This window comes from Schistocerca piceifrons, chromosome X (assembly GCF_021461385.2).
Source record: "Schistocerca piceifrons isolate TAMUIC-IGC-003096 chromosome X, iqSchPice1.1, whole genome shotgun sequence".
Taxonomy (NCBI): domain Eukaryota; kingdom Metazoa; phylum Arthropoda; class Insecta; order Orthoptera; family Acrididae; genus Schistocerca; species Schistocerca piceifrons.
In genome coordinates, this window is record NC_060149.1 from 161,899,172 (window position 1) to 162,167,548 (window position 268,377).

At 42.4% G+C, this 268,377-nt stretch overlaps 1 protein-coding gene across 1 annotated transcript; it reads right to left on the bottom strand.

The window, feature by feature from the left end:
- Positions 1-92,161: 92,161 nt before the first annotated feature.
- On the bottom strand, positions 92,162-240,780 carry LOC124721762 (serpin A3-1-like). The gene is made up of 5 exons (XM_047246871.1): positions 240,684-240,780; positions 192,332-192,455; positions 185,210-185,534; positions 128,161-128,388; positions 92,162-93,556 (listed from the first exon to the last, which is right to left on the bottom strand). The coding sequence occupies exons 3-5, from the start codon at positions 185,527-185,529 to the stop codon at positions 92,263-92,265; spliced, it is 1,842 nt and encodes a 613-aa protein (XP_047102827.1). The 5' UTR covers positions 185,530-185,534; positions 192,332-192,455; positions 240,684-240,780; the 3' UTR covers positions 92,162-92,262.
- Between the last annotated feature and the right edge of the window lie 27,597 nt (positions 240,781-268,377).

A 268,377-nucleotide genomic window follows, 5' to 3' on the forward strand; every position in this document is an offset into this window, starting at 1 on the left:
AAAATGGTTTAGAGAAGATATCTGTATGGTGCTAAAATTGACCCTAAATAAAGAAAATTGTAAGTTGAGTACTAATTGGAGTCCGTTAAACTTCGGTTACCCTGTAAATCAATCAAACCTAAAGGACGTAAATTCACCAATATACCTAAGAATTACAATTATGAACAACTTAAATTGGAAGGAACACATCTAAAATGTTGTGGATAAGGCGAATCAAAGACTGCGTTTCTTGGCAGAACAATTATAAGATGCAACAGACCTACTAAAGACACAGCCCACACTACGCTTGTCCGTCCTTTGTAGTAGTACCGCTGCGCGGTGTGGTATCCTTACCACTTAGGATTAACGGAGTATATCGAGAAAGTTCAAAGAATGGCAGAATGTTTTGTGTTACCGAGAAACAGTGGAGAGAGTGTCACTGACATGATACCTTATTTGAGGTGGATATCATCAAACCAAAGGCCTTTTTCTTTGAGGTGGAATGTTCCCACGAAATTTGCCACCAACTTCCTTCTCCCAACGCGAAAATATCTTTTAACTTCAACCTACATACGAGAAACGATCATCGTAATAAAATAACTGAAATCAGAGGTCCCACGGGAAAGTATGGGTGTTCGTATTTTCCGTGCGCTGTTCGAGAGTAGGATAATAAAGAATTAGTGCGAAGGTGGTTCGATGAACCCTCTATCAGGTACTTCAGTATGATTTAAAGAGTAGTCATGTAGAGGTAGACATGTAGAGGCAGAAAAGACCTAAGTTAACCGTTTATTGTTCTATAAAATATTGCACCAGGCATAACGCAGCCCAGCTGCGTTTCTGTTCTCGGACAGGGGATGAGTTGGTTGCTATTCACAAGCAGCTGGAAATCGCCTGACTACTGTCATTCAATTAGAAGCTATTGCGAATGGGTGTGTTGGGATGGCTACAAGGAACTGTGTACCAGAGGTGCCAAAGGCATCTCAACTACAACCCTCTCCTCTGGATACTGTCTCTCCTGCAGGAAATACAAGCACCATCATTACTCGTCCACTTCCTGTGCGTGGCGTGTCGATGGTTGGTCTAGGCGTCCTGTACAGGGGAGATTCGTTTCACCTGTTGGAAACCTGCTATGTGCTGTGTCAAAGGGCAGCGAAAGCAAAGGGGTTGCGACTATTAATCATCGGCTATTCAAACGAGTGAATATAACGACATCCCTTAGGAAAATAGCAGCAATGGATGGGAAGGAACACCAGGACACTCAGGGTGTATACTTGGAGGCATCATTCACAATATTGAAGAGGCTACTCTTGAAGCCATTGGTGAAACAGGACACATCTAACTGAAAACTGTGGGTCGCGATGGTACAAACGATGCCTGTCATCTGGGATCCGAGGTCATACTTGAATCATTTCAGCGACTATCAGGGGGAGTTGAGAATAGCAGCCTTGCTCACGAAGTTTCAACGGAGCTCATAATCTGCAGCATTGTTCCCAGAACAGACAATGGCCCCCTGGTTCTGAATCGAGACGCAGGTTTGAACCAGAGACTCCGAAGGATCTATGTCAAGTTAGGCTTTGACTTTCAAGACTTTTGTGCCATAGGGTTGACAGTTGTAGGATTTCCCCTACATGAGTCAGATGTGTTCTACACATCAGAGGCCACTACCAAAACAGTTGACTATGTGGGATTCACACACGTTTTCTTTATATTAGACGACTCTGCATCCAGTTCTGATAACGACAGTTCATTGTAAGATCCAAAGAATTGCCTCCGGCAGGTGAGAGTACTAGAATCCTACTGGTTAACTGCCGAAGAATTCGCAACAAGTACCAGAGGTTGAAGCGCTCCTAAAAATCGCTGAAGCTCACACAATGTTAGGCACTGACAACTGGTTAAAACCTGAAGTTGACGGTAATGACATGTATGGGGAAAATTTAAGCGTATACCGAAAGGACATGGGAATGGCAAACGGAGGAGGTGTATTTGTTACGGTAGACACGAAACTCAACCCCACCGAGATAAGAGGCGCGTTCAATTAGTAACGTAACATATTCTCGGTCAATTTCAGTTAAAAAATGCGGAACTTGTTGTGGGAGGTCGTGGAAAATTCCTGCTTCAGCCCCTATAATTTTAAGAAGTTCCGATAGGTTGCGGTGCTATACGTAACCTTCGAAACGGCGTCAGTAACGGAGGTGTGTTCCAAGCAGAGAGCTGATATTGAGTTTCTTTTGGCGAGAAACCAGAGCATTGCAGATATTCATAGGCTCTTACAGTATGTGTACGGAGACCTGGCAGTGAAGAAAAGTACGGTGAGTCGTTGACAGAGGCGACTGTAATCACTGCAACAATGCCGCTCAAACCTGTCGTATCTCCCGCGTGCCGGCCGGCCGTACACAGCTGGGACTCCTGCAGTGCTGGAGCGTGTGGACACTCTCATTCGAGTTGATCGACGGATCACAATCAAACACTTCGCTGCTCAACTAGACGTCTCTGTTGGTAGCGCTGATACACTCCTCCACCAGCTGAGATACCCAAAGGAGTGTGCCCACTATGATCTTGGAACTTGGAACTTCCGTCTGTTTGTCCCAATGAAGGATGCACTCCGCAGAAGGCAATACATGGCTGATCGGAAGGTTATTGTTGCAGCAAGACGTTGGCTCCGACGTCGACCAGTAGGGTGATAACATGTTGACACACAAGCCCTCCCAATTAAGTGGTGTAAATCGTCACACAGAACGGAGTTTGTGTTCAAAAATAGGGTTTAGCAGACAAATGAGTGGGGAATAATAGTGCGTATTGGAATCCCGAATAAGACCTACCTACACTACTGATCATTAAAATTGCTACACCACGAAGATGATGTGCTATAGACGCGAAATTTAACAGACAGGAAGAAGATGCTTTGATATACAAATGATTAGCTTTTCACAGCATTCACACAAGGTTGGAGCCGGTGGCAACACCTACAACGTGCTGACATGAGGTAAGTTTCCAACCGATTTCTCATACACAAACAGCAGTTGACCGACGTTGCCTGGGGAAACGTTGTTGTGATGCCTCTTGTAGGGAGGAGAAATGCGTACCATCATGTTTCCAACTTTGATAAAGGTCGGATTGTAGCTTATCGCGATTGCCGTTTATGGTATCGCAACACTTCTGCTCGCGCTGGTCGAGATCCAATGACTGTATGGGATCGGTGGGTTCAGGAGGGTATTACGGAACGCCGTGCTGGATCCAAACGGCCTCGTATCACTAGCAGTCGAAATGACAGGCATCTTATCCGCATGGCTGTAACGGATCGTGCAGCCACGTCTCGATCCCTGAGTCAACAAATGGGGACGTTTGCAAGACAACAACCATCTGCACGAACAGTTCGACGACGTTTGCAGCAGCATGGCTGGCTCTGAGCACTATGCGACTCAACTTCTGAGGTCATCAGTCGCCTAGAACTTAGAACTAATTAAACCTAACTAACCTAAGGACATCACACACATCCATGGCCGAGGCAGGATTCGAACCTGCGACCGTAGCGGTCACGCGGTTCCAGACTGAAGCGCCTTTAACCGCACGGCCACACCGGCCGGCTAGCAGCATGGACTATCAGCTCGGAGACCATGGCTGCGGTTACCCTTGACGCTGCATCACAGACAGGAGCGCCTGCGATGGTGTACTCAACGACGAACCTGGGTGCACGAATAGCAAAATGTCATTTTTTAGGATGAATCCAGATTCTGTTTACAGCATCATGATGGTCGCATCCATGTTTGGTGACATCGCGGTGAACGCACATTGGAAGCGTGTATTCGTCATCGCCATACTGGCGTATCACCCGGCGTGATGGTATGGGGTGCCATTGGTTACACGTCTCGGTCACCCCTTGTTCGCATTGACGGCACTTTGAACAGTGGACGTTACATGTAAGATGTGTTACAATCCGTGGCTCTACCTTTCATTCGATCCCTTGCGAAACCCTACATTTCAGCAGGATAATGCATGACCGCATGTTGCAGGTCCTGTACGGGCCTTTCTGGATACAGAAAATGTTCGACTGCTGCCCTTACCAGCATATTCTCCAGATCTCTCACCAATTGAAAACGTCTGGTCAATGGTGGCCGAGCAACTGCCTCGTCACAATACACCAGTCACTACTCTTGATGAACTGTGGTATCGTGTTGAAGCTGCGTGGGTAGCTGTACCTGTACACGTCATCCAAGCTCTGTTTAACTCAATGCCCAGACGTACCAAGGCCGTTATTACGGCCAGAGGTGGCTGTTCTGGGTACTGATTTCTCAGGATCTATGCACCCAAATTGCGTGAAAATGAAATCACATGTCAGTTCTAGTATAACATATTTGTCCAATGAATACCCGTTTATCATCTGCATTTCTTCTTGGTGTAGCAATTTTAATGGCCAGTATTGTAGTTTCAGGAAAAAACATGTGTTTCGTGACATATTGAATGTCCCTCGTAGAAACTGAGATTGTTTGGGCAAGACAAGTACAGGTTACCCTGGAAGACGATGGATTCGCCCTATGATGAAAAATGTGTCGTGATTCATCAGATCATGCAGCGCTCTGCCACTGCGCAAACGTCTAGTGCCGACGGGCATGTGCCCATTTCAATCGTAATTGCTGATGTCGTGGTGTTAACATTGCCACATGTATGGGTAGTCGGCTGCGGAGGTCCATCTTTAGGAATGTTTGGTGCACTACGTGTTCAGACACACTTGTACTGTGCCCAGCATTTAAGTCTGATGTTAGTTCTGCCACAGTCTGCCGCCTGTCCTGTTTTACCAGTCTGCCCAGCCTACGACATCCTACATCTGTAATGAGGGGTGGCGTCCCAACACCACGACGTCTGGACGTGATTTCACCTTGGTTTCCCCATGTGTTGTGACGTTCATCACAGCACTCCTCGAACACCCAACAAATAATGCCGTTTCCGAAATGCTCGTGCCGAGTCTCCAGGCCATCAGAATCAGCCGTCGGTAAAACTCAGAGAGATCGCGCGCCTACCAAATTCCACACACGGACAGCGCGCTCAGTGATACTATACTGAAGAGCAAAACAAAACTGGTACACCTGCATAACATCGTTTAGGGACCCTCGAGCACGCAGAAGTGCCGCAATACGACGTGGCATCGACTCGAATAATGTCTGAAGTAGTGCTGGACGAATCCCATATCACTCCAATTGTTCACGCCCCGCATCATTACAGAGCCTCCACCAGCCTGAACAGTCCTCTGCTGAGATGCAGGGTCCACGGATTTATGAGGCTGCCTCCATGCCCCTAGACGTCCATGCGCTCGATACAATTTGAAACGAAACACGTCCGACCAGGCAACATGTTTCCAGTCATCAACAGTACAGTGTCGGTGTTGACGGGCCCAGGTGAGGCGTAAACCTTTGTGTAGTGCAGTCATCAAGGGTACACGAGTGGGCCTTCGACCCGGAAGACTATATCGATGATGTTTCGTTGAATGGTTCGCACGCTGACACTAGTTGACGGCCCAGCATTGAAATCTGCAGCAATTTGCGGAAGGAATGCACTTCTGCCACGGTGAACGATTTTCTTCAGTCGTCGTTGGTCCCGCTCTTGTACGGGAAAATCGCCACTTCATCGCTACCTCGGAGATGCTGGGTCCCATCTCTCGTACACCGACTACAACATCACGTTCAAACTGACTGCCATTATGGCAGCAGTAACGATCTAAAATCTGCGCCAGACACTTGTTGTCTTATATAGGAGTTGCCAATCGCAGCGCCGTATTCTGCCTGTCTACATATCTCCGTATTTGAATACGCATGCCTATACCAGTTTCTTTGGCGCTTCAGTGTATATGCACAGTGCTTCTTTCTGAACAGCAGTCATTCCTCGCCAGGTGACACTGCTGTCGCATTGATGGGTTTATATCGATAGTAGGTCGGTCATCATAATGTTCTTTCTCATCAGTATAGTGTGGGCTGTAATTATTGTACGGCGAATCCAAAGACGATAGCTCCATTCTGGCATTCCGTCACGTCTCCACGTTTACCTACGTTACCCTAATAATTTTCTACAGCCGACTGGCACATACGTACCACTGCACTGCCTTATCGTAGGTCAGTGGTGATGGGCCACATCATCGCTCGATACTACCGGTTGGTTATAATTAAAGTGAAGCTATTCACAGTGATCCAGTATGGATTGTAATTATCGTATGGAAACGAAACTAAGAAGTTCTGCTAATGCGTTAATACGAAATCGATTTAGCTGGAAAAACTTAGTTCTGATTTTGGCCACCAATTGCGAATTTGGCGCTCTGAATGCATGAAGGACGTATAGAAGTGTTCTGCGTATGTAATGGATTAGGACCAGATGTTGTACTGATAGCCTCAGTCCTCTATGGCTGTCTATTGTTTCCATGATGTTAACAGTACCGCAAAGTCAACATTAAATGCAGACAGTACATTTTAATCCTCACAGTCTCTCTTTCTCGTTATAGGTTACTATGACTCAACACACCTGAAAAATATTCACACAACGCAGCAACGCATTTCCAGATTCAGTTCTCTGATGTTCAAACACTGTCACCAAACCTAACAAAACATGTTCATCTGAATTACCCACAGTCTAACCAAACCAGCATCGCTACCAATGTTCCTCCATCATAGACATCGGTACAATGTCTGGTAGGCAACGGAAATTCCCACTACACAATCTGGGCAACTAAATAAAACATCACACGTCCACGATCACCTACAGAGCAAGCCGCTGACAGTTTGAGAATACGTACAAATCCGACATATTTATCCAGTAACATGGTATTCTGGTTTCCACAGATGAGTGCGTGATCGGCGTACCACTACGGAAAATCTGTATACGGCAACTTTGTACTCTCCTTTCATATCGAGTCCTCGAAGACAGGAAATATATTTACTCATCAGTTACGTAGTGTGCTGGAGTGATTGCAAAATTAAACTTCTTAATTAGTGTCTAAACTCATGACACTACTGTAAGCTTAGTAAACATTGAAGCTTAGTAAACACTGAAGTGTAGAATCTGTTCGCTGGGCAGGCTACCCACAACCAGTTGTGTCATAAAAATGTTGAGTATGATAATTCCAAATTAAGGCAAAATATAATAAATCGAAACTAAGGTGAATCAACCTGACCCACTACTAGTGAGGCGACAGATCTCTACTTCCGCTTCCGCAGCTGCGGAAGTTCCACACAGCTTTAAACATCCTCTTCCGCATTCTTACATCGTCAGTTTATCGGAACTTTCAACAATGCCGAGATTGTCGATACACGTACTTATTGACCTAATGCGCCAGCTGCTGCGCAGACGGGAGTTTGCTGAGTAGGGCGTGCAGCAAGCCCTTAGCGATTGTTGCAGTTATTGGATTAGTACGCGGTGATCTTTGTCCACCACCGCAAAAATATAGCGTTTTCTCGCTCGTCAGTCTGCTTTGTGTTGCTGTATAATATTACTATATTGTGCAGTGTTTTTTAGTCAACAGTTTTGTGGTGTAACGTTAGTTAAGAGTGCAACAATGAAACTTTAAAAAAATCTTATTTGGGACTATTTTATTGATTAATGATTTGAGTGCCAAATGCAAAACTTGTGGCAAATTATATTCGTGAAAATGGCGCACGTCCACCGCACTGAAGAGTTATCTTAAATCATTACAAGAAAATGGCTCCGAGCACTATGGGACTTAACATCTATGGTCATCAGTCCCCTAGAACTTAGAACTACTTAAACCTAACTAACCTAAAGACATCACACAACACCCAGTCATCACGAGGCAGAGAAAATTTAAATCATTACATGTCTAGAAATTTGCATAGCTTGAGAAGCTATATGAAACTATCAAACTTCCAGTGCAGGCGAGAAAAATAAAACGTTAGACAATATTTATTTAATAACGTAGTCGGTACTAATAACATAGTTCGATTATTATCTGTCCACTGCTGCTGCAAAACTGTTTTATCCGAATTATTCAATATACGATAACATCTTAACGAGCTCACCCAACGTTTAGTTCTGATCGTGTCATGTTGGTACAAGTCTATAGATAATGTGTCTCTTCTCGTTGCTGCCAACACTTAACGATATAAGCATATAACAGCCTGTGGCACGGAATAAATACACGAATGTATTACGTGAGCTGCGCACAAGTGTATGTTGGTAGTACTGCATGAAATTTAAATTGGTTTTGGTTCCCTGCCCCTCATCCAGGCTCAAATGAGCATTTTTAAAAAGTTATCGCACTCTGTATAAAAACGTTTCTAAGAAATTGGTCTTCCATTTATCCATAGAAGAGTGACGGTACTAACGTAACTGTTTACAATTTGAACCAATACCAATCACGTTGCATTCAGTCAGTAGAATGTTAATTTATTTATTTCACTTTATTCCCCGTATTTCAAACCAGGTGTCAGTAACTTTTTACCGTCGTCGGTTCTAAAATACACACTAATGGTGGTAAACAAGTTACCGAAACCTAGTATGCAATATGAAGAATAAAATCCAATACTTATAAATTAACACCTCACTGAGAAACTACAGTGTAATTTATAAACTGATTCAGAAACGTTTCTTTTACAATTTTCGTTTTAGCTGGACACGCTGCGAATTATTGATGCGCTGTATTTAACAACTAGGAATTTTATTTTAGTATCACTTTTTGTATTACTATTTGTATCCTGTCGTTGATATAGGTATCATTTACTACGGCCAAAGATGCTAAACAACAACTTACATTGCAACAAAGTCTGCAAGTAAATGATTACTGGCTTTCCTTACACCTAAAGTGTCAATAAATGAATCGGGAGATTGCTGAAATGATTGCCCTCCAGAACTTATCGTTTAATTTTATCATGAGTACCAGCTTTCTCATCGTGATTTTTTTACTTCGTATTTGTGCGGTAACTTGTACAATAAGCTGACAAGAAAAATCAAAAATTTACTTGAAGAATTTGAAAAAATATCTTTCGCAACTGACAAAGGGTCTGACATACATTTTGAGACTTCATTACTTACTCTGACTTCTCATGGTGTTTCAAAGGATTTTCACAAGATGTCTATAGCTTTGGAAATGTAAAGTCATGACTGGGCGTCATACAGGTGACGTAATATCGACAAAAATGAATCAGCAAGCAGTGCGTTATACCGTTCGTGATAGTGTATCTAACATGATTAAAGCATTGCAGTTGCCTGGCTTTGATAATATAAATTGTACAATGCATCTGATACAAAATAATTGAAAAGCCACGATAATGTGTCATTTCTCGTTGCTGTCAACACTTAACGATATAAGCATATGACAGTCGTTTAATAGATGACCGGTTTCAGCACTCTGAAGGTGCCATCATCAGATCTGTGAAGGTATAACATAACAGGTTTGAGGGAGGGCTTACATGAGTTAACTATATACATTACAATTATTACAGAAGCACATACCTGAAACGTGGATTAACATTTATAAAACCATATGGACATCATCGCATATGAGGCAGACCATTTGATAAAATCATTGTCACAACCAATAAAAAATAATAAAAAACTGCTCTCATGGTCGTTCTTTCCATAAAATATAAAACTGAAGTCACCAGATGAAACTACCACTGCTCGCTTAACAGCGGTCGGCATCATCACTGCCCTATTCCGCGCAGGCTTACCTGCTGTTATTGTAGCGGTTCACAACCGGCCACCAGATAGCGCTGTCCAAGCAGAGCATGCACAGTCCCACGGTATAATCACTCATTACTACTAAAACACAACTTTACTATAACCGCTTGTCACATAACCATGCAAAGCCCACATCTGCGCATACATTCCTGTACATACTACAATCACTATAAAGTACGTCAATTACAAAGTAAAAGCATCTGAGGCACAGACATGATCCATTATCCATTAACCACGCCTACGCGACACTAGTATTTCATGCATCCAACATACCAAGCATAGATACAGGACCTACAGCAAAATTATACATCATTGTCTGGTGTTCTTTCTTAAAGTGGCCTCTTCGATATTTCAGAGGACGAAATTCCATCTGGAATGCGGACACTGGCATCGGGAAAGCCTTCCGACACATGTGAAACCACTCATTACGATCCGTTGAAAATCTATTGTTAATTGTTGGAATTGTGTTTTTAAGCGGTGCAAATTTGTTATGGGCCGTACAACAAACAAGAGTGATACGCACAGTAAACGAGCACCGTCTGTATCCCTTTCATCGACAGAGTGTACAACATCTACATGCAGGATATGCTGCCGCCCGGCAAGAATTCTGTCAATGGATCATTGCCAATGAGCGATTAATTCCACGTATTCTGTTCACTGATCAGTTAACATTTAACCGCAACGGATTCAACAACACGGCCAAGTCTCACGTATAAGCAAGTGAAAATGTGCACGCTACTGTGGAAACGAATTTTCAACGGCCTTTCTCAGTCAACGTGTGGTGCGATAATATTGATGACCAACTCATCGGTCCAGTTGTTTTAGGTAACCGTCTTACTGGGGCACGGTATCTTGAGTTTCTTCAAAATTTCTTACGAGAATACGTGGAGGATATCCCTTTGGCAACACGAACTCTTATGCACTTTCAGTTTGACGGAGCTCCTACACATTCCATACACCCAGTGACACAGTATCTCAACACAAAGTATGCTGGTCGTTGGATCGGTCGCCGTGTAGTCATTGCTTGGCCACCGAGGTCACCCGATCTTACCCCATTGGATAACTGTTTGTGGAGGTGGATGAAGAGTGACGTGTACAAGTGCAGAGTAAACACAAGAGAGGAACTTCAAATGGGTCAAATGGCTCTGAGCACTATGGGACTTAACATCTGAGGTCATCAGTCCCCTAGAACTTAGAACTACTTAAACCTAACTAACCTAAGGACATCATACACAGCCATGCCCGAGGCAGGATTCGAACCTGCGACGTAGCGGTCGCGCGGTTCCAGACTGAAGCGCCTAGAACCGCTCGGCCACACTGGCGGGCAGGGACTTCTAGCTCGCATTTTACATGCTTATGCCCAGATAATGAAATGCAAAACTGAGCTCCGATCGGCGACACAACAAGAGCAGCAACATGCACCGAAGTTGACGGTGGACTGTTTGAACATCTTCTGTGAGGAAACGTACACAATTAAACAAACCAGAACATAACAGTATCTTAACTTACCGTCACCTACACTTTTCCCGTTCCTAGATGTTTTCGTTGATTTACCCGGAGACAGTTAATAAACGGGCATATATTTGTTAGACGTTTTTTGTTCAGATTCACCAGTAGTATCAACCGTCAATGCATGTGCCTTTCCTCCTGACTCACCCTGTATAAATAGCGAGCGTAAAAAAAAAGAAATAAAAAATCTGGTTTTAAACGCAAAATACGAGTAAAGATAGATTTTGCAAAGCGAGTTTTCCACTTTATCCTAAGAGTGTTTTTTTTTTATTCATTTAGATCCTTTTCCGCGCATTAAATTATCATACGAATGAATTTTACGTGCTGCAGTTTGCTTGAAATTAAACCATCGTATCTCGACAAAGGATAAAAATTGTTGGATAAAAAATTTCAGTTTGACTTCATCTATTTATCTATGTTCGTGCAAAGTTTTAACCGATTCGTACAAGTATAGAAGCAGCGCTCTCCAAAAACCTTCCAGAAAAACGTATTTTTTTTAGCGTAAAATTAAAAAGAAGCAATATTTTTGAAAGGGTTAAAACTTATCGTAGACCAAGGTGTTATACACCGCTGGACTAAATTTGAACAATTAGTTTCGCTCCAATCCGGAGTTCTTTAAGGGTGACTGTTCTTGCATGTAAAATCCGAACGGTGCACATGCAAATGGTGCCATTAGCTGAGAATTAACGTCAGCCCAATTAAAATCTTTTGCAAAAAGGAATTAATCGATTCATACAGTTCGCCTTAACACCCCACCCCATTCCATCCCCCCCCCCCCCCCCAAAAAAAAATCACAATTCTGTTCGCTGCCTTTCTAAACATACTGTAGTTGTTACAGTGCTTCCAACCTGTAACGTTTACTCAGCTGCATTATGTTCGTAGGTTCATGCGGTATGTCTTGGGTCCGATAGGATTTACTAGTACATCTCATGTCTTCCTTTCATAATGATATTTCGCACTTTCCTCCATATTGTCGAAGTTTCTGCCTTCTGAATCACCACGTAATGATCGGTGTTAATTTTAGGACTACCCTCACTTTCGAGGTTATTAAATAATCATTTAGCGAATTGAGCCCCACTGATGACCTGGTACGTTAGTCTCAAGCCTTCTTCCTGAAAGATTTATGGACGAGAATCGTACGTTGCAAGTGTGTACTTTACTAATTGAAGGTTGCACCCGATAGCTTTTAGAAAACAATTTGAGAGAGTGTTGCTCCATTCCTGGGGTGATGGGCGTAAAATTGGATTTATAATGCAGAGGCTTGAAAGAGAGGAGTTTGATAGGGGAGAGACTCCGCGTTGTTAATGGAGAGAGCCACTTGGCGAAATTAAGCCATGAATGCGCCTACTCACGTGGAAGCCCGTTCACTTCTCGAAAGCTTTACTCCGTGTTAGAACTTCTGATACCAACGACTTTGATGTAAGGAGTAACTATTGCCTAAGTGCCTGCAAGCAGATAATTCTTCTAACAATAAATATTATTATAGTATGTAGTATGCCAGTAAAGGACGCTTTACGTAGAAGCACGCTACTGCCAATGACTTTTGGAGGAACTGTGCCGGGCATTTGAAGCAATAAAATTCAGGTCTAAGCTAATGAGCTGCTTTCTTATGATCAAGCTGACGGTAATTCATCAAGACATGAGTGAAGAATTGCTAGAGGAAGGACGGCAGTATCCTTTAAACAGTACACACTGGTCATGTTGCTGGACTCCAGCGTCTGTCGGCTGAACTGCCGATTGCTTTAAATGACGAGAAACATGAAAAATATCTATAATGTATTGTTCAAGGTTAGCGACCTGAAGCGAGTTTTCGTCTATAGCAGGGCTCCACCACATGCTGTACGAGCAGGCGGTGAGCGCAGGTCTGCGAGCAGCGGAATACGATAGGGAGTCGTATGCAGGCTTGCGTATATGAGGAAATCGATCCTGTGGGACATTCTTGGAGAAATATAGACTTTATTTATATTCCCTGTCGCATTGCAGATCAGTTACTTCAAGCTGCAGGTCAGCGCTAGTTGGTTACTGTGACCTGATTGATATTCCCATTCAGATGCTCTACGAATCCTGCTTTTTCCCCCAACATGACTGCGTCTGTAGGCGCATAAACTAATAAATTCCATGACAAACCCACGTTTTTCAATATTTCTTCAACTCTGCTATAAATGTCACATACAGCTATGTGCTTGTGATGTCTACATTTTCATAGAGTGCTCAAGAATATGCAGTAAACTCTTTACAAAGATTTTGCAAGCTGGTTTTGAAAGGTGTTTACCATGTCCTTTGTGGGACGCATGATTATCATGTTTCATAACGCCACGACACGAAATCGCTCTACCTGAACTGGACATAAATATTCAGCTGCAACTATCAAATATCCTTTTATTAAATCATTATCATGATAGGGCGCAAGGACTTCCTCTACAGTAAGCTTTCTTTAAAGTCTTAACAGCTCTTTTACGCGCCCAGGTCGTTCGCATTTTCCGTATTATTTTTCCTAGTAACACATGTTGTGTTTATGTGTATTGATTTTCCTGGAAATATTTAACGTCTTACAATAGAGTAAACATCTTTTTGTGTAAAATGATAATATTCATCACACTGCGGATTGAAGTGAGGAGACATTGCCGGTGTTTCACAATGGCGACTTCCCACAGCCGGTATTAGATGGCACCGTAGTCAAAACTGACCCTCGTCCACTTTATAGACGGCAGTTCTGCTCTGTTCTCGTGAAGACATGATGCGCGTGCATTTCCCTCACTCCCTACCACATCGCAACTGGTGTGCTCGCGATCAAGAGCGAGAGTAGGCGCGGGTACTAGCCCTCAAAATCAGAGAGTTGTTAACCCGTGGTCTACAGTAATTCCATTTCTCAAGTGTCTTCCTAATCCTGAAAATGTATACGTCTGTAACGGTTTTGATAATCTGAGAATTATAGGATCATGTAACTTCTCTTACGCATATACTGTGTTAAGTGTTCCAAAATTATTTGATGTGCTAATCAATGTAAAGATAAAAAAAATGGTTCAAATGCCTCTGAGCACTATAAAACTTAACTTCTGAGGTCATCAGTCCCCTAGAACCTAGAACTACGTAACCCTAAATAACCTAAGGACATCACACACACCGATGACCGAGGCAGGATTCGAACCTGCGACAGTAGCGGTAGCGCGTTTCCAGACTGTAGCGCCTAGAACCGCTCGGCCACCCCGTCCGGCCTGAAACTTGTATGTGATGTTATAATTGCCACAGATATTGAAGACGGCGTCCTCTTCTTACTTCTTATGCCCACCGAGTGGTAGGAGATTTGAAAGTGATCCGATTTTCAAATTTATTTTACATCCAAACGGTACATTTCCGGACATGGGCTCCTTACTGAAACTTCAGCTACTAAGTTGCATCAACTACCTCTAGAAGTCTGTAACATAAATTGTGAAACGCACTCTTTATTAAGTGAAATGAAGACACAGGCTCATTACTAGGTAGATCAAATGGCAAGCTGCAAGTCAGTGATACGATACAAGGAAAATGCAGTTGTCTGCAAAAGTGATTCTACTTGTACAGCTCGAATTTGAACACGGCTGAAGAGTATGGGGCACATATTAGATCCTACTAACGGAGGACATTAATCGTGATTTCAATGATAACAGGTATGTACGGAAGGCGAAGGAATTTAACCGAAAGGCCAAAAACAAAATTTTGACTTGACAGACATTCGAGGAGATTCGTCATACGGCTCGCCAGAATCAGCTTGGATAATTTTTGAGAACGATCAGTCATGTTTTCATGCTAAAAATATTATTCAGACCCCTACCTATCTATCTAGTAGATATCGTGCAGGTAAAGTCGAGCGTATAATAACTGGTGCAGAGACGTGTATTCAAACTTTGTTCTATCCATTTATGCAACGGAAGGAAACCTTAATGCTTTACACCAAACACACAGCGATTCGCAGAACAAATGAAGCTGTAAAAGTCACGCTTAGCACTACGCTTTCACCGAAGAACGTAGTCCACGTGTTTGAAAGCCAGTGTTGTTAGCGACCTGCAGAGTCATGATACTGCGTCACGCAGTTTGCATGTGAATGACGCCAGTGGCGGGACAGCCTCATGGAATTCCCCACGACATACCTGGTGCGGCGCAGCCGTGATTAGCTCCCGCTGTTCAAACATAGCTCGCCGGTCTATACAACTGCAAATCGTCTGCTTCCGTCCGGCGCATATATGCTTCCACGCAAGCGCCCCTTGATGAAACATACGTTTTAATTAAACGCCATGAATCTGAAATGATTGACTGTGAATTAAAATATTGCATCTGAGTAAACTGCATGTAAATAAATATGCTGTAACTTTGTAACCAGCATGAAACTTTTGGATATCGTGTATTGAATATGAATATAAGCACATGAAATTTATTCGCAGTTGCAAATATGGACAACCATTACCTTTATGATGGAATTAAAAAAGTGAAAATTTGTGCCGGACTGGAACTCGAACCCGAATTTCCCACTCATCCTTAGCTTTCGTCTTACAATTTGGCTACCCGTTCACGCTTCATGGCCGAACTCAAATTTCCATATGTCTTTAACAAAATAACTACAACCTGCACTCGTACATCCATTATGTATATTCCCATACATGCACTTCCAAAGGAACATTGCATGGTACTTCTGAACAACACAGGCACTGCAGGATTGTATGAATATAAGCCACTAAGATGTATAATGAATGTCTGTTAAAAAAGAGAAAAACTTCTATATGCATGAAAAAGTATCCAGGGTTATATGAATTTTCTGTCTTATCGCTAGGACCTTGGTTGAGGTGGCGTCCCTCTTGACAGTGTAAGAGACGTGTAGTTCTTTCCAGTGGATCACTACGACGACCGTAGTTGCAATCGAAGTACTTGTTTCATTGTTATATTTACAAAATGAAATGAACAGGAGGGGAACAGCAAACCCCCTAGTGCCTCAACCTGCTCCTCTCAAGTAGTAGAAAGTGTCGGGCAGACTCAGTATCCCAATGCGACGGTAGGGTCACTGTCAACAGAATCTCACGTTCTCATTACATAAGAGACTGTAAAAACGTTCCGAATATAGGTCAAGAAAGTGACGCACAACGTGGGAATACAAGATGGTGCGTTATTGCTACACACCTGCTGGAAAAAATTCTGTAGAGAAAGTTTCTCCCACCCTGGGATTCGAATTCGCAACCTCCACTACGGGTGACACTGTGATTTACGGTGTTCGAACGTGATTCCATCTACATTTACATCCATATGAATACTCTGCAAACCATTGTGAAGTGAATGACAGCAGGTACGTCCCATTTTACCAGTTATTAGTGCTTTTCCCAGTCCCATTCAGGTATGGAGCGTGGGAGAATGACTGTTACTTGCCTCTGTGCGCGCTATAATTAATGTAATCTTGTCCTGACAGTTCCGACGAGAGCGATAAGTAAAGCACTGTAGCATATTCCAAGAGTTATCATTTAAAGTCAGTTCGCGAAATTTTGTAAGTTGGATTTCTCTGGGTAGCTTACGTCTATCTTCGAGAGCCTGCCAGTTCAGGTTTTTCTGCATCTTCATGACACTTTCCCACGGCCCAAAAAAACCTGTAACCACTTGTGCTATCCTTCTCTGCATACGTTCGATGTCCCGTGCTAGTCCTATTTAGTATGGGTCCCATACACATTAGCAATATTCTAGAATGTGTCGCACTGGTGGTTTGTAAGCAATCTCCCTTGTAGAATGATTACATTTCCCTAGTATTCTACAACTAAACTGAAGCTTGCCACCTGCCTTAGCCTCTGTGATCGTTCCATTTCGTAGCCGTAAAAATGTTACACCCAGTTATTTGTGTGAGTTTACCGATTCCAACTGTGAACATTGTTATTATTGTCATGGGATACTACTTTTTTCGCTGTGTCAAGTGAACAATTTTACATCTTCAAACATTTAAAGCAAGTTGTCAATCTCTGCACCACTTTGAAATCTTATCAATATCTGCTCGAATATTTTTACCGCTTCTTTCAGACAATATTTTATTATAGATGAATGTATCATCCGCAGAAAGCCTTAGCTTACTAGTAATATTGTCCAAAAGGTCAATAACATACAAAATGAGCAGTAAGGGACCCAATACACTTCCCTGGTTCACCCGTGAAACTACTTCTACATCTGTTAAGATGATACGCTGCGTCCTCCCTTCCAAGAAATCATCAGTACAATCACAAATATCGCTTGTTACCTCATACGAACGTACTTTTTATAAAAATGGTAGATGTAGTACTGAGTCAGATGCTTTGATCCATGGCTTTCAGTATGTCAAGTGAGGAAAGCGAGTCATTTTGTTCAAGATATCTCATTAAATTCGAACTCAGCATAAGTTCTATGATTCTACATCAAATGGTGTCATGGTTATTGGACGATATTTTTGTGGATCACTTTGGCTACTCTTCTTGTGAACAGGTGTGACCTGTGCTTTCCTCCAACTGCTGGGCACGGTTTTTGTTCTACCTTGGTGAACATTGCGATACCTCAGTGTTACAAAAGCAACTCTTATGTCAGGTGAATAACGCTGCAGGGTTGTTGAACCTCGATGACGGAAGTACTCTGTAAAGACTTTTCGAAGTCTCTGCTTTATGTTTCTCGCATACGATGGATCTCAATCGCATATGTCCAACCGGATTGAAATGCCATCTGCTGCTATTTTTAACTGAAAGTCATTGGCTTATTTTGGATTCCCAGTCATTTCCACTCGACGCAGTTGATGTATTTCTCGACAAATTATAATCTCACGCCATTTTCACACATAGTAACGAGACTGTTCCTACATCGGGTTCTTATTCACCATTTTAAAATTATTTTGAGTCACACTATTACAATCGTTTTGACGGCCCATAGCACTGCTGCCATGGGTGTGAAGCTATGATAAGCAAATTCATAGTGAAACACTACTCGCTCCAGAGATGACACAACAACAGCCGAGAAGCTCAAGAAAGCTCAACCCAAGACCGCAACAGGAAATGTCATCAGGTGAATGCTGCATTCACCACCCAGTATAAATAATAAGAAGGGCGAGCGACGTCGCGTTCCTGAGGTGCAGCGTTGTTTCTGACGTTTGCGTAGGAGCTAATTATAAGAGAACTTCCAATTTATTGCAGTCTCCTGCCTTCAAATAAAATCAAGGAGGTCTTTGGGCTTAAGAGTAATTAAGGAGTTAACGTGATCAGCTCCCCCTTCAAGCCGGCTAAATGCTTTTAATGAAGTATTATTCCCCTCTCAGGCTTCGAACGGTGACCTCGAGTTCGGAAGAAACGCCATCAGTGTCTCTTGGTAACCTTGTCTATGGAGGCGGGACACATCTGTTTATAACATTGTGCCCCGAATGACACAGGGTAGTGATTAAAATGGAAATATGAGACTCAATTGTCGAATTGCAGTATATTATTCTATTGTGGTTTTACATTTTATTTTCAGGAGAGGTACATCAGTTTTGATATTGCTAAAGATTCCTTACAGTGAAGCAATAAATCACTCTCTCGTTAGTCTCGTGATAATTTAGTTACTGTAATTTTTATGCTTTTACGACGACCCTACAGCAGTTCGTCCTAGCATCACATTTTCAGATTCATTACAGTGTACTGCAGGATTAAAAGATAAGGCTCCCTTAACGTCACCATATTTGGCGCCCTCGGCATGCTTGTCACTATTTAACCGAAGACTTTACAGAGACTAACAAATCATCTCTTTATATAAAGTGTCCCAGAAATGTTGCGACGAACTTCGAGCGTTGTAGAGAGTGTCTTGAAAAACAAATTGAGGATTTGCTGCTGGCGCTTGCCACTATGCCATCCCTTCGGCAGCAAACGTGACGTTGTACGCTGAAGGACCGTAGGCGAACTTCTCACAATGTCGTTTGTTATCCACTGAACACGACTGATTCCCACGATAGCCAGTGGAGAAGAGAGAGTTGATCGCGGCGTAGAAGGAACTTGTGCCCTGTGAATGTGATGCTCTCTTTCCTCGGTAGATGACAATTTCTGACACTGGTTTCTACACTGAAGCGCCAGTGAAACTGGTATAGGTATGCGTATTCAAACACAGGGGCATGTAAACAGGTAGAATACTGCTCTGCGGTCGGCAACGCCTATATGAGACAAAAAGTGCCTGGCTCACTTGTTAGATTGGCTACTGCTGCTACAATGGGAGGTTATCAAGGTTTAAGTGGGTTGGAACGAGGCATTATAGTCGGCACACGAGCAATGCGACACAACGTCTCTGAGGTAGTGACGAAGTGGGGATTTTCCCGTATGACCATTTCAAGAGTGTACCATGAATATCAGGCATCAGATGGAACAAAATCTCCGACATCGCTGCGGCCGGAAAAAGATACTGCAAGAATGAGACCAACGACGGCTGTAGAAAATCGTTCAGTATGACATAAGTGCAACCCTTTCACAAATTGCTGCAGGTTTCAATGCTGGCCCATAAACAAGTGTCTGCATGCGAACCATTCAACGAAACATAATCGATGTTAGCCTTCGGAGCCAAACGGCCACTCGTGTAACTTTGACGATTGCACGACGCAAAGCTTTACGCCTCGCCTGGGCCCGTCAACACCGACATTGGACTGTTGATGATTGCAAAAACGTTGCCAGGTCGTAAGAGTCTCGTTTCAAACTGTATTGAGCGGATCGACGTGTACAGGCATGGAGGCATCCTCATGAATCCATGGACGGTGCATGTCAGCAGGTGACTGTTCAAGCTGGTAGAGACTCTGTAATGGTGTGTGGCGTGTAGAGTTGGAGTGATATCTGATACATCTACATACGACTCTGACAGGTGACACGTACGTGAGCATCCTGTCTGATCACCTGCATCAATTCATGCCCATTGTGGATTCCGAGGGACTTAAACAATTCCAGCACGACAATGCGACATACCACACGTCCTGTATTGCTACAGAATAGCTCCAGGAACACTCTTCTGAGTTTATACACTACCGCTGGCCACCAAACTCCTCAGACATGAACATTATTGAGCATATCTAGAATGCCTTGCAACGTGCTGTTCAGAAGGGATCTTCACCTGCTCGTACTCTTACGGATTTATGGACAGCCCTGCGGGATTCATGGTGTCCGTTTCCTCAAGCACTACTTCATTCATTATTCGAGTCGGTGCCACGTCGTGTTGCGGCACTTCTGCATGCTCGCGGGGTCCCGAGGCAGGTGTAGCAGTTTTTTTGGTTCTTCAGTCTATCTGCACTTTATTTTTCTCATGAAACCCTCTAAAATACCCGAAGTTTCTCGATATACAGGATAAAAAGAAACTGAATATGGAAACTCGTGTCTGGAACAGTCATCCACAGAGGCAACAGAGCATCATATTTCTAGTACATAAGGCCTGTCTGCGCCTTTCTTCACCAACAGCGATCGTGAGAATCAGTCACGATCACTGACTAATAAACAAAATCATGAGACGTTCCACCTACTGTCCGTCAGCGTAGAAACATCTACATCTTACATGGATACTCTGAAAATCACACTTAAGTGCTTGGCAGACGGTTCATCGAATCACCTTCACAATTCTCTATTATTCCAATCTCGTACAGCGCGCGGAAGTGACGAACACTTATATTTTCCCTAAGATCTCTGATTTCCCTTATTTTATTGTGGTGATCGTTTCTCCCTATGTAGGTCGGTGGCAGCAAAACATTTTCGCATTCGGAGGAGAAAGCTGGTGATTGGAACTTCGTGAGAGGATTCCGTCGCAACAAAAAAGCCTTTCTTTTAATGATGTCCAGCCTAAATCCTGTATCATTTCAGTGACACTCTCACCATTATTTAGCGATAATACAGAACGTGCTTCCCTTATTTGAACTTTTCCGATGTACTCCGTCAGTTCTACCTGGTAAGAATCCCACACCGCGCAGCAGTATTCTAAAAGGGGACGGACAAAAGTAGTGTAGGCAGTCTCCTTAGTAGATCTGTTACCTTTTCTAAGTGTCCTCTGCCAATGAAACTCAGTCTTTGGTTAGCCTTCCACACAACATTTTCTATGTGTTCCTTCCAATTTAAGTTGTTCGTAATTGTAATTCCTATGTATTTAGTTGAATTAACGGCCTTTAGATTTGACTGATTTATCGTGTAAGACGAAGTTTAACAGGTTCATTTTAGCACTCTCGTGGATGACCTCACACTTTTCGTTATTTAGGGTCAACTGCCAATTTTCGTGCCATTCAGATATCTTTTCTAAATCTTTTGCAATTTGTTATGATCTTCTGATGATTTTATTAGTCGATAAACGACAGCGTCATCTGCAAACAACCTAAGACGGCTGCTCAGATTGTCTCCCAAATCGTTTATATAGATAAGGAACAGCAAAGCGCCTAAGGCCTTGATGGTTACTTGCCACTGACATACTTCACGTACGACCAGAATGTCTTTGGATTTTCTGTCAGATTTCGAGACAAATTTTCGTTGTGGAAGCTGTTATAAGCATCCGGCATTGAAGTCCGCTCCAAATTTCGACCTTCTGTAAAAGATCGCCAATCTTTGGGATTCTTCGTCTGTTTAAATTTGGCATGTTTGTTTCCTTGTTTCTGAAACAGTTTCTGACCCGTTCTGTGTACCAAGGAGAATCAGCTCTGTCGTTGTTAATTTATTTGGTATAAATCTCTCAATTGCTGTCGGTACTATTTCTTTGATTTCGACCCACATCTGGTCTACACTTGTATTATTAATTTGAAAGGAGTCTCTCTCAGGAAGGCGTCAAGTGAATTTTTATCTGAATTTTCGAATAAGTATACTTTTCGTTTATTTTGAATGATTTGGGGACTACAATATTCAGTCACGTTTGCTGCCAAAGGGGTGGCCTAGCGGAGGTGCCGGCGCCTATAACTTTTACGCTTAGTAGCGTCGGTGGGTGATCATTCCGGACATTGGGACGCACCGTGTGCAGGTAATAGTTTATTCTGAAAGACAACTATAATAGTTTTTTTACGTATCTACTATTTTTGGTTGACATATGAATGAATCTGGATCAATATACAAAATTTAAACATCGGAAGTAGTGGTAAACAGTTTGAGTTTGGTAAAAATTGCTCTGACCACTATGGTACTTAACATCTGTGGTCATCAGTCCCCTAGAACTTAGAACTACTTAAACCTAACTAACCTAAGGACATCACACACATCCATGCCCGAGGTAGGATTCGAACCTGCGACCGTAGTGGTCACGAGGTTCCAGACTGAAGCGCTTAGAACTGCACGGCCGCAGCGGTCGGCTGTGTTTGGTAACGTTTGTCGTTCGTTTACTGCAGCATTTGAACATAGGGGTTAAAGTGAATGTAACTGTTTCATATGTGATTTATATAAATGTATTAATAAATGTGCGTGGAGTTTTTCACAATTTTATTAAATATGTTAGCCATCTTCTTTGCTAGAGACACGACGTCACTTCTCCTCGTCTATTTCAGAAGTGCGGTCGCTAATTCAACGAGAATGTTTGATATCATCCCTATAGATTAGGTTGGTCGGACAGATCCGAAATTACTTTGTGACATGGAGATTGCGAACACCGAGCCGAAATTATTTTCCTAGACTGTATCAGTCTGTAATATATTTCAAAATCCGAAACACACCTACAAATGTTTGCAGACCGGAGCTTAAACTCTGATATCGTGCTTGCAATCTTTCAAACTTCCCTTACCACTAAAAATTTTTGATGCCATCTAATGTCTGTTGTTTCGATAATGTAGAAAATAAGCTTTGACTTGAACAATGAGCCAGATCGCTTGAAACGTTAAACCAAATTTTCTTTAAGCTGGACTCGTTTGACACTTGCTTCACCTCACTTGTCCACTGTGTTCTACAGGTACGAGTAATTCGTTTTTATTACCTGGTATTAGTTTGAAACAATCGTGTACATCGATTTAATTTGTGACAAGCGAGACACCAAGGGAGATTTTTCCAGGTGAGATTTAATTTTAATTTCTAGCTCATCTCGAAACACTTTATAAACGAAGACATGAGGGAATTAAAGACATCAGCTGCCAATGGGCACAGTTTATAGCAATAGGGAATTTGAACCCGGGTCTCCTTCTGTCCCGGTCTGGCACAAAGTGTCCACTTGCTATCATCAGAGCCCACTGGCAGATAGTGTCTTTAATTCCTTCGTGTCTTGATTCATAGTGGCTGCTGGATCAAAATGGTGTCTGTTCTTTCTTAGATGTCTGAAAGAACAGACGCCACATATACTACATTAATTATTTTAAAACAGAGACATTTTTCAAGGTTTATTAATTAATTTCCAGTGAAACATATTCATATGTGTTGCATAAATACGAGGAAAGGTTAAAAATATATTATTAATTCCTTCAGTAGTAAGCGATACAGACATTAACCTAACCAATATACGTACAAGATCGTTTCGTTGGCTGTTGATAATGGGATTGATAATAGAAAATTAATCGTTGCTAAGAGAAAATGCCTTGCATTTTAACGTCAAAACGGCCTTGAAATGGGATGTATTCCTTTCATTAAGGCAGAGCCATCCCCCTCGCTATTGTCCGTGTTCTTATGGCGGAATTCAGAGAGAGAGAAAAGGAATGATTTTCACTTTATGTCTACTTCTTTTTACGAGCATTAATAGGTACAAAATCACTTCTTTCATCGTGGTATTTTTAATTCTGTAAAGTTCCTACTGAGCAGTACCATCAACCGAAACTTTTCATTTGAAATATTAAACGGATGTGGCAAGGAAATAGAGACGTAAAGCAATTAACTGCTAACTGGGATTAGTCAATGCTTTCTAATTATAGCGTGTGTCGCGAGATAAAGGATTCCGGCGGTGGCGCTTTGAATAGACTTAATTGAGCCGCGTACCGGCCTCCCCATAGCTCTGCAGCAGATGGCCGCGTCACGCTATTTCGCCAGACTTCCCTGCAACATAGCAAACTATAGCCGTACGCCACAACTTCAAGTTAAAGCAGCGTCCATTAAGCGGATAACATTTATTATGGGAGGAAAAATAAAGGAACATTCCTTACTGTGACGCACAATTCATCAGACCTGTTAACAAGAACCGAAATGATCAGTTCAGTGATTTCTTAATTGATGGCTAGAGTAATAGATTTGATTTTGTGAAAACAGCGATAGTGAAAGAACTGAATATTATATTTCCTTGAACGAAGTGGCTGCATCGTCTCGTAAGAGAGCAATAGCTTGTCGCAAGAGGACCTAGAGATTACTAAATCTCTGCACAGTTTCGGAAAATCGCTTGTCTCTGATGCGAGGGCGAGAACACTAGCTTCATCCTCTTTGAAATGATCTTAATGCTCGAAAATGGAAAAGGAGTTCAGATTATACTAGAAAAGGAAGGAAAGAAGATCCCGTTGACGGAGCAAAAGCTCGGATTACGAAATGATGGCTTTTTCAAAAGAACCATCCCGGAATTTGCATAGGCGATTTGGGGAAATCAAGGAAACCCTAAATCTGAATGGCGGGACAAGGGTTTGAACCACCGTTCTGCCAAATGCGAGTCCAGTGTGCGCCGCCTCAAACACGTCCAGTGGAGTACTTCCGTGTTATTTCTGAAAGCATTGCGATTTCATACTGTAGACCGCTTCTAGCAACTTCTCCTGTCTCGAAGTACTTTGGTATCGAATACTGTACTAACTTCTCGTTTAACAAGAAGTTACTGAATCTTTGGTGAGGGGGTCACATATACTGGAGTACATAATTAGCGAAATGTTATCAGAGTCAAGAAAGACCTAGAATCAAATCCGATTCTTCTTTATGTAATTTCGGTGCTAGTGAAGTGACGTAAGAATTTATCCCCTCCGCACTTTCAAAAATGGTTCAAATGGCTCTGAGCACTATGGGACTTAACATCGAAGGTCATCAGTCCCCTAGAACTTAGAACTACTTAAACCTAAGGACATCATACAGGATGCGAACCTGCGACCGTAGCGGTGGCGCGGTTCCTGATTGAAGCGCTCGGCCACACCGACCGGCCCTCCGCACTTTCCCGATACTATCAGAACCGTAGTGTCGTACGAGATAGCAACCTTGTTTCATTCTATAGCCTTGTACCTACATCCCGAAGTTGGTGGATACCAAAAAACTAAACAGAACGGGATCGGAGACGTATTCGTTTGTAGTCCTGACTCAACGTTTTTAACAAAACATCAAGAGATATCTCCATATAATGGTCGTTTCTGTCGTACCCACGCGCTTCCAAGAAGGACAACACTTCTCAAATCAATTTTAGACCATTTCGTAGGTAACTAAACGTGGAATGTCCAGAAATCGGTAGGATAGTTCTCCAGTTTCCCAATATATGTGATGAAAACTTTATATGTGTAATCTGTTATTAATTATTTCCTCAATCACTACTTACAAGTGTTGTACTCCGTTCTCCACATTCCTCAAGAAATGGCCCATCGACCAGTAACTCATTAGACGCGAAGTAATGTTTTATTGGCACAGCGACAGTTCACAAAATCATTCGTGGTTTCGTTAAAAAAGTGGTTAAAGAGATATGGTAAACCACAGGAAACTTTTATCTCATTTTCCGTTAGGAGACATCAAGTGACGGCTGAAGGCGAGTCGAGGGTTTTAGCCACTGTACCACATTTACCACAGAACAATCTCAATGCTAGTAACTTGCTTTCTTATTCCATAACAAAATTTGAAAATTGTATACTTCATGGTAACGTGCTAACAACGAAAATCTTAAGGGCAGTAAAAGAATAGCTACAAAACTTAGTCTTGGTTTTTACACATCGACTATCAGTCAAAGTACTCCTGTCTGAAATTCCTACCAGAAGTGCTGTGAACTGTGTCCCAAATATTTCACAGACTAAGATTTTAACTTACGTTGTTGTAAAGAAGGAAAAAACATCCTACACTTCTTCAACAGGATTATTTGTTTGTCATGGAACAGTAAAAACCACCTCTGGTTTCAAAAATTACCAGTTTTCAAGTAACGGGAACACGCAGGTGAGTACATTAACTGCGAAGAAGCACACTGTTAATGTCAGACAAATAAAACCGGCAAGTACAGTTCTAACATGCGGCGCCCGTCTGAAAAACTGAAAATCATATAAGTGAAAGAAAGCCATGATTTTGGTATTCATTTCCATGACTTAAGAATATGCTTCTTCGTAAGTAATGTACGCACACTTCTGCATGTTCCTTCCACTCTAAAATTAACTGCTGTAGGAAACCTACTGTGGCCAAAATTGTTCTAAGATTTAGAATCCATCATAGAGTGGGAATATACACAGTGTGAGCACAGAAAACGGCGCATGTAGGTACGATCAAACCTATATCGTCACGTGACCTTGGTATGACATCACTGTTTGCGTACTATGCAAAGACAGAAAATTTAGTAGTTCACACACTTGCCCTGTCTCTAAACTAATGTAATTAGTTTATTAGTGAGAGCAATACTGCTGAATTATTACAGCTAAAGACGCGAACTGAAACTCGTCCGAGGAGGAGAATTTGTTTCCATATGTAAGTACCACAAACGTCTAATCACAGTTATACCGATAAGGCGTGCTTTGTGTTGATAAATATAGATACAATGTGTAATACACTTACAAAATTATAGAGGAAATTTATGTAGCTGTATGGCCATACATTTACAAGACAAGTGGTAGATAAATTCTATCCGTGTTGGAATGTGCAACCAGTCAATGCGCTGAATGTATAGTACACGCATTTAGAGCAGTTTTCCTTTGGAAGTAAGATTTATGTAAAAAATTAATGTCGTGTGACTTGGGCCCCTCGAGACCGTTCGTCTGGTGCAAGTCTTTCGATATGACGCAACTTCAGCGACTTGCGCGTCGATGGGAATGAAATGATTATGATTAGTACAACACAACACCCACTCCCTGTGCGGAGAAAATCTCCGACCCAGCCGGGAATCGAATCCGGGCGCTTAGGTTTGACATTCTGTCGCGCTGACAATTTTTTTTTTTTTTTTCGTTGTTGATCGTTGTGTTTGGTCGTTGCGGGCGTCACATGACATCCGTTCAAATTGTTTGTTGATCCTTTCACTCAGTTTTTTTATTACAGAGGCCAAGCAGCTCACTGACCGAACACGCTGAGCTACCGTGCAGGCACCACTCAGCTACCGGGGGCGGACAAGATTTAGATGAGACAACCGAAGTCAGTACCGCGAGGTAACACAGATCTTCAAACCACTGTGCTTATTTTAAAGTAGTCAGTAGAGGAAACTCCAGTATTAGTCACTATTATGTAGGGAATGAAAACGTGTAATTATATTTTAGTTTCCCTAAGAAATAAAGAACATTAAACACGCGGTTTATGAAAAAATAGAAATAATTGCCTGCATAAAAGTATTTCGGTGTGCGATAAATCACTAACTAGTCTCACGTCATAGTTCCATATCTGATGAATGTTGTGACATTTTCCCATTGGCGTATTAGCGAGCCATTTCGAAATGCCACAGAAACATAATTTATTGAAACTTGGACTCGGCAGTACGATCAGAGCATCAAAAAATCTACAAAACTGCTGTGGCCATTCCTCACTTTCCTATAGCGAAAAATAGCGACGTCCGAGTTGTGACACTTACCGAGAACCAGGGAAATGACCTAGCGTTTCTCTTCAAAACTTTATCTGAAGTTCTCAGGTTCCTTCCAGACATCAAATGCTAATTAATAAAATAAATATGGATCGTGTGTTCAGAATCCACTATTTATTAGAACAGAATACCTCTGTAGTAGCGATATAATGACATTCACAAACTGCAGAACGCTTACGGACAATCCTTGCTTCGCAACATAGTCACGTTATATGAAAGCGTGGTGGTTGTTCTTTTGGACGTGTCAGAAAGAACAGACACCACGTGGAATCAGCAGCTGCGATGTATATTATGTAAACTCAAGGTAGAGAAGGGAGAAAAGGAAGGAGCGGGAAGGGAATATTGATGTCAGCTGCAGCGGGACTTTGTGCGGAATCAGCGGCGACGAGTGAAGATGTATGCTGCACTGGGATTCGAATGCAAGATCTCCTGCTTACTATGCTGTTGCGTTAACTCTGTGCAGTTCTGACACATCCTAAAGAACAGACATCACGCGTGAATATAATTGCTTCGCCTCTATTGGCAATGAATCTACCGCCTTCAGTGCGGATTCCCAATTACGTCAGACTCCCTGCGGGAATCTCAAAGTAGCGAGCATGGAGAACGTGGCCGGGGTGTGCGGATAGGTGGCTCTGGGTGGGAATGAGGGTCATCCGAGAGGCGTGTCGAAATATTCCACGGAATTGCCATAAACACTGTTCTGGGGCTGAAGTGGTTAACGGAGCTGCCTAGTAAGCACACAGTTTCACTCGTCGCCGCTGATGCAGCATAAAGTTCCATTGCAGCTGACATCAGTGGTCCCTTTCCTTTCTGGTCTCTTTCCTTTCTCTCCCACCACCTTCAAACTACATAATAGACACGCTACTTTCAGAGTCACTGTTGCCGAAAAAAATTCTGCTCTGCGCACCTGATTGCTCACTTCTTGGGTAATCCTACCCTACGAAATTCAGACGTGATGGGCTTTAATCTTGAGAAACATTAATCCAAATTTTAATTGCTGCTGCTTCACCCGAAGTGGCCAAATTATTTACAAATAGCATTTGAATTACGGGAATACCGAGTAATTTTCCAGTGACTAGTTAAGTCGAGGTACTTTCCTTGTGATTACATGTTTGAATTTTATAAGAACCTTAGAAATGTTGGTGAAACGAAATGATCCAAAACGTGCTTGTACATATATTTTTAATTTGGAAGAATTTCACGATAGTCATTTTCAATATCTAATCGGAAACCAACTTTTAGTTTGCGGACGATGCTCACTGACTTAAACTGTTCACCCGCGTCGAGATTATGATCTATCGCGATGCCGAGTTGTTAGCATCGTCCACCCGCATCTCGTAAAATTAGCGATCACACTTACTTAACGGCAATCCAGATTTAAGACAAATGTCTGCGTAGTTCCTTGTAAAATTACACGGGTGATTTTCTTCCCTCTATCGGAGCTTGTGTTGCATTACAAAGACCTCGTCGCCGACAGAATGTTAACTCCTTTTCTTCATTCCTTTCTTCATCTAGCTTAGTATTTAAAAGCACTATACTATGCTGTTACGTCCTAAAAGCGGTCTGTGTCCTTGTAGACAATGTTCTTGGGGTTTGTCTATCCAGCAGGAAGTCATACTGTACAGATAAATACATAGAGAATGAGGGAACACGGTACTAGCCAAGTCGTACGGCTTAAAGTGAGAACGCTACCAATAGCATATTGCATAGTTTTTACCTTCACACAAGCGTAAACTAGGAGACTACTTATTACTTCGTCCTGTACCTAGAAACAATGTCCCAGTAGAGCGAGAGCTGAGCTGTGTCGAAACCCGAAGTCTGGTCGACATGGAGTGCCTCTGAAAATAGTATGCGGGTGGCTGCACTCTCGGATGAAACGCACCAAGCTTACGAATGCATGGTATCGCATTAAAAAACTGTGACCAACGCCTACGTCTCCGTGCCGTAATGATAAGTTCTGGGCCAGCATCGACCTTCGGTTTCCTTTTTTGTCATATCAACACCTGGCGCCTTGTTACATAGGAATCAACTATCCTGAACAAATTAACGGCAGCTTGTAAAGTACGAAGCTGAAGCAAAGGTAGTGTGACGACATTTGGTCTTTTAGAAGAAAGGCGATAAGGAAGCAGCGCTCAAGGTCCCGTCGATGACGATGTCCGTCAGAAGCTCTGAGGGGGGGGGGGGGGGGGGCAAAGAAAACATCCCGGCTTCTACATAAAGTCATTCAGTGAAATCACAGGAAACCTGCATCTGGATTAGTGGACGGAGATTCTAACCAACATTCGTCTTACCATAGCACCATATCGTTCGGCGACAATTAGTGTTGAACGTCGTGTCGATGGCGAGGCCATTAGAGGTGGAGCACAGACTCCAGTTGGGAAAGGAGAGGAAGTTAATTCAATAGTGTTCTTTTCAGAGGAACCATCCCCGCATTTGCCTTGCTTGGTGTTGGTTTTTGTACTCTCGCCACACTGAATTTGGGTGCTTAGCGGTCACTTGTAATTGTCTGGGAAAATGCCTGGTTTTCCGGCTATGCTTCAGAAACAGAGCACACAAGTAGATGAAATATAAATTCACTCAGGGAAATTTTTACACTATTTTAATACATACATAACTTAGGGAAAGCGATGTTTTTAGCCACAGGAAAGTCATCAGATCACAAAATTAACATAGAAGTTATAATTAATTTATGGTATGGCCATTACCCAACATTTCTGGACTCCACCATTGACGAAGTAAATGCTTAGTAAAAATAGAAGGAATTCGCTGCACTTACTTATCATGCTGAAAAAATTAAGTTTACTCTCCGAGTCTTTGTATTCCGATCACGTGAGCGTCCGGATGCGACACCGTCACCTCTAGTCCGCTCAGATCTGATCAGTCGCTTGTCAGCGTCAGAAAACGCTGTTACGGATTCACCGACCCGGAGCCATTTGGCATTGTGCCACTTAAACTAGTTTCCTTGGGTATCCTTTCTTACCTATTTGCGAGGTTTCTTTAACTCTTTTTGAGGGGTTGGTTGGTTGGTTGGGTTTAAAGGGACCAGACTGCTACGGTCATCGGTCCCTTGTGAGGAGGGGGGGGGGGGGGGCAGGTAAACGTCATAAAAATTTACCTTTGTGGCGGATGTACAATAATTTAAATATTTCAAATTTGATCCACATGTAACATTTTAGTTTTATCATTGCGATATGTTTTCTATAGTAGGTTTGTAAAAAATCACTTTAAAAACTAAACATGGTCACCGCAGCTAACCGTCACCCCATTACAATATACATGTTCGATAGTTGGTGGTTCACTTTCTTTTAATTTTCGTGGTATCTCTTAAAACAATTCTTGCCTGCTCTCGTGCAGAAAGGTGTTTTGCACACTGAACACATGCTCATACTTCGGACCTGGGTTTTTCTTGAACTGCAAACTGCACAGCTTCTGGATGATGAGAGAATAATCTGATGTTTACTGAGTTCGCTGTGAGTACTTTCGAGTACGTTTGCCTTGTGTGCCATGATCTGAGATGATATTTTATTTTTGTACCCCGAGGTTGAAGCAGCAGCCACTAAAAGTATTTTTGAAGCCAACAAACTATTTTACACCTCTCAACAAAAGTAAATGCCGGGTCATTGTCATTAATTTCATCACTGTCAGCAGTGTTGTCACAGCAGAGAGTTTCATCGAATAATATAAGGTAATATTCTTCTTCGGCTTTTCTTTTTTGGAGAGACATACTAAATCGAGAAGCAGAGCGGTGGTTAGCCCCAATAGCCACACAGACATCCGCCTATGAAGTGCAGAAAATTTTATTCGAATAAAAAGTAATATTACTTGCAGATTTATGGAAGGTCACTATGTATACTGAAGAGACAAAGAAACTGATACCCCTATCTAGTATAGTGTAGGGGCGTCGATAGCAGGCATAAATGCCTCCACACGACATGGCATGGACCCTACTAAAGTGTGAAGTAGTGCTGGAGGGAACTGACACCATAAATCCTGCAGGGCTGCCCACAAATTCGAAAGAGTACGAGGGAGTGGGGATCTCTTCTGAACAGAACGTTGCAAGGCATCCCAGATATGCTCATTAATGTTCATGTCTGGGGAATTTGGTGGCCAGCGGAAGTGTTTAAACTCAGAAGAGTGTTCCTGGAGCCAATCTGCAACAATTCTGGACATGTGGGGTGTTGCATTATCCTGCTGGAATTGCCCATTTCCGTCGGAATGCACAACGGGTATGAATGGGTGCAGCTGATCGGACAGGATGCTTACGTAAGTGTAACCTGCCAGAGTCGTATCTAGATGTATCAGCGGTGCTGTGTCACACCAACAGCACACGCCCAACACCATTACAGAGCCACCACCAGCTTGAACAGTTCCCTGCTGACAAGCAGGGTCCATGGATTCATGAGATTGTCCCCATACCCATACACGTCTATCCGCTCGATACAACTTGAAATGAGACTCTTCCGACCAGGCAACATGTTTCTAATTATCAACAGTCCAATGTCGGTGTTGACAGGCCCAGGCGAGTCGTAAAGCTTTGTGTTGTGCAGTCATCAAGGGTACACGAGGGGACCTTCGGTCCGAAAGCCCATTCGATGATGTTTCGTTGAATGGTTCGCACGCTGACACTTTTTGATGGCCCAGCATTGATATCTGCACCAATTTGTGGAAGGGCTGCACTTCTGTCACGTTGAATGATTTCTTCAGTCATCGTTAGTTCCGTTCTTGCAGGATATTTTCCGGCCGCAGCGATGTCGGAGATCTGATGTTTCATCGCATTCCTGATATTCATGGTACACTCGTGCAATGGTCGTACGGGAGAATCCCCACTTCATCGCTACCTCGGAGAAGTTGGGTTCCATCGCTCGTGCGCAGATTATAACGCCACGTTCAAACTCATTTAAATCTTGATAACCTGCCATTATATCAGCAGTAAGCCATCTAACAACAGCGCCAGACGGTTTTTGTTTACATAAGCGTTACCAACCACAGCGTCGTGTTCTGCCTGTTTACATATCTTTGTATTTGAATACGCATGCCTATACCTCTTTCTTTGGCGCTTCAATGTAAATATGAGCAATTACTACAACAAATAGCCGTACAAAGAACAGCTACATAGAGAAATGCACTACACTTTCACGAAAAACACCAAAAGTGCATGCAATAACAGCTCGAGTTGTAAACATGTGGCAAAAGCATTACCTGTTCATTTTACAACAGCCGACGGCAGAACGCGGAACTAAGATTTGTTTACATTTCGACGGGGGCCGAAGGCGACTGACAGTGCTCGACAGTACGCGAATGACGCACATGGCTCGGCGTTATATAGTCACGTCATTGTGATAGTGCGTTACTACCGCTGCGTATTCTTAGCGTCTGCTGATATGGGAACTGATAGCGCAGATATATGTATTCGAAGAGTACAATCAGATGTAGTTTAGTTCTGTCGAGAAGATAAACGGAAGTGTTTGCTAATACTGTTAGAAAGAGCTCTGGGGTTCTGTTCTGTATCGTTCATGCCGATCTGTGCAGTATGTTAGCCTTGGTAGTGACGTCATTTTCGCTTCTTTATCCGAAGTTCCTATTCAGTACGCTTGTGAGACCTGTTACCGATTGGTCTTTCTGCCGATTTTCGACAGCTGTAACGAGAGATTGTGAATTTTGGTATGGCTCTCTCGTTCGGTTCAGTGTGTATTATTTACAACTATAATTTGTTATTTTAAATGTACTGAGAGGTTTTAGCTTCGGATTTAGTAATAGTGTGCCTGAAGGATCACCAGGACATGTCCGGGTGAACATAAAAAAAACAAAAAAAAAAAAACAGTTTCGGTCAATATTGTCACAAAATACCTGTTATTTTTACGTAATTAAGAGTTTAAAAAATCATTAAATTTCAGAAGGTCGGCTCTGCTTACGTATATCACGTGAGTGTTAGCTGAAATTACTACTGACTTTGCGTACTTTTTTCGCAGATTGGTTACTTATTAATTAACGAAACGCGTTTAAAACTTTAAGTAACAATGCAGAGGATTTTTGTGGAGCCTGATAGAGGAAATCTTCCAAAATTTCATACATTTACGGCTTACACCCGCATCATTCGGCAACAAAGTCAGCCTGCTCGAGCGTCAAACGTATGTGAGTTGTAGTAGCTAAGTTGGCAAAGCAACGCACTGCCGTCTCGAAGATTGTAGGTTCGCATACTGTTGATTGTGAAAATATTTTCTTTCTCTTCGTGTTTGTAACACATTCTGAGATTTCGTTGATCGTCAAAGTTAAGCATTTTTCTGAAATATTCGTTGTTATTTACACGTAAGATGGCGCTTTCTCAGTAATGAGTATCTTAGATTTCGCGACTTTCATATTTTTAAGAAATGAAAGATGAAATTGCTGTGTGTAAAACAAATGACAGCGTCATTTATACTTTTCCTTGTCACAAATAATTCACCATTTTTTTCTGAATACGTGGCGATTTCTGACAGTGTGGTCAAACAGGAATCCAAGAGCAGAACTTAAATTACTGCGAATGAAACTAGCAGCAATCATGTTTACACTGTAGCTTGTCACAAATATTTATTTGCGATCGAATCCTTAACAACAGGAGACAGAGATAAAGAAGTCCAACCACAATATTTTCAGTCTATATTACCATATATGAATCATCAGATGCATGTTATAAGCTACAACGAACTTCTACAGCTGCATTCACCACACGCTCTCGAAAAGGCCTTTTTTAAAATTTTGTTTTTATGACCTAAATCGTTGATGTATCATATAGGGAAGTAGGCTACTCCATCATTTGGCTATCTAGGAGTGAGCTACAAACACATTCTATACATCTTATTGTTCTTTGACACTCTCTTAAGCAATTTTTCGCGTCTGTGGAGATGTGTTGCGTCAATGCAACTAATTTAAGTCAGTTTGTTTATTGCCATTGCGTTTCTCTTCCTTTATTTATGAAGCATCTTCAAGAAAGAAACGAAATGCGTATGGTACTCTTCAAGAATAAAAGGAGCGAAACGCTTATGGCAATAAACAAACTGCCTTCAATAAGTTGCATAGATGGAACAAACCTCCATGAATTTTGAAGCAACTAAGGAACGACAGAAAACAGAAAACAAGATGAATTTTTCGGCTGTTTCTATAGATGTATTTGTACAATATGGTACTACACCCCAATCCTAACACATATTCCGAAACGTAAAATCCAAAACAAGATGTCGTTGTAATTGAGAATAAAATGACATAATGTGCCATTTATGACAGTTTCCAGAACATATTCAATATTCTGTCGTTATCATGCATTCATGGAAGCATGTGGTCAGCGAAATTTGAACAGTATTACATATTCTAACAACACTTTTCGGTATTGTGAAGAATAGTGTGCCTGTGTCGGCTGCTGACCACTTCGAGTTTGTGCTGCTGTGGCGCTGCAGTGCGCATGTGCGGATCTGAGGCCGATTGCTTTTGATTGTTTGGCACGAGGAGAACTGACTACAGCGTTTCGGTTGGCTAGGACCATTCGGCATCGCTTCCGAAATGCTTACAGAATAACGATGGAGCTCTCCTTCAAAAAGAAGACCGTACGGTGGGCTCGCGTATCGAACCGATCGGCAAAATGGTGGAAAGAGAGAGTGACAGCTGTGGCAGGAAAGAGTGAAGGAAGTGCGTAATGTTGTGAATGATGTTAAGCAAGTGGTCAGAAAATTGTGACTCTAAGCAAGAAGAGACAGAGGAAGAACATGAAGTGTCTTGACAAATTTGATACATGTTTACTGAAAAGAAAGTTCTTGGAATATTACGAGGTTAAAAGAGAAATATCCATTCTTCGAAACCTTTACAATTGGGTGAAGGAGGATACAGACATTAATTTCAAGGGGGAGCAAAAAACTTTATGGAAAATTTTGAAGGATTGGTTCAAATGGCTCTGAGCACTATGGGACTTAACATCTGAGGTCATCAGTCCCCTAGAACTTAGAACTACTTAAACCTAACTAACCTAAGGACATCACACACATCCATGCCCGAAGCAGGATTCGAATCTGCGACCGTAGCAGTCGCGCGGTTCCGGACTGACCGCCTATAACCGCTAGACCACCGCGGCCGGCTTTTGAAGGATTATGGGGTTTGTTTTGAAAACTGTAAAAACGAACGAACGTTTCTTGTTGCGAGGGAAGACAGTGCAGCATGGTGCGCATGTTCATCTATATTTATCAACGGTGTGTGGCGGAGGGCACTTTACGTGCCACTGTCATTACCTCCCTTTCCTGTTCCAGTTGTGTATGGTTCGCGGGTAGAACGACTGCCGGAAAGCCCTTGTGCGCGCTCGAATCTCTCTAATTTTCCATTCGTGATCTCCTCAGGAGGTATAAGTAAGGGGAAGCAATATATTCGATACCTCATCCAGAAACGCACCCTCTCTAAACCTGGACAGCAAGCTACACCGCGATGCAGAGCGCCTCTCTTGTAGAGTCTGCCACTTGAGTTTGCTAAACATCTCCGTAACGCTATCACGCTTACCAAATAACCCTGTGTTTCTAACAACTTTGAGAGAAAACGAGAAAGATGCGAAGGCACCTGTCATGTATACTCATGAAACGTGGGTACATACACACTATACTCGCAGTATATGCTGGCAGCATAGTGACTACCAGGCGTGCAGAAAAATGAAGGTTGTGGGCAAAAAGCAATAGTGGTTCATGCAGCAGGAGAAACGGGGTTCACTGAACGTCCAGAGGTCATCTATGATGCGAGATCAACATCGAAAGATTATCACAACGAAATGAACATTGAAAATTACATCAAACGGTTGGAACAGTGTCTAATACCAAATATTCCAGGTGGCAATATTGTCGTATTAGACAATGCAACCTACCATTGTGTTCACAAAAATAAAGTGCCTCACACGTCTTCTCATAAAGTAGATGTACAGTCATGGTGGACTAAGCATAAAATTCCGTTCGGTGCCGATTTAACACGCAACATGCTCTTGGAAGCTATTGAACGTTACAAACCTGAGTCAGAATATAAAGTAGACAGAGTACTAAAGGAATCTGGGAATGGACTTACAATGTTACGCCTTTAACACTACAACAGTGACCTGAACCCCGTCAAAGTTAACTGGAATTTAATGAAACAGAAAATTTCATCTAACGTTAGTAGCGTTACACATTCCCAACATAAACAAATGACTACGGCTGCAATACAGAACATTACGAAAGACTACTGGAAGAAGGCGTGTGATACTGTGAAAACTACTATGGACGAATGTTGCCACAGGGACACACTGACGGACGAAGCTACTGAGACTTTAATTATTCAGCTTCAACCAGACAGTGACAGTGAAACTTCGTCGCGTGCTTCTGAGGATATATCGCACGAGGCAGATTCAGGCTCGACGGAAACAGCTGCTTTGGACATCAGCAACAGCTCTAACGAGTCAACAGATGAGGCAGAATTTTGTGCAGAAGAATTAGGTGTTCTGCCCGTACATACGGATTAAAGGTTGTTGACAACATTCTATTAACTTTTTTCACTAGGTCACATTTCTTGTTCCTGTATTCCTTTTTTCATTTGGAATCCTTGTGTATGTGGTTTTAATTATTTTTATTTATCCATCATAACATTTAAACGTTTGAAAATTCTGATATATTGATTAAAAACAAAAGTCGAATAATCTGTTTCTGTTGGCTGTGAAACGCGGTCAGAAATGTATTTTTCGCTACGAGAGTGATCAAAGTCATTTCGATAAAGATTTGAAAGTTAAAAAAAAAGGTTCCAGTAGCTGACAAGATCTGAATCCACAACCTCACGCACATTAAGCAAACAGGTTGCCCACTGCACAACTTCACATGCCAGTATGTCCTGTCTATTGTAATGGTATAGATCCTCGCGCGATATTCCGAAACTTTTTTATTTGTTCATTACTTGAAAACGAGGATCCAATAGGGTAAATCGTTCCAGGATGTGATATGTGGGGCCCTAACCTACACCACCGTATATATGATTTCAAAAGTCGATTTCATCCCCCCTCCAGCGGAGACCACTCTTTTTTAGTTATCAGATCGTACACCAAGATTTCATTTTCATTCCTTATGCTTTAGCGTAGAACAGCGAATGTACTTTCATTTGCTGCACGCCCAGCTCAAGTTATTGGATACAAATATAACAGTTTTATTTTAGTTTCGAACGATTCTCGGTGGAAGGATGTATTAATAATAATTGTAATACTCGTTCGCTTAAGTTATTAGATGGTAACACAACAGTTCTGTTTGTTCATTTCCGACGTTTTCTGTAGAAAAATATATTAAAAGAGAATGTACCGTTGTCTCCTAAACGCACGCACAGCTGCATCGCTCGATCGTAAAAAAACAGTTTTATAATATTATTGTTCATTTCCACTGCTTTTCTGTAGAAGAATGTGTTAAAAGAATGTGTATTTGTTTTATCTGCTGCATGTATACCAAGTACAGTTCAAGAACCGTGTTACATTTTCACTGAGCGCAGTCACACCGTTCGAGTGCCATCTCAAACAACCAACAAGAGCACACGTCAACAGTTGACAGCGAACCCAGCTAAAACAACAATTGCAAACTGAACGGGTAATACTGCACTGTGATTATCGTGCCATCTAGCGAAACTTTAGTCAACAGTTAGTTGGTAATTTGAGAGAACTACCGCCCGTTTGCGGTAAACTGAGAAAAATATGTGCTTAGCCACAGTGACGACTGCCCTTTCAAAGTGACTACATATGTCGTAGGTTACAATGGCGCCCACCCTTCAAAGACTCAAGCAAACCTCTGAAGGCCAAGAAATCTGTCTGCAACAACTCAACAATTTAAGATTCCTTCTTCTCCTACAGATGGTTCACTTAACACCTGACATTTGGGTAGTTTACCGGTACTTGTACCTTCTTTTCCTATGTCTTAGTTACATTCCATGTCTCTGCAAGACCTTACGCTAAAGTTCAGATTCATTTTCTTCCGTCGAGGAAACAAACATAATGCTTTATTCTGCCCCTCACATGGGTCTGAGTAAAAAATCACTTGTTTCATACATGCGTTCACTTCGAGCGCTTTGTTTTGGTAACGAACTACAGCACGTTCCTACACTGAAGCGCCAAGGAAGTGGTATAGGCATGCATATTGAAATACAGAGATGTGTAAAAAGGCAGAATACGGCGCTGCGGTCGCCAACACCTGTATAAGACAAAACAAGTGCCTGGTGCTGTTGTTCGATCGGTTACTGCTGCTACAATGGCAGGTTATCAAGATGTAAGTGAGTTTGAACGTGATGTCATAGTCGGTGCACGAGCGATGAGACATAGCATCTCCGAGGTAGCGATGCAGTGGGGATTTTCTCGTACCACCATTTAACGATTGTACCACGAATACGGTAAAACATCAAATCTCAGACATCGCTGCGGCCGGGAAAGGATCCAGCAAGAATGGAAGCAATTACAACTGCAGAGAATCGTTCAACGTGACGGAAGTGCAACCTTTCCGCAGATTGCTGCATATTTCAATGCTGGGCCATCAACAAGTGTCAGCGTACGAACCATTCAACGAAACAACATGGACATGGGCTTTCGGAGCCGAAGGCCCACTCGTGTACTCTTGATGACTGCACGACACAAAGTTTTACGCCTCGCCTAGGCCCGTCAACACCGACATTGGACTGTTGATGACTGACAACATGTTGCCTAGTCGGACGAGTCTCATTTCAAGTTGTATCGAGCGGATGGACGTGTACGGATATGGAGACAACCTCAAGAATCTATGGACCGTGCATGTCAGCAGGTGACTGTTCAAGCTGGAGGAGGCTCTATAACGGTGTCGAGAGTGTGCAGTTGGAGTGATACAGGACAACTGATACCTCTAAATACGACTCTTATAGGTTACACGTACTTAAGAATCCTGTTTGATCACCTTCATCCATTCATGTCCACTGTGCGTTCCGACGGACTTGGGAAATTCCAGCAGCACAATGCGACATCATAACGTCCAGAATTGCTACAGAGTGGCTCCAGGAACACTCTTCTGAGTTTAAACACTTCCGCTGGCCCCAAACTCCCCAGATATGAACATTATTGTGCATATCTGGGATGCCTTGCAAGGTTCTGTTCGGAAGAGAACCCAACTACCTCGTAATCTGACGGATTTATGGGGAGCCCTGCAGGATTCATGTTGTCAATTCCGTCCAGCACTACTTCAGACATTAGTCGAGTCGATGCTACGTCGTGTTGAGGCATTTCTGCGTGCTCGCGGGAGCCGTACACGGTATTAGGCAGGCGTACCAGTGTATTTTAGTCGTTTGTAATGCAGCTATAGCCTGCCACTGCATGATGTACTGTTGCTGTTTTCCAGTCAAATGTTTCTCCAAATAATGGTTCAAATGGCTCTGAGCACTATGGGACTTAACATCTGAGGTCATCAGTCCCCTTGAACTTAGAACTACTTAAACCTAACTAACCTAAGGACATCACACACATCCATGCCCGAGGCAGGATTCGAACTTGCGACCGTAGCAGTCGCGCGGTTCGGGACTGAAGCGCCTAGAACCATTCGGCCATCGTGGCCGGCCAAATGTTTCTTCAATTTCATAGTTATTATATGAGGTTTTCTTTTATTTGGCTGAAGCTGGTCCTATATTTATGTACAATTTTTTGGTATTGTCACGTATATAGAACTGCGCCGACGAAGAACAGCTCCACTGAAGGAGTCTAGGCCGTCCGTTGTGGCCGAGCTGTACTATGCGCTTCAGTCTGGAACCGCGCGACCGCTACGGCTGCAGGTCCGAATCCTGCCTCGGGCATGGATGTGTGTGATGTCCTTAGGTTAGTTAGGTTTAAGTAGTTCTAAGTTCTAGGGGACTGATGACCTCAGATGTTGAAACCCATAGGGCTCAGAGCTATTTGAATTTTTGAAGTTACCTATTTTCTCAAGAAACTCATGGATGCGGCATATATTTAACAGTTTTTCTGTTTTTGGTTTTTCTGTGCTTTATCTTTCATAACACGATAAATATTGTAAGCTTACATCCTTCTCCCTCGTTCTATCCTCCACCCTTTTCCCACTCTTTCTCTCGATCTTACAAGTCAAAAAAACCTTGGTGGAGTGATAAATTACATACAGATTACTACTGACGAGGAACTGCCGAATCCATGTGCCTATAAAGTGTGCTGTTCCTGTCATTTCTGAATAAGTTTAATGATGTGCTAAGTATACAAGTTCTCGCATGGATGTACAGTGGAAGGAAACATTGTCAATTTTTGCCAGAAAATATAGATACAAATGAATATTCAAACGTAAGCAAGATACAACTTCCATTTGCCACTTTTTTCTAGTAATTGTTTGTATACACCCATCAGAACTCAAAATCGTAATTAGAAAAATTGTAACATTTTAACATAATTCAAATATTGCAAAACCCAGTAAAATCCGTATAACGCATAAGCATTAAATGAAAATCACAAAAGCATTAATAAATTACCAAGTATCACATCCTAAACAGTAATTTCATGATGGGTGCTGAAGGTACCTTTCATATTTCCGTAAAAAATCAGCCATATTTAAGATATTTAAATATCTTTTTTTTTTCAAAGTCTGGAGGTTATTCTTTACACATTTTCAGTTACGTAATAAGCAAATAACCTTTAATGGTGTTCATTTATAACACTAACAATTACAGATTTCTTTTACTAATAGGAAATTGATCAACAAAATACCGGGCACAAAAATCTCAAAAGTGGAGTGATACAGTGTTCAAATCGTTAACATTTGAAATTATAATTTTATTAATTCTATATACCCTTTCATAAATTATCTGTTAAGGAAAACACTTTTCATTTCACTGCATAGGACATTTTCATATCGACAAAACGAATCGTTGTTGCTCCTGGATATATGGGTCGCTGCCGAAATTGGATGGTGACTTGGTAGGCTGCGGGTTGACGCCGATACTCTGGGATACGGCCGCGGTGGGAGATGTGGACGGGTCTGATGCGACAGCGTCCGGCACCACCCAGGGAATCGCGGAGCGTTTGTTTACGACTACCGGGTGGGAGGATGACGGCTGGGGTCCCCCACTGTTGTGACAGCCAGCCGCAGGCGGCCGGCCGTGATGGGATTGTTGGCAGCGCACGACACTCTGGAGATTCTGCCCGCTGCCAGCTCGCGACGCACAACACACCACCGCAGTTCCTCATTGCCTCTCCTGGTTCCTTCAGAAAAACTTCTTCACTATACTAGAAGTGCTCACAGACCCCACTGTCCACTAACCATTTCTTTCACTTTCTTCCAGATATTTTCCCGTATGTCACTGGATATCTCTAGTCACCTAGTCTGTGATGGTGTGCACGATTTCATGAATTAGAAATTATTTAGCTCGAACTTTGCGGCCTGGTGCCCTTTGTACTTACTTTGCAATCTCCTCCCCCTACTGGAAACATTTGCAAGTTGAGTATTTGGATTTTTAATCATCTCTCTGAAGAGAGAAACATAGTACAAAAACCAAGATTAGAAAATGAACATCTAGTGCCTATGTTGTTTACACACGTATGTAAATATTGACATTTGAATTCTTCTCGAAGGAAAGCGCTCACTGTAATGGATAAAGTTTATTTAAGAATGTGACTTTATACAGATTGCCGTTACAGAACTGTTCTCAATGCAGGCTGAATTGAGGCTGACTGCGGCGTTGCTCTTGGTGCCTGTTTAAAGACCATGTCAGGCAATATTTGTTCTGTAAATAAAAATTACCTTTTATTGTTACGCTGTATATTATATCTCCCACAGGCGTTTCGTGTTTTTTGTTTTAAGGCATCTTCTGTGAGATCTAGAGTGATACAGTTTTGTTTTGATATGTCTTATTTGTAAATTATAAAACAGTTCGCATCTCTTTTTTATGTAAATAAGTGACTACTTACTGTTCTTCGCGTTTTTAGTTGGCATCTGCCTTTCCTCTCATCTGCTCACATGCAGGCGGTCGCACTACAACATCATTTACGAAACGTAAGCACGTTTTTGTGTTCCAGACTTTGCCCTTATTGTTGTGGTGCACTATTGGTCATCTTTCACTAGCTATAGATATTTGGTCGAAGACTGTGATCTAAAGACGTAACTACTCTGAGCTCACTATGTGCCTCATCCTGTTCGGTTTGTTTCCATACACGTTGCCAACCTAAGGAAGTATATGCTGAGAACGAACGCTTATTCCTTTCTGTTATGTTTATATCTACATATGTGTGTGTGTGTGTGTGTGTGTGTGTGTGTGTGTGTGTGTGTGTGTGTGAGAGAGAGAGAGAGAGAGAGAGAGAGAGAGGTAAAGAGTGAATATATATACAAAGATTTTGTGTGTGTGTATGGAAGGGGAGGGGGGCGGGTGGAGAATGTTGGCAGTTGTTGAGTGCGAGTTGTAGAATGTTAAACACGATGGAATAGATGTCAGACAGTGGTTGAAAGTTTTGATCATCAGCTGACTTGAGTTTTGGTTTAAATGTTTTGTGGAAGGGGGTTGTGTGGTGTTATCGTTATTATTATTATTATTATTATTAATATTATTATCGTCTGTTGGAGTGTTACTCTATTATTTTATCTATTAGTGTAAACAAAGAGTTGTTTGGCATGTGTACTTGTTCATTCAACAGAATTTTCTTATCTCCTTGGGTTTCTGTATGCAGTAATTTTCCTGCAGCGTTAGGAGGTGTTTTCTATTGTTGATTCTAATTATTTTCATGTCTTTGTCTCTACTGGTTAGTTTGTGACTGTGTTCTCTTCGGTGTTCTGCAAATGTGGAGAGGTTTGACCCATACTTCCAGGTTCTCATATATTCTTTATATCTGACATCAAATGTTCAGCATGTTTGCCCTGTCTCTTTGCCAGCAAAAGTTTTACACTCTAGTTGATAATTATACTATAATTTAACAGGGTCGAAAGCCATACAAAAATTCTATACAAAGAATAGAAACAGTTCATAGAAGGAAGATTAGTCAACTCAAAAAACTCCAATCACAACACAATAACCCTACACAAAACCAAAAAAACACACACACACACAAACTCTACCCATATTAGTAAACATTGCAGACATGTAAATAAAAAGTAAAGGAAGACAATTGCTGAAGAACGGATTAAAATGCAATGTCAAGTCAAAAATAAATGAAGATTACGTAAAAAATCTGATTATAGAGGCAGACAGTGTATTGAAAAGAGACGATAGGAGAGAAAACATCAGTGTCAAGAGTGGATTAACTGGAGAACTAGTGAAAATATGAATCCATAATATAATGAACAATATGAAAACACAACAACACAAACAGTGGATCTATAACACTAGAAAAAACTTAGGAAAAAACTTCAAAATGAGAACGTCATCATTTCAAAAGCAGACAAGGGGAATGTCGTAGAACTTACAGACAATGAACAATACATCAAAAAAACACTAGAATTCATCTCACATACAACATTACAAAGTTCAAATCAGATCCAACAAACAGATTCCAAACAAAAGTAAGAAAACTCTGAAAAATGTAGACATCTTACTGGATAACATGGATAAAAGAAAGTTGACACAGATTATTCCCACTGCACCTGCCCTCCAAAGCCAACCGAAGACCCACAAACCGTATCTTCATATGAGGTCAGTACTGATTTCAGAAAACCCCACACTTACAAGGCTACAAGAAACGTGTTAAAATTACTGTCTGAAAATTTCAGACTACAAGAAGACAGAACCATTAAAAGCAGTATACAGCTAATAAAACAAATAAGAGATATAAAAATTGCAGGCACGGCGACAATCTTGTCATTTGATATAGAAAGCAGGTATTCCAACACACCAGTGCCAGAAACAATAGAAATCATACATAAGAACCTGAGAACACAGAGTCAGCTCCTTAGTGAACACAGTAATGAAATACTCTCTTTAATAAAGCTCATAACCGAACACAATTACTTCCAGTTAAATAATGAATTTTATTTACAACGAGATGGTTTACCAGTGGAGTCTTGGCAAGTAGCAAATAGTTTTATAAACCATATTAAAGAGATTACTTTCAGAAAAATAGGTAATATTACAAATTACATACTGGCATCAACAAGAGACACAAAAAATAAAAAATTCACAACTGAAAAAGAGCAGAATAATCAAATTAACTTTCTGCATATAACAATCAAAAAACAAAGTCATAAACATATATCTGAGATTTATCGTAAGCCCACAATAACTGACATTAACATTCCACAAATCTCGAACCTCCCACACTAACAAAAGCAAGTAGCACTTCGACACATGCTCCATAGACTCAACACAGTGCCACTCAACAAAGAACACTGCCAAAAAGAACTTGACATTATAATGCAGATAAAGCATAACAATTGTCACAATAGTAACTAGTCACAAGCTGAACAACAAAACTGAAATAAAATAAAATTAGAAAGCACAAAATGACAGAAAACAACACAGCAGATCCAAACACAATCACAACCACTAAGTACCATAATAATTACACAGAATAACAAAAAATATATTGCAGAAAACACAAGACAGCATACAATGACATAAAAACACAAACTCACACATAAAATCACTAACATTTTCAAAAGGAATAGACATAACATACACAACAGACAATTCTATCCAAAAATACACCCGAAAACTGATAAAAAACGGGGACATGGGCCAGAAAGCAGATATACCCCAATTACAGAGTAGCGCATGTGATGACAGATACACAGGAAAACATTCTAAACATTTGATGTCAGATACAAAGAACACATGAGAGCCTGGAGGTATGGGACAAACCGCTCAACACTTGCAGAACACCTAAGAGAACGGAATCACAAACCAACCACATGAGCAGACACACGCAAAAACCCATACATATATATACTCTTCATCTCTCTCTCTCTCTCTCTCTCTCTCTCTCTCTCTCTCTCTCACACACACACACACACACACACACACACACACACAGATATAAACATAACAGAAATTAATAGGCGTTCGTTTTCAGCATATACTTCGTTAGGCTTGCAACATGTACATAAACAAACCAAACAGGGTGAGACACACAGTGAACTCACGGTATTTACGTGTTAAGATCACAGTGTTCGATCAGATATTTGTATCTAGCGACAGATAACTAATAGTGCATCACAACAATAAGGGAAAGCAAGATGAAAAATGCAGAGAAAAAAGTTCGGAACATAAAAACGTGCTTACGTTTCTTAAGTGAAGTTGTTGTGCGGCCTTCTGCATATGAGCAGATGAGAGGGTAGACAGATTCCAACCAAAAATGTGAATAACTGTAAGTAGTCACTTATTTACATAAAAAACGAGACGGGAACTGTTTTATAATCTAAAAATAACACATATCAAAACAAAAAATGGCTCTGAGCACTATGCGACTTAACTTCTGAGGTCATCAGTCGCCTAGAACTTAGAACTAATTAAACCTAACGAACCTAAGGACATCACACAAATGCATGCCCGAGGCAGGATTCGAACCTGCGACCGTAGCGGTCCAGACTATAGCGCCTAGAACCGCACGGCCACTCCGGCCGGCCATATCAAAACAAAACTGTATCATTCTAGATATCACAGAAGATGCTTTTATGTAAAGAAGACGAAACGCGTGTGGGAGAAATAAAACACATGCAGCAAGAAAAGGAGGTTTTTATTTACAAAACAAATATTTCTGTGCTTGCTGCGGAGGATGGCCATGCAGACGGACTTGTTATTTCTAGAATGTTTTTGCAAAAGATTAAAATACACATCAGCATAACTTACAATAATAATGTCAAAGACAGGAACAATAGATAACACTTTATCATATTTAGTAATGAAATCTTTCTGCTTAAATAATGTCAATTTATTCAATATAATGCTCTTATAAAGGACTCTACTATTTTGGAAGTAATTTTGAGCTCTTAAAATTTTCCCGGTTGGTCTTAAAAGCGTGCAAGTCTTTTGTACAACATGATACTTACAACTGAGAGATTTCATTAACTTCGTGGGTAATTCAGAAAGTCAGAAAGTCAGTTACGCATGTCAACCCACACTAAGACCCTTGTGCCACAACACTGGCATATTGTCAGAAGAGAGCACACGTTTTGGATTCGCTACAGGCACAGTTCTGACACTGCACGAAAAAGAGTGGCTTTACAATGGTGCGGAGACTGGAAACATAATCTGAAGTTAAAGTATGCCGAACAGTAAGATTCTTGTGCTGAAAACGTCTAAATTGCACATAGATTCACCGTTAAGTTCTGGCGGTATATGGACCAAACGCATTGCCGCGTCCGTTGGTAGTGAAATGCTGTCAACAATTTGACCAAGGTTGCAGAGGCGTGAGTCATACTGATCCGCCATACAGACCGGATCTTGCACATTACGGTATCCATCTTTTCGGCAAGGTCAGAAAACACCTGGGGGAAAGAAATTTTCAACTATGAGGACGCTCACACGGCAGTTCACGAATGGGACCGCGACCGAGGAGCGAATTCCTATCGTAGAGGAACTGAACGATTGGTAGACCCTTCCAAAAGCCTTGATGACTATATTGAAATCAGTGTTATGTATCGGTGTCACTTTAATGCGTAGTACAGCATTCAGTAAAAGTTACCGGGTTGCCTTAATAACACGCAAGTCCTCATCGTAACCTTGTTTCTAAGTAATATTGTACAGTGTGAGCGTTGGCTCACCCTTAGTCTTGATGGCAGCTTTCACTCTCGAAGGCATACGTTCAATCAGGTGCTGGAAGGTTTCTTGGGGAATGGCAGCCCATTCTTCACGAAGTGCTGCACTGAGGAGAGGTATCGATGTCAGGCGTGGCACGAAGTCGGCATTCCAAAACATTCCAAAGGTGTTCTGTAGGATTCAGGTCAGGACTCTGTGCAGGCCAGTCCGTTACAGGGATGTTATTGTCGTGTAACCTTTCCGCCGCAGGCCGTGCATTATCAACAGGTGCTCGATCGTGTTGAAAGTGCAATTGCCATCCCCGAATTGCTCTTCCACAGTGGGAAGCAAGAAGATGCTTAAAACATTAATGTAGGCCTGTGCTGTGATAGTGCCACGCAAAACAACAAGGTGTGCAAGATCCCTCCATAAAAGAAACGACCACGCACTAACTCCACCACCTCCGAATTATACTATTGGCACTACACACGCTGTCAGATGATGTTCACCGGACATTCGCCATACCCACACCCTGCCATCGGATTGCCACATTGTGTACCGTGTTTATTCACTCCACACAACGTTTTTCCAGTGTTCAATCGTCCAATGTTTACGCTCCTTACACCAAGCGAGGAGTCGTTTGGCATTTACTGGCGTGATGTGTGGCTTACGAGCAGCCGCTCGACCATGAAATCAAAGTTTTATCACCTCCTGCCTAACTGTCATAGTACGTACAGTGGATACTGATGCAGTCCGGAATTCCTATGTGCTGGTCTGGATAGATGTCTGCCTATTACACATTACGACCCTCTTCAACTGTCGGCGGTCTCTGTCAGTGAACAGGCAAGGTCGACCTGTAAGCTTTTGTCCTGTACGTGTCCCTTCACATTTCACGTCACTACCACATCGAAAGTAGTGGACTTAGGGATGTTTAGGAGTGTAGAAACCTCGCGTACAGACATATGACACAAGCGACACCAATCACCTGACCACGTTCGCAGCCCGTGAGTTCCGCGGAGCGCCCCATTCTGCTCTCTCAAAATGCCTAATGACTACTGAGATCGCTGATGCGGAGTACCTGGCAGCAGGTTGCAGCACAATGCAGCTTAAGAAGAACGTATGCTTTTGGAGGTGTCTGGATACTTTTGATCACATAGTGTATGTGGTTGCTATCACTTTACATAAGAAAAAACTGTTTCATTCAACACTAGACTGTAATTCCTACAGTCACGAAGGTTCATTGGATTATTGGATTGTGGATTTTGTGGAATGTATACAGATCTGTATATTGCCCTACACGGGGCTTTAATTGGAGCTTCAGAACAACCTTAATCTGCTGTACCTAACAATATTAAAATGAGAACGGTACACATCCCTGTCACCACTTTGGTTAGTTTACCTAAAAGAAGAAAGACAGCTGCGTCAGACGCATGTGAATCATGCGAATTTTCTGCTGTTTCTGTGTCGTTTTCTTTTAAGGCTGAGTTTACGAACTAGGCTAGGATATGTCTGTGCTTAAAGGAGCTTGAAAAGTTACCTATAACGCTCACGCGACATAGCTGATGTACTAGACCCAAAGTAGCTAATCAGGTGCGTAGAAGTTGTGATTTTCATCTAACCTGTAGAAACTGAAGCGTGAACTGTGCGTTAATAAATGCGAACAGCTTTCTCTCTTTCGATGAAATACTTACAAGTAGCTGTGTTATTTATGGTATGACTAGCTGTCCATAACCAGCTTGTTAAATTGCCGCAGTGGATACTTCTTCTGGATATTCACCGTCTTTTAATAATCCCTGTGCATTCTACGGCTACAGTTTTGCCATTGGTTTTGCACAATGGACCACAGCTCAAGTATTTTGAGAAGAGTTCTATTTTGACTAACACCTGCGAGCTCCAGCAGTTGACCTCGGTGATCGTCGAGACGGATATACTGCAAGAATTTGGCTTATGTTCTTAGGTAATAAATCGACAATACCTGCACATTTTATGGTGACTGTCTTCGTCTTGGTCCTTTGTCACAACTCACATGTACATTCTTCCTTAATGTATATACCATATTGTGAAAGAGGCTACCTATCCTACGCTGATTTGGGTATATCTTTGCCCCAAATACGGCTTTACTGAGATGAGTATACCAATCAGCTTTTCCATGGCATGTTCTTGAATAGATAGCTTTCATTCTTCCCTGTTATATCACAAGTACTATTTCGCTTTTTGCGTTCTAAGCTTACTTAAAGCCTTCCTCAATAAGAAGGTTGGTTTGAACATCATAGAACTTTGCTAGGAATGGCCCAAATGGAGACGGTATGCGTTTGCTTCCTCTAACCTCTGAACTGACTTACCAGATAGTTAGTACAGGAGTTACAATTTAATGTGGAACCGAACCACAGCGTTTCATGGCTGTCTTCATATTTAAAATTAATTGAAAATGATAGAAGGGGCGATAAGTAACAGAAAACATTCCAGACCTCTTTGGCGACTGGAACTATGATCGTAGTCTGGCGCTTAGTCACTTAACTATTTTCGTAAGCTTATTTTCTAAATCAAGTGAAATGCATCTGATGAAATTCAGTCTTATTTTGCAGAAATCTTAACAGGGGACAAGCAAAATAACTATTATAACAGCTATTTGCAGCTTATTTAGCTGGTAATTACTTTTACGCATCAGTTTCTACAGGTTAGATGGAAATCACAACATACAGAACTTCTCAGCGAAAAATAACTCACCGTATTGGTGGGTGATTAAGCTATAGGAACATGTGATCCACGGCAAGGAGAATCTTCTGTTGTTTTCTGCTTGTCGACCCATATAAGCGCCATGGCACCTACAAACACTCACCTTCCTTTCTTTCACTGCACAGGTTTTGACGGTGTTCTTCTGATTGTGGGTTATGCACAGATTTAGATCAAATTATAGGCCTAGACAGAGGCTGTCTGACGAGAAAAGATGTGCCCAACGCGTCTGTTACAAACAGAATATATTGTTGATGCCCTATGTACTCCAACTAAGTTGGTATACATCAGTATGACATTCAGATCAATGATAGATGCGCATCACACCAGAATGCAAGTAGCCTTCATAGAAGCCATTAAATCTAAGTAATCATTCCCCCAATGTACTCTCGGCGAAATGACGATCCCAGTGGCACATTATTCACTAGACGTGCATTACCACACACATTCCAGGACTTCTGCATAAAATATGCTGCCATGTAGGACTTTACATGTGAACTGCCAGGATAATTAAGATATATCTTGGCACCATTCCCTACAAGATTCTCCACCACTATTAACTTGATCTACTCAGTTACGATAAGACGGCCACCTACCACAACATTGCGAATATACACAGCATGATAGTAAACGTAATGGGGGACATGATGCAGTAGCGTAACATAAGCTTTATTTATCTGATCTAACCATGTCGATGTCTGTAGTTATTGACACCATTGACACTAAAACTTCTGAGCACCAATCAAAGTCACTCACCACTCAAACTAACAGACCTGAGCACCAGTCAGTTTTCCAATATGATTGTACATGTTTTTACTTCGAGATATCAGTCGAACTACCAATAAAGCTTATTGTGCCGCTGAGGTTCGACCGCCTAAGGCTACATAGTCTGCTTGCTGCCAACCTGTGTCATGATCTGCCTCGAACAAGGGGTTACTAACCCTATTCATAAATTTTTCTCCGCCTGTGACGTCAAAAACATCCCTTCTCATAATATTTATAACTACTTCGGATGTTCTCGACATGCTGTCGTCTGGAACCGCGAACAATAGACTTTAGAAGCAATATATGTTTTAGTCTATAGTCACAAATTTTTATTTTGCCTACTGGCTACCATTTTCAGTATATAGCACCATCCTCAGGCCATTCCCTGGTACACAGTCGAAACACGCGGTCTCGGGTTATATTTCTGAAAGATAACGTTATGGAGGCCTCAGAACTAAGGCACAACCACCGGACTTAAAACGTCAGACATGTACCGCCTGCGTCAAAATTACCAGCTATGTAACCCCAAGGTGATCATATTGTACGCCCGTTGGTACCCTATGCCATCGACACCAGGTGCCAGATCCACACTATGGTGACAAACGAAATCTGGCACCGTTCGGTTACACCCTTGTGTCTAATGGTGTCGCTGGGTGCACATCTGTCTGCGCTCTGTCTCTGCTGTCACATCAAAGGAACCGCAACAACAGTCGTCATGCGGACACTCCATTGTGCTCCAGACTCCGTTGCACATTCCATGGAGTCTGTTAAAAGGAGATATCTACATCGATGAGCATCTAACTAATGTATTGCGTACAGGTATATTTTAGAGATGTTCTGGTGAGGCTCGATTGATACTTTAGGCTACTGATGGTTATTTTGTATCCTTACATACGAGAATAAAAAATTAAATCACTCATGCATGAACAATCCACGCCACACCACCTGAAAAGAATAAGATAAGAACTCGGCAGGCCCAGTTTCGTCGTTCGGCAGCGTGAGTTACCTTACTTTTATAAAACTGACCATAACGTAACTGCTACTCCTCATAGACATCGTACTGAGGCAACGAAAGTTGATAATAAACACTACCATTAACCACAAAACATTAATTGATTATTACTTCAGAAAAGCATCAAGTGGAAGGATTACTCTGATCAAGGTAAAGTAAATGGATAATTCAGATAAACTTCTGGTTTATTAGAATAATTACTACATCAAACCCTCGTATAAATTAATACAACACGTAGCATCTGCTACACTTAATACAGTTACATTTGGCTCGATTCCTGAACCGGTAATATTAATGAAATAAATAAATATTTCCCACTTGTTTGGTGAATGAAAACAATGATTTACTAACTCCAGTTCGCGGATTAAATATTGGACGCAAACATAAGCAACACAGAATATTGAGCTCAGCCTTATCGACACTCTGTTACATGGTTAGTCAAAACACATAATCACACTGTCAATAGATACAAGCTAAGCCGTAAAGAATAGAAAGCAGTAACATCTTACCTCGGATAGCTGAGCAGAGTGCCTAGAGAGGGAAAACATATGCTGGCCAAAATAAATTCAAAATACATAGCTTGCGCTCTCAAAACATATATTGCAGCCACTCTCAGTACCAACACTAATACCTTGCACTCCTTCTCTTCAACTGAGTGACAACAGAATTATAAGACCACATCTCGTCTGATACAAACAAATTTCAACCGGCCTCTTACGGATCAGCACTGCCTGCTCGCACCAACTCACAAAACATGCAGTTCATACGGTAAACTGCTCGGCACCGGCTAACTCATAACAACATCCACTGCACTGCATGGTAAGCCCACGTCTGACAACAACAGGCTGACTACCTCAGTGCAACTGCTTCTATACAACTGACTCTTTACAGATACCAAATTGCAACTGTCTCCCTTCCTTCCCTCAAATACAGCACTCTGACGTGGCACCACCACCCCCTAGGAGTTCATTGGCTGAGATATTCCCTTCAACATCGCCAGTGAAACTTCTGTACCTCCTATGTAGCAGAGCGATATCGAAATGGACCAGCGAGTAGTCGGAATATATACCAAAGGACTCTCCCGTAATCCATATGCAAAAATACGTAATCAAAATGGTGGCTCAGTCAACAGCCGAAGTGTCTGGTGCATCAAGAGACCCCGTTCCAAAGATTTACACCACGTACAGGGAAAACATCATCAGTGAAGTCACAACGCTGACGAAAGCGTATGTTGAGTGACATTTGCAGAAGGTTCAAATGGTTCAAATGGCTCTGAGCACTATGGGACTTAACCGCAGTGGTCATCAGTCCCCTAGAACTTAGAACTACTTAAACCTAACTAACCTAAGGACATCACACACATCCATGCCGGAGGCAGGATTCGAACCTGCGACCGTAGCAGTCGCGTGGTTCCAGACTGTAGCGCCTAGAACCGCTCGGCCACAGCGGCCGGCCTATTGCAGAAGTCCTATCATAATCAAAGCAACATGACGGGAGCTTCAGAAGCAGCAAATTTCAGGACGAGTTAAAATTCCAAAACCCTGTCATCAGTGACGAAAATGCACGTAATATAAAACTGTGGTGCCGAAGCAATAAAATCTGGACTGTGGATCAATGGAAGAAATCACTGGGACGGATGGGTCTTGTTCCACTCTGTTTACAGCTTCCGGTCCAGTTTAAGCCTTAAGAGTGAAACATGGCGGGAGTAAGGTGATTATTTGGGCCGACATATCGTGGTATTCCGTGGGCCTCACGGTTCCTCAGCAAAGTCGCTTTACTGTCATGTGTTATGTGACCATTCTTGGCGATCAAGTCAATCTCATGGCGCAACATTTGTTCCCCAGTGGTGATGCTGTGTTCCTAGATGAAAGCTTACAGCGTCCAGGAAAGGTTTTTTGAGAGCTACGATGAACTGTCGCCTGCCCCCTGGCCAACACAGTCACCATATCCCAACATTGTTGATGCTCGGTGGTCTACTTTGGAGAAAAGGTTGCGTGATCGTTATCTATTCCCATGATCGTTACCGAACTTGCCACTATTTTGCAGGAAGAATGGAATAAGATTCCCTTGAAAACCATACAGGACCTGTATAGATCAATTCCGAGACGACTGGAAGTTTTTTTGGATGCCAACTATTTTCTTACAGAGTATTAGCCATGGTAATGTGTTATGTCTGTGGCGTTTTCGTGTTTTTGTCCTCTCTCTGTACGTGACTTGGCTGTACTACACTGCACAGTTGAGATAACATTATGTCTGTCCACTCGGGTGCTAGTCACTTGGTATCACTGAGATCGTGCTTGGCGTTGAGTACGGCCCTCCAAAACGCATTAGTTCCATATTCACATTACAGTCGTGAAATCCCGACTAACTCCAGCAGGGAGGTAATGACAGTGGCACGTAAAGTGCCCTCCGCCACACACCGTTGCTTGGCTTGTGGAGTATAAATGTAGATGTAGATGTAGGTATCGCGGGATAATAAACTGCAGTCTCTTGTCCTTGTCGAATTCCAGTATGTATAGTTAGGCGTTTCTCATCTTGAAAGAGGCACAACACTGTCTCCTCACTAACAAATGAATTTCAAATTTTATCAGTGAATGTAAAATCTGAGTAAACAGAGTGTAGATGAAATGACTCCTAGATAGTTTTTGTACTTGTTGAAATGCTAAGCATTTGCAAATACAAGCATGTAGTACATGTCTTGCCACTCTGTCGTTTTTTGAATTCCGCATTTATGATGCTGCAGTTTCAGTGGCGAGTAGTCATGGAGCTGAAAAAGTTGCAATTTGCGATAAATCCGAATATGTGAGCGAATTCTACATCAAAACGCCCAAATGCTAAATTATCTAATAATTTCTGTTTCATAGTTAACTGTATCCAGATTAACTACACCGACCAGTCATATTAACGTAACTACCTGTCAAAAGCCTGAATAATCATTGATGTTCTGGAAGGCACTGATAGGGATGTGGAGCCATGCCGACTACAGTGCCGCGGTCAGCTTCGCTTGGTTTCTCGGCTGAGGATCCACGGTACGAACGGCCGGACAGAGGCGACGTCATAGATTCTCCATTGCTTTTAAATCCGGGGAGTTTCGAGGCCGAGGAAGCACGGTAAACTCATCCTGGTGCTCTTCGAACCAAGCACGTACACTGCGAGCTGTGTGGCACGTTGCATTGTCGTCCTGGAAGATACCATCGTGCCGACGAAAAATAAACTGCATATATGGGTGAACGCGGTCCTAGAGGACAGTGGCAAACTTGTGTTGATCCAGTGTGTCTTCCAGAGTGACGAGATCACACAGGGATTTTCACGAAAACAGTCCCCAGTCCACAACGCTCCATCTTTCTTTGCTTTCAGACGTTTCACGCCGCATACGCCAGGGGCCATTTGTCCGATGGAGCAAAAAATGTGATTCATCTGAAAAGGCCACCTGTCGCCTCTCAGCTGACGTCCAGTTGCGGCACTGGTGTGCAAATTCAAGTCTTCGTCGCCGACGAGCAGCAGTCAGCGTAGTCGCACGAACCAGGCGCCTGCTGAAAGGTTACTGATGAGACACTGTTGATAGCGTCCTTGTTCATCTGGACGGTTAACCGCTCAGCAGCTGTACGTCTGTTCGCCCTTACACGTCTCCACAGCCGTCGTTCATCGCTGTCATATATGATCCGTGGTGCACCACAGTTCCCTCGACGCGTGTTTTGGATAGCGCCATTTTACCATTCACGGTATACGTTAACCACGGCGGCACGCCAGCAGTTCACAAACTTTGCCGTTTCGGAAATGCTTCCACCCTTGGCCCGAAAACCAATGAACATGCCCGTCTGTACGTCAGATAAATCACCCCGTTTCCGCATTACGACAACGATTGCATTTTTTCTCGCGTTTCCCAGCATGCTGTAAACATTGTTAGTGCTGCCACTGCCGTCGGTGACTTGTAATTGCACGTTGTCGTCGAACACAGGCGGTGGTCCCTGCCGCCGTTGGATAAGCAGCTGCAGCAGCAACTCGTATACTCCTAGCTCACTCATTTGTTACATAGTTTAATTCTTAATTTCTTTGCGTGTTTTTGGTACTTGCATTGTGTAAGTCATAAATTTCGGGCGTATTATAGTATTTGAGAGTTGTAGCATCGCGTTTTAGTACCTGAATAGTGTAAATTCGCGTAGTCGTTTGTCTACTGTTTTGTTTTGAACGGCCAGTGTCGGTTGGTCGCAGTCAGTGTGCTCCCTGCCGCCGTTGGATAAGCAGCTGCAGCAGCAAGTCGTATACTCCTAGCTCACTCATTTGTTACATAGTTTAATTCTTAATTTCTTTGCGTGTTTTTGGTACTTGCATTGTTTAATTCATAAATTTCGAGCGTATTATAGTATTTGAGAGTTGTAGCATCGCGTTTTAGTACCTGAATAGTGTAAATTCGCGTAGTCGTTTGTCTACTGTTTTGTTTTGAACGGCCAGTGTCGGTTGGTCGCAGTCAGTGTGCTCCCTGCCGCCGTTGGATAAGCAGCTGAGCAGCAAGTCGTATAATCCTAGCTCACTCATTTGTTACATAGTTTAATTCTTAATTTCTTTGCGTGTTTTTGGTTCTTGCATTGTTTAATTCATAAATTTCGCGCGTATTATAGTATTTGAGAGTGTAGCATCGTGTTTTAGTACCTGAATAGTGTAATTTCGCTTAGTCTCCTTCCGCCGCCGAGCAGTGTCAGCAGTGCGCAAGTAGCAGCATTACTGCATTTACTAGGCAATCTTGTATTTTAATAACCGTTTAAATTTTGTCGATTTGTTTGCGCTCTCTGTAGATTAGTTCAGACGTTCTTAGCAAAACAGTTTTTAGCATGGATAGGGACTGCAACTGCTGTGTTCGGATGCAGGCTGAGTTGGCATCCCTTCGCTCCCAGCTTCAGGCAGTGTTGGCTTCGCTCACACAGCTTGAGGCTGTTGCCAATGGGCATCACTGTGGGAGTCGGGATGGGGGTTTGTCGGGGACGGCCAGCTCGTCCCACGCATCCCCTGATCGGACTACGACTGTGGTTGCCCGGGATACTGCCCGCATTGAGGCTGATCCCTCACCTGTGGTAGAGTGGGAGGTCGTTTCAAGGTGTGGCAGGGGGCGAAAGACATTCCGGAGGGCTGAACGGAAAGCCTCTCCAGTTTGTCTGACGAACCGGTTTCAGGCTCTGTCTCAGGCTGATACTGATCTTCGGCCTGACATGGCTGCTTGTCCTGTTCCAGAGGTTGCCCCTCAGTCTGCAAGATCCGGGCAGTCGCAGAGGGTGGGCTTACTGGTAGCTGGGAGCTCCAACGTCAGGCGCGTAATGGGGCCCCTTAGGGAAATGGCAGCAATAGAGGGGAAGAAAACCAATGTGCACTCCGTGTGCATACCGGGGGGAGTCATTCCAGATGTGGAAAGGGTCCTTCCGGATGCCATGAAGGGTACAGGGTGCACCCATCTGCAGGTGGTCGCTCATGTCGGCACCAATGATGTGTGTCGCTATGGATCGGAGGAAATCCTCTCTGGCTTCCGGCGGCTATCTGATTTGGTGAAGACTGCCAGTCTCGCTAGCGGGATGAAAGCAGAGCTCACCATCTGCAGCATCGTCGACAGGACTGACTGCGGACCTTTGGTACAGAGCCGAGTGGAGGGTCTGAATCAGAGGCTGAGACGGTTCTGCGACCGTGTGGGCTGCAGATTCCTCGACTTGCGCCATAGGGTGGTGGGGTTTCGGGTTCCGCTGGATAGGTCAGGAGTCCACTACACGCAACAAGCGGCTACACGGGTAGCAGGGGTTGTGTGGCGTGGGCTGGGCGGTTTTTTAGGTTAGATGGCCTTGGGCAAGTACAGAAAGGGCAACAGCCTCAACGGGTGCGGGGCAAAGTCAGGACATGCGGGGACCAAGCAGCAATCGGTATTGTAATTGTCAACTGTCGAAGCTGCGTTGGTAAAGTACCGGAACTTCAAGCGCTGATAGAAAGCACCGAAGCTGAAATCGTTATAGGTACAGAAAGCTGGCTTAAGCCAGAGATAAATTCTGCCGAAATTTTTACAAAGGTACAGACGGTGTTTAGAAAGGATAGATTGCATGCAACCGGTGGTGGAGTGTTCATCGCTGTTAGTAGTAGTTTATCCTGTAGTGAAGTAGAAGTGGATAGTTCCTGCGAATTATTATGGGTGGAGGTTACACTAAACAACCGAACTAGGTTAATAATTGGCTCCTTTTACCGACCTCCCGACTCAGCAGCATTAGTGGCAGAACAACTGAGAGAAAATTTGGAATACATTTCACATAAATTTTCTCAGCATGTTATAGTCTTAGGTGGAGATTTCAATTTACCAGATATAGACTGGGACACTCAGATGTTTAGGACGGGTGGTAGGGACAGAGCATCGAGTGACATTATACTGAGTGCACTATCCGAAAATTACCTCGAGCAATTAAACAGAGAACCGACTCGTGGAGATAACATCTTGGACCTACTGATAACAAACAGACCCGAACTTTTCGAATCTGTATGTACAGAACAGGGAATCAGTGATCATAAGGCCGTTGCAGCATTCCTGAATATGGAAGTTAATAGGAATATAAAAAAAGGGAGGAAGGTTTATCTGTTTAGCAAGAGTAATAGAAGGCAGATTTCAGACTACCTAACAGATCAAAACGAAAATTTCTGTTCCGACACTGACAATGTTGAGTGTTTATGGAAAAAGTTCAAGGCAATCGTAAAATGCGTTTTAGACAGGTACGTGCCGAGTAAAACTGTGAGGGACGGGAAAAACCCACCGTGGTACAACAACAATGTTAGGAAACTACTGCGAAAGCAAAGAGAGCTCCACTCCAAGTTCAAACGCAGCCAAAACCTCTCAGACAAACAGAAGCTAAACGATGTCAAAGTTAGCGTAAAGAGGGCTATGCGTGAAGCGTTCATTGAATTCGAAAGTAAAATTCTATGTACCGACTTGACAGAAAATCCTAGGAAGTTCTGGTCTTACGTTAAATCAGTAAGTGGCTCGAAACAGCATATCCAGACACTACGGGATGATGATGGCATTGAAACAGAGGATGACACGCGTAAAGCTGAAATACTAAACACCTTTTTCCAAAGCTGTTTCACAGAGGAAGACCGCACTGCAGTTCCTTCTCTAAATCCTCGCACAAACGAAAAAATGGCTGACATCGAAATAAGTGTCCAAGGAATAGAAAAGCAACTGGAATCACTCAATAGAGGAAAGTCCACTGGACCTGACGGGATACCAATTCGATTCTACACAGAGTACGCGAAAGAACTTGCCCCCCTTCTAACAGCCGTGTACCGCAAGTCTCTAGAGGAACGGAGGGTTCCAAATGATTGGAAAAGAGCACAGATAGTCCCAGTCTTCAAGAAGGGTCGTCGAGCAGATGCGCAAAACTATAGACCTATATCTCTTACGTCGATCTCTTGTAGAATTTTAGAACATGTTTTTTGCTCGCGTATCATGTCATTTCTGGAAACCCAGAATCTACTATGTAGGAATCAACATGGATTCCGGAAACAGCGATCGTGTGAGACCCAACTCGCCTTATTTGTTCATGAGACCCAGAAAATATTAGATACAGGCTCCCAGGTAGATGCTATTTTTCTTGACTTCCGGAAGGCGTTCGATACAGTTCCGCACTGTCGCCTGATAAACAAAGTAAGAGCCTACGGAATATCAGACCAGCTGTGTGGCTGGATTGAAGAGTTTTTAGCAAACAGAACACAGCATGTTGTTATCAATGGAGAGACGTCTACAGACGTTAAAGTAACCTCTGGCGTGCCACAGGGGAGTGTTATGGGACCATTGCTTTTCACAATATATATAAATGACTTAGTAGATAGTGTCGGAAGTTCCATGCGGCTTTTCGCGGATGATGCTGTAGTATACAGAGAAGTTGCTGCATTAGAAAATTGTAGCGAAATACAGGAAGATCTGCAGCGGATAGGCACTTGGTGCAGGGAGTGGCAACTGACCCTTAACGTAGACAAATGTAATGTATTGCGAATACATAGAAAGAAGGATCCTTTATTGTATGATTATATGATAGCGGAACAAACACTGGTAGCAGTTACTTCTGTAAAATATCTGGGAGTATGCGTGCGGAACGATTTGAAGTGGAATGATCATATAAAACTAATTGTTGGTAAGGCGGGTACCAGGTTGAGATTCATTGGGAGAGTGCTTAGAAAATGTAGTCCATCAACAAAGGAGGTGGCTTACAAAACACTCGTTCGACCTATACTTGAGTATTGCTCATCAGTGTGGGATCCGTACCAGGTCGGGTTGACGGAGGAGATAGAGAAGATCCAAAGAAGAGCGGCGCGTTTCGTCACTGGGTTATTTGGTAACCGTGATAGCGTTACGGAGATGTTTAATAAACTCAAGTGGCAGACTCTGCAAGAGAGGCGCTCTGCATCGCGGTGTAGCTTGCTCGCCAGGTTTCGAGAGGGTGCGTTTCTGGATGAGGTATCGAATATATTGCTTCCCCCTACTTATACTTCCCGAGGAGATCACGAATGTAAAATTAGAGAGATTAGAGCGCGCACGGAGGCTTTCAGACAGTCGTTCTTCCCGCGAACCATACGCGACTGGAACAGGAAAGGGAGGTAATGACAGTGGCACGTAAAGTGCCCTCCGCCACACACCGTTGGGTGGCTTGCGGAGTATCAATGTAGATGTAGATGTAATGTGGCTGAACCGGTCTCGTAAGGCCGAGCTGTACCGACCGACAGCCGTGTCATCCTCAGCTGTTAGAGGTCACTGATTAATTTTACTGGACCGTGTATTTTATCAGAGATGATTTGAAATAGCTATATTTTCTGCATATAAATACCGCAAATGTACTCAGTTTTCGGTTGTTGGTGTTTCCATTCTTCTAGCAAAGCCCGGTTTCCAAAGATTACGTGTGTAAGGTTGTGTTTACAAAATAAAAAGCGCAAGAACGCAACGACGCATCAGTGCACTCGATGGTCTCGTGTTACACCATTTCTGGATGAGTGAATCGTCTGCGTGAGGTATGCGCTCCGTAGTGTAACATAGGACTCAACCGTGGGACCTATCATACTAGACCAAAGAAAAGCATAAGTTTGTGTGCTAGCTAAACTTCAAAAGTTGGTACAATACGGACACTTTAACACGGCAGAGTCAGGTGAGCGTGTTTCGAACTTTGCTTGCATCAAGCACTAGTAGGTGTTGCGTTTGACGTACCTAGTTTATGACATTGCCGACATCAGCAAGCAATTGCGCGGCAGCTGTTACCGAATGGTCTGCATTGTGCATTGCTCATGGTTCTCATTCCGTTTTTATTTTTTATTTTTATTTACTTACTTATTTTTTATGTGTGAAGAAGCTAATTCTAGTTCATCACGATGCTCTATTACCAGTACGACCATTAAAATACCAGACCAGATTGGTGATCCCAATGAGCCTGTGTCAAGTTCTCCTTTCGAAGAAACATGTACCTTGGGTGTAGGCTGGCTGCCCGCTTGTTTCCCTGCACCACTCGTTTCTCCTCTGACGGTCAAAATTGTAATTTGCTTAAGCTCGCGCTCGGGTGCGAGTGTAAAGTTTGTTAACACTTTTCGCCAGGCGGAAATGTGTCGGACTAGGCCATGATTCGCCGGGATATCAAATCTATTGTTTCGCATTGCGGTGTTCACACTGGCGGTCGGACCGGGCCAGCGGCATCTACTTGTTTAATATTTCTGGCGCCTGCCGGCGGCCGGATTTAGCCGCTGAGCTACGCTTCATCTTCTGCAGTACACGTATCAGACGTCTCTTATCTTTCTTTATTAGAGGTATTACTGCGCACTATATATATATATATATATATATATATATATATATATATATATATAGAGAGAGAGAGAGAGAGAGAGAGAGAGAGAGAGAGAGAGAGAGAGGGAGAGAGAGAGAGAGGGGGGGGGGGGGAGAGAGAAGAACTTGGGTTGGGTTGTTTGGGGGAAGAGACCAAACAGCGAACAGCGAGGTCATCGGTCTCATCGGATTAAGGAAGGACGGGGAAGGAAGTCGGCCGTGCCCTTTCAGAGGAACCATCCCGGCTTTTTCCTGGAGTGATTTAGGGAAATTACGGAAAACCTAAATCAGGATGGCCGGACGCGATATTGAACCGTCGCCCTCCCGAAAGCGACTCCATTGCGCTAACCATTGCGCCACCTCGCTCGGTGGAGAAGAAGTTTCTCCACATTTCGCGAACAGTGAGGAAAGTTACAGGTATTTGTAATAATACTTGCAAAGTTACTTAATCCATTTGCATTTATGTAGTGCTTCTACTTTCATAGATCTGTCACAATAGGGAACTAGAGGCACATTTTATACATTTTTATTATTATTCATATTAAAATAGTAAATCCAAATATAAACGCCCTAGATACAGTTAGAGAGAAAAACTTGAAAAACCGGCAAAGTTCCAGTTGACAGTGGTTTCGTCACAGTTTCTTAAAAGCTCTTTTAATCCTGAGGGCTGTACACAGATATTTGACAGTGGAAACAGAAACAGTGAGCCAAATGGCATTATCTCAAGAATTTTCGCCTCTCAATCTGTGCCACAAGACAAGATCACTCTGATGCATCTGCAGCAAACGCTGACATTTATTATGATTCATTCTGTGTAACGAATAAAAGTTTTCAGGGAAGTTCTTTTGTGTAAGGTAAGAAACTCTCCTAAATGACTGTCACTATACATGGGATGAGTCCATAACCTCCTATTTCTTTTGTGCTTAAAAACTTTAGGAGTCACTGTACTTTTAAAACAATACCAAGAAAGTGATGAAGTCACAGTTGTACACCAGTGGCTTTCAACCCGGTCCCTACCGCCCACTAGTCGGCATTACGGCTTCCATGGTTGGCTGTACGCGGTAGGGATTTTAGGTACACTTTCGTGAGGCTCTCAGAAAATTATGACATTATTTGGTAAGTAATTATTAATATATGTCTTAACGGGATGCACTCTGTTCTACAAATTTTATAAGGTAAAGTTACTTCCGTACTTTAGTAGTCACCAGCACTGTGGAAACGGTGGACGATTAGGAAACGTTACTACTAACAGAGATACAAAAGTGGCCGGTAGGTAAAACAGGGTTGACTACCCCTATTCTGTCTGATAGCACACACTGGCTGGCGGTGAAAAACTGATGGCTGCTTCTGTGTTATCTTCGAACTTGTATGTCAACTGTCAAAGAGTGGGGATTCCCTAGCCGGTGGAGCTCGGCCGGCCAAGGAGAAAAAGTAAAAAGAAGGAAAAACAAACAACAATAATGGGAAATCTGCGTCGATTGAAAGTGATTAGTCCACCTGCATAGCGTTGTTTGAGGGTACGCTGAAGCTGCTCATTATTATTTTTGTTAACAGTCTCAGATGACTTCTATATCGACAGAACATTAAATCCTAAACTTCCTTCCTTCTTTCTGTTAAAATAGAAAAATCGAAATCGAAACTTCTCATAGAAATACGAAAGTGACAGTTTGAAAACGGAACAACTTATGCAATAGTTAGCTTAGACGTATAGACATCTATAAAAATAGTTCTATTTTTTAGCCTCTGCCGTTTTTCATCTCCAACTAGAAAGCAATAAAGTAGAATGTCACAGGCTTTTAATATTGAGCACCCGCAAAAAAGTCTCAGGATAATTTATTCTTATCTTTTGCTTCCAAATACGAAATGTACATTCTACTAATTGTAAGATGTTGACATGAAATAATTACAAGCCTTTTATAATGTCAAGTATGGCCTATTGTAAAACTATAGCCAGTGTAATCGGTCATTGCCGAGGGAGAATTCGTATGTATTTGGAGTTTTCTGGACATAGATCACTGAAATAATATAAGAGACTGGCTCCTGGCCTACACTGATTACCAGTAATTCCTCCCCCCCCCCCCCTGTCCAGCAGTGTTTGACACTACTCTATACATGAGCAAACTCCGTAAGTTTGCGATCGCGGCATTGACGCCACTCAATATCTCGCATTTACTTGTGAGCGCAGAAAGATATCAGTGTCGCTACCATTTCAAAAACATATTTGCACTTTTAGTTATATTTCACTTGCAATAATATGTAGTCTAAAACTGATCAAAGAGTAAACCATCAAACGTTTTCACTGAAAGGTTTGAAAATCAGTGCACGTGTTCACAAAGACTGTTATGATTTATGAAAAGGTAACAGATTTGTTGAGAAGCTAAAATGCTACACTACCACATGCATAAAAATTATATTCTATAACCACATACTTCCTTCAAAATCTTTTTCACGAGGAAAGTAAATCTTTTAAGAAAAACATTAGCTCATAAAACAATGTAGCACAGTCTTATATACCGGAAGACCGCTCTTTCCGCCGTCCCAGCTTGGCGTGCAGTATGAATACAGCCTTACAGTGTACCCTCTCTTCACTATAGCGTGAAATAACTGCAGAAATCGATGTGTAACGTACGACGAACGCATCTGTTACGGCAATACGGCGAAATCTGACATTAATGGACTATTGCAGTAGACGACCGACGTAAGTGACTTTGCTAACAGCACCATATCGCTTGCAGCTCCTCTCCTGGGATAGTGACCATATCGGTTCGACCCTAGACTACTGGAAAACCGTGGCTTGGTCAGATGAAGCCCGATTTCAGTTGTTAAGAGCTGATGGTAGGGTTCGAGTGTGGTGCAGACTCCACGAAGCCATAGACTCAGGCTGTCGACAAGGCACTGTGCAAGTTGGTGGTGACTCCATAATGGTGTGGGATCCTCTGGTCCAACTGAAACGATCGTTGACTGTTAATGGTTGTGTTCGGCTTCTAGGAGACAATTTGTAACAATTCATGGAGCTTATGATCCAAACAACGATGAAACTCTTATGGATGGCAATGCGCCATGTCACCGGGCAACAGCTGTTCGCGATTGGTTTGAATAACATTCCAGACAAATCTAGAAAATGATTTGGGCACCAGATCACCCGACATGAATTCCATAGAACATTTATGGGACATAACCGAGAGGTCAGTAAGTGCACAAACTCCTGCATGGGTGACACTTCCGCAACTACGGACGCCTATAGAGGTAACCTGTTCGAATTTCTGCAGCATACATCCAAAGACTTGTTGAGTTCATGCCACGTCGAGTTGCTGCACTGCGCCGGGCAAAGGGAGATCTGTTACAATATTAGAAGGAATCCCATGAATTTTCTCTCCTCAGTGTATTTCGAACATGCCAAAAGTTTTCCCGTAGCATGTGAATAGAGCTATTTTGGGTTCCATTTCTACGCCAACGAGGAGAACATTGTAAGTGCCATAACCCGAAACTGAGGAAGTTCGCTCAGTGGAAGAGGAGTGGAAGTAAGCGAACACGTGTAGTTCGGCTTATCCGTAGATACTCAACCGTTTCTGAGAAAACGACGGTCAAAGTTTCTAGTTATATTATGTGCCTTTTACCGAGTGACTGATTCAACCAAAGCGGTGGCACAGCGGCTAGCGCCCTGGTTTTTCATCATTATGCCCCGTGGGCGAAACCCAAATATTCCATTTTTTTCTTCATTTATCTAGGCGTGTCCGTAGAGGATTACTACACGAATGTTTCTTGTCAAGTTAGGAGATGCAAAGATGCTATATTAATTGTAAAATTACCACTGATTTGTACAATAAGTGTCATACATTTATTAAATAATATGTGTGCCTAGTATTTTGAAGCGTTACAACCTTTTTAAATTCCCATATACATACATTTCATTCTTATATCATTTCTTATATCAGTTCTCATGTTTTATTCTTATTATTCTTATTCTTCAGGAAGATTTAGTGCATTCGCTTGGATGATACCGATCGTAAAAAAATTGGAAACAGAGAAATTACGAACACCGCGTGCATAGCGCGAATGTAGGTTTGCCGCAGTGGCATTTCTTCTACGAATTTCACTCGCGAATAAAACGTTACACATTGGCACAAGTTTCGTGGCACTCCACCCATATCGGATCACTATATCGAAAACTGACGATTGAAGTTGAGTATTAATCAAGATACTGTACGGAGTTTCACCCAAAATAATTCAAATAATTTTCTCATTCCTTTTTTTTTTTATTCCGATTTTGGCCGTCTAGGGGCCGCGTTAAACAACTATTTTTCAATGTACATTTCTCCTATTGCGCTCCTCCTCTTTTCTCTTCTGCCAATATGTCTTCATCCTCTCTCTGTGCTGCTCCCTTCGGTCTTCTGTCCACACTGTTCCTCCAGTTCTTCTCTTCTTCACTTCAAATCCTTCAAAATGTTGAATTTTGTCTCTCATTAAGTCTCTGTTGGTTATATCATCTTCTCCTATACCCTTCTCCTCTAAGTCTGCTTTGACTTCTTTGAACCAGATAATTTGGGTTCTGGGGTTCTTGTCAAAAAACATGAATATTTTCTTTGTCAGCCTTTCATCATTCATTCTTTTCAAATGGGCGTAAAAGCTTACTCTTCTCTTCCTCATAGTATCTCCCACTTTCTCAATTTTGTCGTACACTTCTCTATTACTTCTAAGCTTCCAAGTCCCATTCTCAAACCTCGGCCCGAGTACTTTTCTAATGATTTTTCGCTCCTTTTTTGCTATAGCTTCCATCTCCTTGTTAGTGTTCATTGCTAAACATTCAGATGCATACAGACACTCTGGCTTAATCACAGTGTTGTAGTGCCTTATTTTTGCGTTAATTGATACTGACTTTTTGTTGTACACATTCTTTGTTAGCTGGAATGCCATTTCCATTTTTCTTGTTCTTGTTTTATTTCCTTCTTTATCTGAAGCATTGGGCTGGATGATTTCCCCTAAATATTTGAAATTAGAAACCTTCTTTATCTGGCCATACTTTGTAATCACATTGTTCGGAGCCCCTTTTACATTGGTTAGGTACTCTGTCTTTTCAAAGGAGATTTTCAGTCCTGCTTTTTCTGCTGTTTCATTCAGAATATTGATCTGTTTGACTGCTTCTTCCAAACTTCCTGTCAGAATCGCTAAGTCATCAGCAAAAGCGAGGCAATCTACTTCTAATCCATCCTTTATTCTTCCTAATCTGATTTTTTGTATTCCTTCTTTAGTCGTTTTCTTCCTCCACTCTCTAATAACTTTTTCTAACACACAATTGAATAGGGTAGGTGACAACCCATCTCCTTGTCTTAATCCTGTTCTGATTTTGAATGGTCTGGATACCTCACCACGGAACTTTACTTTTGCATAGGTATCCGTAAGTGTTTCTTTGACGATTGCGACTGTTTTCTTGTCTGCTCCAAACTCCCTAAGGATGTTAACCAAGGTTGTTCTGTCAACGGAGTCGTACGCCTTCTTGAAGTCAACAAACGTGATAAAGATGTCTTTTCCTCTTAATCGTCTATATTAAATAATTAACTTCAAGTTTAAAATTTGCTCCACACAAGATCTTCCCTTACTAAAGCTTGCTTGGTATTCACCAATTTCTTGATCAAGTTGTTTCTCCAATCTGTTTTGTAGGGCCTTAGATAGAATTTTATACGTTACCGGAAGTAAAGATATCCCTCTGTAGTTAATTGCATCGGTTTTATCCCCTTTCTTGAAGATGGGGTGGATTAATGCAGTTTTCCATTCTTCCGGTATACGTTCCGTTCTCCAAATCTCATTGATTATTCCCAGTAGTTTTTTTCTTGAGTTGTATTATCCACACTTTTCCACATTTCTGCAATTATCATGTCTTCCCCTGGTGCTTTATTGTTCTTAAGGTTTTTAACTTGACTAGAAGAAGGGATCGGTTGGTAGGACATGTTTTGAGGCATCAAGGGATCACAAATTTAGCATTGGAGGGCAGCGTGGAGGGTAAAAATCGTAGAGGGAGACCAAGAGATCAATACACTAAGCAGATTCAGAAGGATGTAGGTTGCAGTAGGTACTGGGAGATGAAGCAGCTTGCACAGGATAGAGTAGCATGGAGAGCTGCATCAAACCAGTCTCAGGACTGAAGACCACAACAACAACAACAAGGTTTTTAATGATTTCTCTGATTTCTATGAGGCATGGGGGTTCAGAATTATTGTTTACTGTGTTTGGGGTGTTGGCTAGTAATTTTTCAATAGGTTCCTGACAGTTGAGGAGTTGTTCAAAATATTTTGCTAATATTTCACAATTTTCTTCATTATTCATTGCCAGTTTTCCACTGGTATCTTTAAAACACAGACTTGGTGCTATATATTTTTTGTAGTTTCTGTCTGAATCTGCTGTAAAAGGATCTGTTATTGTTTCTCTTAAAATCTTTATCCATTTGTATAAGTTGGTTCTTTTCAAATAGTCTTTTTCCTGATCTAATGAGTTTTGCTGTAGAAGATCTTTGCTGTTTGAACTCCAGGTAGTCCTTATCACTTTTGGTTGAGTGCCATTTCTTCGATGCCTTCATTCTTTATTCTATTGCTTCCTCACATATCTCATCCCACCATTCGTGTTTCTTTCTCTTTTTCATTTTTGCGACTTCTTGAGCAGATCTTATCATTCCTTCTTTTATATCTTCCCATTTATCCGAACATATAACTATGTTTTGACAGAATTCTTCTCTTTTCTCTTTCAAGATGTTTGCGTCTATCTTGTGAGTTTTCCTGTTTTGTATTTGTTTCTTTCTTTGTCGTATGACATTTAATTTACTACAATGAAAGACGCCACAATGGGCTATGACGTATGTCGTGTGATGGAGAAGCTGATGAGTTGATAAAGTTCTGTGTGATCCAAATAGTGAGAACATTTCTGACAGTCGGTATTTAAAATTGTGCGACGCCACAATCTGCAACGAAATGACGTTAGGGTGCTTTCACATGAGCAGAAGTTGTTTTTTTTTTTTTTCTTTTTATAACTCATTGTCGAGACATATAATTAGTAAACGAATAAGGGTAACGGTATTTCAATATACACTGGGAAACATTCGTGTAGTAACCTTCTACAGACCTGGCTAGACAAACGAAAAACTAAAATAAAAATAATAAAAGGGTTTCGGTCACGGAGCGCAAAAGTGTGAAGCCGCGGTCGATCTGGTTGCTTGCTAAGAGGCACATAAGGTACATAGCAATCTTTGACCATCGTTTTCTCAGAAACGGTCTAGTATCTACAAATAAGCCAACACCCCCTTCCACTGAGCGAAGTTTCTGGGCCATCTATTTATGGCACTTGCCGCATTCGTCTCGTAAGTACATTATCGGTTCTATCTGTGGCTTTGTCAAGTATGAGTCGCAGTGCTATGAATGCCGACGAAATGTCAAAATCAGTAGCTGCAGGATTTGTAATTATCGAATTGGATTGAGAAAGGCCGGCCGGGGTGGCCGAACAGTTCTAGGCGCTACAGTCTGGAACTGCGCGACCGCTACGGTCGCATGTTCGAAACCTGCCTCAGGCATGGATGTGTGTGATGTCCTTAGGTTAGTTAGGTTTAAGTAGTTCTACGTTCTAGGGGACTGATGAATTCAGAAGTTAAGTCCCATAGTGCTCAGAACAATTTGAATCATTTTTGATTGAGAAAGAAGTAATGTTGGACAAACACCTTTCATTAGAGGCGTGAAAATGGTGTTGCACCTCAACAGAAACAATCGTTTGTTGATACGTTTGGTTCCGTTACCTCCTCATCTCTTACCTCCGCTAGCCTCTGTGAGAGGTGTCCTGGACCTAGCATTTCCTGGAACTGACGGCTTACACTTAATCTGTGACTATTGCCTAGCGACATTATTACCTTCTTTCAAAAGTAAATTTTCTACACCGGCTGTAGTATGAAGTCCCCACCGGTTCACAGATTATCGGCGTCCTCTGCACCGTGGACTATAAGCACATATTCCTGCCCACAGAATACTCTTAATACAATAAAAAAATATTGTTAGATTTTCATTTTACTATGCATGCCACTGTCTTCCAAAAATCACCCATAGAAGTTTCTTAACAGCTTTTTTAAGACTCTTGTAATGGTTTAAGCAGTTTTGCTGTGCATCCCAGCGCTTTATCGAACTTTAGCTCCAGCTGGTGAGTATCACAAACGCTCAAGCTATACTTACCAGAACGAATTTTATGTTCAGTACTGGCACAAGAAAGAAAATATGACAATGGTACAGCGTGTTAACAACAGGGCTTAAAACAAAATGTAGCTAAGACTCTGGAAGAAGGGTACCTGGGAAACTCAGTGCGACTGTGTAGTTAAGGACCGGCGAATGTGTTCTTCCTACTTGTAGTATTGCTATGCACTCCGTAAAGATCGAACTCTGCCAACAAGTGACCTACCTGAGCGGAGCGTAGAGCAGCTGGCTGTTCAGAACGGCTGATCCTAGACTGCATTAGATTCAGTGCCGATAGGTGGACCCTGCGTCTCGTAACACTTGTAATGAAATAGATGGAGTACAGCATAATATATGTAGTAGACTGTTATTTAACTACAATGAAAGACGCCACAATGGGCTATGACGTATGTCGTGTGATGGAGAAGCTGATGAGTTGATAAAGTTCTGTGTGATCCAAATAGTGAGAACATTTCTGACAGTCGGTATTTAAAATTGTGCGACGCCACAATCTACAACGAAATGACGTTAGGGTGCTTTCACATGAGCAGAAGTTGTGGTAGTGACAAGTAAGCAGGTGACTGTTGCCGTATACATACAACGACGTACGACATCCCCTTCCACACCGCTCTTTGCCGCTGATGCTCGTCAGTATCTGTTCTGACTGAGGGTGGAATGAATAAACTGGAAGTGGTTTTTCGGTAAAATACACAAGAAAACACGTAAAATAGGAAATTGTATACAGTCTGTTAACAAACTCCTGACCACTAAAGAGCATTTCATGTGCTTTATTGAGAAGTGTTAAATGAGACGCAAACGTTTTTCCAATATTTCCGAACGTCTGTTAGCTCTTTCAGAGAACTGTTATACAAGACAAGAATTAAAGGAATTCTTAATAAAACAATAAAATTGATACAACTACCATTTATTAGACATGCGTTTAATTTTTAACGCATGCTGTTTATGCATACTGACAGTCACATTGCAGACAACTGAATGTTTTGCATGTGTATAAGTATGCCTTTACCTGACTGAAATTGCATCCTAAAACACGCGTAGAAAAGTCTAAATGCAAAAAAAAAAAAAATTCATTACAATTCCCTGATCACGCTTGAGAATGAGATTCATGACATTCAGTTAGCACATTCAACGTGGCGTATAATAACTTCCAAGAGCAAGGCGCACTTTTCATTGGTAAATTTGTCTACTACGGAAGGAAATACGCTTTCTCTTCCGACATTAAAAACATTTTCGAAGCAGTACCTGTTTCATACGCTTTACTTACATGATCTAAACGCAAATCATCCAGGAAGAACATTATATGATGTCAAATCGTGTAATGCTATGTGATTGCTCAGTTGACTCAGAAACATCATGATAACTACAATGAATAATGAAACGACAGTCAGTTCATCGTGAAGTTACGATGTGAGATTATAACACATACAAGAGCTTAATCGTTTCCTAAAAAGCAAACAAGAGCATCGTTACGTAGCAAGAAATACAAAACGAATAAATGAGGATTTTTTATGTTTTACAAAAAATGTGTTCAAATGTGTGTGAAATCTTATGGGACTTAACTGTTAAGATCATCAGTCCCTAAGCTTACACACTACTGAACCTAAACCATCCTAAGGATAAACACACACACCCATGCCCGAGGGAGGACTCGAACCTCCGCCGGGACAAGCCGCACAGTCCACGACTGCAGCGCCTTCGACAGCTCGGCTAATCCTGCGCGCCTATGTTTTATTCAAAACTACGACGTTTTCTGAAAATTTAAAATAAAATGGATGTATCCTTGCTTCATTTACATACCACGTTTTAGCAGTTCATTGGTAATTGTTGTTCTGTGTGAGTAACGCAGTGCCTGACAAGTCGTCTTGAAAGAAGGCCGTTAGAACTTCCTCGTCAACATTATTTCGGTCAGTCATACATGTTGCCTGACATTAATTACTACTGAACGGTCCCTTATACCTCAGTTTAAGTTACGTTGGCTACATGCTTGTCACTTGTACATGTTTCTCATCTTACTGTAACAAGTGGGGAGTATTTGAACGTCACTAAGCAAGAGGAAAACATTTGTGGACTGGATGACCTGGGAAACAGCAGACGTAAGCTAGAAATTATTTTCTCGTCTTGAACACTAACCCTAGACATAAGTCAATATAATAATCCTATCTCTCTGACTGTAGATATAAGAATTACTACATTAACACTAAATCGGATTCTTATCACAGAAAAGAAATGTCTTCACAAGGGGGTGGACTATATATATATATATATATATATATATATATATATATATATATATATATATATATATATATATGAAGGTCCATCAACCAATACGTTACGCATAAATTATGCTACAGGTAACCTGTTGGCAAAGCTCTAGCCTCAGTTACACCAGGCGCATACACGTTATATTTTGTCGCAGAACTGTTTGAATAGATGTGAAACCGTAACAGGACACCATGGAGATACACATATATTCGACGCGTTGTTGTTCGAAAGAAAAGTTGGGTAACTTGAAGAAAAATAATAAATTCCGTCGACCGTCTTTTTTAATACATTGTGATCAAACAGTTGGATACCTAATGATCGAAAATCGTACGCACGTGGATGTGTATTGGTGGATGCATACACTCAACTAAACAGTTGATTTGCGATCGTTGAAATGCATTTAAACTGTCAAAACGGATGGTCACAATTTTTGTTAATTTTCACCCATGGTACAGAGTTTTTGTATTGACAGAATAGAAAAGAGGACTATGCTACATTTAAAATTACTCAAAATCGTATTCCGATGAGAAATGTGACAAAGAACTGTGGGAATAAGTTTCATCAGAAGTCGTATATGGCTAAGTGGATCTGGATATCAAAATTAACACCGAAAAAGGAGTTTGAAGCAAATATCAAGATCCATCAAATACAATGTTTAATAAAGGTTAGTAGCATGACCGTCTTTCAGGGAAACAACACAAATAGTACTACTCTACAGGACTCGTTGCAGGATCATCTATCTGCAATGAGTTATCTTACTTCCAATGCTCTCCTTCACTAACACCAAATACTTTTGAAACTTTTTCTGTAACATACGTGAAGGATTTCAGGCCTTAGATGTAAAGTGTTATACCTGCTATCAAGGGTTTAAGTAATAAAAAAATTTAAATATATTACCTGATCAAAAGTACCCAGTCAGAGTTCTGTAATCGAGAATCGACCACGATGTGTCGTGAGAGGCGGACCTGTCAGTATAAAATGCGGAAGGCAGTACTGTGTTGTCAGTAGAAACGCAGTAACAGCGGAATGGGTCGATCAGAGGAGCTCAGTGACTTGAAACGTGGACTAGTCGTTAGATGTCATCTGAGTAACAAATCGGTCACACACATTTCAATACTTTTGAAGCTTTCCAAGATGATTGTTGGTGAAGTCATTGTGAAGTGGGAACGTGAATGAAGAACACAGCAAAATTTGTACAGGAAGACTATCGAGCATTGCAGAAGGTTGTCGTAAAACATCACATGAAATCAGCGGAACGAATCACTGGCGAGTTCAAAATCGCTACCAGTAGTTTAGTTAGCACAATAGCTGCGTGTAGGAAGTTGAAAAAATGGGGCACAAAGCCCGAGCAGCTCCTCATAAGCAACTCATTTCTGCAGTGAATGCTAAGCAACGCTTAAAGTGGATGCACAGTGGATGATTGGAAATGAGTGATTTGAGTTGATGAGTTACACTGTAGCCGGTTTCTACATCTACATCTACATCTACATTTATACTCCGTAAGCCACCCAACGGTGTGGTGGCGGAGGGCACTTTACGTGCCACTGTCATTACCTCCCTTTTCTGTTCCAGTCGCGTATGGTTCGCGGGAAGAACGACTGTCTGAAAGCCTCCGTGCGCGCTCGAACCTCTCTAATTTTACATTCGTCATCTCCTCGAGAGGTATAAGTGTGGGGAAGCAATATATTCGATACCTCATCCAGAAACGCACCCTCTCGAAACCTGGCGAGCAAGTTACACCACGATGCAGAGCGCCTCTCTTGCAGAGTCTGCCACATGAGTTTGCTAAACATCTCCGTAACGCTATCACGGTTACCAAATAACCCTGTGACGAAACGCGCCGCTCTTCTTTGGATCTTCTCTATCTCCTCCGTCAACCCGATCTGGTACGGATCCCACACTGATGAGCAATACTCAAGTATAGGTCGAACGAGTGTTTTGTAAGCCACCTCCTCTGTTGATGGACTACATTTTCTAAGGACTCACCCAATGAATCTCAACCTGGTACCCGCATTACCAACAATTAATTTTATATGATCATTCCACTTCAAATCATTCCGCACGCATACTCCCAGATATTTTACAGAAGTAACTGCTACCAGTGTTTGTTCCGCTATCATATAATCATACAATAAAGGATCCTTCTTTCTATGTATTCGCAATACATTACATTTGTCTATGTTAAGGGTCAGTTGCCGCTCCCTGCACCAAGTGCCTATCCGCTGCAGATCTTCCTGCATTTCGCTACAATTTGCTAATGCTGCAACTTCCTTGTATACTACAGCATCATGCGCGAAAAGCCGCATGGGACTTCCGACACTATCTACTAGGTCATTTATATATATTGTGAAAAGCAATGGTCCCATAACACTTACCTGTTGCACGCCATAGGTTACTTTAACGTCTGTATACGTCTCTCCATTGATAACAACATGCTGTGTTCTGTCTGCTAAAAACTCTTCAATCCAGTCACACAGCTGGTCTGATATTCCGTAGGCTCTTACTTTGTTTATCAGGCGACAGTGCGGAACTGTATCGAACGCCTTCCGGAAGTCAAGGAAAATAGCATCTACCTGGGAGCCTATATCTAATGTTTTCTGGGTCTCATGAACAAATAAAGCGAGTTGGGTCTCACACGATCGCTGTTTCCGGAATCCATGTTGATTCCTACAGAGTAGATTCTGGGTTTCCAAAAACGACATGATACGCTAGCAAAAAACATGTTCTAAAATTCTACAACAGATCGACGTCAGAGATATAGGTCTATAGTTTTGCGCATCTGCTCGACAACCCTTCTTGAAGACTGGGACTACCTGTGCTCTTTTCTAATCATTTGGAACCTTCCGTTCCTCTAGAGACTTGCGGTACGCGGCTGTTAGAAGGGGGGCAAGTTCTTTCGCGTACTCTGCGTAGAATTGAATTGGTATCCCGTCAGGTCCAGTGGACTTTCCTCTGCTGAGTGATTCCAGTTGCTTTTCTATTCCTTGGACACTTATTTCGATGTCAGCCATTATTTCGTTTGTGCGAGGATTTAGAGAACCGATGGAGGGATTTGGGTTTCGCGACTATCTGGAGAACGTTATCTGCCATCACGTGTAGTGCCAAAAAATGGTTCAAATGGCTCTAAGCACTATGCGACTTAACTTCTGAGGTCATCAGTCGCTTAGAACTTAGAACTAATTAAACCTAACTAACCTAAGGACATCACACACATCCATGCCCGAGGCAGGATATGAACATGCGACCGTAGCGGTCGCTCGGTTCCAGACTGTAGCGCCTACAACCGCACGGCCACTCAGGCCGGCCCGTGTAGTGCCAACTGTGAGCTACGGGTAGATGGTGTTCCAGTATGATCGTGTTTTTCGTGGTTAGGGTGTTACCCTTTATTCTGCTTAAGGGGGTAGGACGTCAGACGGACTGACTTGGAGCAGGAGAGAAACCACAGGACATTTTCATTTCCACTGTCCATACTTTCACAAATAAATTCATAAAACTTTGTCAGCATGGCAGGAAGGATTCAAGATTCCCACTCATAGCAGTGGAAGTTCAAAAACATAACAAAATAATTTTTTTTACGTGTGAAATTTCATCATTTTAATTATGGTTTGTATGCTATGAAAAATTCATCGAAGAATCTCTCTTACTTAGGAAGAAAAGTGTACCTATAGAAACTAATGCAGCCAACAGCAAGTGAAAAAATTATGAAATTTCACATTTAAAGAAAGATTATTTTGTTATGTTTTTGAACTTACACTGCCAGAGTGTGAATCCTGAATTCTTCCTGGTCATGCTGACAAGGTCTTACGAATTTATTTGTAAACGTATAGACAGTGGATATTAAAATGTCCTGTGGTCCCTCTCCTGCTCAAAGTCGGCCCCTTTGATGTCCTACCCCCTCAAAGAAACGATAAATAGGGAAGGCTATGAAAATATTTTACATAATTGCGTGCTGAGTACAGTAGAGAAACAGTTCAGAAACGATGACTGTATCAGATGGAGAATGCTGTTTGTCATATCTGGGGCTATGGTCTTTGGGTAATAATGCTCCTGAAATGGACTGACCTGTCCCGAATCCCGACCTGAATCCAATGGCACACGTTTGGAACGAGTTATAACGTCAACTCTCTCCAGAGCCCAATGCCCAACCTTACAAACTTCTTGGGTTTCTTCTACTGAGGGGGGATGGACTGCCATTCTTCCACTGACATTCCGACACATCACTGAAAGTGCACTCTACAGAGTTAAATCCGTCATAAAGGCGAAGGATGGACATACAACACATCAGTGCCTTCAAATAGGTGTCCGGATTCTTTTGATTAGATAGTGTATGTTCCATTTACAGGTACCTTAAGGTCTGAAGAAACTGAATTTATTGGTGGCACTGGTTCATTCAAATTCTGTTTACTTATTCTATAAAACTAGAGCTACTTGTCTGGGTATTTCTCTAAACTGAAAAGTAATATTTGGAATTTTCTAGTAAATAGTCCATATTTCATAATAAGATGTACAATGTATTTCTCTTTTCCTTTATTTGTTTTATATACTACATCAAGCGAAGCATAGGCAAGTGCTTTTCTATTAATTACGACGGCTGCTCGAAAGGTAACTACTTTCTACACAGTCGCCGCTCTGACTGAAAGTACCAACTTTCTAATAACCTCGTCACAGAAGGCAGCTGTCTGTGCTTGTTACCAATTCTCTATGTTGAACTACATCATGTTGTCTGTGCCAGAATGTTATCTTCATATCCAGCGGTTCATGTGAGCAGAGAGGGAACTCTGAGGGAGCCTATTCAGGGCTGTATGTTGGGTGACGAAACACTTCCCACGAAAACGATGCAGGAGCCGCCTCATTGTCCCTGCAGTCTGCAGCCAAGGATTGTCATGGAGAAGGAAACGCATGACAGTTAAGTTGTGTGGGCGATTTCCAGGCTTCTTTACTCGCTCACTGTGCGATCACAATTGAAAAGAGCGATGTGATGCGATCGTTGGTGACACTCGAGACGCTGTACAACACATCTATGTGAAGCTTCATCGGATTTTCACTGTGGTTTCCATTTCGCGATCGATCGATCTTTACTTTATGAATATCCCTCGTATTGGGAGACTGAATAGTTTGGCCGATCTGAAATCGACGGAACATTCAAATGTATGTGTTCAGCCTGAGTTTTAGTTTCTTGTTTCGTACTGTTTTTACAAACAAAAGTAAATTAGCCTCCACACAATAACCTGTAATTACATACATCTCATAAATTACTGTCAGTGCATACACCATCCTTCATGTGATAAAAAACTCAAGCCAGTAAATGAGTTGTCAGTAATAATGAAATGAGAGTTGTTTCGAGTCGGGTTGTCGATATATGATGCCGATAGCAGGACAAGCTGGCGACCTCCGCGACATATTTGCGGCGGAGCCACACAGACTTGAAGCTCCGTTGACGTCACAGAGGCCTTACTGAGTTGTATAATAGTTGCAAATCCGGCTGACAGCTGGCCGTGGACAGTGCAGCATTCCTGCCGTCTGCTACTGCAGCGATAAGAGTCGGCAGGCGTGTTCAAGCGTTGACAGATCAGATAATTAGGTTAAAAGTCACCAGTCAACTGTTTTCTAGACGAAATTAGAATTACATATTAATACCTTCATCTGCTGACGGGCGTTGGTATATATCAACAGGGACAGGTGAAAACGCGTGCCCCGACCGTGACTCGAACCCGGGATCTCCTGCTTACATGGGAGAGGCTCTAACCACTTTTTTTTTTGCATTTTGTTCGTTGTTGATCGTGGTGTTTGGTCGTTGCGGACGTCACAATGACATCCGTTCAAGTTCGTTTATTGATCCTTCCACTCAGTTTTTTATTACAAAGGCCAACCGGCTCTCTGGCCGAATACGCTGAGGTACCATGCCAGCAACCATCTGAGCCACCGAGGGCCCACAGCATAGTGCGACTGCAGGGACTATCTCGCGCACACCTCCCGCGAGACACACTTTCTCAGCTTATATGTACACACACTACATTAGTAGTGTCCTTACCCAACACACTCATTACTCGTGGAAGACATTCTTACCAAGTCCCGTAAGAGTTCGGGTAATATGTGTGCATTCGCACAGAAGAAGAAGGTCATGGTCGGTATTACCAGAACGATATACTTATACGGATATGGTGTCTGTTCTTTCGGACACCATATCCATATCAGTTTTCTAGACGGGTGTGTTCAAAGCTAGATTTGCATACAATTAAAATGGATGTTTCAGGAAAACTGAAGGTAATTACATTCGACCCGCCACCCTGTTTCTTGCCTACAACTGAGCTACGTAAAATAAAATAGCTCGGTAATCTATGATTTTGTTATTTTGTAAATTTGTGGTAAGATCTTATGGGACCAAACTGCTTACGTCATCGGTCCATAAGCTTACACATTACTTAGTCTAACTTAAAATAACTTAACGCTATGGACAACACACACTCCCATGCCCGAGGGAGGACCCGGACCTCCTACAGTGGGAGCCACGCGGACCGTGACAAGACGCCCTAGACCGCGTGGCTAGCCCCCTGCGGTTTTCTATTATTATTGTGGGATCCTGCCCAGTCGTCCCTTACAGGGTACCTGAAGGATGCAGCTTTCCGGGATAGTTATTTAATTCAAGCAAATCACATTAATGGTTTTTATTACAATAAAGGAGATTGACAACACTTAACTTTGATTTACAACGAGTTGTCGCAAGCGATGGGTGACATACAAATAATCAATGTCCTGCGCTATATATAATGTCCATACAAGCAATTAATATAAGGCATTTGTCTCGGTATAACAGTTAGGATGACGGCTCTTCTGGTCCGGGTCTACTAGTGTGCGTGTTATACTGTCCGACCGGAATAAAAATAAAAACCAAAGTAGTTGCAAAAACGTAAAGAAAAGGGCAAACAGGTGAGATGGTCTGATACGACAGCCGAGCTGAAGTTAAGCGGCTCAAGTCAACAGTGATCACTGCGGTATTTTTTATGCTGTTGGACACCTGTATCAGGGCTGCAACTACGCAATGCGCTACAGTATGGGGCTTGAGAATGAATTCATAAAGCTTAATTATGAACAAGGAAAGAGGAAGGTTTCGGCCGCAGCCTGTTACTAGGGACATTCCGAGATTCATTGTGACCGTTTGCAAAAATCATATAAAAACCCACAACTGGTTGCCTTCATGGTTGTTACCGAGTCTTCTTTATATAATTAGTTACTTACTCGCTTCAGTAAACTTTAGGCAGTTGAAAACGACAATCAAGGCAATCTGAACTATTTATAAATTAAGCTCTTTTCTGTTGTTTCACTCACTTCTGTGAATTACAGTTCTACAACAAAAACATTTAGACTTAAAAGTAATCTTGCAGGAGAAACACTCTCAAATCGAGGGAACTGTCCACTGAATGGACGCTTCTGTTCGTTTCAAATTAGACAATACTGTCAAACATAATATCATTTGCGAGTAGAGTGAATGCGACGTAATCATAAGAATCGCCATATCGTTAAATTAAGAGGTACATGAGGCTCGTGAACTAAGATCACATATAAACTCGCTTGATGACTTTTGTACTGTAAATAATATCGGTGCATGAAGTGAGTTGCCCTAAAATGTTATCCAAAATGTCACCTAGGAAAACCAGTATGAAACTTAAATACGTTTCAATTAACACTTATGGGGGGTAGGACGTCAAACGGGCCGACTTGGAGCAGGAGAGGCACCACAGGACATTATAGTTTCCACTGTCTATACTTTTACAAATAAATTCATAAAACTTTAATAGCATGACCAGGAATGATTCATACTCATAGCAGTGGAAACTCAAAAACGTAACAAAACACATTTTTTTTACATGTGAAATTTCATCATTTTTTCACTTACTACTGGCTGCATTTGTTGCTATAGGTACACTTTTCTTCCTAAGTAAGAGAGATTCTTCGATGACTTTTGCACAGCATACAAACCATAGTTGCAGGTGTATGAAACTCTAGAAGTTATTTAATTTATGAAAAAATGAATGAACTGTTACATTTTAAATTTCATGTTTAGAAAAAACTCAAGTTTTATAGTTAATTATCTCAATTTTTTCCACACTTTTTTAATAGATTTGGAAAATTCTAGAGTTTCATACACCTGTAACCACTGTTTGTATGCTATGAAAAATTCATCGAAGACTCTCTTTTACTTAGGAAGAAAAGTGTACCTATAGCAACAAATGCAGCCAGTAATAAGTGAAAAAAATGATGAAATATCACATGTAAAAAAAAAGGTATTTTGCTACGTTTTTGAACTTCCGCTGCGATAAGTGTGAGTTCTCAATCCTTCCTGGTCATGGTCACAAAGTCTTATGAATTTATTTGTAAAAGTATAGATAGCAGAAATTAAAATGTCCTGTGGTGACTTTCCTGCTCTAAATCGGCCCGTCTGAAGTCCTTCCCCCCGAAATGAGATAGTGGAAAATAATCTAATCGTGAGGATGATCCGTCTCAAAACAAAGTATAAAGATTTTCGTGCTGCTGCAGCATTGTACGTTTGTTACGAAAGTTGAAAGGACCTTCAACGAAGTAATCAAATCTTCTGCTTCTTTCCTGACTGTAGAATACCCACGAAATTGCTAACGAAGTTTTCATGTAGTACTGTAGAGAAGCTTCTCTTATAAGTGTAAGGTAACACTACTTCGAGATTTCTCAGGAACATTCCAAAGTTTGAAGTGATAAATCTGCAAATCAGTGTCAGCTAAAACCTAATTTCATTAAAATTAGACAGCGTTGAATAGTCATCAAAGTTTTCCACGGCAGCATCATCGTACAAAATCTTCTCTGGTCTGTCCATCTGCTCAGCTGAGCCGCACGGTAGCTCAGCATGTTCGGTCAGAGGATTTGCTATCCACTGAAATTAAAAAAAAAAAAACTGAGTGAACGGATCAACGAAGAACCTGAATGGGTGTCATGGGACATCTGCCCCGAACAAATATGACGAACAATATAGAACAAAATGAGATCAAACCAAAAAATGAAAAAAAAGGTAACGTGTTTGCCTACCATGCAACGGGCCCGGGTTCGATTCCTGGCCGTGTTGGCTCAAAAGTTCAAATGGCTCTAAGCACTATGAGACTTAACAAAATGGTTCAAATGACTCTGAGCACTATGGGACTGAACTTCTGAGGTCATTAGTCCCCTAGAACTTAGAACTAGTCAAACCTAACTAACCTAAGGACATCACACACATCCATGCCCGAGGCAGGATTCGAACCTGCGACCGTGGCGGTCTCGCGGTTCCAGACTGCAGCGCCTAGACCCGCACGGGACTTAACATCCGAGGTCATCAGTACCCTAAACTTAAAACTACTTAAACCTTACTAAACTAAGGACATCACACACATCCATGCCCGAGGCAGGATTCCAACCTGCGACCGTAGCAGCAGCGCGGTTCCGGATTGAAGCGCATAGAACCGCTCGGTCACAGCGGCCGGCTGGTCGTGTTGGAGACTTTTTTCGCTCGCTGACCGGGTGTTGTGTTATCATCTTCTCATCGTCATCGACGCCCAAGTCGCCCAATGTGGCGTCGCCACGAATAAGACTTGCAACCCGGCGGCTGAACTTCCCCGGATGGGGCCCCCTGGCCATCAATGCCACACGATCACTTCCTTTCAATTTTTTTCCCTCTGTATTCAGACCGTGTTACATCTGAGTTTAAAATCTAGCTTTCTAAAATATTCATCACCACTTTCATCAGGAGGTGACTATGCGGCGGGATCAAAGTTTGCGTCCTTTATAGTAGCGTTCCATCTTGTCATTGAGTAGGTGACTTCGGTGATCTAAAATCTACGTGACCTGCATGGTGAAACCCCAGTAATAAATGAAGAGGTAGAAATTCACATATGCATCAACAGTTTTAAGAGGGACAGAACTTACACACATACGGTTGCCTGGAGGCGAGGACTTGAGACGGAGTTTCTTCTAACAAATAAAACCAATAAACGTGAACGTCATTATGGAAGATTCTCGGGGTAGTCTCTGTGCAACTTTTGTCCATCAACCGCAGGCTGATAAGGGTGGGGAGCACAGTGCCTCATTGGCGAATTCCCGCTTCTGCTCAGGCGCTATCCGCTCTGCCAATATAATTTAGAGTGCCAATGGACGCCAATCGACCGACGACCAGCTTGAAAACCACCATAAAGGAAGCAGACATTGCTGCAAGCACACTTTTTTCTTTTCACGAAGAAGGTGGTGAGATATTCCAAAACTCCAGTTTTAAATCAGATTTGATGTGGTTTAAACACAGCCATGATTTTACACATTGTCCTACAGTATCTCAAGACTTGTACTTACAAAGTTTTGAAACGTCGGTTTGTCGGAATGAGATCTTGGATGGAAGGAAAGAAGATTATGATTTATTGTCCCGTCAAAAACGATGTCGTTACTGCTGGGCTCAGGTATAATTAAGTCATTAATTACGAAAGTAATAAGCTCTGTCGTTTTAGGAGGATTTGAATTGATATAGGGATACAATAAAAAAAATTTGAATATTTTTCAGAATAAAATATACTATATCTGCTGGAAATTAGGGCAATGAGTAAAATATTAAATGAGAATAGCTGAAGGGGGCTTTAAAGTATGCTCCTCCAGAAGCTGTGCCCAATCTCTGAATTACTGTGTCATTTCAGTCTGTGTGTTATCTTTGACATAAATGGCAACTACTCACATAAGCCAAGATCACGTAAAGAACAAACGGGCGAAAGTATGTTCTGCAGAAAGTGTCTCATGGTGTTTAATATGGACGGAAATATTCTGAAAACACAGAACAGAGCAGAGATAAGCTCTACTTTTAGTTCACTGACTTCTCCTTGAAATCGCTTAGTATTTTTATAACGCTCTTGTAGCGTTCAATAACGTTCCTTAACTGAAATTGTTGATTAAAGTTATTTAACCCCAAATACTAAATATAAACAGGGATATCGTTAAACTAAATTCGCACTAAAATATTTACGTCTCATACGTATCAAAGCAGTAATCTGACCATGTGTAGCACCAGTCCTACTCGCTATTCAGTGACTAATAATGTGCGCAGCATTACACGCACTCCTACACAGTGACTAATAATCTGCACTGCGTTACACGCGTGGGATGCGTTCTCTCTGGCCTGGCCATTCGTTTGACATTTCGCCACGGGGCATGTCCTGGGATTCAGCCGTCGGAGACTTGCTAATGAGAATATTCCAGTAGCCGTAACATTTAAGTTTTATAAAATGACGTTCCGTGGTTTTATCCTGTTCACCAAACACAGATTTTCAGGATGTAGTATGGTTGCATTAACGTAGCTTTCTTTGCACCAACAGATGAGTCACAAATGAAGTAAGACATTTCGTTCATAGTGTCACACATTTCACTATTGGCACAAAAAATTTCTCTCCATATTATTACAGCAACGAATTGCAATTCAACTAATTTTCGTAGAATCCAAAAACGAAAAGGAAAGTCTCGTATGTTCCTTTGCACGTGCTTACGTCACGAGGAAATAGCGGCAAGACTGTGCAGCTTATCCGCATACTATGCTGTTGTAAACAGTATTATTCCTTGAAACATCGGCCACCCTTTCCGTGTACAGATCTAACTTCACGTGAGAAGAGAGTGTATACTCTGTCATTGTTGGTTACGTATGGCTCACAAGGTAGTGCGCGACTGCTCGTACTCCTCGATGTGACGTGGTTTTATCGTATCTACTCAGCGCTAGCTGATACAAACCAGTACTTTGGTATCTCAATAACGCACCATAAGTGTATCTTTTAACAAGTTAAATTTTATCGGTATTTTGTATACTACAGTCCCGTAGAATAAAAAACAAGAACCGTTCTTTACCGCATATGGAATATTTTAAACCATTTATGACTCACTATGCATACAGTATATTTTTTGTGTATTTGTGTGTGTGGGTTCGCTTTAGAACCTCTTCATTAGTTGTTCTCACCATTTTTATGTAGAACCACATTTCAAAAGATTCTATTTTCTTATTATCTGGAATGCTTATCTTCCAGGTTTCGCTTCAGTACAAGACTACGCTCTTAATAAATATATTCGGAAGAAACTTCTAACACTTAAATTTATGCTCAGCGTTAACAACTTCTCTTTTTCAGAAAATTTTTCGTTTCTATCGCCAGTCTGCATTTTATATTCCGTTTACACCAGCCATCGTCAATTATTTTTCGAACCAAATACAAAACTCATCTACTGCTTTCAGTGTCTCATTTCCTAATCTAATTCCATCAGTAACGATTGATTTAATTCGAGTCCATTACATTACCCATGTTTTACTCTTGTTGATGGCCATCTTATACCTCCAATTCATGACCTTATGCATTTTGTTCAACTGATCTGCAAAGACATTTGCCGTCTCTAACAGAATTGCGATGGCACTGACAAACCTCAAAGTTTTTATTTCTTCTCCCTAAACTTTGATTGGTTCTTAAAATTTTTCTTTAGTTTCCTTTACTGAGGTTGAATAACATATGAAACAGGCTACAGCTCTGGCTCACTCGCTTCACAGCCACTGCTTCCCTTTAACGCGCCTCGTCTCTTACAAATGACGTCTGGTTTCTGTACGAATTTCAAACAACCTTTAGCTTCCTGTGTTTTACTCCTGCTACCTTCAGAATTTCAAAGAGCGTATTTCAGTCAACTTTGTCAAAAGTTTTCACTAAATCTACAAAGGCTATACTTGTAGGTTTGCCTTTGTTCAACCATTCTTCAAAGATAAGACGTAGGGTAAGAATTGCTTCGTGTGATCCTACGTATCTCCGGAACCCAAAGTGATCGAGGTTGGCTTCTACCAGTTTTTACATTCTTCTCTGAATAGTTCGAGTCAGTAAGTTGCAACCATGATTTGTTAAACTGACCGTTCATTAATATTCACACCAGTCAGTATTGTCATCTTTGGAATAGGATTCAATACAATCTTCTTTAAATGTTATGCCATTTCACTATTTCTCGTAGCTTGCACGCCGGTAGTGATTATCTTATCACTGCCGGCTCTCCCAAGGATGTTAGTAATTCTGAAGGAACGTAATCCATTCCTGGGGTCTTGTTTGTACTTATGTGTCTCAGCGCTGTGTCAAATTCGACACATATTATCGTATCCACTATCTCACTTCCATCTAATTCTTCTTCTCTTCTGTTGTCTTCAAATTCGTTTCCTTTTCACAGAAAACATAATTTTGCTTTCCTCTTTCAGTTTGCGCTCCTTTTCTGAATACGGGCTTGTCATCTGAAATCGTGATGTTTATAGAGATACCATAGTTCATAATTACGTTCTTGTAGTTTGAGCATATGTATTTCTCTAAGAATTTATCTTGAAATGTTTGTGTATTTAACGTATTATAACGTGAGATCAGACGGCTAGCATGTACAGGAACACAAAAAGTTCCAGTTTCAGGTTACATTTCTTAAACGAAACTTCCACATAAGCCTAGCGGAAAGAAGATGTGTGCACTCCATCTGTTGCAACAAATCGTCATCTATAGACGTAGTGAATACCACTACCAGAAAAAGAAGCTGTTACTGGATTTTTGTGTGTAAATAATAGAATTAACCGTCGACGTATTTAAATTAACATTTTCCATGGTGCATCTACATGAACTAATTGTAATTTATAAGAATAAAACCATTCCAGCCACTTTGTGTCTTTTATGTTAATTCCACATAGTTGTTACAATACCGTTTGTGAAGATTTAAGTACATAATAATGTCTGTGCATTTAGATACAAAGGTATTACCTGAAGTCGATGAACAGCAACTAGCATTCAGAAACTAAGTGTAAGAGGACACGACGTCTACGAATAAAAAAAACGAGATTGTATTGCATTCTAATGTATTAGGTATCGCAACACGTGAAAGTGAAGAAGAACGCTAACTACATTTAGTGTATGCATTCTTTTCATTTGTTTACAAGGACAACACTCGCGGCACACACAAAGATAAAATGCATCACAATGTTATTAACATAACAAAGCTAGTGTGAAGTGCACATACTTTTCGCACTTCTCTGCTTTCATATCAATTACGTGCATATAAATTAATAATGAGCTTCAAAATGAAGTTTGTTACTGTAATATATTTCGTAATAAAGTAATGTAACACATGCGTTTTACTGTTGGAGAGTAGCTTTTGAACTTTTGTAGACATTAGAAGTATTTCAACATATCAGTTTATGAAAGCGCAATTTTCTGCCTGTGTAATACAGAGAAACGTGCTTTACTGCATTCTCTTAACGTGGTAATTCCAAAGATTTTCACGGACTCTCTAAAAAATTAATCAGAAATCAGTATTCGACACTAGGCAGGTCCTCTCTGATACAGGGCTATTTTCTGAAGCAGAGGCCGTTGTGCGTTGCGGTCCATGAATACAGATCACATGTGTAAATTTCGCCGCGGAGATCCGAGACAATGGCGGCACACAAAGATCTGCTGAATATGTTACAGCTGCGAACAGCGGAAATACAAAAAGGGATGAGCACCAAACTTTATTGCCACATATCTTTTTTTGTACCTAGTCTTTGCATCAAAATTTATCGAATCGTTTCTTTTTACTATGAACATTTCAAAGCATCTGTCAAGACTTATTCTCATATTCACATATATCAATTTTATTTCTTTGCTTTTACGCATCGATCTGTATCAACACAAAACTGAGGTACACTTATTCGCAAAAACGTGGAAAACAGATGTTTATCTTTCTTCCAAAGTCAAAGATTACTGGTTAAATATTTCAACACAAAATAATTCATCGTTTTTTTCTCATCAAAACGTGTAATACAATTTCTAAGTACTGAATACCTGGCAACTAATATTAATAATGAAATCGCGTACAAAAAATAGCAGTTAACGGCCTTTCTCATTTTTGATATGGCTTTTGAGTTATCGATTTTCAGGGGTATACTGAATTAAACATAAATACAACTTCATACGCCTTAAGATAACTTAACAATTTTAAGCATTAAAATGTTCTTTTAGTAGTCACTGATAGATCCCCAAGTTCGAAAAAAAAATTGGTCATTAACGCATTAATGAAACCTAGTATAGACTATTTCACCTGATGTGTAGATCAGATACGCAACAATCACACATTATAAAAAATTAAATGGTTTAAATTATGCAAGCATTTTCAATTCACGTCTTATTTCATGATCTGACGATGATTCCCTGTTACAAGTCTCTTCAGCTTCAAACAATCGAACAGAAAATGGAAGTGACATGCTGCAGCATCATCCAGTCTCCAGAGAAAATTTAAATACAAAAAGGTGAAAGCCACCATTTCACAAAAATAATAATATCGGTCGTTTTCTGTTCTTTTACGATAGTCATCAGCTGAGAGCAAGCAAATTTTCTCCTCTCGATGCTATTGAACAAAGATAGGACTGTTTATTCACTTCCCACCAACGACCATAATTAATATTAGAATTACCGAGGGAAATTACGGAGTACAACGTCATTCACATTCTCCCCCTCCACCAAGTCATCTCAATACTCATTTTCTTCGTTCTACTGTAAATACGTTTTACATGTTTAGAAACTACACTCCTGGAAATTGAAATAAGAACACCGTGAATTCATTGTCTCAGGAAGGGGAAACTTTATTGACACATTCCTGGGGTCAGATACATCACATGATCACACTGACAGAACCACAGGCACATAGACACAGGCAACAGAGCATGCACAATGTCGGCACTAGTACAGTGTATATCCACCTTTCGCAGCAATGCAGGCTGCTATTCTCCCATGGAGACGATCGTAGAGATGCTGGATGTAGTCCTGTGGAACGGCTTGCCATGCCATTTCCACCTGGCGCCTCAGTTGGACCAGCGTTCGTGCTGGACGTGCAGACCGCGTGAGACGACGCTTCATCCAGTCCCAAACATGCTCAATGGGGGACAGATCCGGAGATCTTGCTGGCCAGGGTAGTTGACTTACACCTTCTAGAGCACGTTGGGTGGCACGGGATACATGCGGACGTGCATTGTCCTGTTGGAACAGCAAGTCCCCTTGCCGGTCTAGGAATGGTAGAACGATGTGTTCGATGACGGTTTGGATGTACCGTGCACTATTCAGTGTCCCCTCGACGATCACCAGTGGTGTACGGCCAGTGTAGGAGATCGCTCCCCACACCATGATGCCGGGTGTTGGCCTTGTGTGCCTCAGTCGTATGCAGTCCTGATTGTGGCGCTCACCTGCACGGCGCCAAATACTCATACGACCGTCATTGGCACCAAGGCAGAAGCGACTCTCATCGCTGAAGACGACACGTCTCCATTCGTCCCTCCATTCACGCCTGTCGCGACACCACTGGAGGCGGGCTGCACGATGTTGGGGCGTGAGCGGAAGACGGCCTAACGGTGTGCAGGACCGTAGCCCAGCTTCATGGAGACGGTTGCGAATGGTCCTCGCCGATACCCCAGGAGCAACAGTGTCCCAAATTTGCTGGGAAGTGGCGGTGCGGTCCCCTACGGCACTGCGTAGGATCCTACGGTCTTGGCGTGCATCCGTGCGTCGCTGCGGTCCGGTCCCAGGTCGACGGGCACGTGCACCTTCCGCCGACCACTGGCGACAACATCGATGTACTGTGGAGACCTCACGCCCCACGTGTTGAGCAATTCGGCGGTACGTCCACCCGGCCTCCAGCATGCCCACTATATGCCCTCGCTCAAAGTCCGTCAACTGCACATACGGTTCACGTCCACGCTGTCGCGGCATGCTACCAGTGTTAAAGACTGCGATGGAGCTCCGTATGCCACGGCAAACTGGCTGACACTGACGGCGGCGGTGCACAAATGCTGCGCAGCTAGCGCCATTCGACGGCCAACACCGCGGTTCCTGGTGTGTCCGCTGTGCCGTGCGTGTGATCATTGCTTGTACAGCCCTCTCGCAGTGTCCGGAGCAAGTATGGTGGGTCTGACACACCGGTGTCAATGTGTTCTTTTTTCCATTTCCAGGAGTGTATTTATCCTCTTTCGTGCAATAAGGTCGTGACTTCAAAACATTTTTGCAAATATACTTATTATTTTATTTACTGTGAAGTATACAAATTCTGTTGTATTTGATTTCAATAAGCAGTCAAACGTGGATGCTATTTCAGTGTCAACGTACATGAATCAAATCTTTTATCAGAGGCAGGAAAGGAAAATTTGTGTAGACGGTTATGGTTTTGTATCTACTTATTGCCATAAGAAAATGAAAACCACTGTCTTTGACTTTTTACAAACTTAAACTTCTTTGCAGTAGGATAGTTGTGTTTGCTACGCGTATCAGCCACGAGCTTTATCAATGAAGTTTTTTGCATACATTTTTCACGAACTCTTTTAGAACGTACTTAACTTGATGCACTGCACTTTTATTCTGTCATTTTGATGGTGGCATAAAGGGCAGGATAGCCAAATTAAACTGGAAACTAGGTATTATACTCCTCGGTATAATCCTCGAAGTTATCCACTTTTCTTCTGTCATAGTCGTGTAAAATATGACAATATAGAGAGATCTGTGTAATGATGGAGAGAAGGTAATTTTTAACATGTAAGTTATGAAGGCAAGCGGAAACCTCGTCTACTTTTAACATAATGGATTTGTATCTCGTCTTCCATCCACGAACTCACATATGTGCAGTTTGTCTTAATGCGAAAAGTGTGTTCCATAACTTTAAGGTCAGTATCATAAGCTGGTAGTGAATCTTAATCTAAGTATTCAGAGATATGGCACGAAACATAAAATATTAAGCATTCTGGGTGTACGCAGTCTCCGGTGAGTCCACAAGGGAGTTCGTCATCTTATTCAGTTCAAGACTAGTTTTCGATATCGCAAAAACTCGTCGATACCTATTTAATTTATGGCATAGCGCACTGTAGTGCTCGAAAGGTAGACTGAATGCCTAGAGCAGAGTTTCACGGGAGTCGTCATACATGTAGAATAAAACTATCATCGTGGATAGAAACTTAGAAAAACTCGATAGTTCAAGTCTAGCGGAACAGCAATTACACCCTATCATAAACAAAGTAAGCAAGCAATGAGGCCAAGTGATTCTGCAACTTTATTTCAATTACGTCAGTGGAGTATCAGCACAGCACTGCAGTGCCGAACTTATGAAGTTAACATTGTTCATGGATGAGACGTATTCCAACCGTTACGGTGTTTCCAACTACAACGATATCCATGTCTGGAGTGCTGAAAAACATACGCTACGCTCGTCTCAAATGCTCGTTAGGTACTCTATCACTTTGTGAGCTCAGATTCTGTAAAATAAACTTGTAATATCATCCTATGTGAACTTTGTAAGTTATACAGGGTGGTCAAAAAGTCAGTATAAATCTGAAAACTTAATAAACCACGGAATAATGTAGATAGAGAGGTAAAAATTAACAAACATGCTTGGAATGACATGGGGTTTTATTAGAACAAAAAAAAGGTTCACAAAATGTCCGACAGATGGCGCTGGACAGGAAAACTTCAGTAACTACTACCGTGGCGGGTGAGAGGTACGGTAATATGTTACAGAATCGCATCATCCCCAGCCTGGCTGATAAACACCTGCTGGAACGTACGATGTTTATGCAGGATGGCGCTCCACCTCATATTGCTAGACGCGTGAAAGATCTCTTGCGCGCGTTGTTTGGTGATGATGGTGTGCTCAGCCGCCACTTTCGTCATGCTTGGCCTCCCAGGTCCCCAGACCTCAGTCCGTGGGGTTACCTGAAGTCACAAGTGTATCGCGATCGACCGACATCTCTAGGGATGCCGAAAGACAACATCCGACGCCAATGCCTCACCATAATTCCGGACATGCTTTACAGTGCTGTTCAAAACATTATTCCTCGACTACAGCTGTTGTTGAGGAATGATGGTGGACATATTGAGCATTTCCTGTAAAGAATATCATCTTTGCTTTGTCTTACTTTGTTATACTAATTATTGCTATTCTGATAAGATGAAGCGCCATCTGTTGGACATCTTTGAACTTTTGTATTTTTTTGGTTCTAATAAAACCCCATGTCATTCCAAGCATGTGTGCCAATTTGTACCTCTCTATCTACGTTATTCCGTGATTTATTCAGTTTTCTAATTTATACTGACTTTTTGATCACCCGGTATATGGTGCTCATTCAAGATGTGCTAAAACAATTGTTGGAGAGAGTAACCTTCGTTTCAGCAAAACTTCTGGTTCAAACACTGCTCTGTGCGACTCCACTTCGATATTAATATCCACGAGCATCTGCTGGACACACAAACTCATTGTCAGACTTCAATTAGTGGTCCTAAACCATAGTCACATTTATCGCTGCATTTCACTCCTACCGATTCTTTCTTGGGGGGGGGGGGGGGGGGGGTGTCCCCTCGAAATTCTCGGTGCATGAAACTCCAAAAGAAACTGAACTAAAACCAGATGGTAGAGGCCGGAGTTACATATCTCACTGTGCAACAGTGAACAGGGGGGGGGGGGGGGGGGCTGGGTTGTTTTGGGGGAGGAGACCAGACAGCGAGGTCATCGGTCTCATCGGATTAGGGAAGGACGGGGAAGGAAGTCGGTCGTGCCCTTTCAAAGAAACCATCCCGGCATTTGCCTGGAGCCATTTAGGGAAATCACGGAAAACCTAAATCAGGATGGCCGGACGCGGGATTGAACCGTCGTCCTCCAGAATGCGAGTCCAGTGTGCTAGCCACTGCGCCACCTCGCTCGGAGGAGAACGGGGCTATTTGATAGAGTGCGGCAAAATTTTATGGGATGTTGTATGGCGTGAACTGAGACTGGTGGTTCTCGATTTTAACAGTTGCTATGAACTAAAATTGTTGCTAGAAGGTGAAAGTAGTTTACGCCGACAGGAAACTAAATAGTGATTGCCAGTCATCAATTCCTTATCGCAATTTATTCATATCATGATTTTTTGCCATCTGTATAATTTTCATCCAAAAGGTTTTCGACACACACTATTCCAGCTGTTCAGGTCGCTACACAGCAGAAAGCGAGGAACTGGCAGACGTAGGGTCTGTGATGACTCCCCAGAAGATAGGTGCCAGCGTCACCTCGTGCCTGATGAAGAAGAGGAACGGTCTGTTGACGAGGAAGACGACCGAATCTCCCGAGTAGTCGATGGCGGAGACAGTGGCGGCGGCCGCTTCAGTCCCCGTCTCGGTGACTTCCAGCCACGACTGGTGGATGATGTCGTCGATACGGAATCTCGGATCGTCGGAAGCCCCGGTCACGTCCAGCACGAGTTCGCTGGGCGGCCGTGGGCTGCCAGTATTCGATGTTTCTGTTGTCGTTGCCGGACTGCTCTGCCTCGTCGCGGGTTTGAAGCTCGGATCCGGCGGAGTACTGCCCGGTTTCGATACAGTCGTTTTGTTTTGCGTTCGGGTCCACTTAAGCGACAAATCACCCGGTTTTTTGCCGTTGCTGGGAACCGAGGCAGAGTTAATGTAGGGCTTGTAGAAGTCAGTCAGCGCTGCAGCTGTTTCAGCATAACTGTGATTGTTGTTCGCTTTAAAGTATTGTCGTTCCGTTTCAGATAACCTGGCCAACCTGTACTCATCAGAACTGGTGTCGTCCAGCGCCGACATTCTTAAGACATCTGTGCCATTTCCGTGCGTAGCCGTCTGTGTAACTATGATTGATTCATTAACGTGTTCACTATCAACAAGCCGCTCACACTCTAGATGAGAGCTATTACAGGAATTGTTTTGTTCCTTTCCTTGCAGCGTTACCACGTTTTCCGAGGTCTTCTCATACTCGTTCTCCTCATCCGGCACCTTCCGTTTCTGCAGCCTCGCAAGAGGTCCACGAAGGCTGAACACCGTCGACAGACTCATTCTCGGCATGACAAGATTGACAACGTGGAGAGTTACTGATTCGATCACACGGTGCAGTTCCTGTAATGAAAGTTCAGACATGAACTGTCCGATGTCCTCGTGCTTGTCATGTGGCAGGACGAGGTACATAGCAGCCTGCTGGTGTCGATAGGGCAGCGCAACGAGGCTGAAAGTACTGCTGTTGGCGTACATAGCCTCGATGGTGTTGCGCATCAGAGTGACTGGCACAGTGCTGCTGGAGTTGAGGTGGAAAGGTGCCTCTATGCTGACATTCGGGTCAAACGGCTGTTCCCAGCGACCGTTGAAGTAGATACAGTTGGCTAGGACGGCGGCCGTCGTCGGCGGAAGAGGGTGGGACAGGATGCTGTCTATGTGGCCGCGAGTGTGCTCAGACACCCACGCGTTCACACGCCTATGCGCACCCACTGGGTCCCTCCTGCAAGCACAAGAATGGAAATGCGATTTCATAACCAAGGACCTTCGTATAACAAGTAGAATCTACACTACTGGCCATTAAAATTGCTATACTAAGAAGAAATGCAGATGATAAACGGGTATTCATTGTACAAATATATTATACTAGAACTGACATGTGATTACATTTTCACGCAATTTCCGTGCATAGATCCTCAAAAATCAGTACCGAGAACAACCACCTCTGGCCGTAATAACAGCTTTCATACGCCTGGGCATTGAGTCAAACAGACCTTGGATGGTGTGTACACGTACAGCTGCCCATGCAGCTTCAACACGATACCACAGTTCATCAAGAGTAGTGAATGGCGGATTGTGACGAGCCAGTTGCTTCGCCACCATTCACCAGACGTTATCAATTGGTGAGAGATCTGGAGAATGTGCTGGCCAGGGCAGCAGTCGAACATTTTCTGTATCCAGAAAGGCCCGTACAGGATCTGCAACATGCGGTCGTGCATTATCCTGCTGAAATGTAGGGTTTCACAGGGATCGAATGAAGGGTAGAGCCACGGGTCATAACACATCTGAAATGTAACGCCCACTGTTCAAACTGACGTTAATGTGAACAAGAGTCGACCGAGACGTGCAACCAGTGGCACCCCTTACCATCACGCCGTGTTATACGCCAGTATGGCGATGACGAATACGCGCTTCCAATGTGCGTTCACCGCGATGTCGCCAAACACGGTTGCGACCATCATGATGCTGTAAACAGAACCTGGATTCATCCGAAAAAACGACGTTTTGCCATTCGCGCACCCAGGTTCGTCGTTGAGTACACCATCGTAGGCGCTCCTGTCTGTGATGCAGCGTCAAGGGTAACCGCAGCCAGAGTCTCCGAGCTGATAGTCCATGCTGCTGCAAACGTCGTCGGACTGTTCGTGCAGGTGGTTGTTGTCTTGCAAACGTCCCCATATGTTGACCCAGGGATAGAGACGTGGCTACACGATCCGTTACAGCCATGCGGAAACGATGCCTGTCATTTCGACTACTTGTGATACGAGGCCGTTGGGATCCAGCACGGCGTTCCGTATTACCCTCTTGAACCCACCGACTGTATCTTCTTGCTAACAGTCATTGGATCTCGACCAACGCGAGCAGCAATATCGCGATACGATAAACCGCAATCGCGATACGCTACAATCAGACCTTTGTCAAAGTCCTCCTTACACGCGTCATCACAACGACGTTTTACCAGGCAACGCCAGTCAACTGCTGTTTGTGTATGACAAATAGGTTAGAAGCTTTCCTCATGTCAGAAAGTTTTACGTGTCGCCAACATTGTGTGAATGCTGTGAAAAACTAATCATTTGCATATCACAGCATCTTGTTCCTGTCGGTTACATGTCGCGTCTGCAGCACATCTTCGTGGTGCAGCAATTTTAATGGCCAATTGTATAGAATGGGATTTTCTTTTAGTATAACTCTTCTGGTTATTTTTTATTTCATTTATGTATGCTTCTCAGTTACAGGCTACTATCTAGAAAGTTAAAATAGGCCAAAAAATTGACATTTTTGTGTACAGTAAGAAGTGTCTATAATAATTACTACTACATGGTATTTACATACACAACGAGGGAAATATTTCCTCATACTCCAGCAATACTACAAACACTTCAAAGAAAGAAACCTAATACTAACATAAAGGAATAGAACAAGGATACAGAACTACGTTCTACCACTATAAAAGATACTAGCAAACGTAAATGAAAACCACAAATTTGTACATGATCTACTGAATTACCCAACTGGCCATTAATATTGCTACACCACGAAAATGACGTGCTACAGACGCGAAATTTAACCGACAGGAAGAAGATGCTGTGATATGCAAATGATTAGCTTTTCAAAGCATTCACACAAGGTTGGCGCCGGTGGCGATACCTACAACGTGCTGACATGAGGAAAGTTTCCAACCGATTTCTCATACACAAACAGCAGTTGATCGGCGTTGCCTGGTGAAACGTTGTTGTGATGCCTCGTGTCAGGAGGAAAATGCGTACCATCACGTTTCCAACTTTGATAAAGGTCGGATTGTAGCCTATCGCGATTGCAGTTTATCGTATCGCGACATTGCTGCTCGCGTTGGTCGAGATCCAATGACTGTTAGCAAGAAGATATAGTCGGTGGGTTCAGGAGTGTAATACGGAACGCCGTGCTGGATCCCACCGGCCTCGTATCACTAGTAGTCGAAATGACAGGCATCTGATTCGCATGGCTGTAACGGATCGTGGAGCCACGTCTCGATCCCTGGGTCAACATATGGGGACGTTTGCAAGACAACAACCACCTGCACGAAGAGTTTGTCGACGTTTGCAGCAGCATGGACTATCATCTCGGAGACCATGGCTGCGGTTACCCTTGATGCTGCATCACAGACAGGACTGCCTACGATGGTGTACTCAACGACGAACCTGGGTGTACGAATGGATGAATCCAGGTTCTGTTTATAGCATCATTATGGTCGCATCCGTGTTTGGCGACATCGCGGTGAACGCACATTGGAAGCGTGTATTCGTCATCGCCATACTGGCGTATAACCCGGCGTGATGGTAAGGGGTGCCATTGGTTGCACGTCTCGGTCACCCCTTGTTCGCATTGACAGCACCTTAAACAGTGGACGTTACATTTCAGATGTGTTACGACCCGTGGCTCTATCCTTCATTCGATCCTTGCGAAACCCTACATTTCAGCAGGATAATGCACGACCGCATGTTGCAGGTCCTATACGGGCCTTTCTGGATACAGAAAATGTTCGACTGCTGCCCTGGCCAGCACATTCTCCAATCTCTCACCAATTGAAAACGTCTGGTCAACGGTGGCCGAGCAACTGGCTCGTCACAACACGCCATTCACTACTCTTGATGAACTGTGGTATCGTGTTGAAGCTGCATGGGCAGCTGTACGTGTACACACCATCCAAGGTCTGTTTGACTCAATGCCCAGGCGTATCAAGGCCGTTGTTACGGCTAGAGGTGGTTGTTCTGGGTACTGATTTCTCAGGATCTATGCACGGAAATTGCGTGAAAATGTAATCACATGTCAGTTCTAGTATAATATATTTGTACAATGAATATCCGTTTATCATCTGCATTTCTTCTTGTTGTAGCAATTATAATGGCTAGTAGTGTACTTTATTTTACAAACCGGTTTGAACTAACTAACGTCTTCAGAGAGGTACAATTTCGTGAGCTCCACTGTAAAAAACATTGGCCGCCAAGTGTGAGACACAGAAACAGAGTAAATATTTCTTTGACAGTGGAATGGTAATACAGTTAAAAAGGTAAAAGTTAAACAGTAAATAAATATAAAGGGAACGTGCAAGAAAATACAGTAACACTAACCGAGAAAAATCACTGCTACATAAAAACTTATATTAAATTAACAGTTATAATAAAATAAAATTGATATTCGATAAGAGTACTGAAGAACAGCTTAAAAAGGCATTACATACGAAAAGCGATGCAGAAACAGAGGAAAAAATTGAAATAACAGTTTTAACAACAGCATATTTACACCGTGCGTCCGCTGTCTCTCGGCAGCGGGAAGCCTTGCGTGTCTCGGCTTGCAGTGCGCGTAAGGTTGGCAGCGCATTCAAATCTCTCGCCTACACGTGTTCCGTGGACCTGCAGTGGTAGCAGTAGCGCGTGTGCGTTGCTGCTATTAGTTGTGTTATTGTCTACTTCTTGCGTAAGCTAAGTCTAGTGAGAATGTTTAGTATTGCAGATAGAGCTTGTTTAGTGGAAGATGTTTTCCGTGCAGAAGGAAACTTCACGGAGCATGTGACGCGACATTTTCCTGCTTCGAGTAGTTCCCATCGTGACACTGTACGCGATTTAATTTGCTAAGTCCAGACAACGGGTCCTGTTCATGATGCACCACGGACTGGTAGGACCACAGTTTTAACAAAATGGAAGATTGACGACATTTCAGACATATTATTGCGGCGTCCAACAAAATCAGCTACAAGATTATTGCAAGAGGCTAAAGTCTCACGTATGACAGCACTTAAGGCCGTAAACAATGAACTGGAGATGTACTCGTATAAAATTACTGCTGTGCAATGATTGCAACGTATGGCCCACGAGAAACGAATAGCGTATTGAGAATTGAGACTAGTTGCAGCTATTTGCTAACCGACATGGACTTGGTGTTTCAGATCGAACCTTTTTCACTGGTGCAGCTTGGTTTCACCTGTCAGACTACATTATTTCCCTAAATTCACGAATTTGGTCATCTGAAAATCCACATACCATAAGAGAAACGGATACCTCTGTGACAGCCCACATAGCCGCAGAAGCAATTGTGGCAGTTGAAATTGTAGAAAACAAGTCTCGTTACTGAAATTAGTGTCATTTCTGAAGGGATGAGTAAAAAAAGGCAAAGTTTTGTTTCCCTTTATTATTTTTTTTAAATATAATATACACAAGCTCCGAATATTGTATTTAATGTGTAATGCCTTTGTTTTTTCTCCCACCAGTGAACTTATAAGTGTCTATCAATTTAAACAAATTGCCTTGTTTAAACGATTTTGTGTTGAATGCAAGTGTTGTGATATTTTTTCTCATTTCTTTCCAATAACAGATTAATATGGAAGTGTGCTAAAGAACTGTTTTATTACCTTCCTTAGTGCAGTTTATTTTTTTCACATTTTTCTTTTTTATTTCATTGGGGATGGGGATATAACTATTTGGATTTTAAGAAAATTAGGAAAATTAGTCTTACAAATTTGGAAAAATTTGTGACAATTTTTTTCTGTATATAGATAAAACAAACTCATGAACCATCGAAAATCTGTAACAAACTTACAGTTATGTATAATAAAGGAACACAAATTCAGCTCATCGTTGTGACAGATAAATTTAACGGTACTTTCTCTGTCTTTGACTTCTTGTCACAATGTTGTCCTGAGCTGGGGTAAACTTCGTAACAAATAATATTCCATATTACGAATAGCTCATTGCACATAAGAACATTACATCTGTCAAAATTAAAAGATAAAGTTACAAAATTCCAAGTACCAGTATGTGGAAATCAAAAGTCGCAGGACATACTCGTATAAGTTACGTTACAAGAAGCGCTGAAAGTGTCTGAAAGTTGCCCATATTTACGGTATTTAGTATTTACTCTCAAAGGGTCTTTATTCCATAAACATTGTTCAGAATTTCCCTCGAATATTTAAGTCAAAACTGGACTAGGAGCAAACTCCACAGCTTAGCCATCTAATAATCTATAGTGAGTCCCTTAAACGATTTTCCAACTACTAGTACTTCTGTTGGTATCAATACTTCTGTGACTAAAGTCAGCCCGCCTCTATGCTTATTCATTCATTAGCAAACATCAAAACTACAGCAGGTTGTTTCTGTTGCCAGATCCGCCATGAAACCACCCCGGTCAACAGCCATCGTCTGCTGGATTCTTTGGGTGTAGGGCTGCACGTCAGCAGCGTCTCCAGTGTCACATTCGATTCAACGCGTCACCGTAGCTTCTTAGAATCTACATTTCCGTAAACACTTGCACCAACGTGATGAGCAGTCTTCAGGACAGTTTCATTCCGCGGTCGCCAACGCAGTTGCCTCCGCTGCGTTTATACGGAATGTTGTCTTGCAGGAATGGCAGCATGCTCACGTGTGGCTGAATGCCTCGTACAGTTTTCCAGAAGCTCATCTCGTTGCACTGTTCTGATTAACGAAGCTGGTTTCACAGACTGTAACCAATGGGCCCAAACCCCCGCACCTTATTTTACATCTAACGACAATACAGATTAGTAGAACGCCATAAATTTTATCAAGAGAAGTCTTAATTCCTGTCTGCGATTTTTATAATTTCGTGTATCAAGTTTTTACTTTTTTCCCTGCATTCTCTGTTTCTCTGTAGGATGTGTGAAATTACGACGTTCATATGGAAAAACTCCTAAATTTCTCGTTACTAAACTTCTAAGAGCTACACTGATAAATTTTATACTAGGAATTCTTGCTCTGTCCGTTTTCAGCAGGAGATAAGTAGTTTCGTTAGTTCAAAAAATGGTTCAAATTGGTCTCAGTACTATGGGACTTAACATCTGTGGTCATCAGTCCCCTAGAACTTAGAACTACTTAAACCTAACTAACCTAAGGACATCACACACATTCATGCCCGAGGCAGGATTCGAACCTGTGACCGTAGCAATTGCTCAGTTCCGGACTGAGCGCCTAGAACCGGTAGACCACCGCGGCCGGCAGTTTCCTTAGTTGCTACTGATAATCTGACACTTCGAAATCATACGAAGAACACGTCATCTGCTAATGTTACAGTCTATACACATTACCGCTGCAGTGTAACTTCTCTTGCATGGACTCTAATGCAACACCCCACAACTTTGGGCAACTACTGATCCCTTCTGACTACTCGAAAAACCTCGTCATAATTGGACGTAGAAATAGACAAATCAGCTACAGAGGAAAACATTTTTTGTCACGGCGACCGTGATGATGACCGTCAGTGACAGGAGACAAAATGGTGGTGTCTGCAAAACATCATGACGCGGTCAAACAGTGAAATCAATTATACTGAACCGGACTCTACCGACAGTGCCTAAGGTCACATGTAGTTTAATCTCCTCTGTTTCTTGTCTTTGTACTTTTATATGCATTTTTGTTCAAAACTCTTTGTTAGTTTCGCTATGAACAGATTAGAAGTTGAACACCATCACCGACACTGGTTTTCATAAAACAAGAAAGAGTCACATAGAGAAACGTGCAAATGTTGATCGAACCTACTGGTTGAAAAAATGTAACAGCACGCCTCTGATCTGCTTCAATGTTTTACTTTAATCCGACGTAGTATGGATTCCAAACACAGAAGCTGCACTCATAAACGGCACACAAAAGTGTTCTTTAGCCCGTCTTCTTTATATACCAGTTACACTTCCCTAGAATTATCCCAGCAAATCGAATTCGAATATTCTTCCTCCGCACCTCTGACCTTACATGCTCGTTCCATTCGTGTCTCTTTGCGACGCGCCAAAACATTTAATCGACGTGTCTGTGTCAAGTAGCATACCACTAATACTACATTCGATCTTTACAGGAATGTTTTTCCTCGTCTTTTGAATTGACTTACAATTTTACGCAGTTAGAGCAAGCTGCCATTCTTCACACAAAATATAAGGCATTCTGTACTTATCCTCCTACAATCAACGACAATACTTTTCCGCACACTACAGCGTCAAAATTCGCAGATTGCCGCTCGCTGTATCAGCCGCTGATGAAAACTCGTCGCCAAGGACAACGGACTGGGTTCTATTCCCTAAACAGTCTGCGAGCCACTCAAACATCTAACAACCTATTCCGAATGCTCGGAACTTTGTTAACAGTTTGCAGTGGGACGCTGTTCCAGTCAATTTCCGCAGATCCAGGAATATAGAATTTGCGTAATGCCATTCATCCATGTTTTCGCAAGATATCGTGCGAGAAAAGGGCACGTTGAGCTTCATTCGGACTTAAAAACTATGCTCAAGAATTGTGCAGCAAACAGACCTTTTGGACCGTGGTCAGCAATTTTATGTGTCCGTTCTTTCACTACTCTTATACCCGTGAGTCACCTGTGCTTTTTTCCAATCTCCTGGGACTTGCGCTGTGCGGGATACTCGTGGTAATTACGAGGTAAATGAGGGGCCAAGCCGAAGAGTACCCTTTATAAAACCAAATTGGGATGTCTTATGGACCTGGCGACTCACGTGTTTTCAACTCTTTCAGCTGTTTTACAAGGCGGGGGATGGCTACTTCTATGTTCCTCCATACGGGAGTCTGTGCGATGGTCAAACCATGGTATCTCTGTACGATTCTCCTCTCTGAATAATTTTTAAACACGTACATTAATACTCCAGGAGTTCTTTTGCTGTCTTCTGTCGAACACACTAGAATGGTCGACGAGTAACTGAATGGAAGCCTTCCACCTGCTTAGCGATATTACACGAAACTAGAATTTTTAAAGATTCTCAGCAAGATCGTTGCTAACGTACGACGGTGAAAATTGTATGTCTCACGCACCTATCTCTTTAGGCACACTAATTTCTGATAACTTTTGTCTAGCGACATTTGTGCGTTCTTTTCCTGAACAGAAGTAGATTATGTCCCTTCTAAGTAGGCCGTTAACAAATGCTTATCTGATGTTTACAACATAAAAATTCTCCTAGACTTTTTAATGTATTTGTTAACTACAGTGACCATCGAGGCTACGATGACGTCTTAATCGCTAATCCCTGTCTCTATACAGACAACTTCGATGAGGTCAGGCCTGTTTATATCTACGAGTTCTAAAATATTCCAACTACGTTTGGGTAGTCGAACTAGTTACTCAAGACGGTTGTCGGAGAAAGACTTTCTGTCTGTACCGCCTACGATGAATCCATATACCTCTCAGTCTATATTCGGCAGACGAAAGTCGCTTCTAGCTGATACCGCATAATTGGGTTAATTCGGCGTTACTGAGCGGAGACTTTCTTTGAATCATTCTACAATAATCGCAGTGAAAATGGATGCCAGTAAAGACATCCTATAATTAATTTGAGTTTACCAAGGGTGGTTACTCGCGTCCAGATAACTTTGCAATCGGACTCAGTTTTACCGATTGCCATGCACATGCCCCCTCTTATGTTGTCTAACCAGTCCTTTCGCTATACGTCTGAAGCACTTTAAATATTTCGGAACTGTCTGCTTCGGACTGCATCCAGCTCTCTGTTCCGTGTATAGTCTGAGCACTACAGCTCTCTCAGAGGGCGATAAATTGCGAGACTTCGTCACGAATTCTATGGCAATTTATTGTTAAAATATTGACATTCAAGGCGTGTTTTCTTTGTACGCTGCTCTCGGCATATTAACTGGTGATCTTTCATCATATGGCTTCAAAGTAACGTCTAGACTAAAAAGAAGCGACACTACGTATCTTCATTCTCCTAACGCAAGACCAGACATCTACAGGAAATCTAGTCTTAATGTTTCTTGTTCTTCTAAACTAACCGAAATAAAATCAACCTTTTTACATATAACAATGCGCATCCCGAATCAAACCTATAAATCACACTAACTAGTGGTACACAGTAAATTTCTCCTGTAGGTACTTACCAAAACAGCCATCCAGGAACATTTGTGAGTGAAATTCAGTGTTTGGTACAGAGAAATAATGACTGTGAAAATTGGCATCTTACGCAAGTGCGTAATAGTTGTTAATATTTCACAGTCACATTAACGTATCGTAAAAATAATGAATAAGGATATCATTATCAGTTAACCATAATATCTTCTGTCGTTCGCTATGGTTGAAGAACAATAAAAGTCACTTTACTATAAATCTAAGACAACGTTTTAGGTGCACACATTCGCAATCAGTGATTAGTTATATTATATTAAATAATGTTATAAGGCTTCTGCGTTTCGCTTGCGGAAACGAAAGGCAGGACCGCCTTTTCCGTTCGCGACGAAAGTCGCAATAGCGACAACCACATCCGCTGCTCCGAAAAAATATCCCCACGGTCTTTCTTACAAGGAAATCTGACACACCAAATCACTATTCCTGTCAGTGTCGACAAAACAACGACATACATAATGTTTCAGGTCCTCGCCTACAAATGGTGTGATACGAAAGGTCACACACAGAGGAGAATTTCTTGTTATCGATCATTTAATTTTTTATCGTTTGTGAATTATATGCATGAGACGTCTTTACGGTTCTGCGAATGAATAACAACTGTTCCACAGAAACTGCACTGTATTGGAGATACGTTGGAATAAGTTTACCAAAGACGTCAAACAGTATGTCGGGAGTCTCTTTTCTCGCATGAACGAGCTCAGAACTCTGGCGACGTGTCGGGTGACTGTATCAAGTCGTGAAACACATCACTCATTCGGACAATCACTCAAAAAAATGGTTCAAATGGCTCTAAGCACTATGGGACTTAACATCTGAGGTCCCCTAGACTTACAACTACTTAAACCTAACTAACCTAAGGACATCACACACATCCATGCCCGCGGCAGGATTCGAACCTGCGACCGTAGCAGCAGCGCGGTTCCGGACTGAAGTGCCCAGAACCGCTCGGCCACAGCAGACGGTGACAATCCCTCACCCGTGGCGGATAATGGAATAACTTGTTTCAAAGTCTTAGTATGTCCTCAAAAGAAATTCTTGTTAAATTCGCGAATGTGTCACATAACAGGTAACCTTCGGCCTATGTACACATTCCGTTAATCTTATTTGCAACACATTACGATGTAGAATATCTGTGAATTTACAAATACATATTTTCTAAGTAAAAATGAATAGACGTTGACCATTTACATAATCAGGATTTTTAATTAATTTACAATAAAATTTGATAAATTTAAACCAACAACAATCAAATATTATTATTTATTCATATACCTCTTTATGAACTAAAAGTTGCCAAGTAACAGTGATTTCAAGTTCTTCTTAAAACTGTTCTCTTGTCTTCCAGCGTCTTTAATTCATAATGCTGGTGATCAACTACCCCAAAGTTTATAGCTAGCCGCATTTACAGCGAACTACTAAGTGTATGTCATGCTGAAAGCCGAGGTTGTTGTGAACGACGAGTGGCACTACTTCCAACCGTTGCCTACGTGTGGTACACACATAGTGATAGAAAGACGCTCTAGCTAACAGTGGGGGCTGAAGTAGTGATTTTACAAAATGACTACCAATTCGTCCAGCCCACATGTTCATGAGAAACGTTGGTTGTTGAGACAGAACAGCAATTTCAGGAGGGTGCTGATTGTCCGAGATTTCCGACTGTTAAAGGAATAACTGTCATGTGTAAAATCGATTTATTCTGTGCTTAATTTGTGTGTGTGTGTGTGTAGCACCTTTAAAATAGTCATGAAGAACTAATGCACAAAGTTTAAACCAAGAGCGCAATCAGATCGCACTAGTACCTTAATCTTCTGAAGGAAAGGTCGGGGAAGAAGGCCAGTGTTCACTCTGTCTGCTAGCCGGGGGGTCTCATCCGAGATGTGGAGGAGGCCCTGCCGGCGGCGATAGACAGCAAAAAATGGTTCAAATGGCTGTGAGCACTATGGGACTTAACATCTATGGTCATCAGTCCCCTATAACTTAGAACTACTTAAACCTAACTAACGTAAGGACATCACACAACACCTAGTCATCACGAGGCAGAGAAAATCCCTGGCCCCGCCTCTTTCTCTCTCTCTCTCACTCCCCCTCTCCCCCTCCATCCCTCCCCGCTCCCCTCCTCCCCCCCCTCGTTGCCACCGCCCCAACGCAATTCACACACACACATACACACACACAAACACACACACACACACACACACAAGGGGTGGACAAAAATATGGAAACCAGTTAGCATGCGTATCCAGTCGTCTCGGAGTAGATAAATACAGGTCCTTTATAGTTTCCAGGGGGATATTATACCATTCTTCCAGCAAGGTAATCTCAAGTCCAGCTAACGATGATGGAGGTGGATAACATTCACGCACACTTCTCTCCAAAGCCGACCACACAGGCTCAATAATACTAGGATCTGCTGACTGTGGTGGCCAGGGAAGCTGTGACAATTCATCCTCGTGTTCACAAAACCAGTCCTGGACGACGTAAACTGCGTGAAATGCGTCCCTGTTCGTTTGGCGCTCAGCATTACCACTGGGGATCAAACACTGTGCCATGGGATGGACCTACTCAACCATAATGTTGACATAATCCTTGGCAGTAATGCTGCCTTGCTAAATAACCATAGGGCCCATGGAATAACACGGTACGGCTGCCTAAATCATCACCGAACTGCCGTCATTTTTCACTCTTGGGACGTAAACTCGGCCTTATTTTGGAAACAGTATGAAGCAAGACTCATCCGACCAAATAACCTTCTTCCGCTGCTCCATACCCCACATTTTATGCCTTCGGCACATTTTCATCTCTGATGAATGATTTTGGAATTTCATACTGCTCTGCAATTCCCTGGTTACGGAGCTCCCTTCGTGTTCCTTTGGTGCTGACAGGATTCATGAGTGCGACATTTAGTTCTGCAGTAAGTTTTGCCACTGTCATCCTCTTATTTTTCGTCATCGTCCTCTTCAATGATCGTCTGTCACTATCGTTTAATAAACACTTTTGTCCACATTGTGACAAAGCGGATGATGTTTTCCCATTTTTGCTTTATGAGGTACAAATCTTCAATAGGTGCCTTTTGAAATACCAATTACTTCGGCTTCCTTGGTTACGGAAGCACCCACTATAAGAGCACAACCAATTTTCCAACGTTAGATTTCACATACTTTCGACATAATGCACTCAAAAATACAGAGAACGCTGTTCTCACCACGACTGAGACGTACTGCCTGTTGAGGACATTGCACAGGTGCCGTTCGTCGTCAAATACAACAGAACAATATGCAAGTTTGGCTAGTATCTGTATTTGTGTTCAAGAATGCATTTCTGGCGGTATTTCCATATTTTTGTCGAGCCCCTCTGTACACCGACTAATAATTCAAATTAAGTGTTTTATCAAATACAAACACCGCTGCCAGTATCATTGTGTTATGCCTATGTTATTTCGACTCGAAAACTCCTGATAGACTATACATTTTTATTTCATTTTACACAAAGTGTGTGTACAGTAAAAAAGGTTCAGAAAAGCAGACTGTGACCTCTGAAAGGTATTAGTTGCCTAACATTTGTCGTAAAAGCTTCGACACAACTTTGACCCACGAACAAATACTTTTTAATCTTCCGCCGTCAGATAGTGCCACATGTTACCCAGAGAAACCGCACTTGAATAAAACCCCTTGAAGATGGATCTATAATCCTCGGCTATGCGTAATGAAAATATCAACAAAATGACTGATTACAGTTACTTATTTATTTATATCTAACCGCCGGCCGTTGTGGCCGAACGGTTCTAGGCGCTTCAGTCTGGAACCGCGCGACTGATGCGGTCGCAGGTTCGAATCCTGCCTCTGGTTGGATGTGTGTGATGTCCTTAGGTTGAAGTAGTTCTAAGTTCTAGGGGACTGATGACCTCAGATGTTAAGTTCCATAGTGCTCAGAGCCATTTTTATTCCTAACCCAAGAGGCACTTAAATTGTAACTCATGGTTCAAACGTTTCTCCAAGGCTATGGTATTTGATAAAGCCCTGTTTCAAGAAAATATGGTTTTGTATCCATGAATAACAATAAATTATTTTTGAAAATACCTTTCCTTCTCATCCCGTTCGGTAAGTCAGCCCTGATCAGATGTTCTGGGCGACTTTTCGAGCTCCCCCATTTCCTAAACCTCACCAGACCTTTTTCTTCACCTCTCTTTCTTTCACTTCAATTTTTCTGGTGAAAGAAGAAGCCACTGTTTCCGAAAGATTGCTGCTTTCAATGCCTTTATGTGTGTGTTCTCCTGCCTCCGATTGGTGAGTAGATTCTCTATATTTGTTCCGTATCCAGGATGTCTGTGCAAAAGCTACTTCCACGAATCGGATAACAACGCAGAAAGAAGTGGGGAGTCATGTGGCAGGAATAGAGCGGCTAAGCGTCCACTGAAGCGCGACGAGGCGTGAGGTACGATAATCTGCCTGTGGCCGTGACGCCCGAGGGCTAGTCTGTAGCGAGTAATCGATACCTGCCACACTCGTGCTCTACAACCGACGGAAATCGATTTAGGTGTGGAAATAATTACTGTGCTAAAGTACTAGAAGCGAACCATTGACCTCACATGCCCAAGTTTCAATAACCTTGATAGGTTTCTCAAGCTTTTCATCTATCGCTAGTATTTGCATTTTCGTGAGTGACCGTGAGCACATGCGGTTAACTCACTAAAATAATTTTCACAAAATCATAGGTGATTTTGCCTACAAATATTCTTCCCTCGCCCACTCTATGATAAAGAAATTCAGAAATATGGTGATTTAACATACCGTTTTTCTAATACAGTTTTGCCCAACTAACATACTTACATATAAAAGATATAGAAGAATGTACGTCAAACGGATGTTTAGTTTGGGTTCCAAGACCATGACGTGGGTGTTAACGTGTCGAAAAAATTTAAGATAATTAAGTTGCGCTGAAGACATAACTTCTAGAAAAACCACACTGAATGTTTCTAAACTGAAGTAGTACGACACTGTTGCGTAGACAACTGTAAAGTCAACATAAAATGATGCATCTGTATGAGGTCTTCTCTTATATTTCGTAGCAACTGACAGTTCTTTTTTGCGTCTTCAGCTATCTATTGGCGTAGCCTATGAAGCGTATTTATGTGTTACGACTAGCTGTATCGCTTTTGTTGGCCCGTTGAGACAGAATTATAGCTAAGAGCATGTCTCTAACGCAGTAGGGAGCTACATTGCAGTCCTCAGGGACACTGCACAATTTATGCAAATTCTCTTCGCAGCGTCAGTGGCGTATCTGGCGGGGTGTGGGCCTATAGTTCCCAAGTTTAGCAGACGCATTCGCATCACCCCCGAATAGTCGTACTCCGTAGGTGTACAGAAACAACGATGAGCTTGAGGGAAACTAAACGTAACTAGGGAATTCCTTGTATATTTCGCGTAAACAGCATCATAAATAAAAAGTTCATTGTTACAGAAAATACAAACTCACGTCATTTATAACTAGCCGATCCGGAAATTTGGCAGTACGCACTGATGTAAGAAAGTACTCTACATCTGTGAATCTATTTCATGAAATAAAAATAATATCTTCTGCATTTTTAGAGTACGAAACATAGAAGCAGATTGTGCCCTGAGAACAGCGTAATTTTGGTGTAGGGATGATTATCCTTATTTACCGGTAAATTGCAGATTAACAGAAGCTGTCAAAACCGCCTAGCGTCAAGATTGCGCTTAGTATCATAAAACTAAGAAACATACGTGTATCAAACAAAAAATATTAAATGCAAATGGATTTTGTTGTGCCACTATGACGCCGACATACATTAATTAATCCTGTAAATCACAGTTAGTTTCCGGAATTTCTAAATCTGGATGTCATAAAATGTACTACTGTCATGTAAAGCCCCTTTTTAAATAAGAGCAATTCCAGCGTTAGAGGCATTGTTCTTGTTGTTGTTGTGGTCTTCAGTCCTGAGACTGGTTTGATGCAGCTCTCCATGCTAATCTATCCTGTGCAAGCTCCTTAATCTCCAAGTACCTAGTGCAACCTACATCCTTTTGAATCTGCTTAATGTATTCATCTCTTGGTCTCCCCCTACGATTTTTACCGTCCACGCTGCCCTCCAATACTAAATTGGTGATCCCTTGATGCCTCAGAACATGTCCTACCAACCGATCCCTTCTTCTAGTCAAGTTGTGCCACAAACTTCTCTTCTCCCCAATCCTATTCAATACCTCCTCATTAGTTATGTGATCTACCCATCCCATCTTCAGCATTCTTCTGTAGCACCATATTTCGAAAGCTTCTATTCTCTTCTTGTCCAAATTATTTATCGTCCATGTTTCACTTCCATATATGGCTACACTCCATACAAATACTTTCAAAAACGACTTCCTGACACTTAAATCTATACTCGAAGTTAACAAATTTCTCTTCTTCAGAAACGCTTTCCTTGCCATTGCCAGTCTACATTTTATATCCTCTCTACTTCGACCATCATCAGTTATTTTTCTACCCAAATAGCAAAACTCCTTTACTACTTTAAGTGTCTCATTTCCTAATCTAATTCCCTCAGCATCACCCGACTTAATTCGACTACATTCCATTACCCTCGTTTTGCTTTTGTTGATGTTCATCTTATATCCTCCTTTAAAGACACTATCCATTCCGTTCAACTGCTCTTCCAAGTCCTTTGTAGTCTCTGACAGAATTACAATGTCATCGCCAAACTTCAAAGTTTTTATTACTTCTCCATGGATTTTAATACCTACTCCGAATTTTTCTTTTGTTTCCTTCACTGCTTGCTCAATATAAGGATTGAATAACATCGGGGGAAGGCTACAACCCTGTTTCACTCCCTTCCCAACCACTGCTTCCCTTTCATGTCCCTCTACTCTTACAACTGCCATCTGGTTTCTGTACAAAATGTAAATAGCCTTTCACTCTCTGTATTTTACCCCTGCCACCTTCAGAATTTGAAAGAGAGTATTCCAGTCAATATTGTCAAACGTTTTCTCTAAGTCTACAAATGCTAGAAACGTAGGTTTGCCTTTCCTTAATCTAGTCGTAGCGTCAGTATTGCCTCACGTGTTCCAATGTTTCTACGGAATCCAAACTGATCTTCCCCGAGGTTGGCTTCTACTAGTTTTTCCATTCGTCTGTATAGAATTCGCGTTAGTATTTTGCAGCTGTGGCTTATTAAACTGATTGTTCGGCAATTTTCACATCTGTCAACACCTGCTTTCTTTGGGATTGGAATTATTATATTCTTCTTCAAGTCTGAGGGTATTTAGCCTACCAGGCGAGATTAACCCTCGAAAAACACGCTTAACAGTTGCGAACGCGGCATGCTGAAACATCGATGATAACATATAACTGAAAAAACGGAAGAATAGAAATCAGTACAGGTGCGCCCTTCACTGAAACCTCTTTAAAGGAAAATTTGCAAGCGCGAACTGAGAGATTAAACTGACGGCTAAGAAAGCTCTGTATATTTTAAAACTTTGTGTATGTATGTGCAATATCTTCGAAACTACTGAACCGATTTCAGCTAGACTTGGTACAATTATCACTTGCTGTATAGAAAGAAGCTCTGTGGAGTCAAGAACCACCCGCCTCTAAAAGCGGTGGGGCTGAAAAAGAAGCGTGACACACCGCTCGCAAGTACCTAGACTTTATTCATCCAGTATCTGAGAATGACACTAGTTAGCTACTTGCAACAAACTTTTTGTCGCAAACACTCTCCACAAAATGACGAAATGAAGAAAGTTTATAGCTTACTACATTTTATCTGTTCATGTGGTAAAACTGTCACATCAGGTGATGATGTTTGGTTTGTGGGGCGCTCAACTGCCCTGTCATCATAGCCCGTACGAAGTCCCAATTTTTACACAGTCCAATGATTAAGTCAATCCAATCTAGAAACTGTTACGAATGATGATGATGATGAAATGATGACGACAACACAAACACCCAGGCCCCAGGCACAGAAAATCCCCAACCCAGCCGATAGTCGAACCCGAGATCACGTCATCCAGAAACAGAAACGCTAGTCACTAGACCACGAGCTGCGGAGTACCGCGTCAGGCATAACGTTTTAATGTCTTCCTTCTTTACAACTAACTGTGTTCTCAACATATTTTTCAGGCAGTATCTATATATGTTGGTGTTGAGGGCCAGTGTGCCGGCCTGCCTGGATGAGGTTTTTAGGCGGTTTTCCACATCCCAATATTTAAATACATGACTGTTCCCCACGTCCCGCCATAGTTGCACGACTCGCAGACATCTGAACACGTTCACACGCTTCCATGGATTAAACTAGACGCAGACAGCTGGGGTACACTAATTCTGTCCTAGGAGGGGGGGGGGGGGGTATGGGGTGGCGGCAGGAAGGGCATCCGACCACCCCTTAACATTAACCTTGCCAAATCCGATCCTAACCACGCCGACATTGCGAGAACTGTGGGATAAAGGTGCAAGCGAAAGAAAGAAAGAAGATCTACATTTGTCACTACACGTGCTTGAAAAATCATATCATTGCACCACACATAGTGGATGAGATATTACGTCATAAACACTGACATGCGTGAAAAACTGCTGCATCAAGCATGACGTTTTAATTTATAACTTGTTTACTACTAACTCTATTCGCAACACATTTTGTAGGCAATAGTCACACATACCACAGAATATATCAGCAAGATTACATCAGTGTACGACACATGGTTCAGGAGACATGACATCTCAAACACGGAGATGGACAAAAACTAGTTTATCTTATGACGGAGTTCAAATTACCCGGACAATACTCATCCAGTGTTTGTTAATGAGAGCACCTAGCCACTTCCAATAAATTTTAAACATAATTTCAAATCTTTTCAAATTCTTTCTCACTTAATACCTTACCTAAACTATTTAACACGTTAACTGACTTATGATCAGAAGTTTAAAGTTGTTTTATGCAATGGAGTTCGATTCTTTAAGGAATCCTGGGTTTACTGGTTATTTGGTATCTGGAAAGAAGCACTGTGGGGTTACGAAGCACCAACATTCCGCAGGGGTGGTAGTAAAAAGGTGAGGACAAAGGAAAAAAAGAAGTATAAATATCAGTGATATCCCATATATCATGATAATGCGGTCTGTAAGCTTTTTTGTATAATATGTATTTTTTTATTATTTGTATGCCATATTCGGATCAAAAGAAACCGTTTTATTCCAAGACTACCATTGTTTCTCCAGAATACCTAAAGATCAATTAGAGGCGACAGAGTTTCGTAAATATCTACAGAAGCGTGAAAGCTCTGGAATACATTCAAATAATTTCTGTGTTTTAGATAGCATACACAACGAAAGCAAATGATGGCAGAAATTATGCCACAGGACAAGACCGCAAGGGCGCATACACCATATGATATGGTGTTAATTATCTTTCCCCAAAGCAAAAAGGTTTATCTAAGCACCACTGGTTCAGTCAGTTCTAGAAGAACAACAATTAGTCAAGTCAACGAAGGAAAATTAGGGGAAAAATTTCGTTTAGTCGCAAATTTTTACAGTGCTAGGAGGATGTGTCTTGAACAACATACTAAAAATCCTGACCAGTCAGGTCTGAGCGTTCGGGTGCGAGGCGTCTAAAGGTAACTTTTTTATTTCCTTCTCGAATAACTCGAAAACCGCTGCTCATAGCGAATATGTTTCCCGGTACAAAATTTAGCTGCATTAAATTTCCTGCAGATAATGTTGTACTCCAGAATGAGATTTTCACTCTGCAGCGGAGTGTGCGCTGATATGAAACTTCCTGGCAGATTAAAACTGTGTGCCGGACCGAGACTCGAACTCGGGACGTTTGCCTGTCGCGGGCAAGTGCTCCACCACCTGAGCTACCCAAACACGACTCACGGCCTGTCCTCACAGCTTTTCGTCCGCCAGTACCTCGTCTCTTACTTTCCAAACTTCACAGAAGCTCTCCGGCGAACCATGCAGAACTAGCACACCTGGAAAAAAGGATATTGCGGAGACACGGCTTAGCCACAGCCTGGGGGATGTCTCCAGAATAAGATTTTAACTCTGCAGCGAAGTGTGCGCTGGTATGAAACATCCTGGCAGATTAAAACTGTTTTAATCTGTCAGGAAGTTTCAATGTTATACTCGTTTTTCCCTCTAGTTTCAGGGGGGAGGCAAAAATCACAGTCTATTAAAAATATTGTTCTAATGGTATAAAATGAACGTTTATCTTTTAATGAAGTGGGTTAAAACACATATTAAATGTGTGTACCGCATTTAAGTGCTGTAGAACCGTAATAAGTGATAAACTGTGTTTAGGGGGTGGAGTGCGGTTGGAGGGTGGGGACGTGAAGGTAAAAGTGCGAAGGAAGGTAGGTCGCCAGACCGCGATCAGTCACTTCATTCCTTTATAGATTTGCAAACTACAGATACAACTGCTGATTCCCCACTCTGTCTACCCTACTACGTCGCAAAAAGTAACTAAACGGTATTTCACAAAGTTATACGGACCCTCCGTAGCACGCCTTATGAATCGCTGGCGACGCAAGACGTGCATGGGGAGTGTTTATTTTGCACAAAATTCGCTAATACTACGTGGAATGCAGATACGAGTTACTAAAAACACTAACGCAAGTAATGTATACAGACAGAATTTATGTATATATCTGAAAACAGTTCTACACTGCTAGAGGGGAAACTGATTATGATGTTTGTCTTTATTTTATACCGCTAGAAAAATACTTTTAATAACTTGCGCTTTTTCCACCCCCTGCAACGTAGGAACTATTAGTCCTAGAGAAAAAATGAGTACGATCTCTTTTGTAGGCAATTTTATGTGGTTCGAGTGTGTTTCACGAAACATTTTCGCTACAAGCCACACCAAAAAAAGTGACCTTTAAACGCCACCACACCCCAACACTTGCACCCACAGGTGAGAGATTTTACCACGTTACTCATGACCCTCCCTCCAAGCACTGTGCAAAAATTTGCGACTGCACATTTTTCTCCTAATTGACGTTTTCTGGTATTGAATGACTGAGCTAATTGTGAAAACTACAGCTGTTACTTAAATCAAGAATTTCTTAAATAAAAGGCTGTTTACGATTATTAAATCGTGAAATTTTGCACAAGATTACTACAGAGTAGGAGAAAGCAAATTTTCAAAATGTCTGTAGCATCATGTAACAGTATGTTTGATGGACAACGAAGAACAAGACGAGACCAGAAACAAGAACTAAACTTTACAAGACAGTTGTTATTAACTAGTTGTGTATGTTAATAAGAGTTCGTTACTAACAAAGAGAAAAATTACGATGCTGTATAGTGATATGAGATTTTTAAGGACGATACCACGATACGGAAGACATTACTAGGAAAATCTGGGTATACGACGAGGCCAAAGATGGAAGAGCTTAATACCGAAGTCCAGTAATGAAAAGAAAAATAGTGTAGATGTAGACCTACAGTCCACCATTGTAAATTACTTGGAAGAAACTATTTAGAAAGACAAAGGAAGTCATGACAGGGAAAGCTGGGAACATCTCTGTCACGAAGTGAAGAAGAAGATGATAAAATAGAAAGGCAAAGAACAACAAGGATAGAAATGAAAAGTGGGACATCAATAAAACTTGGAGCCGAAACATTTTCTATTGCTTTATAAAAGGATAAAGCAGGCCATTGTGCTGAATGTTCGTATTCGACTAATAAACCACTATCAATAATGTTCTGTATACTGATTCCATAATACTACCAAATAACTGCGCAATGTTTGCTCAGTAAACTGTACTCAAAAATGTTCAAATGTGTGTGAAATCTTATGGGACTTAACTGCTAAGGACACTAAGGACATCAGTCTCGAAGCTTACACACTAGTTAACCTGAATTATCCTAAGGACCAACAGACACACCCATGCCCGAGGGAGGACTCGAACCTCCACCGGGATCAGCCGCTCGGCTAATCCCGCACGGCAAACTGTACTCCTTTTATCGTTCCATGAAAATTATCGTTCGGCAAAACAGACTATCTTGGAGGAAGAGAAAATGCTCGCTAAAACTACAGTAATTTTGAGAAAACAATGAAATTCATAATCACTGAGAAAATTTGAAACTGATATTTCAAGACTGGTGTAATGTCATCCAGTCAGTAAATTGACACCAAAATTTTTCCATCCTCACTGCCTAATTTCAGTAACAAAATCCTTTGTGCCATTATTGGAATTTTAAGCAACTGCGTAGTTACAAGAAGGATATAGCTCAATATACTGATTTACTGACGTAGTTGGTTTCTGAAAACCTACCCCCTAAAGCGTTTAAAGTGAGCTGTAATCCACACGCTATGTTTCCTATATAAAGGCACATTGTTATTCTCAGCTCCAGTAATGTAATGTTGAAGGTTATACCTTGTATTTTAACAATAATTATCAACAATCGCAATTAATGCGCAATAAATAGAAATGAAAGTAATTAATAAATCAAAACAAAATATGAAAATGATAATCTGCCTTTAGGACCATTACCTATGTGAATTTCGCTTGCGGCCCTTCTGTTTGCGGCCACTTCAATGTGTCTCAAGCTTCGCCTTTAACCAGTAGGAACATCTTCATCTCCTAGAGATACATTACTTTTGCTACAGATATCATCATTAAATTATGGTTCTTATGTTCTTTGAGTATGTTTAGCCCTCCGGTTAGTATTTGTGTCGGTATCTCTCGAGCTACCACAAAAACTGTCATGCCCCTAGTCCCAGACTCAAAGCCTCAGACTCAAGTATTCTAATGCAAAACTGTACCAACTACACTATCTGTGCAGCACAGCTGTGCTGTGCCGAATGCAGATACTTGTCACAAGTATGAGCAGATAGACAATACGCAGTCAAGATATAAATTGACCATTGGATTACCTACATATCAAGGGCAAATGCGTGACCTGATCAAAGATCATTAGGCTTGACCTCATAACATCATCAGTGACCTTGAGTGTATGATATCACTACACCCCCTTATTGCCCCACTACCCTCTCTTCCAAGCAGGGCTAATAATTTACCCTTTTTTAAAATGAAACAGGTAATCACAGTGTACTATTTTAGCAGGTATTAAAATTAATGTTTAAAAATATCTGACCTTTTTCCACCGTGTTAAAAAATATTTAATAATACAGTATTTCCACCACTGTATTATTCAACAAAAAAATTTATGTCAAGTGGTGTATTTATTGTCCTGCATGTATGCACACAGTTCATAAGGTTCCCTAAATTTTGTAAAAATGGCTCCATGTTCAAAAAAGATACTGCCAGGACTATAATTAGGTAAGCTTATTCACCTGAGTTACATAAATTAGCGCAATTCTTACAAACAAACAAACACACACACACACACACACACACACACACACACACACACACACACACTGCGTTTATCCCATGAACTTAAAAGTTAAGCACAACTTATGAACGTACATAGTTTGAGCTCTGTACCACACTTATGAACTTATATGTTAAGCAGTGCTTGTGGATGTATGTAATTCGTACCCAACTCTGTTGTAGGCACAATAGATCCTCAAATTAAATATTGCTAGATCTAAATTGTTTTACAAAATGTCATAAGGTTGAGTCAATATCTAAAATGTCTGCAAATATGCGTAAACTTCATCTGAAACAAAAAGTTGAAATCAATGATATTTCGACATCTGAAATAGCTGACAAAACCGATTACTGAAACGTGACTGTGGACTCTGAAATTAAGTGTCCAATGTTTTTTCCGTATCTAAATTGTAACAAAACACATTTGGCTGAAACAATATGCTAGGCATATACGTGAAATTTCATTTTTAGGCCTATACTTGTAAGGTACAAAGGAGCCCAATATTAATTATTGCCACTTATAAATTTTTCTGCAAAACACGTGATGCTTGTCAAGTGTGGCAGTTTTGATTCAACATCTAAAATGTCTGCAAAAATATGTAAATATTAGCAATGGACACACAAGGCTTACGTTAAGTGTTACAATGGTATCTCCATATCTAAAATATCACTCAGTGTACTTAAAGGTCATAGGCTTACCTAAATCTTCGTTACTCATGCTACACAAAACGAACTAAGAGTCCCTGACATTTTTACAAATCTTTCAGTAATGCATCACCTCACTAAGCATTACTTAAAGGGGCAAGAATATAACGCATCATGTTCTATACTAGAAAAACGTAAATGACAATTACTAGCCAAGGTTGCTTTTTATTTCATTTGATCCAGGTATACTCGAAGTTATGTACAAAAAAATAAACTTTCAAGGAAGGGTGCAACATTTACGGATTGTAGCTATGGTGCCAAAGCTCTCTAAAATCTTCACATACTGTATTTCCAATACGTAGCTACTAAATAATATCAAATGTAATCCTAACTGTAATATAAAGATGTGAAAGCATACAACACAGCCAAAGTCAAATGAACTGACCAAGCACGATTTTAGGAGGGAAGAGAGAATTTTGATTAGATCTTTATTGTATTTTATAACTTAAAAGTGCATGATTTTGTATTAGACAAATATTTTGTGATGCTCTGAGTACCAGTGTAAACATGGCCAAATTTAATGGTGAAACAAAGTTCCACAAAAATGAAAGTTCGATATCTCTTCGCACCACAGACCTCTGGTTATGAACGAAAATTCGATTTTCACACCATTACAAAATCACCATTGTTACACAATGTCAACTGTCAACTGGCCATTATTGCTCCCATTGAGATTGGGGCGACTGTAGCCACCGCATGTCAACTAACCACGGGACCCTCCAGTTGTGTTCAGGGTAATGGTAGTCTCTACAAGTCGACTGACCATCAGTTGCAATCTGAGTAAAAGTAGTCATGTTGTAAATTGGGCATAACTGCATCATCCTGTAAACAGATGGTTTTACCTCCTGTAGCATGTGAGTTAATGGACTCACATTGTAAAATGACCATTAAAATCCTACACTATAAACAGTGAACTGTTGACTGGCCGATACTGACCCAGTTAATTTTGGGATAATGGTAGTCACCATGTAAACTGACTTTCACTGCCACACCCTATGAAATGAGCGTCACTTCCCCATCCTATAAAATAACCATACCTGCCACTAATTGTATTTAGGGTAATGGCAGTCACCATGCATCAATTATCCAACATTATCACCATTTCTGTTTGAGGAAATGGTTGTCACCCTGCAAATTCACCATTAATGACTGATCCACCCTGTAAACTGATGACCATTTCCCTTTACAGCTGACCATCATTTCGTGCCTAATTGTGTTTGAAATATGGCTGTTATCTTGTGAGCGGACTACTAATGCCTCAAATTACATTTGAGATAATAGTAGTCACCCTGTAAACTGACTATAATTGCCCCACTCTCGAAACTGTTTATCACTGCCCAACCCTGTACACTATCGATCATTGCTCCACAGTGTAAACTGACCATATTTGTCCCTTGTCATCTAACCTACATTCTCCAAAGCTGCATTTGAGATATTGGTCGTCAGCCTATGTATTGGCTATTATTGCTCCACCCTGTAAACTAACCATCATCCCCTCCCCACCCCTCCTTCTGCATTGGGGCTACTGGTAGTCACCATATCTCAACTGATCATCATCACTGCCCACCCAGTTGTGTTTGGGATAATGGCAGTCATTTTGTCAACTGACTATCACTGCTTGCAACTGCAACTGGGTAATTTTAGTCACCATATTTCAAATAGGTTGTCAGATGAATATAAGTTAAAAGTACAACATCCATAGCACCATAGATCTAGGAGCATTCTATTTTTAGAATGACAAACCATGTGGAGTTCTTTAATGAACTTACACTTAGTTTTCAAGATGTTTACAGCCCATTTATGTGACCATATATGCAAAGTGTAATGCCAATTTGAAGATGACAGTATGATTCTGTCGAAACTAGTAATTGGAATAAAGATCTTGAAATCAAACGATCTTGCCTTACACACACACACACACACACACACACACACACACACAAACATATATATATATATATATATATAATATTATGTTTATTGCAATCATAGCAACCCTATAAGTTGACTGTTATTGCCTTATTGCTCGATCCTATAAAGTGACCATCATTGCCCTCCCTGACTGCATTTATGCTAATAGTTGTCGTCCATTTCTCGATAGACATCATTTCCCCACAACTACAATTTTGTTAATAGCAGTTAACTGACTTTCATTGCCCCCAGTTGCATTACACACATACATACATTAATCGTTCTTCCATAGATCATGAATACAACATTTCATAATGATGTGCAATGTGTCACTTTAACATAAGTTACCTGTACACAAAATAATTAATCACTTTTACAAGTTACAACTTCATATCTAAAAATTCATCTATTGAATAGAAATAGTTGTAATTCAGAAATTCTTTTAATTTTCTTTTAATTCTTGGTTGACTATCTGTCAGACTTTTAATGCTATTTGGCAAATGGCCAAAGCTTTTTGTGGTAGCATAATTCACCTCTTTCTGTGCCAAAGTGAGATTTACTCAAGAATAGTGAAGATCATCCTTTCTCCTAGTGTTGTAGCTATGTACTTTGCTGTTGTTTTTGAATGGGGATGGATTATTAATAACAGATTTCATAAGTGAATATATGTATTGCGAAGGTACTGTGAATATCCCGAGTTTCTTAAATAAATGTCTGCAAGGTGATCTTAGGTGTGCTCCAGCTATTATTCTGATTACACGTTTTTGTGCAATGAATACTTTCTCTCTCATTAACAAACTGCCCCAAAATATGATGCCATATGAAAGCTGTGAATGAAAATAGGCATAGTAGGCTAATTTACTGATATACTTATCACCAAAATTTGCTGTAACCCTAATAGCGTAAGTAGCTGAACCTAACCGTTTCAACAGATCATAAATGTGTTCCTTCCAATTCAATTTCTCATCAAGGCACACACCCAGAAATTTTGAATATTCTGCCTCAGCAACGGACTTCTGGTCAATCTATATTTATCAACGGTGTTATGCCGTTTACTGTACAGGCCTGTATGTACAGTGTTTTCTCAAAATTTAGTAAGAGTCCATTTCCAGAGAAACACTAAATAATTTTCTGAAAGGCATTATTTACAATTTCCTCAGCTGATTTTTGCTTTTTGGGCGTGATTACTATATTTGTGTCACCAGCAAAAAGAACTAGCTTTTCATTTTCATGAATATAGAGTGACATAAGTGGCCCAAGACTGGACCCTGTGGGACACCATTCTTGGTAACTCCCCATTTAGAAGACTCTGCTGATTTTTGGAGACTATCTGTACTGTTAATTTCAAACTTCTGCATTCTTCCAGTTAAATGTGAATCAAACCATTTGTGCACTGTCTGACTCATACCACAATACTTGAGCGTATCTAGAAGAATTTTATGATTTACACAATCTAAAGCCTTTGGGAGCTCACAAAATATCCCAATGGATGATATTTGGTTATTCAATGCGTTTAATATTTGATCAGTGAAAGCATATATAGCCTTTTCTGTTGAAAAGCGTTTCTGAAAACAAAACTGAAATTTGGTTGGTACCTCATTTTTACAAATATGTAATGCTACTCTTGAATACATTACTTTTTCAAGAATTTTGGATAAAGCTGTCAGAAGTGAGATTGGGTGGCAGTTGTTAGCGTAAGACCTAGCCCCTTTTTTAAGCAATAGTTTAGCAATAGTGTATTTCAATCTATCTTGGAAAAATGCCCTGTTTCAGTGACCTACTACATATGTGGCTGAGAATCCTACTTATTTGTTGGGAACAAGCTGTTAGTACTCTGTTGGAAATGCCATCAATTCCATGTGAGCTTTCACTTTTGAGTGAATTTATTATATTCCTAATTTTGGTAGGAGAGGTGGATTGAATTTCATTTTATCAAATTGCATAGGTATTGCCTCTTCCATTTTCTCCCTTGCATTTCCTAATCAATAGCTGGATCCTATTATCTTTACAACACTTAAAAAATTATTATTAAAATCTGTTCTACTTATTACTTCTTGTTAACAAACATTTCATTGAGTATTACAGAAATACTGTCTTCCTGTGCTCTTAGTTGCCATGTCTCTATTTAAACAGTATTCTGAATTCTTTTGATTTTATTATCAGTTGTGCTAATCTCAGACTAATGCACATACTTCTGGACTTTTCTTAATACAGTGCAGTAGTTTTTATAATGTTTCACTGTTTGGGGATCATTACTCCTCCTAGCTGTAAGATACATATCCATTTTCTGTTTAGAAGATATTTTTATCCCATTGATAAGCCATGGCTCTTTAAATGGCTTGTTATAATTATAATTCACTGTTTTCTTATGGAAACTGTTTTCAAATATAATCACAAAGGTATCATCAAACAGATCAAATTTTAAATTAGCGCCAGGTTCCCTGTACACTTCATCCCAGTCTAACTGTTGCAAACTTTCCCTAATATTGTCGATTGTTAAATCGTTAATTGAATGCACTATTTTGGAGGATTGTTTTTCATTACTCTATGGAACTATATCATATACTGTAAGTAGCTGTGCACCATGATCAGACAGACCATTCTTAACAGGAGAAGTTTTTATTTGATTCAGTTTATCTTGCTCTATGAAAACTTTACCTATCCGTGTGCTGATTTCCTGTACCACCCGAGTAAGAAAATCAATAACTGACGTCTAATAGAAAGAACCAAGTTATACTTCAAGGTCAAGCTTTCTATCAGACTGTTTCAGAAAATCTACACTGATATCCCCACAAACAATAATTTGCTTTCCTCTGTCTGACAGATAGCACAAGAAAGAATTCAAGATTGTCAAAAGCAGTTGAAAGTTTCCCATTGGGGACAGACACATGTCTACAATTACAAAAGTGCCATTATTTAGTTTAAGCTCAAATACACATGCATCTATATCTTACTCTACACAAAATTTTTTAGTTTCCAAATTTTTCACACTATGACAGACTTTAACATATATGGTAACTCCTCCTCTCTCCATACTGTCCCTACTTACATGTGCTGAAAGCTTGTATCAATCTAGTTTTATCATTTCCATACCGGTGAATATATGATGTTCAGACAGGCATAGTATGTCTATTCCACCCTCAGTTTCTAAATCTTCCAAACAAACAAGAAGCTCGTCTACTTTGTTTTTTAATCCCCTGATATCCTGATGCAATATGCTAACATTGATTTCACTGTGCTTTTACGAGAACCTTGTGGCATACTAACATTATTTTTCACTGTACTGTTATGAGAATCTTGTGATATTTTAACATCTTTAGTACCTGCCTGTCTGATATTCTCATTAAGCTTAATTTCAATCAATATTGGCTGATTCGACTCTCAGGCTAAAAAAGAAGTACTCCCATGAGTTTCAGTGTGTCCCCCCCCTTAAAGATTTTGCTATCATCCCAGCCAGTTTACCCTTCCCTTTCCTACTGAGATGCAGGCCATGTCTTGTGAAGTTCCAAACCTATGCCTGACAAAGTAGCCACCTGAAGCAGCTAATCTATTTCCATATTGATCCTCCTGACAGAGTTGGCGCCGATCATACCGCATGAAAACATGAACCAAGCCAACATTTGTATGGCTCTTTGCAGATGCTAATTTTTACCAGGTCAAACTCAATATTGTAGCCCTGATCCCTATCAATATTGTTTCCCACTCCACCCACTACTACAACATGATCCTATTTTGTGAAACCCTTGCACAATGATCCTACATCCTCTACCATTTGGCTAAGACATGAACTGGGCTTGAAAATACTTGTGACCAGCGTAATGGTGGTCACCATATGAAAACCGACCATCGTTGACCCCTCAACTGTGTTCTGAGTAATGGTAGACACACTGTAAATTTACCAACCTGTGCAACCATGTGAACTTACTTTCATTCTCCTCATTTGCATTTGGATTAATGGTAGTCATCCTGTAAACTGACCATCAGTGCCCCACTGTGTACACTGAACACCATTCTCCAGAGTGTAAGTTGACTTACATTGCCCTACCTTATAGACTGGCCATCATTGTTAGCAATTGTTTTAAGGGTAATGATAGTCACCATATGTCAGCTGATCATCATGGCTGTTATTTGCGTTTGGAGTAATGCCAGACATAATATAAGCTATCCATTATTGTTCCACACTTTAAACTGATCATCATTCCTTCTTGAAAGTGCTAATTACTGCCCCCATTTGCATTGAGCTAATGGTAGTCACCATATGTCAACTGACCATCATTACACCCTGACTGTATACACGATACTGACAGTCACCAGTGTAAACTGATGATCATTGCACCCACACTGTGTTGAGGATAATCATGATCACCATATGTCAACTTAACAACATTACCTCCATTTTCATATGAGGTAATGATAATCACACTATAAACTGACCATTATTGATCCACAATGTAAACTGATCATCATTTCCCCTTATCAACTGATCGTCAGTATCCCCAATTGCATTGCTAAACGGCGGGATGGTTCCTGCAAAAGGGCATGGCCCACTTCCTCCACATCGTTCCTTAACCTTACAGGGGCGATGACCTCGCTGTTTGGTCCCCTCCCCCAAATCAACCAACCCAATTACATTCACGTTAATTGTGGTCATCATATATCAAGTGACTATCATTGCCCACCCAGCTCTTCACACATTAAAAAAAATTGTATCACCCAGTTGACAGAACTCCTGAAGATATACGTTGACTGTGGATACTGTGTCAGAGACACAGTCAGTTTGACTGTTCAGAGATGTCAATAAACCCGCCCAAAGATGTAAAAAACCATGCATGAGCAGTGTCTATTAGACTGAGGGGGTCCGACCGCCGATCACTTCCAGTCATTCCACCAGGAAGGAGGTACACAGGTCGTGTTGCTTGCAGTTCAACCATGACTAGACGGTCAAAACCGCTGTTCGATCACGTCCGCATTGTTACTTTGTGCCAGGAAGGACTCTCAACAAGGGAAGTGTCCAGGCGTCTCGGAGTGAACCAAAGCGATGTTGTTTGGACACGGAGGAGATACAGAGAGGTCGATGACATGCCTGACTCAGGCAGCCCAAAGCCTACTACTGCAGTGGATGACCGCTACCGACGGATTATGGCCCGGAAAAAACCTGACAGCAAAGCCAACATGTTGAATAATGCTTTTCGTGCAGCCACAGGACGTCGTATTACGACTCAAACTGTGCGCAATAGGCTGCATGATGCGCAACTACATTCCCGACGTCCACGGAGAGGTTCATCTTTGCAACCACGACACCGTGCAGTGAGGTACAGATGGGCCCAACAACATGCCGAATGGACCACTCAGGACTGGAATTACGTTCTCTTTACCGATGAGTGTCGCATATGCCTTAAACCAGACAATCATCAGAGACGTGTTTGGAGGCAACCTGGTCAGGCTCAAAACCTTAGACACACTGTCCAGCGAGTGCAGCTAGGTGGAGGTTCCCTGCTGTTTTGGGGTGGCATTATGTGGGGCCAATGTACGCCGCTGGTGCTCATGGAAGGCGCCACAATGGCTGTTCGATACGTGAATACCATCCTCTGACCAATAGTGCAACGATATTGGCAGCATATTAGTGAGGCAATCGTCTTCATGGACGACAATTCGCGCCCCCATTGTGCACATCTTGTGAATGACTTCCTTCAGGATAACGACATCGCTCGACTTGAGTGGCAGCACGTTCTCCAGTCATGTACCCCATCGAACATGTGTGGGATAGATTGAAAAGGGCTGTTTATGGACGACGTGACCCACCAACCAGTCTAAGGCATCTACGCCGAATCGCCGTTGAGGAGTGGGACAATCTGGACCAACAGTGCCTTGATGAACTTGTGGATAGTATGCCACGACTAACGTAGGCATGCATCAATGCAAGAGAACGTGCTACTGGGTATTAGAGGTACCGGTGTGTGCAACAATCTGGACCACCACCTCTGAAGGGCTCGCTGTACGGTTGTACAACATGCAATGTGTGGTTTTCATGAGCAATGAAAAGGGCGGAAATGATGTTTATGTTGATCTCTATTCCAATATTCTGTACAAGTTCCAGAACTCTCGGAACCGAGGTGATGCAAAACTTTTTTTGATGTGTGTATTTGTCATAATGACAGTCATCTTGTGAACTGACCATCACGCTCCCAATTGCATCTGGGGTAATGGTAGTCACTCATTAAATTGGCTATAATTTCTCCACCCTGGAAACCGTCCATCACTGCCCCCCCCCCCCCCGGTACACTGCCTATCATCGTCACAGTGTAAACTGACCATCAATGTCCCATTGTCAACTGACCATCGTTATACAAAACTGCATTCAGTATAATTGTAGTTACCCTGTAAATTGACCATTATTGCTCCACCCTGTAATCTGCCATCCCCCCCTCCCACAATATTGCACTTAGGGTGATGGTAGTCACCAAATGTCAACAGACCATCTCTGCCCACCCAACTGTTTTTAGGGTAATGGCAATCATCTTATCAACTGACCATTATTGCCCCAACTGTGTTTTGGTAATGGTAGTCACTCTGTAAATTGACCATAATTGCACTACCCAGCAAACTGGCATAACTGTCCCATCCTACACACTGACCACCATGGACACGTTGTCAGTTAACCATCATTGTCCAAAATGGCATTCATGATAGTGGTAGTCATCCTTTAAATTGAGCATTATTGTTCCACCGTATAAACTGATCATCACTACCCCTCCTCAACTGCACTCAGGTTAACATTAGTCACCGTATGTCAACTGACCATCATTTCTTCCCAGTTGTGTTTGTGGTATGGCTGTCTCTGTGTCAGCTGACCATCATTGCCACCCATTGTGTCCATGGTAGTGGTAGTCGCTATATGGCACTTAATCTTACCATTATTATTCTGTTTCACACAATTTCATGTAATAATGGTGATGTTTATGGATAATACGTTTACACTTTTGTTGTAACAGGTTTTTGCTAGTTCTAGCCGGTTCGTGCCAAGTAATGTGACCATCATTACCCCAGTTTGATACAAAATGACGATATATGGGGTAATTCGTTACAATTTTGCTAAAAAATTATGATGTATGGGGTTAGTGTTACGTAGTCTCTGCTGTGGGATAAGAGAAGATGACAAAAATTTTGTAAGACTAGATAAAGTTGTGACACTAGCGTGGAGGTCACTATAATATTTGGCTTACTTTGATAACAATTGTTGCTAAATGAAGACGAATTTTCGACAAATTTATACATGGGAATAACATAATTTATTTTGTAGAGGAATATTTTCAACTCATTGTGGGGATGGTACAGCAAAATGACGATATATGGGGTAATTTGTTACAATTTTGCTAAAAAATTATGATGTATGGGGCTTAGTGTTACATAGTCTCTGCTGTGGGATAAGAGAAGATGACTAAAATTTTTTAAGACTAGATAAAGTTGTGACACTAGCGTGGAGGTCACTATAATATTTGGCATACTTTGATAACAATTGTTGCTAAATGAAGACGAATTTTCGACAAATTTATACATGGGAATAACATAATTTATTTTGTAGAGGAATATTTTCAACTCATTGTGGGGATGGTACAGCAAACAATAATACAATGAAGAAACAAACAAACTTTTTTGCGTGGTTGTAACTATTATTTATTTACTAATGCCACATTTCTCCTGATTCAAGCATCTTCAGATTGGCTGCTATTAGATGGTGCTAGGCACATGGGATACCAAGAATACATAACATTCTAGCAAATAACTGCCCTCGTCAAGTGTTGTGAAACACTGTGCAGTGTCCTTGTTGAGGCATGTAATGTAGTCCAGTGATTACAAAATAGAATCAGCTCCACACAGATGTACGCAGACCTGAGGCTGTTTTGTATTCATTGGACTACGTTACAGAGGCGTGTACATAGACATATGTAGGCCTTATCCTAGTTTGTATGCACTGGATTATATTACGCACCTCAATAAGGACACCACGCTGTGTTTCAGAATATCTGATAAGGCCAAATATTCGATGGAACATATTGTATGCTTCGTATCCCATGTGCCTAACACCATCTAATATCAGCCAATCAGAAAATGTAGCGAAACATATCATTGGTAAGTAAATTATAATTACAACCCTGCAACCGAGACTGTTTGCTTCTTCATAGTTTACTTTGGCACAAAGAGCAGACAGTTCTACTGCTAAGTGCACTTTAAGCTGTAAGTTGTATCAGAAGTACTACCCATGCGTGTTATTTTATGTTATCTTATAGAATCAACTTCTAAGTATTTTGATCAGTTTAGGAACTGGTACTATGCTCTTCGCTTAACTCATAATTTGTTTCAGCAGTGCCCATCAGCCAGCCATGTGTATTTCAATAAGCCTTATTTTTCTGAACCATCAGTCTTCTGACTGATTTGATGTGACTGGCCACGAATTCCTCTCATGTGCCAACCTTTTCATCTCAGAGTAGCACTTACAACCTACATCCTCAATTATTTGCTTGATGTACTCTAACTTCTATCTTCCTTCACAGTTTTTCCCTCTACAGCTCCATCTAGTGCCATGGAAGTTATTCCCTGATGTCTTAGCAGATGTTCTACCATCCTGATAAGAAATACACACAACTTAGATGTGGAAATATTTAATTTGTAGGTCCGTTGTGCCTTGCAGTGTCTGGTACAATAATCACAGCTGGTCATCGCCAGTTGTTCGCAGCTCGTGGTCTTGCGGTAGCGTTCTCGCTTCCGGCGCACGGGGTCCCGGGTTCGATTGCCGGCGGGGTCAGGGATTTCTCTGCCTCGTGATGACTGGGTGTTGTGTGTTCTTCATCATCATTTCATCATCACTGACTCGCAAGTCGCCGAAGTGGCGTCAACTAAGAAGGACTTGCAATACGGCGGCCGAACTTCCCCGCATGGGGCCTCCCGGCCAACAATGCCTTACGATCAAAAAATGGTTCAAATGGCTCTGAGCACTATGGGACTTAACATCGGAGGTCATCAGTCCCCTATAACTTAGAACTACTTAAACCTAACTAACCTAAGGACATCACACACATCCATGCCCGAGGAAGGATTCGAACCTGCGACCGTAGCAGTCGCGCGGTTCCGGACTGAAGCGCCTAGAACCGTTCGTCCACAGCCTTACGATAATTTCTTTTCATCGCCTGTTTATGTTAACCTGTAGGTTTTATCAGTAGTCCATCATCCGAGCCATATGTATGAAATGACCACACGCCTGTCTGGTGACTGTCGACGACTACTCACAATTGTCAAAGTGATGGAGTACAAATCACGTGAATAGCGAGTATTGGGAAACGAATGCAGCTCAATCGGCTTCGCCATACAGGTGCAGTGCTCTACGGAAAGCCGTGATGGTCGTACATGAAAATGTGCCGGTCTAGGTTTGAAAAGGCAGTTTACATTCGCCTTCGTGACGGCGGACGGCCTCAGTACTTACGCGAAATCGAGACGCAGCAGGTCTGTGCCGTAGAGCCTGTTGACGGAGTAGCGGTAGCTGTCGCGGACGGGCAGGCCGTCCTGCAGGAAGAAGGCGGCGGCCACGTCGAGCGTGAAGTCGTGCCTCCGGGGCGCCTCCTGCAGCAGCCGCAGCAGCGCTCCCAGCTCGCGGTGCAGCGGCTCGTCCAGCCGAGTGCCCGCCAGAGGGGTCAGGATGCTCGCCAGCCGCCTGCAACAGCGCCCACCACATACTGCTGCAAACTGACGGCTAAGTAACACACCGAAGCGCCAAAGAAACTGTTATATGCATGCGTATTCAAATACAGAGATATTTAAACAGCCAGAATACGGCGTTGCAACGTCTACATAAGACAACAAATGTCTGGCGCAGTTGTTAGATGGGCTACTACTACTACAATGGCAGGTTATCAGGATTTATGTGAGTTTGAACGTGGTGTTACAGTCGGCGCAAGAGCGATGGGATACAGCTTCTCCGTGGTAGTAATAAAGTGGGGACTTTCCTGTACGACCATTTCACGAGTGTTAACGTGAATATCAGGAATCCGATAGAACAGCAAATCTCCGACATCACTGCGGCTGGATAAAGATCCTGCAAGAATGGGGCCAGCGACGACTGAAGAGAATCGTTCAATGTGACAGAAGTTCAACCCTTCCGCAAATTGTTGCAGGTTTCAATGCTGGGCCGTCAACAAGTGTCAGCGTGCAAACCAGTCAATGAAAACATCATCGATATGGGCTTTCGAAGCCGAAGACCCACTCGTGTACCCTTGATGAGTGCACAAGACAAAGCTTTATGCCTCGCCTGGACCCGTCAACACATTGGACTGTTGATGACTGGAAACACGTTGCCTGGTGGGACGAGTCTCGTTTCAAATTCTATCGAGCGGATGGACGTGTGCGGGCATGGAGACAACCTCATAAATCCATGGACCCTGCATGTGAGCACGGGACTGTTCAAGCTGGTGGAGGTTCTGCTCTGTAATGGTGTGTGGCGTGTGCAGTTGGGGTGATATGGGACCTCTGATACATCTAGATACGACTCTGACAGGTGACACATACGTAAGCATCCTATTTGATCACCTGCATCCATTCATGTCCATTATGCATTCCGACGGACTTGGGTAATTCCAGCAGGGCAATGCGACACCCCAAACGTCCGGAATTGCTGCAGAGTAGCTCCAGGGATACTCCACTCTTCTGAGCTTAAACAATCCCGCTGGCCACCAAAAGTCCCCAGACATGAACATTACTGAGCATATCTGGGATGCCTTGCACCGTGCTTTTCGGAAGAGACTTCCACACCTTTGTACTCTTGCGGATTTATGGAGAGCCCTTCAGGATTCGTGGCGTCAATTCCCTCCAGCACTATTTCAGGAATTAGTCGATTCCATGCCACGTCGTGTTGCGGCACTTTTGCGTGTTCGATGGGGTCCTACACGGTATTAGGCAGATGTACCTCAGATGTACCAGTTTCTTTGTCTCTTCAGTGTATTATGACACTAGCTGCACTGCTCGGTGTTGTCCGCCGCGATGTTAAATATCTACCACACAAGTGATTGGCCCTGTGCCGTGTTGAAACAGCAAACTCAAGCCGCATGGGGAACTGCAGTTGCTTTAGATCGAAGTTCGGGAAATCTCGGGTCCTGTTCGGTCTTTTGATCAGCCCGCGATCTAGTGACTTGTGTTGGTACTATATCCACGACCTGCCCAAGCGTTTGTATGACAATGTGGATTTTAATAACCAAAATAACTGTGAAACACTGACTAAGATATCTTCTACGATGTATGTCATATGCAACAACGGCAACTAATCAATAAATAAGAGTTTTCGAACATGTTTCTGTAAAATTCTCGAGATTTCGCTCATCCCAGGATCTACTGACGTCTGATGTCCTATCTCCACTTTTTTAAAAAAATATCAATACATATTGTATCGATAGCTATAAAGCGCACAGTTGTTATCGAGGCGAAAATGTTGATATTTTGTAATATCAGTATCATTGGCCCGTCCCTATGCGTGAGAAGTCTCGTGAGAGAAACCCTTCTGATGTGTGTTCTGTGCACGAAATATTGTTCAAATGGACATCACACACATCCATGCCCGAGACAGGATTCGAACCCGCGACCGCAGCGGTTGCGCGGTTCCAGTGTAGCGCCTAGAACCGCTCGGCCACTCCGGCCAGCCTGTCACGATTACCCTCCAAATTAATCACATATGCTCGTCAAGTATACCACACACCATCTGGCCAGGTAATAAAGTGTATAACGATGACGAATGCAGTCTGGCAACTTTCGTTCTTCTGGGAGTTTCGGCACAAGGATAAGTCCATCGTGATATTGAACACTGTACCGGAATTTCATCTGAAGAGATAGGGTGATGTCACTGCTGTGTCCAATATTGTCGTTGAGAGCATCTCTGTCGATGCGCCTCTGTTCCGCTGCCGCGTCAAGGGAAGCCGCAACAAGGGTCACCAAGGTGAAAGCCCTTTCGCTCCAAAAGTGATCATACTGTGCTGATACTTATCTTGCTGAAAACAAGCTCATTTCCTGCCTAAAGGTACGTGACGCACGCGCTGACGAACTATAAGGGCTATCTCCCGTTACTACTCGCACAGGCCCTCTGAGATCTTGCAAGGAGTTGATTCTAGCCCTTCTCAGTCCACCGTTCGTATATTCGCATGGTGTTCGTGAGTGCAAGCAGCAACATCGTGATCTTGGTAGATCATGGTACTGGCGTTGACGAATATCGACACTTACTGGTAGACATTTCTCCTTCATACTCCGGGCATCATAAGAATTTCTCGTAAACAACCACCATTCAAATGCTTTTTGTGAATGAGAAACCCTTTCCCAAGTATTTATTTACATGCAGCACGTACATGGCGTTACTCCTATCTTCTGTGTGCTGTTGGGCTAAAAAGTCAAGTATATTCATATCCAAGTATGTAGCATACTTCGCGCCAATTTGACGTTGGCGCGTGCCATATTCATGCCGTTGCAGTTTCAATGGCCAGTATTGTATTTACAGATGAAGAGGAATTCACGTAGAGTAGGATAATAAATTACCGCAATACCCACGAGCGAACAGATGCATCAGGTTGGCTTTAGTGTTAGTATGTCCGCAGAAATTGTGGATGACAGACTGATAGGATCATTCACTTAATCGGACAAATTGGCAGGTGCTGTATATTATCAGTTTCTGCGCGATAAATTATGCTGCTATTGAAAAACCTTACCCCTACAGAACAACAGCGAATGTAGCTTATGTACGACACTGCATCACATCATGTAATGTGCTTTCTACGACAATACTTAACAGAAACGTTTAATAAGCGATGAATTAATCAAGGAGGTCCAGTAGCATGGCATCTGACCTTAATTTCGTAGAAGTCTGGTTACGGGAACAATTTTAACGCTGTGTGTATCCCACACTCACGAACGACAGGGTCAAGTAAAAAAGAGCCCCAATATCACGAATGTGACCAAATCCGAGGGTACCTAGACTCGTTCGAATGAGTTTGTGATTCTTTGAGGACGGGGACTGGAATTTATAAAAATGAATCCCAACCACAGTTAGCAGACCTAGCACTATTAACAGACTGTGGCTGTCATTAAACAGACTGGGCCATATACCAACAAGTTATTGTTTCCGGACGTTTGCTTCTAGTTTAGTTTATGGTGCACTCATTTTTTCATACGGTGCCCAGATTTTATGCGAAGGAAACTTATTCCTTTCCAAGCAGCAGATCATCTTGGTCGCTGGAGCAACAAAGGTTTCGAAGCGTTTGGGAGAAGGCTCAGCTCATTCCTGCTTTGAAGAAGGATAGTTGGGCACTTGCGCTCAACAGTAGGTCGACAGTATTGAAGTTTCTTTGTTGTAGAGTTATGGAACATGTTTTATGTTCATATACACTAAAGTGACAAAAGTCGTATTATAGCGATACGCACATATACAGATGGCGGTAGCATCGCGTAAACAAGGTATAAAAGGGCAGTGCATTGGCATAGCTGCCATTTGTATTTAGGTGGTTCATTTGAAAAGGTTTCCGACCTGATTAAGGCCGCACGATGGTAATTAACAGACTTTGAACACTGAATGTTAGTTGTAGATAGACACACGGGACTTTCCATTTCGGAAATCATTGGAGAATTCAATATTACGAGATCCACAGTGTCAACAGTGTGCTGAAAGTAGCAGACGTTTTAGGCATTACCTCTCACCACGGACAACGCAGTGGCCAATGATCATTTAAGGGTCGAGAGCAGTGGCATTTGCGTAGAGTTGTCAGTGCTAACAGATTAGCAACACTGCGTGAAATAACAACAGAAATCAATGTGGGATGTACGACGAAGGTATCAGTTAGGACAGTGCGGCGAAATTTGAAGTTAATCGACTATGGCAGTAGACAGCAGAACCTACATCGCCTGCAGCACCTTTCCTGGGCTCGTGACCATACCGGTTGGACCCTAGACTACTGTAAAACTATGTTCTGGTCAGATGAGCCCCGATTTTAGTTGGTAAGACCTAATGGTAGGGTTCACGTTTGGCGCAGGTCCCACAAAGCCATGAACCAAAGTTGTCAACAAGTCAATGTGCAAACTGGTAGTGGTTCCATAATGGTGTGGGCTGTGTTTGAATAGAATGGACTGGGTACTCTGACCCAACTGAACCGATCATGGACTGGAAATGGTTATGTTCGTCTAGTTGGAGACCATTTTAGCCCGTAATGAACTTCCTGTTCCCAAATAGCAATAAAATTTTTATGGATGACAATGGGCCATGCCACTGGACCACAATTGTTCGCGTTTGCTTGAAGTTAATGCGGATGAGTAGGAAGATCGAATCTGTAATGTTCGGATACAGTATTACTAGTGTCGTGCTTCACACAATCAAGTCTTTTAAATAACTGAGCGTAACGTTGCAAGGCGATATCAGGTGGAACGAGCATGTGAGAACCGTGGTAGGGAAGGCGAATGGTCGACTTCAGTTTATTGGGAGAATTTTAGGAAAGAGTGGTTCACCTGTAAATCTGACCGCATATAGGACGCTGGTGCGACCTTTTCTTGAGTACTGGCCCAGTGTTTGGGATCCGTACCAGGTCGGATTGAAGGAAGACATCGAAGGAATTCAGAGGCGGGCTGCTGGATTTGATACCACTGGGTCTGAACAACACGTAAGTGTTACGGAGATGCTACGGGAACTCAAATGGGAATCCCTGGAGTGAAGGCGACGTTCTTTTCGAGAAACACTATTGAGAAAATTTACAAAACTGGCATTTGAAGCTGAGTGCTGAAAGATTCTACAGCTGCAAACATATATTGCACGTAAGGACCACAAAGATAAGATACGAGAATTTATGGCGCATATGGAGGCATATAAACAGTCGTTTTTCCCTCTCTCTTTTTGCGAGTGGAACATGAAGTAGTGTACCCTCCACCACACATCGTATGGTGGCTTGCGGTGTGTCTATGTAGATGTAGATGAACATTCCGGACAATTCGTGCAAATGATTTGGCCACCCAGATCGCCCTACATGTATCGCATCGAACATTTATGGGACATAAGTAAGAAGTTAGTTCGTCCATAAAGTCCTGCCCAGGCAACACTTTCGCAATTACGGGTGGATATAGAGACAACATAGCTCAATATTTGTGCAGGAGACTTCCAACTTGTTGAGTCCACGCCAAGTAGAGCTGCTGCACTAAGCTGGGAAAAAGGAGGTCCGACACGACTTTAGGAGGTATCCCATCTGAGAATTCATAATAGTAACTACGAATATACCCGAAGGAACTTTTACTGGGCAATTACTGCATAAAACATAAATGATTTGGTGGATAATGTCAGAAGCTTTGCAAGGCTGCTCAGATATGATGCGGCTGTTTATAAAAGAGTCGCAACTCCTGAAAATTGAAGTCAAATGCAGAAAGACAAGCAGAGGATCGACAACTACAGTCCGATCCACAAACCATGGCGGTTCACGCAGCTCGAGACGAAGACTGGGATTGTATTGTTGCCGGTTCCAAGCGAACGTTCGGTCGCACACGTGCCCTGCGCTTGAAGAAATTATGTCTCTCACCTGCTTCTTGAGCCGAATTTATCGATTACCACCACCACCAGCTATGACAACTAGCAACAAATGGAATAAACACTCATTATTCCATTATGTTTAATGTTCCCATTGGCTACGCCATTCACAGGAGAGTGCTGAGAACTCTACGGAACACTCGTTGGGTGTCGGAGAATGCGCGACTTAGATGCGTGACTCCAGCAGTAGTACAGGGACTTACAGCTGACCCTCAACATAAACAAACCATAAAACTTCTGGGAGTACAATTCCGCGGAAACCTGACACTGAACAAGTATGTAAAACTAGTTGTAAGGAAAGCAGATGCCTTACCGAGATTCATGTGCAGTATGCTAATAAAATTTAATTCCCTCACATCGTCTATTCTACAGGTATTCGCGAGTATTAATAGTCTGATACGCTTCACAGGTAACATTAACAGAGGACATAAAGCTATGTTTTGTCAGTTTAATAAGCGCGAGAGTAACACGAATATGCACGTCAAATTCCAGGGACAGACACTATAACATAGTCGTTGTGCATCACGAAGATGTTTACTCTTAAAATTCCGAGAGAGTACTTTCAGAGAAGAAGCTGGCAACATATCACCTTTCCCTGTGTACATTAATCGAAGTGACCGCTACGCGAAAATCAGGGATGTTCGATCTCATGCAGAGGATTACCGACAGTCACATATCTTTCGGGAGTGGTGCAGTAGAAGTTATTGAACTAGTCAGAATTATTATTGAAAGATATATTGAAAGATGAAGAAGTGTCAGTTTGTGCTCCAATTATCTAGAAAACGCCATTGACTGAATGAAATGGGGCAAGATGATAGAAATTGCAAAATTGAAGAAGGTGAACTGGAAGAAAAGGAGACTAATTAACGGAACTATATACAAGATAGAAAGCAATAACGAAGCTAAGGAATGGCATGACACTGGTTTGAAATCAGAAGAGGAGTAAAAGAGGCTTGTTTTCTTTCACCATATATATCGAAGACTTAGTAATGAATGAGCTAGAAGTATAGTAGGAATTAGTAAGCGTACTAGGCTGCGGGATCAAATGGATCAGATATGTTGATGACATGGGACCGCTTGCAGTTAAAACAGAATCTATTCAAAAAACTATCCGCAATTGAAGAAGGAATGTAAGAGTACGGAATGAAAATCAACCAAAGAAAACTTAGGTGAGGAGAGTACACGTCAAAGAAGATATGAAAGCGAAAATTGTAGAATGTCAATTGGAACAATGTGAACAGCACAGATATTTGGGAAGCATGCTGGCAGATAACTGGGCGAGTGAAGAAGAAATAAAATCACGAACTGCAATGGGACAGAAAGCTTTCGAGAAGAAGAAACGCTTATTATGCAGAAAAATGGAACTGAAGTTAAGGAAAGGGTTGGTTAAACGCTACGTGTGCAGCCTTTTCTGTACGGCTATTAAAAATGAAAACTAGTCACTGAAGAAAAGGGAAAGTTGGAGATGTGGGTTTCGACGAGAATGGAGAAAATAAAATAGGTGGATAAAATGAAAGATAGTGAAGTAATTAAAAGAGAAAAGGAACAAAGAACTCTCGTAAAACACGTTAAGTAAACGACAGAAAACTCGATGGGTCATATTCTGCGACGAAAAGAAATTCTAACAGCGTTAGAAGATACAGTGGAAAGACAGCAGAAAATAGGAAGGAGAAGATTAAAAATACTGAGTGAAGAGGAAGGAGGAAGATAGTCTAGGAAGCAGTTGGTCTGGAACAGGATCAGATGGACACTGCAATGGTGCCAAGAACCTGCCAACAGGCAAAATACCTGATGATTATGATGATGATTATGAATGTCACCTAAAGCACTATCCGATACACACCGTTAGCTGGAGGGGTATAGGTGTAGATGTAAAATATGAGTATGTCAGTTGAATTTTGAATTCTGTAGTTGTGCTGTGCAAAATACTAATTTCTTTCGCTACCGCTTTTTCGAAGTCGAATACTAAAGTGAAATTTACAATACGTGTGCCAGCAAAAGTGTCACTGCTACACGGTTCTGAACACTCAGAAGCCTGCCTGTAAAACAAGCTAGCCTTAAAAAACACAGTACAACTAAAAGATTTTCCGAAATTGGCGCCCTCGCTCTTCACCATGCGATGTCGTGTTGGAATTAACTGCTAAAACACTCTGAGTCAAAATGTTTTGCGATCCTGAGTTTAGTGGCTAACACACTGGACTCGCATTCGGGAGGACGACGGTTCAATCACGCCTCCGACCATCCTGATTTAGGTTTTCCATGATTTCCCTAAATCGCTCCAGGCAAATGCCGGGATGGTTCCTTTGAAAGGACACGGCCGACTTCCTTCCCTAATCCGATGAGACCGATGACCTCACAGTTTGGTCTCCTCTCTCAAACAACCGAACCGATCCTCAGTTTGTGATAAAACTTCAAATGAAGTATCTAATGTGCATATGCTGCAGGCTGGAGAGCGTTACTGACTCTTATTTTACGATTCCTGAAGGACTGCAGAAAGTTAGCTGCTGTAACTGAATGGTGACATTGAAGTTCAGGCTACTGAACAGTACTATAAAGCATTTCTTCATCTAGTTTTGAAGTGGTAAGTATACATAGTACCACATTAAAATTGATTTCGTCATTATTCGTGTCGCATAGAAATATGTAGAATTAGAATTTAATTACCTTTGTAACTCAGACAGCACAGTTCATTGTAATGAAAAGAACGGAAAGAATTTCCTTTAGTTTACGACTGGTGCTCAAAATGGCTTCAGTGGTTGGTAATACATGATTTATAGCGGAGAATGGTGTGATTATGAGCAATCCAATACGTGTCAGCATCGATGGTTAATTGGAGGATTGCTGTCAACGATTTTTTAAAGTAATTTGTTCCCTGTAAGTCGTAATGTCCCTTACTTTATCAGAGTTTTTGTCGCAAGCAAAGGATCGTACGAAATTTTGATAAAGAATTTCTTGTTATTCTAATGGTGCATGCGATGGAGAAGAGCTTTGGTGCAAATTTTTCAATACCCACTGTAGTACATTAAACAATGAATATGGCACATTTTGTAGCTTATTTTTGTTCACACAGTTGTATGTGTATTTGAAGGTCGTCATGTAAAATAACGCAAAAGACTTTTGAGGACGTCTCTGAACATATACCAAAATTGTAATACGTTTGCAGACGTAGTTTCCAACGTGAACAAGCGCGTCAGTAGTCAGCATGTCGAGCTGCCATTGTATACTAGCACGTCTATACGTGTGTATGAAACGTGCGTAACACTGAAGAAAGGGATACTGGATGCAAATCGAAAATAACAGGACCTAAATTGTAAACTACACGTTAGTGGTCGACTCAGAAAACGGAAATACCTACGTAACAGTTAACAGGAGGGCTATGGTAACTCTAGATCAAATCACACCTTTGGGTTACCTACATGCAGGATGTGACGTCAGCAAGATGGCAGATGGCGAGATATTTAAAAATTGACTGGAAATTTCAATACTAAAGAAGGTATTGGGCAGTAAATTTGGATATTTGTGTGGAAATTAAAAAATTATGAATGGGATTAGGTGGTATACTTGAAAACATTGCTTCTTTTTCAACCTCTTTTTCAACCAGTCACATTACAAACACGGGCACACACACACACACACACACACACACACACACACACACACACACACACACTTAAAAAATACCTTAAGTGAATAAAATTACATCAATAATACTGTCAACTGTGTTTTCATTACTGGTTACAAAAAGTCGGTTGTTGACTGACTTCCAGTTACGTCTGTGAATTTCATTGGACGCTGCATATCATTCGCTTTCGAATTTTGGAATGAGTATTTAAAAGCTAAACTCCAACGTTTACTTATCCAATGTAATTAACAAAACAGTAATATATAGCTGTCAAAGATAAGTATTTCACAATACTTGAAAGATGTGAGATAAAAAATGCTAAAATAAGACCCTTTTTGCTTGTCTTTGCCAACAGATGCCTGCACTTGTAAATGTTCAAAATTCGACTGCTGTACCATGATGTAAGACACAACATATGGTCAAATTAATTAACAGGTTTGTTTACAAATAAATCTTCAGCGACCAGTCACGATTTTCTTCATCTACTTTTCGCACGACGCATTTCTCGAAATGATTCCCATTTTCAAGTTCGCTTTTTGTGTGTATCATGCCATTTCTATTGATGTTGTCAATGTGTCAGAGTCTGCTTCATTTCGCTGACTTTTAAGTTTTCTAATGGTCCATCTGTGCACTCTCTCTCACACACACTAAACATCACACACAACTTGTTGTACACTTTAAACATCGAAAATATCTCGCATTATGTCTGTTTCATTTTGTTGACTTTTAAGTTTTCTAATGGTCCATTTGTGCAATTTGTAGTATGTTGGTCGTAGGCATTCTGATTATATTCATATGCATTCCAAGATGTATCGCCGGCTGGAGTGGCCGAGCGGTTAAACGCGCTACAGTCTGGAACCGCACGACCGCTGCGGTCGCAGGTTCGAATCCTGCCTCGGGCATGGATGTGTGTGATGTCCTTAGGTTAGTTAGGTTTAAGTAGTTCTAAGTTCTAGGGGACTTCTGACCACAGCAGTTGAGTCCCATAGTGCTCAGAGCCATTTGAACCATTTGAAGATGTATCGGGGACTTCTTTTTGCAATGTTGCTGTTATTTACTTTGCTAATTCTTGGTGTACTTCAAGCTGTAAGTTAGATCTGCAGTAGTGCTCTACATTAATTTAATGTTGTCATTGAAGAAGCTGCATGTATTTTAATAAATTATAGAGACAATTTATGTGCGAAAATGTTTAATTCTTTTGCAAAGAGTGTTTTGTACTCTAAATCTTATATATAATACATTTTTAGAGGTTTGAGGTTATACTTGCATATTACGATAAGCAGTCTATACGTGTTTTTTGTACTGGATAAATGATAGACAGTTTTATCAAAGAGTTTTCTTTCGATATATCGACTCTGTCGTGTTGCACCACGATCTTTGTAGACATTTCATCTCTGTCAATACATTGGGATATTTACTTTAGAGTTCGCAGACGTGTTTTACACGCCTGTTTGACGTAAAAATTACACTTTTTGCGTTGCTGGCGTATTTTTGCCTATATTTTAGCCGTGGAAAGAACTTTGTAATACTTGAAAACAATCATAAATGTGGAAAATAATTACTTCGACGAAGTAAAAATATTTGACTGGTTTTGATATCAGTCCAGTTTTTGATATGGTAATAACATTGTTCACTCTACTCAACAAGTGATCTTTAAGCTGTAGTAACGATGTGTCTTTCGCAGCACTGTATGTGTGGCATATTACGCCTGTCGGATGTCAAACTTTTTGGAACAAGCAAAATACTCAGTCAGCAGTTTCAGTCTGGCCAGTGCCTAATCAGCATTTGTGTCATATTAAGCTGGTTGGATGCCATATCAGGATAAAACTTGTCCAACCTTCAGTCAAGGACTTCAGCGACGTCAGTGTTGCCTATGCCTGCCTATGTTCCTGCCCTGTGACATTTTACAACAGTTTCGATATGGGAATTTTTCGAACACCCTGTAAAGTACTATTAAATATTGAAAGTTACACTCTTTAATGCCATTCCTGGATGAATTCGTGTGTGTGTGTGTGTGTGTGTGTGTGTGTGTGTGTGTGTGGCTGTGTGGTCCACATGTGCAACGTGATTAGTTGGAAAAAAAGCATTTTTTTTAATATGTCGCCCACCACCATCTTGTTTTTAAATTTCCTACCAATTTTCAAATTTCCTGCTACCATCTTTATAACGTCTTGTGTTCAAGATAATTGATGACATCATATGTGCACATGTCACGGACCAGGTCACAGATAATTGAACCTACCCCTTCATGCAGGCAACCAGAAGATTAAAAGTCAATCTGATCCCAAGTCGCCATAGCCTTCCTCAAATAGTTACTCTGCAGGAGACACCTACAGAATTCAAATCGTAGTCAGTGTACTCACACGAATAATAAATTACACTTTGTTCTTTTATTAAGCCAGTTATTGTTGGGTTGAAATGCGTCTTGACATAAATAAAGTTAAAAGATATGAAATGGTTTGCTGTGCCTTCAGGTAAGATGCTTTTTTTTCTTTTATTACTGAAAGTTTAAATTGAATGCCTGGTAAAAATCAATATATGTACAAGCACACAACACTGCTCAGTCTAATGAGATGTGAAGCTAAATGCATTTTCTGATGTGTGTTTAAGATGACGATATGGGTTCCATCTCCGTCGCTGAGTATCCTATCCCTGGTACTGCCAACTAGAGTCCTGGAGATGTGGAGGGGGGGGGGAAACAAAAACAGTGCCCACCCAGCCTTGGTAAGGCTACTGATGAAGCAGAAATGGAAGTTCCAGTCTGAAAATCCACCAACACAAATGTGAATTATTACAAGGTATATTTGAAGATGGCACATTGCAACTAATTTTTTTAAAAAACCGAAAAATTACTTCCTGTTTCCAGAAGTGGTTATCTAGTGTTTGAGATCAGTATGAGTAGACATTTATATAGTATGGTCAGAAACACCCTGAAATGCTTGTTAGTGTGTTCCATGGTAGGTTTTAGTGATAAATAATTGCTAATAACAAAATTCTATATGTTGCGCTGTTTCCGAGTTAATTAGCTTTGAAGTTAGACAATTAGGCCGTTAAGCGAGCAAATTCAAGCAGCCCGCCAGAAACAATTAGTGTCAGTTGTTCTCACAGCGTAGACGGTAGCGCGCGTGATTTCTCAGAATTTGGCTGTGGTCGAACCCTACTACAGTCCCGTATCCAATTTTTGTATCGCTATCTTGCTCGGATTTACGAAACCGAACACAGCACATGCTTGGCGACACCACCTGTGGAGGGTCACTTGAGTTTGCGAGCGCAACGGCCTGATTGACTAGCTTCAATGCCAATTAACTCGGTAACGGCGCAACGTATCGAATTTTGTTCTTAACAATTATTGCCCACTACAATCTACTCTGCAACACCGTAACAAGCTTTTCAGACTGTTTACGACCACCCTACATACAGATGATGAGTGTGCACACGTCGCTCTGCAGAAGTTCCGGACACCGAAGGGTTTGAAGACTGCCGAGGGTCTGGAGAAAATGATACGGAAATTCGAAATGACGGGTTCTTTTGGTGTGCAACCTGGTAGAGGGAGGAAACGAATTGGTTCGACCTCAGACGAAGCAGTGGGCATCGCAAAGCACGAGGAGACGAATGGTGGTGTGCAAACGTGTAGTGCACGGAGAGTTGCCCGAACATTGGACACACCCGTGAGCACGGTGTGTCAAATCCAACGAAACATCCTTCTTTGCTATCCATTCAAAATTACCCACGCGCACGAGTTGCCTCCTGTTGACCTGCCAGCAAGAGAGACCTTTGCTTTAGAATTTATTGCTCGCATGGAAGTGGACAACGATTAGCCGTGGAAGATTTTGAGGACAGATGAAGCCCATTTCCATCTGAAAGGATATGTCAATACACAGAATTGTCGAACATGGGCAACGGAAAATCCACACGCAAATCAACCAGTACCAATTCATCCTAAGAAAGTCAATGTGTGCTGCGGTTTTATGGCATCATTTATCATAGGGCCACATTTTTTCGAAGAGGCAGTTGCTTCTGGTCCTGTTACCTGTACCGTCACTGGTAACCGCTATGAGTGTCGTTGGCGCAACCACGTCATTCCTGCTGTCCAACAGCGTGGATGTGTGGATGGGATCATTTTCATGCAAGATGGCGCACCTCCGCAAATTGCAAATCCAGTTAAGTAGCTGCTGAAGTGCCATTTCGTTAATGCTAGAATTATGAGCCGCCATTTCCCTACAGCCTGGCTGTCCCGATCACCTGATCCTAATCAGTGTGACTTCTGGCTGTGGGGCTATCTGAAAGATGTCGTGTTCAGTGTTCCGATTGCAAACTTATCTGCATTGAAGGCAGGAATTGCGTAACACATTCTGAACGTGATCCCGGAAACATTTCGATCAGTTGTGGAACATGCTGTTTCTCGATTTCAACTTGTTGCAGAAAACGGTGGACAGAATATTGAACATGTTTTGCGCCAGTCACACGGAAATTAATAATCCGTTTTGATTTTGATTGATGCGTTTTATGCGGGTTTTGGCCACAGAACAATTAAAAGCCGATTTTTCCCATCCGACGTGATACAACCCTGCCGTGATGGATGCCCTTACGTAACTAACAGTATCACACGTGTACAGCCGTGCGCACTGAGTAGTGCAGTTTGTTTAACGTCAAACGTAGATCTTAGGTATTGTCGTATGATTCGTTTGTCATTTCTAGTCGACCGCTATTAAATTACGATGCTTACAGCGACATCTATTGCTACATTTGTAACTGTATATTTTTCTTCTGCCATTAGTTTTGCCCGTTCTCCGATAATATTATGTTGCAATATGACGTCATTCTGTCCAGTGGTGTTATTTCTACAGTGGTTTCAAACTTTTAACTTATTATAATCACCCTGTATATAAATTTTCGCTTCGTAGTAAATTCGTAATCAACATTCGAACAAGCAAAGACTATCAAGAAATAACAATCCTACATACACACAGATGTTATTTCTAATATGATACGTTATTATTCATACGAGGAGCGTACAATAAGTAATACAATATTTTTTTTACTCTCACCAACTTCGGCTGAAAAATGCTGAAATTGTTGTGCGACATCGTGCAGCATTCGAGCTTCAGCCCCCAGAGTTTCATGAGCTTCCGAGAGACAGTGGCGATGTGCGTAGCCTTCAAAATGGCGTCTGTAACGGAGGTACGTTCCAAGCATACAGCTGTCTACATTTACATCTACATCCATACTCCGCAAGCCACCTGACGATGTGTGGCGGAGGGTACCTTGTGTACCTCTATCGGTTCTCCCTTCTACTCCAGTCTCGTATTTTTCGTGGAAAGGAAGATTGTCGGTACGACTTTGTGTGGGCTCTAATCTCTCCGATTTTATCCTCATGGTCTCTTCGCGAGATATACGTAGGAGGGAGCAATATACTGCTTGACTCCTCAGTGAAGGTACGTTCTCGAAACTTCAACAAAAGCCCGTACCGAGCTACTAAGCGTCTCTCTTGCAGAGTCTTCCACTGGAGTTGATCTATCATCTCCGTAACGCTTTCTCGATTATTAAATGATCCTGTAACGAAGCGCGCTACTCTCCGTTGGATTTTCTCTATCTCTTCTATCAACCCTATCTGGTACGGATCCCTCACCGGTGAGCAGTATTCAAGCAGTGGGCGAAGAAGAGTACCGTAATCTACTTCGTCTATTTTCGGACTGCATTTCCTTAGGATTCTTCCAATGAATCTCAGTCTTCCATCTACGTTACCTACGATTAATTTTATATGGTCATTCCATTTCATATCACTCCTAATGCCTACTCCCAGATAATTTATGGAATTAACTGCTTCCAGTTACTGACCTGCTATATTTTAGCTAAATGATAAAGGATCTTTCTTTCTATGTATTCGCAGCACATTACACTTGTCTACACTGAGATTCAGTTGCCATTCCCTGCACCATGCGTCAATTCGTTGCAGATCCTCCTGCATTTCAGTACAATTTTCCATTGTTACAAATTCTCGATATACTACAGCATCATCCGCAAAAAGCCTCAGTGAACTTCCGATGTTATCCACAAGGTCATTTATATATATTGTGAATAGCAACGGTGCTACGACACTCCCCTGCGGCACACCAGAAATCACTCTTACTTCGGAAGACTGCTCTCCATTGAGAATGACATGCTGCGTTCTGTTATCTAGGAACCTTTCAATCCAATCACACAATTGGTCTGATAGTCCATAAGCTCTTACTTTGTTCATTAAATGACTGTGGGGAACTGTATCGAACGCCTTGTAGAAGTCAAGAAACACGGTATCTACCTGAGAACCCGTGTCTATGGCCCTCTGAGTGTCATGGACGAATAGCGCAGGCTGGGTTTCACTCGATCGTCTTTTTCGAAACCCATGCTGATTCCTACAGAATAGATTTCTAGTCTCCAGAAAAGTCATTATACTTGAACATAATACGTGTTCCAAAATTCTGCAACTGATCGACGTTAGAGATATAGGTCTATAGTTCTGCACATCTGTTCGACGTTCCTTCTTGAAAACGGGGATGACCTGTGCCCTTTTCCAATCTTTTGGAACGCTACGCTCTTCTAGAGACCTACGGTACACCGCTGCAAGAAGGGGGGCAAGTTCCTTCGCGTACTCTGTGTAAAATCGAACTGGTATACCATCAGGTCCAGCCGCCTTTCCTCTTTTGAGCGATTTTAATTGTTTTTCTATCCATCTGTCATCTATTTCGATATCTACCATTTTGTCATCTGTCTGACAATCTAGAAAAGGAACTACAGTGCAGTCTTCATCTGTGAAACAGCTTTGGAAAAAGACATTTAGTATTTCGGCCTTTAGTCTGTCATCCTCTGTTTCAGTACCATTTTGGTCACAGAATGTCTGGAGATTTTGTTTTGATCCACCTACCGCTTTCACGTAAGACCAAAATTTCTTAGGGTTTTCTGCCAAGTCAGTACATAGAACTTTACTTTTGAATTCGTTGAACCACACTCGTATAGCCCTCCTCACACTACATTTCGCTTCGTGTAATTTTTGTTTGTCTGCAAGGCTTTGGCTATGTTTTCTAACTCGGTTGTTGTACCACGGTGGCTCTTATCCATCTCTTACGATCTTGCTTGGTACACAATCATCTAATGCATATTGTACGATGGTTTTGAACTTTGTCCACTGATCCTCAACACTATCTGTACTTGAGATAAGGCTTTTGTGTTGAGCTGTCAAGTACTCTGAAATCTGCTTTTTGCTTTCGGCAGAAAGCCAGAGTGTCCCAGATATTCAAAGGCGATTGCAGAATATCTACGGAGGACAGGCGGTGAACAAAAGCATGGTGGGTCGTTGGCAGACGCATCTCTCATCATCGCAACAAGGTCGAGCAAATCTGACCGGTCTCTCGCGTGCCGACCAGCCACACACAGCTATGACGCCTACAATGTTGGAACGTGTGGACACTCTTATCCGAGGTGATCAACCAGTCACAATCAGACACCTCGCTGCTCAACTGGACGTCTCTGTTGGTAGTGCTGACACATTCGACCACCTTTTGAGATAACCATAGGTTGTTGCCCCTCAGGAAATTGGAGAAACAACTTCAGTATGTTCGTCGGGCCAAAAATGCAAATTAACTTCTCCTTTTCCATGACAACGCAATGCATCACAGAAGTTTGCGCTCCTCAGATGAGCTCAGAAAACTTCATTGGACTGTTCTTCCTAAACCACCCTCCATCCCAGATCTATCACCTTCCGACTTCCATCTTTTTGGCCTAATGAAGGATGCACTCCACTGGAAGCTGTACGTGAACGATAGGGAAGTCATTGCTGCAGCAAGACGTTGGCTCGGACTTTGGCCAGTAGAGTGGTACCATGTACACCTACAGGCCCTCTCACTAAAATGACGTAAGGCCGTCGCACTGAGCGGAGATCATGTGGGAAAATAACGTTTTGTAGCCAAAAGAGTACTGAATAATACGGGGTGTTGGAATCCTAAATAAAACAAACCTGCTTCCAGAAAAAAATATTATGCATTACTTGTTCAACATCCCTCGTACATAGATGGCACTTTCAAAATAATTATTGCGCACAGATCTAATGTGACTTAACGTTATCATATGGTTGAAAATACTCGGCGCAACAGAATTAAAGGATTACTTTTGTGGATCCGCGTATTTCCTGCCTACTGCGATGCTTAATTTTGAATTTTGATTCGAAGGTGCGTACAACTTTCCTTTGTAATGGTGCAAAAGCGAGCCGCCCTGTGACGTCATCCACGGGCTCGACGACGCTTCCGACACCAAGTTGAAGACACATCCGATAAAAGGTCACGACTCAGCAATTCATGTGACGTGTAAGATGGGTTAATGATGTCAAATTGGCACCAAACTACATCAAAATTGTGCCTAACTCCGCCGTGGACGTTTCACGCTATAGGAAGATGGTCACAGCACATCTTATCCACATTTTTCCCTTCTTCCGACGCCGCTGCGATAGAGGTTAGAGTCGCGCACCCAACGTTGAAATCACTAAGTTTTCTTATGTGTGGCCGAGGAAAACATTTCAGACATACCGTCGACCAGAGTTGGCACGAAAACGCCATAGGGGATGGCAAAGGGAACCTCAATGAAACCGCCCCTTTCCCTGGGGCGCTGATTTCCACACACTTCGCATTCTGTGACGACACACAATAGGTGAGCTAAAAAAGCCCCCTTCGTTGCTTAGGAGCACTTTCAAACTTCGTCGAATGGTTTTCATCGGTCCCTAGTGATTTTGACTTGGACAGGAGACTAAAACTACCGCGCTGCGCTCGAAAGGGTGCGGTCACGTTCGCTGTCGATACAGCCCCAAAATTTTTTTAGAAAAGGGCTGAAACGCCCGAGGGTTTCAGCATTTCAAGCATTATGAAGAATGTCGTCATATTGCTCATCACACAGCGAACTGTCGTTTTCGAAATGGCCAATGCGCCATGAAAACGGGCGATTTCATTGACGCACTTTCTTTCACCTCCTGCGGCCTTCCCGACTCCATTCTGAGTGGCAACATGTCCGGAATCTTGTCCCGCGTGACTTTTGGCGTCGCGCTTCTAGGTCAGAGGGACTGTGACGAACTTTCCTCCGTATGACACATAGACTGTGAAACTGGCAGACTTTCGGTGGTATTTGGTGCCTATGTGACATCATTAACCCACCTTACACGTCACATGTTCTTCAGGGCTGTGGCCTTTTTCTGCATGTATCGATACCTTGTTGTCTGAAGCATCGTCGAGACCGAGGGTGACGTTACAAAGCGTTATGCTTTTGCAACATTACAGACAAAGGTTGTCCGAAACTTTCAGCCCAATTTCAGACTTAAGCATCGCAATGAGTAGGAATTACGTGATTTTAAAAAAGTGATCCCGCACTGCATTAGACCTTGTTTCTGTAGCACAAAATTAACTTTTAAAATTGCAGAAGAAAGTTTGGGTGTTAAAACCTGTTCGTTCATTTATGTTTTCAGAATATTTCCTATGTGTAACAGTATTTCCAATTGTTCTAGCAGATAAAGTTCCCTACCACTATTTTCTGTATGGACTACAGTTAGGCTGTTGTGATTGTCACTAATCGACACCATGTGATCAAAAGTATCCGGATGCCTGATTGAAATGACTTACAAGTTCGTGGCGCCCTCCATCGGTAATGCTGGAATTCAGTATGACGTTTAGGCCACCCTTAGCCCTGATGACAGCTTCCACTCCCGCAGGCATACGTTCAGTCAGGTGCTGGAAAATTTCTTGATGAATGGCAGCCCATTCTTCACCGAATGCTGCACTGAGGAGAGGTATCGATGTCGGTCGCTGAGGCCTGGCACGAAGTCGGCGTTCGAAAAGATCCCAAAGGTCTTCTATAGGATTCAGGTCAGGACTCTGTGCAGGCCAGTCCATTACAGGGATATTTTTGTCCTGCAACCACTCCGCCACAGGCTGTGCATTATCAACAGGTGCTCGATCGTGTTGAAAGATACAATCGCCATCCCCGAATTGCTCTTCAACAGTGGAAAGCCAGAAGGTCCTTAAAACATCAATATAGGCCTGTGCTGTGACAGTGCGACGCAAAACAAGAAGGGGTGCAAGCCCTCGCCATGAAAAACACGACCACACCATAACACCACCGCCTCCGAATTGTACTGTTGATAGTACACACACCGGCAGGTGACGTTCACCGGGCACTCGCCATACGCACACCCCACCATCAGATCGCCACACTGTGTACCGTGATTCGTCGCTACACACAACCTTTTTCCACTGTTCAATCGTCCAATGTTTACCTTTCTTACACCAAGGGAGGCGTCGTTTGGCGTTTACCGGCATGATGTGTATCTTATGAGCAGCCACTCGACCATGAAATCCAAGTTTTCTCACCTCCCGCCTAACTGTCACAGTACTTGCAGTGGATCCTAATGCAGTTTGGAATTCCTGTGTGATGGTCTTGAAAGATATATGTGTATTACACATTACGACCCACTTCATCTGTCAGCGGTCTCTGTCAGTCAACAGACGAGGTCGACCTGTACGCTTTTGTGCTGCACGTGTCCCTTCACGTTTGCACTTCACTATCACATCGGAAACAGTGGACCCAGGGATGTTTAGGAGTGTGTAAATCTCCCGTACAGACGTATGACACAAGTGACACCCAATCACCTGACCACGTTCGAAGTCCATGAGTTCTGCGGAGCGCCCCATTCTGCTCTAAAAAATGGTTCAAATGGCTCTGAGCACTATGGGACTCAACTGCTGTGGTCATTAAACCCCTAGAGCTTAGAACTACTTAAACCTAACTAACCTAAGGACGTCACACACATCCATGCCCGAGGCAGGATTCGAACCTGCGACCGTAGCAGTCGCACGGTTCCGGACTGCGCGCCTACAACCGCGAGACCACCGCGGCCGGCATTCTGCTCTCTCACGATATCTAATGACTACTGATGTCACTGATATTGAGTACCTGGCAGTAGGTGTGAGCACAATGCACCTAATAAGAATAACGTATGTTTTTGGAGGTGTCTGGATACTTTTGATCACTTAGTGTATGTCTACGAGGGTTGGAATATACACTCCTGGAAATGGAAAAAAGAACACATTGACACCGGTGTGTCAGACCGACCATACTTGCTCCGGACACTACGAGAGGGCTGTACAAGCAATGATCACACGCACGGCACAGCGGACACACCAGGAACCGCGGTGTTGGCCGTCGAATGGCGCTAGCTGCGCAGCATTTGTGCACCGCCGCCGTCAGTGTCAGCCAGTTTGCCGTGGCATACGGACCTCCATCGCAGTCTTTAACACTGGTAGCATGCCGCGACAGCGTGGACGTGAACCGTATGTGCAGTTGACGGACTTTGAGCGAGGGCGTATAGTGGGCATGCGGGAGGCCGGGTGGACGTACCGCCGAATTGCTCAACACGTGGGGCGTGAGGTCTCCACAGTACATCGATGTTGTCGCCAGTGGTCGGCGGAAGGTGCACGTGCCCGTCGACCTGGGACCGGACCGCAGCGACGCACGGATGCACGCCAAGACCGTAGGATCCTACGCAGTGCCGTAGGGGACCGCACCGCCACTTCCCAGCAAATTAGGGGCACTGTTGCTCCTGGCGTAACGGCGAGGACCATTCGCAACCGTCTCCATGAAGCTGGGCTACGGTCCCGCACACCGTTAGGCCGTCTTCCGCTCACGCCCCAACATCGTGCAGCCCGCCTCCAGTGGTGTCGCGACAGGCGTGAATGGAGGGACGAAAGGAGACGTGTCGTCTTCAGCGATGAGAGTCGCTTCTGCCTTGGTGCCAATGATGGTCGTATGCGTGTTTGGCGCCGTGCAGGTGAGCGCCACAATCAGGACTGCATACGACCGAGGCACACAGGGCCAACACCCGGCATCATGGTGTGGGGAGCGATCTCCTACACTGGCCGTACACCACTGGTGATCGTCGAGGGGACACTGAATAGTGCACGGTACATCCATACCGTCATCGAACCCATCGTTCTACCATTCCTAGACCGGCAAGGGAACTTGCTGTTCCAACAGGACAATGCACGTCCGCATGTATCCCGTGCCACCCAACGTGCTCTAGAAGGTCTAAGTCAACTACCCTGGCCAGCAAGATCTCCGGATCTGTCCCCCACTGAGCATGTTTGGGACTGGATGAAGCGTCGTCTCACGCGGTCTGCACGTCCAGCACGAACGCTGGTCCAACTGAGGCGCCAGGTGGAAATGGCATGGCAAGCCGTTCCACAGGACTACATCCAGCATCTCTACGATCGTCTCCATGGGAGAATAGCAGCCTGCATTGCTGCGAAAGGTGGATATACACTGTACTAGTGCCGACATTGTGCATGCTCTGTTGCCTGTGTCTATGTGCCTGCGGTTCTGTCAGTGTGATCATGTGATGTATCTGACCCCAGGAATGTGTCAATAAAGTTTCCCCTTCCTGGGACAATGAATTCACGGTGTTCTTATTTCAATTTCCAGAAGTGTAAATAGTGGCAACTATTTATTCACAACCGATACAAAAGAATTACATGTTTGCACGTGTTACTGTCCTTCAAAGTAGTCACTAGAACCCGTTGCCAACAATATGGATGGCGTAGTATACCGTTAGCACAGCCTGTTCTGTTGATGGTGCGAATGGAGCGGTCTAAAGTTATGGTGATTCTCGTGTACGACTGTGATGGTGTTATCCTAACGCATTACGTTCCTCCACTACTGACCGTCAATGCACAGTAGTACTGTTCGTTTTTGGAGCGTCACCTGCAACCAGCTTTGCGAAAGAAGCGGCGACACTTTCTGCGCAACCCACCCATCATTTTGCCAGACAATGCGCGGGCGCATACAGCTATGGCTGCTCTGTTCGGTCGATGGGACTGGGAAGTACTGTACCATCCACCATAGTCCCCGGACTTAAGTCCTTGTGACTTTGATTTGATTCCAAAGATGAAGGAACCACTCCGTGGCATTTGCTTCAGAACTCTTCCAGAGATTCGACAGGCAGTAGACCGCTCCATTTGCACGATCAACAATACAGGCTCTGCTAACGGTATATTACGCCTTCCATATCGCTGCCAACGAGTTCTACACAACGCTGATGACTACTTTGAAGGACAGTAACAGGTGCAAACATGTAACTTGTTTGTATCGGTTCTGAATAAATAGTTGGCACTATTTAAGTTGCAACCCTCTTATAAATGTACACATGGTTAGTTACCGAGGATTTATCAAACTGGTTGATACCGAAAGCATCAATGTGTATTTGTAATGTGTATCTTCCTATTCTACGCATGTACAACGCATGGCGGCTGCTACGTTGTAATTTATATGTTCCACTATTCTCCGTTATTAGAGTGTTTTTTGCAACCTACATCCTTCTGAATGTGTTTAGTGTATTCATCTCTTGGTCTCCCTCTAAGATTTTTACCCTCCACGCTGCCCTCCAATACTAAATTGGTGATACCTTGATGCCTCAGAATATGTCCTACCAACCTATCCCTTCTTCTAGTCAAGTTGTGCCACAAATTTCTCTTCTCCCCAATTCTTTTCAATACCTCCTCATTAGCTATGTCTACCAATCTAATCTTCAGCACTCTTCTGTAGCACCACATTTCGAAAGCTTCTGTTCTGTTCTTGTATACACTATTTATCGTCCATGTTTCACTTCCACACATGACTACACTCCATACAAATACTTTCAGAAACGACTTCCTGACACTGAAATCTATATTAGATGTTAAAAAATTTCTCTTCTTCAGAAACGCTTTCCTTGCCATTGCCTGTCTACATTTTATATCCTCTCTGCTTCGACCATCATCAGTTATTTTGCTCCCCAAATATCAAAACTCATTTATTACTTTAAGTGTTTCATTACCTAAACTAATTTCCTTAGCATCAACCGACTTAATTCGACTACATTCCATTACCCTCGTTTTGCTTTTGTTTATGTTTATCTTGTATCCTCATTTCAAGACACTGCCCACACCTTTCAGCTGCTCTTCCAGGTCTGACAGAATTACAGCGTCATCGGCGAACCTCAAAGTTTTTATTTCTTCTCTATGGATTTTAATTCATACTCCGAATTTTCCTTTTGTTTCCTTTACTGCTTGCTCAATATACAGATTGAATAACATCGGGGATGGGCTGCAACCCTGTCTCACTCCCTTCCCAACCACTGCTTCCCTTTCATGCCCCTCGGCGCTTATAACAATCATCTGGTTTCCGTACAAATTGTAAATAGCCTTTCACTTCCTGTATTTTACCCCTGCTGCATTCGGAATTTGGAAGAGAGTATTCCAGTCAAGATTGTCAAAAGCTTTCTCTAAGTCTAAAAATACTAGGAACGTAGGTTTGCCTTTCCTTAATCTCTCTGCTACGATAAGTGGTAGGGTCAGTATTGCCTCACGTGTTCCAACATTTCTACGGAATCCAAACTGATCTGCCCGAGGTCGGCTTCTACCTGTTTTTAGATTCGTCTGTAAAGAATTCGCGTTAGTATTTTGCAGCCGTGACTTATTAAACTGATAGTTCGGTAATTTTCGCATCTGTCAACACCTGCTTTCTTTGGCATTGGAATTATTATATTCTCCTTAAAGTCTGAGGCATTTCGCCTGTCTCATACATCTCGCTCACTTGATGGTATAGTTTTGTCGGGGCTGGCTCTCCCAAGGCTGTCAGTAGTTCTAATGGAATGTTGTCTGCTGCCGGGGCATTGTTTCGACTTAGGTTTTTCAGTGTTCTGTCAACTCTCCACGCAGTATCATATCTGTCATTTCATCTTCATCTACATCCTCTTCCATTTCCATTATATTGTCCTCAAGCACATCGCCCTTGTATAGATCCTCTATATGCTCCTCCTACCTTTCTGCTTTCCCTTCTTTGCTTGGAACTGGGTTTCCATCTGAGCTCTTGATATTCATACAAGTGGTTCTCTTTCCTCATCTACATCTGCACCTACATCTACATGGTTACTCTACAATTCATACTTAAGTGCCTGGCAGAGGGTTCATCGAACCATTTTCTTACTGCTTCTCTGCCATTCCACTCTCGAATGGCGAGCGGGAAAAATGGAACACCTAAATCTTAGCGTTCGGGCTCTGATTTCTGTTATTTTAGTATGGTGATCATTTCTCCCTACGTAGGTGGGGGTCAACAAAATATTTTCGCATTTGGAAGAGAAAGTTGGTGATTGAAATGTCATAAATAGATCTCGCCGCAAAGAAAAGCGCCTTTGTTTCAGTGACTGCCACTCCAACTCACGTATCATATCAGTGACACACTCACCCCTATTGCGCGATAACACGAAACGAGCTGCCCTTCTTTGCACTTTTTCGATGTCCTCAGTCAATCCTACCTGGTAAGGATCCCACACCGTGCAGCATTATTCCAGCAGAGGACGGACAAGTGTAATGTAGGCAGTCTCCTCAGTGGGTTTGTCGCATCTTCTAAGTGTTCTGCCAACAAAGCGCAGTCTTTGTTTCGCCTTCCTCACAATATTATCTATGTGGTCTGTCCACTTTAAGTTGCTCGTAATTGTAATTCTTAGGTATTTAGTCGAATGCACAGCCCTTATATTTGTGCGATTTATCGTATACCCAAAGTTTATCGGGTTTATTTCAGTACCCATGTGGATGACCTCGGAATTTTCTTTGTTCATTGCCAATTGCACTTTTCGCACCACACAGAAATTCTCTCTAGATCATTTTGTAATTGGAATTGATCGTCTGATCATTTTACTAGACGGTAAATTACAGTGTCATCTGCAAGAACGCAAGATAGCACTCCTGTTCTACTCGATGATTTACCGTCTATCACTACGAACTGTGACCTCTCTGAGAGGAAATGATGAATCCAGTCACACAACTGAGGCGATATCCATATGCACGCAATTTGATTAACAGTCGCTTGTGAGGAACGGTATCAAAAGCCTTCTGGAAATCTAGGAATATGGAATCGATCTGCGATCCCTTGTCGACAGCACTCATCACATCATGGGGATAAAGAGCTAGCTGCGTTGCACAAGAACGATATTTTCTGAATCCGTGTTGTTTATGTATCAATACGTCATTTTCTTCAAGGTGATTTATAATGTTCGAGTACAGTATATGCTTCAAAATCCTATTGCAAATTTAGGTCAGTGATATGGGTCTGTAATTCAATAGGTTACTCCTACTTCCCTTCTTGAATATTGGTGTGACCCGTGCTACTTCCCAGTCTTTAGGGACAGATATTTCGTTAAGTGAGCGGCTGCATATGATTGTTAAGAAAGGCGCTATTGTGTCTGCATACTCTGAAACAAACCTGATTGGTATACCATCTGGACAGTAAGACTTGCCTTTCTTAAGCGATTTGAGTTGTTTCGCAACACCTAAGATATCTACTTTTATGTCACTCGTGTTAACAGCTGTCCTGGTTTCAAATTCTGGAATATTTACTTCGTCTTCTTCCGTGAAGGAATTACGGAAAACTGTATTTAGTAACTCCGCTTTAGTGGCACCATCACCGGTAACATTTCCATCGCTGTCGCGCAGTGACGGTATTGACTGTTTTTTGCCACTGGTGTACTTTACATGCGACCAGAATCTCTTTCGGTTTTCTACCATATTTTCAGACAATGTTTTATTGTGGAAACTATTAGAAGAATCTCTCATTGACGTCCGCACTAAATTTCGAGCTTTCCTGAATCTTAGCCAGTGTTGGGGATTTTGCGTTCCTCTAAATTTCTCATGCTTTTTTCGTTGCTTCTGTAACAGTGTTCTGACGTGTTTCGTGTACCATGGTGGATCAGTCCCGTGTCTTATTAACTTATGTGGTAAGAATCTATCTACTGCTGTCGATACTATATCTCTGAATTTGAGCCATATCTGTTCTACACTTACACAATTAGCTTGGAAGGAATGGAGACTCTCTCCAAACGTCTCTTCAATTTTTCTCTAGGCAGTATCTGTCGTACCCCTAATGAGATATGCCTCTACATCGTTACACTTTCCGAGCGAGGTGGCGCAGTGGTTAGACACTGGACTCGCATTCGGGAGGACGACGGTTCAATCCCGCGTCCGGCCATCCTGATTTGGGTTTTCCGTGATTTCCCTAAATATCTCCAGGCTAATGCCGGGATGGTTCCTCTGAAAGGGCATGGCCGACTTCCTTCCCCATCCTTCCCTAATCCGGTGAGACCGCTGACCACGCTGTCTGGTCTCCTTCCCCAAACAACCAACCAACCAATCGTTACACTTGTCCTCTTGCCATACGTGCTTAGCCATTTTGCACTCCTGTCGATCTCATTTTTGAGACGTTTATATTCCTTTTTGCCTGCTTCATTTACTGTATTTTTATATTTTCTATTTTCATCAATTAAATTCAATATTTCTTCTGTTACCCATGGATTTCTACTAGCCCTCACCTTTTTCCCTACTTGATCCTCTGCTGCCTTCACTATTTCATCCCTCAAAGCTACCCATTTTCTTCTACTGTATTTCTTTTCCCCATTTCTGTCAATCGTTCCCTAATGCTCTCCCTGCAACTCTCTACAACCTCTGGTTCTTTGAGTTTATCCAGATTGCATCTTCTTAAATTCCCACCTTTTTGCAGTTTCTTCAGTTTTAATCTACAATTCATAACCAATAGATTGTGTTCAGAGTCCACATCTGATCCTGGGAATGTCTTACAATTTAAAACCTGGTTCCTAAATCTCTGTCTTACCATTGTATAATCCATCTGAAACCTTACAGTATCTCCAGGCCTCTTCCATGTATACAATCTTCTTTTATGATTCTTGAACCAAGTGTTAGCTATGATTAAGTTACGCTCTGTGCAAAACTCTACCAGGCAGCTTCCTCTTTCATTTCTTACCCCCATTCCATATTCACCTACTACTTTTCCTTCTCTTCCTTTCCCTACTCTCGAATTCCAGTCACCCATAACTATTAAATTTTCGTCTCTCTTCACTATCTGAATAATTTCTTTTTTCTCATCATACATTTCATCAATCTATTCGTCATCTGCAGAGCTAGTTGGCATATAAACTTGTACTAATGTGGTAGGCGCGGGCTTCGTGTCTATCTGGGCCACAATAATGCGTTCACTATGTTGCTTACCCTCGCAACAATAGATGACGGTCATCAGAAGATTCCATATTCCTATATTTCCGAAAAGCGTTTGACACGGCTCCGTACTACAGACTACTAACGAAGGTATGGGCATACGGGATGCCACCAAACTTCACTAATCCCCACTATATCTAACTTTAACGTATCCGTTTTTAAATTTTCGAACCTACCGGCCCGATTAATGGAATTGACACTCCACGTTCCGATCCGTAGAACGCAAGTTTTCTTTCTCCTGATAACGACGTCCTCCTGAGTAGCCCCCGCCCGGAGATCCAATTGGGGGACTATTTTACCTCTGGAACATTTTACCTAAGAAGACGCCATTATCATTTAACCATACAGTAAAGCTGCATGCCGTCGCGAAAAATTACGGATCTAGTTTCCCCTTGCTTTCGGCCGTTCGCAGTACCAGCATAGCAAGGCCGTTATGGTTAGTGTTACAAGGCCAGATCAGTCAATGATCCAGACTGTTGCACCTGCAACTACTGAAAAGGCTACTGCCCCTCTTCAGGAACCACAGGTTTATCTGGCCTCTCAACAGATACCCCTCAGTTGTGGTTGCACCTACGGTACGGCTACCTGTATCGCTGAGGCATGCAAGCCTCCCCACCAATGGTAAGGTTCATGGTTCATAGGGGATTTTATTGAATGTCAGTTATTAACTGCAAATGTTTTGATGGTATCTGGATGTTGGGTTATTGCTTTGGGTTTCGAAGATAACTTGTGTGCCCTGTTCAGGATGGATGTAAATGCAGCATACATATGTATGTTTGGATAGTGAGACGATTTGTGTATTATGATATTACTGTATGTTGGTTTCCTGTAGAAGTAAGGATTATATTCTTGTTGTACAATGACATTTGTGAGCTCTAATAAATTTATACACTGGTTTGTTTCATCTTCCATTGTGAACTGAGCAATGCAAGAAGTTCATGAAGTTCATTCTTTATACCATCAAATAGGCATAGTGTGGCATCCCCAAAACTCCTGTGACATTACTTTTTCAGCAAGTTTATATTTCCCTTCACAAAACTTCTTACATCTCACAAGTGTTAATGAATATCAAGAACTTAACTTTAACATCTACAGTAAACGAACCTACACTGATATCACAGTATACCAATCATCACAGTATCCAAAAAATTATAAGTACGTTGCAGTTAGCATCACGTTTAACAGAACAAAAATATTACTCTCAAAACTCAGAGCCGTTATATAAGAAATAGACACCATCAAAGCAACTGCAGTGAATGATAGGTACTCAGTAAAATCAGTCAACAAATTCTTCAACAAAATCTGATATCAGCACGGTGATTGTTTTGTAAACGGCATCTATGTATAAATAACATTATAACATCTTTGTATCATATTAGAAAGAACAGCAACTGTGTATATGTAGAAATATACCTGCCGGGGTGGCCGAGCGGTTCTAGGCGCTACAGTCTGGAACCGCGCGACCGCTACTGAGGCAGGTTCGAATCCTGCCTCGGTCATGGACGTGTGTAATGTCCTTAGGTTAGTTAGGTTTAAGTAGTTCTAAGTTCTAAGGGACTGATGACCTCAGATGTTAAGTCCCATAGTGCTTAGAGCCATTTAAAGAAATATAATGTCTTTACATTTCACTATTCTTTGACTTGTTTGAATTTTGTTTACAAATGCGCTGTGAAGCGATAAGTATATATATGTAAAAATATGTCTACTTATACGTGGTTAAAGCTATATAACCATTTGTGGGAACTGTAAGCCATTGTTCGGTTCCATCTTAGGTTTGTAAATATTGCAGTCGCAATGTGACACCTTGTAATATACTTACGTACTCTTAAAGGACCAGTAGTAACCTAAATTTGAAAAATGATGTAGACTGAACGACCACCTAAAGTGAGCCTCCAGGGCTCGAAAGCATCATGTACTGAAAAACACCGCTATTTATGACGCATGTCTGTTTGTCTTATTTTACGAAAGTGAGATAACCACGGAAATAAGACTGACAGCTATGGATAAAATGGAGCAGATTGTTGTAAATCTTGTGTTCGATGAGAGCATTCAAAACATTCAGAATGTTTCTCGCTGCCTAACCTCCCCATCTTTAGAGCCGCTGCACGTACTTCTGTAGAGTAGAAACTATCATCATAATTGCGTGTAAGTTACATAAACCTCTTTTATCCTAATAAAAATTACGGATGTAGAAGATATAGAAATAGTGACAGCTTTGTTTCTAAGTTACGAGATGTCTTTCATTATTTTCGCCGTAACACTATTTCAAACCCGAATGTTTTGCCCATTTTTTGTATGTGTCTTCAGGCACACCGAAATAGGTCACCACTTTCCTTGTGTGCATAGCGTGTTAAGTTTGTATCTGTGCCTTATAGTGTTTCTAAATGGTAGTCGGTTCTACAAATTTTTCTGTAGTATATTAATGTGAAAAACGTCGTTATGCACCGTGGTTCGAGGTCACCATCAAACCGTAGATCTTCCTATAACTTGCTGGATAAGCTAGCTGAAAGATCGGAGGGAGGTAAAAGTAAAGGCTCATCATCAGGGTCATATGTAGAAGAGGACAGTACAGTCCGAATAAAACGTCGGGTTCAGAACAACTGTAGTTCAACGTTATATTCGTGTTGTTATGACTGTTACGTAAACGAAGAACAAGGGAGGTGAAAACACAACAGGGTAAAATTAATTCCTTTCGGAAAGCACTAAGGAAGCCGCCGGGACTCACATCCTCATCATGTGGATGTGTCACCCATGAATACTGTAATGTTCCTTGGTGCCGACAAACAATGCGGAGGAGTTTGGGACTTAACGCAGGACATTGAAGCACTGTAGGGTGATTAGGAATTAAGCACCAGTCTGTTTTCTCCCTTGGTTCGCAACAACTCGTATAGAAAAATTTTTTCCACTGTCGACTATCAACAGCCAAGTTCCACTAGTCAGTCAGCTGTTTGGACAACAAAGGGCAGTTATTTCCATAGTGAATCGAACTGTTTGTTTGCACTGTTGTGATCGTGTTTGCTGTGCAGTAATACAGTGATCAGAAATGGGTGTGGTGCGAAGTTTTTGAGAAGTTATAAAATTTTTCTCGTTCTTGAAGTTTGGTATCCTGATTTCACAAGTTAATTTTTCCATGTCTCCTTTTCCCAGAAATACAAAAAAAGCAAAAATACAGAATTATTGTTTTCTTCCAGTTATTTATTGAAAACTTAGAAGCAATGCATTTTTCGAGAAACGTCTCTTGATACTAAATTAAACAGGAATAAATTCGATACAAGTTTTGTCCTCATGACTTTCTTTGTCCATTCAATCGTTTTGGAGCAAAAGTGCAGCGAAATAATGAGATGGAATATACTGTTTGCTATTCGCTTTATTTTCTTTTCTTTTTGGCATCCTCAATCACACCCTTCGCCCCCATTCATTCCTCCCTCTGTTACAGTGTCAGCCTTTGATTTCGAAGCCCCTCACTAGACTTCGAGTGGAGCTCTTTTGTTCGTCTCCCCCTTATTTTCCCCTACTATCGCTCCCTACCAGCCCTATCCTGTTCTCACGAGTCCTCGTCCGCTTTTCATCTTCTTTCGTTCAGCGCATTCAGTTCACGGGAAGATTTGAAAGACTGTTTTGAAAGAAGTTCTGAGTTTGGAGAGTTTTTTTGTGATAGGAAACTGAAGGATAAAAATACATGAGAGTGGAAGTGCAGTGACACAACTAAGGAAAAAGCCTCGGAAATACTTTGTAATGCAAGTTTGAATATGGAGAATGTGATCGTAATCGGTCTCCTGAGGAAAAGATAAACAACAGTTCACGAATAGCGTAAGGAAAAAGACATCAGTCAATACCTGATCACTGGCCATATGAAGTTATACATCTGAATTTACATCTATATACATACTCAGCAAGCCACGGTATATGGCGAAGGACCACATCCATCTCATTATCGCTACTTCTCCTTTGCTTTCCTGTTTCATTCGCAAATAGAGCGAAGGAAAAACAACCAAGGGCCTGCATACTAGCCCTACTTTATGACATCTTTCCTTCGTGGTCGTTACACGAAATGTCTGTTGCTGGTAATGGAATCATTCTGCAGTCGGCATCAAATGCCTGTTCTCTAAATTTCCGCAATACTGCCTCGCGAAAAGGGCGTCGTCTTCCATCCAGGGATTCCTGTCAGAGTTCAAGAAGCATATCTGTAATATTTGCGTGCTGATCGAACCTACCGATAACGAATCTAGCAGCACGTCTCTGAACTGCTTCTATGTTTTCCTTTAATCCGATCTGGTGGGGAGCCAGAACACTTGAACAGTATCCCAATACTGGTTCAAATGCCTCTGAACACTATAGGACTTAACTTCTGAGGTCATCAGTCTCCTAGAACTTAGAACTACTTAAACCCAACTAACCTAAGGACATCACACACATCCATGCTCGAGGCGGGATTCGATCCCGCGACCGTAGCGGTCGCGCGGTTCCAGACTGTAGCGCCTAGAACCGCTCGGCCACAGCGGCCGGCAGCGTTCTACACGCCACCTCTTCTGTGGATTAGCTAAACTTTACCAAAATTCTTCCAGTAAAACGAAGTCGAGCATTCGCCTTCCCTACTACCAACCTGGCTAGCTCATTCCATTTCGTACCACCTCGCAGCGTTACACCTAGATATTTAATTGATGAGACTGTGTCAAACAGCGCACTACTAATGATGTATTCGAAGGTTACAGAATGTTTTACCTACTCAATCGTATTACCTTACATCTGTCTCCATTTACAGCAAGCTTCCATTCATTTCACCAACTAGAAATTCTGTCAAAGACCTTCTGTATACTCCTACAGTCACACACCGACGACGCATCCCCGTACACCAGCGTCATCAGCAAACAGCTGTGAAGTGCTCCTGATTCTGTCTATCAGATTATTTATGTGTATAGAGAATAAGAGTGGTGTTATCACACATCCATGGGTACTCCTGATGATACCCTTGTCTCTGATGAACACTGGCCATAGAGGACAACATAATGTGTTCTATTAGGTTGCTGCATAAGTTCGTATCGTTTTTACATAAGTTTACATCATTCTCCTTCACTATTTACAACACTCTGCCAATGCTGGGGTAACTTTCCGATTCCGCGACTTTAGAAGTCACGTAGTTTTTATCAAAGAACTCGTCGAGCCATGTTCGAAGCGCATTTTCATTCGGAAAGGAAGTTCGTTGAAGGTTGTTCAATAGAGAGCGGAAAATCTGAGGGCGCAAGATCAGGTGAATAAGGCAGGTGCGGAATGACTTCCCAACCCAACTCCTGCATAGTGTTCTTTGTCAGTATAGCAGAATGCGCGCGGGTGTTATCTTGAAGTATGCTTCCTGGTTGTTGTTCTTAGACTGCATCTAGAAGACGTCTCAGTTGGTGACAATAAATATCAGCAGTGATGGTTACGAAACTTCCTGGCAGATTAAAACTGTGTGCCGGACCGAGACTCGAACTCGGGACCTTTGCCTTTCGCGGGCAAATGCTCTAACGACTGAGCTACCCAAGCACGACTCACGCCCCGTCCTCACAGCTTTTAATTCCGCCAGTAGCTCGTCTCCTACCTTCCAAACTGCGCGGGAGATTTGCGATTAATGAAGCCTAAGAGAGCTGCTGGTGTTGCAAACTACTCTCTGTAAAAGCAAATTTGGATTCCATCTGGACCGGGCGACATTTGTTTTCAACTCTTTCAGTTGCGTCTCTACGCCACAGATGCCTATTTCTACGTCTTCCATGCGGGATTCTGTACGACAAACGACGGTATGTTCGTGTGATCCTCCTGCGTGAATGATTTCTTAAACGTGGTATTTAAAATTTCAGCTCTCCTTTTGCTGTGTTCTATTGCCACCTTAGACTTCGACGAGTGGCTGAATAGAAGCCTACGACGCGCTTAGTAATTTTATGTACGCCCATAATTTTCTCTGATTCTCGGCAAGATCTTTCGCTAAGGTGATTGTTGTGTGCTTCGCGAACTCATCCTCTTGCGGACTCACGAATTTCAGCTAACTTTTGCCTCTCAACATTTCCGCGCTCTTTTTGGAACTGAAAGTGCAGCAATTTCTGTTTCACCAGCACTTCCCGGATTTGATTATGAAATCGCGGTGGGTCCCTTATAGCCTTAATCCACTTACTTGGCACACAATCAGTTGAAACTTTGCCCTTGATTCCTCTACGTCGTCATGCTGGAGCTAAATGATGTCCATTCATTCAGCAGCAAGTTCGGGCTCAGCAGCGGCGGAAATCTAGCGAACAAAAGCAGTTTTCTTTGTGCATCGGCAATAATATCGCGTTTATTGAATGACCAAAGCTATCTTCCCAAGACTTAACGCAATTTAATGTGCAGTGTTCGGAAGATAGAAGCACAATAAAATGTGCATAAACTACCTGTGGAACTCGATGATGAGTTCGGAAGAGCCATACACGTTTAGCACTTGTCAGGCTCAATAGCAGCTGGCGGCGAGTTATATATTTATTGCGTGACAAAGATTTATGCTCGAGAGCTGGTGATATCGAGAGTAAAATTGTGCTTTCACGTTTGACTCTGAGACAGTTATGTAGATAATTTTCCTTTTCTCGCTAATTACCATGTCTCTCGAGTTTTCTCGTACGAATTGCGAACATAAAAACTATGAAAGCCTACCTTTTCAGAATGTGTGGAAGCAACGTAGTGATGATCATAAACCGAAATAGCATACCAGTTGTACGCAACAAAACAACAGTTACAAAATCGTGTCGGATTCCTGATATCAGCAGAAATCTTCCTTAAAAAGGAATATTTTCAAGCAGTTCAGACGGCAGCTTGAATTATTGTCGAAGACATACGGGTGGAAGTTTCACTAACACACAAGAACATAGGGAACTCGTTCCTGACACTCTTTGTGTTTTCAGTGATACTGTTGTGCTGAAGGAAAACGTGATACATCGACAGATGGAAGAAAAAGACGATCGATGTTGCACACAGTGTTCTCACAAACGAGAAGCCAAATTCTTTCCCCTACAGCAAGTAGGTTTAGCATTAGGTATGCCCGTAAAATGTTGCTCCCAGAATTTAGGAATTTCTCTGAAGCTACAAGAAGCTTTATGTTTTGAAACACCAACGGCCTAAGACTCTCTATGAACGTTCACGGGTGACATCTCTTTCATTTTTTCTACGACACTGGTGTTATTACAGTGGAACAATTGATGTCTTTTCGCACGATGTGAAGCATTAGATGTGTCACTCCCAAAAGAATGATTGATCTAGATCAAAATATTTATCGACTAAAAGACAAACCACTAGTACATATCTAACAAATTTATGAATATACAAAGTTTTAAACGTTTGTGCGTAATAGTATTGTAGAAACAGATGCTATTATGATACAAGATCTTTGTAACATTCATTCATTATCAAAAGCTGTTATTCGTTTATTTATGTCTTGTTGCTTGGTAATAAAGCTAAGACCTGGCATCTATTCCAGTGTGGAAAATATTCATAGAGGAAATCATACAAAATCTTATTTTCGAACTAACCTTTGTAGGTTGCCAGCCGTTCAGAAACGCTCCTCCCAGTTTTGTTGTTTATAGCGGAAAAAACTGAAGGAATATGCATAGAACTTGTAGGGTCACATTTGATAAGCCGTTAGTAGGAAGCCCAACTGACCACTGACCTTTGAACTTTCAGTTGCCTACGTGCAAGGGCAAGAGCTAATGTATCACGTCACCAAAGACCTTTGACCTTGACTGCATGACGTAGTCAACGACTTGAAAGCATTATGTGATGACGCTCTACCCTCCCCCTCATCTTATTTTCATCTCCCCTTCCCTCTCTCCTCCAATCAGAGTACTGAACCTACCATAAAAACGAAACAGCAAATCACAGCTGAGTATAGTTACCGGCCATTAAAACAGGCCGATCAGTATGTAGCCAATATCTTCAAAAATATCTGAACGACCTATATTATTCATCACATACGAAAAAAGTAGTTATGTTAAATACTGTACTCCTTCGTCCGTAAATTTCATGAACCGCACGGGGAGCCGCAGTATTTAAGGCGCCTCGTCACTGTCCGTGCGGCTTCCCCCATCGGAGGTTCGAGTCCTCCCTCGGGCATGGGTGTGCGTGTTGTCCATAGCGTAAGTTAGTTGAAGTTAGATTAAGTAGTGTGTAGGCTTAGGGACCGATGACCTCAGCAGTTTGGTCCCATAAGACCTTACCGCAAATTTCCAATTTCAAAATTCCATGACACATGTGTCCATATAGCATTAAAAATATGTAAAGGGTGTAACTTACAGTATTTCCACATCAAAAGTACGTAAACACCTCAAATTCTGCCTTGTCATTACATTTCACCTCACACGCAGGCGCACACACACACACACACACACACACACACACACACACACACACACACACGAACGCGCGCGCGCGCGTGTTCACACGCACGCACAATGGTTATGTCAAGTGTCATGATGGTAACATCACGTCTAAAATGTATGTCAAATGTATATGTCAGGAACACAATGTTTACGTCAAGTGTCGCAATGTTATTTTCACATCTAAAACAAGTGAGGAATGTAACTTACATTATTTCCAAATCTAAATTTTTCTACAATTGTACAAAATACATTTTCTCTGCTAAAATAACAACTAAGGAGACAGTTGACAGTTCCTCCTATGCCTAAATGACACTGCGTTACAAAAATGAACTGATCAGGCACCACCTTAAAGGGGAAGAAGATAACGACATAGAGAATTTTTATGACAAGTGTCAAATATCACTTCCATGTCTAAAATGTCCATCAAAATAAGTAGAGAGCGTAACTTGCGGCATTTCCATATCCAAATTGTTCTGTAACTATTCAAAATGCATTTGCTCAGCTAGAATAACATTCTATAGAAGTCTTTCTGTACTCATTGTTTAAAGATGTAACTTTCATCGCCTGAGATTTTTAGATGTTTTTTATTACTGTTTCACCTCACCACACGCTATTTTAGGTGGGAAGAAGATAACGCATCAAGTTCTACACTAGAAAAATATTATCAGTGTTACTGACCTTTTATTACATATAGTCAGTGTCGCACATGTAGTAGTATGTTTATGCATTAATGTAATATTTTTCCAACACCTTAGCACAGAAAACTATACTAAAAGTGACGCACTTTGAAAAGGTCTTTAATGCATTGTATCACTAAAAGTACATATATTTGTAAAAAATGACTATAACTTTGAAATACCCCAAATACAAAATGTAAACACACAACATGGGCAAAGACTGTGACATAACAAAGTACTGCACATTCGATCTTTGCACCAAAAAAAAATTATTTATCAAAAACACACATGGCACTGCAGTCATAACCTAATCGTTCTACAACGATAAATGGCTTGTAGAATCGCACTACTTACCTATCTTACAGCTTATTCAACAAGCCTACATATAAATACTACATATAAAAAAAACCAAAACTGTCTGTATTATTTATCAGAATTCATAAACATTTGTTCTATAACATTAAAAAACATTCAGGGTACTGCTGCTGATTTAACTTACAGATAAAAGTGATGTAAACTGTTTGATATTTGCACCAAAGTAAACAATGTTACTCCCATGTCTAAATTATCTGAATTATTTGTCACTCTTCTTAGTGTGCCTAAAACCGATATCAAAGTCATCCAAACACTATAATGCCTTATAATGCTTGAGGAGAGCCTTTATCTTGCAGTACAAAATGACTGTCATCATCAGCTGATAATGCTAATTTCTGCTATTACGCAGTGGAAACTACGTCACACTTTGCCTCCATACATCGTCATGTTACACGAAATCGTAACAAATTGCCCTGCACATCGACATGTTACAGCTAAATTGTAACAAATTGCTCCATACATTATCATTTTACAGAGAAATTGCAACAAATTACCCTATGTATCACCACTGTTTTACTCAAAATTGTATCAAATCACCCCATATGAACATCACTATACACACTCATGTTCATAAATTACGGGTAATGCTGATATATGGTGAAACAACGCTCTGGTGGGCGGTTTGCGCGTTTAAATCACCTCGGGGTATGACCATGCGGTGCATTTGACCTGCGGTCGCCGCACTGTTGTGTTGGTAGCAGTCCACATACGCAGAGGTGTGTTGGTGCTTGTCAGAGTACGGTGCAGCGAGTAAGTGTGCAGATGTTTTCAGACGTTCTAATGGTGACTGTCTGTTGAAAATGGCTCAAAGAACACTTATTTATGACGTTATGAGGGGTACAATACTAGGGCGACTGGAGGCTGGTCAAACACAACAGGTCGTAGCACGGGCACTCAGTGTGCCACAAAGTGTCATCTCAAGATTATGGCAACGATTCCAGCAGACAGGAAGCGTGTCCAGGCGCTACAGTACGGGACGTCTACAGTGTACAACACCACAAAAAAATCGATATCTCACCATCAGTCCTCGCAGACGACCACGGAGTACTGCAGGTAGCCTTGCTTGCAATCTTACCGCAGCCACTAGAACAGCTGTCTCCAGACACAGAGTCTACAGACGACTGAACAGACATGGTTTATTCACCCTGAGACCTGTAGTGTGCATTCCACTGACCCCTGGTCACAGGAGAGCCCGTAAAGCCTGGTGTCAAGAACACAGTACGTGGTCATTGGAACAGTGGTCCCAGGTTATGTTCACGGGCGAGTCCAGGTGTAGTCTGAACAGAGTTTCTCGCCGTGTTTTCATCTGGCGTGAACCAGGAACCAGATACCAACCCCTTAATGTCCTTGAAAGAGACCTGTATGAAGGTCGTGGTTTTATGGTGTGGGGTGGGATTATGATTGGTGCACGTACATCCCTGCATGTCTTTGACATAGGAACTGTAACAGGTCAGGTGTATCGGGACGTCATTTTGCACCAGGGGTGCAGTGGGTCCCACCTTCCTCCTGATGAGTGATTCCGCACGGCCCCACTGAGCTGCCATTGGGGAGGAGTACCTTGAAAAAGAAGATATCAGGCGAATGGAGTGGCCTGCCTGTTCTCCAGACCTAAACCCCATCGAGCACGCCTTGGATGCTCTCGGTCGACGTATCACGGCACGTCTTCGAACCACTACGACACTTTAGGAGCACTGGTGCAAGACTGGGAGGCTATACCCCAGCAGCTGCTCGACCACCTGATCCAGAGTATGATAACCCGTTGTGCGGTCTGTGTACGTGTGCATGGTGATCATATCCCATATTGATGTCGGGGTACATGCGAGGGAAACAGTGGCGTTTTCTAGCACATGTGTTTGGGGACGGTTTTCTCAACTTATCACCAATACCGTGGACTTACAGATCTGTGTCGTGTGTGTTCCCTATGCGCCAATGCTATTAGCGCCAGTTTTGTATAGTGCCACGTTGTGTGGCGCCACATTCTGGAATTATCCTTAATTTATGAACATGAGTGTATATGGTGGATACTAGTGGGGCAATGAGGGTCAAATTATTTGTTACAAATCTCATCTTAATTCAGCTAATAACTATAAAACACCTGCAAGAGTCCAATGATCATAGTGTATGCAGCTATCAGAGGTGTCCTCCCCAGTACTGGAATCAGTGAAACTGTGGATACAGTATTTGCGTCCTTAATCATGGTGAATACCATTGTGCTGGATATTGTTGTAGGGAAATGACGGTCAGTTGAGATGGTGGCTGCCATTACCCCAGACACTATTGTGGGGCAATTATGGTCAGGTGAAGTATAGTAACTGGCACTACCCTAGGTACTTAGAGGACAATGATGGTCAGTTCACAAGGTGACTACAATTACATTAAATATTATAGCGTGGGGCAAATGTGGTCAGTTTACGGGGTGAATGTCAATTATCCCACATATTTTTAGGTGTCAATGACAGTCAGTTGAAATATGCTGACTGCCATTCCTCCAAACGCTGCAGGGTTGTGATGAGACGATGGGTTTTCATTGGGATGTTGACAAATGGTTGTTTATGGAAACATCATTATTAATCAGATAGTGCAATACTCCTTGGATCACAAAATTTTGATGGTCCTCAGATATGTCCATGTTGTCCGGGATGGATGCTGTTTCTGGTGAATGAAGCAGTGTGCCATGAGCAGACTGCCTGTAGTCAAAGTGCCACCTGATCAGTGGAGCAGCAACGACAACAGCTCCACCAAGGTGGTTACCTCACAGCTGTAGTAGCTCGTAGTGTAGATGTAAGATAGCATGGCTGCCCAGGACATACTCTGGAGCACTAGGAAGCACCCCAATGTCCCAGCGCAGGGGAGATGGCTTTCAGCTGCAATGCCCACACATGTAAGCAGCCGCAAGCAGTGGTGGTATTTACCCACGCTGGGAGTATGAGTGATCAGCTACATTACCCCTGGCCCAAACTGTAGGCCATCGAGGTAGGAGACTGGCGGCTTCAGATGGTTGACCTGCAGGAGGCTCACTGGTTGGAATGAACTAAGTTACCAGCATTTGACTTAGCGCAATTGGCAGGCTAGCTGTTAGTAGAAGTCGAATCTGACAGTGGAAGGTTGCAGGCTGACGTCAACTAGTAGGCTGGCATTACTCTCTTCCCATAGATGGTATCTACCAGACTGAATACGTCTGTCTAAAAATGAAGGGTATTTATATGGGCATGGCTGGCCCCTATTGAGCCACAGTGTCGATTTTTATCATGTAATCCATAGGAGTCCCGTAGATTGACCGTGTCTTATCAGAGCACTGACATGACAGAGGCCCTGCCTTCTGTTGTGCTGGCGGTATTATGTCTCTGGTCGGAGGTATCTCCACAGTAGTGTGACACTGATTCTTGCTACATCAACAGGTTAGGCCTGTTGTAATTGTGCCTGCCCAGTCCCTTTCTGTCTTCCCTCCGTGGGCTCCTTGCAGTAAATGTGGCAGCCCCCATATTTTACTTTACCATTTGAATAGCGGCATTACACAACAACTGAGGAAAATAATTTACTGTTAGTGGGTGACAGCTAGTGGATCTCAAATAGTATTCTAGCACCAAACGCTAACACAGTGCCATAACATCTCAATCGGTGTCAGCTACTCGATCTTTGTGTTTTAAGACTAGAAGCTGAGTGAATTGTCAGTTTCTGGTTTTAGAATGTTATTTGAGATCCACTAGCTGACACCCCCAGTCAGCACATTATTTTTCGTAACTCGTGAAGAAAACCATTTTTTGGGGTAATGGCAGTCACCACATATCACCCGGCCATCATTGCCACACTTAGCAAAAGGGGTAATGGTAGCCATCATGTTTGAAGCACTGTGTGTCTCACATTGGCTCTGAGCACTATGGGACTCAACTGCTGAGGTCATTAGTCCCCTAGAACTTAGAACTAGTTAAACCTAACTAACCTACGGACATCACAAACATCCATGCCCGAGGCAGGATTCGAACCTACGACCGTAGCGGTCTTGCGGTTCCAGACTGCAGCGCCTTTAACCGCACGGCCACTTCGGCCGGCTGTCTCACATTCTACAGATTCAAATAATGGTGAGCAGGTGTCAGTAACTGCATATACTGTGTTTTGATCATCAGACTCTGTTGTGAGTGTTGCACAGGGTGTACACAAGCGCTGTGTCTGGTACAGTAGAGGTTCCAGTACTGTGGCGGGAGGCTCCAATCACCACGTATGATATGCCTCGATCGCTGGACTCTGGCAAGTGTTGTGTTGTATTTAGCAAAACATGACGAGCTTTTTGACAAACAGTTCGACCATAGTGCACCAACAGTATTCACCATGCATTCGAGACATATGGGAAAATTTGTCACAATTTCGTATAATTATGGTTATATACAGGGTAATTTGTTACAATTTTGCTATAAAATGTTGACATGTGGGGTAATTTGTTACAATTTTGCCATGGCGAGAACATTTTCCCACCGATTTTGCTGTAACACGACGATATTTGGGGTAATTTATTACAGTTTTGCTATAACATGGTGACATATAGTGTAGTTCATTGCAATTTTGTGTAACATGACTATTTATGGAGGTAAAATGTCATTTAGTCTCCATGTAAGTTAACATTATCAGCAGATGATGACACCAAGATAGAGTTGATGCCCTAACGTGGTGTCGCTATAATGCTGACTGACTGAAAATTAGTTGAAAGTGTATAGTTTCGCTCGTTCCACTTCATACCACTTCGCAACGTTACGCCTAGATATTCAAACGATGCGACTCTGTCAAGTAGCACAAAACTAATGCTGTATTTCAACATTAAGGGTTTGCCTTTCCTACTCATCTGCCTTAACTTAGATTTTTCTACATTTAGAGCTAGCTACCGTTTATCACACCAGCTAGAAATGTTTTCTAAGTCCTCTTGTATCCTACCATAGTCACCCAACGACACCTTCCCGTACACTCCAGCATCACCAGTAAACAACCGCAGAATGATTCCCACCCTTTCAACCTTATCTTTTATGGATACAGAAAATAGTAGCAGTTCTGTCACACTTCCCTGGGGCACACCTGACGATACCCTATTCTCTGATGAACACTCGTCGTCGAGGACAACGTGTTCTATTACTTAAGAAGTCTTCGAGCCAGTCGTATACCGGAGAACCTATTCCGTACGCTCATACCTTTAACAACAGTCTGCATTGGGCCCAGGTGTCAAATGCTTTTCGGAAATCTGAGAATATGAAATCTGCCGTTATTCTTCGTCCATATTTCGCAGTATATCATGTGAGAAAAGGGCAAGCTAAGTTTTCCACGCGCAGAGCTTTCTAAAATCGAGCTGATTCGTGGAAAGAAGCTTTCCCGTCTGAAAGAAATTTATTATATTTGAACTGAGAATATGTTCAAGAACTCTACGGCAAACTGATCATAAGGATATAGGTCTGTGATTTTGCAGATCTGTTCATATATCCTTCTTACATACAGGAGTCACCTGCGCTTTTCTGCAGTCGCTTAGGAATGGCTGGGCAACAATTCGCGATAAATGGAAGCTAAGTACGGAGCCAATGCCGTAGAGCATTCTTTGTAAAACCGAACTGGGATCCCATCCGGACCTGGCAACTTATTTGCTTTTATCTCTTTCAGTGATTTTTCTACATCAGGGATGCTTATTGATACGTCCCCATGCGGGACACTATTATGTGAACCATGTGTACTTTTTTTTCTGGTATAGGGAAATTAGTTTACGACAGTAGTACCATCTGGGTCTGTTGTTCATAAATGTTTTTAATATGGTGCAAAGATCGAATTTTCGTTTTCGATCAGAGATCTGCAATTATAGTGCTTATTGTTATAAGCAGCTTGCATGTGGTCTGTGCTTTACGTTTTTGGAAAATAATTTTATTTGGTTGCAAAGATTGCATTTTCGAGTTACCATCCTTTCCTCTCTGTATGGAAGCCTATTCCATCATTGTCTTTGGCTATTCTGTGGGTTTACATTTTGTATGTAGAGCACTGCGAAGTTACCCTTTGATACAGTGCATTAAAAATCTTCTCAAAATGCATCATGCCTTAAGGAGGTCTATAGCATGTTATTTTAGCAGAGCACATGTCTTTTGTAAAGTAGCAGAACAGTTTAAATGTGGAAACACTGCAAGTTACATCATTTACGTAGTTAGATTGACATTTTAGAAGTGAAAATCACGCTGTGACAGTTTGTGACATACCTGGGAGTCATATTTCATTTTTGTACCGTAAGACAAATAGCATGGAGTGCCGTTAAGTGACTGACAGTGGCATCTGTACAGACAAAATATGATTAATGTTCGTTTCATGCGTGGAGGTTGCTAGAGATGTAAAAGTTGGACTTTGCACACATGAGCCATCTAGGTTATAGCTGGTGCAGCTTCATGTTTGAGTAACACTATCTTCTGCTAGTCAGAATTGTTAGCATGCCTCACTGTAGTATGAAAATTATTCCTGTCATGGCGTTGTTGGCGTGCATTACTGTATTATGAAAATTACGCAGTTAAAAATTTGGTGTTTGCCTAAATGTCAGTAATAGTTTAAGTACTTCTAATACATGTAAATTCTAATTTTAAGTGTCATTGTACTGTTGGACACACTGTGATCTATTGTTTTAAACACAGTTGTTTAGGGAGACAGAATTCAAACCATTGTTGTTTTCTGATAATGGGTTAAAAACAAACAGACCGTCGAGATTGACAACACTTTCAAAGCAGTAAATATTTTGGAGCTTTTGTTGGGCACACACAGCCGATCAGTACTGCCATGGCGTGAAGATTATTTATGCATCAGTGGATGATGGAAAAGTGTATACTTGTAGCGTATACTTTGGTTCGGGATAAATGTACAGGAAGAGGAGCGTATGATTATATAATGCGTTCAGCGTCTTTCATGCCGTCATGCAGTCAGGGTCAAAGGTATTTGAGGACATCATGTGGTTTCCCTGACCCTGCAAGTAGGTAACCAAAAGTTCACTGCTCAGTTTGTATCTCGAATGCCCATTACCTTCCTACTGCCATTGTATCTGAGGGCCTGATCTATTACAGCAAGTTGACATTGAGACTACGAACTATGTAAGCTTATCGTAATACCACATCTTAACGTATTTCACGGTGAAATATTTGTCATAGTGGAAGTAGTGACCTTAAGGAACTTTTCAGTACCGGTTATGCCTTTTGCTGAGAGTAAGTGAGAAGACAGTAGACAGTGAGCTGTCTGGACCTTCCACCACATAAAGACGGAAATTAATTTGATTATTTATCTCCTCAACTATTCACCTGTTGTACATAATGCATAGTTGATATGTTACGTACGTAAATACCATTACATTCATTATATCTACAGCTCCTTTTAATCCCTGATTATGTTTCAATAATTTCTTGAACATTTTTAGCAGCAGGGAATCAAATATATCATTGAAGGAAAAAGTCTACGAAGCAGGTAAAAAAAATGATCAAATCTCTAGGGAATAATTTTTTGTTCGGTTTAGTATCGAATTATGTTCCCCGAAAATTGCGTGGTTTTCAAGTTACACTAAAAAGAATTAGGAACAGATGATTGTGATTTTATATATTTCCTAGTTAAATAACGTAAATTAAAAAGTCTTCAAAATTTTGGAGGTAAAATCTCCAACTACCTCAGACATTACGGTAGATGCGGCATCCACGAAGGGTAGCTTATAACGCATACGTCAAACTGCAGTCCTGAGGAGCCATCGATTTACAGATAAAATATTTTAGGGAGTAACAAATAAACCACATAATATTCTGTCGCTGAACACTGGTGAAAATGTGTGCTAACCTCTAAGCCTAATGGGCATTAAGTTACAGACAGAAAGAAACGTAGAGAAACGAAAAGAAGTGTCGTTTTGCCAACTACCTCATGCTACTATAAAATACCCAATACGGGAAGAAAATGATACACAAATGATGTAAATAGAGTAGATAAATCTTATTAAAGAAGCAGTGTATCGCGCCAATTTGAAAAAAAATAGCATAAATACAAATACAGCTCCAACAGTCACCTTTAATAATGTTTATCCGTTAGAGCTGAATAAACAAATAAGTATTCAAAAAGTTCTGAAAGAGGAAGTACCCTTGGTTCATAAGTTACTCCTCGGAACACACACACTGATGAGTCGCAATGCTTTTATCTTAACCCCGTACTGTCCTGTAAAATAACTTTATGAAATTATTGTTTTTCTGAAGACCCAATTCCTTACAAGCTATTTATATACTTATTTATTTATTAGCAAATCTGCATTCAGTGTAAAGAATGTTACTATTGGAAGTGAGCGTTGTCCACTAAAGTATGTAAACTCAGTTGGAGCAATTTATGCGTGACTGCCGGTAGCAAGGAAGCAAGATCAGGATTCAATGTACCATCGACGAAGGGATCTCTATGGAGTGTGAGCACAAAAAATCTTGAGAAAAAATTAACAAACGTTGACTTGGGATCGGATGGGGACAACTGAGCTGTAGTGGCGTAGCAAGACAGCCACGCCACTCGGAAGTAGCCGAAAGGCACGCGCTTAAACTCACGCAGGCTGGCGTGAGGTCTGAAACAGGATACGTAATGAATGCTATAAAGAAAAGTACGTAGCTGCTGGGATACTTAACTTTAATCCACAATTGGAGAACATTGGTCTTGTTGATACAGTATATGCGTCATTAGATACATAGCAAAGGATAAATGGCGCCTTGCTAGGTCGTAGCAATTGACTTAGCTGAAGGCTATGCTAACTATCGTCTCGGCAAATGAGAGCGTAATTCTCATGAACCTTTCCTAGCAACGTCGGCTGTACAACTGGGGCGAGTGCCAGTACGTCTCTCTAGACCTGCCGTGTGGCGGCGCTCGGTCTGCCATCACTGACAGTGGCGACACGCGGGTCCGGCGTATACTAATGGACCGCGGCCGATTTAAAGGCTACCACCTAGCAAGTGTGGTGTCTGGCGGTGACACCACATGAGCCACTTCGGTTGGTGCGTAATTAAAAGACTCTCCTTTGAAATTCATAATACGGGGCACTGGAGTATCTTTACTATAAAAATTATTCTGCCTGAAATCGCCAAGTACCGTGATCTTCTATATTGTATCGATTATTTTATAATAAATATTGACAGCAACAACTGGACTGGAATATACCATTTACTGAAGTTTCATCCAAGACCCGCCAAGTTAGCTGAGAGCGCTAATGCGCTGCTTCCTGGACACGGGTAGGCACGCCAGGCCCAGATCGAACCCGCCCGGCGGATTACAGACGAGGGCCCGTGTGCCGGCGAGCCTGGATGTGGTTTTTAGGTGGTTTTCCACATCTCACAAGGTGAATACGGGGTTGTTCCCCACGCCCCGCCTCAGGTACCCGACTCCCAGACATCTGAACACGTTCACACTATTCCATGGATTACACTAGACGCAGACAGCTGGAGTACACTAATTCCGTCCTGGGGGGGGGGGGGTTATGGGGTGGCGACAGGAAGGGCATCCAGCCACCCTCTGACACTAACGACAAATCAATAGTAACAAGGTCGACCTCGCGTTGAAGTGCCACAAAGGCACAAGGAAATGTTGATGAATGAACTTTCATCCACACAATTTAGCTACTAGTTTTTATATTCACATGCCATGCTTAAATAACGTATCTTGTTTTTCAGCCATGCATGGATTCTTTCTCTGGTTTTATTATTGCATCACGATATCTATTCAGGTTGAGCTAAACATAATGTGTCACATTCCTCATATTAAATCTTGTGCTTTAGGCTGTAATAGCATATGTATACTGTTAAAGTAATGTTTCTGTCCGCTGTTCTCCACACGCCCTTAAACGACACGAATATTAAATTAAACATCTAAGTTTGTGCCTCTTCCAACAACCTATGTATAGTAGAGCGACAAGTTTGTAATTAAAGCAAGTTCTACGTGTCAGCGTTGCATTATCAATTGGCTACAGGGTCGACAGTTGTTCTTAATAGGTCGTAATCAGTCCGATAGGCAGCATATTTCTTTATTCCTGTTAAGAGATTCAAAGAGTGAAGACAGTGGTTTCTTTTTTTTAAGCACTATGGGACTTAACAAAAAAAAATGGTTCAAATGGCTCTGAGCACTATGGGACTTAACATCTGAGGTCATCAGTTCCCTAGAACTTAGAACTATTTAAACCTAACTAACCTAAGGACATTACACACATCCATGCCCGAGGCAGGATTCGAACCTGCGACCGCAGCAGCAGCGCGATTCCGGACTGAAGGACCTAGAGCCGCTCGGCCACAGAGGCCGGCGTAGGCACTGTCGCAGAAAAGTTTACCCGATGCGCTTTTAACGCAGGCATTAAATGTGGCAGGGCTCTTTGACTGTAACTAGTTAGTTAGTTTCATGTCCATGGATAATTTGCACGATATGGCGTAAATAATGTGGAGCGCACCATTCTACGACTCGTACATTCACACCGCAAATTAATTTGTTAATATTGATGTATGCTGAACATTGTAAGCTTTATATAGATACGAAATAAAATCGTACGATTATCACTGGGTCATACGCTAAACTTCATATTTACCTGTAGCTCTGACGCCAGTTCCTTAGAAACTCTACAGTTTATTTGAGATTGTTATATGCAGGGTGAAAATTATTGAACTATATGGAAAAAAAACGTAAATTAGTTAGAAACTATGGCGTGCACACACTTTATTCATCACGTAAACGTCACTACAGATATTCGGATCTATGTTATGACATGCCTGCCATCATTGGCGATGATGTGGCGCAGACAGATTGCAAAATTCTGCATGACACGCTGAAGTGTCGGAAAATCGAGGTTGTCGATAACCCCCTGAAAGGCAGTTTTCAGCTCAGCAATGGTTTTGGGGTTATTTGTGTACACATTGTCTTTAAAATAGCCCCCCGAAAAGGAGTCGCATGTCTTCATGTCAGTGGTCTCTGGGTCCCCACAGCCAGAATGCGGTCCCCAAAGTACTCCTCCAGGACATCAAAGACACTCCTGCTTCGCTGGGGTCGAGCCCCGTCTAAATAATGGTCCCTTTGTGTAATGGCGATGAAATCATCTATGAATAGCTTCACGTACCGTTCGGCAGTCACCGTGCCATCAAGGAATATCGCACCACTTATTCCGTCATTGAACATTGCACACCACACAGTCACCCATCGAGGGTGAAGAGACTTCTCAAATGTGAAATGCAGATTCTCTTTTCCCCAAATGTGCCAATTTTGCTTATTGTCGATATGGTGTCACCGCCAGACACCACACTTGCTAGGTGGTAGCCTTTAAATCGGCCGCGGTCCGTTAGTATACGTCGGACCCGCGTGTCGCCACTATCAGTGATTGCAGACCGAGCGCCGCTACACGGCAGGTCTAGAGAGACTTCCTAGCACTCGCCCCAGTTGTACAACCGACTTTGCTAGCGATAGTTCACTGACAAAATACGCTCTCATTTGCCGAGACGATAGTTAGCATAGCCTTCAGCTACGTCAATTGCTACGACCTAGCAAGGCGCCATTACCAGTTACTATTGATACTGTAATAATGTATCGTCAAGAGCGACGTTCACAATTTATGGATTAAAGTTAAGTATTCCACCAGCTACGTCCGTTTTTTCTAAATTCCTTTACCTGTTCCAGACCTCACGCCAGCATGTGTGAGCTAAAACGCGTGCCTTTCGGCTTCCTCTTGGATCCCGGTGTAGGCTCTCCTGCCAACCCACAACAGTCGAACCCATCCAAACGAAAGTGGACTTCGTCGCTAAACCAGTGTATGCTCATGCATACTAATTCCCATCATGCTCCGCTTCCAACCGTGCAGTTTGAACCCCCTAACGCAAACATTCCAGAATTTATGACGATTTTATTTCACATACACTCCTGGAAATGGAAAAAAGAACACATTGACACCGGTGTGTCAGACCCACCATACTTGCTCCGGACACTGCGAGAGGGCTGTACAAGCAATGATCACACGCACGGCACAGCGGACACACCAGGAACCGCGGTGTTGGCCGTCGAATGGCGCTAGCTGCGCAGCATTTGTGCACCGCCGCCGTCAGTGTCAGCCAGTTTGCCGTAGCATACGGACCTCCATCGCAGTCTTTAACACTGGTAGCATGCCGCGACAGCGTGGACGTGAACCGTACGTGCAGTTGACGCACTTTGAGCGAGGGCGTATAGTGGGCATGCGGGAGGCCGGGTGGACGTGCCGCCGAATTGCTCAACACGTGGGGCGTGAGGTCTCCACAGTACATCGATGTTGTCGCCAGTGGTCGGCAGAAGGTGCACGTGCCCGTCGACCTGGGACCGGACCGCAGCGACGCACGGATGCACGCCAAGACCGTAGGATCCTACGCAGTGCCGTAGGGGACCGCACCGCCACTTCCCAGCAAATTAGGGACACTGTTGCTCCTGGGGTATCGGCGAGGACCATTCGCAACCGTCTCCATGAAGCTGGGCTACGGTCCCGCACACCGTTAGGCCGTCTTCCGCTCACGCCCCAACATCGTGCAGCCCGCCTCCAGTGGTGTCGCGACAGGCGTGAATGGAGGGACGAATGGAGACGTGTCGTCTTCAGCGATGAGAGTCGCTTCTGCCTTGGTGCCAATGATGGTCGTATGCGTGTTTGGCGCCGTGCAGGTGAGCGCCACAATCAGGACTGCATACGACCGAGGCACACAGGGCCAACACCCGGCATCATGGTGTGGGGAGCGATCTCCTACACTGGCCGTACACCACTGGTGATCGTCGAGGGGACACTGAATAGTGCACGGTACATCCAAACCGTCATCGAACCATCGTTCTACCATTCCTAGACCGGCAAGGGAACTTGCTGTTCCAACAGGACAATGCACGTCCGCATGTATCCCGTGCCACCCAACGTGCTCTAGAAGGTGTAAGTCAACTACCCTGGCCAGCAAGATCTCCGGATCTGTCCCCCATTGAGCATGTTTGGGACTGGATGAAGCGTCGTCTCACGCGGTCTGCACGTCCAGCACGAACGCTGGTCCAACTGAGGCGCCAGGTGGAAATGGCATGGCAAGCCGTTCCACAGGACTACATCCAGCATCTCTACGATCATCTCCATGGGAGAATAGCAGCCTGCATTGCTGCAAAAGGTGGATATACGCTGTACTAGTGCCGACATTGTGCATGCTCTGTTGCCTGTGTCTATGTGCCTGTGGTTCTGTCAGTGTGATCATGTGATGTATCTGACCCCAGGAATGTGTCAATAAAGTTTCCCCTTCCTGGGACAATGAATTCACGGTGTTCTTATTTCAATTTCCAGGAGTGTAGTTCAATAATTGTCATCCAGTATTTACGTGAGAAACTGTAACATGATAACTGCGTTGTGCATTACTCTCAGAAACAATCAATAAGAGCAGCAACAAAGAAGAAATTCATGCACATCTTTCCTGAATACTGTACTCTAGTCATGTATTTTATAGTTTAAATTTTGAAAAAATAAATTTGTTGTTTTAATGCATTCGTCTACAGTATTCTATAAGTGTTTTAATGTTTTTGGTTTAACTTAAGATGCGGCTATTCATAACGAATTTCATAATCAAAATTTTCACGTTACTGACCTTACTTACGCGTCAGTACTAGCTAAAAAGTATGTTGGCAACAAAAGTCAACAACTATTAATGAGATTTAATTTTTTTGTGGTCATAATGTACCTCCTTGTCGATAGCATCTGTAATTGAAAATGCGTTGGTACTACTCACACATAGAAGTATAAAATACATTATGGAGTAAAACGCTTTATTTCCACGTTAGAACTCACTTCAGAAAACGGTTGACAGTACATAAAACATGGGAGAACCAAGGTATAGAACATGCCGCCATACTACGTATAACTCTTTCTACACGAAAAACTCAATATCCCCTCTTCATTACATCTACGCAAGCCTGTAATTGTGAAGGCCTCCTGTTCTTTTATCCAGGTCCACTCATTTGACTGTTAATGTCCGTCGGCTTCTAAAGAACAGGAGGATAGGAGGAGGTGGATCAATATCCTGCCCTCTATGTTCTCCGGGACTAGGCTCACTGTATTTAAACATGAATCCATAACTCTGTAGCAGTTTTTGCGCCGTTTTTAAAATTCCTGGCAGCTTGAAGCTTTGTGCTCGATACGGACTCAGAAACTTAACTTTGTGTAGCAGTGCTATTTCTGTGTGTCATCACACTCACGACTCACAAACCGTCTCCCATCTTCATTACTGACAGTTTGTCTTTCTCACATTTCAAACTTTAAGAAGCTCTCCTGCATACGTTACGGGACTATTACTCACAGAAGAAATTGTTGGGTCACAACACTGAAGGTTACTTATGCATGGTGCCACATTACAGAGCTTGGCAACACGCATCAGGTAATACGGCCACTTTCTTCGAAAACATCAGATTTCGCCGATAAACACATTTTGCGTAAATTCTTTCAAAAATGACTTAAATTAATCAAACAAGAAAGTTATACTTAATAGCAGGGTAGCATGATCGAGATACTGCCGTACACATCACACACTGATTTTATCATACAAGTTTTATAACGTTTATCCACCCGATTAACGTTTTTGTAATTATGATCACCCATAATTTAAGTTCATTTTAAGTTCTGAGAAAAATTACTGCACCAACAGGAAGGGAAAGTGAGTACTCGTTTGACGTTTGACTGATATGTCATTTAGATTCTTAATAATAAATTTTAGACACCATAAAATTTTAACAAAGTTGTGCCAGCTTGCTAATTATATTTTTGTTAATTGTTGGCGAACTGGCAATAGTACGACTCACTGCAACATTTCAAATTAATCCGCATGATAGCGTGTATCTTCCTGTATAATTGCACATACTTAGCATCAAGGATACAGAAATGGTAAATTCATAGTGGAGCAAATTGTGAGATTAAAGCCAGGTACTTACGGGGAATCCAGACCGTGGTTACTCTAAGACGCTATAGTGAAGGTACTGTGTAGGCCTACGATGGCCAGTGGACCGGTGACAGGTAGTGCAGAAATTCAAAAGCAGGCTTCGAATTTAACTACGAACATTCTTGAGGGTCCCACTTGAGGTTCAGTCGCGGTTTATACTCTGGCTTTATTTCGTGGTTTCTCGGACTTCGCCGATAATTACGAGAGAGGCGAAAGAGAACTTCCAACATTTTTTAGTAGGTTATGCTGATTGGATGTTTGGATTTAGACTTTGCTGATGGTACCAAGGGAGCATCCAGTTTAAACTCTCAGCATACTCCAGCAACTGTTTTATTTTACTCCATTGTATCACAAGCAGTTCGTCTCGGTTACATCAACAACAACACCATTCCAAAATTTATTTATTGTGGACCTTTAGGAGCTCACAGCACCAGATGCGACAACCCCCTTTCCAATCACACACAGGTAACAATGTGGCTGGATTCTGGTTCAAATGGCCGTTACAGCCGTACCTCAGCTGATGTTTTTATTATTCCTGACAGCAGTCACGTCACACTACGTAGTATGTGCAGTTTTCAAACTTTCTGGCAGATTGTAAAGATCCATTCCGGAAATAACCCCGTGCCCTGTGGTAAGCACGGGAACTAAGAACTTGGCTGTCGTGTGCCCAACGAATACATCATCAAAATGGTTCAAATGGCTCTGAGCACTATGGGACTCAACTTCTGAGATCATCAGCCCCTAGAACTTAAAATTACTTAAACCTAACTAATCTAAGGACATCACACACATCCATGCCCGAGGCAGGATTCGAACCTGCGACCGGAGCGGTCTCGCGGTTCCAGACTGCAGCACCTAGAACCGCACGGCCAAATACATCATCATCACCATCATCATCATAATTATCATCATCACCACCACCATCATCGTCGTCATCATTTTTCCGCTATATCTTTTCTTCCAACTGTGCTGTCCACAGCTCGTGGTCTCGCGGTCGCGTTCTCGCTTCCCGAGCACGGGGTCCCGGTTTCGATTCTTGTTGGGGTCAGGGATTTTTACCAGCCTCGAGATGACTGGGTGTTTGCGTTGTCCTCATCATTTCATCATCATTCATGAAAGAGGAGAGACTGGATTGAGCAAACGTTGGTAATTTGTACGGGAGCTGATAACACCGCAGTTGAGCGCCCCACAAACCAAACATCATCATCATCATCCAACTGTGCCAGCTTACACAAAACTCCAAAAATGCATAATCACACCAGAGATTCAATGTAAACGCGGATTGCTGTATGTAGCAATGCTAACGAAGGGCTTTTGAACATTTCATTCCAAAGCGAGTTTCATGTTGTATTCTGTTCCTGTATATTCACCACGATGTACTGTGGACTGTGGAGAGTAGCACAAAATTAACGTGGAAATAAAGCATTTCCGTATTCATGTCCATGTAACATACAGGGTGTTTAAAAAAAGTCCCATATTTCAACAAGAGATAGTACAGGTCAAAAATATGAGAAAACTTTCAATAATCATAGGTCTAGAACTCAGTACCTGTTGAGATATGTGCTGTTAAATATCCGCAGTGCTCTGTCTGCATTTTATTTACATATGACGAAGTATTCATAAGAGACGTCATAGTGGATAACCACATTGCGAACGTGTGGATAGGTGAAAATCCTTGAGCAATCATGGAGGTGAGGCATCAGGATTGGTCCAGTGTCAATGAATGGGTAGGAATTGTCACTGACAGACTCTTAGGGCGAAACACACGAATTACCAGTGCTATTGCAGAACGTTACCCATGCAGGAAGTCAATGGCTGTAGTTTATGCACGAGGGGGCATCACCCCATTTTCACCGATTGTGCGATAGTATCTCACTTCAGCGTTTCAGGGGCTAGGTAGCATGGCCTCCCCTTTCACTAGACCTGATACCGTTGAATTTCTTTCTATGGGCATATTATAGGCACTGGTGTATGCTCAACCCATTGAAGATGCGCAGACGTTACAGGAGCGTGTGACCAACGCATGCAATGTAATCCAAATGGAGTCACGTGTATTTGAAAGAGTGCGTCACTCGTTATGACGAAGAGGTGAAGGATTTGTCAAGGTGCGTGGTAACCACCTACAGCACTTCCTATCGTGTCCGTTTCCACGTAACAGACGGATGGGACTGAGGAGACTGATTGTCGCACCTCTCAACAGGTATTGGTTTCTGACGTAGCATTATGGGAACTTTCCTGCTAGTTTTTACCAGTATTACTTCCTGTAGAAATACGTGCCCTTTTCTTTAAGAAAAGCCTGTATTTTCCTCTTCTAGGGGCAGTTACTGAAAGATCTCGTGTTAAAACACCGAGCAAGGACGTATTGTATTTGGGAGGATGGCGGTTCAAATCCCCGTTCGGTCATCCAGATTTAAGTAAATTCCAGTATGGTTCCATGCAAAGGGCACAATCGATTTTCCTTCTCCATCTTTCCCCAATGCAAGCTTGCCGTCCGTCTCTAACAACGTCGTCGACAACAGAACGATAAACCCTAATCTTCATTTCCTTTCCGTTACTAAACTCGTTGCTTTTCTCTGGATCTTCATTATTTCCTCCAAGACTCCTACCCGTTAAATGTAGCATACTCAGAACCATTACTCACGTATCGTTCGAACGCGGATTTTGTCACCTGTAGCCTCCCCTCAGTGGGCCAAACTTCCAGAGGGTCTTCACAGTGAACCTCAATCTGGCGTCTGCTCTATCCTGCGATAAGTTTTAGTCATTTTTCACTTCAAATGATGCCCAAAACTTACTCGTAGATACACTGCCTGAGAAAAACTACCCAGTCACCATTTACTGAACATTAATATGGGATGTGTCAGCCCTTCGCCTTTATGAATGCTTCAACTCTTCTAGGGACACATTCAGTAAGATGTCTGAACGTCTGTGGAGGAATAGCAGCTCAGTATTCCTCAACAGCCGAAACCAGGAAAAAGTAATGATGTCGGAGGCAGGCATCTGGGCTAAAGTCGACGTTCTAACTCATCACAAAGATGAAACTTCCTGGCAGATTAAAACTGTGTGCCGGACCGAGACTCGAACTCGGGACCTTTGCCTTTCGCGGGTAAGTGCTCTACCAACTGAGCTACCCAAGCACGACTCACGCCCCGACGCGAAAGGCAAAGGTCCCGAGTTCGAGTCTCGGTCCGGCACACAGTTTTAATCTGCCAGGAAGTTTGATATCAGCACACACTCCGCTGCAGAGTGAGAGTCTCATTCTCATCACAAAGATGTTTCACTGTGTTCGGGTTCGGTATCTGGGCAAGCCAGTCCATTTCAGGAATGTAGTTGTCCGCTAATTATGTCCTCATAGGTTTGCTTTATTACAGGCTCCATTTTCATGCTGATTTAATCATTATCTCCGATCTGCTCCTCCATATTTTACCGTTAGCACTACGGTTAATGGCAGGAAACGTTATACAGGCATTCTCCAAACCTAATCGCTTCCATCGATTTGCCGCAGGGTATAGCGTAATTCCCCACTCCAAAAGCACTCGTTTTCAGTCATTTATGGCCAGTGGCACCGCTCTTTACACCACATCAAGCATCGCTTAGCAATGCTGGGTTATGGGGAGCTGCTCGACCATTGGTCCGCGTTCTTTTTAACTCCAGACTAACTGTCATTGTGTTAGCTGGACTGCTGGTAGAACTTCGGAGCTCACTCATGATTCCTTCCGCTGATTTCACGCGATTTCTTACAACCACCCGCCGCAATGGTCGATGGTCCCTGTCTGTCCGTCCGTGAGGTTTGCGTGGGCTTAGCTTAGCTGTGGTTGTTCCTTTGTGTTTCCACTTCACAATCGCATCACCAACAGTTTACTTAGGTAACTTTAGAAGGGTAGAAATTTGCCTGATGGATTTGTTACTCAGATGGCATCCACTGACTAATCCACATTCGAAGTTACAGAGTTTTCCAGACCAAATCATCCTGCTGTTACTGCTGCCCCACTGACAACACAATACTCCCCCGCCTCTCGAAGCATCTCGTTGTCAGTTCCGCATAACATAGGGGTGTGCGGATACTTTAGACTAGATAGTGTATTTAACTGATGTAATTGTTTCCAGAAATTGTTCGGCAATCGTTTAATCAAACAATAACGAGATTTTCCACCTACTTATGATCGGTAGGTAACATTCTTGATACTGAGGGACAACCGACAATATCTGCACCAAGCGTCGATCCTCTACAGGTGTTGCTCCATTTTTTCTGTTTTTTCTAGTGCTGCGATATCTTTACATACAAAACCATCATTTTCTGTCATGGTCCTTTTGATGCTATCCGCTATGCCATTTATGTGAATTCCGAACAGTGATACTCCTATAACTCTTCCATGGACAACACCCGAAGTGATTTTTATGTTTGAATTCTCTCTCCGTTAAGAACGACGTGATGTGATTTGTTTGTTTGGAACTATTAACTGCTGATATTTCTTACGCTCGTATTTTGCCTATTAGGCAACAGTACGTAACTGTATCGAGCACCTTCGGAATTCAGGGTTCATAGTTTCACAAAGGTAAAAAGTCGGTCGTCAGCTTGTTCTTGTTCAGCTGACGACTGATTTTTTTTTTTTTTTTTATCTCTGTTAAGATATTCTACAGCTGCCGAACTATAGCTATGAACAGAATCGTAACATGGTTCCATCCTGAGTCTCGATATCTTCTGTTGTCATTTTCTCGTGGACGATTAGAGTGAGCGATCCCAACAGAGGAGATTCTCAGGCTCCATAAATCCCGTAATACGCGTACATAAAGCTCTACAACAGACATTGAGTTTAAACTTAAGAGTTTGATGGTGAGCGGGACTGACCGCCGGGTGTCTCCGCGGGCGCCTAACAAGATCTGCCCCAGCGCCACGGCGACGCTGAGCGGCGACACGATGAAGTTCCCGCCGTGCTCCTCGGCGCCAGCGACCACCCTCTTCAGCCGTATCACCACCTCGAACAGAGCCTTCACGGCGTTCTTGTAGTGGTCGGCCACAATCTCCTGCTTCTCGACGAACGGTGACGAGATGTCTTCCGGGAAGGAAATCTTATCGCTATCAAAGCCCTCCTTCCGGCCGCGGCTCACCTCCAGTGCGGGATGTGCGCACACGAGACCAAGCAGCAGCATGCATACGTACAGCTTCATCGTGCCTGAAACAAACGTACAGCGCTGTCAGGCATCTCAAGCAGGAGATAGTCTACAGTTATGAATCGAAGAACGTAAACGGGAGGTAGTAACTGGAAAAGGAATGGAACTGGGTTGCGGTCTATCCCCTATGTTCTTCAAACTATACGTGTAGGAAACGAAAGAAAAACTTGAAAAGGGAATTAAAGTTTTGGAAGAAGAAATAAATCATTGCTCGAGTGAAACGGAAGTGATAGCTGGCATTCCCCAAGGAACTGTTATAGGCCCTCTGCTATTCATAATCTATATAAACGACTTAGGAGGCAATCTGATCAGCCACAGTGGATTGTTTGCAGCTGGTGCTGTCATTTACGGTCTAGTAAAGTCATCAGAAGATCAAAACCAATTGTCAAATGATTTAGAAAAGATATTTACATGACGCGAAAAGTGGTAGTTAACTCTAAAGCGGCAAAAGTGTGAAGTCATGCACAAGAGTACTAAAAGGAATCCCTTGAATTTCGGTTACATGATAAATCACACAAATCTACAGACACTTAGAAGGTGCAACAGGTCTACTAAAGAGACGGCCTGCACTATGGTTCTCCGTTCTCTGCTACATTACTGTTGTGCACGGTGTGATCCTTACCAGAAAGGATTGACTGAGGACATTGAAGAGCGGCTCGTTTTGCATTATCGCGAAGTAGAAGAGATAGCGTCACGGATATGGTAACACGAGTTGAGGTAGCAGTCATTAAAAAAAGGCGTATTCCGCTACAGAGAGATTTTTTTTCACGAAGTTTCATTCACCGGCCTTCTCCACTGAATACGAAAATATTTTGTTGACATCAACCTACACAGGGATAAACTATCGTTGTAATCAAGTAAGAGAAATCAGACTGAAATGACTGAAATGTTCGATTTTCCCGCAGCGCTATTAACGTATGGAACCGTAGAGAAATAGTGTGAAACTGGTACGATGAATCCTCTACCAGGCACTTAAGTGGGAGTTGACGAGTGGTCATGTAGACGTAGTGTTTTGTTTGCCAATGACTTTGTCATTCTATCAGAGACGGCAAAGAACTGGAAAAGTTTAGGTGAACAGAATGGATAATCCCTTCAAATGAAGCTATAAGATGAGAATCAACAAAAGTAAAACTAGTTTAAAGTAGTGTAGTTGAATTTATTTGATGATTTTGATGAAATTGTACAGAATGATTTTCCTAAATGGGGACAAACTACGGGAAACAGTCCCTGAGAGTATCTTTGACAGTGTAGGCACGCATGAGAACATACCAGGTTCCTGGAAATGTTCTGTCATAGTGTCTTAGCCCCACACTGAAGAGGGCAGAAGTGCGTCCATGGTCGAAATATACATAAGTGAAACGAAAGATAGAGGTGAAAATGAAATTTCATTTCAAGGACAAGTAGTGAGTGGCAGACGTCATAGCCAACATAATTGACCTCTTGAACGTTGAAATACTAGTGCAGGCAGAACATTCCCACTTGCCTGGTGTGTTCTCATGTGTCCCTTCAATCACTGAAAGGTGCACTGTCAAATATCTTTTAACCTCCACCTCCAAGTGGGTGTACCTCCTTTGAAACGCATTTAGCCGGCCGCTGTGGTCGAGCGGTTCTAGACGCTACAGTCCGGAACCGCGCTGCTTCTACGGTCGCAGGTTCGAATCCTGCTTCGGGCATGGATGTGTGTGGTGTCCTTAGGTTAGTTTGTTTTAAGTAGTCCTAAGTCTAAGGGACTGATGACCTCCGATGTTAAGTCCCATAGTGCTTAGAGCCATTTAATTTGAGCCAAACGCATTTACGGCCACATGCCGATGTGATCTTTTTTGCTCCTTGTCCTATCATGGATCGCTTCCAGTTGTTTGTCCTCGTTTATCAAAATTACCCTTATTTCGAAATTACATACAAAAAGCATAGATGAGTTCTGCTAATGGAGCAGCGAAATAACTGACGATGGCATAAATTAAGAGGATATAAAACGCAAGCTGGCAATAGTATGGAAAGCTTTTCTGAAAGGGAGAGAAACACGTTAACATCGAATGTATGTCTAAATGTCTAGAAGTCTTTTCTGAAACTACTTGTTTCGAGTGTTTCCTTGTAAGGAAGGGAAACGTGGAAGATACACAGTAGATACAGGAAGAGTATAGAAGCCCCTAAAGCGCGACTTTCCGAAAAAAAAAATACTGAAGACGTCATAGGTAGATCGAATAACCTACGATGAGATAGCGAAACGAGTTGGGCAGGACAGATCTTGATGACAGAATTTGACTACAATAAGGGATAGGTTGATAGGCTACCTCCATAGGCACTTAAGTAGTAGTTAATTTGTTACTGGAGGAAGTGTCGGGAGGAGATTGGTGATAAAAACTGCAAATAGAGACTGAGACTTGACTACAGCAGGAAGATTCTACATCTTTATCTACATCTACATCTATACTCCGCCAACCACTGTGAATTTTAAGAGCAAAAAACTGACAAATCGTTTTCTTTCTTGGCCTTCTTCCTACGAGACTACTGCGCTTGTCATGGTTGAGGTGTTAAAGTTCACAAAATTTTGAGGTAAAATTTACTCATGCGTCAAATTTATGATTTGCAATCGCAAGAAGTAGGTTCATTTAATATTCAAGGAAGATTTTAGCGAGAAAAACAAATAAGCTTCAAACAGCTAAGACCGATTCAGCTGCAGGCCTGAGAGGGTGAGAGTTGTTTCTGGAAGAAGGAGACATACAGCTATAAACCAGCCGTAAAGGACCCAACGTGAGAGAATGTGATAGTTGGACTGTTTTGAATGAATAAAGTGTACCGTGAAGTTTAACGGGTATTAGTCTAATTTAATATGTTTATGTTGTATATAAGAAACTGTATACGAAGTCTGTAATTACCCACTTCTCTGGCCAAATGATTCTCGCTAAATGTCAACAATTAAATAAAAAAAAGAGGGTAAGAGGATAGCAACGCCTCACGTGATTCACATGCGCTATGGCTCGGCTCTGGCTCTGGCTCTGAGCGCTATGGGACTAAATATGTGAGGTCATGAGTCCCCTAGAACTTAGAACTACTTAAACCTACCTAACCTAAGGATATCACACACGTCCATGCCTGAGGCAGGATTCGAACCTGCGACCGTAGCGGTCGCGCGGTTCCGGACTAAAGCGTCTAGAACCGCGCGGCCACACCGGCCGGTAAAGCGCTATGGCTTAGACGGTTTTTGTAAGCCAGTTTGAAGTGGTTTCCCGACTTCATAGACCACAGGCGCCTTGTATCTATTTGTTTGTATCGACTTCCCCTACACCACTGTGGTGTCAAAACTGGCAGAAGTAAAGCTGTGAGTACCGGGCGTGAGTCGTGCTTCGGTAGCTCAGATGGTAGAGCACTTGCCCGCGAAAGGCAAAGGTCCCGAGTTCGAGTCTCGGTCGGACACACAGTTTTAATCTGCCAGGAAGTTTCATATCAGCGCACACTCCGCTGCAGAGTTAAAATCTCATTCTCGTGCACTATTCCTCCGTTGACAAAAATTCTGATAGCCCTGCAAAAAGTTAAAATCTTGTGACTGTGCCGGCCGTGGTGGCCGTGCGGTTCTAGGCGCTGCAGTCCGGAACCGCAGGACTGCTACGGTCGTAGGTTCGAATTCTGCCTCGGGCATGGATGTGTGTGATGTCCTTAGGTTAGTTAGGTTTAAGTAGTTCTAAGTTCTAGGGGATTGATGACCTAAGATGTTAAGTCCCATAGTGCTCAGAGCCATTTGAACCATTTTTTTCTTGTGACTATATAACTCCGTTTTACAATAACAAAAACGCATTTAGGCTAGTTTTCATCAGGAAAGACACATTCTTATCTTTGGTAGTTGTAAACAATTATCGTTTACATCATGTATTACACAATCGCTATGTTATTTCACTTGGCCTGTCGTGGCCGTTATCGGAAACCGCTACGTGACGTTACAGTAAACAAAAACCATATCTATTTTTTAAACTACCGTATACACTGTGGAAGTCCGAACAGCTTCCCGAGTAAGTTGTCTTGTTGTTGGAACAGCAGACCACGTTCGTAAGGGCTTCAAGCGCACAGGTAAACACACGAGCTCACCCAAGCGCCCTCACTCTTAGGTGCAATAATAATGCTGTCGACTAATAGAATAGCATGGAGAGTATTCTCAAACTGTCTTCGGGCAATACGACAACAACAATAACGCCAACATAGAATGTCACCTTCTGATTCACAGTCACATAACAATTAAAAGTTTCGTGTATAATTGTGAACAAATTTTGTTATTAAACAGCCTCCGAGTTGCTGAATTAAGTAATGCACCAGATACTCGGATGATGAGCTTTGTAATGAATGGCACCATTCGAGAATAACATACAAATTTTCAACTTTTAAAGTACCAAGAAAATAAAATTCAATTCACAATGAATCTGGGATGCTCCTCCACGAATTTCTTGGACATTAGTGTAGATATTATAAGAAAGAAACGCTCATTCAACATTTACGGAAAACAAGAGACACAGGTACTGCAGTGCTTGCCAGCTTCCAGCACCCACAAAGTCAAGAACAAGCAGCTTCCGCTTCCATGGAGCACCACCGTATACCAGTTCCGTTATCCGAACCGATCTCTCAGACAGAATTACGAACAGTCAGAGATCTGATTTTGCTGATGACTGATCAGACTCTACGAAAAAAACGGAAGGCCTAAAATTATTCTACTCTTGTACGCTAACGAACCATTGACAGAGACTGGTGCACTATCCTTCTGTTGACAAAAATTCTGGTAGCTTTATGGAAAAGCTAAAATCTTGCGACTATAGACTTGCGTTTTACAATAACAACAACGTAGTTAAGCTATTTTTCAATAGGAAAGACACATTTTTACCTTTGGTATAATGTGGTGTGAATAAGATAAGCCGCAACCACTGTAGAGCAATCAGGTAGAGGTGTGAGAGACTGTCGTAACATGGGAGAAGCTGGAGACTACGAAAGGCGGATGCAACCTTTATGGGGCATGTTTTAACAGATCACTAGCCATACGATGTACGCTATGATGACCTACGTGTTATTAACAACAGCGGGAAGATGACACTACAGAAAATCCTTAAAATCAAGATACATTTGACATGCGCTTAGTTTTAAGTTAAAAAAATTATATTTTGTAACACCAACACTTTATGTCATTCATAATTTTCAGTCGTTTATACATAATTATTTGCCTGAGTTTTATGTATATGACCACTATTTATGATCATTTCTGATTTTGTACCAAATATCAACCATTTCTGTCAAATGTAGTCTGTGAAAATATTGTATAGATTGCTACTATGTGTATAGGATCGATAGAATTGTAACGATAGGTTACGAACAGCTGGACGGAAGTCCCTCATCTATATCTGCATCTACATGACTATTCAGCAATTCACATTTAAGTGCCTGCCAGACGGTTCATCGAACAACCTTCACACTGTTCCCCTACCGTCCCACTCCCGAACATCGAGGAGGAAAAATGAACACTTAAATCTGTCAGTGCGAGTTCTGATTTCTCTTATTTTACTGCGATGATCATTTCTCCCAATGTGGGTGAGCGCCAACAAAGTATTTCCGTATTTAGAAGAGAAAGTTGGCGGTTGAAATTTCGTGAGTTAATTATTGCCACTTCAACTCGTTTATCGTATCAGTGAAACTCGCAGCTCTACTTCACGATCATAAAAAAACTAGCTGCACTTCTTTTGACACTTTAGATGTCCTCCGCCAGTGCTATCTTGTAAGGATCCCATACCTCACAGCAATACTCCAGAAGAGGACGGACAAGCATAGTTTACGCAGCCTCTTTAGTAGGCCTGTTGCATCTTCTAAGTGTTCTGTCAGTCAAACATGAAACGCAGCCTTCGATTCACCTTCCCCACAACATTTTGTATGTGATAATTTTAATTTTAATTGTTTGCAAGTGTAATCACTAGATAATTACTTGAATTGACGGACATTATATTTGTGTGGTTTATCGTGTAACCGAAATATAGCGCATTCCTTTTGGTACTCAGGTAGATGACGGAACACTTTTCTCCGTTTAGTCTACTACTACTTTTCGCACTGCACAGATGTCTTGTATACATCACTTAGCAACTGTTTTTGATCTTCTGATAACTTTACTAAACGTTAAATGACAGAATCTCTGCAAACAATTACGATGGCTGCTCAGATTGTCTTCTAAATCATTTATACAGATTAAGAACAGTATAGGGCCAATAACACCACATTGGAGAACACCAGGTATCACTTCTGTTTTATTCGAAGACTCTTCGTCAATTAATACCAACCGTGGTCCTTCCGACAGGAAGTCAGGAATCCAATCATAAAATAGAGACGATATTCAGTAGGCACGCAGTTTTATTACTTGTCGCTTATGAGGAACGGTATCAAAAGCCTCTTCTAAATCGAGAAATATGGAAACAGTCAGACAATCCCTGTTAATAGCACCCTTTACTTCATCTGAATAACGAGCTAGTTGTGTTTCACAGTAACGATGTTTCATGAAGCCGTGATGACCACGTGTCAACAGATCGTTTTCTTCGAGGTAATTCATAAAGGTCGAGCACAATACATGTTCCAAAATCTTACTGCAAATCGACATCGGTGATATGAATCTGTGATTCAGCGGATTACTCCTATTTCCTTTCTTCAGTATTGCTGTGACCTAAGCGACTTCCCAGTCTTTAGTTCCAGATCTTTCATCGAGAGATTGGTAAGTATAGAACTATTGTATCAGCGTTCACTGAAAGGAATTAAATCGTTGTAGAACCTGTAGCGGAAGACTTACCTTTATTAAGAGCTTTACGTTACTTCGCTGCACGGAGGATGTCGACTTCAGAGTTTCTTATGTTGGCAGCTGTTCTTGATTCCAATTCTGGAGTATTTACTTTGTCCTCTCTTGTGAAGGAATCCTGAAAAAAAACATTACCATTGTTATCGTGCAGTGAGGATAGTAACAGTGTCTTGCAGCTGATGTATTTTACTTACGACCTGAATCTCAATGGTTTTCTGCCAGATTTTGATACAGAATTTCGTTGTGAAAACTATTAAAAGTATCATGCATTGAAGTCCGTGATAAATTTCGAGCACCAGTTAAGCATCGGCAGTCTTGGAGATTTTGCGTTCCTTTAAATTTGGTATGCGTTTTTCGTTGGTTCTGTAACTGTGTTCTTTCCCATTTTGTGTACCATGGGTTATCAGTTCCGTCTGTCATTAATTTATTTGGTGTAAATCTCTCAACTGCCGTCGAGGCTATTCATTTAATTTTAAGCCACATTTGATAAACGGTTACATACTTTGGAAGGTGTGGAGACTGCCTCTTAGGAAGAAATTAAGCGAATTTGTATCTCCTTTTTTACATTTACTCTTGGTGGATTTGGAGGTTACAGTATTCAGTCTCGCTACACTAATCACTGCATGCGTAAAGATGCTCATTATTTTCTCAGGATTATTTGCTGCTAATAGGTCAAGTACGCTTTCGCAACCATTTGCACTTCGAGTTGGCCCCTGTACAAATTGCTAAAAATAATTGCCAGAGAAAGTATTTAGCACCATTTCGGACGATGTTTTATACCTACCAACGACTTCAAACATCTATTTTCGCCAACATATCGAGGATAGAAATCACCCCAAACTATAAATGTAAGAGTGGAGTACCTGTTTGTAATGAGACTCAAGTTTTCTTCAAACCTTTGGGCAACCGTGTCATCTGAGTCTGGGACTCACTCAAAGGAGCCAGTTATTAATTTATTCCAGTTGTCAAGTATAACCTTTACCCACCTTGACAGCAATTGTCTACTGCAACTTCACTACCAGATAAACTACATGTAACAGCAGCAAACGCTCCACCACCAACAGCATTTAATACATCCTTTCTGAACACCGTCAGGTGCTCTGTAAGATTTTCGTCTGAACATATTTCCGGCCTTAGCCAGCTCACAACACCTACAACGATTTGGGATTCTGTGCTTTCTGTTACAGCTTGGGGTCCAGGTTATTTCTCAACACAATTTACGACTATAATACCGATTGTTCCTCTGTCTATCCTCATTCTGTATTTGACCTTCAGCCTGTGAGAGTGAAGCCTTTTCATGTATTTTCCCGAGGCCCTCTAAGTCCTCTACGCTAGTGAGGCAAAACTGCGGAAGTGGAAAAGATGGTAGGAGCATGAAGAGCGCCCCAACTGAGGACAAAGCAGCAGTCAGTAGTCAGCCTCCATAGGCTACGACACTAAAATCTAAACAACTCGGATAGTTGTTGGTTCCGATAGTAAAGACGTGGTACTTGTTAACAGTGTTCCATGTCAATTGTTACTTGAATGGAGAGCCATGTGTGATCCTTGTAAATGCTGAGCCTCAAACTAAAGAATATTCGCCGACAACGGTGTAGTGTTGTGCTTCTTGGCGTACAGGAAATGTACTCTTTTCTTTAGCATCGTAAACTACATAGACAGATTGTACGACGTGTTCTTTTGTCAGTATAGTTTAATTAACGTGTGCATAAAGACTGTTTTAATCCAAGTCATTCTGACTACGATAGGTTGCTGGCCCAAATCCTAAAGATTAACTTAACGTCATAATTTTAAACGGAACACTGTCTTATTTTCTTAACAAAGATTATCAGTAATTTACGTTTTCTTGAAAAGTAATTCACAGACTGAATCTATTTTCAAAGGTTTAAAAGCTTGTCCTGTTGCATAATGTTGGAATAGAATCAGTTTTTCATGAGAAATCAACCACTAATCTAAAAGCAAATTTATTCTGAGATTATTATTCAACAGTCATTCAAGGTAAACGATTAACAATTTACTAACATGTCACCGTTTGGCAAGTGTTGCAAGTAATGCTCATTTATGTATGCTAATCTTTACGGGACATCTGTGTAGAAAATACAGAACTACAGATAAATTTCTAACGTTACTTTAGTTGTTGCTTAGGTGAAAACCTTACAGAATATTTTCGTAACCGTTAATGTCAGGGAATGACTTGTTGGTTAACTGGTGTTCCACAGTAAAGTAAATAACCAATATTATACGCAAAAGTTATTTCAAAAGCTTTATCATCAAACAGTTAGGGCAGACAATTAATAAATAATTGAAATTTGGGACTCAATTATTGCGATTTCTCTACTCATTAAAAAGTGTGTCAGAATGAGACTGGCGACCGTAATTTTATCTCCCTACACCACATAATTACAGATTTGTGTGACCTAACAAACAATTTGTAGCGTTGTTCTATCGACTGATTATGGTATTTTTTGTAGAAGAATAATGAATTTTGAGCCCGACTGCTTAAATTAACCATTAGTAACACGAACACGGTCAAACGTTTTGTAAAATAAAAGCTGACAGTACTTTTATGGTGTTCTATAAAGGAGCGTGTTTTAAATACAGTTCTGGAAATGTGATTGAACCTGATTACAATATTAAAATAAACTTTCTTATTTATTTTTAAATTGAAACGATTTATTTTGTAATCTGTTTTTTCGTAAACATTTTCTTTCTAATAACTATGACCACGTAAATTATATCTCGCACATCATTTTATTTGTAGCTGCGACCTTATGGTTGGTTGGATGTTTTGGGGAAGACCAGACAGCGAGGTCATCGGTCTCATCGGATTAGGGAAGGACAGGTAGGGAATTCGGCCGTGCCCTTTGAAAGGAACCATCCCGGCATTTGCCGGACGCGGGATTGAACCGTCGCCCTCCCGAATGCGAGTCCAGTGTCGAACCACCGCGCCACCTCGCTCGGTGTGCGACCTTATGATGATGTAAGAAATCGGTAAGTGATTTGTGAGTTAGTAAATGTAACTGTTTCCATTTTTGTTATTAAAAGAACGATTCCTATGAGAATACCCATCTGCCAAAAAGTTTCCAGCTATGAAGTATGTAGCATGTGGCAAAAGTTATGTTAACTGGTGTTCCGCAGTAACGTAAATAACCAATATTATTTCACAATATACATTATTTCACAATATACATAAATTACCTCGTGGATGACATGGGAAGTTCACTGAGACTTTTGGCGGATGATGCTGTGGTATATCGAGAGGTTGTAACAATGGAAAATTGTACTGGAATGCAAGAGGATCTGCAGCGAATTGACGCATGGTGCAGGGAACGGCAATTTAATCTCAGCGTAGACAAGTGTAATGTGCTGCGAATACATAGAAAGATAGATCCCTTATCATTTAGCTACAATATAGCAGGTCAGCAACTGGAATCAGTTAATTTCATAAATTATCTGGGAGTCCGCATTAGGAATGATTTAAAATGGAATGATCATATAAAGTTAATCGTTGGTAAAGCAGATGCCAGACTGAGATTCATTGGAAGAATCCTAAGGAAATTCAGTCCGAAAACAAAGGAAGTAGGTTACAGTACGCTTGTTCGCCCACTGCTTGAATACTGCTCACTGGTGTGGGATTCGTACCAGATAGGGTTGATAGAAGAGATAGAGAAGATCCAACGGTGAGTAGCGCGCTTCGTTGCAGGATCATTTAGTAATCGCGAAAGCGTTACGGAGATAATAGATAAACTCCAGTGGAAGACTCTGCAGGAGAGACGCTCAGTAGCTCGGTACGGCCTTTTGTTGAAGTTTCGAAAACATACCTTCACGGAAGAGTCAAGCAGTATATTGCTCCCTCCTACGTATATCTCGCGAAGAGACCATGAGGATAAAATCAGAGAGATTAGAGCCCACACAGAAGCATACCGACAATGCTTCTTTCCACGAACAATACGAGACTGGAATAGAAGGGAGAGCCGATAGAGGTACTCAAGGTACCCGCCGCCACACACCGTCAGGTGGCTTGCGGAGTATGGATGTAGATGTAGAATATCATCGCGTCATATGTGTGGAACATTGAAACTACAAGGGGTGCACCGATATCTCTGCTCTGAGTTCTGACAAATTATTTAAATAAGGAAATATTCCTCCATGCTGATTTCGTACCTAAAAACCTATACTGTTGTCTACCTACTTCATTCGTATAAGTCTTACGTTGTGACTTCCATATGTAAGACAGAAAATTTCTTGACACGACCAGGGCTCCTTCGCCCCTCCCCCCCACTCTCCCCCCCCCCCCCTCCTTTTGCCATTGCTACGGTGTCCGGTTATGCCTTATCACTTCCCGTCTTTGTTACTCGTATATTTCACTCTTCTCCTATCGAACGATTTTAAAGACATTTGCTTTGACAATAGCTCAATGTCTGAGAGTATTTTCAATTCGTTTCATTCTTACCTAAATTTTTAGTATTCCAGATCACCATAGATTTCTTTTTTATCATTTCAGACTTCAACCAGCTGTTCATTACTAGTTACCTATGGTCTGAATCTTTGTTCACATCCGGGTATGTTTTGCAGTTCAGAATGTGATATCAAAATCTTTATCTTCGTCTAACCGCGATGTACAATGATGGAAAAAAATCGAAGCACCAAGAAGGAGTTGTGCGACATAAACAAAAGTTGGTAGTTCTGTTTCTACATCTGAAAGATTATATCTATTTAAATTTCGCACCAGTCGCATAAGATTGGCTCTAGAAGTGTCACTATCTGTGTGCCGTTTGCTTTAAATACACGTTGTAACGGTCATGAGCGCTAGTTACCTTTGAGATTGGATGTTAGTCAAGAGTGCCTTTAAGGCGACAAATACGCCATTTTCAACACTTCACTGAGTTTGAACGAGGACGGATAATAGGGCTACTAGGCTGTGGAAGTTCCTTCTGCGATATTGCAGAAAGACTTGACAGGAATGTAGCCACTCTACACGACTGCTGGCAGCGGTAGTCACGAGAATGTACGGTCTCATGAAGACTAGGGATGCGGACAACCACGTGGGTCTACCGCGACGGAAGACCATGGTGTTAGGCGTGTGGCTCTGGCGCATCGTACTGCATCTGCTGCAGCAATCTGAGCAGCAGTTGGCACCACAGTAACAAAACGAACTGTTACAAATCGCTTGCTTCAAGGAGAGCCGAGCACATTTCACTGATCCCAAACCACCGCCATTTGTGACTTCAGCGAGCAGTTCTAGGCGCTTCAGTCTGGAACCGCGCGACCGCTACGGTCGCACGTTCGAATCCTACCTTGAGCATGAATGTGTGAGATGTCCTTAGGTTAGTTAGGCTTAAGTAGTTCTAAGTTCTAGGGGACTGATGACCTAAAATGTTAAGTCCCATAGTGCTCAGAGCCATTTGAACCTTCTTTTTTTCTTTTTGTGACTTCAGTGGTATCAAGCTAGAGCTGATTGGAGTGTAAGGTGGAGGTCCGTTCTTTTTTTCTGATGAAAGCTGGTTCTGCCTCGTCGCCAGTGCTGTTATTGTGTTGGTTAGACCTGCAACCAACCTATGTGTGTGCTAGACACACTGGAACTCTCCTGGAGTTATGGTCTGGGTTGCGATTTCGTATGACAGCAGGGGCATTGTCGTGGTCATCGCCCGCACCCTAACTGCAAATTTGTACGTTAATCTGGTGATTCGACCCGTTGCATTGTCATTCATGAACAGCATTCAATGGAGTATTTCCCAAAAGGTTTGCGCTCGCACACACGCTGCGGTTGTAACCCAACATGCTCTAAACATCCCTGTATTGACTGGCCAACTGCAACAGGCATGAAACTCCATCCCACAAACTGATATCCAGAACCTGTACAACACAACGCACGCACGTCAGCATGCTTGCAGTCAATATTCTGGCGGCTACACCCGTTATTAATGCCACGGCATTTCACATTTGCAATGACTTATCTCGTGCCTACGTCACCCCGTGATCTTGCAGTGTTAAGCACTGAAATGTGTTACCTAGACAAATGTATTCCCGAAATTTCATTACTGTACATTAATTAGTTCTTGATACTGCGATTTTTTTACCACCAGTGTATTTTTGTTGACATCTAACTGTTTCTTAATCTTTTCCAAGTACACCTTTATTCCTCTTACCTTGGAAGCGTGTGTTCACTAAATCCGGTTGAAACCAACCCCAGGAGCTTTTTCCTTCCTCATCTCCCCTCCTCCTTTCCCTCACTCCTTTACTACAGTTCTTATTCCCCAGTATCCCTACCTTCCATTTCCTGCCTTATAAATATGTTAAAATTGCCTAGGATTATCAAATTTTCACACCCTTGACACATTTTACAAATTCCGCGATTTTCTCTATCTGCTTTCAATTTCACCTCATCAATTGATAAAAAGTCTTACTTTTATTTTCTCGTCTCGTTTTTCAGATTTTCCAGTTTCCTCCAACATTCAGACCTCCAAGACTTCACGCTCCGACTCTTGGAATGTTAATAATATTTAGCAAACGCAAGCATCACCTGCATGGCTGCAGCGACCTTTGTAATCAGTGTACGGATTTAGTGGCACAATCATTAGATTAAATGGTTCAAATGGCTCTGAGCGCTATGGGACCTAACTTCTGAGGTCCTCAGTCCCCTAGAACTTAGAACTACTTAAACCTAACGAAACTCAGGACATCACACACATCCATGCCCGAGGCAGGATTCGAGCCTGCGACCGTAGCGGTCGCGCAGTTCCAGACTGTAGCGCCTAGAACCGCTCGGCTTCTCCGGCCGGCTAATCATTTGATTAGCTTCGGTAGGCAGATGCGAATTGTCCTGCGATGGGACCGAGCGGTGCTTTAAAACTATGACGTGTTCAAAAATGGTTCAAATGGCTCTGAGCACTATGGGACTTAACTGCTGTGGTCATCAGTCCCCTAGAACTTAGAACTACTTAAACCTAACTAACCTAAGGACATCACACACATCCATGCCCGAGGCAGGATTCGAACCTGCGACCGTAGCGGTCACGCGGTTCCAGATCGTAGCGCCTAGAACCGCACGGCCACTCCGGCCGGCTATGACGTGTTACCACCGAGGCAATTAATAGCTGAGTGGTCTTTCGGCTGATAAACAAAACTAGTCAAACACAAATAAAATAATATGCGATCTGTGGCAGTAGTCAGCCTTTGTCTTCGTAATCTTAATAATCCCTTCCTGAACAGTCGCCTCCCATAGATCCCAACTGACGACTACTTTAGCGCCAGAAATTTTGTTTCAATGAATGAGGTCATCGTGAATTTTAGAGACTGCATGTTCTATGATACACTTTACGTTATGCTGAATTCAGTGATTCACAACATCCTCTGCATTATCATGTCGATGATAATTGTTGGCTCTTCCACCTTTTGGGGTACTTTCTCACTCCAAGGACAAGAGAGAGTTCAGAACCTACATCGTCTGTAGTTAAACGGCAAGATGTCAAAGAACAGACACAAAAAGAATAGGATTTCATTATATTGTCATGATTTAAATTTCTTTTTAAATGTAAACAAGATCAGTCCCATCTACTGCTTAGTAACATCCATACAACGCAAACATAAATAAGATGCTCGTAATCAGAAAATAGCCTATGTTACAGCCAAAAGACTCATAATGGCAATACCCTGTCAGGAAATTTTACCATTTCCACGACACGTAATGAAATACCGCTTGCTTTCTCGTGACTCTGCTGGAAAGAGGTGGAAGTGCGCCAGCACAACGCTCGAAAGGCGTCCCTTGAAATTTCTTTCACCCCTCGAGAAGCAAGTCCCCAGCGGCCATGCGCCGCTCCTGTCACTTTTCATTTCTGTTTCCGCACCATCCAACAGACGTCTAGTGCGCCTTGTAGAATCAACTCAGCCGCGAAATTTCCTCTCTCTGCAATTTCGACACTCAGAATCGTAAGCGCAGATATGGCAGCGGTAGTCTCTCCTTGACTGAATGTACGTTTCTCTGTTTGAAAACTACCAGCAACAGACAATTGCAAATAAATAAAGTGAGTTGGTCGTCTTTTTCTACGAAACATCGTTAACATAATTTTTCCTCGATGGAAAGCAGGGAAAAGGATGTGTGAAGTGGACTGGGTGAACGGGGTGGCGGAATTATCTTAAACGCTTGTGAAACCTGAGAATTGAATTGGAAATGGTAGGGCGTATAATATTTCACCGCTGCATCATTCAATAGACCGACTGCCGCATTAAAAGCCAAAAAATATCTTTCGAATTCCGTTGCGCGAAACGGCCTACTTAGCAGCATTGGCCTTTGTCGGTCAGTGGTGGTTTATGGCATTAGTCATAAACTTAAAAGATGAAGAAAAATGACAAAGGAAAAGTTTTAAGATTCTGACATTTCATTTCATATTACGTTGTTTCGTTTGCGGTAGCGTTATTGATAGTATTCCAACCTCCATGATGTTTGGGTTTGAGCTCTAGAATATATTAACCGAGTGATGTGACGCAGTGGTTAAGAAATGAACTCACATTTCGGCAGAAGGAGGGATGAAATAAGCATACCGTTATCCCTATTTTGTGTTCTGTCACTAAGTACGTCGCCTTTGATACAGTTTTATATCCTAAACTTACTTCCATTAGCATACATATTGTTGAATCATTGTGAAATACTTGTACGGAAAGAATAGCAGAAACATAAATTCTGGTATGCTCAACGTTCGCTTGGAGAATACAGAAAACTCTATCGTCATTTATTATTAAACTCAGTATAGCATCAACCTCGTTAGTGTGGTGATCACAGTGCCTATAGACCAGTCAGTTCTGCTCGTAAGATGTAATACGTAATGTTCATATTCCCAAATTTACGCGAACCTATAACTGCAGTTTTCCGCTTTCTTTGCGGTAGTAAAAAATTCTGTCGCTTCGAATTCACTGACTGTCTACGAATGTGCCAATGATGCAATGCACCTTGCTATTATATATGGTGGCATCTTCCTTCCATCTTATGTAAGCTCAGCCAGTGCTTCGTCTTCCGTGAACTCGATATTAACCAGACGTCGAGAGCAACGTAAAAGCTCGTAATGATTATGACACGTTACCAGCAACCAAAGCGACTAACGGAATTTCATGTGTTTCATTATTATGTCAGTTCTCATTTAATAATCATGTCTTCTGTATTTAGTGCAACTCCCGCGCATGCTACATATTCTGAACGAGTTTCTTAAAACCCTTGATTCTTTAGGAGTGCAGTCAGTAGATGCCGAAAGTTTATTAGTTATAAGTGTTCTTTCTCTGAATGCTATAAAGGAAACTGCTGTTTTCTCAGGGCCTATACGAAATGTACATTGTCATATTGGATACCGAATATTTAACAGATTTTGTAAGTTCATTAATAAATTAATTTGTATAAGACGCAAAGCTCGATTATCATATTATTAATGGCATAAACTGCCGACGCTGCTTAACGGAACAATGGAAGACAAAATTTAACAGAAACTAACCAAAAAGCAAATTTATTAAAACTGAATCAATCACAGTTATTCTGTAGATTCCGACGTCAGTAAGTTTCTATTGCTTACAGCTGTAATTGTTTGACTACTCAGCAATGTAGCGTAGCGATTGAGATACTGGATCCGCGTTCGAGAGCACCACAGTTCAAATCCCGGTACGGTCATTGTGATTTAAGTTCCGCGTTATTTCCTGACATAGCTTAAGGGGACATGGTCGTGAAAATGAACAAAAATTTGAAAAAATTTCTTGGTCTATTGAAAAGAGCATTTCATGCTGATTTCAAAAATGTATAGTTTATGGCTATTCTCATTTTCCGTTCGTTCTAAAATTGAGGTTGAACGTAATGTTGCACAGGGACCTCGCCCATCTGTCAGTTTGAAGTGCGTCAGAATACGTGACGCATTATTTTGTTCTTCTGTTTTTTTCCGTCGTTAGTTACGGATCGTCAACACAGGTGTATTCTAGAAGGCACTGACTCCCGGAACCAAAGTCTAATGTCATGTCTAAAAGGCTATGGTTCGAATGTAAACGAAGATATGAGATATATAATTTCGGAATTTCATACGCGTGTGGTATTGTAGTTATTGTGTGTTGTTTGGTTTCTGTGTGTGTGTTTTCTGTGATACAAATGTCGAGAGTAAAGAAATTTAGCCCCAAACGAAAGTTTCGTGGCAACCAGTTCCAAACACAACCGAATAATATACATCAGTTGCTTTAAAAGTCGCCAGGGGAAACCGTCTACAGGCAGCGCTTATAGACGTAAGCTTTCGCTTTCTGAATGTAACAAGAACAAGCATAGTACACTCTGAGCGGCAATAACGACGGAAATGTGATTGTGAACCTAACTATGCTGTCAAGACTTTTGAAGAGTGCTATGAAATGTAAGTACTGCAATTGTGAAGATAGTATTCACGTTTCTGAGGACTTTTCATCCAGGAATAGTCTTTTAAGTCGGTTAGTGATTGTCTGTAAATCATGTAATACGCACAGTGATACTATGACGTCGCCAGTAACTGATAGTCGACATTACAGTGTACATATTCAGCTTGCTTATGCAATGCGATGTATTGGAAGGGGAAGGAGAGCTGCCCAGACTTTTTGTGCAGTGATGGATTTGCCTCCACCTCCACTGATGTTTGACAGATACAATAAATTAATAGATAATGCTTTATGTGGTGTAAGTGAACATTCAATGAAACGAGCAGCAGAAGAAGCAGAAGCCTTGTCTGAGAATACAGACATTGTAGCAGCATTTGTTGGATTTTGGCAGAAGAGAGGTCATACTGCTCTGAATAGAGTTGTAACTACCACATTTATCGAAACTGGTTAGATACTAGATTATGAATGTCTAACAAAGCACAGCCAAGGTTGCTCAAGTAAATTTATTGACACCCATGTTTGAGTAAAGAACTTTGATAGCCTGAGTGTAAACATGGAAACGAACGCAGTTTTAAACATTTTTAGAAGATCAGAGGTCAGTCGTGGTGTGACGTATGTAGGCTACCTTGGGGATGGAGGCTGTAAAGGACACACTACTGTTGTTAATGACAGACCATATGGGGACACTCTGACAGAAAAGCTTGAATGTGTTGGGCATGTACAAAAAAGAATGGGAACTCGGCTGAGGAAATTATGTAAAGACTTCAGTGGAAAAAACTGTCAGACGGAAAACACATAGGTGGTCCAGGTCGTCTTACAAAAAGAGAAACTGATTCTTTGGCTCAATATTTGGACTAGCAATAAGGTGAAATGTAGGAGATTTGGAGAACCTGAGACGAGCTGTTTGGACAACATGGTATCACAGAGTGTCAACAGATGAAACCCCACAACATGGTTTGTGTCCAGAAGGGGAAGGCCGGCCGGAGTGGCCGAGCGGTTCTAGGCGCTACAGTTTCGACTCGCGAGACCGTTACGGTCGCAGATTCGAATCCTGCCTCGGGCATGGATGTGTGTGATGTCTATAGGTTAGTTAGGTTTAAGTAGTTCCAAGTTCTAGGGGACTGATGACCTCAGAAGTTAAGTCCCATACTGCTCAGAGCCATTTGAACCATTTTTGAAAGGGGAAGATTCGTGGTGCAAGTACTGGGTGAGCAATGCTACATGCATACAACATACACACAAGTATTCCTTACCACTTGCTGTAATGGAGGACATTAGGCCTATATATAGGGATCTGGCAAATAAAAATCTACTTAGGAAATGTATGCATGGTCTCTCTCAGAGTGTAAATGAAAACGTCAACAGCTGTATATGGGAGAGAATACCCAAAACTGTATTTGTTTGGCTGACAATGCTGAAGGTTGGTGTAATAAATGCAATAATAACATTCAATGATGGTGCAATTTCAAGGATCAATGATATGAAAAAATTGAACATCCAGACGGCAAGGAATATGGAATCAGCTCCAACCGCTATTGATAAGCGGCGGGTAACCGAAGCAGAGACAGCTGCAGAAGCTGCTACCAAGGAGTCAAGGATAAAGAAAAGAATTAAGAGAAAGAGTGTGGAGAATAAGAAAACAGGAGGACAACTGGAGTATGCAACTGGAATGTTCTAAACGAGCATAGTGGTAAGCTAATAAATCTGTAAATCTTCTTTTGCGATTTACCGAAAACTTGAATTTTCATCATTCAGGTACACTTCTCTCCTAAATGACTGAAGTTAAACTCACAAAAATTGGTACAGGTATTTGGGATGACCTCCTCTATCTCCCTTGCCTACTATTTCCTGAAAAATTTTAACATGATGATGGTGTCGTTGATATTTGAGCTACATTTTTAAACATTTTTGTTGTAGTAAAATAAATTACTTGTCTTTTTCACAGATCAGCATCATGAAAGAAAACTGGAGGCATAAAACACTTATGTGGATGTTGCCTGTACGCTGGCTCTTTTTCCAAGCTGTGCAGTCAGTGGTTCCAAAGAAAATGGTACTGCACTGAAATAGTGTTCCGTTTTTTATACTATTATAAATATAGTTGTCAGTAGCAAAATATGATAAATATCTCAATGATTTTTAGGAAAGTGTCACAGTGCCTATATACCAGTCAGTTCTGCTCGTAAGATGTAATACGTAATGTTCATATTCCTAAATTTACGCGAACCTATAACTGCAGTTTTCCGCTTTCTTTGCGGTAGTAAAAATTTCTGTCGCTTCGAATTCACTGACTGTCTACGAATGTGCCAATGATGCAATGCACCTTTCTATTATATATGGTGGCATCTTCCTTCCATCTTATGTAAGCTCAGCCAATGCTTCGTCTTCCGTGAACTCGATATCAACTAGACGTCGAGAGCAACGTAAAAGCTCTTAATGATTATGACACGTTACCAGCAACCAAGAACCTTGAGCTATCTCTCATTTATAGATCAGATGCAATATGAAGGTGAAGATATGCTAAAAATGCAGCCCGTTCATGGGCGTGTCACCCTAAGGAAAAAGCCGGGACGGTTGCTTTTAAGATAACACGACAGATTTCATTCCTCAGTCCGAACTTGGGCTCCGTCTCTAATGACCACATCAAGGTGAAATCCTAATTTTACTACGTTCTTTTAATAGTTTAACCAGACGGAACTAGACATCAGTTTATTTTTAGGACACCTTGCGCTGCTACGAGCTACTGAATATTTCATTTCAATTTATTTATTTTTTTTGTGTAATTGTGATAAGGAAGTTCTGTTATGAATATGTTAGCCTGTGAATTTCTGTTTTATCCTTTCCTAATCCTGTTATCCTTTGATTTGCGATCTTGTAGTGAAACGGACGTGAAGCACAATTCAGTAAGTATTATTTGCGTGTAGCTCCTGTTTCATAATTGTTTCTGTAGCAATTTCTATTTGCTAAGCACAGTGGCGATCTTACGTTGCGTAAAGAACCTACAATGGTTATTGGAAATTCTTCGTTTAAATGGAACAGTCAGATGCCTAACAGTCCAGTAGCTTTGGTCTACATATGGTTCTTCTAAGCTGTATATGTCATACTTTCACTCTGCAGGATAATAGTAGCATGAAGGTTGTTTGCAGGTGATGTTGTTTTTCGTCTTATAACCTCACCAGAAGATCAAAACAAATTGCAAAACTACTTAGAAAATATATCTGTATGGTGCAAAAACTGGCATCAACCCTAAATAATGAAAGGCGTGCGGTCATCTACATGAGTACTAAAAGGAATTCGTTAAACTTTGGTTAACCTATAAATCCATCAAATCTAAATGCCGTAAATTCAACTAAATATCTAGGAATTACGATAACGAACAACTTAAATTGGAAAGAACACATAGAAAAAGTTGTGGGTAAGGGGAACCAAATACTGCTTTTTACTGGCAGAACACTTATTTGATGCCATCCTCTTTTGGAGTGCTGTTGTGTGGTGTGGGATCCCTACCAGATAGGGTTAACGGGGTATATCGAGAAAGTTCAAAGAAGGGCAAGCAGCATGTTTTGTACTATCCAGAAATAGGGGAGAGAGTGCCACGGGTACGATACAGAATGTGACGTGGACATCATTAAAACAAAAGCGGGATATTCGTACGAAATTTCAATCAACAACTTTCTTCTGCGAAAGTGAAAATATTTTGTGGCCTTCGACCTACGTAGGGAGAAACGAAATCATAATAAAAGATCTCAAACCAGAGCTCACATGGAAAGATATAGGTGTTCGTGTGTTCCGCACGCTGTTCGAGATTGGAATTATAGAGAATTATTGAAAAGGTGGTCCAATGAACCCTCTGCCAGGCGCTTAAAAGTGACTTGCGTAGTATCCATGTAGATGTAGCTGAAGCGTAAATAAGCGCTTCACTGTTGGCCGTTCAAGAATATCTATAAAAGAACAGTAAAAATATAACAACTTTAATAATATTACAGTGTCAGTCAATAGTTTCCAGACTGTGACATAAAGGGAAGCATTCTAAACCACGACACGCTATACCATGGAATTTTCTACTCAAAAAACAGGAACGACGCAAGACCACAGACGAACAGTAAGAGAATGAGGCGTCAGGAAGATGCACACATGGTATAACATGCTGCATGTGATTCGCTGGCATCGTTTAGTGTGTAGTCATAAGTCCAAGGACTGCTTTGCTACCGTCCTCCACGCTAATTTACTTTGTGCATACAGTTTCATATCTGATAACTACTGCACACTTCATCAACTTTAATTTGCTTACTACACTGATTCTCATAAATTAAGGATAATTGCCGAATGAGGTACCACACAACGTGGCATTACACAAAACTGGCGCTAATAGCATAGGCACATAGGGAACACACACGACACAGATCTGTAAGTCCACGGTATTGGTTATAAGTTGAGAAAACCGTCCCGAAACACGTGTACTACAAAACGCCACTGTTTCCTGCGAATATACCCCGACATCAATATGAGATATGATCACCATGCACACGTACACAGGCTGCACAACAGGTTTACATACTCTGGATCAGGTGGTCGAGCAACTGCTGGGGTATAGCCTCCCATTCTTGCAACAGAGCCTGTCGGAACTCCTGAAGTGTCCTAGGGGTGTGAAGACGTGTAGCGATACGTCGACCGAGAGCATCCCAGACGTGCTCGATGGGGTTTAGGTCTGGAGAATAGACAGGCCACTCCATTCGCTTGATAACTTCTGCTTGAAGGTACTACTCTACTATGGCAGCTCGGTGGGGCCGTGCGTTATTATCCATCAGGAGGGAGGTGGCACCCACTGCACCCCTGAAAAGGCGGTCATACTGGTGCAAAATGACGTTCCGATACACCTGACCTGTTACAGTTCCTCTGTCAGACATGCTGTGGTGTACGTGCACCAATCATAATCCCACCCCCCACCATCAAACCACGACCTCCATACATGTCTCTTTCAAGGAAATTAAGGGGTTAGTATCTGGTCCCTGGTTCAAGGTAGATGAAAACCAGGCGAGAGTCACTGTTCAAACTATACCTGGAATCGTCCGTGAACCTAATCTAGGACCACTGTTCCAATAACCATGTACTGTGCTCTTGACACCAGGCTTTACGGGCTCTCCTGTGACCAGGGGTCAGTGGAATGCACCTTGCGGGTCTCCGGGCGAATAAACCATGTCTGTTTAGTCGTCTGTAGACTGTGTGTGACCAGCGTCCTGTCGCCCTAGTATTCCACCCCCCATAACGTCATCAATATGTGTTCTCTGAGACATTTTCAACACACAGTCACCATTAGCACGTCTGAAAACGTCTGCACACTTACTCGCTGCACCGTACTCTGACACGCAACAATACATCTCAGCATATGTGGACTGCTGCCAGCGCCACCGTGCGACGACCGCAGGTCAAAGGCACCGCATGGTCATACCCCTAGGTGGTTTCAACCCGCAAACCGCCCACCAGAGCCTTGTTTCACCATGTATCAGCATTATCCTTAATTTATGAGCATGAGTGTATATTCACGTCCTGGTCACACTTTACAATTTTGCTCTCCCCCAATTAGCAAATTAACTGAGCCCTAATACCTCAGGACGTGTACTGAAAAATTACCCTTCTTTTAGTCAAGTTGCTCCATAAGCTATTTTCCCTCCCATTCGACTCAGTACCTCTTCATTACATATTCGATCCACCCATTCGTCATTATTTTCCAGCACCATGTATCTTACACATATCACAGCACCACATATCTCACCACATATCGTTCTGTACTCTCCTTGTGCGTACTGTTTATGATCCATGTTTCGCTTCCAAATAAAGCTACACCCCACACCAACACTTCCTAATACTTAAAATTGTATTCGATGGTAACATACCACACTTTTCCAGAAACGCTTTTATATGTATATCTATACTTCGCAAGCTACGTGACGGTGTGCGGCGGAGGGTACTTTGGTACCGCTAAGTAACCTCCCTTTGCCTTTTCCATTCGCGAATGGCACGTGGGAAGAGTGACTGCGGTAAACATCTGTATAAGGTCAAATTTCTCGAATTTTGTCGTTGTGGTCGCTTCGCTAGACGTATGTGGGAGGAAGTAATATGCTGTCTGACTCTTCCTGTAACGTACTCTCTAGGGATTTCAAAATTAAACAAGTCCGTGATACACAACACCTATCTTGTAACGTCTGCTACTGGAGTTTGTTGAGCGTCTCTGTGACGCTCTCGTACCTCCTAAACGACCCTACGACGAAACGCACTTCTCTTCGTTGGATCTCCTCTCTCTCTCTCTCTCTCTCTCTCTCTCTCTCTCTCTCTCTCTTTCTCTCTCACTCCCTCTCTCTCTCTCTCTGTCTATCTATCTATCTATCTATCTGTGTATCTATATTTGCCTCTTTCTGCTAGTCCTGCCTGGTAAGGGGCACAGAGTCATGAGCATTACTCAACACCTCAGTCCAACAAATATTTTGTAAGCCACTTCTCTGGTGATAAGTTACGTTTCCTTGAATTTTTCTTGTGAAACCAACTATAGCATCTGCTTTTCTTGCTGTTTGTCTCATTGGACTACCCAAGGTCTCTCTCGATAGTTACTCCATGATACTTTGCGGTAGATACTGTTCCAGCAATTTGTCATTTGTACAGTAGTAGATTTATTCTCCTATGTATGCACAAGTGGTTACATTTATTTAGGTCAGAGACAAATGCCAGTCCGTGCCGCAGTCATCAGTCCTCTGCAGGACATTTTGCAAATTTCTCCAGTCGTCTAGCGTAGCTATCACTTTGTACACAACAGCATCCTCTGGGAATGGCCTCATGGAGCTCCAGACATTTTTAACTAGATCGTTTCTATATACTATAGACAGTAACGGTGCTATGGTACTTCCTTGGGGTACTCCGGGTATTACCTTCACATCTGTCAATTTTGTCTCGTGAAGGGCGACGTGTCGAGTTCTCTCCTCAAGGAACTCTTGAATCCAGTCGCAAATCTGGTCCGATACTCGATAAGCTCTTTTTTTTCACTAAATGGCAATGTACTCCTGAAGTCAAGGAACACGGCATAAACCTGAGCACCGCTGTATACAGCGCTATGGATCTCTCGGAGGAACAGAGCTAACCGAGTTTAGCAAGATCTCTGCGGAATCAATGTAGATTTTTATGGAAGAGATATTCGTTCTCCAAAAATGTCATAATATCTGAGCATACAACATGTTCCTTAACTCTACAACAGACTAACGTTAGCGATACAGGTCTATAGTTACATTCATCTGCCTACGACCATTCTTGGAAGCGGAAATGACCTGCGTTTTTCCAGTTCCTAGGTGCCCTTCGTTGTTCGAGCGTCCTACGATGAAGTGCTGTTAGTAGGTGAACAAGTTCTCCCTCATAATCTATGTAGAATCTTACATATATCCATCTGATCTAGATGCCTTTTCACTACTAAGTGATTGTACCCGCTTTTCTATTCCGTGATACCTTATTTCAATAGACCTGTCTCCCATTCCGATGTTCGTACGATGGCTGAAAGGAGGGACTGTACTACGACCTTACGCTGTGAAACAATTTCGGCAGACCGAATGAAGTATTTCGACCTTCTGTCTGTCAGCTTCCATTTCGGTGCCTGTACGGTGCCTGAGTGACTGAATACACGATTTCGATCCACCTACTGATTTTACGTGATACTAAAAGCTCTTAGGGTTTTTAGTCAGATCGGTTAGCAAAATTCTACTTTCAAAGCCATTGAAAGCTTCTCTCATTGCTCTTCTTCCGCGTATTTTCGCTTCGTTCAGCTTTTGTTTGTCAGCTAGGTTTTGACTTCTCTTGAATCTGTGATGAAGCTCTCTTTGTTTACGTGACAATTTTCTGACACGGTTATTAAACCACAGTGGGTCTTCCCCATCCCTAAATACATTGCTCTGAACATATTTGTCTATGGCAGTCTGGACTATTGTTTTGAATTTTTTTCAGTTGTACTCAACATCATCGTCCTCAGGACTGAATGTTTGATACTGGCCTCAGACAGTCAGCAATTTGTATCCCATCACTCTTGCAAAGCAAATTGTTTTCCTACTTTCCTTAACATTCCTTATAGTACCCATTGTGACAGATCAAATCACTGCCTTATGGTCACTGATACGATGTTTTACGATAACTGATTCGGGAAATTCAGGCCTGGTTGTTGGTAGGAGGCGTAAGACGTTATCTTAACGAGTTGATTCTCAAACGGTCTGCACAAATTAATTTTCAGACAAGGCACTAAGAAAAATGTTTCACGAATCCCTGTCTCCGGCATCAGATTTGATCGCATGACTCTCCCATTCTATATCTGGCAAGTCAAAGTCACCTCCTTTTTACAGTCCGCAGCTCGCGGTCTAGTGGCTAGCGTTGCTGCCTCTGGATAACGGGATCTCGGGTTCGATTCCTGGCAGCGTTGGGGATTTTCTCCACCCAGGGACTGGGTGTTTGTGTTGTCCTCATCATCCCATCATCATTCTGGAAGTGCCGAAACTGGAAATAGAAAGTTTTGGAACTTGTACGGGCGCTGATGCCCACGATGTTGAGCGCCCCACCATCATCATCATCCTCACCCTTTTCACAATAGTATGTTCTGGAAACTTATTCGCGAAGTTCTCTCTGAGGTGCTCTATAAGTAAGGCTCCTGCAGCAGGTGGTCTATAAAAGCATCCGATTACAATTCTTGATCCACCTTTTATACTTTTCTTCATCCTGCTTAATTCACATTTGGAAACCACCATAACCTCAGTCGATATTATCGAATTCTTTCTTTATTACAATAAATACGCCTCTACCTTTCGCGTCTAGCCTATTCTTACGATAAGTATTCCAATCTGAATTTAGGATTTCGTTGCTATTCACTTCCTGCTTCAATCAGCTTTCTGTTCCTAATGCTGCCGGCAGTTTTCTAACAGCTCTCTGCAATGGAACTCTGTTCTCTGCCCTCAAAGAATTATTAGACAAGACCAACCCATAGAGCTCTCACTCCCCCCCCCCCCCCCCCCACACAAAAAAATCCTGAAACCTACTGTCACTCTCTCTCTTTCTCTCTCTCTCTCTCTCGCCCTTCCCTTTTCACACACAACACACCCACCCACACAAACACACACACAAAAGTACTTGTAATAATAATGACAAACCCTCAAACCTGCTCTCTCTCTCACATACACACACACACACACACACACACACACACACACACACACATATATATATATATATATATATATATATATATATATATATATATATATATATAGAACAACCGCCAGGAACACCACTGTCAGCCATGTTTGTTTTTACAGCAGAGCAGGTAAACAGTGAAACAGTGACAGTGACTGTGACAGTGACTGCTCAATATATTGTGTTTGACAATGATGAAGATGAGGAAAAAGAAAGCGTAAGTGAAACATAATGTAAATAGACACACACGTACACACACTCTCTCTCTCTCTCTCTCTCTCTCTCTCTCTCTCTCTCACACACACACACACACACACACACACACACACACACACACACAGAGAGAGAGAGAGAGAGACAGAGACAGAGAGAATTAATTAATTTCAGGCATAGAAATAACAATTTTCAAATCGTAATTTTGGATTAAACAATTTTTCTACTTTAAGGTGTGAGTGGTTGCAGATGACAAACTGTCGAACAAAACAGTCTCTGTAGAAACACAACACATCAGAAAAAGCACACCATATGGTAAAAATATCTGTAATTACGATTTAAAAACTAATAGTTACATGTATACAAACAAGTAAAGAACATTCTTAATCCTTAACAGCCATAAAATAAAAGCCCACAGAAGATGCTGCAGCTGCAGCCTTATCCAAAAACATACGTATTCATATTAACCTTTTCTATTTCTGATCCGCAGAATGAGCGTTGCCTAAGAACAGTGAGGCTGATGTTTCTTCGATTTCGGCACGCACCTGATGTTTGTTCCCGGGGGGGGGGGGGGGGGGGGGGGGGACGGAGGAGGAGGGTAGGGGGGTGAAGGCTTAAACCTAAGAGAAGAAAAAAAAAAACATGTACACGCCACACATGTTCCTCTACTACAGCAGCTGATTCCCGAGTGTAGTACACGTCTCACCTATTATGGGGGACGCTATAGCTCTCCAGTTCTCCACCCGATAGTGGGGGTCATATAGTTCGCATCCGATACCGTCGCATAATCATCGCAGCCTTTGGTATAGACCTTTCATTCTGCTCCAAACCAGAGAACCACCATGATTCTGGGTATGATGTTACAAATAGTGAGCTTAGTCTCCACCCCACATGCTGTCTTCACCAAATCTGCCATGTGCCGAAAGGAGCCGAAGATGGCCTCAAAACCCTAGCCGCTGGTGTCATTTCTGCGAATTCGCAGCCTGTTGCGACCACAGCGCTCGGTAGCTGCCGGCAGAGCATCCTTCATGTCTCGGATGAGACATGGCGACAAACATAATGAGAGCACACAGGCAGTCTTTCCCGACATGTCCGCTACTTTCCTGAGGGCCTCCATAAGCCTGCGAACGTGGGAGATCCCAATGAGTAACATTCCTGCCCGCTGCACTTGTCCGGACTGGGCTGGAAATCCGTCCATTGGTTCGACAGGAGAGGCGTCCCGTGTTGGCTCAGAAGTGTCTTCAACTCTGGATAACACCTCTTACCTGTTGCCGTGCGGCCTGTTCCCACTTTCTCCTTATGACTAGAGACACGCGAGTCCACCGCTATCCACCGCTGACTCTCGAGTGATGACAGGCCTGTCGGATGTCGCTTATCAGAAGGCGCAGTGACAACCGGGTCAACGAGGTATTCCAATGGCACCAAAGGTGTAGCAGAAGTCGTCACTGGCGCCAAGATATCGCTGCAGCTTTGAGCAGTGGCCTGAAGTCTGTCAACTGCAGCCAAAGCAACTTCCAGCTGTTAACGGACAGCGGCCAACTCTCCTAGTGTCCATACACAACAAACACAGTCCCAATCCATATTGCACTGTGTGTACTGCATAAATTCTCAAAAACACAAAAAAGCGGGAGTAAGCGGGAAAGAACGAACAGATCACTGTAGGACAGAAAATTACCCAACTGTGGCGCTACTGAGGTTCACGTGTACGCAGATTTAAACGAGAAGAACAAACAAACTCTGAAATCTGACCTGCACAGTTCTCACTAAACACCAAGATCTCGAAATCTACGAACGCTTAAAACAGAAATAAATTTCACTACTGAATTCAGACGTACCACAGTGAATTTTCACCAGAAACTCAAATTACACAAAAGCTACTGCAGCAAATAAATATGCGAGCTCTAAATGGAGACAGACCCTAGACAAGCGGATAACAACACAAACACAAAAGCACGTGAAAAACAAACTCAGAAATAAACTAAACACAGTGTATTAGGGCGTGCTTAAAAGTAATGCCTTCGAATTTTTTATGTGAAAACTCTCAAAGATTTTTAAATAAAACAAGTTTTATTAACATTCTACATCTTTACTATTCATGTCTACACATCTGGAGCCCCCTGTGGTTAGAGGGTCCGAACTGTAGCGTGTAATATGGCAATGTGTAACGTGAGTAAGAAACAGCGTGCTGTAATAGAGTTTCGAATATGAAGAGTTCGTCCTTCAGTATGTCAATACCAGAACACACAGAGCGCTGTGACATCTGCAAACTCTGATGCCTTGGGTTCGCTGTATCGGTCATCCTCCATGCAGTCCCGACTTGGCCCTATCCGATTTTAATCTGTTTCTAAAACCTAAAGAACACTCTCGAAGTCGTCACTTTGACAGGGATGAAGCGGTGCAAGCAAAAATCAGGCTGCGACCCTGTGTGAACAGCGATGGTATCAGAAAACTGATCTTCCAACGGGAGAAATGTGTTCGTGCCAGGGTGACTATGTTGAGAGAGAAATATGTAGTCATAAAGAACAAAGATGTAGACTTTTAATAACATTTGTTTTATTGAAAGAGCTTTCAGAGTTACCACACAAAAAATTCGGAGGCATTACTTTTCAGCACGCTCTCGTCCCAACTCAAACTGCTGGCCTGCCGCTGTTGGGCTCTCCTCTTGCCTGGTTAGCTGACCCTAGATTGTCTAAAAAACAACTGGTCGCAGCGAATCAGACGACGGTGGCGCAAATGAAGGTCTGAATCTACACTACTAACTCAGCTCACACAAAGGCTACTTCAGGAAATAAATACGCAAGTTCTAACTGTAAGTAGGCACTAGTCAATCAGATAATAACACAAATAATTATTTCTCGCTAGTCTCTGTCTTATATCATCTCTACCTCGACCATCGTCAATTATTTTTCTGCCCAAATAACAAAGCTCGTCTACTACTTCTAATGTCTCGTTTCTCAATCTAAGTCTTTATGCGTCGCCTGATTTCATTCGATTACACTCTGTTACACTGCTTTTCATTTTGATGGTGGCCACCTTATACACAGATTTAAAAAAGTATCCATTCACTTCAACTGAGGTGATGTCGCTGACACAATTACAATGTCATCGGCAAACTTTAACACGTATTCTGTATTTCTACATGGTTTTCTTTCCTGTTTAACCATGTACAGACTTAATAACATGGGGGATAGTTTACAACCTGTCTGACGTCCTTCTCAGTGACTACAATCAGAATTTAAAAGTGTCTACATCTATACTCTGCAAACCACCGTGAAGTGCATGGCGGGGCGTACGTCCCATTTTACCATTTATTACGGTTTCTCCCGTTCCATTCCCGTATGGATTGTGGGAAGAATGGTTGTTTGAATGCCTCTATCTTGCTGTAATTATTCTAATCTTATCCTCACGATCACTATGTGAGCGATACATAGGGAGTAGTAGTATATTCCTAGTCATCATTTAAATTCTGTTCTTGGAACTTTATTAATAGACTTTCTCGGGATAGTTTACGTCTATCTTGAAGAGTCTGCCAATTCAGTTTCTTCAGTATCTCTGTGACACTTTCCCACGGATCAAACAAACCTGTGACTATTCGTGCTACCCTTCTCTGTATACCTTCAATATCCGCTGTTAGTCCTATTTGGTACGGGTTCTACACCCTTGAGCAATATTCTAGAATGTATCACACGAATGATTTGTAAGCAACCTCCTTTGCAGACTGATTACACTCCCCCAATATTATTCCAATAAACTTAAGTCTACCATCTGCTGGATTCCAGTTAACATTCTCACTAGCTCTTAGTAACTGCTAACTAATCTAGTATGATGCACTTTCTTCACTCGTACACGTTCGCTTGGGCACAGCTGAAATGAACAGATGGAGTGGTAAGACGTCTTGGATAGCTTGGTAACACAACTAGAAGTTTGTTCTAACAGCATTGACTCATAGTAACACTTTTTCAGCTATGGTCGTGTGATTTAATTGTAAGATTGTAAGTATGCATCCGGCTTCACCAGTAGAAACTTACAGAATATTTATCATTTATACCGTTGGCTTCGTTAAGAGTGCAACAAAAACAGTGTTCTGCAAATACGCAGCGTGTTCATTGAGGCAGATATAATATCATTTCAGCTCTAATCGACAATTTCTTTTTTATCTGAGATGCAGAACTCAAAGGTCTCACTTTTTAGAGATCAACCCTGAGGTTGATTTGCAAAAGCACTCCATTCCTCTGTCCTACCTGTCTTGTTTGAAGGTAAATTTTTGTTATTATTTTGTCGTGATATTCCTGTTGTACTTTTAGCCCGTCCCTCTTGCCGTGAGACATTTATTTCATCAGAGGCGAAATATGAGTTACAAAGACAATCGCACACACCATCAAAACCCCATTCGCAATCAATACGAACCGTTCAGCATACACTATTCATCTGAATTTATTTTAGATGGAGGTCCGAATCATACGGTGCTAGGATAATACATACACTCCTGGAAATTGAAATAAGAACACCGTGAATTCATTGTCCCAGGAAGGGGAAACTTTATTGACACATTCCTGGGGTCAGATACATCACATGATCACACTGACAGAGCCACAGGCACATACACACAGGCAACAGAGCATGCACGATGTCGGCACTAGTACAGTGTATATCCACCTTTCGCAGCAATGCAGGCTGCTATTCTCCCATGGAGACGATCGTAGAGATGCTGGATGTAGTCCTGTGGAACGGCTTGCCATGCCATTTCCACCTGGCGCCTCAGTTGGACCAGCGTTCGTGCTGGACGTGCAGACCGCGTGAGACGACGCTTCATCCAGTCCCAAACATGCTCAATGGGGGACAGATCCGGAGATCCTGCTGGCCAGGGTAGTTGACTTACACCTTCTAGAGCACGTTGGGTGTCACGGGATACATGCGGACGTGCATTGTCCTGTTGGAACAGCAAGTTCCCTTGCCGGTCTAGGAATGGTAGAACGATGGGTTCGATGACGGTTTGGATGTACCGTGCACTATTCAGTGTCCCCTCGACGATCACCAGTGGTGTACGGCCAGTGTAGGAGATCGCTCCCCACACCATGATGCCGGGTGGTGATGATGATGATGTTTGGTTTGTGGGGCGCTCAACTGCGTGGTTATCAGCGCCCGTACAATTATCCAATCTTTGCTCAGTCCAATTTCGCCACTTTCCTGGATGATGATGAAATGATGAGGACAACACAAACACCCAGTCATCTCGAGGCAGGTGAAAATCCCTGACCCCGCCGGGAATCGAACCCGGGACCCCGTGCTCGGGAAGCCAGAACGCTACCGCGAGACCACGAGCGGCGGACTATGATGCCGGGTGTTGGCCCTGTGTGCCTCGGTCGTATGCAGTCCTGATTGTGGCGCTCACCTGCACGGCGCCAAACACGCATACGACCATCATTGGTACCAAGGCAGAAGCGACTCTCATCGCTGAAGACGACACGTCTCCATTCGTCCCTCCATTCACGCCTGTCGCGACACCACTGGAGGCGGGCTGCACGATGTTGGGGCGTGAGCGGAAGACGGCCTAACGGTGTGCGGGACCGTAGCCCAGCTTCATGGAGACGGTTGCGAATGGTCCTCGCCGATTCCCCAGGAGCAACAGTGTCCCTAATTTGCTGGGAAGTGGCGGTGCGGTCCCCTACGGCACTGCGTAGGATCCTACGGTCTTGGCGTGCATCCGTGCGTCGCTGCGGTCCGGTCCCAGGTCGACGGGCACGTGCACCTTCCGCCGACCACTGGCGACAACATCGATGTACTGTGGAGACCTCACGCCCCACGTGTTGAGCAATTCGGCGGTACGTCCACCCGGCCTCCCGCATGCCCACTATACGCCCTCGCTCAAAGTCCGTCAACTGCACATACGGTTCACGTCCACGCTGTCGCGGCATGCTACCAGTGTTAAAGACTGCGATGGAGCTCCGTATGCCACGGCAAACTGGCTGACACTGACGGCGGCGGTGCACAAATGCTGCGCAGCTAGCGCCATTCGACGGCCAACACCGCGGTTCCTGGTGTGTCCGCTGTGCCGTGCGTGTGATCATTGCTTGTACAGCCCTCTCGCAGTGTCCGGAGCAAGTATGGTGGGTCTGACACACCGGTGTCAATGTGTTCTTTTTTCCATTTCCAGGAGTGTAGATTCATGTTCGTTGCTCCAGCTGAACCTGTCAACGATGGGTTAATTATGCACACATAAGCATACATATGAAACATGACAGATACTGCAAATGAAACATTTCGTTCACAAACTCATTTTCTTATTAACATATATAAACAGCTGCAAGTTTTAATGTGGAGCATATTGTTTTGTAGATATAAACAACACCAAGCTATCTGCACCTCGAATTTGGGCACCTTATTTTGAAAATGTCAGCATGTGTGTAGCTATTAACGCAATATTTTGTCTGGCTTCAGGTTAATAACTGGGATAATCCGACCAATACCGATTTACTGGTTTCCTTTGCTGAACATCCGCAGTCCGTAGAAGCGAGGCATTGCTTAGTGAATACTGCAAGTTAGAGGAGAACCTGGAATAGCCCATACGGGAAGGCACACCAAGTCTACGACGAAATAGTCTCCGTTCAAGAAACCCACCTCTGTGGCAAGCGTAACAGCTAGATACCAGTAATATCGGGGTGATAGACCTGTGGGATCAGAATGTCAACTTATTGAAAATCCTGAAGGGCGTGAATGGTTCCGAAAGTACGACTGTGATACTGCTGGCACAAAACTCGACAAGAAACGATGGGTCAAATTGAAGAGCTCGGACTGGGCATAGGCGACGCGCAGACTCTCTTTACAAATGGGGTGCTACAAAGTCTCCGGTTTGTCGCTGTGGGGCTCCGAATGAGACAATCAAGCACATTAGAGATTAATGCCCCTTGCGTTCATAACAGGGAAGTTGAAGTGACCCATGAAAGCTGACAATACAGCTTTTATGTTGATTAAGAACTTAGATATTGACATCTACTTTGTTTCACATATAGTTTTGTCCTCTTGTATTCTTGTTACATACATTTACTAATGTTCTATAACTGTATTTTTAAACCGCATGCGGGCTATACGAATAAATAAATAAAGAAAAATTGGAATTCACCGTACTGAGAGATATCTCAGATTGTTGCATTACAACATGGCAAATGATCCAGATATACTATCGGAAATGGGCTGTCTGTCATTAAAGTAAAAGAATTATCAACCAGGATTATAGTTTCTACACACTACTGCTTTACTGTACGCAACCTGCGAAACGGCTCGATTTGTCTATTATTGAGGATCTGCAGTCTAAAGAAATATTGTAACCGCTGTTCAACTTGACGGTTTTCACCTACGAAAGGATTTCCTGGAGACGGGAGTCACGTTAAGTGTCACAGTGCCGAGCGACATTAGAATCCTGCATTTTGATTTAAAAGGAAATTATTAAGGACAGCATGGTCACTAGAAACCACACTATCTCGGCAGATTCTTGAAATGATATAAGGAAACCATGGACAAATTCAACATACTGGTCTGATGAGATTTGAAACCTACTCCTGGAAAATACAATTTCATGATTTCAGCTATTGCACCACTTCACTGGATTTCTTATTTTCGTTGTGACATTTAACCAATGATGCAGCAAAACAGTACTGAATTTTATCAAGCATGACTAAAAAGTTTCATCCTCCCAATCTTGAGATTGTGCTCTCTTTCGTCTGGTAAGTGCAAAAAGTTGAATTTCCCAGCGCCTTGACGTCTGGGGGAGACCGGCATTTGAAACGTATCAGGTTAAGAGTGCGGACGTCTGTACTAGACGGCGCTTTGCGTCATCACTCAAGGCCGCGTGGATACACGACGGTAAACAGAGCAGAGATGTAGGCTCTTACTTGGTGTAAGCAAAGCGTAATACATAAAATATATTGGCAGGGGCTCGATCAGTAAAATTTGGTATTCCTGCCACATTATCAAATATATTTACACTGTCACAGAATATTGAGCAAGCAACAAGACGGAGGAAACTACACTACAGTTTTATGCAAAACCTGAAAAACGTACAAGAATTTAAAATGAGTACTACTGTTTTCGTGATGCTAAACTACGATTCAGATAAGACACTGCCTTGAAATTTATTCCACTCATTTTTGTTGTATTTTACTGGAATTAGAACTGAAGGAGAAACTCGTCAGATTCCTATACACGAAATCAGGCAGGTAAAGCGCAAATCTCTATGTAATATTGTGAAGCAACATCAGCATGTACGTCTAAAAACTGAAGAACGATTCAATATATCTGTGAATGAAGTGTTCTGATTTGGTCTCAGCCGATTCCGTGGTCATTATTTACCCAGTTCCATTTTTTTTATTTTTCAAGAATTCAAGAAATTCCACTTCTGAAAAATCAAGACAGCCAACCTTTGTATACATCTAACAAATGACTAACGAAGTGTATTTTGGGAAGCTAGAGCCGAATTGCGAAGGCACAGTAGCGAATCGAATGATGTAGTCTCTGCACATTATACATTCAAATACGTATGAGTTTCCTTTCACTGCGGACCTACATTTTCGCTGTAAAACCGGATACTGCTTCCAACAAACTACATCAGAAATTGTTAGTGTACTCATGGTATAAACACAGCAGTAGCAATTCTACAACTTTGTAATTCAGTAACTGCTACCTCACTGAAATTTTCTTCGTGGCTCAAAAGACAAGCGGCAGACAAATTAAAAAACGCGGATTTCAATTCAATGGCGTCCCAGCGAGCGGCAAGAAACAAATAATGATATTTTGAAGCTTAACTCGCATTCTTCCCGCCCAACACACAGACGTACTACTCGGTTAGACGCAACAGTACACAGAGCCATTCGTCGTAAGATCTCTAAACTATATTGCTCGACAGAAAAAAAAAGTGAAGGACCGAGAGAAGAAGTAGTAAACGGAATGAAACTTCACGGGTCGAGAGGATATGCGATATTATGTCAGTGATTACAATATAGAGAAGAATTTACAAATAACTGGGAAGTATAAACCCATTTAACAGCGTGACGTTGCACCCCCGGTACGTGGTTGGGAGAGGTGTCATAAAACGTTGAATCTTTTCCTGAGGCAAGCTGGGCCACAACTGTTCTACCTTGTCCTTGAGATCCTGGATAATGACAATGGAACAGAACTGACACCCCAGTTAGTCCCACCCATGTTCTATCGGCAACAGATCTCTGAATCTTTCTCGTCACGGAAGTACCTCAACATGAAGCAGACAGTTCATAGAGACACGTGCCATGTGTGGACGAGGGTTGTCCTGTTGGAAAATGTCACCACGATACTGTGGAATGAGAGCTGACATCTGACAACGCAGGCCTTCAGAGGTCCCTCAGTCACCACCACTGTGACTTGAAGTCATATACAATGGCTCTCCACATCATGTCATCAGGAGGGACACCGCTATGCCTCTCTAAAATACCCGGTGAAGTGGTGTAGTGGTTAACACACTGGACTCGCGTTCGGGAGGACGACGGTTCAAATCCGCATCCCGCCATCATGATTTATGTTTCCCTAAACCTCTTCAGGCAAATGCGAGAATGGTTCGTTTGAAAGGGCACAGCCGAATTCCTTCCCCATCTTTCCCTAATCCGATGGGACCGATGACCTCCCTGTTTGCTTACCTCCCACAAATCAACCATCCAACCTCTCTAAAACATTGTCAATTGGGACCTCTTCCCAAGTAGTCCCTATACCGACCGACGAAGCTCTTCCAGAGTAGTGCAGAAACGCAATTGATCGGTGAACGCAATCTCACGCCATTCATCAGCAGTCCATGCATGCCAGTCTCGATCCACTCCAAACGGAGCCGTTTGTGTTGCGATGTTAACGGCAGCCTACCCCTGGGACGGTTATTCCTTAGCCAGTTTGCTGCTAGTCTCCGAATAATGGCGTAGGATGAAACAGAATGTTACAGGGAGTCAATTACTTGTTCTTGGATGGCAGGTGCTGATGTGAATGGGTTATCATGTGCTTGGTGTACGATCTGTGGTCTTCCCTCATGTGTTCAGACGTGGTCGACCTGGAATCTTGACAACGAGTACGCCAGCTCTCAAGTCCCGAAACCCCCACAAATTACGACATTCCACGATTTGACCAGCCGATCAAAGGGAGACGCACAATGAAGCCCTGTTCGATACTCTGTCAGATGCTCACACGACTACTCGGCATCTCTGTGTCCTTCGCCGTGATAACTCAACATCTGAAGCTGTCCATGCCGCTTGTATACCCTGCCAGGCCTGGTAACAACACTAAACACGAACAACATTACTGCACTCTGTTGGCCGTTTACCTGCCAAAGAGAATACTGTTCTAATCATTAACACACCCGCATATGCTAAGAACGCGTACAAAGTTACATTTTCTTTCGGCCATGTCCTCTAGGTGCTTCACGTGATTTGTCAGGAAGTGTTTTTCATTGTTCGCCACTATTGTGGTTCAAATGGCGTTGAGCACTATGGGACTTAACATCTGTGGTCATCAGTCCCCTAGATCTTAGAACTACTTAAACCTAACTAACGTAAGGACATCACACATCCATGCCCGAGGCAGGATTCGAACCTGCGACCGTAGCGGTCACGCGGTTCCAGACTGAAGCGCCTAGAACCGCACGGCAACACCGGCCGGCGCCACTATTGTGCTTGCAGTTGAAAATTTCAGGCTGATCAGCGATTTAAAAGTTTCCTGTACATACGAACACACAAATCGTAATGTTTTTCTCGTGTTTTGAGACAATGTGATAACTACTAAGAATTTGAATTTGAAGAATATTGGTTTCATTTTTTATAAAATAACTTTTGTTGTACTAAGGTTTGAAGCTCCTTTTGATGTTTTTCCGTGTTTGCGATTTAAAATCGGGTTGTTTTGAAGATCAGCCTTACGCAAACACAATTTGTTTATTTTTGTATTTACCCAGACATGTTTTGACATCTGTGTGTCATTTACTGTGGGTCAAACTTTTTATTTCTGTAAAGTACAATATGAAATTTATAATCATTTAACTTTTGTATGCCTAAGAATTACAATATGTGCAATTTGTTTTGTTTTGTTAAGATACGTTAAAATTACATCGTTCCTCACAAGAGAGGAGAACTACCACATACAAAAACCAATAACACAAGGAAAGAGAGTCCTGAATGACAATACAACACAGTGCAACAAAACACTGTTCGGAACACTTAATGAACTATACAAAGATACCTCCCCACATAAAACATAACACTCAAACAGCGTCAAAAACAAAAAACAAAAGAAAAGAAAAACCTTCTGTATTCTCGGTTCCCTCCCCATCCGTTTTTTTCAGCTCTCTCTCTCTCTCTCTCTCTCTCTCTCATTCCACAGACACACACATGTACACACACACACATACACACACACACACACACACACACACACACACACACACATATAGGGTGGTCAGAAAATGTCTGAAACGCTTGTAGGGTTGCAGTAGGGGATGTTGTATTGAGACATAAACGTTAAGAAAAAAATTCGATACGTTGCACCGCTTTCGGGTTAATTAGGACTGAAGTTAGCCAATGAAGGAGACGCGCGCGCAAATTCAAGTTCCAGTAACCAAACGAAGCACTTGTTGGGCAGCACCGCCCCTGGCAGGCCGCATGAATGTGAGCGCGTGACGCCCCGATTGGCTAATTTCAATGCTAAATAACTCGGAAAGGGCGCAAAGTATCGAATTTTTTTATTAACATTTGTGTCTCAGTACAACCTGCCCTGCAACATCCTTACAAGCGTTTCAGACATTTTCTAACCACGATATATATATATATATATATATATATATATATATATATATATATATATATATATATAGCTCTCTCCCAGCACCCACACTACACCATTTCTGACGAAACATTCAAAATTAGAGCCACAACAAACACAAGACCAACGATGAACAAGTGAGCAGCGGCAATAACATAGCACCTCTCACAGAGAATAGTGTCAGAGGTGTCTGCTCAGATCACGTCTCGTCACATTTTGTGTAAGTGCATCTGAAGTGAATTAGGAAGCACAAATTGTGTGAAAAACTGTGTGAAGTAGTACACAGAATAGCCATTGATCGAGACACCAACCAGACACGCAACACGACGAAAAAATATAAGTACAGAAACCCACATAACCTCCACCCACGAAACAGTTCTTGATAAACACACATTAATTTTCTTTCATGGCTAGTTTGCAGATGACATGCTGTCAAAAGAACGACGATAAAGAGCACAAAAAACCGTTGTATAATAATGCAGTTCATTTAGCGATGTAATTTTAAGGTGAGCATCTAAACAAAACAAAACAAATAGCACATATTGTAATTCTTAGGCATACAGCAGTTAAATTGTTATAAATTTCATATGGTACTTTACAGAAGTAAAAAATTTGACCCATAGAAGATGACACATAGGTGTCGAAACATGTCTGGGTAAATACAAAAATAAACAAATTGTGTTTGCATAAGGCTGATTTTAAAAACAACCCAATTTCAACTTTTGCTGCTTTTATAACATATCCATTGTCTTTTTTTACATCCTCAGGCTTTCAACCACCGTTTTCAATGGTTAAAATAAAATAAAGAGCATTTTTATGTATCTGAACATTACCTGCCTAACAGCAAAATAACATGCACTAATCTCATACTAATTATGCTGTCTCAATAAAGTATTTTGCAGGTACAGATAGTTTTTAAAACTAGGGCAGTTACAAAAATGGCTCTGAGCACTATGGGATTTAACTTCTAAGGTCATCAGTCCCATAGAACTTACAACTACTTGAACCTAACTAACCTAAGGACATCACACACATCCATGCCCGAGGCAGGATTCGAACGTGCGACCGTAGCGGTCGCGCGGTTCCAGACTCTAGCGCCTTTAACCGCTTAGCCACTCCGGCCGGCAGGGCAGTTACAGTTAAAATCGTTATACAGAACTGACTAACGAGTTCATACTGTACAACAGATGTTTAAATATCGGTGTTAAGACTATTAAAATATAAAATTGAATTAAAAGTCCAGTAGTCCGCTGCAGCGGTATTTATAAGTACAGCTACAGCGGACTACTGAACTTTTCATTCAGTTTTATGTTCCAATAGGTTCAACAGCGGTATTTAAACACCTGTTGTACAGTATGAATTGGTCAGTCAATCATGTATAAGGTTTAAGTTAGTAATTACCTGTTATAAAGTAGTAGTATTAGTATACTTGGTGATTAATACTTAATTTTGCAATATTTTTTAAATTCGTTTTGTGAGAAATTGTGCTTCGTTGATTCCACGCCTACACCATCCACGAGACTAATAGCAATTTCCGTTCCCCGCTTCCGTCCCTCCCTAGCTCAGATCCTGGGTACACTCTTGCTTCGATACCTAGTTTAGTCTATGGTTCAGCTCTTCACTCTTTGCGCAAAAACGAAATGAGATGCTGTACGATACTCCCGATTCCACATTAAACTATCAACCCCATTTTCTGGGATTGACTGTGTTAACCGGTTCACAAACCAGAGGTATGTCAGGTCGAATAATCTGGAGCACGACGATATATGCTAAGCCACTGGAACGATCAAGACCATACCCCGGTTGTGAATGCAGACTTTCCTAGTGTATACTTCCGATGAACAGCTCTCGGATCTCTAGCCGGAGGCAGTGTTGAGATATCGCAGCGCTTCGACGAATGTCGCACTCGTAATCTTCTGAAGTCATCACCAGATCATGATTGTTAATCTTTCCGAAACATCGTGGTTCTTCAGCACTGCCAACCGGTTGCGAATGCGATTGGAGTACTGTTGCAACAATCCTCAGATCATCAGCTGTAGCTCTTTTATATTCAATAGCAGAATATTGTTGTTCCACCTTGCTAAACACCGTTCGCACTGAAATAAATGACACACAGCTGACTGAAGCAATACGCTTCATCACAGGGTGTATTCTTCCCGCAAACACGAACTGGCTATCAGTTCTTAGCAATATTCCACCACCAATCACAAGAATATCACATTCATTGTTGAACGTGTGTACAAGAAAAATCTAGAATTACCAATCCATTCACAATTTTCATTATCAGAACCCCAGCGACTGAGGTCTAGAAAATTGTCGTGGAGCGAAGCTATCAGTCTGCAGAACGGTCATTTTATTTAACATGTAAGATGCCTCGAAGAGTTAATGGCAGGAGGAAACTTTCCTAATGTACCAACAGCTAATTAAAATTCCCTGGGAGTGTGTTTTAAATGTGTTTTAATCGTTAAGAGGAAAGTGGCCATCTATGAGGAAGCTTCACTTATCTGCATCCACATGGACCTTGACGGCACTGCTGACACCATAAAACCTGTACTGTAGTTGAGAAACAGGACACTGTTGTTTGAAACATCCACTTCTCAATAAGCAACATAAATTAAGGTATTTAAATGTACTGGGGTTTATGCCATAGACACAGTTCTGAACAACATCTGGAGATATATCAAATATATTACTTCATACAGAGATATTATAGATGTTTCAGAAGCAGAGCCGAAAGACTAGTCAGCTCAAGAACGCGTGCTAGGGTGTAAAATATAATGAAAAGCTTAGATGGCGAATTAGTGTAATCAGAAGCCTTTATCTTTTCATCAGACAGCTCAACACTCCTAGGAAACATCACTTAAGGATAAAGTTGTTTAAAAGTGCGGCCTTCTATACACAAGCCGATTCTCTGTTTCAAGTGTCAGCTCGAGCGTATAATAGCGAAGCCACTGGCGGCAAATGTGGTAAGACTTCCCACGTTTATTCGCCGCCTCTGAAGACTATTCCTTTCTCTGGCTTTCGATCTGTCTTCATTAGAGACTGCACTGTATACCACGCAGGAAAGAAGTTACAGGAGCTAAAAACAACGAAACGAATTACGTATGGTGAAGCAAACACAGCCTATAAAGCTATTCAGTTCGCACACTCACTATTTCGTTTGCTCTCAAAAACATAGATAAACAGTACCAGCAGAAATACCTGCAATTTTATATGCAATTGCAAACGGTATTATTATCTCAAAAGCGGCAGCTCCCTCCAGACAGACCTCTGAGAGAACGTTTGCCAACATTATAGAGCTTCCAGAACTTAAAAGGCAGAGTCAAGCACTGCCAGTGCCAAGAAATTTCCCCCGGAATCTCCTCCAACAGAATAACCACGACATAAGTGCCAAATACAGAAGAAAACAGTTTGTAAACCGTTAGGCGTTGCAGGTATAATTCTGTCTGGTCGTTCTAATGACTCCACTTTGGAGTGAATGGAATATGAAACCTGCCTAAGATACCCCTCTAGCCCTTCAAATAAATCCGCTAAGTGCCGTAGGGTATCCATCCCTGCAGAGAGACTACACTGGGGCATCAGTGGGTTCAGGAGTCACGTGAAGGAACTGAAATTGATAGTACGGGACAGACTACTGCTCTTCTGTCTACAGGAGACACATTTTCAGATTTCCGAGACCCCTCTGCCAAGTGGATATAGTCTCCACACAATGGACGACCTGCGGCGGAGAGAGCTAAGGATGAAGCGCTCGTCATTTTAGATTATGGGTTGGGTTGTTTTGGGGGAGGAGATCAAACAGCAAGGTCATTGGTCTCATCGGATTAGGGAAGGACGGGGAAGGAAGTCGGCCGTGCCCTTTCAAAGCAACCATCCCGGCATTTACCTGGAGCGATTTAGGGAAATCACGAAAACCTAAATCAGGATGGCCGGACGCGGGATTGAACCGTCGTCCTCCCGAATGCTAGTCCAGTGTGCTATCTTTAGATTATGCATATTTCTCTTCTCCCCGCTGTTACCAACACGTAAGTAGTTTCTACCATCGCTTATGTGCAACATAGGGTAACATATTTTCCCTTTGCCTGCCCCCTCATCAGCCAATCGATCAGGACGCTAACTCCAACTTCATGACCCAGTTTCCCCGCCCATTCTTCCTGTGTGGCCATATTACCTTTAGCGTTGCTACGAGATTGTTCTCTGCAATCGATATTTCGGCCTCACACACACTGATGGTTGGGAAGTGTTTGACGACTTACATTCTAAACGTCTTCTCAGTCTGGATTCACCAGTCAGATAGAGCTGCGCCAGAATGTCAGCCGCCACAATGGGTGCTCAGTACGACAGACTGGACCCTGTAAACATGAACCGCTCTGTTGAAAGCGATGACAAAGTCGGAGAATGGTTAGCTAATTTAATAAAGGTGAGCCATCACGCCAATGAAGCATATATACGACAGTCTTCAAGCCAACATCGAAGACCGCTTGTTCCCTTGTAGAGTGGTGAATACCGCTCTAGTATCAGGTGCAAACTGGGGTTATGCATAGGATCAGTTCTTGAGCGACAGCAGGAAACTTTGAGACGTTTTGAGTATCAAGGTCCACTCCAATGACCCTCTTAAAATCTCGCGAGAACTGATCATACCTGAGTATCTATAGTAGTGATACCAACATTACCTACTTCGCAAATAGCATGGAGTGTGTGGTAAGCGTCGGCTTTGAATCAGGCTTAGAATGCAGATAGCTCCTTAATCGACCTCAATGTGAGTTCAGGAGATATCGAACGACCATCGACAATATGACCCTCCAGGAGGCTGCTATAGAACAGGCTTTCCTGTGCAGACATCACGTAACAATTGGTTGCTTCGACTTTGAGAAGTTATACAATAGTACTTGGAGGCATAATATCCTCGAACTGCTCAATGAATGTCGCGTCTGGTGGAAGTTTATCACTAGTGCTACGGTCATACCTTTCACCACGCCATTTTAAATACACAGTCGGCAATATCTTACCCCATAGTTTTGAGCAAGAAAACCATGACCCTCAATGTAGTCTTTTGAGTTTGATCTTGTTCGCTGTTGCTATTAACGGTATTATGTCCACGGTGAGGTGCCCTGTAGAGTGATTCCTAATCGTGGACGACTTCTTTCTTATTAGCTCGTCTCCCAGCACTGCAAGTATCACACGCGAGCTACAGTTGAAAATTAGGGGTGAAAGGGCAGATGAAACCTGTTTCAGATTTTCGACTGAAAATTCAGTATGTTTCCTTTTTTATCCGTTTGCGCTCCCTGTTTTTAATTTACCCGATTAGAGCATGTGGGACTCCACTTTAAATAAGCGGTAAGGTTACTGGGCCTAATCTTGATGAAAAATTTTCTGGCAGCAACACCTCAAAAATGTAAAGACAAGGTGTCACAGAGCAGTAAATACAATGTGTTAATCACATGGCTTGGGTAGGAGGCAGAACTTATCTTCTCCGCTTTTATCGAACTTTGGATGATCCCGTCACGAGTATAGCTGTATAGTGTTTGAGTCAGACAGAGAATAATACTTACAAATATTAAACGCCGTCCACTGTAGCGTTTAAGACGAGAACCATATCCAGCCTCTGCACCGTGGTTGGTGACCACCACAGCACCTCAAACGGAAAATCCTTTTGGTGCGACAAGCATACAAAATGTATTCTTATCCGTTCTCAGATACATACCACTCCATTTACTGCCCAAATTTTGAACGATCCTTTATTATACGACGGCGAGCAACGAGGTTTTTTACGATACACGTAAGTAATTCCTACTACGGCAGCCTTTCACAAATGGGTGTCGCAGATATCGATGTTTCAGGCGAGGGCCGCATAAAAATTCCCATTCACTTCTCAAGACGCACAGAATCATTTTATAATCGGCTCTGTTCAAGAAATCATGCTCTCCTAATATAAAATGTAAATCTATTTCATTAGTACTTCTAGATAAACACGGCAATTTTACTGAAGTTATGCGTAGATGACTTAAGGCAAAAGGATATAGGTTGACCACAGTCTTCCCTGACCAACTATTCACGTATCGACTACCCATTCGGTTAATAGTTTTTAGTAATGAGCTTTGCGATATGTTGGTGGCAATGGTGCGAAAGAAGTGATGTCAAATCTTTTCTTATCTGCTCCGATTCCCTTAGTGCTCTACAAGCATTGCAACAAACGGTCTCGGCAGAAATAATTGTCTAAATACAGTCTGGAACCGCGCGGCCGCTACGGTAGCAGGTTCGACTCCTGCCTCGGGCATGGATATGTGTGACGTCCTTAGGTTAGTTAGGTTTAAGTAGATCTAAGTTCTAGGGGACTGATGACCTAAGATCTTGAGTCCCATAGTGCTCAGAGCCATTTGAACCCTTTTTTGTCTAAATAACACAGGAAAAATTACTCTTCCTTCAACAGCAGAAGAAGTAGGTATTACCACTCTTCTGGGTGTCAGAGCAAGTAGGAATTTGGGGAAATAAGCTAGTAGATGTAGCAGCCAAGAAGGCCTGCAGGGAATTCAATGTGAGTTTGTGTCATTCCTTTGCAAGCTGGTACCTCGGCATTGGGTAAAAAAAGCCATGAGGTTGTCTGATGAAGACTGGCGGCGCATAAGGGACAATAAACTGCGGTCGAATAGAACGATGTCCACTAACACATGGATTCCTACTACAGCAGAAGGATCTCCAGTCTCTGGAGCTTGTGGCGTACCATTTACCAGGGTCAGATTTTAATAGAGTTTAAAGTAATTCGGCCTTGAGCGCATTGGCTAATGTAAGTGGGGACATGCCCTGTGCTTTAGCTAATGACGAGACAAGTGTGTTTTGCATTGTGCGCACTCCATCCTAAAGTCTTACACAGGAAGTTTTAGGGTGTCGGAGAGTGACCGGCTCATCGTTTGTCATCTAATTATCAGCTACGCACATATATCGGACACTCTGTTAATCACTTCTGTATTGAGTTCTACTTCTATTAAAGAAAAACTTTTAAAAACTGTCATATGAACAGTTTTCATTTTGTGTGTGAGTGAGTGTGTGTGTGTGTGTGTGTGTGTGTGTGTGTGTGTGAGAGAGAGAGAGAGAGAGAGAGAGAGAGAGAGAGAGAGAGAGAGAGAGGGGGGGGGGGGGGGAGGGAGAGAGAGGTTGTGTGTGTATTGATGATATCTGTACAATCGAACTTCAAGCGAAATATTTTATTTTCATTTAAGTGTAGATTTCTTTTTATGGTTCAAAGTGGTTGGTTCAAATGGCTCTGAGCACTATGGGACTTAACTTCTGAGGTCATCAGTCCCCTAGAACTTAGAACTAATTAAACCTAACTAACCTAAGGACATCATACACATCCATGCCCGAGGCAGGATTCGAACTTGCGACCGCCGCGGTCGCTCGGTTCCTGACTGTAGCGCCTAGAAACGCACGGCCATTTCTTTTTATGATAAGCCATTTCAACCACTCATATTTCATCATATTTTAGTATGGGCACTAAATATCTCGATGAGAGCACACAAATGATTATATCATCATAGAAAACTGAAACCCGTTTTGTCTACCTACTCCGGCAGCCTGCAAACTACAATCTGCTACTGGCATGTTCTGCCGTTCAAAGCAGTTAGACAGAGCGTCATTTGCTTGATGTTTAAAATAGGGTGGATGGAAGCAATGAAAGGACGTTAAGTTGGAAAAACGTCCCGAGAAGCCCGATTTATGGAGCTCTACGAGGATGTTACGTGTTTAAGTAATATCGTAGGCTTTGTCATCGAAAACAAAGACAGCTGTTACGCGATGAGTGTGTGGAATGACTTACTCTTCTTACATAATTCATCATCATTTAACCTTCTTTACCCAAGACCCTGCAGCGTTCATTGCTTTTTGGTGGCATTTGAACTTTTGCAGTACTGTTGGATTGCCCGTGACTGCAAAGTAGAAATCATCAATTCACCATAGGACAGGCTCCGTAGTTGCTCTAACGACTAACGGATGGGCGCCTCAGCCAAGTGGTGGATCGTGTTGGTAATATGATTCACCCATTTCTGGACCTAGTTGCGATTTTTCAGCACAGCAAGTTGGCTCTCCAGCGTTAAATTTACCTCGCCAATAACTTTTCTCGGTAACATAATTTTGGGCACTTTTCTGCCTGACACGAAAATCTATATGAAGACTGCCGAGCACTTCTCACTGAGTTGTGTGTGCCACAGTCGGAGAACGTGATGGCTTACTACAATATTGTAAGTTTTCTCCAATGTTCACTCATTTTCCAATATCATGAGGCTGTCAATACCTCAATCCATGTTAGCAGACGTTATCACGTTCCTTATGATGAATGGTACGGAAAGCTCTATGAGAGGAGCATATGTTAAAAAGATTGCTGCGGCCACTTAGCGTTTAGTTCTCCATCAGATGAGGTCGTTCTTTCTACGGGACGTCAGATGCACTTAGAGCAAGAGCTTGTGCCTGGTATACACAAGAACAGCGATCTCCTTGCTGAAAGTTTCAGTTCGTCCACATGCGTCAGTCATCCATTTAAAGTTCGACTGGAGTATGGGGGTCGTTTTATGAATCTGACTTTTCCTTCCACTTGTCTTTCCAGTGGGGTAAGGATCCTATTACAGCAAGAGAGTCTGAATCTTTTCCAACTATACACTTCCTGCTCCGTCGCTCTGTAACAGAATCATTACATTAGCCGCGCAGAACGATATCTAACTGTTAGGCTACTATTTGTGTTTGCCTCTGTGTATTCTGTTCAAATTCTGCTTTATTTGGAGAGAATTATGATACTCCTCTGGCAGTGTATGTGATATTTAGCTTTGGTTGTATCTTCCTGCTGGGGTGACAGAAGCTTTATAGTTCAATTACAGGCGTACCTCTCTGATTGATTAACGGACTACAGCTATCTCTACAGGTGCGTTTTTATACATGTAATTCAAGCACAGATGTTAGAGTTCGACTTTTTGTCACCTATGTCTGTGTACTATTTCTCTCTCATTTTGGGAGAAAAATTGTCTTGACACTAAAACTAATGGCAGATATATCATCCAAATTCCTGAAAGTAACAATCTGCACGCATGTCGTGGAAAACAAGGTTTAGACGGTCATTCGCGAATAAACTAGTTGCCAGGTTTCGGACGATTCATAGGGTATTGTAAAACAGGAAACTGTTTACGAAGCAAATTTTCATATGAAGCTTATACGATCTGTACTAGAATAGTGCTTCAAAATGCAGGGTTTATCGGAATGAACTAAGAGCAAAACTGAGGCCATCTACTGAAGAGCAAAGTGACTGTTCATGGTTTCGCTTTAGATAGTAATGCAAAAGATATGACAGTGGAAAATAATGGACAGCATTTCACGGAAATTGAGTTGGTAAATTTTACGAAATGGTTTTCAATTATTAAAAGGTTACTAGCGCTTTACAGTTTAACTGACTGGCAACTATTAATTGTGGATAGAGAAAAGTTTTACTTCTGACTTGCTTTTTCTATCCGCAGATTCATGTTGGTAGCTATTGCTGATACGTTCGCCTCGCTTTAATCTTGCCCCTGTACTAAGTACTCCATTCACGCACACTCGAGAGCAGTTTAATTACCGGCAGACAACTAGTAAAGTTTAGCACCCTCTTTCGTTCTGTTTGCTGCCGTGACACGTAGAGGTATGGAAACGCAGAAAATAAAGGGAATGCCATTGCGATCCATGGGCGCTCATACGTCACCTAAAACTCGGCCAAGTTAGTCGGTGCCGTCTTCAGGGAGCGTTCATCTCATTCTACGGCGTGCAGGTATGGTTACTGAGATCAGGTAACCTTCCTGGCCACACAATCAAACTCTCTTTCGTTGTGTTCTTCTGTCAATTTCTATGGTAGGGGGATGGGGAGCAATGGTACGGTGTATTGTCTTTTTGAAGGTACAGCGTACCTGCAAAAGCTCGGGCAGTAGATTCCTATGTCGTTCGACGTAAGGAGAGGTACAGATAAATGTTCTAATATTCTAATGTGTGTGAAATCTTATGGGACTTAACTGCTAAGGTCATCAGTGCCTAAGCTTACACACTACTTAACCGAAATTATCCTAAGGACAAACACACACACCCATGCCCGAGGGAGGACTCGAACCTCCGCCGGGACCAGCCGCACAGTCCATGACTGCAGCGCCTAAGACCGCTCGGTTAATCCCAGAATGTACCAGAGCCCCCATTCCACCAGATATAAAAATCTCCCGCGAGAATAACTCCGTCCTGTACCCTGTTCACAAGTTGTATGCTTAATTAAGAATGGTTTTAGACGCCCCTGCTGTCGGTACGTTTCAGCATGTACCTTGACTCATCAGTCCAGGCGACTCACGTTCTAGCCACGATGAAATACAGTGATATTACGCAGCTTGTCCAACCTTCGTGCGACTGTGACACCATCTGCCAGTACATGGCTGATGAAATCCCAGTCACGTTGTTTCATACAGTATCTGAGCAAAACTATCCAGACACCCGTATGCAACGCGAAATTCACCAACAAATGTGTCCGCAGCTCGTGGTCTACTATGAAAGACAATAAAGATCAATAGAAACAAAAGGTGGCTAGCGTTGCTCCCTCTGGATCACGGGGTCCTGGGTTCAATTCCCGGCCGGATTGGGTATTTTTTTCCCGGGGACTGGATGTTTGTGTTGTCATCATTGTTTCATTGTTTCATCATTCGTGAGAGTGCCTGGATTGGATTGTATAAAAATTGGACCTGTAAAAATTGGGACTTTGTACGGGCGCTGATGACAGCGCAGTTGAGCGCTCCACAAACAAAACATCATCATCATCACCACTACTAAATATCACGAGAGGCGGACCCGCTAATATAAAAGGAGGCGGGGAGTATTGTGTTGTCAGTAGAGAAATTGTAACAGCAGAATGGGTCATTCTGGAGGGCTCAGTGACTTCGATCGTGGACTAGTCATTGGATGTCACCTGAGTAACAGATCCATTAGGGATATTTAAAACCTTCTGAAACTTCCGTAGTCGACTGTTGGTGGTGTGACCGTGAAGAGGAAACGCAAAGTAATACCCACAGGTAAAACAAGACCAAGCAGATCTCATGTACAGAGACCGTCGAGCATTGCGGAGAACAGTTGTAAAAAATAGTACGAAATCAGCGAAGGGAATCGCTCGTGAGTTGCGAAGTGCTACCGGCAGTCCAGCTAGCACAATCACTGTGTATATGGAGTTAAAAATAATGGGGTACAGTGGTCGAGCAGCTCCTTGTATGTCATACGTTTCTGTAGTGACTGCTAAGTGACGCTTGAGGTAGTGTAAAGAGCGACCTCTCTGGACAGTAGATGAGTGGAACGGTTATCTGTCGCAATCCGATTAAAGGGTTAGGGCTTGGAGAATGCCTGCAGAACGTTACCTGCTATTATGTGTAGTGTCAACAGCGAAGTGTACAGGAAGGAGCTAGTGTTAAGTTGGGGGGGGGGGGGGTTTCCTGGTCAGGGTGTGGTATCCTTATTGTGCTTCAGGAAACGCTAAATGCCGAAGTGCAGGAACAGATTTTAGAGCATTGTGTACTGGATTCAGTAGAAGAACAGTTCAGAGACGATGAGTGTTTGTTTCTACATGATAATACAACCAGCCTTTGTGAGGCAATGGTTTGCGGAAATTAACATTCCGGAAATGGACTGACCTGCTGATAGTCCCTACCTGAACCCAACAGAACGCCTTAGGAAGGAGTTAGAACGTCAAGTTCGCTCGAGATGCCAACGGCCAACATCACTACCTTCTCTGATTTCGGCTCTTGAGGAAGAATGGGCTATCATTGTTCCACAGACGTTCAGACATGTCATTGGAAGTGCCCCCAGCAGATTTCGAGCTGCCTTTGGTAGCCATGGACAGTTGTTCGTAGCAATGGCAATGGCGCTTTTCCCCAGCCTCGAGATGATGTACTGACCTCTCTCTCTATTTCTCGTAACGGTTTGTGTCTGGATCCTACATGCTGGCTTAAATTTTCGCTATTTCCAGTGATGGCCGCTGATTTCCGACATCGGCTGGAAAGGAACTGCCGATCGTCTTGGCAGGAGGCAGCACTTTACAGAAGTGCTATTAGTTGAGAGAGGAAATTGCAATGAAAATACCTATATTACTGCTACTGATTGTGGTTGGCTGAATTACCTGAATATTATAACAGTTTCATGACAAGTTTGGAATCGCGAAATCGGATAGTCTGTCTGCAGTCATCACGTAGTGTAGAGGTGGTGTAGTCTCAGGAGTGGAGCTGGTGTATTTCGGAAGACTCCAGGAGGTTCTCCTCTACGATCAAAAAAGTTATGTTTTGCAGTAAGAAAAATGGACAGAATCCGTAAGTGTGTTGACGTGAATTTAGGATTTAGTCATTACGTGTTTCTAGGCGAGTGTTCCCACTTCGTGAATGTGCAGACGCCCAGTAGTCAGAGACCTCAGACTGCGTTGTGGATCCAAGTACCTAGCTGGGCCATCGCGTTTACTGAACGAGACAGACTTCACGGGGTTTCCATTGAAGCTAATAAATTATATTCTTTTCCGTGGAAATATGAGTGTGGTGCTTTTGTGTGACTCTTTCCCTATTGACTTTGAACTGTATTCCTGATTTGCTGTTGCGGAGATAGTCTGCGGAAAGTGATCAAAGCCAGTTGAAGGCGATAGCTGTAGAGCTCCTAACTGGTGACGTCAGAGTAGTGAGATGTTTAAACCTCCCTCGCAGGTCGAAGAAAATCTGGCGACCTTATTTAGCTTATTTCATTTAGCTTAACTTATTTAGTTTCACCTTGTTCTACAGATGTATTAGCGTAGAGAATTAATCTGGTTCTCCAGTAAATATTTCCGCTTAACGGCGGAACAATGTGTCGCATCAAACATCGCCAAGTTACATGGATTCTAGCCGCGGCCATTACTTTGATTTCACGCGACGCCGTGGAAGCCACGAAGTAAGGACGAAAGGAACGTTTCAATGTGGTATGCTAAGCTATACCAGTCGTCGGGGAGACACTACAACTGTCTGTCGAACACAAGTGGCATCGTTAGTAAAATGTAAACTTTCACATCCGGAGCTGGCCGGGCTGGCCGACCGGTTCTAGGCTCTTCAGTCTGGAACCGTGCGACCGCTACGGTCGCAGGTTCGACTCCTGCCTCGGGCATGGTTGTGTATGATGTCCTTAGTTTAGTTATGTTTAAGTAGTTCTAAGTTCTAGGGGACTGATGACCTCAGCTGTTAAGTCCCATAGTGCTCAGAGCTACTTTTTTTCACGTCCGTAAATGTGACAATTAATAAAATACTATGACTATTAAGTCGTGGTCACATGGATTTCACATTCATTCAGTAGCGAGCCAGGATGTGGGTCCAACACTCAAAGAAGCTACGATCGTCTTTGAAAATGTCCTCTGCAGATGGGGACGAAACTTTGGGTTTTAATGTGAAATCCATTCGATCACGCCATAACAGCCCGGAATATTGTATTAATTGTGATAACTCGTATCTCTAATTCAGTGGTTCATTACTGTGTTTTCTATTCCTATGAAACCCATCTTTATTTGCACCTTTAGCTTACGACATTAATTCAAAGGACGACAGTCTGCGTGTAAGGGGCGTTCATAAAGAAACGAGCCGGAGGCATAATTACAGAAACCAGTACCTGTATGTTAGAAGTACTGACCCTGGCTGTTGAGACACTTGTCCCACTGTGACACAAGGCGGTGAATGGCTGTCTCATAAAATTCCCGGTGCTGCAATGTTAACCAGTTCCGCACGTACAGCTGGGCGTCGTCGTCCGAGGTGAACCGGAAAGGTTATGCTGACGTTCTTCTTTGATCTAGATGGCGCCTTCTGATTCACTTCCTGTAGCAACAGTGAATGCCCAGCGTTCCTCGCAAATCTTATCTACCCTTCGCCAAGCGTTCAAATCAAAACGACCAGGCAATCTCAGCCGTGGGGTCATTCTGCTCAACGACAATGCAAAGCCTCATACGGCAAACACAGTCGTGGCACTCCTACAGAAATTCAGATGGGAGGCTCTCGGCCACCCTCCATACAGTCAGGACAGCTCTCCCTGTGGGTACGCCATGTTTGGTCCCCTTAAAAAGGCTCTCCAAGAGCCAAACGATTCACCTCGGACGACGACACCCAGTTGTACGTGCGGAACTGGTTAACACTGCAGCCCCGAGAATTTTATGAGACAGCCATTCACCGCTTTGTGTCACAATGGGACAAATGTCTCATCAGCCAGAGTCAGTACTTCTAACATACAGGTACTGATTTCTGTAATTATGCCTCCGGCTCGTTTCTTTTTGAACGCCCATTATAATTTACAAACGTTAGATAATTGTGCGTAAATAATTGTTATCTTATTTTCTTACAGCACGTTATGACCACTAATGAAGTGCAGACCTGTGAGGACAAACCGTCTTCTTCGTGTGGCGAAAGTGCTGACTCTTCGAACGTAGCGTATTTTCCCGCAGAACAGGATCTGAACCATGAAGAGATGTGATAACTACTCGGAATCTCTCAGAGTGCACAGTGACTTGTCTGTACTCTCTTTTCTGGTTTGCACATGTCACTGCGTTGCCGGGAACTTCACCGCTGAGGTCATTTTGTGCTAATATGTGACTTGTATATACAGTGCAGAGTGGCAGAAAACTGAGCGTTTCTAGTGGTTTTGTTGTTGTATGCTCAGATAAATTTGGTGGCAGGATACGAGTTGTCAAAGAGCATGCAACTGAATATGATCACGTAAATCATTTCGTATACGCCTAGGTCTCGTGAAGTGAGCACATTGCTTGGAACCGATTCAGAACTACACAAGGTATAGTTTTTAAATTAGATATCCTGTTCAGCAGTCTTCGATGCTTCGTTGGTAAGCTACACATCTTGTTCATCTAGTGATGAAACAATACTGAACGGAACATATTCCGTTTCAAAGTTGAAAAAAAGAATGAACACTTTTGGTTGGATGCTATATTGTTTATCACATCAGCAAATACGCAACGACGACGATTACCTTTGTCTCCAACACAGCGTGAATGACATGTAACTAATAGAACTAGTTTTGATGTCTTCATTTTCCATTCTTTTCTATATGTATTATAATGGTCATGAAGATTGGCGCCATACGGCAACACTCTGCCATACCATCCAGAAACCTTAACAGGCATAACATATACGACATTCCATTTGAGAAAATCGGAAGCTTCTCTGTCTTCACAAATTTTCCAGTGCTGTTACTATAACTGCCTTTTTTCTTAATCAAAAATTTGCTTAACTTTTAAATGAAGTGACATATATTTTGATGGAGACTAATACAATTCTTCCCCAGTGTGTTACTATCATACATAAAGTTATACTAGTTACTGAGAAATTTAAAGGGATGTTGTCACAATGCGGAATCAAAAGTGTAAAACGAGGAAATACTCAAATGCTGATGCCTTAAAGACGAGAATAGCGCCGAAGAGGAAGAAACGGTACCTCAAAGCGTATTTCAAATGCAGGGACAAGCAAGAAAAAGCCATCACAGCTCAAAAGAAATAGCTCGTAAGTGAGTGTAAAATGAATAAAATGAATCTATAGATGACAACAAAATAACGTATCTTAGTTAACACAGGAATTCCCTGCCGCTAATCTACCAATCTGCTTCTTGATGACGATGAAACAAGCAGATGCTGCCATTGTCATGAGAAGTGATGAGTGTTCAATCATTGTCACCGAAAAAACTGACAATACTTCTACCGTAGTTATGCAGAGCCTGTAACAGTCTTCAACACGATTTGTTAGAAGCCCGCAGCATTAACACAAAATTAAGTTAATTCTTCATAGTTGCAGTGGAACTCAGTATTGTTTCAACTGCAATCATGTATGAACAGCGGCAATTCCGACCACGAAATCACAACATGAAGAGGTTTTCTAGGCGACATCACTTGAATCCGACGAAACTTATTTACGGAACTTCAAATCCGCGTTTACAGTTGATAATTGCTACTAGTTGCAGAGGCAGGTCTGAAATAGCTGAAACAACTGTACAAAAAATACTGACACTGTAGCCACACGATTGCAGAACAGACGAAATTTGCTTACAAAATACCCCAACGCGAAATTTAGAAAAAGATTCCCAGACCCTCGCTGATCGTTTAGTAATGCTGTACAATGATCATTAAGGTACTGAAATTGAAGGAGTCCCGCTTCCATTAAGGGTGCGTTACGCGGCTTTGTGTTCTTGGATCTGTGAAGCAGTAAAATAGTTTATACGGTCGTTAATAAGTGCGACACTGATGGGTTGCCCAGGCACATAGAAATGAACGTCACCTCTGAATCTCCACCCCGAGTATTCACGAGGAGGCGTGTTCTTAAACACCGAGGGAGGTGGTGCAGCGCTGGATTCGTCCTCCCGACGACGGTTCAAACCCACGTCCAGCCAAGCAGTTTTAGGTTCACCGTGATTTCCCTAAATCGCTGCAGCCAGATGCCGGGATGGTTTCTTTCACCATCCTTAACACAATCCGAGCCTGTGCTCCGTCTCTAATGACCTCGATGTCGACAGTACGTTGAACCTAATATTCCTTTTTGTGTTCTTAAACGACCTCACTCGCTACCGTGCGACACGGAATGTCAGTCAACGGAGTTACGAAATACGAGGCGACCGACAACTTCACAGAAGCAATCGGGATGCCCCGAGGCCACGTGCTGCGTTTGGGACTGGCGAGACGATGCGTATCGGCGCTCGTTAGCTGCGGTGCGGTGGTACTGACCTGGTGCGTGCTGCGTGCTGCGCCGACGTCCGCGCGGCCGGGCGAGCGCTGCCGGAGTGAGCAGACGAACCGGTTGCCCACGGCGAGGCCGCCGCTAGCCGCCACGGCCGGCACGCGCGCCGCGACCGCGTAAACACCGCAGCCAGCTGACTCACGCCGCGTCCCTTCTACACCCGCGTCCTGGTCACTGTACCGAGATCTGCGCGCCTCTTGCCTATGCGCCCGGGCTCACTAATTTGCTGTCGTGTAATACCTCATTTATACATCTACTTCTGCATCGATACTCCGCAAGCCACCGTAAGGTGCGTGGCGGAGAGTGCCCTGTACCACTGCTTGTCATTTCCATCCTGTTGGGTTGGGTTGTTTGGGGGGAGGAAACCAGACAGCGAGATCATCGGTCTCATAGGATTAGGGAAGGAAAGGGAAGGAAGTCGGCCGTGCCCTTTCAAAGGACAAAGGAATCATCCCGGAATTTGCCTGGAGCGATTTAGGGAAATCACGGAAAATCTAAATCAGGATGGCCGGACGCGGGATTGAACCGTCGTCCTCCCGAATACGAGTCCAGTGTGCCAGCCACTGCTCCACCTCGCTCGAAAATGGTTCAAATGGCTCTGAGCACTATGGGACTTAACTTCTGAGGTCATCAGTCCCCTAGAACTTAGAACTACTTAAACCTAACTAAACTATGGACATCACACACATCCATGCCCGAGGCAGGATTCGAACCTGCGACCGTAGCGGTCACGTGGTTCCAGACTGTAGCGCCTAGAACCGCTCGGCCAACTCGGCCGGCCACCTCGCTCGGTTTTCCTCCTGTTCCACTCGTATACAGAATGAGGGAAAGACGATTGTCTGTGCCCCTCTGTATGAGCCCTTGTTTCTCGTATCTTATCTTCGTGGTCCTTACCCGCGATGTATGTTTTCGGGAGCGGTATCGTTCGGCAGTCAGCTTTAAATGTCGGTTCTCTAACTTTTCTCAATATTGTTTCCCGCAAAGAACGCCGCATTCCTCCAGGGATTCCCATTTGAGTTCCCAAACTATCTCCGTAATACTTACGTTACGTACCGGTAACAAATCTACAGCCCTTCTCTGAACTGCTTCCATTTCTTCCTTCAATCTGATCTCGTGTAGATCGAAAACACTCTTGCAGCACTCAAGAATAGGTCGCACCGGCATCCTATATGCGGTCTCCTTTGTAGGTGAACCACTCTTTCCTAAAATTCTTCGCCGGCCGGTGTGGCCGTGAGGTTCTAGGCGCTTCAGTCTGGAACCGCGTGACCGCTACGGTCGCAGGTTCGAATCCTGCCTCGGGCATGGATGTGTGTGATGTCCTTAGGTTAGTTAGGTTTAAGTAGTTCTAAGATCTAGGGAACTGATGACCACAGATGTTAAATCCCATAGTGCTCAGAGCCATTTTTGAACCTAAAATTCCTCCAATAAACCGAAATCAACATTTGTCTTCTCTACCACAGTTTTCACACGCTCGTTCCACCTCATATCGCACTGCAACGTTATGCCCAGATATTTAAACGACTTGACTTTGTCAAGCTGGATCCAAGTAATACCTAATCGGAACATTACAGGTTTATTCTTTCTACTCATCTGCATTAACTTTCATTTTTCCACATTTCGGGCTAGTTGCCATTCATCACACCAACCGGAAATTTTGTCTAAGACGTCTTGTATCTTCCTATAGTCACTCAACCGCCAGCCGCTGTGGTCTAGCGGTTCTAGGCGCTTCAGTCCGGAACTACGCGGCTGCTACGGTCGCAGATTCGAATCCTGCCTTGCTCATGGATGTGTGTGATGCCCTTAGGTTAGTTAGGTTTAAGTAGTTCTAAGTCTAGGGGACTGATGACCTCAGATGTTAAGTCCCATAGTGCTCAGAGCCATTACTCAACTTCGACACCTTACCGTACATCACAGCATCATCAGTAAACAACCGCATATTGTTGCCCACACTGCCCGCGAAACCATTTATGTATATAGAGAACAACAGCCGTCCTATCACACTTTCCTGGGGCACTCCTAACGCTACCCTTGTCTCTGATGAATACTCGCCGCCGAGGACGACATACTGGGGTCTATTGCTTAAGAAGTCTTCGAGCCACTCGTGTATCTATAAACATATTCCGTATACTCGTATCTTCGTTAACAGCCTGCAATGGGGCACCGTGCCAAATTATTTCCGGAAATCTAGAAATACGGAATCTGCCTGTTGACCTTGATCCATAGTTCTCAGTATATCAAGTGAGAAAAGGGCAAGCTGAGTTACGCACGAGCGATGCTTTCTAAAACCATGCTGATTCGTGGACATAAGCTGCTTAGCCTCGAGAACGTTTATTGTATTCGAATTGAGAATGTGTTCAAGGATTCTGGAGCAAACAGAAGTTTGGGATGTTGGTCTGTAATTTTGCTGGTCGGTTGTTTTACCTTTCTTATATACTGGAGTCACCTGCGTTTTTTTCCAGTCGCTTTGGACTTTGTGCTTGGCTAAATGGGAGCCGAAGCAGTCGGTGGCTCTGGAACTAGGAACGGAACGATGGGCGAGAAGAAGCAACTCGGTCGCATAGTTATTTTCTGCAAATAGCTTCAGTTCTGAGCGTAGCTCAAGGAAGGGAGGAGGAGGAGGAGATTAGAGTTTTACCTCCCGTCGACAGCTAGGTCATTAGAGACGGAGCTGAAGCTCGGAGTACGGAAGGATGGAGGAGGGAATCGGCCGTGCGCTTTTCGAGCGAACTATCCCGGCATTTTCCTGGAGAGTTTTAGGGCAATCACCGGAAATATAAATCTGGGTGGTCGATCGGGGATTTGAACTGTCGTCCTTCCGAATGCGAGTCGATAGTGCTAACCACTGCACTACCCCGCTAAGTGCCACAAAGAATTCGCAGATAAAATGGGCTAGCTGGCTTGCTTAAGTTCCGGCTAGTTCAATCCATCGGTATCCACGACGTGCCAGACATCTCGCGGACCGCATGTGGGCCAATTCTCAGCCTGCCTCAGCCTTTGTCATTCCTTCCCAGATATACTCGGTATAGCAGGACATTCTCCCCCCAAAGAACCATGGACCTTGCCGTTGGTGGGGAGGCTTGCGTGCCTCAGCGATACAGATAGCCGTACCGTAGGTGCAACCACAACGGAGGGGTAACTGTTGAGAGGCCAGACAAACGTGTGGTTCCTGAAGAGGGGCAGCAGCCTTTTCAGTAGTTGCAGGGGCAACAGTCTGGATGATTGACTGATCTGGCCTTGTAACACTAGCCAAAACGGCGTTGCTGTGCTGGTACTGCGAACGGCCGAAAGCAAGGGGAAACTACAGCCGCAATTTTTCCCGAGGGCATGTAGCTTTACTGTGTGGTTTAATGATGATGGCGTCCTCTTGGGTAAAATATTTCGGAGGTAAAATAGTCTCCCATTCAGATCTCCGGGCGGGGACTACTCAGGAGGACGTCGTTATCAGGAGAAAGAAAACTGGCGTTCTACGGATCAGAGTGTGGAATGTCGTAGGAATTAGTGAAGTTCGCTGGCAGGAGGAACAAGACTTTTGGTCAGGCGAATACAGGGTTATAAATACAAAATCAAGAAGGGGTAATGCAGGAGTAGGTTTAATAATGAATAAAAAAATAGGAGTGCGGGTAAGCTACTACAAACAACATAGTGAACGCATTATTGTGGCCAAGATAGACACGAAGCCCACGCCTACTACAGTAGTACAAGTTTATATGCCAACTAGCTCTGCAGGTGATGAAGAAATTGAAGAAATGTATGATGAAATAAAAGAAATTATTGAGATATTGAAGGGAGACGAAAATTTAATAGTTATGGGTTACTGGAATTCGGTAGCAGGAAAAGGAAGAGAAGGAAACGTAGTAGGTGAATATGGATTGGGGCTAAGAAATGATAGAGGAAGCCGCCTGGTAGAATTTTGCACAGAGCACAACTTAATCATAGCTAACACTTGGTTCAAGAATCATAAAAGAAGGTTGTATACATGGAAGAAGTCTGGAGATACTGACAGGTTTCAGATAGATTATATAATGGTAAGACAGAGATTTAGGAACCAGGTTTTAAATTGTAAGACATTTCCAGGGGCAGATGTGGACTCTGACCACAATCTATTGGTTATGAACTGTAGATTAAAACTGAAGAAACTGCAAAAAGTGGGAATTTAAGGAGATGGGACCTGGATAAGCCGACTAAACCAGAGCTTGTACAGAGTTTCAGGGAGAGCATAAGGGAACAATTGACAGGAATGTGGAAAGAAATATAGTAGAAGAAGAATGGGTAGCTTTGAGAGATGAAGTAGTGAAGGTACCAGAGGATCAAGTAGGTAAAAAGACGAGGGCTAGTAGAAATCCGTGGGTAACAGAAGAAATATTGAATTTAATTGAGGAAAGAAGAAAATATAAAAATGCAGTAAATGAAGCAGGCAAAAAGGAATACAAACGTCTCAAAAATGAGATCGGCAGAAAGTGCAAAATGGCTTAGCAGGCATGGATAGAGGACAAATGTAAGGATGTAGAGGTTTATCATACTAGGGGTAAGATAGATACTGCCTACACGAAAATTAAAGAGACCTTTGGAAAAAAGAGAACCACTTGTATGAATATCAAGAGCTCAGATGGAAACCCACTTCTAAGCAAAGAAGGGAAAGCAGAAAGGTGGAAGGAGTATATAGAGGGTCTATAAAAGGGTGATGTACTTGAGGACAATATTATGGAAATGGAAGAGGATGTAGACGAAGATGAAATGGGAGATACGATACTGCGTGAAGAGTTTGACAAAGCACTGAAAGACCTGAGTCGAAACAAGGCCCCGGGAGTAGACAACATCCCATTAAAACTTCTGATGGCCTTGGGAAAGCCAGTCCTGACTCTACCATCTGGTGAGCAAGATGTATGAGACAGGCGAATTACCCTCAGACTTCAAGAAGAATATAATAATTACAATCCCAAAGAAAGCAGGTGCTGACAGATGTGAAAATTACCGAACAATCAGTTTAATAAGTCACGGATGCAAAATACTAACGCGAATTCTTTACAGACGAATCTAAAAACAGGTAGAAGCCGACCTCGGGAAGATCAATTTGGATTCCGTAGAAATGTTGGAACACGTGAGGCAATACTGACCCTACCACTTATCGTAGCAGAGAGATTAAGGAAAGGCAAACCTACGTTCCTAGCATTTTTAGACTTAGAGAAAGCTTTTGACGATCTTGACTGGAATACTCTCTTCCAAATTCCGAATGTAGCAGGGGTAAAATACAGAGAGTGAAAGGCTATTTACAATTTGTACAGAAACCAGATGGCAGTTATGAGAATCGAGGGACATGAAAGTTAAGCAGTGTTTGGGAAGGGAGTGAGACAGGGTTGTAGCCTCTCCCCGATGTTATTCAATCTGTATATTGAGCAAGCAGTGAAGGAAACAAAAGAAAAATTCGAAGTAGGTATTAAAATCCATGGAGAACAAATAAAAACTTTGAGGTTCGCCGATGACATTGTAATTTTGTCAGCGACAGCAAAGGACTTGGAAGAGCAGTTGATCGGAATGGACAGTGTCTTGAAAGGAGGATATAAAACGAACACCAACAAAAGCAAAACGAGGATAATGGAATGTAGTCGAATTAAGTCGGGTGATGCTGAGGGAATCATATTAGGAAATGAGACACTTGAAGTAGTAAAGGAGTTTTTCTATTTGGGGAGCAAAATAACTGATGATGGTCGAAATAGAGGGGATATAAAATGTAGATTGGCAATGGCAAGGAAAGCGTTTCTGAAGAAGAGAAATTTGTTAACATAGAGTACAGATTTAAGTGTCAGGAAGTCGTTTCTGAAAGTATTTGTATGGAGTGTAGCCATGTATGGAAGTGAAACACGGAAGATAACTAGTTTCGACAAGAAGAGAATAGAAGCTTTCGAAATGTGGTGCTACAGAAGAATGCTGAAGATTAGATGGGTCGATCATATAACTAACGAGGAGGTATTGAATAGGATTGGGGAGAAGAGGAGTTTGTGGCACAACTTGACTAGAAGAAGGGATCTGTTGATAGGACATGTTCTGAAGCATCAAAGGATCACCAATTTAGTATTGGAAGGCAGCGTGCGGGGTAAAAATCGTAGAGGGAGACCAAGAGATGAATACACTAAGCAGATTCAGAAGGATGAAGGTTGCAGTAGGTACAGGGAGATGAAGAAGCTTGTACAGGATAGAGTAGCATGGAGAGCTGCATCAAACCAGTCTCAGGACTGATGAACACAACAACAACAGCAGGACATTTTAGTTAGTATTGTGATGTGGCATTTTCCTGGCAGCGCAACACTGCCCACATCGGCAGAATTGTTGTGTCAGTGTTTTTCTAACTCAGACGGTCCAAATGGCTCTGAGCACTATGGGACTTAACATCTTAGGTCATCAGTCCGCTAGAACTTGGGACTACTAAAATCTAACTAATGTAAGGACATCATACACATCCAAGCCCGAGGCAGGTTTGGAACCTGCTACCGTAGCTCAGTGTTTTTACCCTCCTTTGTTTGTACTATGGAAGACGTTCACAAGTCCAGTGGCTGTTTGCACAAAAACAGAACGTCTTGCGATCTATAATGACAAGCCTATGAAACTGAATACGAATGGCAGAAGAGACGGATCGATTTCTCGATATATATTATGCAGTTACATAAGTGACAGGTACTGCAGATTTGCTTTGAAACGATATTACAATACCAAGCAGAAGGAATTTAAAGATTTAGTTGACAATGAAACAGCAAAAAATTACAACGCTCGATGACGGAATTAATTGTATTTTGTGTTAAATTTGAAAATACGTATCACGTGACGAAATTGGTGGTATGAATAGCAAAATTTCTGAAGTCACACATATTATTCCACTGTGAATTGCAAAGGTTTTGGATGGAATTGAACGAAGGGTATGGAGATGTGATATATTACTCCAAAGTAAGTTGATTAAGTCAAGAGGCATATCTGTAACCATTTTTCGATTTATAACCCGCTATTGTTGAATTCAGGAAAGTAAAAAGAATGCAGGAACGAAAATTAGAACACCCAGAATGGATTTCAGACCCGGCATTTTAAGTGGTTAGTCTCCCAAACATCTTGAGGACATTGCTAGTCATACATCAGTTTTCAAGCTGCTTTCGAGACCGTTTGTCGTTTCATCTGAAAGCACCCCTGTCGATGTACATGTAACTGATTCACCTGAAGGGAACTTCCAGTTTTAATATTAAATCCTTTTAGGTTGAAACTGTCCTGGTTATCTACGTTATTTTTCTCAGGTCGGTTGTCTACGTTTCCGTAATGAGATTCCAAAAGTGCTACGATATTCCGATCGACGTATTTGTATGATGGAGCGTATTTCGAGTTTGAAACTAAATAAGTCACGATACGCGGCAATCTGGTTGTGAAAAGCGGTAAAACTGTCTGCGTGTGTCCGTATGCCGACAGTTTGCACCAGATAAAAATTATATTACGTCTTCAGCGCTCGAAAAATAACTGAATAATACTGATAATTTGTTTTGTTTGTCATCTATATTGTTATGAAATGTGAAATATAGAACCAAGTTGTGTGATGTGCGACTATACTGTCTTTTAAATACACTCCTGGAAATAGAAAAAAGAACACATTGACACCGGTGTGTCAGACCCACCATACTTGCTCCGGACACTGCCAGAGGGCTGTACAAGCAATGATCAACCGCACGGCACAGCGGACACACCAGGAACCACGGTGTTGGCCGTCGAATGGCGCTAGCTGCGCAGCATTTGTGCACCGCCGCCGTCAGTGTCAGCCAGTTTGCCGTGGCATACGGAGCTCCATCGCAGTCTTTAACACTGGTAGCACGCCGCGACAGCGTGGACGTGAACCGTATGTGCAGTTGACGGACTTTGAGCGAGGGCGTATAGTGGGCATGCGGGAGGCCGGGTGGACGTACCGCCGAATTGCTCAACACGTGGGGCGTGAGGTCTCCACAGTACATCGATGTTGTCGCCAGTGGTCGGCGGAAGGTGCACGTGCCCGTCGACCTGGGACCGGACCGCAGCGACGCACGGATGCACGCTAAGACCGTAGGATCCTAAGTAGTGCCGTACGGGACCGCACCGCCACTTCCCAGCAAATTAGGGACACTGTTGCTCCTGGGGTATCGGCGAGGACCATTCGCAACCGTCTCCATGAAGCTGGGCTACGGTCCCGCACACCATTAGGCCGTCTTCCGCTCACGCCCCAACATCGTGCAGCCCGCCTCCAGTGATGTCGCGACAGGCGTGAATGGAGGGACGAATGGAGACGTGTCGTCTTCAGCGATGAGAGTCGCTTCTGCCTTGGTGCCAATGATGGTCGTATGCGTGTTTGGCGCCGTGCAGGTGAGTGCCACAATCAGGACTGCATACGACAGAGGCACACAGGGCCAACACCCGGCATCATGGTGTGGGGAGCGATCTCCTACACTGGCCGTACACCACTGGTGATCGTCGAGGGGACACTGAATAGTGCACGGTACATCCAAACCGTCATCGAACCCATCGTTCTACCATTCCTAGACCGGCAAGGGAACTTGCTGTTCCAACAGGACAATGCACGTCCGCATGTATCCCGTGCCACCCAACGTGCTCTAGAAGGTGTAAGTCAACTACCCTGGCCAGCAAGATCTCCGGATCTGTCCCCCATTGAGCATGTTTGGGACTGGATGAAGCGTCGTCTCACGCGGTCTGCACGTCCAGCACGAACGCTGGTCCAACTGAGGCGCCAGGTGGAAATGGCATGGCAAGCTGTGCCACAGGACTACATCCAGCATCTCTACGATCGTCTCCATGGGAGAATAGCAGCCTGCATTGCTGCGAAAGGTGGATATACACTGTACTAGTGCCGACATTGTGCATGCTCTGTTGCCTGTGTCTATGTGCCTGTGGTTCTGTCAGTGTGATCATGTGATGTATCTGACCCCAGGAATGTGTCAATAAAGTTTCCCCTTCCTGGGACAATGAATTCACGGTGTTCTTATTTCAATTTCCAGGAGTGTATGGCTCATTCGTAGTTCCCCCCTCTCCCGTCTTCACGCACTCAGTTGATGGGTGACGGTTACCGTGGTAGTGGGGGAAACACTCAGCGAGGCTGAGTGCTATAGCACTCGTTTCATGGCATGACTCGTGAGCCGAATTCTTGGCCGCCCCTGTTCTAGACGATAACATACAGACTGTATTCTTTCGGGCATATCTAAAAGAACAGACTAGTTTTGATCCAACACTCACTATGAATTAAGACGCAAATGCATTGCGAACATTGACTGTGAGTGGGCATTGTTGTCAATCAATGGGGAGAGTTGAAAATTTGTGGTGGACTGGGATTCTAACGCAGGTATCCTGCTTTCTAAGCAGATGTTCTGACCACTTTTTTTTCTGATCTCATTTTGTTCATTACTGTTAGTTGCATTTGCTCCAGGTGCACGTTAAATGACACCTGTTGAAGTTCATCGTTGATACGTTCACACAGTTCTTTTTTTATTACAGTGGGCAGCTAACCCTCTGACCGAAGACGTTGAGCTACCGTGCCGGCATCCACTAAGCCATCCCGACGCAGTCGTGAGCGCAACCTTAGAATGCCTCCCATCAGACCCAAATCCTCACCTTATCCGCACACTGCTGCGCGGAGTGGCCGCGTGGTTAGAGGCGCCATGTCACGGATTGCGCATGCCTCCCGCCGGAGGTCTGAGTCCTCCCTAGGGCATGGGTGTGTGTATTGTTCTTAGCATAAGTTACTTTCAATAGTGAGTAAGTCTAGGGACCGATGACCTCAGCAGTTTGCCGGCCGGAGTGGCCATGCGGTTCTAGGCGCTACAGTCTGGAACCGCGCGACCGCTACGGTCGCAGGTTCGAATCCTGCCTTGCTCATGGATGTGTGTGATGTCCGTAGGTTAGTTAGGTTTAAGTAGTTCTAAGTTCTAGAGGGCTGATGACCTAAGAAGGTAAGTCCCATATTGCTCAGAGCCATTTTTTTTAGCCTCAGCAGTTTGTTCCCTTAGAAAATCATCCTTTTTTTTTATCCGAACACTACGAATGTAGTCCTCTTTGCCCATTATCCTCATTACTCACTGCATTTCGCCGATTCCCGTAAGAGTTCGAGCCTGGTGTGCATCCACACTGAAGAGATCATTGGCCGCCTTCACCTTAATTGTATATATGTGGCGCCTGTTCTTTCGGACATATCCAAAACAACAGATACCAGTTTTGATCCGGCAGCCACTATGACTTAAGCCACAAATCAATTGCCTACGTTGGTTGTGAGGAGGCATTGATGTAAATCAACTTTCTCCCTTGATTTACATCAATGTCCACTAGCACCCAATGTCTGTAATTCATTTGTATCTTAACATACAGTGTTAGGCGGAGGATGGACGTCTCATATTGCTCTCCGGGAATATGTGTCCGGATATTTTCGATCAGTAGTGTGACTACAAAATTGTATCCAATTATGTAATTTTGTACTGATAGAGGAAATATACAGGATGGTCAGAAACAGTCTGCAATGCTTGTAAAGTGCTGCAGGGTTGGATATGCTGAGAAATAAACGTTAAGAAAGAATTTAGATACGTTGGGCCGTTTTCGAGTTAATTATCATTGAAGTTAGTCAGTCAGGCTATTGCACTCGCAAATTCAAGCTGCTTGCCAGATATAGTTAATGTCAGTTGTTCTCATAGCGTACATAACAGCACACAATGCTGGTCACACTTCAGTTCGGGTTCGTTCCTTACTACCGTTCCACGTCCAATTTTTGTATCATCCTCTTCTTCAGTTTTAGTAACCCAAGCGAAGAACGCGTTTGGTGACACCATCCCTGGTGGACCACCAGTATTTGGATCTGGAATGGCCTCATTGGCTAACTATGGAATGATCCAGTTTGGCATGTCGAAATGGCCCTGAAATATTTTGTGCAGGAAGAATGCGTCGAAAGAAACACAACGTCAGAATTTTAGCTGCTAGGACACATTGCAAGGATTTTTTAAAATATGTTGAAAATTTGACAAATTCGTAGTTTACCAGGCGGCTGGGGAAGTCATCTCTGCCGCAGCTGTAGCAGACAGTACATGCCCAACACGGCGTGCACATGTCCTTGGTTGGCGGCACATAAGTAAGCAAATAACATGGTACAACACGATCGTAATTTGTAAAGCTAATTTCAGATAGTGTCTATGACACAAAAATTACTCAGTTAATATCCACTCGAATTTGCAACTCATTTAATATCCATGGTAATTAACAGTTGCGTTTGTAGTATCGCTAAGTGTCAACAGTGAAGATAAAACTGAATTAATTTTCTTTGTGATGTCCTTGTATATGCTTGCTAATGGCAGCTGTTGCCATAATCACGTCGGCGACCTTTCTATATGAATCTCTGAGTACTGATGACAGTTGCACCAGTGCACTGCCTTTTTATACCTTGTGTACGTGATACTACCAGCATCTGTATATGTGCATAGCGCTATCCCATGACCTTTGTCACCTCGGTGTACATTAAAACATGAGAGTATGTATGACTAGTATGTGACATGCTGAAAATGAGCTAGGGTGTGGGCTAGATGGGGCATACATGTGCAGCATGTCAGCTAATGATTTGATTGGCTGTACCCATGTACAGGGTGCCACTGTGCTGGATTACTTCTACAGCTACGTTCACTTGCCAGAGCTGCGTCTGCTTATTCGCCGATTCACGCACTAGGCAGGAAGGGCTGTACAACCCGCTATTACAAGCGGTTCTTCGAGTGCCAAAAAGAGTAACATCAACATTTTTTATAAAAATATTTGCAGTGCGCCTTTGGAGCTAAAATTTTGACAGCACATTTCTTTCTGTGTACTCTTCATGCGTGAATAATTTCAGGGCAGGTTCGACATGTCAGATGGGACCATTTCCTTGTAAGTTCAATGCTAATTAACTCGGAAACACATACGGAATTTTTTTCTTAACAACAATTTCTAAGCACAACTACCCTCGAACACCCCTCAAAGTTATTCAGACTGATTCTGATCTCCCTTATATACTGCCATAGTTATCTTGGTTAGATAATAAAAATAAAAATAAAACTTATTAGACATTGGCACACTTTATAAACATATTAAATTTACAGCTTCCTTCATGATCTAGTCTAAAAACAAGAATCTTAGCAATAATATCTATCATTGCTGTAGAAGTAATCCAGCACAGTGGCACCCTGTACATGGGTACAGCCAATCAAATCATTAGCTGACATGCTGCACGTGTATGCCCCACCTAGCCCACACCCTAGCTCATTTTCAGCATGTCACATACTAGTCATATATACTCTCATGTTTTAATGTACACCGAGGTGACAAAGGTCATGGGATAGCGCTATGCACATATACAGATGCTGGTAGTATCACGTACACAAGGTATAAAAAGGCAGTGCACTGGTGCAACTGTCATCAGTACTCAGAGATTCATATGGAAAGGTCGCCGACGTGATTATGGCAACACGACGATAATAAACAGGCTTTGAACGCGGAATAGTAGTTGGTGCGAGACACATGGCACACTCCATGTCAGAATTGTTAGAAAATTCTGTATTCTGAGATCCAAAGTGTGAAGAGTGTGCCGAGAATACCAAATTTCGGGCATTGCCTCTCACCACGGACAACGCAGTGGCCGACAGCCTTCACATAAGGACCTAGAGCAGCGGCGTTTGTGTAAAGTTGTCAGTGCTAACAGCCAGGCAACCCTGTATGAGATAGTCGCAGAAATCAGTGTGGGACACACGACGAACGTATCCGTTAGGACAGTGCGGTGAAATGTGGCGTTAATGGTCTATGGCAACGGACGACCGAAGCGAGAGTCTTTACTAACAGCACGACATCGCCTGCAGTGTCTCTCCTGGGCTCGTGAATATATCAGTTGGACCCTAAACGATTGGAAAACCGTAGTCTGGTCAGATGAGTCCCGATTTTAGTTGATGGTATTTTCGAGTGTGGTGCAGGCCCCCTGAAGCTATGAATGCAGGTTGCCAAGAAGGAACTGTGCAAGCTAGCGGTGGCTCCATAACGGTGTGGGTTGTGTTTACATGGAATGGACTGGGTCCTCTGGTCCAATTGAACCTATCATTGACTAGAATTTGTTCATGTTCGGCAACTTGGAAACCATTTGCAGCCATTCATGGACTTTATGTTCCCAAACAACGATGTAATTTTTATGGATGATAAAACACCATGTTACCGGGCCGCAGTTGTTCGCAGTTGTTTGGAAGAACATTCCGGATAATTCTAGGGAATGATCTGCCCACCCAGTTCGCCCGATATGAATCCCATCGAACATTAATGGGACATAATCGAGACGTCAGCTAGCGCACAAAATCCTGCACCAGCAACACTTTCGTAATTGCAGCCGCCTATAAAAGGCAGCATGCCTCATTACTTCCGCCGGGAATTTCCGACGACTTGTTTTTCTGCAGTGGCTTTCAAACTTCTTGTTAAGTCCATGCCATGTCGAGTTGCTGCACTGCGCCGTTCGAAAGGAGGTCCGTTACGATGTTAATAGATACCCCATGAGTTTTGTCACCTCATCGTATAACCCAAAATCTTTCCTCCAGTAAATAAAATTTAATAATCTTGCACATAACGTAACAGTTTTTATAATCAAGAAATTCATGAATATCCTGTTATATTATAGCACAAAAGTATGAAATTTGTACGAGAAATCCTATCTGCTAGTTGACGATGGGCCAGGCCTGAAACTAGTTATGGTGAAATAAATCATTCATTAAAAACGGGTTGGGAAGAGTTTTTCCTTCAGTGATAGTTGCAATATATTGTTTCTGAAGTGATGTATCATTCTGCTGGACAACTTAGTCCATGAATCGTTGCTCAGTCTGCTCACTGTATGGCAATAAATGTGATGCAGCAAAGTATGAGAGTTCTTGTTACTGTAACCGCAATTTACTTTATATTTTTAGCAACTCTTTTTACTTCTAAAACCTGAGCTAGATTTTAATTTTATGCTATCATATCACATTCTAATACAGCAATATTTATATGACGTATTATATCTCGTCTTTTGATGAAGGATACACAAATGTAGACATTTAGGCTGTTCATGGTGAATATAACATTTCTTACTAGCGTGTTTTCAAACTGTCATTCGTCTTTAATGACCTCGTTGTCGACGGGACGTTAAACGCTAATCTTCCTTCCTTTCTCCAGACTATATATTGTCTCAGTTTTCACACGGTGCTACACTGATGCTGTAATATTTTCAATTATGGTCTCTTTTTCGAATGAATTTGCCCAGGGACGTGACGTGAAGGTGTCCGATAGCCTTGTTACTTTCTACAAAAAGAAAATCGAGCACTCAACCTTGTATAAATGGATGGTTCAGAAGCTCCATGGACAGCAAATTAAACCTCGCCTTTAAAAAATGCCAATCGAACACTGCAGTGGAGTCCGTCATCGACATTTAACCAATTACTAGGACTTCTTGAGGATAAATGGCATTTGTGTGCATGCAGAAACTGTGGACAGTCGGCTCCATAAAGTCCGGATTATAGTCACTGAAGCCGACGCACGTTTGTGCGAACAGAACATCATCATCGTGTGAAGAGGATATCATTGATTATCTAGTATCATCATTGGAGGTTAAATGGTGTAATATCACGCTTGGGAATTAAACAGTGATACTGCCAAGGGAACATACAGGACGACAAAGCGTTCGATGCCGTTAACAACACAATGGAAAGTACCAAAATCTTTAACAGATGCATGCATTTGGAGGTTACGGTGTCTTGTTTTATGTTAAGACGCTTTTGACAACAATTCGAGAGATTTTAACTGACCAGCGGTATACCAACTGCTTTCTTCGATTATTTGTACAAAAGTTGCAGGTGGAATGTGGCGATGTATTCATAGTGATGCGTCAGTGAGCAGCTTCACGACTGATATGGGCGTGAACCGTGTGAATTGACTAGCTTCTTCACCGGACATGAACTGCACGTGAGACAGATTGAAGTCGACTGATTTTGATTTTTCACAATTTCCATAAGCACTGGCAGGCCGTATTAGAGTTGTCCAGCGTCTCTAATGACCTCGTTGTCACCGGGACTTCCATTTCAGAGTTGTCAAACTGTAGCGGGGGTCCATGACTAGTCTCCCAATATTCCAAACTTTTAAAGGTGTTTGCTTATAAGTACTCATAAAGTAAATAAGCTATAATGAGCTGTCAGGCAGCATGACTGAATTGAAAACCAACTGAATGAGATCAAGAGTACACTATAGGAACATGTTTCTATACGGACGTTTTTCATCAAGTTGACCTCAAGTCTGTCACAGTCTATCAGAGACTTGCATAAAGACAGAAGAGGCCGTAAATGTACTGAGGCCAAGTGAGGATGTGAAAAACTTCACAAAAAACGAGACTTAATTATGAATTTTACTGTTTGTTACGTTGAAAATTAGAATAAATAAACCTTAATTATTCCACTGAATCTGCGATATTCCATGCTTTTGGTTGATTTTCCAAAATTTTTTTTTAATTTTCCAAATATTCTTTCAACTTTATGTGATATTTTATGGTATGTGACACGTTATATTTCACTGCAACATTTTATACAGTAGTGACATTGTGGAGACGAACGTTTATGTTTAGAGTAGTCGCCATTTGATACTATAAAGTTTTACCAAACACTAGATTTGAGCCGGCCGGAGTGGCCGTGCGGTTCTAGGCGCTGCAGTCTGGAGCCGAGCGACCGCTACGGTCGCAGGTTCGAATCCTGCCTCGAGCACGGATGTGTGTGATGTCCATAGGTTAGTTAGGTTTAATTAGTTCTAAGTTCTAGGCGACTGATGACCTCAGAAGTTAAGTCGCATAGTGCTCAGAACCATTTGAACTAGATTTGAATCCACACTTATTTGGGCATTAGGCGGTTCTTCAGGCTAAAACTACTGACTGATGGGTCTGGGCAGTGTGCTGTTCTGTTAAATTAGCTATGGAGTACTCCGGATGAAGGGCCATCAGAAGGTGGGAGTTACCTTGTTTCTCAAGAATGGAATCAAAATGCCAGCTACAAAGGGTCACATGCCTTCACTCTATTATACAGATCGAAGAAGGGCAGTCTGGTGATCCCGAACTGAATGCTTTCTCCTCTTCTTCCCTTGACGGTTGCATATTGATAATGAATATGCTTTTCACGACCATGATTCAAAATAAATATTTCCATATCAAGCACCATCCTACTTGTGTTCATTAGTGGTGTCAGTTACAGAGGCGGTTTCTATAGTCCATTTTCCCAAATTTGTAGACCTTCCCAAAGGAATTTTCGACAGCTGCTGTATCTGTGAAACATATGTTCCAGAATAATTATCGAGGTGTCTAATTTATAAATTCTGTTCTTGGATCAGGTTGCTCCATCTAGTCGTTAAGTGGTACAGCATTTCTCTTGACCAATGATAAATTGCTTAACTCTTGACTTTTTCGCACAGCAGGATGCAGCAAGTCCAAGCATATATTGTTCCACCAGTTTTCAGCAAATATTGCAAAGCACTTAAGGTAAAGACCGATACCTGATTATGATGCGTTATCAGTTTCTATGTTTTTGTCCATTAATCACAATGACAAAAAGTATCTTAAGATGACAGTACTCTGCGAAATGAAACATGACAATGACGTGACTTTGTCACCAAGGAGGTGTAATAATAGCAGTTTTAAGGAAGCATAGAAACACAGCAATCAGTCACGATCCCAGTGCTCTTTTATTATTATTGGATGTCCAGATTTCAGTAATAAATAACTATCTTCAGTGCTAAAAAGCCGCGCGGAGTCGCCGCGTGGTTAGAGGCGCCATGTCACTGACTACGCAGCCCCTCCCGCTGGAGGTTCGAGTCTTACCTCGGACATGGGTGTGTGTGTTGTTCTTAGTATAAGTTAGTTTAAGTAGCGTATAAGTCTAGGGACCGCTGACCTCACCAGTTTGGTCGCGTGGGAATTCACACACATTTGAACACAGTTTTTTTTTTTTTTTTTTTTTTTGCTGAAACACAAGGAAATTACAGAATGAGAACTGATTTACATAAAGAGTTAAGTAGAACACCACGTTATCCAGTAGCAATGATCCATTCTAATCAACATATCACACGTACTGCAATTGGAGCTACGCCTTACGTCACGTAAGAAATTGATTTCAGTAGAGCACATTTGTATGTTTTTATTAAATGTACATGGTTAGATTAGTCTTGTCACGTTGATCTTCAGTATTTTACAATGATATTAACAGAACTTTATAAAAACGATTTGTGTGAACTTTTTTACGTTTCTTTTATACTAATTATTTAGTGGATCACTTAACCGCAGTGATACGAGCGACTACGCTACGTTTTGGCTTTTGACGAATTTCAAATTGATGTGGTTCTATATTTTATCAAGATGATTTTTAAAAGATGTTTAATTTTTTATTCCTAATACGTTGTAACAGTTCTGTATCCGACAGCTATAGGAACCTACTAATATCTTTTGCATAAGATTAGGTGAAGCGCTTCACCCGTAATGCAGGAACAAACACATTACAAATCGGCATTTACTGATGTATTTGAAACGTGATATCGAAATATACTTGCTATTTTCGTTTATCAAATGGTTCAAATGACTCTGAGCACTATGGGACTTAACATACGCGGTCATCAGTCCCATAGAAATTAAAACTACTTAAACCTAGATAGCCTAAGGACATCACACACATCCATGCCCGAGACAGGATTCGAACCTGCGACCGTAGCGGTCGCGCGGTTCCAGACTGAAACAACTAGAACCGCTCGGTCACAGATTCCGGCTTTCGTTTATCAAACACTGGTTTTAAACTACTATCTTGAAGTGAAACTGGATTAGTTATTTTCGTAATGTAGAAGGCGTTACTTATATTACATAATACAAACTGAGGCTGTTATACGTGTAAACAACTACCTTAATTTCCTTCTGCCTCTACGCCTTGTATTGGTGCGAGTTAATTGAATGGTAACTCCGTCAAATGTTATGTTGACTAGTATTGATCACTGCTATTGGATAACGTGGTATTTTGCTTCTTTTTGTAGAATGGTATTTACAGCTGAAGTCTGCATATGCAAGAATATTAAAAAACCAGTGGGATTGCAACTGATTGCTGTGTTCCTATCCATCCTTAAATTAATGGCTGTGCACAACGGTGCCTTATGGAATCAAAGTTGGATAAGCGGAACTGTCATGACGTCACAAACTTGAAGCTAACCTCCACCATGTTAGTTGCTCCAAACATTAGATTCTGGTGGAAGTGTTTTGATAAAAAAAATGCTTCCTTGCGCTATTTACGAGTGTACTAATCATTCTGATTATAGTCTAATGTGTAAATGAATCACATTTCATTCGTAAGTGGACTCGTCGAAGCTATATTTCTTTCATATACAAGAATTTTAGTATGTTGGTTGATTTGGGTCAGAGAACCAAACAGCGAGGTCATCGGTCCCATCGAATTAGGGAAGAATGGGGAAGGAAATCGGCCGTGCCCTTTCAAAGGAACCATTCCGGCATCTGCCTGAAGCGATTTAGGGAAATCATGGAAAACCTAAACCAGGATGGCCGGACGCGGATTTGAACCGTCGTCCTCGCAAAAGCGAGTCCAGTGTGCTATCATTGCGCCACCTCGGTCAAGAATTTTGGTTGCACTGTGTACTTTTAGCGTAGTGGATTTATTTCTGTCATTTGACTTTAGATTTCCTATCAGTACAACACAAGAAGCTCGCTGGGTGGCCACTGTGAGAAGGAAAGATTGGAAACGGACCAAACACAGAAAAATATGTTTACAGCGACTTCGAGAAGAGGACGTACATCGAACATCAGTTTCGTCGAACCGTATTAATAAAAATGTTGTTTCACGAAAGCAGCCTTTTCACGTCACATACTTCCATTTTTGGTTACTCGAAACGTAAAAAACAAAAAGCAAGTTGCATTAACGAGGCGAAATATTTCATAATGCTGGACCAAATATGCATCTAAGACTTGAAAAAGTATGAAAATGCTATCCTGGTGCTGTGTTATTCACGGAAGCACTGTAACATTTTCTATTTAAAAAAAATAGATATTAAGCACAAGAAGCAATCGTAAACATTAGTCAGCTAATGTTTTGGGGCATCTAACATGGTGGTGTTGGCTTCAAAGAAATGTACATCGTTAAGTCTGGAATGCTATCTCCCGCTATTGTACCTCCATGGTTGTCACTTTCTGTTGATATTTCGTCTGTCAGTAGCTTCGCAGTAGCTTGTCCACGTCTTTGATACTAATGCACTTAAGGTAACTTTTTCGCTTCGAGATATGCTTCTTCTGTATGATAAATCTGAATCAATCACAATTCAGGTTGGGTCGAACTGGGAAATACGCACTGCAGATGAAACGCAAACATTATCTGTAGGTCTTACTGCACTGTACACACCACTTTCAGACACGTGAAATGGCGTAAATCTTGTTTCTGACAGTGATTCGAACTCTCCGCCAATAAACAGTATCGATAAGTAATCTGAGCTGCTGCGTTTGACATGTAATAACAGTTTCTCGCAGCTTCTCAGACGGCCCAAGTAGAAGGTACGCTAGATAGAGTTCAGCGCTTTGATACGTGCGCGCGGTCACGTACTGCCACATACCTGTTACAACTTGTAGGCTTCAGACTGCGCGATTTGATATAGTGTCCAGCTGCTGCATATGTTTCGGTTTTCTCTCATTCCGCTTTCGCTCTGGACTGATCATATATGCTTATGACGACTTTGCTGCGTTTAGGACTGTTGTTAGCTAGCCGTTCGCTACGTCAACTTACTATTAGTTATTACAGGCCAATTCAGGCTGTCTTTTGCTCCACCGATCTACACGTCACTGCGTGTCAAGTTACACTGAACGTTTGCTACGTAAATGAGTAGGATACTGAAATGAATCCCCCGGGATGAACACACACCGTACAGGCTATTTCTTTTCTTTTTAACAAGTAACTCCATAAGCAATGTTCCGGAGATTGTTACTAGATATTTCTGAGTATTTTGGTGTAAGAGATCCGCGGTCTCCGGCGAATGCGAATTCGAGAGCGAAGAGTGAAGTGGTGGACACTACGGTTTTCAAGCTCAGGTAACGTGAGTGAATGGAACAAGTTTAAGCTTATCCATTACCGATGTTTTAGAAGCCATAACTGTTTATTCAGTGTAAATACATAAAACTGCACCAGCCACTTTTTTAAATAGTTATTTGTTATCCCATGAAACGGTTTTCGAACCTTTTCAGGCCCATCTTCAGATGATTTTCGTTTGCGACAGTAGGGGTGGATTTTGTTGTTAATATCCATCTATCTGCTTCCATTGTGATGGCCAGTCGGTACCGCATCACACACTTTTACACAATATGTCTGCATATACGCTGTGCTAAAGAAACTTTGGCAGCATCCAGGATGTGCTATACAGTTGTGTAGTAAATGGCTGGAATGTTAAATAACTATTTCGAAAAAGTGACTGGTTGCAGTTTTATGTATTTACATGGAACAAGTTTGTTTCCAAACGATACACATAGCGATTGCCGCCGTCATTTCCGTGCTGCGCAGATCTTTTCAGTGTGATACATATACACTGAAGAGACAGAAAAACTAGTACACCTGCCTAATATCGTGAAGGGCCCCCGCGAGCATGCATATGTGACGCAACAATACGTGGCATGGACTCAACTAATGTCTGAAGTAGTGCTGGAGGGAAATGACACCATGAATACTGCAGGGCTGTCCATAAACCCGTAAGAGTACCGGTTGGAGGGATGGAGATCTCTTCTGAACAGCACGTTGCAAGACATCCCAGATATGCTCAATAATGTTCATGTCTGGGAAGTTTGGCGGCCAGCGGAAGTGTTTGAACTCAGAAGAGTGTTACTCGAGCCACTCTGTAGCAATTCTGGACGTATGGGGTGTCTCATTGTCCTGCTGGAATTCCCCAAGTCCGTCGGAATGCACAACGGACATGAATGGATGCAGGTGATCAGACAGGACGCTTATATATGTGTCACCTGCCAGAATCGTATCTAGACGTATCAGGGGTCCAATATCACTCCAACTGCACACGACCTACACCATTACAGAGCCTCAACCAGCTTGAATCGTCCCCTGCTGAGCCGCGCGGGATTAGCCGAGCCGTCTCAGGCGCTGCAGTCATGGACTGTGCGGCTGATCCCGGCGGAGGTTCGAGTCCTCCCTCGGGCATGGGTGTGTGTGTGTTTCTCCTTAGGATAATTTAGGTTAAGTAGTGTGTAAGCTTAGGGACTGATGACCTTAGCATTTAAGTCCCATAAGATTTCACATACATTTGAACATTTTTTTTTTTTTTTTTTTTGAGTCCCCTGCTGAATGCATGGAGCCATGAGGTTGTCTCCATACCTGTACACGTCCATCTACTCTATACAATTTGAAGCGAGACTCGTCTAACCAGGCCACATGTTTCAAGTCATCAACAGACCAATGTCGGTGTTGACGAGCCCAGGCGAGGCGTAAAGCTTCGTGTCATATAGTCATCAAGCGTACACGTATGGGCCTTCGGCTCCGAAAGCGCATATCGATGATGTTTCGGTAAGTAGTTCGCACGCTGACACTTGTTGATGACCCAGCATTGAAATCCACAGCAATTTGGTGAAGGGTTGCACTTCTGTCACTTTGAACAATTTCTTCAGTCTTGGTTGATCCCGTTCTTACAGGATCTTTTCCTGGCCGCAACGATGTAGGAGGTTTGATGTTTTACCGGATTCCTGATATTCACGGTACACTCGTGAAATGGTCGTACGGGAAAATACTCACTTCATCGCTACCCCGGAGATGTTGTGTCCCATCGCTCATGCGCCGACTACAACAACACTTTCAAACTGACTTAAATCTTGATAACCTGCAATTGTAGCAGCAGTAACCGATCTAACTACTGCGCCATACACTTGTTGTCTTATATAGGCGTTGCAGACCGCAGCGCCGTATTCTGCATATTTACAGATCTCTATGTCTGAATACGCTAGCTGTACCAGTTTCCTGGGCGCTTCAGTGTATAAAGATAACTAGAGTTAAGAAGACAAGCGAAATGTAAATATTCTGTAAAGAACCGCCGAAGACCGCTGGTCCCTTATACATAAATACTCAGACTACGTGTCTGAATAACCACCGAAATTTCATTGGTGGAGTGCTGATTTTCTTTGATTATGATGCTCTTTGTCATTTACAACAGAACTCCACAGTCTGTCTACATAATAAGCCAAATCGTACAATGTTCCAAACTTTTTGAAAATGTTAATTCGGAAATATTTGTATCACACTTGCGCGAATGAGCTCTTAGGCGGCATGATTAAATGTCAGCCCAATGGCATTTTACCAAGACTCTACTCTAATAACATGTTTCGACATGGAGTTTCTCATCGTTCAGAAATTATCTTGAGCCTAAACTTTTAATACATGGTTCTCAGAAGAAGAAGGAGAAGTAGGTAGGAGCCAGGTTGCAGCGTTCGTGGCGTTTAACAACCTTCTACTTTGTGTTGGCGAAAGTTTCTTCATACTCCGGTTCCGCATCATCTGCTCCGTAAAGAAGCTCTGTTTACAATGAAGCCTACGCATTTCATTATCAAATGCAGAGTTACCTTCTCTTAAGGCAAACCGGGAGGAGTTAGATGTTGTTTAACTTAATTTGACTCTAAAAATCCCTTTGTCGACCTGACATTAAATGTCAAAGGGAGAAAAGTGAACGTAAGTTACTATCGGTTGCACGGCGTGGGTTAAGGTTACAACATTGAAATGAATTCCTGGAAGACAATTTTTCTAGGCAATCCGCCATCCTGGAACTGATATTTCCTATTGCAGTAATGTGATCACTAACGGCAATTCGTTGCCCGTGACAGGCAGATGCGGTCGTGCGTGTTTTATGAAAATTGCGGTTTCTAGATGATAGATTGACACACATTCATTAAGTGCCTTCATGTTATTATCCTCTATCAATTTTAGGTATTTAGTTGTCATATTACGGCTGACACTGTAGTAAACTTAATTTCAAGAACAATGGCTGCAAATATTAAACTGAGTTAATGCCACTTCATTTTTAAAACGGATATGGTTATGAAGTTAGTTATTTTTCGACAAGAATAAATTGGTAGGGGAGTTTTAGAAAAGAATGAACGCGTAATGTGAATTATTGGATTCAAGTAGTGTAGCCATTTAAGACTTTCGTGTTGATAGTAGTGAAAAGTGCCAGTGGTTTGCTCCTGGCACTGTAAAATCAAATACCAAGAGTGTCATCTGAATACACTGAAATATTTTCGTGATTTAAAGATAAAAATATAAGGAGATACTTTAGAAATGATAATGGTCGCTCTGTCTGTGCCTCGTAAATACTCGTATGTATGCAATAAAGTGATTTGCACGAATTCGGAAGTTAGGTATAAATTTAGCGCTTGACACGCCTGTAAGTCGTCATATACGATGCAGGCGCATCTACCACTGATACGCACATGAAATTTGAGATTACTTAGTACATGCATGCAACAAAACTATTTTTCTATTGAAGGTCTCTCGAGACAGCTGTCAATTTTCTAAATTTCCTACAATATCCCGTTTAAATAGGATGGTGAACTGGGCGGAAATGCATCTCAGAGGAATCAGACATCATATGAAGAGACATGTATAGATTATTAACCATCTGCAGATAAGAACTTACGGCTTGAAACCGGTTATTAATTATTTCATTTACAGAGGCCAGTTCTGGGATGGCTTCGTCCTAACGTACACACGCCTGGATTTATATTTCACTAATGCTGCGTGAAGAGTTTGACAGAGCACTGAAAGACCTGAGTCGAAACAAGACCCCGGGAGTAGACAACATTCCATTAGAACTACTGACAGTGTCAGGAAGTCGTTTCTGAAAGAATTTGTATGGAGTGTAGCCATGTATGGAAATGAAACATGGACGATAAATAGTTTGGACAACAAGAGAATAGAAGCTTTCGAAATGTGGTGCTACAGAAGAATGGTGAAGATTAGATGGGTAGATCACATAACTAATGATGAAGTATTGAATAGAATTGGGGAGAAGAGGAGTATGTGGCACAACTTGACAGAAAGAAGGGACCGGTTAGTAGGACATGTTCTGAGGCATCAAGGGATCACAAATTTTGCATTGAAGGGCAGCGTGGAGGGTAAAAATCGTAGAGGGAGACCAAGAGATGAATACACTAAGCAGATTCAGAAGGATGTGGGTTGCAGTAAGTACTGGGAGATGAAGAAGCTTGCACAGGATAGGGTAGCATGGAGAGCTGCATCAAACCAGTCTCAGGACTGAAGACCACAACAACAACAATGCTGATAATTTCACTAAGAACGAACAGTTACTATAATACATTAAACATGCTTCCTGAAGTTGTGAAGAATTTATTATAAGGAATAGACATGAACTCACATTCAGTGTGAAGCGCTGCCGTCTATAAGAGAACACACGCGCAGAAACTGACATTTCAAACCCACAGAACTACAGAACTGAGGCAACCCTCTAACTGAACGTAAACGGTATCCGCAGGAGAAATGTGGAGGAGGTAAGAAAGTGAAAATGCGGTTGTGACCTAGAATTCTCGAAGCCTGCAGACTGAGTGGCTGATGTCATCTACAGGTGTTTGCGTCTCTCTCTCACTCCCCCCGCCCTCTCTCACTCTCTCTCTCTCTGCACATACACAAACATGAGAATGCTCACGAGCACACACACACACACACACACGCACACACACACGCGAACAAAGAATCATGCATACCTCAATTGCCAAACACCTTTAGTGACAGATGGACAGTCGGGGTACTAAGTACGATTATTTATTTATTCGTCTAAAAAATATGTTAGCAATCTTCCTTTGAATCCATTACACATGACAGTTTTTTAATATACTATGTCCATTTTCTGTGTATGAAACTGGGAATACAATTCCGATTCTGGATCAGAAATGACCGTGATGGCGGTCATTGACCTTCAACCACTTGTCACGTGACCGTGAAGGTCATGCATGACGTCATCAATGTCTTCGATACTTGAGTACTTGACGTGTTGATCCTTAGCAGTGACATCATCAATAAATGGAATAAAATAAATTTAAAAAATCGTATACCTCTGTCGCGCCGCCTACCCCTTCCGGCCCCTCTTCTCCCTGCTCCGTCATCGTCATCCAATCACAGCAGAGTGTTAGCAATGGAAGAGACAACCAAAAATTCAAACTGATGGAACTAACCCAATTGTGCTTCGAAAAATTAAAAACCTTCACCCTTCCCTCTCCCGTCCCCTCCTCCTTATGGCCAACCAATCACAGCGTAGTATTAAAATTGAAACAGCCAATCGAAAAACCCATGACAGCGGAAATACCCCAGCTGCCTAGCAGGATATTTTAAACCTCCCTTCCCTCCTCCACTTGAAAATCAAAGATACACACTGTTCACTTGGAAGTTACACACCTCTGGCGGAATTTTTTAATGATGAGTACAAACAGTCTGAAACTATATTATTATCGAGGGACATTTTACATACACTTCAAGCCATGCCCTTTCCCCCGCCCCTCCAACCTATATCCAACCAGTCACAATATACATACATAAAAAAAAGTTTTACATCACCTCGTTTCCCAGAAATCCTGAAGATAGACGTTGACTGCGGATATTGTATCACAGACAAGGTCCCTTTGAATGTTCAGAGAACACGGTTCCTTTGAATGTTCAGAGATGTCACTAAACCCGCCCAAATACGTAAACAACCATGTATGAGCAGCGCCTATTAGACGGAGGGAGTCCGACGGCCCATCAGTTTCAGTCATCCCACCAGGAAGGAGGTACACGGCTCGTATTGTCTGTAGTTCACCATGCCTAGATGGTCAATACCGTGGTTCGATCACGCCCGCATTGTTACTTTGTACCAGGAAGGGGCCTCAAGCAGGTAAGTGTATAGGTGGCTCGGAGTGAACCAAAGCTTTGTTGTTCGGACATGTAGGACATACAGAGAGACAGGAACTGTCGATGAGATGCCTCGCTCAGGCCGCTCAAGGGCTACTACTGCAGTGGATGACCGCTACCTACGGATTATGGCATGAAGGAACCCTGACAGCAGCGCAACCATTTTGAATAATGCTTTTCGTGCAGCCACAGGACATCGTGTTACGACTCAAACTGTACGCAATAGGCTGCATGATGTCCAACTTCACACCCGACGTCCATGAAGAAGTCCATCTTTGCAACCACGACACCATGCAGTGCGGTACATGTCGAATGGACCGCTCAGGATTGGCATCACGTCCTCTTCACCGATCAGTGTCGCACATGCCTTCAACCAGAAAGGCTAGTTTCAGATATTCAAGGGCATTATTTACTGATCCTGACAATCCCATTCTATCAGTAACGGATATAAAGTACTTGTTAAATAGATTTGCCACACTATGCCCATCGGTTACTAATGTGTCATCTCCCCTTAGTGCTATTTGCTCCTGTTCCTTTCTGGTTCTACCAGTCTCCTCTTTCACTATAACCCATATTGTTTTTATTTTGTTCCCTGACATTGCTATCTTCTTCTCGTAGTGCATTTGTTTAGATGTCTGAATTACGTTTTTTAATATTTTACAGTATTCCTTGTATTTAGCTAAATAATCAGCATTGGAGCTATTCTTGGTCGACAGATATATTTTCCTTTTTCTCTTACAGGAAATCTTTATTCCTTGTGTGATCCATGCCTTTATTATAGACTTCTGTTTAATTTGAGTAACTTTTAGAGAAAAACAGTTTTCAAACATGGTGCTGACATTGTTCATGAATGTGTTATATTTTTCATTCATGTCATGAGCACTATAAACATCTTTCCAGTTCATATCATTGAGCAGTTTTCTAAAACACTTAATGTTTGGTTGATTGAATACTCTCCTGTACTCAGATTTCGCAGTCTTGATAATCTGCTTAGAATTTATATCTAAAACAAGGAGCTGCATGTCATGATCTGATAGTCCATTTGTTACAGGTTTTATGATATGATTTAGATCTTTTGATTTGTCTATAAAAATGTTATCAATGGCTGTCCTTGAGGATTTAGTGATCCTAGTTGGAAAGTTTACAGTGTGAGTTAGATTGAAAGACAACATTACTAACTGCAGTAAATGTTTACTGGAAGATTGCAATAGAAACTCTGTATTAAAGTCACCAGAAATCAAAATTTGTTTGTTTCTTCCTGCTAAATAACCCAAAAGAGGTTCTAGATTATTTACGAATAGATTATAATTTCCTGCAGGTGCTCGGTAAATAGTTGCTATTACATAGGATCTGTTATGGACCTCTACTTCTCTTGCACATGCTTCTAGATGCTGCTCTAAACAGAATTTATTAATGTCAATGTTCTTGAATTTATGACAGTTTTTAATAAATGTGGCAACTCCTCCTCCATCCATATCTTCTCTGCAGAAGTAGGAAGCTAGCTTAAATCCTGAAATGTCTAACATATCTATACCAGTGGGCATTCCTCTGACACCTGTGACCACTGGTATTTTACCACTTTTGACAGCGTCCCCCCTTAAGTTTTCTGCAATCAACCCAGACAGTTTTCCCTTCCCTTTCCTATTGAGGTGAAGGCCATGCCTAGTGTAGTCCCACCTATCGATAGCATCCGCAGGAATCAAAC

Bases quoted from the DNA above. Each gene is read 5' to 3' on its own strand.
- LOC124721762 (XM_047246871.1), bottom strand. From the start codon at position 185,529: ATGAAGCTGTACGTATGCATGCTGCTGCTTGGTCTCGTGTGCGCACAT. The intron at 128,389-185,209 runs GTCAGTCCCGCT...GCGCTGTTGCAG, and splicing joins GCCCGCGGAGACACCCGGCG to GCGGCTGGCGAGCATCCTGA. The intron at 93,557-128,160 runs GTAAGTACTGAG...TTGTGCTTGCAG, and splicing joins CTGCTGCGTCTCGATTTCGC to GAGGGACCCAGTGGGTGCGC.